The 271,760-nt window shown below is 46.4% G+C and overlaps 1 protein-coding gene across 2 annotated transcripts; it reads left to right on the top strand.

The window, feature by feature from the left end:
• The first annotated feature begins 28,680 nt into the window (after positions 1-28,680).
• On the top strand, positions 28,681-154,966 carry GABRQ (gamma-aminobutyric acid type A receptor subunit theta). 2 transcript variants are annotated; one of them, XM_059733113.1, is made up of 9 exons: positions 28,681-28,760; positions 32,960-33,048; positions 72,451-72,518; positions 132,247-132,467; positions 145,526-145,608; positions 149,969-150,106; positions 151,429-151,581; positions 153,607-153,851; positions 154,425-154,966. In XM_059733113.1, the coding sequence occupies exons 1-9, from the start codon at positions 28,681-28,683 to the stop codon at positions 154,800-154,802; spliced, it is 1,455 nt and encodes a 484-aa protein (XP_059589096.1). In that variant the 3' UTR covers positions 154,803-154,966. The 2 variants fall into 2 exon arrangements, with proteins under 2 accessions (XP_059589096.1, XP_006257902.1); XM_006257840.3 differs by having other exon boundaries at positions 153,607-153,863.
• The last annotated feature ends 116,794 nt before the right edge of the window (positions 154,967-271,760 follow it).

Here is a 271,760-nt window from a genome sequence, read left to right as displayed (position 1 = left end):
GCATCCTTATAGGTTCGGCAGTGCTACGTTGGCTAGCACTGTGGATGAAAGGGCCTTGGGGGTCATGACTGACTGCAAGATGAACATGAGCATTCAATATGATGCTGCGGCTAGTAAAGCGAGCAAAATGCTGGCTTGCATCCATAGATACTTCTCAAGCAAATCCCAGGACATCATTCTCCCATTGTACTTGGCCTTAGTGAGGCTGCAGCTGGAGTACTGCGTCCAGTTTTGGGCTCCACAATTCAAAAAGGATGTGGAGAAGTTTGAGAGAGTGCAGAGGAGAGCCATGCACATGATCAGAGGTCAGGAAAACAGACCTTACAACAACAGGCTGAGAGCCATGTGGGTCTTTAGCCTGGAAAAGCGCAGGCTCAGTGGTGATCTGATGGCCACCTATAAGTTTATCAGGGGTGACCACCAGTATCTGGGGGAACATTTGTTCACCAGAGCCCCCCAAGGGATGACAAGGTCAAACGGTTACAAACTACTACAAGACCAATTCAAGCTGGACATAAGGAAGAATTTCTTTACTATCCGAGTCCCCAAGGTCTGGAATAGCCTGCCATTGGAGGTGGTTCAAGCACCTACATTGAACTCCTTCAAGAGTAATTTGGATGCTTATCTTGCTGGAATCCTATGACCCCAGCTGACTTCCTGCCCTTCGGGCAGGGGGCTGGACTCGATGATCTTCCAAGGTCCCTTCCAGCCCTAATGTCTATGAAATTTATGAAATCTATGAAAAAATACACAAAATATAAGATGCTCTTTTACAAATTATTAGGCGCACTCTCACAAAATATAAGGTACATAAACATCAAAAATAAACTTGACTCTTCAAAAGTCTCCAAAGCCCAGGCTGTTCCTAAGGCCTTGGCTGCACTCCAGTGACTAATGGGAGGGGAAAACCCTAATGCCCTTGGGCCTTCCACTAACCCCAGTGAATGCTATGAACTCAGAGAGGCCCTCTCCTGCTGGGACCTCCCCTACAGAAGCCCCTTACTAAACAGGAGGAATTTCCCCTCCCCTTTGGGAATCCTTTCCCCCAGAAACTCACATCTACAGGATCCAGAATGAGTGATCCTTGGCCACCCGGGCGTGTTGCTCCTCGCTTGCATGAGCCTTCTGGGCTGCTCACCCACTTGGAGCCCTGAGCACTGTCACATGCTCCTGGAGGCTTTGCCTTCTGCTAAGGGTTGGAGGCCTAGGTTGCCTCGTGCAACACTGAGGCTCAGTCTGCTCCCAGGCCCTCCATGCAGCATTGTCTGCACCAGATCACTGGCTCTGTGCCAGGAGACCCAGACCCAAGCTGCTGCAAGTGACTCCCAAGGTCCCAATCCCTGTCAGTACCAACTGCCTGGCCCTGAGCCAGGGGTTGCAGCCTCAAGCCAACTCGAGTGGCTCCCAGGGTCCTGCAACATGCACCAGTCTGTGCACCACATTCCTAGCCACATGCCAGGGGTTGCAGACCTAAGCTGCCTTGTGCAGCTCCCAAGGTCAGGTGCTGTGCACCATTCATCATGCTCCTCTGCAGCGGGGCTGTGGACATGGCCGCTCGCTGCTCCCGTTCAGTGTGGGGGCTTCAGGGCTCTTCAGGGCAACAGCTCCACCCTCCTGGCCAGCTCACACCAGCTTCTTCTTTGTCCATCCTCTTCTCTGTCCCTCTATGCAGTCTCCTGTGTGCTGGGCACACTGCTCTTTTATACCTTTGCATTGTAACTAGACCAATTAGGTTGAAGCAAGGTGCAGGCTTCAACCAGGTTCGGGGAGGGGCAAGCTCCCCCCCAGCAATTGCCCAATTGGTGGAAGGGCTCCACCAATCACAATGAAGATTCTCTGAGCCCGGACATGCTAGGCAGTAGCCCACCACATATGCATCACAGTGATGGCTGAAGGATTGATTAATAAGAGGATGCAGAGCTGGCTATTCCAATTTTGGTGGGAACATCTTCCTGTGTATAGGGGTTGGCTTGCAGAAAACAACAGAATAGGATATCCCCCTGCTCAAAGTCTGATTATGTTTTCTGGCACTGAGGAACAATCCTTTCTTTATTTTCATCAGCTTGTAGATGTTTGACCTTCCAAACTGAGGATTTCCCAAGGTTTTGTTATGTCTATCACCATGGTATCTAGGTGCTTTCACAATGTGACTTTCATCATCATTTTCTGTTTTTCTCTTCACTTGTTTCTCTCACAAGGGTTCCCTCTTTTGGAAGCAGAAACCATTTCTGGAAGTTTTGAGCACTACAAAATTGCCAAGATCTCTATAAAAAGTTCCCTTAGCCATTCATGTTTTCATTTCAATCCACCTCTCTAAGCTCATATGTCCTAGTTTCTCTTTTTAACTTTGCAGCCGGAATAGCTACAAAGGTGAAATTTCCAGACAGCAAGTCCCTAATGCAGTGATTCCCAACTAGGGTGCCATGGCACCATCAGGTGCTGTGAGATCCTTATAAGGGTGCTATGTAATATTAGCACTGTTAGGTGTGCAAACACCTACATGATTCACAAGATAAACCTAAAGTTTTCAAAGAAGAATCAATAATATCAAAAACATTCTGACATGTTTTGGATTTTCTGAGTTCTGTGCAACAGAAGGATTGGTCAAAAAATGAGTGAAAGCCTTGAACTGGCATTTTCTGAGGGGTGCCTTGAGTGCAGTGATGGGTATCTTGAGTAGAAAAGTTGAGGACCGTTGTCCTACTGTATTGAGCGCTTCCCTTGCAGGCCTGCATGGAGTGCGTAATCTCCAGGAAAGAGCAAGCTGTTTTACTGGGCTGGCTCTAGCCTGATGATACCACAGTCATAGTTTCATAGTTGGTAGGGTCGGAAGGGACCCGAGCGGATCATCAAATCATTCTATCATTAAGGTCATCCTTAGCATAGACATGGCTACATAGACAAAGGCCCTTCTGGGAAATGGACATGACTTAAGAAGGTCTTTTTATTTTATCAAACAAATGCTCAACAACAATAAAGAAAGAGAATATGCTACAGACCAACAATATCAACCCAACATTTTCTGAAGTTACAAGTGTCAGACTAGGGCAGCTTTTTTCATGGATATGCTGAGACCTGGGGAAGCGAGAAAGCTACTTAGAGATAGTACCATGGAAAAATTCACCTCTCTGTGAGTCATGCCCCATCCATAGAACTGGAATAACAATAAAGTTCAGGAGGCATGGGGAGACCAGGGTGGCTCCCCCTGCTGCGCAACACTTGTCTGGAGGCAGCGCAGTGACTCTGCCTCACCCTGGCTGGGTGAGCAGCAGCGGGGCATAGCCCCCGTCCCCAGTGCCTTCCACCGCCCACCTACAGTGCAGCCTGGTGCAGCCCCGGCCCCACCTGCCCTGTGGCAATCCAGGGGTACCCTGACCCATGCCCTCCTGGACCAGTGGTGGGAGCAGAGGCAAGAGCCGCTGGATGAGCCATTTCCGGACTGGTGGCATGTAGCGGCAGGAGCTGTCCCACCCCCTCCCCACACCCTCCTGCCCCAGCTGAGCAGCCTTTACCTCAGCCCTTGTTCCAGCCCCAATCCCTCCCTCATTGCAGGGGCATTGATCTGTCCCCTCATGCCCCTCCCTCCTCTCCCCCACCACAAGGGGCTTACCAGCTGAAGGCAGCTGTGTTGAGCATCATAAAATCAAAACCGGAGTCAGAACCTCAAAACAGGGTGTAAATTTATAAAGGTCGTAAGTGCCATTCATCAGAACTCGAAATGCCATAAGTTGAGGACTGCCTGTATTAACCGTTATGATCTTGAGACAGTTATTACTTGAAAGGGAACAACTTTGCAACACAACAGCGGTGCCTAACATGTACTAATCTAATGAGCATGTACGAAACTGCTTGAACATGCCTTTTGTCATGGAAACACACGCAGCATACTTTTGGGTCAGGTCAGCAGAAGCTTTTATTTAAAAGAAACTACAGCTGTAGGGGGGACTCCAAAGTGACATGGATTTCCCAAGCACTTGGAAGGGGTCCCCCCCCAAGAGCAAAATCAGGAGGCTTATATACTTTTTAACAGTTGCTTACAACTCACGTGATCATATAGTGAAATTAGCATGAAAAGCGGCTATAATATTACTTCATTATTTCTTTGCTGTAATCAGGATGGGAACTAATGGGGGAGGCGAGGTTAGTTCACAAACCTCCTTCTTGCACCTGGAAATCAGATTTGTACATACTTTTTTGTTATCTTAAAGGCTGCGGTGAGCGAAGCAGTTACAGAGGAGTTACAAAGAACAAACACTTTCTTTTATCTGTTCTACAATACAGAGCCAGCAGTTCTCCACAAAGCGGTTATGTCATCTTATGACTAAAATAATCAAAGTTTAAGGCATATGTTTTTTCTGATTCCACAGTCCCCCCTTTGAGACTATTTAGTCTCACTTTAGCCTTAAACTTCTATTTTTATGAGCCCCTCTATTTTATCATGCAGCCTTTTATGTTTTTTTTTTAATCTGCTCACACTTTTGTAACACCATTATTCTAGACTCTGCTGTGGGTTTTTTTGCCCTGCTAAAGCTTTTCCTGCTGACTTTTACGCAGCAGAGGATCAGTTGCACTAAGACATAAAACATTATCAGAACTATCAAGACAAACAATATTTTATACAGGATTTTCTTGCCAAGGGCCCCGAAATCTGGGAGGCAGGAGGTTAGTCAAGACCACATTTTTTTTAGACCCCAGTCAGTATTTTCTGAGGCCACTTGATGTAAGACCCTTAACTGATTTTGGATTTTGTGAATGTCAGTTTTGATTTGGATGTCCTGATTGACATAGACACAATAAGTGGAGTTTATTAAGGCACATACTCTTCTCTGGGATACCAATAGGTAATCTAGGGCTATGCGGTGTTGTATAGTTACTTGTGAGATCTGGGAGATTTCTTTTTGTAGAGCCTGAATTGCATCTGCAGTGGCATTTCCCATAGCTTCCATTGTGGCTGAAATGTTAATTAAGGCTAGTTTCAATTCTCTTATTCCAAGCCACGGTATGAAGGTTCTCACAAATTGATGGAACCCTGTGTTTCTGGTAGCTAAGGGGTTAACCGCCCTTTTCATGTGATGGTTGAAATTTTTTACTTGTTTCAGATATATTGCACTATGCATTTTGAAACCAGGGATAACACGTCCAAGAGTGTATGCCCCCACCCAATTTTAGGGCAAGATTTTATGAGCCCTGTTTCCGCAGAGCCAGTAAAGGCCTGGGGCAGAAAGGGTACTCAAATCTCAACAGGTGTTGTGCCATATCCGGCACTTTCGATTGATATGCATCATATAGGACGGACCACGTTTAGCTGCTATCCTGCTGGACCGACATATAAGAAGTAAAATTGCAGTCAATGTAAAATTCCGATTTGTTTGCAATGAGAGCAACATGAGGTTCCTTAGAAAAGTTGTAGACCATGAATCCTGTACAATTGAGAGAGGGTACGTTACCCAACAGCATTCCACTGGTGCTACTAGGGCTATAATCTAGAGTAGTTAGGCAATGAGGGTAGTGTCCTACAGGTGTGGCTTTATTATAAGCTCCGGTGTTGTTGGATCTGTAACAGAAAGGCGCCTCTACTCTTGGGGAGATTATCCAGTTAGCAGGGGTGGCCCTCCATTTTTTGAAGCAGACCGATGGGCAGCTAACGAGCAGTGTCTAACAAAGCCGCCGTTTATTGTTCCCCATTGCTGGAGGGATATTGGTACTCCGATCATTGGGATTCCTTGGTGTAGGTGCGCTGGGCTGTGAGAGCATATCCAGCAGTCACTTTTATTTTTAGCTTGAGCCACCGTATGGGAGATCTGTAAGTACAAATTTTTTTCTCACCCCCCTTGGGTGATACTGAGATACCCAAGTGTGATATATAAGGATATCAGTGCCATTTTTAGAGACAGGAAGGACAAAGAATCTTAACAACAAACATAACCAGCACCAGTAAGAAAAAGAACACTACCAGCCAAACCCAGGATGGCAGCCAAAGTCTTCCTTCGTCCTCTGGGCTCAAGTTACCTAAAGGACTGATAATGTCGGCTCTTGGTCTTGATCGAGGTGGTGATCTTCCGAATGGGAGCATTCACTTTCTTTGAGGCCGAAGATGATATCTTCATTCTTTAACTGATGAATCCGGCTGGGCTGAGGTGTTGGGTTCAGGGGAGAGGTTACTAGCACTTGCACCCTGATGCTCCTCACTTGCCTGAGTGAGGTCCTGAGGGTCTTTGTCCTTGGCCTCAGGGAAAGATCCCAACCTTGGTTGGAATACAGCTGCTTCGGGGTCCAATGGAGGTGATACCTTCTTGCAGTGCGAGGCGTGAGTTCACGTTTGGTGACCTTGGCAAAGAACAGCAGAATTAGTGGTCAGAAGTACCTGGAAAGGTTCTTTCCATCTGGGTTGAAGTGCGTTTTTCCGTTGATAGGCTTTTATGTAGATCCAATCCCCTGGTTTGAGGTTGTGACAGGGAACATCCGGTGGTTGAGGTAAGGCTTCTTGGACCTGTGAATGAACAAACCTGGCATACTTCATTAATGCCTTGCAATAATTTAGTACAGTTTTATCAGTTAATTGTAGGTCTGTTTGGTGTGGGGCAACAGGTGGTGTAGCTGGCATCCTCATGGGTCATGCCATGAGTATTTCATAAGGGGTTAGGCCATGTTTTCTGTTAACAGTATTTCTAATGTGCATAAGAGCAATGGGCAGTGCATCAGGCCATTTTAGGCCTGTTTCAGCACAAATCTTTGAAATGCACATTTTTAAATCAGAGTTTTTACGTTCTACAGCACCACTTGATTGTGGATGATAACTACAGTGTAGGCGTTGCTGTATGTTGAGTGCTTGGCAGATGTTTTTTACTATCTGTCCTGTGAAATGGGTGCCACGGTCACTATCTATTGTGAGGGGCAATCCAAATCTAGGGATGAATTTGAGCAATTTCTTCACTACAGTGATGGAATCAGCATGTATGCATGGGTAGGCTTCCACCCATCCAGAGAACACATCAATAATAACAAGAATGTACTCATAAGAACAGCACTTAGGTAGCTGCACAAAATCAATTTGCAGATTTACAAACGGTCCCCATGGAGGGGGATGGGCTGCAGGTGTCGTTTTTACCTGTTGCCCAATGTTGTGAGCTAAACAGATGGTACAGGAGCTACAGTACTGTTGTGCCATGGAAAGAAAATTTGGGGCAAACCAATTTCTTTGTACTGTAGCAATCATCCCCGCTTTGCTCGTATGGGCCGCAGAGTGGGTTAAACGAGCAAGATGTGGCAAAAGCTCTCTAGGCGCCACCAGGCGGCCGTCCGGGGAGCGCCAGAGAGAGTCGGGGTGCAGTGAACATCCTGCACGCAGCCAGTCATTTATTTCCTTTTTTGGGGCCTGATTTTGAAGACGGGCCAGACTTGAAAGGCTAGCCAAAGGAGACTGGTCTGCTGAAAAACAAACAAAAACAGAGTTAGGAGCCTGTGGGCCAGAAAGGGCCGTGTTTCTGGCAGAATGGTCTGCCAGATCATTTTCTCATGTGACATCATCAAAGGGTTTCTCATGAGCTTTATATTTAACAATAGCAATAGCAAGAGGCAATTGAACAGCTTCTAAGAGCGCTTTTACATAACAACCATGACTGATTTGGGTCCCTGATGAAGTGAGGAACCCTCTTTGTTTCCAGATTTGTCCAAAATCATGAACAACACCAAAAGCATACTTAGAGTCAGTATAAATGGTTGTGGTTTGATTTTTTGCAAGAATGCAAGCACGTGTTAAAGCAATGAGTTCAGCAACTTGAGCAGAACGAGCTTGGGATAAAGAATAGGCTTCCAAAACAGCATACTGAGTGCATACTGCATATCCCGCAACTAATTTGTCTGCATCATTTCTAAGACAGGAACCATCAACAAACAAAACAAGGTCAGAGTTCGGGATAGAAATGTCCTTGAGGTCAGTTCGAGGGGTTAACAATTGAGTTGTGATAGACAGGCAATCATGAGGCTCACCATCAGAGGCGATAGGCAGAAGTGACGCAGGATTCAGAATTGAACAGCGATTTAAGGTTACATTTGCAGCTGACAGTAGAAGTTTTTCATATTTAGTAAGACGGGAATTGGAAATGTGCTGAGTTTTGTCCTTGAGAAGAAGGGCCATCACAGCATGTGGAACTGCAACGGTTAAAGAGTATCCCAAAACTAGAGAATCTGCCTTTTTAACCAACAAGGCAGCAGCTGCAACTGAACGGAGGCAAGGAGGAAGTCTCGCAGCTACGGGATCAAGGGCAGAGCTGTAATATGTAATTGGGCGATGCTTTTCACCATGCAGCTGAGTGAGTACTCCTAAAGCGATTCCTTTCCTTTCATGACAAAACAAGGTAAAGGGTTTTTTATGATTAGGAAGTCCAAGAGCAGGAGCAAGAGTGAGGGCTTGCTTAAGGGCCACAAATGATTGTTTGGCTTTAGGAGTCCAAGGGAGGGGTTCCGGGGTGGTATCATGAGTGAATGTTTGCAAGGGTTTTGCAAAAGCAGCATAACCCAGGATCCACTGTCTACAATAACCCGTTGCACCTAAGAATCCCCTCATCTGTTTTCTAGTCATAGGTTTGGGAATGTTGAGGATAGCTTCAACTCTACTAGGGGAAAGGTGTCGTTCTCCTGCTGAGATATTATGCCCTAAATAATGTACCTTAGACTTGCAGAGTTGCAATTTAGATTTTGAGGCCTTGTGGCCTTTCTGAGCTAAAACTGTGAGGAGTGTCAAAGTATCTTGCTTACAGGCCTCCAAAGTGGGTGAGGCTAACAATAGATCATCAACGTACTGAACAAGGGTGGACCCCCCTTTGAACATGATAGGATCCAAATCCTTTTTTAGGATCTGGGAAAATAGGGTTGGGGACTCTGTATATCCCTGAGGGAGTCTTGTCCAGGTATATTGGAATCTCTGATAAGTAAATGTAAACAGATATTGGCTATCCTTATGAACGGGGATAGAGAAAAAAGCAGAACAAAGATCCACTACTGTGAAATATGTAACATCTGAAGGGATACAGGAAAGAATAGTGGCGGGGTTAGGGACCACGGGGAAAGCGGGTAAAGCAGCGGCATTTACAGCTCGAAGGTCTTGCAAAAAGCGATACGTATCTTTACCAGGTTTTTTGACAGGTAGGATAGGTGTGTTGCAAGGGGAGCGTATTGGGACAATAATCCCTTGCTCAAGGAGTGAGGAAACGACAGGCTTGATCCCTTTCTCAGCTTCCTTTGAGATGGGGTACTGTGGGACACGAGGAAGTGGCTTGGCAGGGTTCAAGATGATACGCACTGGTTCAGCACTCAGCATGTGCCCCACTTTATTCTCATGAGTGGACCACAGCTGTGGAGGTACTCGTGCCAACAGTTCCTCTTGCAAGTAGGAAGTGTCAGGATCAGAGTACTCCTGGGTTAGCAAAGCCACAAGCTCAGTTTTTCTATGTTTCGGTACCTCAAGGTAAACACCATCTGGGCTACAATAAATCACACTTCCCAGTTTATACAGCAAATCCTTACCAAGAAGGTTGACAGGTGCACAGGGGCTAAGAAGAAAGGCATGATTTTCAGACAAAGGGCCAATAGAGATGGAGACAGGTTCAGAGACGGGATGTGGGATAGGTTGTCCGCCTATACCGACAGCATTTATAGTTTCAGGAGAATAAGGTAGAAAAGGAAACTCAGCAGCCTTTAGCGTGGAGCGGGACGCTCCGGTGTCGACAAGACAGGAGACAGGTTTACCAAAAATAAGGCATTCAACAAACGGACCAGATTGGTCAGTAGCAAGCAAAGGAGCGATGATGTCACTGTCCCTGAGTCTGTCCTAGTCAACACTGGGAAAATTGACAGGAAGAGGAGGTGGGGGCTGGGGTCTGGGTCCTTGGCTGGGGCGGTTGGGGCATTCTGATTTCCAATGTCCTTCTTGCTTGCAATAATGACATTGGTTCCCATAGCCTGGGTTTTGTGGGCTCAAGGATCTATCTCTTCCCCTGAATCTACCCGGGCCTCCCCTTCCCCGTCCTCATCCCCTTTCTTTACCTGGACCCTGCAACTGAGAAATCTGTAAGGCCATTAACTTAAACTCAGCATTGTCTTTAGACCGTTCCAATTTGTTATGAAAATGGTTAGCCGCAGCAAGGACTTCGGTCAAATCTTTAGTTTTCCAGCCAATAATTACTGTTTGAATTTTCTCAGCAATTTTAGGGTTAAGTCCCTGGATGAATGCTGTCACTATTGCTTGTTTAGCATTTCTGACTGGGTTATCCATTTCTGAGTATCGTTCAAATGCTTGTTTGAGGCATTTTAAATAGTCACTGGGGTGTTCATTTTTGTTTTGTTTACAGGTATTTATTTTGGCCCAGTCTGCCTTTTTTGGGCAAATTGTGAGAACTGCCTGAACCAAAGCATTTCTCTTGTCAATAAAGTCTTGGCCAATCCCTGGGTTTTGATCTGGCCAAGTACAGGCAGCGTACAGACATAGCATAGTTTCCTTTGGCAAAATGGATCGCATGAGCTGATTAATGTCAGCCCATGTTGGATTATAACAATTTATAACAGTCTGCAATTTTTCCTGAAATTTTTCTGGGTTTTCCCTGATTCTTGGGAATTTTTTAGTTAAATTGTAGAGATCACCTGGAGTCCAGGGTGCGTGCACAGTTATTATATTTTGTCCATCGGTGCCAATGCCTGGCATTTGTCTTATGGGGTAAACTTGTGCAGCTCAGGATCTAAGATTGATGGGAGATCTTTCCATGCCTATTCCCATTCTTCTAAATACACCTGTGGTGGGTTGTGACCCAGGAGTAAATTGCCACATTGGTGATGATTGAGTGGCAGATATGGTGGATGAGTCCGGACTATTAAGCTCCGTGGATGGATTTATTGAAGGAGCTTCAGCTAATGGGTTACTAGCCTGGGGTGCAGCCTGATGTTGAACCGGTTGTTGCTGATGTGGGAGTTCCAGGAGAGCAGGGTTCGAAAAAAGGTCAAGGATATCCTCTGCTGGCTCCGGTGGTGGGGGTGCCCCGGGCAATGCTGGATACATCGGAGTGGTGGCCGGCGTGTAATTTGGGGGAGCAGCCAATTTCTCCCGAACAGCTTTTAACTGCTGTTTTAATTTTTCTTGAGACTCTTTTAGGCTCCTAGTTTGAGATTCTGTCTGCCTTTTGGACATTTTATCATATCAATAAAAGAACGTGTCCCACTGGTTTTGTGGTGTTTTGGATCCAGGGGACTCTAAAGCCCCTCTTAAGTGCACTATTTTATCCTGATCAAATGTTCCTTCCTGTGGAAAATGCTTCACAGGATCATCCCTAGTATACCAGTTCCACTCATCCAGGTACTTGCAAGCCTTGGGAGAATAGTGTGTGTACATAAAGTACACCAGACTCCCCTTAGGGAGGACAGGAACTTGTTTAGACTGACTTGTTCCCATTTTCAGTCACACAGGGAGACGTAGGAGAGGCTTATTTAGGATGTCCGGGCCGCTCATTGCCTTGCCCCTCAGATTTTCATTGCCCAGACAAAAGGCTTCTGACCCGACACCGGCTCATAAAATGGAAATGGGGTGGGAAACACAAGAGGGATCCTTTCACTCCTGCTCTCAGCAGAAGCTACTGGGACAAGGGGTTTGGAAAAGACAAAATCACTCAGACACCCTGTCCACTGGGTCATGAGGTTTCAGCTGGGCCCCCTTGCTTTTGACGCTACCTTTTTAGGCAGAATCAGGGCGGCTAGACCCAGCCTTAGTCCCAGACCTGGTCAGTGGCTCATTTTTCTAAATGCATACACACACATTTATTCAATAGCCAGATAGAAGAAGACAAAATCACTCGGAAGCCCTGTCCACTGGGTTACGAGGTTCCAGTTGGGCCCCCTTGCTTTCAAAACTGCCCTGTTAGGCAGAATTGGGGCGGCTGAACCCAACCGTAGTCTCAGACCTGGTCAGTGGCTCATATTTCTAAATACACGCACATGCACATTCATTCAGTCAGCCAGACCCCCTCCCCCACACCGCCTTAGTTAATTAACTACAAGCCCAATGTACTGTTGGACGAAGGTGCCTCAAACAGTTTCTCCCTAAATAAAACGTACGTTACCAGACACAAAATGGGATCCTTTACCAGACAGAAAATTTTAGCCGGCAGTAAGGTTCAGACTGACCTGTTTTAACAAGGTTCAGATCCAGTTACCACGGCCAAGTTGGGAGCCTACAGGCAGTCCTCCTCCGAAACCCCAATAGAGATTTTGAATTAGGTCTCTTACCTCTCAAGTTTGGCGCCTCGGCGTTCGGGGGGGGGCAGTCTGCGGTCCTCCTTCCTCAGCATGTGTTCTGGATCCGAGTCACAGCACCAGGAATTGTCGTGGAAACACACGCAGCATACTTTTGGGTCAGGTCAGCAGAAGCTTTTATTTAAAAGAAACTACAGCTGTAGGGGGGACTCCAAAGTGACATGGATTTCCCAAGCACTTGGAAGGGGTCCCCCCCCAAGAGCAAAATCAGGAGGCTTATATACTTTTTAACAGTTGCTTACAACTCACGTGATCATATAGTGAAATTAGCATGAAAAGCGGCTATAATATTTCTTCATTATTTCTTTGCTGTAATCAGGATGGGAACTAATGGGGGAGGCGAGGTTAGTTCACAAACCTCCTTCTTGCACCTGGAAATCAGATTTGTACATACTTTTTTGTTATCTTTAAGGCCGCGGTGAGCAAAGCAGTTGCAGAGGAGTTACAAAGAACAAACACTTTCTTTTATCTGTTCTACTATACAGAGCCAGCAGTTCTCCACAAAGCAGTTATGTCATCTTATAACTAAAATAATCAAAGTTTAAGGCATATATTTTTTCTGATTCCACACTTTGCTTATGTTTTAACTGCACTTTGTACAGGGTTGGACAATTATTTTGGGCAGAGGGCCACTTACCAAGTTTTGGCAAGCTGTCAAGGGCTGCATGGGTAGCCCCGCCCCTTGATAGGTGCCCCGCCCCCTGCTCACCATCTTGGGACCAGAAGTCCCACCCCCTAACTGCTGACCTTTGCCACCAGAAGCCCCTCCCTATGCCCCCCAAAATACTCCTTTCATCAAGGGGTTTTGCCATCTCAGAATCAGAAAAACACCAAATTATATTCTAAAAATCAAACATCTACAACATTCATTAATTTGATTTCAAAAAATGTTTTTGTCCTGATTTACATGTGTTTGTGTTGTGTACATAGAGGTGGTTGCACAATAGCTTAAAATGAAGTCTTACTTTTGTATACTGTGGGGGTGTCAGGACTGTGGGTTTGTGGGTACAAGAGGGAGGGTGTGGGTGTGTGGGGAGTTGTAAGGGGTGGATAGGTGTGTGGGTTGAGGGAGCATGTGGGTGGACATGTGTGGGTGGATATGCAGTTTGTGGGTCTGTGTATGAGGGGAGGGTGGCTGGGGTGTGTGAGGGGGTGTGGGTGTTGGGGGTCTGTATGTATGGCAGTGTGAGGGCGGGGCATGTGTATGGTGGGGATGCTTGTGGGACTCACCCTACAAACACACACACTCTTCCTCTCCCTCCCTCATTGCACACACACTGTGTGCTTTGCTCACTACACATGCACACACCGTGTGCTTCACTCAGTACACATACACAGTGTGCTTCACTCACTACACTCTCACTCTCTCTCTCTCTCTCTCTCTCTCTCTCTCCTTCCTTCCCTCGTTGCTCTCTCTGTCTCCCTCTCCCTCATTGCTCGGACACACACACGCACACACACACACACACACACACACCCCAGCCACTCCTGGGCCTGGGGTACCGGTGCCGCCCCATGCTCCTGGGGTTCAGCAATGCAGCTGGGGGCTACGTGGTGCTGGAGTAGCCACGTGCAGGGAAAGCAGCTTCAGGCAGCTTCTGGATGGGGGGGCTGGGGTGGGAAGGGGCTGGGGTGCCTTGCAGGCTGGATAAAATGGCCTGGTGGGCCAGATCCAGCCTGTGGGCCATATTTGCCTGCCCCTGACTTAGTAGGTATGAAGTTGAACATGTGACACCACCCTGAGACTGGCAGAGGAGCATATGTTCAAGACCCCACTAGGCTGTCCATCCTGTCTAATCATCACGCTGGGATAGAGGCAGATTGGAAGAGAGTGAGCAGGGCCTGTTTCTCAGCAGCAGTTGTAGGATTGGCATTAGTTTAATACATGGCCAATGTGTCTCAGAGCTGCTTCTACTCAAGGCTATGCTGAAAATTATGCAATGCAATCAGCATTGCATAACTGGAAGCACCTTCACTTGACCAGGTCCCCATGATGAAAAGGAAAGAAGGGCCTAAGTCAAAACTCTGGATCCAGAGCTCTGGGATCTCTCGGAAAACACAGACTGGGGTATGGTGCTATATTTTATCCTTATTTCACAGGCCCTTCTCTGCATAGAATAGTTCCCGCCTTCCATTCACACCTTACTTCTATGTGGTAGAACAGCCTTACATGTGATGTCTCTCCCTTATCTAACTCCTTCTCTAGCTAAAGGGACATAAAGCAACAGTGACTATAAAGCTGTGAAAAAGTCAAATTCCCTGCAGTCAGTTTTCAAATGCTGAAAATGGAGATCATGGGGTTTTTTTCATCCTTGCTTTTCAGAGGGGGGTGGAAAATAGATCTTTCCCTTGGTGCCAAATATCAATATGGGACAATTTAGCATTTTAAATAGATTTTCATTTTTTTCCAAAATAAATTGTCAACATGTGAATGATTTTACATTGAAACAGATTTTTGTGAAAGAAAATATTTTGGCTGAACTGTTTTGACTGACTCTATTACTTTACTCCCTAAAGATGGCTCCCAGTCCCCACCTTAATCAGCAAGGACCCCTGTCTCTGATTCCTTGTAGAAAGATACGTGACAGTAGACTGTCACATCAGCACAATAGCTCCAGTGCCTTCTTACATCCTCAACATAAACTCTCTGCATGGGTTGACCCAGAGGGACCCTCTGCTTCATAATAGGATCATATGTCAAACCACAGAAAGCTGTAGAAGTAATATACAACTAATTAAATCTACAGGTTAGGGAAAGATTATTATTATTTATTAAATATATTGTAGCAGCATAGAGGCAATGATCATGGAAAGCCAGAGAAATCTTGGGTATGGCAAGATGTAACAGGGGAATAAAAAAATAACGGTGCTGGCTAAGAGGCAGGGGTGGTCTCATGGTTAGGGTACCTGCTTTGGACCAAGGGTATCCAGGCTTAGTTCCTGGAACTGTTGATGGCTGAATGGGCATGTCTACATGTCACCTTACGTTGCTGTAGTGTTGTGTTAAGTCACCGTATGGTGCTTTATGGAAACGCAGTGATCATGTGAGTCTACACATGATCAGCAACTACACATAGCTTCCTGCTGCTAGCTGTCCCTGGGGAACCAAACATCCACACTCATGTGGACATGGCCATAGTGTCAAAAAATTCTGACCTGTTATGGGCTTTCTGAGTTATTTGCAACAGAAGAATTGCTCTATTATTTTTCCATAGTCAAGAAATGAGTGAAAGGTAAGAGCTGGAATTTTCTGAGGGGTGCCTTGAATCTAACAAGGAGTGACTTGAGTGCACAGGTTGATAACCACTGGTATAGGAGATGGTTAGTGGGGAAAAAAAAGGCAAGCATATCCCAAGAGCTCAAAGTTTGGATATGTTCTTTGACACTGTGAACAATCCTGTATTTATTTCCATCAGCTTGCAGGTGTTTGACATATTCCAAATCAAGACTTTCCCAGAGTTTTCTATTGTGTCCATCATCATAGTTAGTATATAGGTCCTTGCATCATGCTAGCTCTCATTTATTCTCTTTTCTTGTCCTTGTTTCCTCTTCTTGGATGCAGAAACCATTTCTGGAAGTTTTCAGATCTACAAAATTGCCAAGAGCTTTACAAAAAACTTCTGTCTTCTACTAAAGGATGACGCTCTGGGGGGTAGGGACACTTTAAGTTTGAATACAAACTCTCAAATAAGAATGGTACTTTTACGTTAATTGTGACGTAAAAGAGCTCCTTCTCTTGCTTAGTGTGAGAGGGCAAATGGACAGTTTCCCTTGGCCACAAGTGGCCACCTACAGCCAAGTAACACCTAGTGCTTGTTGGGTCTTGAATGCCCTCTAGTGTTAGCTCTAGTTATAGTACTTCCTAATGCAGGTCATTGCCTGCTGGTATACCCTACCTGGAATCCTGAGGTGTATCAATGTGCTCAGAAAGGAGATGTAAAACATGGCAGATTATTAAAAAATCCTAATGTCTTTTTCTGGCTTTAGAAAATGATAACTTTTTGCTATGACCCAGGCAAACCCTGCAGGTAGGCACTGGTTAATACACTGCACACCAGTTCCTGCAATGGATCCCATTTCTCCACGCAATTTCTCTGGATATGAAAGTAGAAGGGTTGGAGTTGCTGCCCTGGGAGTTTTCAAGCTTCAGCTTGGAATGAAGTGCTGGCCATGAGGATTCTAACAGCAGTTGTATGCAAGGAGTCTGTGGTGAGATACAGAAGCAGAGCAGTAAGAAAGGAGTAGAAGTGACTGATATGATAACAAAGGGTGTTTTCTGGGCATCCCTAGTGGAAAAGGGACATTAAATAAAACCACTTTTTGTCTCTTCAAACACAAAGGTCTTTCTTCAGGAAACCCTGATGGCCACCTTGGGAACTTGACTGTCTGGTTTTTAGTCAAAGAGCTGTCAGTCCCAGTGTTGTTGAAAGAATTAAGCTAGAAAGAGAGGAAAATGGTGGGGGAACACCCTTCTAGGCTGAGAAGGGCTTCAGAATTTCTTTCCCTTCAGAAGGAGACCCTTTTTTGCTCAAGACGCTTTACATCACTGATAAAATTGTATTCAGCCCTAACAAGAATTAGCAGAGGTGGTTAAATAATTCAGAATTAATCATTTGTTTGGTGAATGTGGCCTCATAGATAGTACAAGAGTAGGTAACGGTTACTTTGAATATATTCATTACTGGGTACGTCTACACAAGACACTTTACTGCACAGTTGACTAATGACTGCATGGTAAAGCATCACCATCTACACATACAGGCTCTTAGGGTGCCTATATATAAGCAGGAAGGCTTCTCTGATGCACTCTGATACAGAAGCATGCCAGAGCAGACTTGATTAATCATGCCTGCTGGAGTGTGGTAATTACCGTGCTCCAGCAGCCTCCTGTGTCTCGTGTGTCAGTGTCCCCACACTTCAACATGGTGGCAGTGGCTCATTCAATGAATTTTAGATGAAGTGCCCCTGCCACCGTGTTGAAGTGTGGGGACAATGATACACAAGATGCTCTGGATGCTTTAATTATAGTGACTCTTAGAGAGGTGCTAATAAAGTGCATCCCCCCTCCCCCCCCCCCCCCCCCCGGCACACATGTAGCATATGTATCAACACTAGGGCTGTGCAAGGCTTCGGACCATGCTTCGGCTCTGGAGAAGCTTCAGACGCTTTGGTGTCTGAAGCAGCAAGTTTGGATCGAAGCACTGGCTTTGACAGGATTTCTGAAGCAGTTTGGAATTTCCAAACTGCTTTGCAAAAGCTTTGGAGCCGTTTTGGAGATCTGGCCATAGGGTATAATGGGGAATCAATGAAATATCTATAACTTTGGGGGGTTTTGTCTGATTTTGATGAACCTTACAGGGATGGTAGCTTCTGCTAAGAGCATGAAGTCTGCCAAGTTTCAAGAAGATTGGTGCAGGAGTTCAGGGGAAACTGCACTCCAAATTCTTAAAAGCAAAACTCATGTCATGTGTATGTGTTACACCACAGGGGGGTGAAAACTGCAGGGGTGGTAGCTTTTACTGAGGCCACAAAGTCTGCCAAGTTTCAAGAAGATCAGTGCAGGAGTTTGGGGGGAACTGCACCTCAAATTGTTGACAGGCAAAACTCATGACATAGATGACACTGTGTGTTGAGGTGCAGTGGGCTGAAAACTCCAGGGGTGGTGGCCCCTGCTCAGGCCACAAAGCCTGTCAAATTTCAAGGAGATAGGTTTAGGGGTTTGGGGGGAACTGCACCTCGAGCTGCAGGCAAGCAAAACGCATGCCATGGGTAACACTGTGTGTGTTAAGGCGCAGCAGGGTGAAAGCTGCAGGCCTGCTAGCCCCTGATGCAGCCACAAAGCCTGCCAGCTGTCAAGAAAATAGGTGCAGGGACTCTGGGTTCTGGGGCCCTGCACCTCTGACTGTTGACAGGCAAAACTCATGACATGGGTGCTTGTGCAACTAACTGACTGTGTCTGTCTTGGGGCAGTTGATTGTCTGTATTGATTTTTTCCTCTCCTTAGTCTGTGATTTTGAAGGTGTTAATCCATGCTTGCTAACTCGTTATGTAGTAGCTAGGTACTGTGTATTGAGCTGGTCCCTGAGTGAATCATGATTGATTGATAACTGGTAACATAGTAGCTTAGCAGCCAGGCCTGCTGTAGTTCCTCCCCAACCCTGCCCCAAGACAGACACAGTTACACAAGCACCCAAGTCACAAGTTTTGCCTGTCAACAGCTAGAGGTGCAGGGCCCCAGACCCCAGAAGCCCTGCACCTATCTCCTTGACAGCTGGCAGACTTCGTGGCGGCAGCAGGGGCTACCATCCCTTCAGCTTTCATCCTGCTGTGCCTTAACACACACAGTGTCACCCATGTCACGAGTTTTGCTTGTCCACAGCTTGAGGTGCAGTTTCCCTCAAACCTCTGCACTTATCTCCTTGAAACTTGGGAGGCTTTGTGGCCTGAGCAGGGGCCACCACCACTTCAGTTTTCTGCCCACTGCGCCTTAACACACACGGGATCATCTATGTCATGACTTTTGCCTGTCAGTAGCTTGAAGTGCAGTTCCCCCAAAACCCCTGCATCTATCACCTTGAAAATTGTCAGGCTTTGTGGCCTCATTAGGAGCTACCATCTCTGCAGTTTTGACCCCACTGTGGCTTAACACATACACATGACATGAGTTTTGCTTTCAAGAATTTGGGGTGCAGTTACCCCCAAACCCCTCTATCTATCTTCTTGAAATTTGGCAGGCTTTGTGGCCTGAGCAGGGGCCACCATCTCTGCAGTTTTCACCCCCCTGTGGTATAATACACACACGTGACATGAGTTTTGCTTTCAAGAATTTGGGGTGCAGTTCCCCCAAAACCCCTATACCTGTCTTCTTGAAACTTGGTAGGCTTCATGCTATCCACAGTGGCTACCAACCCTACACATTTCATCCAAATCAGACAAAAAACAACAAAGTTATAGATATTTGATTGATTCCCCATTATACCCTATGGCCGGATCTCTGAGGCGGCTCCGAAGCTTTGGAGCCGCTTTGGCCAGATCGAAGTGGGAACCCTGTCCAGAGCTCCAAATCAGATCACTAGCATCCAAAGCGGCCAGATCCGAAGCAGGATCGAATAGCTGCCTACACGCACAGGCCTAATAAATACCCTAACTGTGAAAATGCAGGTTGCCAATTAACCAGGCTGTAGATACTGCGCAGTAGTGCACATGTAGACACCAATCGGGAGCAAATTTGCTCCCAGTCAGCCCCACTACTACGGGGCCACTGCTTTCGTGAAAACTGTCCACAGCAAACATGGTGCTGGGGGTGTATGGTAGGGCTGAAGTCCATGCGCAGCCACCTAGGTGGCCTACAGTGGAGAGTTCTGGAGGAGGTGGTCAGCCAGTGCCTCTCACACCTGATGCCCTGACCCCTGATGCTGGGTGTGCAGCTTGTCTGGGGCCTGTCACTGCTGCTGTAGCTGGCACACCTTGTGCCAGATGTTCTCTGCTTCCTGCACCTCCTCTGCCCAGGCCTTGCAGAAGAGCTTCCCCCAGGCCTCACAGATGTTATGCAGCACACAACCTGCAATGATGACCCAGAGGGTATTGGCCTCTGCTACCTCAAAGTGGGTAGTGATGGTGTTCCAGCATCCCTTCAGGTGGCCAAAGGCATACTCCACTGGCATGTGGGTCTGGCCCAGGCAGTTGTTGAAATGTGGCTGGCAGGGGGTCCAGCTGACCAGTGTAAGGTCACATAAGCCAGGGGAAGAGCAGGTAGGTGGGGTCCCCAATGAGGAGGGGTGGGACCATCAATTTGCCCAGCTGCTGATCCAGCACCCCTGGCATGAAGTGCCCTCTCTCCACAAGTGCTGGGAGGGCAGAGCAGGGCAGGGCAGAGTTCTGGAATATGCAGGCATCATGGACACTGACCCAGACAGTGGTCATATTGGTGAAGGTGCTGTGATGGTCAATGATGGCCTGCAGCACGACAGATTGAAAGCCTCGCTAGCTATAATAGAGGCAGTCACCACAGGGCATGCAGATTATGGGGATGTGGGTCCCATCCAGGGCCCCAATGCACTGAGGGAAGCCCAGGTTATGGAACCCCACCACCACCTTCAGAGTGCCCCAGCACATCTTGGAGGGTGCCTCAGGCCTTCAGGGTGGCCTCTGTCACAGAGTGGGATCCCCAGGGGTGGCTGTGATGCTCCTGGCAGCTCCATGACTGTGCCAGCTCCACCCCAAGGGCTCCCTCTTGTCTCACCTGCCATGTCTTGCTGCTAAAATAAATTGGGAGGCTAACCATGGGTATTTGCATGGCCCCGGTTCACTGGACCTCACCAAAACTTGCTGGTCCTTGGGCCCTTTGCTGGACCTCTCTTCAGTACTGTGCTGCACTGGGCACCTCAAGCCTTATGGGCTGATTGCGTGGCTCCAAACCTCCCATTTGCCACGCTCCATGCCTCATGGGTGTTACATAAATATTGTTCCCTGGTGGGGTCCCAGCCTACTCAGCATCCACTCCTTTTATGTATCTAGGCCTTCTAGCCTAGACCCACTGTGTTGGGCCCGGCTTTGAGGCACTACTAGCTCCAATCAATCTCCCCTAGCCACTGGGCTTTCTGGCCCCTGTAGCTGCGCCCCTCTCGCGCTGGGCTCTATGCAGTTGTGTGTCCCCCCCATGGGCACTAATAAGGCCTTCGTCTCCCATTATAGCCTCATTCCAAACCGCCAGTCCAAACAATAACACAAACATAAGCCCCTGGGCTATAACATAACCAAAAGAGAGCATGCTCTGTCCCTTTATGAAGACAAACTTTTCCCTTTGTCTAGCCTGCCTCCTAGTCCTGGGTACCTTATGGGTTCCTGGAGCCTTACTGCACTTGGAGGTAGCAAAGCAGGCAGAAAAATGTCTCGGGTAGCTCTCTTGTGCAGGAGCTCCTTCTCCTGGCAGCTGCCAGAGAGACCAAACCCTGCCAGCTCCAGCCCTGGGCTTATATGTGCCCAGAGCCCTGCCTCCTGACTGCCTGCAAGTGTTGGCTAATTACCTCCTTAGCTGGTTGCTCAGGCTACCTGCAGCTGTGGAGCTCTGCCTAGCCTGCAGGGTCCCTCTGGCTAGACTGCCTCTGGCCTTTAAGGAGCATGCACACCTTAGTGCCATATGACAGCCTCCCTGGTGGTCATCTTGCCCACACTGGAAAGGTGGCAGATGTAGCACAGACTGGTGGGCATGGCCAGTTGGATCCTGTAGGGAGGGGCAGCCACATGGTGGTGGCCTGCTGCTCCAGGTGCAGGCAGAGCTGATTGAGGAGCTCCTGGAAAGTGGCTCGGGTCATCCAAAAAGAACTCATCCACTGCTCATCATCCTAGGTGCTCTGGATGACATGCAGCCACCAGTTCTGGCTGACTGGGCGGCCTCACAGGTGGCATGGCTGGAGTTCCAGGAGCTCGTGGATGGCATCAGTGGTGGCATCCCCATGCACGTCGTTGGCACCCCTGCCAGGGTTCAGATGGCAGCCCAGGGGCTGGGTGGCAGTAGCACAGTGGCAGGGGGCCTCAGATGCTGCAGTGAGCCTGCCTGCACAGTTGTGCAGACTGACTTGGGCCAGGAGGCGGTCACTGCAGTGGTGAAGCATAGCAAGCAGGGTGGTGTGCAGGAGTCTGGAGCATGAGTCATTGCTCCCAAGGCCTGGGGGTGGAGCAGCCATCACATGGTAGGCACAGGTTCCAGTGACTGTCACAGAGGGCTGTGCCAGCACACTACTGCCTGTTCCAGGCCAGAAACACAGGTGGACAGGGAGCAGTGCATGAGGCTGACTTTTAAAGAGGGTCCCTGGCTACAGGAAGTGGTGGCCAAAGCTTCCAGCTCCCCCTAGCTGCTGCAGGGGGGCAGCACAGGACCAGAGGATGCTGGGAGCAGGCTAGTGCCATGAGGAGCAAATTACTTTGCCATAAACATATATAGCACTAATATCATGTGTAGATGTGCTCACTGTGGGTGTATTGTGCATGTTAGACACTTGAACTATGTTCCTTAGCTGTGATTGGGTACCTTAGGGGTTCTGGGAGCCTTACTACACTTGGAGGTAGCAAAGCAGGCAGCAAAATGTCAGTTTTCTGATTGTCTTAAATCGTAAGTACAGATACTAAAACTTGCAAATTTAAACTTTGCTCTCTGTGCACAGCTTTGAAATTTATCTCCACAAGCCTTTTGGTCACTAATATTTAATAACTGTATTTACATGAAAGAGAAATATGAAACAAATGTGAAAGCACTGAGAACTAATAAATTTAAAAATTCAAAAGTATATACGTGGAAATGCTTTTGTATTAATTTCCAAGCATTCAAAATCAGGGGCAAACAACTCTGCAACAGGGCAAGCCAAATCTAGAGTGCCTTATGATAGATCTGTCAAAGTGCTTCCTAATTTCAGTGTAGGTGACTGCTGCTATACCAAATCATTTGGATAGCAAATGGAAACCAGCTCCTGTGAAGCTCACAACAAATACACTATGCTCATGCATAATTGAAACCCCCCAGGGTGAAGTGCTGAACCGCAAAAGATGGCAACTGATAAAAAGAGAGAGAGAGGTAGTTAAATAAAAAGGAATGGGAAACAAGTCATTGGGAATTATAGGAATTGAATATCCAGAGCATGACCAGGAGTCTGCAGTCAGCAACCACCTCTCTGAAATGGGAAGAGGAACAGCTGGAAAAAGGCTCCAGAGAAGCCAAGGAGATTACCCTCCCCCAGCTGAGGGGTAACGTGACAAACAGTATGATAACAATGGGGGCCTGCCCCAATGAAAGTGCACAAGCAGGATTTTCTTCCATGTAAATGCACAGGCAGGAGTCCTAGGGTGGAGGCATCCAGTTGCATTCCCTGAGAACAAGGCGGGGATGATGAGGAGGAGCACTGATGCTGAAAGTCCCAGGGGAAACACAGGCCCAGGTAGATTGAATGGCCTTACCTCCTTGTTGAACAGAGCCTCAATGGAGAGCAAATTCTGTTTTGCCACTGGCATAACAAGGGCCACACATGAGCAATTCCCAACAGAGTGTCTTTGGGCACAGTGGCACGGTGGTGATTGGAGTGGTCACAACAGAATGACCCTCCACTTCTGCTGACATGTTGTGCTTTGTTCCCAGTGCTACTTGGGCTCTGTTTGACCTTGTATCTATAATGCTATGAACAACATCCAGTGGCAGACAGCTATTGTTCTGACAATCAGATTGACATTGTCAGCCTACAACATAGCCTACAACATGTTATGTGTAGACAGACAGTGGCAAGTTAGAGCTGCAATAAAGCTAAATGCCAGTGGTAGTACCAGTAAACAGATTCCATAATTTGTTTGACAATCTCTACTTCTGTGGAGGAGGGGTGAGGAGGCAGGAGGAGTTTGAATTCAGAGCTGGGTATGGAACGTTATCTTCTTGCCTCTTCTGCATGTGAACAGTTTTCCCTAGTTGGAGAAGGTTCCTCTGTGCCTCCTCCACAACCTTGAGATATTTGGGTGGAGAGGAAACTCCTTGTTCTTGTCATAGAAGAGCCAAGGTGGGGGGGAAAGTAACATCCCTGTTGTGTTACCATGTATCTTCACTGTAGTATTAAGCCCCTTTTCCATCATAATGCTACAAAAGACCCAAAGCAGTGTCAGGGAAATGTAATTCTCATCACCAGGGATCCTGGTTTTCGCTGATTAAAAATAGCAAATTCTCTGATTAAAAATTACAAATTCTCTGATTAAAAAACCCAGATCCATGATTAAAATTAAAGGCCCTCCACAGCCGCTTCCCCTCACCCCCCAGTGATGCTGGTGCCCTTCGCTCCCCCCCCCCCACAGCCTCTTCAGCCCTCCTGATGCCCCTTACTTGCCCACAACAGCCCCCTGCCCCACAAATGCAGGCACAGACATGCGTGCACAGACACTGGCATCCACCCCAGTAGGTCAGTGTGTATGGGGGGAAGGGGTGTGGCTGGGAAAGGAAAGATGCTGAGGGGGTAGATCAAGAAGCAGGGGGAGTGTGCCTCTGTGCCCGCTCCCAGGAGCAGTGCCAAGGGGTGAGGGCAAGGGTGCCCCTCTGCGGGCTGCACACACACCAGCTGGCCTGACGGCGGGGTCCACTCACGCTGGTGCCACTGAAACTCTGTCACTGCACTCTGCGCTGCCTTCCCACTGCCGTCTGCATGGCTTTGCAGACAAGCAGTGTGGGGCATGGCAGCGGTAGTGCAGTGGTGGCCACTGCATGCAAGGCCCCACCTCCCTCACCCACTGGCCAGCCAGCACAGGAGCTGCACCGCCGCACCATCTCTGGCTGCACAGCTCCGCAGCAGTGCAGGGCCAGGGATGCAGTGGGGGGGCACGCATGTGGCAGCCGCCTTCACTGCTGCTTGCCTGTGGAGCTGTGCCTGCACAGAGGTGGCCACCACATGTGAGCCTCCCTGTCCACGAGCAAGGCTCTGAAGACAAGCGGCAGCAGTGATGCAAGGTGATGGTGGCTGCCATGTGCGAAACACGCCTGTTCCTGCTGGGCAGCTGGGCAGCACGCTGCCTCCACCACCACCATGCCGCGCCACTGCTGCCGCTTGTCTAAGGAATAATGCCCGCAGATTGGGGGGTGGGGGCTCACACGTGGCAGCCATAGCCGCCATCACTCCACTGCTGGCCCTGCTCCTGAGAGCAGGCTGAGGTAGGGGCAGGGAGGCACTGCGGTGTGCCATCTGGGGCCAGAGGCACCCAGCATGTCCCCCACTCCCTCACCCCTCAGCCACCTTCCGCCCCCCCGCCCAGCCCTGCCCCACAGCCCCCAAGCCCCATTTATGTCTAGGCTCCAGGGGCAAGGGGACAGCCTGAGCCTGAGCCTGAGCCTGATCCCAGCCTTGGCTAACTCAGAGACTCAAGTCCTGCCCTTCCCCCTCTCCCTCTCCCTCCAGGCAGGGCTGGGGGTTTCCCACCCTTTCTGCAACCAGCTCTTGCAGGATGGAACTGTGCTAGCCTGCAAGTGCTCTTTGCGAAAGTGGAGAATCCGTGGATTTCTCTGCTAAAAGGGGAAATCCGCATTTTCTCCAGTAAAAACAGGGAATCCATGGTTTTCTGGTTTTCTGTGGGAAACGGAAAACATGGATCTCTGCTCATCACACTGTTGTGAAGTAACGGTATTGCAACTGTGGAAGCAGGATAAGCTGAGGGAAACCAAGTCTGACATAAAATACCCCTGCTGGTGTCCTTCACATCGGGAATACTCCAAAAAGCCAGGATATTGACTGCTGCCTCAGTCAGAGGTTTAAAGCATGGTGCTGTGCAACATGAAGGGCCAGTCTGACGGTAGAGTAATAGATACCATGTACAAAGCACAAGTTAGGTTCATTTCACTTTCACAGGCTACTGGGGCCCTGGTGATGCTGAGTGTAGAGTAATTTTGGGAGTTCTTCACATTGCTCAACCTGTAGGCTGAAGGCACAGCTCTGTATGGAACCACACCTGAATCTGAGATACAGCATGGAGAAAAGAGGGCAGGGAGCAATTTGGAGGACCAGACATGAAAGAGGAAGGCAACTCCCCCACATCACCTCTTCCCATTCCTGGATGACCCCCTCTCCATACACGCATACACACACACACACCCTCCTTCAGTAACCATCTGAAATAATATCTTTCTACCACCCATCCAGCTCCCTCTGAACTCCCATAGGTTTCACCCTGATCATGGGATATCTCCTGTCTGTCCTGTGGGTTGGAGAGGCCAACATATGCACTGATGGACTTAGATTTTTTTTTGTCAGAAATGTAAAGTGTGCGTGTGTTATTGATGGGGGTGGGGGGGGAATCCTTGAAAAATGGGAGATATGACAGATTGGAAAAGGGTGGACTTCCCTGCCTGATGGCAGGAGGTAGAATAACTGCTTCCAACTACCTACAGAGCAGGGGGCACCTCTACAGCATGGCAGTGGATGAAGAAAAACACACCTGCAGGTTTGCTCCCACGCTCCCTGTGCATCTGTTAGGATGACACTAGAAGTGTGAGGTGCTCTTGGCCTTGTCCAGGTCATCAGGTGTGGGAAAAGTTCTAATGTCTTGAATAAACCAGAGTTGGAAGGTTTCTAAACCCTCATGCTGCAAAGCAGAAGCCAGCCCCTAAATGTGGAGGTTAGGTAAAACCTACCCCCATCAGGAAGTTTGTTCCCATGAACCAACTGCTAGAGGCCACTGTCAGAGGCAGGATATTAGTAGGTCTTGATCCAGGAGGGGCTTGGGGCCAGGGGCTTGGGGCCCCACCAGGGAGCAAGACGGGGCCATGGGTGGCTTGTCTGGGGGAGGGCTGCTGCCCTCCATGCAGGTGAGGAGACCCCCACGCAGATCTCTGATCTCTGTTATGCCGGATTGCGGGGTAGGGAAGAAGCGCAGAGCCGTGAGCAAGCTTGCTGCTCCCTGCCGCGTGACTTGGCTCCGCAGGGAGGAGAGATCTGCGCCAAGGGTCTCCTCACCGTTGCTACCTGCCCCATGTTGCCCTGGCAGACCCACATCACTAGGGCAGTGCAGGGCAGGTAGCAACAGCGAGAAGACCCCTGGCGCAAATCTCTGCTCCCTGTGGAGCTGAGTCACGCGGCAGGGCAGCAGTGTACAGCTGTTTCCCTGCAAGCCCGGGTCCAAAACTCCAAAATTTTCTGAAATGTTTCAGATAGCTCATTTCATTTTAGAGATGTTTCTGAGACTTCATTTTAGAGATGTTTCTGAGACTTCCCCTAGAGGGCTGTTTTTGTGTTAAACAGATAAGCCACCCAAGCATGGATTCAAGGTTCTGCCCTCATTCTTCCCCTTTCCCAGAGAAATACTTCCCTGGAAGCTGATTGCTCTATGCTTTACCCAGAGAGATGGGGCTTGGGTTTTACTTAAATTTGTTATACACAGAGCTATAGCTGATAAGAAGACTGTGGTGTCAGTACTCATTGAGTGGGTAAATCCACTGCATAAATAGCCAACAACTGGCAGCATTACAATATTTAAAACCCCCAAATTCACAGTCTTTTGGGTCAGAATCTGAGCTTCTGTCACATTCTAGAAAGCAAAAAATAACCTCTTTCTGTGTTGCTGTCTCTCCCTCCTGAGGGAACTCCTGGATTCTCCCTGTCATTTTCCAAAAGCCATCAAGAATTCTCCTTGAAGACTTTGTAGAAATACCATCATCCTCATTAGCCCTTGGCTTACAGAGAGACGCGTGTATTTTGTTTGCTCTTTTGTGCTTTCTCTGTGAGTTTACCTGCCTATTTCAAATGTCTAAGGCAGTGATCGATCGGTTCCAGTAGGCAAAGCACTCCCATTCTGATCCATCCACTCCCTGCAAAAACACCACCATCCCTCCAACCTCCCCAAAAGAACCCTTTCCAAGCCAGCAGGGGTTAATGTTGTCAGCCATAACGTCACGATACCAGTTTGCCTGTAGATTTTTTCCTCCCCAATCTATGAACTCCCTCTCTCCTCCCCTTCTCTTGTGACTTTGCAATGAGCAGAAAAACTCTACAGGAGATGCAGCAACAGCATTAAGGAGACATGCAGTTCTCTTTTTGAAAGCAGTTTTTTCTGCATACAGAATTGTATTATTATTTTGACGTCTTGTTTTCCCATTCTTTCATTTTTTTAATCCTTTCAAAAGATCCATCCAAGTCATCAGAATCAGGATGCAATGAAATAAAATAAAACCAAAATAGCACCTTAAGGCTGGAAAATCTTCCTTGAAAAAGAAAAAAAGGGGAGGGGGAATAAGAGCAGCAAAGGCTAGGTAAAATCCAGAATAAAATTGCATTGCTAGATAAGTCTCCCCCTCCCTCGTGCCTCCCCCCCCCCCCTTTCCCCTCCTCCTCTTCTTCTGAAGGTGGATGGCAGGAGCCATGCAACATCTGCAGAACTGGATGGCAAAATAGCAGGGAGGAAAATAATCCAAGTGGAGAGAGTTCAGGGGCGAAGGGTTTTTTTTTTTTCCTTTTTCTTTTTTTAACCTGTGAGATTTGATTCCACACTTTGCTTAGTCCATTTTGGGAGCTCTTTATTTTTCTCTCTCTTGGGATTTTCTCCATTGCCAGAGGATGTCTCTTGTTGAGAGGATGCTGAAAGGAAGAAGAGGCAAATTCTTTGACTGGCACTGAAGGGGGGGGGATATTTTCCCCCATATATATATATATATATATATATATATTTATTTATTTTCCCCCCATATATATATCTATATTTTTTTTTAATTATTATTCATTCATGTGGGTCTTTTAAGGAAATTATTCATTTTATTTTTTGGCTTTTCTTTTTCTTTTTCCTTTTTTTTTGGAGGGGAATTTCAGAAGATCCATCCTCCCTTCCCCTCCCCTCCCCTCCCCTCCCAATTTTTTTTCTTCCATCGCGTTTGTGGAAATGTGGAGATTCCAGGCAGACAGATTGAGTGGAATTGTCTCTGCTATAGCAGCTCTTTGTCTTGCCTGCTTTGCGCAAAGGTAAGATCTCATTTCCTGGGTTCAGGGACAAGAGCAGGGGGAAGCCTGTGTCTGGCTTGTTTTGGCGTGTGAGGGGGGTCTTTCCCCTTACTTGCTTTCCTGATGCCTGGCGGTGTTATTGCCTAGGCTATTGCATTTTAGTGGGAGGATGGGTGCTCATGCATGAAATCTGGAGCAAGCTTTCTGCAGACGGAGCTCACCTCTCAGCCCACATGCAGCTGATCTGTCACTACACGAAACTGGATTAGGAGAAATTAAACACCATTAAAGCTGGGAAACATAATGGTGTCCAGTGAGTGAAGATGAACTGAACCTAGGCACTGATGTGCACACATGCCAATGCGTCCACGCAAACAGCCTGGCATAGCCCTGCTTGCATCTATACACACACTGCACATTCAACCACACTCAGACATCTCCATGCATGTGTTCATTTACATCTACGCTCTTCTCTGTAATGTGCAGTACAGATGCGGTGCATACATCCACACTGCGTACAGACATATGTAGGACATGTACACATGCAAATGAACCATGCCTCTATCAGTCCAAAACATGCATCTATGCATTATACATGCACACCATAATATATAGGCATGGCATGTGTCTATGGATGCATACGTATTAATGCCTGGCATACTCACGTGCAAATATGACCACTGATATGACTGGAGCATACAGAGATGCATATATCTATAGATGCTCACACATCCATACTGGAAGTTCAAGGTATATCTCTCCATATATGTATATATATTTTCCTGCAGCATATGTGCAGAAGTAAAATGTATATGTGCTCCCCTCACCATCAGGTCACACAGAAGTGCAGGTGTATTTACAACCTGTGCTCCCTCTATTAGTGTCAGTGCATGAATATACATGTATATGTACTTACACATCCATGTTTATCTAACATTTTGTTACAAGCAAACACATAGAGACCCATGTTCACAAATACAGATACGTATATACAGAGGTTTATGTTTCTATTTTCATGCCAACGCACATATACACACAGTAGCATATGTGCATACACACAGGTCTATGCCACCCCCTCATATCAATTCTCCAATGATATGGAAAGCATGTCTAAAGAGTTATGTTTACACATACTGTAAATTCAGATGTGCACACAGGCATGTGCATGTACGTACCACCTGCCCATACATGTTCATGAACATTTGTTTATATCTGCCCACTTACAGACTTGTGCACATGCTGAACACACATACCATACATGCACCTTTGAAACTAAATGCAGACAAGTAACTTATACTTACTTTTGTATACACATACATATTCACCCTCATTAATTATTCACCATGATGCGCGCACACACGGGCTATGCATACACATACCAAATACATGTACACTCACTAAGGTTCACATATGCAGTATTCAAAGAGACAACTCAGACATTCAGTATATATGATCTGTCATGCATAAAGACTTTTGTCCACAAGGATTATAAGCTAACATACAAATACTTATAAATTCCTGGTGTAACTACAGGAACTGTTGGTTCAGCAGTAGGAGGATGGCCTTATGGTTCAGACACAGACCTGAGAGTCACAACAGAGATGTTGGCCCTATTTTTGATTCTACAGAATACAAGTAACTCCCATTGACTTCTGTAGGAGTTGCTTGTAGTTTATGGGTGAGGACAGGACATCAACATTTATATTTCAAACTCTATCATGGGCTTCATGCATGACTATAGGCATATAATAGTCTCTTTGCCTCAGTTTCTCTATCTGTGAAATGGAAATAATGATACTTTCTGACTTCACTTTTTATTGTAGGGCTAAATTAATCCCTTTGATATCCTTACAAAAGAGCTTTTTGTATTGTGCATTTACTGTTGTATGGATATGTTAAACCTATGAACTCAACTACCCATGGATACTGTGCACGTGTATTCAGACACAAATTCCAAATATTACCATACACGAACAAATACACATACAGAAACACAGGGATCCATGTGTGCTTGTTGTCCTTGTCTATATCCACAAAAAGTACATATGGATGTTCAGACAGAAACTGCATATGAAAAGGAACATTTTGTCCATCTGTCCATGTTTGCCTGTACAAGGTACCATAAAACAGTTCATATTAAGTTACAAATAAAACAAACAAAAACAGTTTTATTATTCATTTATCCACCAGAATATGTACCAGTTTATCCATGGATCTAAACTCTAATGCCCAGAAATGTTTTGCCTTACATTCACACATGCATCGATGCACACATCATTCATGTATCCAGATACAGAATACTTGCACACACTGTTCAGTGTACCTGGTTCCTCTATTCAGATCCATTCACTTAATGCATACATCTGCGCATGCCCAAACTCATGTAACCATATATAAATATATGTACCTATGTATCTATATATCCAGATTGTCAGTATTCAAGTTTAGCTAGATTCATACTCTTCCCCATATTCAGCCATCCAGGCAACAATTTATGTAGCCACATCAATTGAAATGTGGACCTGAATCTGGGGATGCCCAGCTATATGCAGATCTGTGACCATGTCACATGCAGCTACACACACTAACTCAAGAGTGCTCATAAACATACAGGCTCACATCTTCATGTTGGAAATCCATATATAAAGATTGCAACCAGAGGAGTACATAAACATTTGTGTGTGCACCTTTCCAAAGCATGTGGACATGTCAGCACAAATCCCCATGTCCAGTGAGACACGAAGCTTGGCTGGCAGGGGTAGTGTTGTGTTGTAGCTTTCCATCCTGAATTGGCTTAATGTGGGAGGCAGTGTGGATAGGATGATGTGTCTTTTTCCAAGGACTTGGAGCCTAACCTCTGTTTGCAAAGAATGTTATTAGACTCTAGAAAATAGTGGGGACAGAGCAGGCACTGTGGGTGGGTTTGAGCTGGAGACTCATTTTTAGCTACTTCTTGCCTCTAGCTTCTTCACCCTGGCTCTTTGTGAGCCTCCAGGAATATTTATAGCAGGAGACCCCTCCCTCTTGTATAACTGGAAGAAACTGGAACACCAATAAGGATGGAGACCACCCAGCCTCCAGATGCAAAACAGAGGGCTTGATAGGAAAAAGATAATTATCCAAGCATACTAAGGCAAAGATGAATTCTGCCTCACTCTGTCTGTGTCTGCATTGCTAAGACCACGTTAGAAGCTGCTCTGATACAATGGTAAAACATTTATTGTTAAAGGCCAGAGATCAGATACATATCATATTTGTAGGAGAGGGTGGGTTTTTTTCCAATGTTGAGTGCAAATAACATGAGCAAACATTTGGGTGCACAGAATGGGGAAGGGAGATAGCATTTGTGGGGATTGAGCAATGGGGAACAAACTGTTTATCTAGGTGTGATGAGTCTGTGTTTGTATCTAGGACTCACAGTGTCTTGGACCGTGCACAGTATCAAGGTGCACACTGTCTTGGACAGTAAGTGTGTGATGCAAGAGGGAGGTTGCATTTGTGGGAGTCTTGTGCATACGTACATGTACTGAGGAGGGTAGTTTTGTGAACACAGTAGTATGTTTAAGAGACTGAGTGTACATGAATGCAGTGTGGAAGCCCTGCATGTGCATAATAAAGCTTGAATGTCTGTACAGGGTGAATGTGAGCACACAACTGTGTGTGTTGGTTGGGAGGGGGAGGAACTGAATCTCCGTTTTCTCAGGAAAGAAGGATATGTATCTGTAGTAGGTATGTGCATGAAAGAGTGAGCAATTTGGAAAATGCGTGTGCCTTATAAGAAAGAGAATGAGTATCAAAAGGGCCATTTCAATGAAGAGTTCAGCGTGTTACTGCCTGCAGGGATGGCCCTTTGAATTTTCTGATTATGTGGGTATCCTAACAGCCTGGGTCCCCAAGCAGACCTGTTGTTCCCATATCTATGTGCAGTAAACCAAGAATGAGAATGTTTATGTACTAGTGACAGCAAATGTGTCTAAGAGACAGAAGAATGTGTTTGTGAGAGGAAGAGTATATGTGTATGTGTTCAGCTTGTGAGACAGGGAAAGTGTGTGTGTGTGTGTGTGTGTGTGTGTGTGTGAGAGAGAGAGAGAGAGAGAGAGAGAGAGAGAGAAACACTCAACAGTGTACACAAGAGATAGCATTTGTGTTAGCCCTTTGACCAGGACTCCTGTGTGTCTCCTGTGGCAAAGATGATGACCAGGACCTTTTCTGTGTTTCAGCCAATCCACTGGGAATATATCTGTGGTGAAAGAGATTGTGGACAAATTGCTGAAAGGATATGATGTCCGCCTGAGACCTGATTTTGGAGGTATGGTTATCCACATTCTCTTGCTTGCTGGGCACTGGGGTGGTCTGTAAGTCAAGCAAATGGAGCAGAGGCACAGGAGGCTGCTGCTCCGTGTGTCAGTGCTACCTGTTCAGATGCTAGCAACATGCATCAACCTGAGACTTTTCCTTCTCCATACTCACTAGCTGTCTTCCTCTGCTTTTTCTTTGCCTTCCCTATGTCTCTCTTTCAACTCTCGCTCTTTTGGCCTCCTCTGCCTTTTGTCCCTTGCTTTTCTTGTTCTGTTCTTCTATTTGGGTCGTTCCTTGTACTATGCCAGCCCTGTCCTGCCCTACTACTTTCCTCTTTCTGTCACATGAATTCTTCCCCTACCCTTTTCTTTCCTTTGCTCCCTGTCTCTCTCTTGCCTCTTCTTTCCTGTTCACATCCTTGAGTTTCTGGTATTCTGGGATTGTTCACTAGCTGCTGACCTATGTAATATGATATACAACAGTCAGATAACCTATACTAGTTCAGGTTAAATCTCATTTATCATCCATTCACTGTCTGCCAAAAGGTTAAAAACCAACAACCCCACCCTCTGGGGCTTGTAGATTCCTCTGTGTGGCTGGCATTTCTGTGGAGGTTGCTTCTTTATCCTGACACATGAGCTTTCTTTTCTCTGTACCTTTTGCCATATAGCAGGTGAAGGTAGTCCTGCATAGTCTTCCCTGGCTACTTTTACCAATCTTAACATGAGATTGTTTGGCATTTTGTCCTCCAGATGCTCAGACAGCTGGTCAGTCAGGTTACCGGTTTGTCTGTCTGTATTCTGGCTGATGAGCTGATACACAAAGCACCTGTTGCCCTTGTCACTCCTGAATGCTGTTCTCCTCCTAACCCTACAGAGTGAAACATTAATTCCAGAGCTGGTGATCTTGCTGGAATTCAGTAGGGGATGCTTGTATTTGTTGCCTTCTTCCTGAAGGGCTTACTTGTACCCTGTGGGCAAATGGCAAGAAAAAAGGGAAAGGAGGCTCTTTATTTTCACGAGGGTGGGAAAACCATGAAAGCCCAACCTGAGATAACTAGGGGGAAGACTATGGGGACTGTAAAGGCAGCACCATAGTGTTGTGGATTTGGGGGCACTTTTGCCTTTAACTTGCCTTGATGGATTAATTTTGGCAGAGCTTTACCCTCCTCATAAATGTGAGTTTATACTAGAAGTTCTACAAACTGCAGTGGACACTGAGTGATTCCACTGCTTTCCTGGGAACTAAACCAAAGGCCCTTCTAGAGACAACTGCTGAGAAGCAGATTCATGCCCTTGGTTCCAAGTGGGAAACAGGCCAGGACTATGCCACTAGTAGTGTGGGGCAGGAATCGCTCAATGCAGATGTAATTCAAAACTCATTGAAGCCTGCTGGACAATTCCTATTGATTTCTATGTGTTTTGGATTAGTCCTCCCATATCCTAATTTCCCTCTGATCCATAAGATGATCATTATCTATCTGTCCACTTTCTCAGACTTCCCTCAATCTCTCACAGACCAGTTCTTATCCACACGCTGCCAACCCTCTTGCCTCACCACATTACAGACCTAAAACTCTAATCAATCCTCCCCACCACAGACCTCTCCCCACACACCTACCTCTTCCTCTTATAGCCCATCATAGTTCCTTTCTCCCGTCAGTAGTAATAGGATGGGGGGTTTCTGAAGGGAAGCAAAGTACAAAGAGCTGTTAAAATGAGGGCATTGAGGAGGGCTTGAGCAGGAAAACTGTATAAAACAAGTCCTTTATGGTGCAAAGTGGTGCATCTTGGATTTAAATTCAATGCAGCTGAATACAGCTTCTGGAGGGTAGCGGCACTCAGCAAGCAAGTGGGCAGTAATAAAACCTCTTTGAAGCTAGAATATGTTAGGATTTGATTAAAAGTGTCTGTCAGGGAAACTCAAAACAGCCCTATTAGCTGACCGACCCCCAATCACAAAAATTGGTGCAGTCGCATTTTATGAGTGGAGAAATGCAGATATGACATAAAAACTGCAAAGAAGCCATATAGCGAGCTCTTGTGATGGTTATGACACAGTAAAACAGTAGGTGATCCAGCTCTGCACAGCTTGAATTGATGGAGGGAGGGGAGACAAAGACTGGTGGTGATTGTGAGGGACTGACTATCCCATCTCCCTGTGGTGCACACTAAAAGGGACAGGGGACTTGGTGTCATCAATGTGATCTGCTGGAAGACAGATCTGTTCCAGGTGCCTTGTCTCATTCGAGTATCTGTCCTATTGGCAGGCAGGACAAATCTGTATCCTTCCTTACTCACTTAGAAAGATTAGGCTTGGGCTGGGTGCAGGAACTGCTAGGTGACACCATATTATAGGGTGTGTAATATAGGAGCATGGCCTGGGGGACCATAATGGCCCATCTGACCTAAAAATCTATGAATTTATGAAAATGTGCCTGATTCTTAACCTAACTGCATTTTTGGTATTAATTGCAGTTTCATAACCACAGCAGAGAATAAAACCCTCACTCTGTGCATTGAAGTGCTGCTTTTCCAGGCTTTATTTTAAAAGAAGCAGCCCCTTTCTTTTCCCTGTTTTTAAGGGAAAGGTTACAAGATTAATAGCAGTAGAAACTGGAGCCTTCTGTGTCTCTACAGTGGAGGTACAGCACAAGCAGGCAGTGGTGCCCTCTCCCACTCAGTCTTTCTTGGTGTGCTTGAGCCTCTAAAACTGACAGGGAGTTCTCTGGACAGTGCAGTCCTGCAGTGCTTTCAACAAAAGGGTGGATTCTAATGGTAGGAACTGGCTGCAGCGCAGCACCACAGATGGATCACCAAACAGCCAGAAGATGGCTGTGTATAATGTCTCAGTCATTATAAATGGGGGGTAGACCTAAATTCATTATCTGTGGATAAAAGTCTCCCTGCACCAGCAGCTGTCTCTCAAGCTCTCTGAGTCTCTGAGACATCGGGCCAAATCCATCTCAGGGTTAATTCCACTGAGGCGAAGGGAATCACACCCCAGGGGACAGATGTGGCCTGCTGTGTTTTCTGGCTCATTCACATCCCTGCCATAGAGAGAGTGAGGTTTCCACCCTGTGCCATAAATAGTAGGTGCAGCTGGAAAATCACACTTTGGGAAAGACCCAAGAAGCTGTCTGTGTGCAAAGCTTCTCTCTCTTGGGGCTATGAAGGAGCCAGAGAAAGTACCACAGAGCCCAGGCTCACCAGAAGAGCAGCCCAAAAGGTTTTGTTAGTCCCTAGGACTGACAGCTGCCCCAGATCTGACTCCATTAACCATTGTAGGCACAATGTCCAGCCCTTTCTCATTCCCATGGTTCCCTTGCATGCAGTGTTTCACTCAGAGTAGCTGTGGCTACCATCCAAGGTGACTGTACACTTGGCAGTGACAACAGCTTATGATGCATGGTGTTGTCTGTTACAGTGTGCTGCTTCCCATGCTCACATGCCTCCTCCTGCTTCTACAGGAAACACACTACTGAAACAATAAGCAAATCCAGTCTTGCCTCTGCCTGTGTTACAAACTGGTAGTAAGACTCCATGAAGCCATGTCCCTTGGTCACAAACACTTGGTCTCACTTCTCTGGCCCTTTCTCCTGTTCCTGTTCCACCCCAGGGACAATACAGGGAATCAAGTTCCAGCCCAGGGGTGCTGAATGAGCTAATGGATTGTATGCAAACTTCCTGGGAAGCATATCTGTCCCATAGGGGAGTGGATGGTCCCTCTTCACCAGGTTGTGTGGTGTACCTTGTGGAGGGACATTATGGGGACTAAGTTATAGGTGAATTAAAGGGGCCACCTATTACAAAAAGTTTGAATGCCAAACAGTGATGCTTGTCTCCAGTCACATACACCCTTCTGAAAGTGGCTGCCTGTCACTGGAAACAATCATCAATGTTTGGCATCATTTCTGTGCCTTTGAACAGGCACATACACTAGTGCAAACTGAGTGCAGAACTCTGCCATTATGTTCTACTAGTGCTCTGTGCTTTTGGGTAAATGTCATGCAATGCGAGCAATGAAAACTTGGGGCCATTTCTTTCTCTCTCTCAGACAGGTTCTTGTATGAGAACAGAAAACTTTCTATAAAATAAACCAGGAGAGTCAGTGTTCTTAGCTTTTTCTTCTCTCTCTTGTTCTCTTTCACATTTCCCCTATTTCTTTCTTGCTCTTTATTTTGTCCCAATCCCCTCTTTTGCTATCAGTTTCTGTACCTACCAGCAATTGTTCCTTCTAGTAACTCCCACTTACCTGCTCATCCCTTCCTGGGAGTGACACAGCTTGCTTTCTACAGAGCAGATGGTGCCTTGGATTATCAAGTGCTGAGGCACAGGAGGAGCATGCACTTTGACCCAGTAGTAGGGAGCTGCAAGAACACCCATCAGCCAGAAAAAGACCTACTTTTCTCTGATCTGGCAGCACTTCTTCTTTCCTGTTACAGATTCATGTCTCCTGATGTTCTCACTCACACACAAAGGACAGTACCATTATTTGTTCTCCATCCTTAAAATATTTCTGTACTCCCATCCAACCTATAAATGTTAAAGCTCTCATTATGTACACCTGCTGTACAGACCCAAATTACTCTTCCTTCCCTCTCAGTTTAGACCAAAATCGACCTCCCTCATATCTCCACATCCACTTGTATCTTTCTCTCATTCCCCCTCTACTTCACCTACTCTCCACACTGCTCAATTGATCTCAGATAGATAGCTAAGATAGGTTAGAAAATAGCTCAGTGATAATTCCCTACTTTTCCCTGAGAGGGAATGGCTCCCAATCACATTTCCTCTTTCCTCTTAACAACAAGCCCTCCCCATCCCAGTAACCCTGCAGAGTCTCTGGCATGTGATGCTTCATCAGATCTTAATGCAGCTTGCTGCTCTCTACCTCTCTCTGAGATAGAAAAATAAATCCAACTAATTCCAAAAGGAGGACAGGCCTACTGAGGATTGCAGTTCACTTTTTAATTTTAAGATGCCTTGTTAGCTCTGGGCTGAGCTGAGTGGTTGAGAGTCATTAGACCAATGAGCAGGTTCGCTCTCAGGGGTTCCACAACAGGCGTGACATGTTCATCTGCTATACTGGACTGTGTAGGAGGGGAGGTGGCTAATGGAAAATCATAGGCCATCCCAACTCTGACCATGCTGCTCAAAAATTGAGAGCCAGGACAGATGGAGCTTGTGAAGAGAGCATGGGAAGGATGCAGTAGGCTCCTTAAAGGACATCACATCTTAGGAACCCAGGTGCTAAATTTCCCTAGCCTGAATGACAGTCTTGTTAAGCTGGATGGTCTCTGCCTCATTCTTAGCAGAAGGCTGCACATATCTCACAATGAGTACTAACACACCTGCATTGCAGGTGGTCTTAAATAGCAAAGAAGCACTAAGATATGTGGAGGGCCATGTGGGAACAGCTAGCTAGCTGTGGGATAGGTGGGGAGCCACATTATAGGACAAAGATTTATTGACAGGGTTGTAAGGAAAGGAGAGAGTGCATTACTGGGAAAGTTGAAGAATATAGGGTACAGGCCAGGGGGGAGGTGCATTGGCAGAGCTCATTCAGACTGGGGGTGATTCCTAGCTCTGGAAGATCAGTCATGACAGAGATCACACAGGGGTTTAACTGGCGTTTGTGTGGGATCCAGCACACTGTGGCTGAAGTGCACTGATATCACCCCAGCTTCTTAAAGGAGGAGGTATGTTGCAGACCAGCCTGTGGTGCAGTGATTGGGCTGTCCAAGGTTTAGCACTGAATTAATAGGTAGTGATGCAGGCCAGGTCCAAGGAGCATTGCAGAGTTGTGCAGGGGGGAGCACAGGAAACTTTCAGCTCAGCATCCTGCACTGTGCCTGGCTGTGGATAATGCTCTTAGTTGCTCACTCTCAGAAGTATTAACTCCAAGGAAGGAGAAAGCAAATTAAGAAGGTATTGCCCTATGTTAGAGAAGGAGATTCAGGAGATGGTGAGAGGAGCCCTTTTAAGCACAGTGACTCAGCTGATCTCAGTGCATTGGTGCCCAAAACTTTGGGAGTCTTTCAAGCAAATGGCCCTGCTTCAAGAAACTGAGGAAGGAAGTATGGCAGGGAGAAGGGGGAGAGGGGAGTGAAGGAGAGGAGAGTGGAGGGTGGCCTGCCTGGCTTTCCCAGTACAGCTATGTTTTATTAGCAGAAGCCAGGGAAGAGATTTTCATCTTCCCCCAGCACAAAACCCAGATTCCTTAGGTTTATTATAAATGGGAGATCTTGTGTGCTGTGTTTGAAAGATGAGGTGAAGAGGGAACAACCCTAGGGACAGACATTCAAAAAGCCTGAGCCTGAATCAATTCAGCCATTGCAGGTTAGTCCAACCTGGCTAAGCTAAACCAGTTTCCAAACATACAGACAATGCCTCTGGACTGAGGAAATGCAGGCACATGCCTGCAGTGGTTCAGGCTGGAAGCTGAGGGGTGCTAGAGCAGTCCTCCCTTCCTTTGCAGAGCTGAACAGAAGTGGGTGTGGCCGGGTCCCAGCAGGAGGCTCTGATGAGGGAGGGGTGAAAACCCCTAGCCTGCTTGTAGTCCCAGGCTTTTCCCAGCTGGCTGCTCAAGGGCCGGGAGTGTTGCCAGCCCCAGCCCCAGCTAGCACTGAGGCAAAGGGTGTGTGTGCAGTGCATGTATCTATTTATGATACGGAGATTTTCAATCTCCATCCCTGCTTCTGTATACCGTCTGCAGCAAACTGAAAGGCAAGCAAGCCAGGGGTGCGGGGGCTGATAACAGTGTCACCCCTATCTCAGTGTTTATCACCCCATTAAGAAAATAGAGGGACATTACCAGCTATCTGTTGATTCTGCCTGTTTATTCATCATGGACCCAGCATGTGGTCTGCTAGCTAATACACAGATACCTTCTCCACAAGGCAGAGGGGAGGGGGGAATTCCTACTTAGCAGGGAGTGGTGAGGGGGAGCAAACCTGTTGAATAGCTCCAGAAAGCCTGTCTGCCTCTGTCATCTCCCACAGCATGGAGTGTAGCCAGCACGTGGTCTGCTAGCTAATGCTGAAGTGTCTGTAAGGGATGGGCAAAAGCCTGCTTAGCACAGAGTGGGGAGGGGAGGGGGGGATCAGATGCCTACAGAGACTGCCAAGCTCCAGTGAGGCAGCAAGGGGGACGGGCCAGGCCTGCTGTGGAGCAGATAGCCCCGCCCAGCGAAGAGAGCATGCGAGGATGCTGGAGGACATTGGTTTAACTTAAACCAGCAAGGGGTCTGGGACAGACATTGCATAAACAGGTTTGAGCCAAATCAGTTAAGTCTGATTACTACATTCAATCAGGTTTATCTCAAACCAGTTTAAGCCATTTTCAAACTGGTTTATATGCACTGAGCATCTGTTCTGTTATAGGTTTAAAACAGTTCCTGATCACTTAAACCAGTTTGTGTATAACATCTGTCCCTAGCCCAGAGGTCCTGAGGAAACAAACACTCCTCTCTGCATTTTAAAGGCTGTAAATTCAGCAGCTTCCCCTGCTGTTTTCAGTCCAGTTCTTCCTTAGGGACAGTATGCTTGAGCTTGGGGTGGGGGGAGCAGATCTTGTATTCTCAGTGAGAGATCAGAGTGGATCTTTCTATTATTTTTCATATCTGCTTTGCATTACAGATCCAAAAGCTCCTTCCTGGCACATGCTACCCTTACCCCTTCTGTTTACAGACCCCCAGTGTCCCTCTTGTCTTCACCCTTTCTTCCTACAGACCCAAAGTCCCCTCCCTCTCACAAAAAAATACCCCTGTCCTCACTCCCTCCTCTTGCAGACCCAGATTTCTCTCTTCCTACACACGTGTGCAGGTGGGCGCATGCACGGGCGCATGCGCGTGCGCACGTGCGCACGCACAGGCACACACACACACACACACACACACACACATCACTACTTCTTCCCCCCAATCCAGATTCCTCAGTTCCCTGATATTGGCCTCTCTAGCTCCAATATATGCTTCTGCCCTCACCCCCTCTTTATCCTCCCTCTCACCTGGCTCTCAATACACACCTTGCACATACCTACTAGCATTTTATCTTTAGGTGCCTAAAAAGACAAGGTGGATTTTAATGGGCCCGTGAATTAAATTTGCAGCTATTCTCTGTAGAAGCTATGTAACAGCAGCACTTAAAATCTAGAATTGGTGTTGCAGTGAAACATCATCACTAGTTCAAGGGTGTAGGTTACAGCAGTGTTGGTCTAAAGACATAGGCAGACAAGATTCTTTGGGTAAATCTGATATCTTTTATTAGACCAACTCAAATAATTGGATAAATTCTCCTTAGCAAGCTTTCTGGCACAAACACCTTTGTCAGGCTGAGGAAGCATCTGCAGTTGGTCTGTGCTCTTCCTGGATGGAATGGTAAAGTAGCCAGAGGCCTGTACATATGCAAGAAAGCCAGTCAGTTAAAATGTAAATTGAGGTAGTCAGTAGGTGATAGACAGGTAGGGGAGTGGGGTGGGGAAGGGGGAATGAATCTAGCTGTAGTCAAAGGATGGGAGACAGGAGGGTGGGGAGGAAGGGAATGAGAATAGCTGGTAAAAAGTGGAGGGTTACCTGGGGAGTCAGATGTTAGGAAGGTTATAGTGTGTCATAAATCCAATGTCTATATTTAGTCCATGATTTTTTTTATATCAGTAGAAAGATGAAGTGGAGTTCATAGGCTTGTCTATGAAAGCCCTGCTTCTGGGAGGCAGCCGCACGGGGTGGTGGGTGGCAGTGTGGATGGCAGCTTGTGGTGGTGGCCACCACATGTGAGCCCCCCTGCCCCAAATCTGTCCACAGAGGGGCACCGCTGCCCTTGCCCCCTGTGAAAGAATCCCATTCCAGCCTCCTCCCTCTCTTTAGGGTTTTTCTGTTTCCTCTCTTTCTCTCATATGTCTATCAACCCAGTTGCTAGGCAACCACCTAGCTGCCTAGGGGATCCCCTAGTGAGGGCGGATCTCCCTCTCTTTGTTGCCAGGTCTACTGTTAAACTTCCTGCCTTTAGCCCGGGAGGGCAGTCCTAAGGCAGTGGTCCTTTCCCAAGGTGAAAGATGATGTTTTTCAAATTGATTGGCCAGCATCAATACCTAACTGGGTACTAGACGGTGATGAGGTCAGAGGAGCTATATAACAGAAAATCTCTCCAGAAAGAAGACAGGCAGACATGTTAGGAGAGCTCTCTTTCTCTCTCAGGATGCAGAAGTGAGTAAATTACCAGAAACTTAACTAGAAATGTAGTTTGCAGTAATCTAGAAGAGTATCAAATGGCTATCAGGCCAATTCTGTTTGCTCAGGATTGTTCTGTTGATACTTCTCTGACTTGTACCCCTCCTCAAGCCTGCCCTCTCTACCCAATAAAGCTATCCATTAGCAAGCCTTGTGGTACATGTTTGAGAGGGTTTGGGCATGCCTTTTTGCTCCCTTTGCATGGCTGACTAAGGGAGGCTACTTTCTATGCTTCAGGCTAAAGAAGCTCTCCAAGATCCCAAGGTCTACAGAGCCTGTGTATCCCAGGTGATTACAGGGCCCAGATAGAGACCTGAGTCTGCGTGGTGGCGTTGGTTACCCCAGGCTTGCAGGTGTGCTCCAGGAAGGGAGTTGGCCAGTCATAGGTGCCCCAGGGGGGACACTTGGAGCTTTGTTTTTGGTTGGGTGCAGTGAGGTGGGCAGCTCAGCACAGGAGCGTCCCCCTACTGCTTGGAGCGGGCACGGACACACTCCCCTCCCTCGGCCATTCAGACCCTTTACGCCTCATTGCCCTCGTGACTCTGCAGGCAGAGGGGTGGTCACAGCCCACGTGAGCACTTTCCCCTCTGGAACAGAACCCAGAATTCCAGAACTTTTACATTCCTTTGCTGTCAGCAAATATCATTGAAGCCCACTGGAAAAGTGCATGTCTAATTCCCCCCCACTGCTGGTCCAGATAGATGATGACAAGTTGCTACTGCTATCAGTTACTCTATTAGCTTGAGTGGCAGCAGTTTGTGCGGTGAATCTTAAGTCTAGAATCCTGCTCATGATGACCCATGCCAAAGTCAGCATGAAGCCACATGAAGTTTTCTGTTCTTTCAGTTTTTTGTTTTTTTCTCAAATTAAGAAGGTACACGCGTGCACACAAACACCCACATCCTTTCCCTCCATTCCCACATATACAGTCATTCAGCATTAAAAGAACATTAAGGTTGCAAAGTCAAGCACTCAGAAGTTATGAAATGCCACAATAAAAGTTTTCTATGAAACTTTAATTTGGCTTCCTCATACATATGCATTTTGAGATCATCTTTAATTATATGATCACACAGCATTTTTTCCCATAGGATCCTTTCTTCATTCAGTGCACACAATAGATGGTACTCACTTAACAAGGAGTGACTCAATATTTTGTTTTTCCTCATTGCAGAAAGAATGATACTGGGGGGTGTAGTGGTTTGGGACTTGGACGCTGAGACCAGAAGCGGGAAGGTTAGGATGGGCAGGGCTTTGTGTGTTAAAGTGCAACAACAAGCATGATGTGTGGAAGCTTTGATCAAGTTGCCAGGGAGAGTGTGTCTTGATCCCAGGCCCTATTTACTGCACAGGAATCTAACCCAGCTGCGAAGACAGAATTATTACTTTCTTCATGGGCTTTTCTGTTGTGATCACCCTAGCATTTCAACGCTTTGCTACTGTCAATGAATTTATTTTCACAATACTCCTTTGAGATGAGGAGATACCATCACTGTATTACAGATGAGGAACTGGACCTCGGAGATTATGGTCAAAAGGGTACATGGCTTGAGACACCCTGGGGCTGATTTTTTCAGAACACTCTGTTATGTGGTGTTTTTTACGTCCAAAGTGCAGTTCCCATTGACTTGAGTTGTAGCTGTGATTTCTTAGCACCTCTGAAAATAAGGCCCCAGGGTGTCGAGTCAACCATCCAGAAAATGGAGAAGTTGGGTTAAGTGGCCTGTCCAGTGTCACTTCGTGTCCCGGGTAGGAGTGGAATATCGTGTCTACGGCAGGAGTCGATCTCTTTAAGCAAATGTCTCCTGTGCACTGAATAAGACAGAAGTCCTGGGAGGAAAAGTACTATGTGATTATTTAATTAAAGCTTATTAACATGGCATGGGGAACCTTCATTCTAGCGTTTCACAACTTTTAAAAGTTTGATTCTAGCCTTATTGGTTTTTTAATATTGTTTTTTGTTTGTAACTATACATTAAAGCTAAGGTCCATCAGACCTGCCTCTTTCTCTACTCTGTGATAATGCTTGGGAACACCTCTAGTATGTTGGATGTATTCATGAATTCAGTCCCACAATGTTGTGCTGATTCAAATACACAAATGACTAGGTGGCTTCCACAAAGTCACATACCAAGTCAATAGCAGAGCTGATGTCTCCTGGCTCTGACCATGGTAGCTGTGCTACTAGGCTCTGGTCATTGGAAAGCCTATTAAAGTTACACAAGTTAAAGTTACAGATATAATATGTTGTCCTCTCTGTCTGTAGCTGGTCCTTTTTCCAGGTTTTACGTTCAAAGATGCATTTTCTGTAGGAAGTAAAAGGGGGGCCAGAGCCTACTCTACCAATTAGGTGTGATACTATTCCATCCTGCTCCGTGTCCCTCAAAAACCCTTAACACAAAAGGTGGATGGATCCGCTTTCTCCTTGCTTCTTTTCTGTGACTTAGGTTTAAGGCTATGATAACATGCTACAAAAATAGAGTCATTAATGGATTTTCAGGGACTCTAGCAGGGTGGAATTGAATTGTATTTAGGCACCCAGTAGACGGCGTAGGATCTAGCCCTAAGTGGCAGTCCTGGAAAACCCTAGGGATTAAGGATGTTGCTTCAATGATTCAGTGTATGGCACTCAATCCTCTAAGTCTGTCTATAATTCTTGCTTTTCTGTAATGCTAGGTGGCCCTGGAAGGCGCAAACTTCAAAATTAAACATCAGCTTGAGGTCTTGAATATTGGTGTCATGAATTAGCCAAATATATTTTCACAGCATTAGGGAAGGATGTTCTTTCCTGTGATTTGGCCTAGGAATTCCATTTTGGATAACTATTCCACTGCCTTAGACTCACCTGATGCTTCACTTGGATGTGTATTCCTCTACTTCCTGTCCTAAATAACTGGGTATTGGGGCTTTGCTCTGTTCTTCTGCCACTGCTTTCTACCCCAGTAGTGGCTGCATTTAAAAAGTGTTTTTATTGATTCCTGTTAATAAATGCTGAAGTCTATAAAGTGCTTTGAAATCCCTCTCTGTAAATATAAGATGTCATTATCACTATCTTATCTATCTATCATCTTCAACTGGCTCATAAATAGAAATATAAGTTTTTGTGTACACTGAATATATGGTTACATTTAGAACCAAGTGAACAATATTTAACAAAGTGTTACTCTCATGGATTTTGCCCTTTTTTCTGTTCATACAAGGTTGATGAACAGTTTGTGATTTAATAAAAATATATTTGGTGCTCTAAGTTATTGATTCGCTGTATGATTTCACTGACTAATTCTTGTTTTACAAATGGATCATAAGCAGATTATTGTTTGTATTTGGTATGCAGAATTTGAGCTCTCTTGATTGCACACACACAGGTTACGTGGCATTGTTTCTGTCAGCGGTGTAACAAGCAGGGTTTTCTCCCTGAGCAAAATCTGCCGGGGCAGGGGTGGGGGTTGGGAGGACACAGGAGTCTTACCCAAAACAGTTCCCAACTGCCTCTGCTGCTGCTGCTGCTGCTTCCACCATATGCTCTGCCCACCCCAGCTCTTGCTCCGAAAGCAGCAGCAGTGCAGTGGACGTGCACTGGTTGCTGTTGCAAAAGGTGTGCCATAGGATAGCTCTCGCTTCCTGACTGCAGATTCTGTGGGAATGAATGATGATTTTGGCACCCCTCCTCATTAAGAACTCAGGACTGGTGCCCCTTTTGCCCATCCCTATGATGCTACTGGGTTCTGTTCTGTGTTTTAATGGCTAATATTCTTGCGATCATATTTCTATTCAGAGCATATCTGATTAAGAATTTGAACTTTATTTTCCCCAAATATTCACTTTCCCAAATATGCTTAAAATGAAGTGTTTTTGTGAACTGGCCTTTTTGGTAAAGTCATTTTTTAGGATATTTACAGATAGCAAATGCAAAAGGAGTGCAAAAACAGCTGGCACAAATTCATTTAAAAATTTAAAAAGTAGTTATAAAATTAGTCACCTGCTAGTGTTCTCCATCACAGTATCTCAAAGTACTTTACAGCTTTCAATTTACTGAGACTCTCAGTCCCACAAAAGGCATGTAAATAATGTTTACATCCAAGCTACAGGTTGGAAAATAAGGCCCTGGCAGATGTTACATGTATTGTGTGATTAACATATGAATGGCACAGTGTATGGCAATGTGCCACATATGCAGGATATTTTAGGATGCAATAAAATGCCAAACCAACCACAGAGCTGGTCTACATTAATTCTGCTTAATTTTGAATATGTGGCTTGTCGGCATTTAGGAGTGGTACATGCAGACCAGCTGTGTACATACCCTTTGAACATGCTGGCCTGCAAGGATCCATCATGTTCAAAGGGCAGCAGTACTGCTGGGCTACACCAAGCCTTTCAAAAATCTCAGGTCTGGAGAATCTGAGACCTGAGAGTTTCTTCTTAATGTTAATTTCTCAGTGCTGCTGGATCCTGGGGCGTGCACCTGGGCCCCAAGTGTAAGGTCCTAGGACAGTGTGAACCTAAGATAAAGGAGCCTCTGCCTGATGTTGGGGTCATAGTCCTCAGGACCATGAAAAAGGAGATGTGCAGCTGCTTTTTCAGCCTAGCTGCACACCTACTTTTTAAGGTGTGAGGCAGAGTGAGTCTGGGATCAGGGAGCAGCTCCCTTATCTTGTCCCCATGTCACTCCAGGCATCTTAACAAAATATGCCTGCAGCCCAACATGAGGAAACCAATTCCCCATTGCTAGGTGGCATAGCCTTCAAGTTGCTGGTAGGCAGGGAGCCAGCATCAAGGGCTGGATCCTGATGCCTAGCTCCCCGTGCCAGCATTCATCCAATTGGGATCAAAGGAATTGTATTCCTGGTTTCAAAAAATCACACATCCTGCTATGCACATTTGGCACAGCAGGATGCACCATTTTGTGGATTGGGCAAAAAATTCCAGTGATGCAATTATGTAACATTAGCCAAGGGCTGAAGTCACAGTGAGGTAACATGACCTTATAGAAATAATACAATTGTATAAAATATTTCTCTAATGACTGGTTGACACAGTGAATAAGAGTCTAGTGATGTAATGTAATTTATTCATGCAATGTTGTTTCTTTTGCTAAAATAGTAAGGTTTGGAGCTAAAAGTTCTATTCCAGCTGATAACTACTTATGTGGGTGGTTACATATATACACATACCTACACAGTTCATGTGAAAGTTTCTACGTTTGCACTCACTTGTTAAACAGTGTTTAGAATCATGCTTGGCTCCTTTTAAAACAGATGCCACGACTAACAGGGGCATAAAGCTATTCAGTTCACAAGGAGCAAAAGGAGATGTAAATTAGAAGGCAGAGTCCTGTAGCAAGGATTGTTCTGTTCAATAAATAGGTATTCTGTAGATCAAACAGATTGTTCTTGTTTATTTAATAAATAAAATAACAGATCTCCCTTCACTTGGCCTTTGTTACAGAGCTGTAGGAGAATCTGAGTTTGCTTTAACCAGGTTAAGCATTTCAGAATGGTTCAGATGTCACTCATAGAGTTATTCCAATAGGTATAGGATTATGCTGATACACATAGGACAGTGGTATCAAACTCATCCAGCCCTGCAGGCCAAGTGAGAAGTATGGAGCCAATCTGGTTGGATCAGGCCCAGAGACCATGCACCACAGGATTCAGTGCATGAGCCTGATCTGCAGGCCTGATTTGGACCAGCTCCAATTCCAGCAGGCAGGTGTGGTCTGGCATGGGCACTGCATGTAGCACACACCCCCAGCCAAGCCCTGTGGGCTGCATACAATATGTACCAGATCATCCCTGCGCGGAGCTGGTCCAAGACCCAAAGACAGCACTGTGGGCTGGATGTTAGGGTTCCCCAGGTTGGATCTGGCCCATGGGCCATATCTTGAATGCTCTTGAGGTAGGGTTATTCTGTTAGGATATTAGTCTTTTTGTTTCATCATTTTTCAGTGTAGAAGCTAATACATCTGTCCCCTCTTTGATCCTTTTTTCTTCATGTTTTTTCCCCCTGCACTCTTATTGGAATATTGCTGTTGAGTGATTTTGCAATGACAGGTGCTCATGCATTTGAGAGGACAAGCCTTAGCAAGGCCTCACATAGCTTGAGTTTCACTCCTCAGACCTCAAGATGCTTTAGTTCAAATTTGGGATGGCTCTCAATGTAGTTGTGGTTGGAAAAGAGCCTCCCTAAAAGTTACATCTTCTTATTCTCTATTTATTCTCCTCCAGTGACTTGAATTTCAAATTTGCTCAGTTTACCAGTCAAAACAAGATATTTCTACCTGCCAGCACCACAAGCACAATCTGGGATCTGGAAATCAAGCTGTGCTCTCTCTGTTTTGACATCATTGCCAGCCAAAAAGATCCTAGACTGAGTTGGCTGCGGTTTTGATTATGTGAGAATGCAGTTTGCTCTTCTATAGCATTATTGTTCCTATGTGACAAATAAGAGGAGGTGTTATACCAGAGGATCCTTCCAATCACCCTGTGAGTAAGGGAAATTATTATCCCCATTTTTCCAGGGGGAGGAAGGGGGCAGCGGGAGCTGGAACACACAGAGACTGAGAGACTTGGTCAAGATTTAGTTAACTTGTGGCTAACACCAAGCTGCAAGGGGTAGCAGATGCTTTGGAGAGAAGGATTAGGATTCAAAATGAACTTGATAAATTAAAAAATGGTCTGAAATAAATCAGATGAAATTCAGTAAGGAGAAGTACAAAATACTCTGCTTAGGGCAGAACAATCAAATGTACAAGTACAAAAATTGGGAATGACTGGCTAGGCTGCAATACTGCAGAAAAAGACCTGGGGGTTAAAGTGGACCACAAGATAAATGTGAACCAACAGCATACTATTATTGGGAGAAAAACTAGTAACATGGTGGACCATATTAACAGCAGTATCACGTGCAAGTCAGAGGAAGTGGTTCTTCCATTCAGAATCACTGAGTCCTTACCTTGTCCCATTTAGGATACCATACTTCAAGAAAGGCATGGACAAATTGGAAAGTGTCCAGAAGAGAGCAAGAAACTGGATAAGAGGTCTATAAAATATGACATATGAGGAAATATTGGGATAACTATGATTATATAACCTGGTGAAGACAAAATGGATGAGTCTTTTATAAAAGTCTTCAAATACAAAAAAATCTTGTAATAATGAAGCTGGTGATCAATTGTTCTCTGTGTCCATATGGGGGCAGAATGAAAAATAAAGGCCTTACATTGCCACAGAGGAAATTTAGGTTGGATATTAGGAATGACTTTTTAACTCTGAGAGTGGGTAAGCATGGGGACAGATGTAAAGATCTGTGCGTATGCACATGCAGTCCAGGTTCCCACTTGTAAATAGGGAAGTCTTAGTGGATCCCACTATCATTGGCTTTCCATTGTAAGGTGCACTTTGCAAGTGGTCCTCAAGTTTTAGCTGAACACCTCTGAACTATGATGTCCTAATTGTGGCTATGCCATGGGCCAGAGTCTCTGGAGGAGTTGGTGTGGTAAGAAAACATTCAAATGTACATTTCTCAAATAGCAAAGAGAATTACCAGCCAATTCATTGCTGTTTGGTTAAACAGTCTCTTCCTTTAAACATTTGCTCTAGTGAGAAAATACTAACTCTCCTTCTTTAAGGAGATTTTCTGGATGTTAATATGACTAATCTCCTCCCTAAATCGAGGAAAAGATGGTTCCTCTGGGTCACACTGAGGCAATGCAAGGGGAAAAGGGAAGCGTAGTGATGGATACAGTATATGGTTAAAACTCCTTGGATGAATCAGGATGAAAGGAAGCTCAGCAGTAAAGAGCAAGGAAATCAAGTTCCCAATCAGTCATCCATGATAGTGAAAGCTCTTGGTGCAGGTTTAACCAGGACAGTGTAATCCTTCCAGGCTAAGAACATGTCCACTGTCAGTGAAGCTGAGGGCTGAATGAACCTAAAGAGTGAATTACAATTTCCCATTAAGAGCTGTACCAGCAGTGGACCCCAGACTGGAAGGAAACTGTCTAAGTCTAAAGCACTCAGCACTAACCTAACAGGGCTCTATATATGACATCTATTGTGTGTTAGGCTAAAAGAGTATTGAGAGCTTTGTGGAGAGAAGTGCCTAAGCTAGGAACACGATCTGTTCTAAAGACTACCGACCCAATCTAATGCCTGTTTAAATCAATGGAAAGACTCCTATTGACCTCACTGAGCTTTGGATCAGATCCTTGATGCATACAGCAGCAGACAAGATAACTGATAATTCAAAATCCTAATGTCACCAGAAATATCAAAAGGAAACCCAATGAATCACTAAGGTGAGCAGCTCCTTATTTGTTAACTAAATATAAGAAGTGCTTGGTAAGAATTGTCTCAGCCCGAGGAAGAAGGTTTTGGGAGTGGGGTGTGAAACTGAGCAAAATTCTTATTCTTCCCACTGTTTGATAGAAGGAGGGGAAGGACATAAAGCAGGATTTTCTCATAAGCTTTTGTTCTCTCTTGAACCCAAATAATTCCATGTCATTTTTTAAAGTTGTAGAAAAAATTCACAAACACCCAGGTTAATAATGTGTGATAATCACTTCGATGAATTGGAGAAATACACACACATAACAGGTTTGCAAAATTTTCTCACACATGCACCCCCGCAGAAGTAATGATGTTGATGGAAAAGTGACATATCATTACTTGCTTTTGTTATCCTCAATTGTTGTGGTAAAGGGTAGGCAAGTAGATATTGTATGGAGGCTGGCAAACTTTCAGGACAAATTTGCCACACTGATCTATGGTGAAATATAGACGAATGCACTTTAGAGTGAAGGGTTGCAAAAGTGACTAACACTTCATTAACTTGAGTCACCTTCAGTTTTGCCATATATTGTAAATTCATCACAGGTCTCACGATATTTGTTGTTTTTACTTGAATCCCCAGCATCTGGAGCCAAGTGATTAAGTGACATTCTCAGCTTTCATTAAAAAAAACAGTTTTAGTTCTGTGATTTTGAAGAAAAGTTGGAAAACTAGAGTGCACACACATGGTTCAGAAACAAGAAGGCAAAGAAAAATAATCCCAAATGTATTGAGACTAAAATAAATGCAAAACATGATTTCTTAGCCAGCCTCATGATTCTCCAGGCAATTTCTCTATTTTTCTAGTCCAAACTCATTTATATGTCAATGCTGGGGAGTGGCAATACTGGTCCTGAGGCATTGACAGGACTCCGTGCACTCTTTCACAGGTCTGGCTAACCAGCTGAGCCAGATCATTGCTGACCGAGGGCAATAAGAGAGATCAGAGGCAGGGCTTCCGATGCAGGAGCCTTCCCAGTCAAAGACAGATACAGGATTCAGAAAAGGATTTAGGACAGTGTTCTGTATTAAATAGGGGAAAGGCTTCTGGGAGGTACATGCAGAAAGCAGAAGCTGTAGGGTAAAGGCAGATCCTGATCATTGTGAGATAACTAGATAGTCTCTGAAAGTTTTGACTTATTTAACATGAAACTGTTCTGTTAACTAAGAAAAATCCCAATGAAAAGGACTGCAATTCTGTCACTGTTGGGAGCTGTATTTACCGTACTGGCCATGGAGCAGTTCCTATTGACTCTACCCTGATTTTGGAAGGAAACATATTCAGTGCTTTCTGAAAATAAAACCCTGCAAGGGTGTTGAAGTTGAGTAGCTCCAAGATCACCGGCCATTCCTGAAAATCCTGGTTCAGGTTTCTGTATTTTCAAGAAGTGGCCTGTTCTTAAACATCAAACTGCACTATTTTTCCATGCTTTGTGTGCCTAGCTAGGTTAAATCCAGGAATTAGAGCTGGTGGTATCCATCAAAACTGAGGAATATGTGAACGATGAATAGGAAATGTGACTAACTCATTAAAAATTGTTTTCCCTTTCATAAATATGGCAAGTCAATGGATTTTTTTTTTGTTGTAGCAAATATTTGCAGTCTTCCTCAATAAAGTAATGGGTTTTATATAAACCCTGTGCTGCATTAACCCATTTTAATTAATTTGGTTCAGTTAATTTAAAAGTAATGGTGTTGGATGGCTTAGGGTTTGGAAACATGTGAGAGTGTTTCCCAACTGATAAGCAGGGATCCTGGTTTTCTGTGATAAAAAATCACAAATTCTCTGATAAAAAATTGCAAATACTCTGATAAAAACTCCTAGATCCGCCCTGCTGCTGTCCCTCACTCCCCCCCACAACAGCCCTGCATGTGCCCCTTGCCCCCCACCCATAGCCCCTGCCCCCCAGCCCCGCTGGAGGGGGCCCCAGCTGCCAGGGCTATGGGGCCAGGGACCCAGGTCCACAGCCCCCTTCCCCCAGTGGGAGGCAGCAGCTGCTGCAGCAGGAGCATGAGTGGGCTCCCCCCAGCTCTGGGCTCAGGCAGGGCTGGCTCCTGGTGGCAGTGTGCACTCTCGGGGGCAGGGGGGACCCGCACCCCCCAGATGTGTCAGGGGGCAGGGTGTGAGTGTGCTGCAAGATCGTGCTCCCTACCCTGCTACCCTCCCCCAGGCCTTCCAGAGTGCTGTGTGTGCAACCCGGCACGGCAGCGTACAGGGGGGACACGCAGAAAAGCTGCTGCTGCAAGCTCCACAGTGCCCTGGCCACACATCCCCTGCAGGCAGGGACAGCAGCAAGGGCTACAACCCTGCACTGCCTCTGTGCACACAGAAGAAGTGTGGCCAGGGCAGCGTGGAGCTTGCAGCAGCAAGCAGCTTTCCTGTGCAGCCCTGCTGTGCCCTGCTGCACCAGTCACATATGCTGTGCTCTGGAGGACCTGGGGGAGAGCATCAGGGTGGCAGGGAGTGCAGTGTTTATGACCCAGGGTTTGCAGCCAGCCAGGCACTCCTGCCAGGGGGCAGGGGGAGGGGGTTGCAGCCTCCCCCAGAGTGCAGGCCAGAGTGCCCGGGTGGCTGCAAAGTCCCCCTTCCTCTCCCCCTCAGTCCCCAGCTAGCTTGGGCACTCTCTGGCCAGGAGTGGAGAAGGTTTGCAGCCCCTGGGCACTCTGGCTGGGAGTGGGGGGTGGGAGTTACAGCTGACCAGGAGCAGTAGAGGTTTGTAGCCTGCTGGGCACACCAGCCAGGAGCGGGGAAGCCAGACTGCCCAGCTGGACTGCCCAGCCAGCTGCAAACCTCCCCACTCCCTCAGCCCCCAGCCAGCTTCCCTCCCAGCCCTGCCCTGCCCCACCACCCCCAAGCTCCACTTACCACCAGCAAGAATAGTTATCCTGAAGCAGCCTCCAGTAAATGCGAACATTGGTCCCCGTCCTTCCCCATCTCTCTTCCCCTCCAGGCAGAGCTGGGGGTTTCCCTGCCCATTTTGCAAACAGCTCTTGCAGGCTGGAACTCAGCCAGCCTGCAGAGCTCTTTGCAAAAAGGGGAAATCCATGGGTTTCTCTTCTAAAAGGAAAAATCCATGTTTTCTCTGATAAAAATGGGAAATCTGTGGTTTTCTCTGTTTTTCCATGGGAAATGGAAAACCTGGCTCCCTGCCGATAAGCCATAGGTTCAAATATAGCCCAAGTCCTTAGTAAATGACAACTGTTATCTAATGGATAGTGAAAGCCAATATAATGGTATTGGTTGGATCCATGACACAAAAGGAGCTTGCACATTTAATATAAATTAGTCCATTTGTTGATCATCTTAGCAAATAAGCTAAGCATTGAAGTGATCATGCAGCATGACCACTTCTATGACCCCTAAACATTGTGTCAGAACAAAAGCATGCTGATGGAACAGTATTAGGGGAAACTTTCACAGCTACAGCATTCTGTGTCTAAATGCATTCATTCAGCCTCTAAGACTCTGTCTAACCAATACCTTCCACCTATACCAGTTATCTTAAAGACATGCAAATGCTAGGTGAAATTAAAGAAGAGCCATTTTATGTTGTGCTAAACATCAAGGCTAGGGACAAAAGTTGCACATAAACCAGTTTAAGTGATCAGAAACTGGTTTAAACCTGTAATGGAATAATAGTTCAGTGCACATAAACCAGTTTCAAAATGACTGAAACTGGTATAAGATAAACCTTGTTGAATGTAGTATCAGACTTAACTGATTTAGGTCAAATCAGTTTATTAAACTTCTGTCCCAGACCCATTCCTGTTTAAAGTTAAATCTGAGTCCCCCAGCATCCCAGCATTTTGTAGCCATGGACTTGGCTGGGCTGCCTGCTCCAGAGAACACAGCTGGCCCTGCCCTTCTGCTTCCTAGCTGGATCATGTGGCTGACTCACTGTCCTCCCCACCCCGGCTGTGGTATATGGAATGTACCTTTAAGACATGGAATGGGCCAACAGTGGTATAATACAGTCTTTCCCCCTGATGCCCTGTGGGTGTGGTTTGGTTGGTGTTGTTGTTTTCCCCGCAAACTGTGTGTGTGTGTGTGTGTTCCTGAATCCTGTTTCCCAATACAGATAAAACTGTTTATCACCCCACTGGTCTCTGCTGAATGCTGACTCAAGGAGAGAACCCCAATTGAATGGAGGTCTGAATGAGCACCCCACCCCTGGAACCCAATGGCTTAGAGTAAACTTTATACAGACAAACCCCTACTGGGGTCTGGAGTCTGGGGCCAGAAAGGGGGGGTTAAACTTCCCTTCCCCTAAGTACAGAGCTGGCCTGCCCTGCTTGATTAGTGCTGGTTGTGGCTGTGGACTACAAATCCCAGAGGCACCTAGAAGCAGGACGAGCAAGTGATGAGCAACCCTCGCAGAATCCTGCTGCTATGATTGTAGACTGCAAATACCAGAGACCTGAGGTGCAGCAAGAAGAGGAAGTGAACACACAGCCCACGCTGGCTATGTGCCAGAGAGCCATGCTGTAGCACCCCCTGGCTTCTGGCTTGAGCCACTGCAGGCATGTGGCTGCATTTTCAGAATCAAGTGTGAATGTCTGTTCATTTGCTTATTGGTTCAATCTCTGAAGCTTAGACTAACTTGCAAAGACTGAATCAATTCAGCTTCAGGCTTTCTGAATGTCTTTATTTAGCCCATGTGATGATATGAGACATTTGCAAAAAAAAAACCAAAAAAAAAAAAGATGAGACGTATAGAGGCAGAGCAAGTAAGCAGTCATAATCCTGAGGTGCTTTGCAGTCTGGGACAGGCAGATAATTTAGTGGACATATTTTTCATCAGTGGACATATTTATCCTCAACTGCAACTCCATTCTTGTGAGCCAGTAGGGTAGTGGAATCCACCAGAATCCTGGTTTCATAGGAGCAAAAGGGCTGGGGAGTAGGGGGTATTGTTTTCTAGCCCTACTCAAACTTCTTGTTTAAATTTGGGCAAGTGACATAGGGTAAAATAAAGTGACAAGTTATGAAACTAGGAGTTAAAGAGAAAAGCAGACTAGCTAGACAAGATGTTAATCATCAAGAAAGACAAGGGAGGAACATCCTTTCCCTACAAAAGGTCCTGGGTGAGGAAATTCTCTAAAAAAAAAACACTGGTTCTCTTCTTACCACAGGTTGTGTATGTGGGTTGGAAGATACTGAGCCTATTGAAAAACACAGGGAGTTCTCTCTAGAGGGGGAAAGAAAGGCTGCCATGTTATGAAATGTATGCTGTATTTCTGATTCACAGTGCATTTGTAGCACTGTTTTTGTTTGTTAACCTCCTCTGAACTGGAAATTGCTGACTTGTAGGTGCACTTACGGCTGCACTCTGCTTCAGAAAGACTGACAAATATTGAAAGGTGTGAATTGACTTGGGTAGGCTTTGGATTGGGCCCTGAAACTGCTTGTGCCTTTGTTCCACATCTGGAAAATGGAGACTGTGATCTTTTCCTTGTCCCTTTCCCCTGCTTCCCCCTGGGCCATGCTTTTATTTGTCTTATACAGACAGGAGGCTCTTGGAGGCAAGGACTGGCTGTATGCAGTGCCTAGCACAAAAGGGTCCTAATTGGTTTAAACTCTTGTATACTTCTGTGATGTAAATAACAAAGGATATAAGATTATAAACATTGGATTTACCTGTAAGATAAGTTACAAAACTGTGAAAGGGGTGCAAGTTCAAAATTGGCCTGATTGCCTTCTCCCCCAGGGCTGATCAGAGCTGGAAGTAGCACAGGAAACTCATAGATTCATAGATTCATAGATTCACAGATGTTAGGGTCGGAAGGGACCTCAATAGATCATCGAGTCCAACCCCCTGCATAAGCAGGAAAGAGTGCTGGGTCTAGATGACCCCAGCTAGATGCTTATCTAACCTCCTCTTGAAGACCCCCAGGGTAGGGGAGAGCACCACCTCCCTTGGGATCCCGTTCCAGACCTTGGCCACTCGAACCGTGAAGAAGTTCCTCCTAACGTCCAGTCTAAATCTGCTCTCTGCTAGCTTGTGGCCATTATTTCTTGTAACCCCCGGGGGCGCCTTGGTGAATAAATACTCACCAATTCCCTTCTGTGCCCCCCGTGATGAATTTATAGGCAGCCACAAGGTCGCCTCTCAACCTTCTCTTGTGGAGGCTGAAAAGGTCCAGTTTCTCTAGTCTTTCGTCGTAGGGCTTGGTCTGCAGGCCCTTAACCATACGAGTGGCCCTTCTCTGGACCCTCTCCAGGTTATCCTCATCCCTCTTGAATTGTGGCGCCCAGAATTGCATGCAGTACTCCAACTGCAGTCTGACCAGCGCCCAATAGAGGGGAAGTATCACCTCCTTGGACCTATTCGTCATGCATCTGCTGATGCACGATAAAGTGCCATTGGCTTTTCTGATGGCTTCGTCACACTGCCAAATGATGTTCATCTTGGAGTCCACTAGGACTCCAAGATCCCTTTCCACTGCTGTGCCACCCAGCAGGTCATTCCCTAGGCTGTAGGTGTGCTGGACATTTTTCCTCCCTAGTTGCAGCACTTTGCATTTCTCCTTGTTGAACTGCATTCTGTAGTTTTCTGCCCACTTGTCCAACCTGTCCAGGTCTGCTTGCAGCTGTTCCCTACCCTCCAGCGTGTCCACTTCTCCCCATAGCTTTGTGTCATCTGCAAACTTGGACAGAGTACATTTCACTCCCTCATCCAAGTCACTGATGAAGACATTAAAGAGTATCGGTCCAAGGACTGAGCCCTGCGGGACCCCACTGCCCACCCCCTTCCAGGTCGAAGCCGACCCATCCACCAAGACTCTCTGGGTGCAACCCTCCAGCCAATTCGCCACCCACCGCACTGTGTAGTCATCCAAGTCACAGCCTCTTAACTTGTTCACCAGTATGGGGTGGGACACCGTATCGAAGGCCTTCCTGAAGTCTAAGTATACGACATCCACCCCTCCTCCTGTGTCCAGGCGTTTCGTAACCTGGTCATAAAAAGAGACTAGATTGGTCAGGCACGATCTGTCTGACACGAACCCATGCTGGTTTCCCCTCAGCATAATTTGTCCTGCTAGGCTTTCGCATATGTGAGCCTTGATAATTTTTTCAAAGACTTTGCCAAGGATGGAGGTGAGATTGACTGGCCTATAATTGCCCAGGCCCTCCTTCCTCCCCTTCTTGAAAATGGGGACCACATTGGCCCTTTTGCAGTCCTCCAGGACTTGGCCCGTGCGCCACGAGCGTTCGAATATTCCCGCCAGTGGCTCTGCAATGATATCGGCCAGTGCCTTCAGCACCCTCAGATGGAGCTCATCCGGGCCTGCCGACTTAAAGGCATCCAGTTCTTCCAAGTGACTCTGCACCATCTCAGGGTCTATGCATGGAAGTCTGGAGCCTTTCTGCTGCCTCTCTACAACCCCAGTGAGAGACTTGTCTTGCCCCTCACTTAGGAACACTGAGGCAAAGAACTCGTTGAGGAGTTCAGCCTTGTCCCCACCGTCCGTCACCAATTGTTTCTGCCCATTTAGCAGGGGTCCTATTCCTCCCTGGGCCTTCCTTTTACTCCCTATATATCTAAAAAACAATTTCTTGTTGTCCTTTACTTGGGATGCCATCCTCAGTTCTATGGTAGCTTTGGCCCGTCTAACTGCCTCCCTACAAGCACGAGCAGAGGAGGTATATTTGTCTTTGGTAATCTCTCCCTGTTTCTGCTTTTTATGTGCTCCCCTTTTGGCCCTTAGGCTGCCCTGGATTTCTGCAGTCAGCCAGGGAAGCCTCCTGCCCCTTTCCCTCTTTTACCCCGCATGGGAATCATCTCGCTTTGTGCCTGAAGGATCGTTTCCTTAAGGCACAGCCACCCTTCTTGGGTTCCCATCATTTCAAAACTCCTACTCTGCAGTGCATCCTTGTATTGAAATTGACCTCTCTGTATTGAAATAAATAAGGTGAGTGAGGCTCTTTCACTGAGGAAGAAGCTTTACCCTGGGACAGAAGTCTCCATGTTAAATGTTTGTTTTGCCCCTCCCTGGGGAAAAAAAAGGTGGAGTTTTCTGTAAGGGAAGAGAGTCACCGTCCCCCTTCCTCCACCCCCCAAAAAAAAGCTGAGCTCAGCATTCTTTGTTAGGGCAAACTGGACAAAAAAAAGCTCTATTCCCATGTATTTAATGAACAACTATTTTATTTTTTTCTTTTAATTGCTCAGCATCGGATGTGTACCTGGAATGCTGAGCTCTTCTGGAAATCTGGCCCTTTTTAGTTTCCTGAAAGGAGCTGAGCTGTTTTGAAAACCTCACCCCACATACCCTGTGCTTACATGGTAGCACTTGAAAACCAGAGTACTGGGCTTATTTCAGAGCACCAATGATAGAGGTCTAGTTGATGAAGAGCACCATGGGTATCTAAAGGAATTCTTCCTAGACTTCCTCATTCTGCAGGGAAAATAGCTATGGATATTTAGGACTTTAGTAGCAGAGATAACTCCATTACCAGCTGAGTAAGTGCATAGCAAACAAGAACTCTATCTAAAGAAAATACAAAGGAGTTCAGATTTCAATAAAGGATGCTAATTGAACAATGTTGCTGGCCTTCCACTTTGGGCAAGCTTATACTACAGTCAAAGGTGAGACTTCAGTTTGTATAGGCACAACTGAGCTAGTTTTAAACTGCCTAGCTTGTGTACTGGTAGTAGTTTAGAGCTCAGCATGGACTTAATGTGCAATTACTCAACCAGCTTCACAGGCAGATGTTGTAGCCCACACCTCCATGGTTCTTTGGCTACTCTGTTAAATCCAAGCTAAATTGTTTAAAAACAGCTTGTGTCTGTTGCCACTATGGCACAGTCACCATCTTTATTACTGAAGTGTAGACTTATCCTGAGGGACATCAGTTGGTCACCGAGGATGGGAAAATGAATCTAACACTTGTGTCTCTCAAATCTTTCTTGTTTCTCTTCTGTTCACAAGCTTAGTCTGTGAATACTTTTTTGTTTCATGCCACTTTCACCCTTTGGAAAAGACATTCTTGGATTGATTCTTTCATTGTTAGAGCCTACATAGCACCTCCATGCCACACCAAGAATGAGCCCTGTTAATTGCCAGGGAGAAATTGTGTAGAGTTCCTGAAGACTGTTCCATTGGGTGTAACCTGGAAGAAGTCAAAATTTCCCCATTCTCCAAAATGGAGAACATGAGCTCAGTAAAAACATATCTAAATAAAATTACCCCAGGCAGTCTCTACATATAGAATGCTGTACTTTGGCTAGCCTTTCTTACAAAGGATTCTGGGCAAGGAAGCCTTCCATAAAACTGCATACTCCTTTGTCACTCAACTGTGAGCTGTACATGGTGGTGAGAGAATCTTCTAAGAGAATATCCAGCATGAGGCATGTGTAATACAACAGGGAATGCCAGGAGAATATGAGCCAGAGTGGCCTCCACTGTGGTTCTAGAGAAAGTGCAGCATGTTTCTCACTCTGTAAACTCAGTTTTGCTGTCTGGTGTGGGTCAGTGACATGACAGTAACCCTGCCCCACCTCCTGTGGGGAGGCTTGCACACTATCCTCACTGTGAAGCAACTAAGGTTGTGATTAGGCTCCATGGTGGATACAGTGTAGTGAGAAGTAAATGAATTAAGAATAAAAGAAATTACAGATTGCAGATGGAACCCCCAGGTGTAACTACAATAGTAATAAAATAAGCAAGCCCTACCAAATGTGCTAGTAAAGTGATATATTTTCCTGCATGGAGGGGATTAGTACCCCATGATATGGAGATTACAACTGAGACCTGGAACCTTATTACCCGGGATCCTGGTTTTCTCTGATTTATCCCCCCACCCCTTTTCAGTTTTAAAAAACCCAACCAAAACGAACTCCAAATCCACATTTTTCTGTGATTAAAATGAAACACCCCAATATATAAATCTATATTAGTGGTGTTTCATTTTAATCATGGACAAATGTGGATTTGGGGTTACTTTTTTTTAATAAAAAAAATGGGGATTTTTTTTTTTAATCAGAGAAAACCAGGATCCCTGCTTATTACAAAGCGGGGGGGGGGAGCTATCTGCCCAGTAGATGTGGCATGATTCTCAGTGGTAATTAAGCACCTGGTGGAATTTGCAGAAGAATCTATCTGCATGATTAAGGACCTAAATAACTATAAAAAATATTGTCCCAAGATGTACAAGCACATGCCTAAATTTAAGCACACACATAGCCCCCCTAACATGAATGAGACTACGTGTACTAAAAATCAGGCCTAGTCATATCTGACCTCGGGTGTAGAAAAGGAATTCCCTACAGTTGCATAGGTTTGGTGCCTCTCTCCCTTTCCTTCATTTTAAGCGTGCATGTTTGATGCTTTCTTTTTAATCAGTCTGAGTAGCTGCTTACCATCATCTTTTAAAATCAACCTTGATCTAGCTTCCTCTATAATCCTCCAATACCCATGGGACACTTTTATAGTCTGTTGTAGCCAATTAATTGTTCTCTTTAACTTCCAAATTTCCATGGGATAGTCACAACATCCCACTTTAATGCCCACTAATCCATTAAAAATACCCATGGAATAGCCTCTGTAATCCACTGTGCCTCAAGGATTGTTTGCTAGCTGTCTGCTTTTCCTGGAACATTCACAACATGCTTATTGTATTTATGCAGACATGGCACCACTCCTCCAGGAACACTCCAGAATAGTGCCTTGCAACTATTGCGCTGGGCTGACTCCATTCCCTTCTGAAAAGCAGCCCCCTCTGGCACGAAACATGGCAGATGTTAGCAATGCACAACAATGGTGACAACCAGCTAAGGTCAAGTAGTGGAAATACTTCATCTAAAATTGCAGTGGTAACTTAGGTCAGCATCAGGTTGAAATTTGGCTTTTGCACTAAGGTTAACACCCATACTCCTGCAAATAGTGTCAAGGGGTAAGGATGAGTCTATGTGAGTATGACTATGTCTCAGCTGAAAAACAGCCCTGCTGGCAGTACAGTGCCCCCTGGTTCTATGCTGAGGAATTAGTTCAGTGTTTATACAGAGAAAAGTGTGTCATGTTATGAAGTCTTATTAACTCTGAAGCACTTAGCTGTTCCTGAGAGATCTTCTGTACAAATACCAAGCTGGCTCAGACCTCTCTTAGCTTATGAGATCTGAGAGGACGACAGCCAAAAGACAGTTTGATTATAAACCTCAGGTTCTGTTTTGTGACATGATCCTTAATGACTCCATCACACCCTGTGCACTATCCTTGATACTTCACTGTGTGGTGGAGGTTGCTTGCTCTTAACATTTCATTTCTCATGAGAGACCTCTAACATTCCTCTTTATTAGATAAATAGTGCAAATTGAGAAATCTGATTGGATACTTGCCAAAAGCCATGCTCTAAACAGAGGCCAGCAGCACAGGTTGGAACTCATATTTAGCTTCATCACATGGGGTCACACTGTGTCTTACCAGATGTAGCGTGGATAGATGAGAAGTGGGGCCAAGAAGATTATTCCCTCCTCCCACCCTTTACATGGTGTACACACTTCTCCGTGCTTAAGATCTCAGCATTAGAGAACTTTAGCCTGGATGGTGCTGGTGGAAACCCTATGGGTGCAGGTAAAGGCAATGTAATAAACCCACGTGCTACTGGAAATTGCACCCAACCTTAGAAAACTAGGGTAGTGCACTTGGTCATTCTACCCCAAAAATGTGTTGTTAGTACTTGAGTGAAAGGAGAGTTTTCTTAGTTAGCTGCAATAACAACTCCTTTACTCTTCCTGTTGACCCCAGCAACTGAAGGCAACATGGTATTTATTTGCTCATACTCATTCAACCAGACAATTAAATCAGGGTGAGAATGAGAACATCTTGGTTTTGGCCCTTAACTCCTAGAGTGACCATCCTCATCCTCCACACAACAATATGCTTAAAGCAACAGTCCAGTCATTGTTTACCTGGTATTTAATTTAAGCTGTTTCTGCTTCTTACATAGACCTGAGGAAAGACACTTTGTGCCCAAAAGCTTATCTAACATCTCTCTCAATTACTTAGTTGGTCCAATAAAAGACATTACCAAAAAAACCTTGTTTCTCTCATATCTCACAGATCCTCATGGCAACTACAACTTTTCTTCTTCTTTTCATGTCCTTTCTGAGGTTGATGACATGTATTTAGGGTGCAATGTGAGAATTTCTGCTATGGCCAAACAACAACACTGCAACCCTACTACAGTCTAGCTCCATCGCATAATACACTGGTATCAGATTGTCCAGGTCCAGACTAGCAGAGCATGTATGTAAAAAGTGGCTTGCTAGGAAAAAAGGATAGAATGTAAGAGGAATGCTGATGAAAGGACTTTGATATCAACCTTTATAAACATTTGATGTTTATGGATGTTGTGCTGGGTACAACAGGCTTCTTGTCTGGTTGGCTTTTAGCTAAGGGAGACAGTGGAAAAGAGATCTGTGAGTCATGAGAACACAGAGGGAATAAAGACACAGGTGATATGGGTTTGGGGACCTTTTGGTGCGTATTTAAAGTTTGATTGTTCTGGAAAGATTTAAGCAAGTGATTAAGTGACCCAGGTGAACTCATTGCTTCCACACAGCATCATAAATCAAAGAGATGCAGGATAAAAACATTTCCACAAACACTTCAATTCTGATTTCCTGACATATAGTCACCTCTTCATGGTTCTCAAGCAATATTAACCCTGTCTGTTGCCCCCAGCCCTAAATACTAGACTATGAAACAAAAACAATCTGAAAATCGGTTGGAAGTTTCAAACACTTCTTTACTAATTCTGCTGCTTTGTTGCTTTTCCTGCCTGCCTCTCTGCTTAGGATGAGGACTGTCTTTTAATAAAGATCTGCCTAGCACTAGCATAATGGAACCCTGGCCCTGATTGGACTTCTAGGCATATCTGTAATAGATAATAATTGAATAACCCCCTTTATTATAGTCGTCCCATATTCCAAAAACACTAAGACACTCCAGGGTGTCTGTTATTAGATGGGAAGTATGGCATTTTGCAGTAACCAGAAGTTGTTATCCCTTGCCCTGTAGATAAAGGAGTAAGGTGTAAGGCCTACATGGAATAGAATGGAACAGATTTTTTTCAGGTGAATTATGTTACGGCAGTGAGAGTGTAACTGTCAGCTTTCCATAACAGAGCTTCACCGCTGTTCCATCCACACCACTGACACAGCCTTTAGTCATTCATAACCTGATGCTGAATGTGAGTCAGACTCTATAATCCACGATTACCTATGGGTTATCACCTGTAATCTATCAGTACCTGTCAGCAGTTTGTGTAACTCACTGGTAGTGAGTTATTCAATATCAAACTATGGCTTTAATTCATAAGATCATATGCACACTGCCCTGGGGTTTGGCAGTGTGAACAAGGCAATCACAGTGGCTTGAGGAAATTGTTCTCTTTCTGCACGTAAAGAGCAAGCACCTACCTTCAATCTAACCTACCTAGTATGCATGATTCTAGAAACCAGTGACAAGAAAGAATAAACATCAGGTTTTGGAAAGAGTGCATATAAAATAAGTGCATGCATCTCTCCTGCAGCATGGCAGCAGCAACTCCCAGATCAAAGTAGCTGCTGTCTCTGTACAAATATAATGTCTACATAAATTGAAAGGTGCAAGTGCACAAGAAGAAAGGATCCCCAGTTTCATAGTGGCATATACTACAGCAGGGGTGGGAAAGGAATACAAGTGCAGAGAGGAGCAGGAGGATAGTTCCTTTGCCAAGTTTGCATCCCATGTATGCGTGCTGAGCTCTGCCAGCCAATGCAGGGCCAGTGACCATTAGGGCTGTGCAAAATTTCTCCACCAGTTTTGTTTTGACGCTGTTTTGACCTGTTTTGAGGTTGAAACAGCAAAATCAAAGCAAAACAGATATGGTTGAAACAGCCTTGAAACAAAATGAGGCAAGTCGAAAAGTTTCGCCATTTCGACGCTTTTTCGGGAAGGTTGAAACAGCCTAGAACTTTGTCATTTCTGGCCAGATTTGGATACAACTTGCAGAAATGGTAGCCCCTTCTGAGAGCATAAAGCATGCCAAGTTTCATGAAGATAGGTACAGGGGGGTTGGGGAAACTGCACCCCAAATTCTTGAGAGCCAAACTTATGTCATGTGTATGTGTTAAGCCACAGCAGGGTCAAAACTACAGGAATGCTAGTCCCTGCTGAGGCCACAAAGCGTGCCATGTTTCAAGGAGATAGGCACAGGGGGTTTGGGGAAACTGCACCGCAAAATCCTGAAAGCAAAACTCATGTAACATGTTTGTGATACACCACAGTGTAATCAAAATGCAGGGACGCTAGCCCTTGTGGAGACCACAAAGCCTGCTAAGTTTCAAGGAGATAGGTGCAGGGAGTTTGGGGAAACTGCACCTCAAGCTGTGGACATGCAAAACTCATGACAAGGGTGACATTGTTTGTGTTAAGGCGCATCAGGGTGAAAGCTGCAAGCCTGCTAGCCCCTGCAGAGGCCACGAAGCCTGCCAGCTGTCAACAAGATTGGTGCAGGGGTTCTGGGTTCTGGGGCCCTGCACCTGTGGCTGCTGACAGGCAAAACTCGTGACATGGGTGGTTATGCAACTGTCTGTCTTGGGGCATGGGGGAGGGGAAACTACTGCAGGCCTGGCTGCTAGGCCCTGCTGCAGCCACAAAGCCTGCCAGCTGTCAAGGAAAAAACTAGTAGTAATGGTCACAGTCTGGACACCCTAGTTGTGAAGTAGTTTTTAGCCTGAAACAAGCCTAATTTTGAGCCTGAAACAAGCCTGAAACAATCTTCCAGGAGTTTGTGACCATTACTTCCAGTTTTCCCCCAGGGTGACCTGGTGAACAGTTGTTCAACAAGCCCTAGATGTACGCTTCTGATGTAGCAGTAAGCTGCTACCAAGTCCCCTCTCAGCCTTCTCTTCTTCAGGCTGAAGAGTCCCAGGTCCCTCAGCCTTTCCTCATATGGCTTGCTGTGCAAGTCTCTGATCATATGAGTGGCCCTTCTCTGGACTCTCTCAAGCTTTACCACATCCTTGTTAAACTGCGGAGCCCAGAACTGAACTCAGTCCTCCAGCTGTGGTCTCACCAATGCCGAGTAGAGCTGAGTAGAGCAGGAGAATCACCTCTTTGCAATGGCTTTGCTGGAGATGCATCAATTGATGCGTGCCAGTGTATTGTTGGCCCTGCTGGCTCCAGCATCGTACTGCCGGCTCATGTTCATACTGTGGTCAATTATTACCCTCAGGTCTTGGTGACAAGTGATGGGGGATTTTCAGTCCTGCTGCCTGATAAGAGGCAGCAGTTGCACAAGTACCCATGTCACAAGTTTTGCCTGTCAATAGCTAGGGGTGTAGGGCCCCAGAACCCCCCTGCACCTATCTCCTTAACAGCTGGCAGGCCCTGTGGCCGCAGCAGGGTCTAGCAGCCAAGCCTGCAGTGGTTTCCCGCTCCCCTCTACCAAGACAGACACAGTTGCACAAGCACCCATGACTGGTTTTGCCTGTCAGCAGCCAGAGGTGCAGAGCCCCAAAACCCAGAACCCCTGAACCTATCTTCTTGAAAGCTAGCAGGCTTTCTGGCCTCAGCAGGGACTAGCAAGCCTGCAGTTTTGACCCTGCTGTGGCTTAACATATACACATGACATGAGTTTTGCTTTCACGATTTTGGGGTGCATTCCCCCCCCTGCACCTATCTCCTTGAAACTTAGTAGGCTTTGTTGCCTCCTTAGGGGCTAGCATACCTGCAGTTTTGGCCCCACTGTGTCTTAACACATATATGAGAGACAAGTTGCTTTCAGGATTTTGGGGTGCAGTTTCTCTGAACTCCCTGCACCTATCTCCTTGAAACTTGGCAGGCTTTGTGGCCTCAGCAGGGGCTAGCATGCCTGCAGTTTTGACCCTGCTGTGGCTTAACACATACACATGACATGAGTTTTTCTCTCAAGACTTTGTGGTATAGTTTCTCCAAACTCCCTGAACCTATCTTCTTGCTACCTGGCATGCTTTATGCCCTCAGAAGGGACTAACATTCCTGCCAGTTTCATCTAAATCTGGCCAGAAACGACAAAGTTATAGGCTGTTTCAACCTTCCCCATTATATCCTATGGGCAAAACATGGAAATAAGGTTGAAATGGCAAAACGTTCCAACAGAACGAAACAGAACAGCCATTTCGACTGGAAACAAAAGTTGGAATGAAACACTGTTCTGTTGAAACATCAAAATGCTGGTCAAAACAGAACGCTTCCATTTTGCATAGCCCTAGTGACCATGGCCTAACTCTGCACCATGTGCCATTGTTTTTTATAGGTTCTCTGGCTCTTGAACACTGGGAGTAAAGACTGTGCTTACAGATGATCATATTGAATGGTTAAAGGAATGGCTATTTGTGTCTATATACAGTCTCCAACTCTTAGGTCTAGGCACAGTTTTATTTTGTGCAAGGGACCTCTGCTTCAAAGGATGGTGCCTAAAGAAAAGAGAAGATATCAAACGAAGGAACCTAACCAGAGGAAATTGGTTGAAGCAAAGCTGGCCTGAATAGGTAGGCTTCCAGGCAACTTCCAGTGCAGCTATGGAGGGTCTGACAGACTCATGTGTGGAAGGTGTCCCGTAGTCAGGATCCTTTGAAAAAGAAGACCCTGATCCAGGTCAGAGTAGTGCTGAGAAATCTTCCTTGCTGACCAGGGGAGCCCAGCACCACATTTCCTTTCTCTCTGTGTGTGCATGTATATGCATGCATGCATACATGTGTGCATGACTATTGCTATGACAGATGACCATCCTGGGAAAGTGAAATACTTTGGTCATCCCTGGGTTGAGTACAACACTGGCAGGGCTGCATTGCCCTATAGATGTGTGCTACTTTCTATCAGAAGGGAGCAGCTTCAGAGGACAAAAACTGTGATCAGTCCCTACACACTCATTGTTGTGATACCAACGAAAGTCACTGTATATACGTCTTGCATGGAAGAGATGGGAGGTAATCAGTTTTGGGGGTGGAAAGAAGTAAACAGTGGAGTCTCCTTGTGATTTGTTTTGGAACTGGTGCTGTTTCTAATAGCTTGACATAACACCTGGGGCTGGGAGCTTAAAAATAATATTATGAGAATCAATAAAATTGAGTGTGGCAACATTGCAAACTTTTTCTCACAGTGGATGCTAGACAGTTGTCATTGAGTAATAATTTTCAGTCACTACTAAATAACATTTCAGCAGTCACTACTAAATAACATTTTAGCAGGATTTGTGTGAAAACCAAAAAAAAAAAAAATCTGGCTTTGAATTTTGAATTTCCCAGTCTCCTCCCTTCCACATTTACTTCTTTTGTGATGATAGGAAGTGAACTTTTTCATCTGGGAACAAATAGGCATTACTTACAATTTTTCTTAAAAGATGTGGTTTGGTGGCACAGGTGGCATACTTTCATTTGCTGCCCATTTGTGAATTATTTTTCCATGTGCAAGCATGTGTACAAAAACTGACCTTTTTGTCCCAGCTCAAAGAGTAAAATGCAAATACAGTGTGCTGTTAATACTGAGCCCAATTCTTCCCCTTACTCTAACTGAGTAACTTCAGGCCTGCCTATTGGACAAACCTTGACAGTTTTTTAAAATTCCCTCCTTTTTGTAACGATCCTGTATTTTTCATAGCATTGGAAGGGTTGTATTTATCGCCCACTCTATTACATGTTATGTAGCTTATTTATTTGTACCTTGCTCATAACTAGACTGGTTAGTTTAATTTTTTTCATTTATAGTAGTAGCACAAGGCTCTGAGGCTGAAGAATCTGGAATCTAAATAGACAAGTCATGCAGTGTATGTACTAAAAACCGTTGGAACAGGGGAGGTGAAATTATTTCCTATAGCTTTACAGAAAGTAGCCAATACAGGATCAGAGGCCAGAATTCCTGAGTCTACATCCAGTACCAGCTGGACCTTATGACCTCTTGCCATCTCTGTGATACATATTCACTTCCTTCTTCTTCCACGTGTCAGCTGGAGAGTGGGGGAGGGACAAGTGTACCAATTCCCACCCAGTAGGTGCATCTACACAAGATGTTTACTGCACAATTAATTAATGAATTAACTAACATCTCAGTGTCTACACGTGCACTAGGCCTGTGCAAAGCAGATAGTATTTGCTTTAGATTCAGATTCGGCCAAATCAGGGAACAGTGATTCAATCTGGTGATTCAAATCACTGTCCCAAATTGATTCAGCCAAATCTGATTTGGAGATTCGGCTGCTGCCAAATCTCTGAATCAGCCAGGCCAATGCTCCCCAGCCCGGCAATGGCTGTCCTACCCACCCCAGCTCCCGGCACTTGTTAAAAAAAAAGCCCCAAATCAGCAGGCGCTGCCAGGTGGGGGGGCAGGGGCGGGGAGGGGAGGGGAGGGGCGGGGTGCAGGCTGCTGCATCCTGGCTCAATATGCTGCAGGCCAGGTGCATATGCAAGCCATGTGCCTGGGAGCTTCGGCAACGGCATGTGTAGATGTGCTTAGTCAGCACAAGGAAGAGAGCAAGGCTCCATCCATTTTTCTGTCTACTCTGGCATGAGAAGATAAAGTGGGCACTTATGCCCAGCTGTAAGTGGCTTGCTCAGCAAGGTAAAGGAACCTTCAAGACATACTTAATAAACCTCCTAATTTTATAATTTGTGTGAAGGTCACAGGTTTCTCAAGCTGTTATGTCTACCAAATGAGGGCCACACTCCACAGGTCTCAAGCCATTACAGAAACCTCCTGCTTGTCACCCCAGTTCAGGCTTGTCATAGAAATTCTGGGGGTCTTGGCAAGCATGGTAAGCTAGAGATGGGCATCTGGCTGAACATGTAGGAGCTAAGCTAAGCTCAGCTAGAAGTGGCACTTTGTGGATCTTAAATCCATCATTTTTCTTCCTTAGAGCAGGGATTTGGGAGTTAGGAGTCCTGGATTCTATTCATGACATTGACACTGAGTCATCATATGACCTCAGGCATGCAGATACCATGGTGATGAATGCAGCATAAAGCCTAGATAGATAGACTAGATTAGATCGGCTGTGCATTTGACAGGTCCTTGTGTACAGGCATTGTCACTGTTTTACCCTTCTAAAGTCGCTCAGTTTCCTTTGGTGTTTTAATGGGTCTTTCATGCCACAGCAGGGGAGAAAAATATATTTTTACACTGGAAAATTGTGTTTGTAAAACCACAAAAACCAACAATGTGTGGGCTGGAGGGAGACAAATGGTACAGGTCTCAGTGGCAGGTTCTTTGAGAGAAAGCAGCACATATTGAATAGCAAAATAGATTTGGGGTGAAAGGGGCAGTTTTGTAGCCAGTGGCATGCAAGAGATTGAGGTGGCTAGTGTCTGGATGTCTTTGACTTCTTAACCTGAATGAGTAGACTCCCATTTAGAGCTGGGTTGACCGAGGGAACCTTCATCACAAGTCTTGAGTCATGTCTTAAACTCACATCTCTAGAGCTATAGTGAGGTACTTTAATCACTTTCATACTTAGTCCCTCCAGCACACAAGACTAGAAGCCAGGCTTTCTGAGTCCTAGTCATGGCTCTGCTGCAGACATGCCGTGTAGCCTCAGGCAAATCTCTGTTTTCCCTCCTACTTCTTTCCCCTGGCTTTCAGCTCTTCAGGGCAAGGACTGTGTCTTGCTATATGTATGTGCATCCCCTAGCACAACAGGACCCTGATCTTTGCTAGTACTTTCAATAAAAATCATAAGAAACTTGCAAAGAAAAGATGTTTCCCTACTAAGGCTTTTAACCAGCTGCCTATATTTTTTAAAGTCCAGCAATGCAAAGTGAATGTTACTTCCTGCTGCAGAATGTCCAACAAGTTCTGAGTCAGAAAGAGAAGGGAAAAAATGATGCACTGCCTCGTTAAGGAGATTTGCATAGGAGGTTCTAATTAGAGTTGATATTGATTCTGATGTTTTAAGTGTTATTCATATTCCATTAAAGGATAATGCTGTCTAATTTGTAGGCAGAGGGTCTCTGTAACAGTACACCCAATCACAAGGGAGCCTTAATGACACTACTTTTCTACTTCTGGTAACACATAATTAAAATATCATTTCATTTCCAGTTCATATGTTTCCCCCTGTTTGCTAATTATTATTTTTTTAGTCATTGCATGATTATCTGTAAATATTTCAGCACTTGGATCTGCTAATGAATCGATGGAAAAGTTAATGCTTTGTGTGGCAGAATTTGCTGCTGCTCCATTTCTGATATCAGGCAGCAAGTCTGCATATTGCAGGGAGCAGACACAATCACTCACTGGAAGAGACACAGGATGAGGCTATGCCCTGGGTTGGCAGGAACAGTCCTGGATTCATAGGCCAGTCCTGACTGGTTGGTGAAAAGTCCAAGAAGCAGAGGCAGAGGCAGAGGCAGAGGCGGGGGGGCAGGGCTGTGGGGCACAGTTTGATGTGGAGGTGAAGCAGCGTAGTGTGCCAGACAGGCAGGTGAGCAGGCACTGCTGCTGCTGTGCAGGAGCAAGACAGGTAGACTGGAGCAGTGCCCAGCCCTCCCCTCCCCCATCTGCCTCCAGTTGCTACTCAGGTAGAGCTGGGCCCAGCATGTACCATGCCAATCTGCCTCCCCCCAGATTGAGCTCTGCACCTCTGCCCACCTGCCTCTGCCCACAGCAACGTCACTAACACTGGGGAGTGGGGGGAGCAGTGTCTCAGATTTCCTTAAAAATAATATGGTCACCCTAAGAATGAGAGACTAGGATGCCTTTGGAATAAGGCCCATTCAGAGGGGTTCAGGGTTAAGGTAGACAAAAATGAAAACTAAAACCCTAGGTCTCTAACTTCCCCTAAACTAGATTCCTGTCTCTTATAGGAGTTCTCCCCTTTCTGGCTGTGGTAGTAGGTCTTTCTTTTTTTCCCCTCTGTAGACCTAGGTAATACTAGCATGCATACAGTACTTTATAATTGCAGTGTGCACAGAGAACATTACATTAGTGTCCAAAAAACTGCATCTTGAAATCTTGCAGGTAGGGAATTATTATTGTAAATTACTCAGAGCCAGGATGTTTTATATGTATAGCAGTGAGGCATATGAGTGTTAAGAGAGGGGCATTTTGCAGCCTTTGGAGGGCTGTGTTCTTTTTCACATGCCCATTACATGTATTTCAGTTGGACATGGGTTCTACAGTGAGCATCATTTGGCCATTGAACCTTCAGGATAAGAATATTCCAGTCCTTCAGTGAACATGTTCAAAGATATTCACACAGTTCCTTGACTGTTGGGGTGTGGTGGGACCAAGCTAGTACCTATTACCAGGCAGATTAGGAAGAAGCAGGTAGAGTTGGATAAGTAATTGAAATGCAATTCTAGTTTGAGAAATAAGTGTAAAATGGTATCTTCTTGCTCTGTGCATGTCCAGTTATACCAACCAACACAGGTTTTTTAAATGGTTTTGCCATTGCAGAGCCCACCCAGTGCAGAGGGAGTAAGCTGGAGTCTCTCCTCTCTTGTACATTACCAGCAGACTTGTTTATTATATTCTAGTTAGGTGGCCAATCAGTGCCTTATACAAGCTCTCTGAAAGGAATGGGGCTCTGCTGGTATCACTGAGGGCATTACTGGGCATTACCTGTAGAAATGATATTACTGGCTATGATCCTCAAGAAGGAAAAAAATCCAACTTATCTCTCAGTCCTAGGGTTAGTGTGCAAGGTAGGAGTCAACTCTCCCCCAACCCTTTGCCCTTGACAATTAAGCCCTCTTGATACGAAGATGCTTGAAAGCCAACAAACCTGGAATTCCTACAGCGCATTGTGTATAAATGTATTTCTGAGTAAGTCCTGAAATGGGAGGCTGAGTGGCTGAGTTCTCAGATTGCTTTAACCTTGTCCTTTTGCATTTCAGGTAACCCTGTCACTGTGGGAATGAGCATTCATATCTCCAGTATTGACCAGATTTCAGAAGTCAACATGGTAAGTCTAAAGTACAATAGAGCAAACAGCAACATGTTTATTCATCTTTTGGGAGAGAGACAAACCCAAGGCAGTGGCCACTCCAAGTCATTAGAGTTATCATATTTTGTGAGAGGAAGGCTGATGAAATTGCAGTCTGTTTAATTAAATTCTGCTGCCATAGATTATTTCTGTAATTATTTTTCTCCTTCAAAAAATGCTGTGTAGTGTTGATAGTAAAGAATGTCATATATGCTCCATTCCAAAAGTAGCTGCATTTCTGTAGTGGGTGAGAATTATAGAGTGTAAAAGCATTAAGACCTTTTCTGAATAAACTGTAATGTGTTCTGCATATGTAATAAAAAATGATTGGACTAAAATAACTAATCTATTCTTTCCTACACCCAAAGAAACAAGTTTCTAACATGATGTGACAGGTCTATGGTGCTGGATCAATGTGCCTTATTCTGTGTTCCACTGATTTATGATTTTAGTGGCCTCATGATATGATTCTGGGGTTGCACATGATATTTGCTGTACAGTTTTATCCCACCACCACTTTGCAAGATGGTGTTAGAAGGAAACACTTACAAGGTTGAGTACTTTTGAAGGCTCTCTGGTGTGTTCGCTCTGTTTTTTAGTGATAGAGGCTGTCACTGTTGTATCTCAGCTCACTGGAAGACTACACTTTGGATGGCTTAATTTGGGCCAAAGTTCTAGTACTTTTAGAGAGCAGTTCTCTTGTACACTGACTTTAGTTTTTCAAAATGCTCCTTCAGGAGGTGAGGAATCTTTCCTGGGTGGATAAACTGCCAAAGACCAGATATTACCTCTCCTCAGCCAGTATGTGTCCTATAAGTTAAAAAAAAACAGCATTGGCTGCATCCAGTGCAGAGGCTGTATGCAAATGTAAACATACTATTAGAAGGAGAGGTGCCTACAGTTAGCTTGCAGGCCTTGACATTGGATTGATGGTGTAGACCTTCCCTTCTAGCTTAGAAAAAAAGCTTTCTGATGTTAAACAAAATGAGAGTGTCTTGGAAAGAAAATCTCTGTCCTCCATTTTCCCTTCCCCATCACTAAAGTTGTGACCACTGATTAGTAATGGGACATCTGCACATCTTTCCCTGTGCATTATTACACATATTTCAGAAGCCCTTGGCATTTAGCAAAGGACACCTAACTGCTGAGGTGTCAAGAAGAGGGCCTGTCTCAGTCCTCCCTCCTCCCTAGGGTCACTTCCAGGCAGCTTTTCTCCTGAATCTGCTGTTCTCGAAAGACTGAAGTTTATGGAAGGTTGAAGGCAACATTTATCAGAGGCCATTTCTCTGTTCTCTTTGTGTTTCTAAATTATGTAGAAGAATCCCTGATTTATTTAAAGCTTCCCTTGCCAGAGAAGATAATTAAATATTTGTGTCCTAGTACTCCTGTCCTGTTTCTCTGGTGTGGGGTAAATGGGGAAACTGCCCCAGGAGCTGACGTGGGAGTGGGGAGAAGGCGCAAAAAATGTGGCCACTGCTGGCAGCCACATGAATACAACTGGCAGTCACCGCTGCCTCTGTGTGCCCTGAGTGCCCCACTGCGGGGATGCTGGTGTGGACTCTCCTACTTAACTTCTGTGCCTATCAGTCCTCCTGTTGTGCTTGGGGGGGGGGGTTTGTACCCACCTGACCTCAAGTTCCATTTTGGGTTAAAAATATTCTTAACACTGGAATGGCTTGGGTCAAAATCTGTTGATTTCAGTGGGGCTTGCATACACATACAGAAGGGCTGAAATTAGCTCACAGGGATTTCTGGTTCTCAGAATAAACTCTTTGACCCATACGTTTTTGCACAGTGAAGCCTTATAGTGCTGTACCAAAATGTGGCTTTGCTTTGGAACCTGGGCTGCCCATGGGTCTAGGTTAGATTTCCCTGCATTTCAAACTTCTGCTGTGCAGAGAGCAGCACTTCAGTCCTGCTTCTAACTGCTTACTTTATGGGACCACTTTGTAAGTCTGCCCTCTGCCTCTTGTATGTACTTGCATGGTTCCTATTATTATAGTACCTGAGCATCTTCTAATCCCTAGTGCATTGATCTTCCCAAGACCCCATTGAGGCAGGGCTTCTATCCTTACTGTACAGATTAGCACTGAAATACAGAGAGACTAAGGACCTCAGCCTAGGAACAAGTTATTGTGAGGTACAGGAAGGCAGGAACCATGAAAACATTCTTAGTCCACAGTTAAATGAAAGCTAATCTGTGATAGATTAGACCTCAGTGAAAGAGGGTTAACTTGCATATAAATCCATGCACTTTTGAGCATTAGATACACTGTAAAGTCCCATTTTCTTTTACCTGGTAATAACCAGGTAATCATCATGTGTGCCCGTGTACTATATCAGTGACAGGGAGTTGACCCAGGTCTCCTGCATATCAAACTGGCACTTTCCTCCCATTATGCTAGTATTGCCTTTCAACCCAGTTCAGAGCCATTGAATCAGGTAAAGACAGCTCACTCCACTATTAAGGAGGCCATTCACCTCTTTGCCATATAGGCCAGGTCTCCAGAGGGAAAGGACCAATGTCTACCTGGGTAGGGAGGGAACACTCTCTCACATTAGTTTTGTCATGTACATGCCCAGAGGCTGGCCCAGAGGTATGTCATGTTCTCACTGTAGGAGCCTTTTTCACATGCCAGGTATGACAGGAAAATGCTTCTGCCTTCTTCTGCCTCATGTGCTCTCTCCTAGGAATATATGTTGCCCCCTCCCACCATCAATGCAGGAATTTCTGTGGCATTGTTCTCCTGCCTGTGTTTGGTACATGAGTCTGTCCCCAGGAGCGTGTTGATTGCGTTCATTCTCCCCTGGATGGCTCCTCATGTGAACAAGCTCTTTTCATGATCATGGTAAGCATGATGAACCCTTGCTGAGGAAACATTGCATTTGTCCATGCTAGGGGTTGCCTAATTTTCCTGAGTGCTTTAAGTCCTTTCTTACCAGATCTGCTGGCTGGAGGGACTTGTTGGCTATAGTTCTGTTAACCATGTTTACTATATCAGATTTTCCACAGGGGAACTATCTTCTTGACTGTGCTGCATGCTGGGTTCAGGGCGGTACCCTTGATGGAAACACCAAGTATGAACTCTGGCATGGTCCAGGGCCTGGGGTGCTAATGTGCAATTCAACAGAATTGAATTGAATCCGTGTTTCTGCCACTGATATGCTGTGTGGCAATTGGACACACCCCTTTGCCAGTCTATGTCTCTCTTTCTCCCTCCTGCCTTTTGTTTGCCTTACCTTTTGAGTACAAGCTCTTCAGGCAATGCTGTCTTTACAGTGTATTTGTATCAGGCATGCTGCTGTCCTACTTGAGATTAGGACCTATAGGTGCCACTGCAACAGAAATAACAAGGACATGTGAGGTATCTTTAAAAGGGCTTAGAAACCTGGAGACATCTTAATGAGCAGACCTTTAGGTAGCAGAGATACGGTTGTTCTTTGTGGGATATGAGTGGCTGCCATAACAAGATTTACCTCTTGTTATCCTCACTCTGTAAGAAATGCCCCTGGGGAAGGGTCTATGTCTTGCTCTGGGTATGGGTACAAGGATATTAGCAAGAAAAACAAGGCATTTCTCGTTATTGCATTTGATCAGGAAAGGGACCACTCAGTGAATAAATTAAAGGTACACAAGTAGAGCTATGTTGCTATGGAAACCAGATAGCTGCCAGTGTTATACAATGAGCAGTATTACTTACTGCCCCTTGTAGGATAACTAATTAATCTCCAAATATCCTTTGCCAGCACAATGGGTGCTGCTACTGTGACTGTATAGTATAGGGAGAGTCCACAGATCTTTCATGCCCTTTTTCTGTATTTTCCTTCTCTCAGGACTGCAGGTTCCTACAGAGTGAACAGCCAGAGTGGTGGTAAGTGCTATAGGTAGCTGGGTGTTCTGCAGTATTATTTAAGAAGTTAGTACTCAATGAGATTCTAGCCAGATTTAGTGTTGAAAAATAATGTAGTTCTGCTCACAAAGTATATTCAGTACTTTATTGACATTGTAATCCTGAGGAGATGATACAGTGATATTTCAGTGTTGGGGATTTCTGGATACTTTAATGCAGGAGAGTTAACAGTTTTGTCTCAGTCCTGGAGGTTCCCAGATGTTATGCTGTAATACAGTTGAGCAGATGCAGTTTTGTTTCTGCATAAACCCATGCCTCATTGCTGAAGGTCTCAAGCTATTTTGATATGGCAGTGGTTTTCAAACTTTATAAAGTCATTGAACACTTTCAAATCACTTTTTCTGCAGCAGAATCCCTATCCCTATCCTAAAGACTGAGGTGGAGTAGTTAGACAATCTGGTCTACAATGGTGGTGCACTGCCTTGCAGCCTTCTCTGGCATTACCCCCAATCTTTCTGTGGAACCCCTGATAATCTACTGTGAAACATCAGGGTTCTGTGGGACACAGTTTGAAAACCAGTGCGCTACTGTATAGTAGATGTGATGGAGTCAGGTTGTAGTGTGAGATGCTTCTGGATGCAATGTTGCAATTATCTTTGCAGTGACATTAAAATCAAATAGCAATTCTCCTCTGAAAACTGGCTATCACTATCCAAAAATGGCAACCTTTTTGCCCACAAACACTGCTCCTAACATGTAGTCAGAGTCCTATCTTTTGACTTGGCTCATCAAAACTCTGTTTTATTACTTTGTACACCTCATTTCTGCTCAATAAGACTGCCCTGGAATCTGTGTGTTCTTTGACATATTAGCAGGATTGCTTCCTGTGTTTCAGTCAGTTAATGATAAATCTGGCAAATATGTATCAACCTACTGTAACTGAGAGACAACAAATTTGGAATTACCCAATGCTATTTTGCAGAGTCACTTTTTGGAGTATGGCAGATGCACAGTGTGACATTCAGACTTGCAGTTATTTCCAGATTGGATTATTCTATTAGTCCACCTAAAATGCTCTCCCATCTCTGACAGAGATTGCTACCAGATGCTTTAGAGGGAAGCAGAAAAATGTTCACAATGGTGAATTTAAACATAATAGAATTTTCTTTTTAACTCCTATCATTTGGAGGTATAGCTACTTCCAGTCTATTGTACTATCTGTAAAAGTTACTTTTGGACTCAAAATGCTTTATCTGTGCTAAGTTGTCATTGGGTAGGTTTAGGAAAATCTCCGTAACCATTAAGAAGTTTTCTAAACATGAGGGGGAAAAAACTAAACATCATATTTGTGCTTAAAAAAAACAGTGCATGTCTCTAACTTTTCAACTTGGCTCCTACTCTGCAATATATACAAAGTGATAAAGCTAATGATACAGGAAAATCAAAAAAGAAAAAAGGTGGAAAATATACTAAGCACCACGGACAGCACCAGAAACTTATACTGCCTTGTTTCTATGGCTAGGTACAGACGTGCAAAAACCCCAAGGTGGAATTGATCCAATTTATATGGTTTTCTGCAAGCAGTGTAGTTTAGATCAGTAGCAAACAGAACACACATTTTCCCTGGAGCAAATCTTAGACTGGGTTCTGCCATTTTTAAACCAGTCTCTGTGTGCCAAACTTCTGTTCTGTTATGGGTATATAGAGTTTCCAATCACTTCTCCTAGTAAAAGTATAATGCCTGTACCTGGCCTATGTGTATAACTTCTAATGGCTTCTGTAATGAATTAATTCCAGGATGCATTCCTGTATCTGCAGTAGCATTGTTTCAGATCATTACAGCACTCGCTTTAAAATGTTATAAGCAGGGATCCCCTTTTTGTCTTTTTAAAAATAAAAAATTCACTGATTAAAAAATTTGCAAATTCTCTGATTAAAAAATGTCCACATCCATGTTTTTTTCTGTGATTAAAATGAAATGCCACTATATATATAGGTATCAGTTGAACACAATGTTTTATTGATATATCTACAGTTTTAAAGCAATTTAAAAGCCCATCAGTGCTTCAATCATTATAATAAAATTAATTCTAAATACCTATACATTTTGGCATTTGATGTGGGGGCTTTTATCATGGAAAATCAGAGCTCCCCCTGCCATCTTCACTCACTGAGACAGGGGTAGGCAAAATGCAGCCCAGGAGCCAGATGCGGCCCGCCAGGCCATTTTATCCAGCCCACGGGGCCCCTAAAAAATTTAGAAAATTAACATTTATCTGCCCCTGGCATGTGGCCCTTGATGGCTTGTCAAAACTCAGTAAGCGGCCCTCCACCCAAAAGAATTGGCCTCCCCTGCACTAGGACATAGGTCCAGCTATGGCTCTCCACCATGCTGCTTTGTGAGTAGCCCTGATATGCCCTGACATGCCACTGCCCTGCCCTGCCCTGATATGCCACTGCCCTGCCCTGCCCTGCCCTGATATGCCACTGCCCTGCCCATGTCCATACTGTTGCCCCTGACTCCTAAGCCACAGCCTTTCCCTACCCCAGCCCTGCTGGTGTCCCTCACTCCCAACCCACACCTCCCTGGCCCTTCCAGTGCCCCTTATTCCCAACCTGCAGGACCCTGGCCCTGCCAGTGCCCCTCACTCCAAACTCACACCTCCCAGCCCTGCTAGTCCCTCTCACTCCTGACCCACTGCCCCCCACCTCCAGCTCCACAATGTGTGAGGAAGGGAGTGGGTATGTGAGGAAGGTGGTGGGCATGAACAATGTGTGCCCCCACTGGCTGGGGGGGCTGGTGGCGGTGGGAGCACTGCTGCCACTGCCACAGCAGGAGCACAGAGGTGGCAAGTGGGGAGCTCCCACAGATGCTGCCAGTACTGCTGGTGGTGGGAGAGGAGAAGTGGAGAGCACCTACCAGGGGTTGGTGACCACCTGCAGATGCTGCTGGCAGCGGCGGCAGTGGCCAGCAGCAATCGCTGACCACCCACAGACACCACCGGCAGTGTCAGTGGTGAGGAGCAGGGGTAGTGAGTGGTGACCACTCACCTCTTTTCGTAGGGGGTGCACTGCCATGCTCAGGAGGTGCACGTGCACCCATGTGCACCCCCTGTGTGTTGCCAGTGATGGGAGGGCACAGTGGGGGGAGGGCACATACCCCCTGAGATTTCCATGCCTACAGTGGAGCATGGGGCTATAGCTGGGCTGGACCAGCTCCAGGTAGGAACCACCTCTGCAGCCTCATAGATGGGACCTGTCACAGGAGGTAGTGCCATGCTGCCATGGTGAGGCACAGCAGTGGCAGTGTGGAGCTGTGCCCCCTGCTGCTGTTGGGTGGGCAGGGGGTGCCTTACCCTGGCAGCCATGGCAATGCAGCACTCCCTCCCATGCTGGGCCCCACCTACTGGGCCATGGAGGCATCTCCCGCCCAGAGTTGGTCCATCCTGGCTGCAGCCCCACACCTACACCCTGCTGTAGGCCCCCCACACCGTGTTGTCTGTCTCCTCCCCGCTTCCTCAATGCATGGCCTGTTTCCCCTCATGTGGCCTGTTCCCCCTCCCCCCTGCATGACATATACCTCTCCCCATCCCCACCCAACATATGGTCTGTACCCCTTCTCCCCATAGACTTACCTGGAAGGATCTGTGGGAGATGCTTTCCATTGCTGCCTGGCTGCCAAGTGCCTGTATACACACACACATAGTACCCCCTGCCTGATCTCTTTCCTGTTGCTTCTCACATCCCCAGGCAGCCCCCTGCAGGTTGGAACTCTGCCAGCCTGCAAGGGGAAATCCACCATTTCCCATGTATTTCTACTTTAAAGGGAAAAATCCATGATTGTCTCCTGTAAAAGAGAAAATCCATATTTTTCTCTTTTAAAAGAGAAAATCTGGTTTTGTTTGCAGCAATTGGAAAACGCTGATCCCTGGTTATAAGTCTCAGAACAGGTGATAAGTAGAAAACTTACAGGAGGCTTATTGTCTCGAGGGGAAGACTGATGAGCAGGACTTCCTCATGGAAATATTCCCAATCATATATAATAAAGGAGGCAGTAAATAGAGGATTTATAGTTCATTAGCTTGATGAAAATGTACAGTGCAGAACAGAGGGTATGGTTTGCCTTGCAGTATTGAATCTGATTGTTTCACTGACTTCTTGTTCTCTTTATATCTGGTTAATGCTATATTCTGTGTCTTTGTGAATGCTTGAGAATTACTGACTGACTGCATAGTTGGGGGAACATTCTACTATATGTGACTGAATTAAAGAAAGTTATACACTGTGCTTGCTATTCTTCAATCTCTAGAAACGAGAAAACCAGCAGGGCAAAAGCAACAGTGTCCATGCAGGAGATTTACAGCACACCTTCCTATGCCACTCAACAGAAGAGATAAACAGAGATGCCTTTGAGTTTAATTAACACAAAATAGGGGATCTCTCTTTTAAACATGAGTGATAAGGATATTCAGGACCTTGAGAGATCAGAGCCACAGCACCTCAAGCCTTCTCACACAGTGGTAGTCTTCTACTTCACTGCTATCTTCATTATGAATTGTCTATGCTTGTCTGACTACCCATTTATAATATAGAAGTCTCTGTAATAGTATCTGCCTACTTCAAATTTTGCAGTATTTTGTATTCTTGTTGTAATCTGCATATGAACTAGCTGCTTATTGTAATAGCTTTTTTTATTTAATCTCTAAATGTGTGGGATGTGGGTAACTGCTGCTGTGTTGGATAAGGATGATGAAAAGTTAGCAGTGGACTGGGATATTAGATTCCATGCATTGGAGGTTTTGTCTTCAGTGGATAAAAGCAATCATTTACGTAACAACTCTAAAAGAAGCAGTATGAGCTAAGGCCTAGGCCTATGCAGAGTTCCTTGCTGGACTGAGGGAAAACAAAAAAGAGTATCTAGTCAAGAGAGAAAACAGAGTGAGTCTTTCTCCATGTATAATTTTCAATCTTGAATCCCAGATCTGCTCCTAATTGGGCAAACTTTGAAAATGAAACTGTAACTACCTTGAAGTGAATGTGATATTTAACACTGACTTAGAGGAGCCAGAACTTCATCCCCTCTGTTAAACATGCTCTTCCCAGAGCACAGCTTCAGAGCTACATGCATGTAAAAGGATTCACCAGTGCTACTGATGGCTCAACAAAGAATAAGAGGTTTCTAAGACTGCCTTCCCTTTTAAATACAGATATTACTTTATTTTCCTTATTTTTTTAACTTTTTAAATTTTCAAGCTGCTTTGCTGTTTTTGAAAAACACAGCTGAGGATATTGCATGCAAATAATTTACCAGAAATAATGCAAGTTTGCCTGTCTTATCTATGTCTATGGATGCTCAAAGGCTTAGAAGACTAAAATAATTTATATCCTGGTATTAGAGGTTCCTGGAATCCTGATCTCATACTTCAGGATATAATTCCTATTGAAGTAATTAAATTATACCAATAGCCAGCACCAATAGCAGCATGGTAACAGGACCACAGTGCCTGAAATATATTAAATTACAGCATTTAGACACTTAAAACATTGAGGACTCTGCTTTAATATAGCAAAGCTAATGCAATCATATGCTAGAAGTTCACAGCTAGCAGTTTCTATGTGCCATAATATACTGCATGCAATATTATGTCATGATACTAGACATTCCTGATGGTGGTGGTGTAGTGTAACAGAGGATGCTGTCATGTCCTAGAAATAGGAGGGGCTGAAAATTACTGGTGTCTCAATAGGCAGAGGTTTTGGATGCTACAGTGTGATATAGGATGCGTCCAGATGACCACGCATGTGCCTCTTGCCCCATCCCAAACCCCTTTGAGACAGGGCAACAGGTACATGCGGGAATGAAAAAGTGTTCCCCGTGCTGTGGGGAGAAAAGTAGAATCCTGGATATCCAGGGGTCTAAAAAAAGCATGCTGGGAAACAGCAGAGCAAGGCACGGTCTCGAGACCATGCCTGGAGGCAACCTGACAAGAGGTCCTCCAGAGAGACACTCTGGTATTGGGCCAGAGGTCTCTATGGTTCCCACTTGCCCTGCACCGGAGCACGCCCCTTGAGCGTGCCCAGACTAAAAGCAGGGCAAGACTGAGAGCCCGTTTGAGGGTTTAGAGTAAGGTCTTCAGAGAATGTCTAGAGTAGACGCTGAAGACATGGCAGATCAAGGTAAGAAGGGGAGGGTGGGAATGGGAATTTTCTTTCTAAAAGGGAAACCCATGTTTCCCTGTTTGCAAAAGTCTCTTTGCAGGCTGCCAGTGTCTGCCTGCAAGAGCCACTTGCAAACACCTGGCCCACGACTTGTGTGGCCTAGGGGTGGAAAGCATGTGAGGGTGGGGGGCTTTTGGGTGGGTATTGGAGTACACAGTGGGTCTGACAGTGTCGGCGGTTGCACCCACCACCACTTCTATCCCTGCTGCACATGGCTGGAGGTGCCAATCTGGTCTGATGCCTCCTGCCCCACCGTGGGCCCAGCCGGCTCTTGCCTGGGGTGGGCAGGTGGCATCGAGCCAGATCACACCTCCAGCTACATGCAGCAGCAGTGGAGCCCCCAGCAACACTGCCAGGAGCCACCAGCCAACATGCAGGGTCCCATGGCTGCCTCTTGCAGGCAGCTGCGGGACTGGGGAGGGGGAGGGCACACTCTTCCGCCCCCACCCCTGTTTCACCGAGTCCCTGCAAGAGGCAGCTGCAGGACCCTGCATGCTTTGGCCGGTGGCTCCCAGCACTTGTATCGCTGCTGCAGGTGCCTGGAGGTGCTGATCTGACCCGATGCCACTTGCCCACCCCAGGCAAGAGCCAGCTGGGTCCTGCCCGAGGTGGGGCAGGTGGCACTGGGTCAAATCGGCACCTCCAGCCACCTGCAGCAGGGATAGAAGCAGCGGTAGGAGCCTCCACCAACACTGCCAGGAACTGCTGCCCAACATGCAGGGTCCAGCGGCTGCCTCTTGCAGGCAGCTCGGGGACTCAGGAGGACCCTGCATGTTGGCCAGCAGCTCCTGGCAGTGTTGGCAGCAGCTCCCACCACTGCTTCTATCCCTGCTGCAGGTGGCTGGAGGTGCCGAGCTGGCCTGATCCCACCTGCCCCACCTCAGGCAGGACCCAGCCAGCTCTTGCCCGGGATGGACAGGTGACATTGGGCCAGATCAACACCTCCAGCCATCTGCAGCAGTGATACGAGCGCTGGGAGTCATCAGCTGATTAGTGCAGGGTCAGGTGGCTGCCTCTTGCTGGCAGCTGTGGGACTGGGGTGGGGCAAACACTGGGGACTGGGTGTGGCAGAGGTGGGAGTGTGGCCCCCACCCCCCTCATCCCTCAGCTGCCTGCAAGAGGCAGCCACCAGACCCTGCATGCATTGACCGGCAGCTCCTGGTGCTTGTATAGCTGCTGCAGGTGGCTAGAGGTGCCGATCTGGCTGAATGCCACCTGCTTGTCCTGGCCAGAGGTCCTGCCCGAGGTGGGATAGGTGGTACCGGGCCAGATCGGCACCTCCAGTCACCTGCAGCAGCGATACAAATGGCGGTGGGAGCTGACCCCATGCTGCTGTTGCCAAAGGCCAGCATATGAAAGATCCTGTGGCTGCCTCTTGCAGGCAGCTGCAGGACTGGGTGTAGCAGGTGTAGGAGTGTGCCCTCCCCCCCGTACCGCCCCATCCCACAGCTGCATGTGGCTGGAAGCCGGCTCTTGCCCGAGGTGGGGCAGGAGGCATCAGGCTGGATCTGCACCTCCAGCCATGTGCAGCAGCGGTGGAGCACCAAAGACACTGCCAGGAGCTGCCAGCCAGCATATGAAGGATCCCACGGCTTGCTGGCAGCTGCAGAATGGTGTGGCAGGGGTGGGAGTGTGCCTCCTCCCCCAGTCCTGCAGCTGCCTGCAAGAGGCAGCTGTGGAACCCTGCATGCATACGCCGACGGCTTCCAGTGCTTCTATCACCTCTGCAGGTGGGTGGAGGTGCCAATCTGGCCCAATGCCTCCTGCCCCACCTCAGACAGGACCCGGTCGACTCTTGCCTGGGGAAGGCAGGTGGCATTGGGCCAGTTTGACACCTCTATCCACATGCAAGAGGATAGATGCCCCGGGAGCTGCTGGCCAATGCATGCAGGGTCCAGCTGCCAGACTGTGCGGCAGGAGTGTGGGGCCCCCAAGGCAGCTGGGGACCTCTGGGGTGGGAGTGTGGGCCTCCTCCCCCCTCCCCCCCAAAGTATCTGGGGGACTGTGTGGCATGGGAGTGTGGGACTCCTTCCCAACACCCACGTTGCTCCCATGGATCCTGGCAATGTCACTGCCACTTGCTTCCCTACTGCACCTGGTGCAGGGTGCTGACCCAACCCAATGCCATCACCTCAGGCAGGACTGGACTGGTGCTTGCCACCACTGTACTAGGTGGGGCACTTGGCATCTGGCTGGGTTGGCACCCTGTGCCACATGTAAGCCTGCAACTTGCCACTGATGGTCCCGCAGTTGCCTTTTGCAGTCAGCTTTGGGCCTATGTGCAGTTGGAGTGGGCATCTGGCCCCCCCACCCAAAAGCCCCCTGACCCCATACATGGTGTATATTGGCCCCCAACAACCACCTAAGAACCCCCCCAACCCTACACATGGTGCATCCGGGCCCCACCAGCATGTGCCACTTGCAAATGTAAAACACAGGCAGGGGGTGGGGGTCCTGCTGGCCGACTACCATGAGCCACCACATGGATGGTCCCGCGGCTGCCTTTTGCAGGCAGCTTTGGAGCTCTGTGCAGCAGGGGTGGGAGTGTGGGGGGCCCCAACCCTACAGTGGCACAGCCAGGCCCTGTGGGCATGCACCACATGCAGCAGGTGAGCTCAGGTGGCAGCTGGAGCCACTGGGGGACTCCAGCAGCAGGCAGCTACTCCTGTGAGGATCCTGGGGCTGCCTGATGCCAGCAGTTATGGAGGTTGGGGGGAGGGGGCAGGGGTGCACGTGTGGCTCTCTCTTTTCCGCACCCCCCATTTGGGGCCAGGAGGACAAACTCCGGCAATTTAGGGCAGGTCACCATAATGAACATATCTACAGGGCAATAACCGCCCAGATGGCAGAGCAGGGGCACCAGAAGATGTGGCAGCAGTGCCATACTAAGGCCAAGGCTTTGTGACGGCAATTTACTGCTGTCCATGATGCCAACTGGTAGTCAGGAGCGGGGCACACCACCATGCCCCACTATGAGGAGCTGGCTTGCATCTTGGAGCCCGCAGCCACTGAGCCCCCGTCACTACTCCTTTGCCACTGGGCAAAGGGCAGCAAGAGGAGCAGCCAGTGCAGGGACCCAGCCGGAGTCCCCAGAAACAGGGTCATCCTCTAGACCTGCTAGCCTACCATTGCCAAGTGTCAGGAGCAACAGCAGTGAGGGGCAGATGCTGCCAGACACAGCCAGTGCCACCACCATGCCTGAAGGGAGCCACGAGCGATACAACCCCTTCCTCCTGCTGAACAGCAGTAGCAGTGGGGAGGGGCAGCCCAGGGTGTCACCTACATCGGTAGAGAGCACAACCTGGTAGCCTTGCCGGCAGGTGGCCTGGCAACCTTGCCACCATCCCCTCACTCCTCCCAGAGGCTGGGTCCAGCTCTGCCACTCAACCCAGCCACCTGTCACCAAGACCAGGGAAGTCCTACACATGCGTAGGGGAATTGGGAGCTTCTCCCCCAGCCCACTCCTCCTCAAGGCCTGCATGTGCCTCATGCATGTCCTTGCAGCCTCCTTCCCTGCCTTCCTCCTCTCCTGACTTCCCCCCAACCTGGATCAGCCATGCTGAGGCCTATTTACCAGCAGGGCCAAGACAATCCCCCCACCTTGCCAGCATTCCCTGCTGGATGGAGCTGGCCCTGGTGATGATGGCGGGGGGAGGAGTAGGACTCACTCCAAAAGCCCATGGGGCCCCAGCACCACAGTACTGGGGCCACTACCTGAGAACCTGACCCTCTTGGAATGCTGAACTTCCCTGGTAGGGAGATGCTGGGCACCATAGACTGAGCTGGCTATGATGCTTGTCCCCAGGAGGATCCCTCTAGAAACATTGTGGGAGGGGATGACCAGATCACAGGATGATCATGGCCCTTGTCAGGGGGATGGGCCCACATGGGTCTGGGCATGGACACATGGGCATGGACTGCCTGCATCGCCATGTGGCCCAGAGTGAGGCTAATCCTTGGGGACCCTCACAAGGCTGTTCCTGACCCATGCCATGTTGCTGTATCTAAAGATGGCTATCCACTTGTTCTTCCTCCAGACAGCCCATCTGCCAGAGGAGAGGCTGCTGCCCTGCACCCAGGAGCTACCTGCCAAGTCTCCCAGACACCAAGGGCTATCTGGATGCGCTGCCTGCAGCAGGAGCAGCACACCCAGTGAGAGGGCTGGCAGGAGGAGGTGGTCCGGGAGGAGTGGTTATGCCACCAGCAGGCGCAGGACTTCCAGACCCAAGTCCTGCAAGAGCTCCGCCAATTCCACTACAGCCATGCTGTGGCTGTAGGGGAATTGCAAGCTGGGAAGGTGGCCCTGGAGCACCTGGTCACCCTGATTGAGGGGGAGCGGCAGCTGGTCAGGGAGAGCCTGGAGGAGACGTGGCAACTCCGGGCCTCCATTGAATGGCCATAGCCCATGAGTGCAGGGTCAGTGACCAGCTTATGGCTGCCATTCTTCCCCCAGCTGCTCCTGCTTCTGTCCCCCAGGCTCCATCAGCCCCACCACAGCCATCTGGCCAGCCTGTGCCCCTGACACCAGGGGCAGGGCCCAGATGGGGGCAGGTAGGCTGGATGGTGCCACAGTTGCCCCCCCCCAGCATGCCTCCCAGCCCATTATGGGCATCAAGGTACATGGGTCCTGCCTCCCCCTCTCCCAGGCCCAGACCAGCCTGCAGTGGCTGCCCATAGGAGGAGCACCCACCCCTCTCCCTGGAGCTGTTGTGCCCTGGGCCACATCATTGTGGCCCACACACATGTGGTGGTAGGCCCAGATCCTGAGGCCCAGGTCAGGGCCATAGGGCAGGTAACCCCTGAGCCCCTCCTCCCTGTGCCCCTGGCCCCTCTCCTGTTCCCTTGGGTCACGTGTACAGTTTTTATATTTGCTTTCACAGTTGAGGTTGATGCACTGGTGGTGTTTGGATAGTTTTGTGTTGAGAGGGAAAGGGAATAAAATTGCCTTTGTTTTCAACATGGTCGTACTGTGTGTGCTATTGAGGTCCTGGTCTTGGACAGGGATGGAGGCCCCTGGTGGTGGCAGGTGGCCTGGTGCTGGTGCTGGTGACGAGAGGTATGATGCCCTACTCAGATGGGTGGGTCAGCAGGTGGGAGGTGATGGCATCCCGCACTCTGGCTCCTAAGTGACGCTGCTGGAGGGGGTGCTCCTCATCTGCGAAACTGTGCCTGGCTGGCCAGCTCTGCTGCAGCTACTGCCGGGTGCGTTGTGATACCCGGCAGGTCTCCTCCATCCACTGGGGCTCAAACACCTTTCCGTGGGACTCGCACACATTAGGCAGGACACATGCTGCAGTGATAATACAGAGTATGTGTTGTGGCACTGCCTCCAGGAGGGTGACAAGGCTCCTCCAGCATCCCTTCAGATGGCCGAATGCCTGCTCGACAGTGCATCGGCAGCGGGCATGGGCCTCATTGTACCTCTGCTGCTGAGTATCCAGAGGTCCTGGGAAGGGGTGCATCAGCCAAGGGAGGAGCATCTATTGCATATGCCATGATGACCGGTGGTATGCTGACATCCCCAATGGTCAGGTCTTGGATCCCTGGGGCAAAGGTCCATGCCTGCATCAGTCCTGGAAGTGACGAGTGGTGCAGCACATGGGCGTCATGGGCACTCCTAGCCCAGACAGTGTAAACGTGGGTGAAGCGGCCATGATGGTCTACAACCGCTTCAAGCACCACCAAGTTGCTGCCATGGCGGTTGATGTACTGCTGCCCTCCCCTAGAGGGGAGGAGGATGGGGATGTGAGTCCCATTGAGTGCCCCTACACAGTTGGGGAACCCAAGGACCCCAAACCCTGCCACCTCCCCTGGGTTGGCCAGCCAGATGACTCAGTCAGCTAGGGTGTCCTGGATGGCCCCACATACATCCAAAACAGCTTGGCCAGCAGTGGACTTACCCACCCCAAAGGAGGGTAAATGATGGCTATGGCCACATGCTTCTCTGGGGTGAGGGCCGAACACATCACAGTGTCTTGCCACTCAATGTTAGGGGCCACCTGGGTCACCAAGTGCATGAATGTGCCCCTTAACATCTGGAAGTTCTGCATCCAGTGTGTGTAAACCCAGATGGGGAGGACTATACACTCCCACCAGTGTTTACTGGTAGCCTAGGGCCATGTGCGGCGGTACATGCGGGGAGTGGTGACAAGGTCTTCATTGTCAGCTGCTCCCTCTGTTGGGTCCGACTTGGCAGTAGTGGGGTGAAGGGCTGCAGCAGGGGCTGGCAGCATGGGTATGCTCTTCCCCAGCAGGGCCAGCTGGTACTCACAACCCCAAGCTAGGTAGGTGACTCTGGTTCCAGACCAGACTGTCTGGATGTAGTGATGCTGCTGTGCAGCCACCACCCACTGGCAGTTGGCCCAGAGGTTCAAGTGGATCTGCTGCAAGCCCCGTACCAGAGCCCAGGCAGCCGTGTGGTCTCTGTTTGCATCTGGTAGGTGTGCAGCCTTGGGGCCACAGGTGCAAGCAGGCAGATTCTGTTGCAGATGGCAGTAAGTCACAGCCAGGCAGCATTCCTCACTGCCAGACTGCTGCAGTGGGTAGAGGCCTAAAGGGCCACTGTAAGTCAGGGCAGCTTTGGCAGTCCAGCTGGCATGGGGAGCTGGCGTCTCCAGATGCCAAGTGGCTGGGCCTCAGAATCTCCTGAGGGAAAGTAGACTTGAGCTGTTGGCCAGGGCAGCTTTTTACACTGCTGGGGCCAGCACAGGTGCTGACCCTGGGTTCTAGCTCCCCCTGGCTGAAGACCCAGGAGCCAGGGAGGATTATTTTGCCCCAAGTGTCACACTTTGCTCCACACAAAAGCACATGTCTGAGCACATGCACTGAGGCAAAAAGTCCTGGCTCAAATTTGCACCGCTTCTATTTGAGCTTCTGCAAGCACACATGCTTGCATGTGTGGATTCACCAATAGTGGAGATGGTAAAAACCTATCTTGGTGCTGGGGAGTAGCTGAAGGAACTGGCATGGAATATTGTAGGAGCGATGCAGTTTTGTCTCAGTGCTGGGGGTTTCCAGATGCTATGATGTAACTGGGATTCTGCAGATGTGCAGCCCAGAAGGTAGGCTTCATTGCACCTGGTCTTCCTCTTTGTCTTCCCCACCAAAGACCTCACTCTAGCACAGCTTGGGTCATGCAGTTATTACCATTGGTTCAAGATCTTACACGCAGTGCTGCAATTTACCAGTGAACATTTGCTTATGAAGTCAAACAGTGGTTATTTCACTTGCATGTAATAGTACTTCTCCTGAAAGGGAGACCTCACAGAAAAATAACCTGCAGTCATTGGTTATGCATGCTATGCTACCACACTCAGTGTGATTACTCACCTTCCATCACTCTAACATCTCAGGTTCTTTGTCTTCCTCTTTCTTTTAACTCCTGTACTTTGTTAACTAATTCAGTATCTCCATTTTTCATCTTCTCCAGAAGTCAGAAGCAACTAGGGCGCGGTGGGTAATGTCAAAAGATCCAGCTAGCCACTAGAGTAAATGAAGAGAAATAGTATCTACATGCTTTTTGTCCATGCAGAGTGAAACTTGAGGAAAGAAGAGCTTGGGAAAAGATACAGCCAGTTTTTAAATGTAATATCTTAGGGCAGGTTGGTCCAGTTGGTAGCCCCTGGGCTACGAGGCCCATGAGTGGTTAAATTGCAGCTATGTTGGCATGGCTCTGGAATGCAGGAGTTGAACACTTGGGGCACGTCCACACATGCAAGCATGTGCACTTTTGCATAGAATCGGTGCAAATTTGAGCCGGGGCTTTTTGCCTCAGTGCAGGTGCTTGGACATGTACTTTGTAGTGGAACAAATTGTGACACTTGGGGCAAAATAATAGGGCTGTGTGAGGCTTCAGACAAAGCTTCAGATCCAGAGAAGCTTCAGATGCTTTGGGGTCCAAAGCTGCATGTTCGGGTCAAATCACTGGACTCGTTAGGCTTCCTGAAGCGGTTCAGAGCTTCCGAAGCACGTCGGAGCTGCCTCGGAGATCTGGCCATAGAGTATAATGGGGAAACAATAAAATATCTATAACTTTGTTGTTTATTGTCTGCTCTGGATGAAATTTTTAGGAGTGATAGAATCTACAAAGAGCATAAAGTCTGCCAAGTTTCAAGAAGATTGGTGCAGGGGTTTGGGGGGAACTGTACCCCAAATTGATGAAAGCCAAACTCATGTCACGTCTAGGCATTACAACATGGGGGGGGGGGTGAAAACTGCAGAGATGGTAGGCTATGCTGAGGCCACAAAGTCTGCCAAGTTTCAAGAAGATCAGTGCATGGGTTTTGGAGGAACTGTACCCCAAATTCTTGAAAGCAAAACTCCTGTCACGACTATGTGTTACAACACAGGGGGGTCAAAATTGCAGGGGTGGTAGCTCTTACTGAGGCCACAAAGTCTGCCATGTTTCAAGAAGATCAGTGCAGGGGGTTGGGGGGGACTGCCCTTTAAGCTGTGGACAAGCAAAATTCGTGCCATGGGTGACACTGCGTGTGCTAAGGCGCAGCAGAATGACAGCTGCAGGGATGGCGGCCCCTGCTGAGGCCACAAAACTTGCCAGCTGTAGAGGAGATCGGTGCAGGGGAGTTCTGGGGCCCTGCATCCATAGCTGCTGACAGGCAAAACTCGTGCCATGGGTGCTTGTGGGACTGACTGTGTCTGTCTTGGGGCATGGGAGACACTACTGCAGGCCTGGCTGCTAAGCTACTGTGTTACCTGTTACCAATCAGTCATGATTCACTCAGGAACCAGCTCAATACACAGGACCTAGGTAATGTATCCAGTTAATTGCCATCAATTAGCACCTACAAAACCAGGCCAAGGAGAGGAAAGAATCAATACAGACAATCAACTGCCCCAAAACGGACACAGTCAGTCCCACAAGCACCCATGTTATGAGTTTTGTCTGTCAGTAGCTAGGGGTGCAGGGCAACAGGTGCAACTGCAGTGCCGCTGCCCCTGCACTGATTTCCTCAAAAGCTGGCAGGCGTTGTGGTTGCACCAGAGGCCACCATCCCTGCAGCTGTCACCCCGCTGCACCTTAACACACACACAGGGTCACCCATGTCACGATTTTGCTTGTCCGCAGCTTGAGGTGCAGTTCTGCCCCAAACCCCTGCACTGATCTTCTTGAAACTTTTCAGGATTTGTGGCCTCAGTAAGAGCTACCACCCCTGCAGTTTTGACCCCCCTGTGATGTAACACATAGATGTGACACGAGTTTTTCTTTCAAGAATTTGGGGTACAGCTCCCCCAAAGCCCCTGCACTGATCTTCTTGAAACTTGGCAGACTTTGTGGCCTCAGCCAGGGGCCACCATCCCTGCAGTTTTCACCCTCCCCCCCCCCCCCCCACCCCGTGCTGTAACACACAGCTATGACATCAGTTTGGCTTTCAAGACTTTGGGGTAGAGTTGCCCCGAAACCCCTATACCAATCTTCTTGAAACTTAGCAGGTTTTATGTTCTTAGCAAGGGATACTGTCTTTGCAAGTCCCATCCAAATCAGACAAAAAACAACAAAGTAATAGATGTTTCATTGATTCCCCCATTATACCCTATGGCCGGATCTCCAAGGCAGCTCCAAAGCAAGCAAGCTGCCCAGCTGCTTTGGCAGGCCAACCCCACCTTCACCTCCACTTTCACCAGAAGCACACCCTGAGTGGCTGAACTGGATGGCTCCTACCATTGCTGCTGCTGCTGTTGTTTCTGCTGCTGCCCCCTCTCAGGAGAGAGGGAGATTCCTTGCTGCACCACCTTGTACCACCTGAAACCACACCTGCACTGGATTACTCCCTAATTGACTGACTGCTCCTGCCCTCCCCCACAGCTACCTCGCTGCACCTGATCCTGCTTTGTCTTTGTTCCTACTGCTCTGCTGCTGAGTGCCTGGCTGAAGGCCTGAGGGGCTCCTGGACTGATCTTCCACAAATAAAGCCCCTCTGCTGCTCTAGGCATCTTTTACATCTGCATCAGCAGCCTTCCCTATGTGTTTTTTGCCCTTGTGTGGTAAGTCTTGTGGTCCACTTCCCCTGCCCTGGTGTTTGTTCTGTGACTGAGTAAGCCAGCTTGAGTTTCCCCAGCCCTTGTGTGTGTGTGTTCCCACTCCCCCACATTCTCAAAACATAGGCCTCCCAGTTTTTTTCCTGTGGGGCTGTAGGTCAGTGAGCTTCAGCCCCCTTCCTCCCTATCCCCTTTTCCACTACAGCCCCATCCTGCCCCTACTAGATTCACCAGCCCCACGGGATATTTTGTTTTTCTTTATTGTCTTCTCTGCCCTCATGTGAAACAGTGGCAGGTCAGGAACCTTCTGTGGGGGTAGCTGCCCCCACAGAGCTTCCTGCAGCCCTCACTATGGGGGTGGATGCCAGCCAAGCCCCCAAGGGGATGCATGCCCCTGTAGCATCCACCCCAGAGGCAGAGTCCAACCAACCTCCTCCAGGGGTAGAGAAGCCTGCAACCTCTGCTGCAGGGAGAGTGGGACTCCAGTAGGGAGCAAATAGGGCCAGGGGCTCTCCACTGGCCAAGCACCTCCCAGAGGGTTTCCCAAGCCCCCTCTCCCATCATCAGGAAGCAAGGGCAAGAGCAATGGAAAGGGCTCCTCTTCAGCCTCTCCCACATTTAGGGGTGGGAAGGGCAAGGGCCCTGCCCCCAAGCCTAGACCACCAGTGCCTGAGGAGACCAGGTGCACTACACAAGCCAACACACACACTCAGCCTGTCCCTGGCCAAAGCCCTGGCCCCACCAATGTGGCTTCCCAGTGGGGTAACCGTAGCTATGCACAGGCAGCTGCAGGGAAACCCGAAGCTGGGGGGCTTGGACCCTCCACCACCGGCCCTTCCAGCTCAGGCAGCGAGGCCCCCATCCCGGCACTCACCCCCAGACATGGGGCGAAGTGCCAACTGCCCAAGTGGGAGAACCTGCACTTTGAGACCTGGGTGCAGGCCCTGGTTTGGGTAGTGTGGGCCCCCAAGATCACAGCAGCCTCCCACTTTCCTGGCAAGGGGGTCTTTTTCCTTGCCTCAGAAGCTGCTGCACAAAAGGTGGTTCATAGATTCATAGATGTTAGGGTCGGAAGGGACCTCAATAGATCATCGAGTCCGACCCCCTGCATAGGCAGGAAAGAGTGCTGGGTCTAGATGACCCCAGCTAGATGCATATCCAACATCCTCTTGAAGACCCCCAGGGTAGGGGAGAGCACCACCTCCTTTGGGAGCCCGTTCCAGACCTTGGCCACTCTAACTGTGAAGAAGTTCTTCCTAATGTCCAGTCTAAATCTGCTCTCTGCTAACTTAATGGCCATTATTTCTTGTAACCCCCGGGGGCGCCTTGGTGAATAAAACCTCACCAATTCCCTTCTGTGCCCCCGTGATGAACTTATAGGCAGCCACAAGGTCGCCTCTCAACCTTCTCTTGTGGAGGCTGAAAAGGTCCAGGTTCTCTAGTCTTTCCTCATAGGGCTTGGTCTGCAAGCCCTTAACCATACAAGTGGCCCTTCTCTGGACCCTATCCAGGTTATCCACATCCCTCTTGAAGTGCAGTGCCAAGAATTGCACGCAGTACTCCAACTGTGCGCCCGATAGAGGGAAAGTATCACCTCTTTGGATCTATTCGTCATGCATCTGCTGATGCATGATAAAGTGCCATTAGCTTTTCTGATGGTTTCGTCACACTGCCGACTCATGTTCATCTTGGAGTCCACTAGGACTCCAAGATCCCTTTCCACTTCTGTGCCACCCAGCTGGTCATTTTCTAGGCAGTAGGTGTGCTGGACATTTTTCCTCCCTAGGTGCAGCACTTTGCATTTCTCCTTGTTGAATTGCATTCTGTTGTTTTCTGCCCACTTGTCCAACCTGTCCAGGTCTGCTTGCAGCTGTTCCCTGCCCTCCTGCATGTCCACTTCTCCCCATAGCTTTGTGTCATCCCCAAACTTGGACAGAGTACACTTCACTCCCTCGTCCAAGTCGCTGATGAAGACATTAAAGAGTATCCGTCCAAGGACCGAGCCCTGCGGGACCCCACTGCCCACACCCTTCCAGGTCGAAACCTGGTGGTGGAGAGGGGGTTCATGGTGAAGGGCAAATACATCCCCCCTCGAGCCTCTAGAAGAGTTGGAACCAGGGTGGTCCTCAGCTCCATCCCTCCCTATATTCCCAATTGGGCCCTGCTCCCCTAGCTCCAAACCCTGGGGAAAGTTATCTCCCTGGTGGTGGCCCTCCCACTGGGGTGCTGAGACCCTGGCCTCTGCCATGTGCGCTCTTTGCATCACGAGTGCCCCGTGGGCCAGGTGGGGAGGGCATCCATGATTCCCACTGGTAAGAAGAGTGCCCCTACCACCGGCAGCCCTTCCCCCTAAGGCTCCCCTGGCACTCCAGCCACAACTATGAGATCCCCTGTGAAGTCAAGGGACCCTGTCCACCCCCAACTAAGTTTAGTGGAGTCCCGGGGAGGGCAGCAGCAGCTAGGGAGAGAGGGAGCAGGGCCCTCCTGCCTCTAGTCATGCCCCCATCATGGCTGCCCCCCCAACCCTCACCTTCTCCTACTGAAGCCTGCCCACCTGAGGACCACCCCATTGCTGAGTGGGTGCACATCCCCTCTGGGCGTAAAGGCAAGAGGAAGGCCCAGGTGCAGTTGGAGCCCTATGATGTGGAGGACTCCTCTCCCCCTCCCAAGGCCACCATGCAAGGTGGGGAAGGAGCAGCCCAGCCTCTGGGGGCCTCTCTAGATGTGCCCCAAGAAAGATCAAACAGGTGATCCCTGTGGAGGAGGTTTCAGGACTGCTAGACAGTCCTGAACAGGAGCCTATGGAGGAAGCCCTTCATTCTGCTGACTAGGGCCTACCCCCTGAGACCACGGGTGCTGTTGCTGAGGCCTCCTCCTACCCAAAGGAAGGCCTGGAAGTGGAGGCTCCTCCCTCTGATGATCTGAGGAATACAGAGGCCCTGGGGATCACCCCGGTGAGTCGTGGGGGAGGAGGTCCCCTTTCCTAGGACCCCAAGGCAGATGCTGAAGCCATCCCAGTGCCTTTGGGTCTCTTCCTTCCCCCTCCCAGAAAAACCTCATCTCCAGCCTTCGCCATAATCCCACACCAGAGGGAGTTGTGGTGGGGTCCCTTAATCAACAGGCCAATATTATCAAGGACACTGCACAGACTCCCCAGGGCTCCAGCTCTACTCCACCATCTTGTGAAGGGGCCCCACCCCAACACTTACCCTCACCCCTGTCCCAAGGAGCTGCAGAACTCTCCCAATCCCAACTAGAGTACAGAGTCTTAGTGAACCAGGGGGGTTCATATGGTGCCTAAGGAACCCACTGAGCCCCAGGACCAGGAGGAGGACACGTGAGAACCAGCAGGCTCCATGGAGCCTGCAGACCTCTCCGTCCTGGCAGTCCCCAGGGATGAGCTACTTGCATTTCTTGACCGTAACTACACCCGATGGTCTGCTAGCAAGATACAGCTTGCCTTGGACCGCTGAGGAGATTTTGACAGCATCCTCACCATTGCAAGGGCACTACTGGGGGAAGGCAAGGGGCCCAAAACTGCAATGCCTGGATCTATAGGTGGGCCTGCAGTTTCATAGACACCTTCTTTACATATGGGTAGCTACATGAGCCGGTGGGCCCCACACCAGGCATTAAGATGTGCAAGGCCCCTGCTGAACTGTCTACTCCAACCCCCACCACCCAGCCACGAGGTCATTTAAGATCATGTCCCTCAATGTCCACAGCTGCAGGAAGGGTCTCCAGAGATGCTGAGTGCTCTCCTTTCTTCAGGAGGGAGGGTACCCCATGGTATTCTTGCAGGAGACCCTGATGACTCCAGCCAATGAGCCTAATTGGCAGCTGAAGTGGGGAGGCAGGGTCTTTTTTAGTCACTTCTCGGCCACCTCTTGTGGGGTGGCCACCCTGTTCTCCCCAGGCTTGCAGCTGGAGGTTTTCCAGGACATTGAGGTCATGTCAGGCCACCTGCTGCACCTCTGGGTCCAGGTGCAGGGGCTGATCTCAAACCTCTTGAACATGTACACCCCTGCAAGGGACCCAGAGTTGGCAGATTTTTTCCACCAGGTGGCCACATACATTGGCACCCTCAACCCTCGTGAGTGCCTGGTCCTTGGTGGGGACTTTAGCATCACCCTAGATGCATGAGACTGGTCAGGTGGGGAGTGGAACCAGGCCACGGTGGGCATCCTCAGGGAGATTCTGACATCCTGGTGGATGTCCAGCATGCCTGTCACCCTACCGACTCCCTGCCTTCACCTATGTGAGGGTGGGGGAGGAGCAGGCATGCCACTCCCGGTTGGACTGGGTTTATATCTCTTTGATGCACTTTGCCCAGGTCCACTCCTTTGGCATATGGCTGACCCCTTTCAGAGATTACCACCTTGTCTGGGGTCAGCCTATTGGCATTTCAATTGCAGTCTACTGGAGGATGTGGGCTTCAGGGAGGCCTTCCAGGAGTTCTGGCTGGCCTCATTTACCGGTCCCATGGAGACCAGCACCTGTTGGCTGCCAGCCAACCAATTTGAAAGGCATCACTGGTTGCTGGGTAGACTGGCATTACTCAGAACAATAGGAAGCCCAAGCCCCTCACCCAGGTATATGACGCCAGTCACATAGGCATAGGAAGTAGGTTCTCCCCACCTCCCCAGGATGTATCCAACTCAGGTTACAACTCAGGGTTACCTAAAGAGCCCATGGTATGTATGCCCTTTGCAGTGACCATGTTAACCAAATTGTCACATAGCAGAGTTTTTGGGGTGAGACAGAGGTGGCATTCTGCTACAGAAGCTTCTCTCACTCTGGCTGAGTTTTCCACCCTCCATCTGATGCTTGGCAACAAGATGCCGGGCATCGATGGGCTGACCGTGGAGTTCTGCTGGGCCTTCTGGTATGTCCTCAGCCCAGACCTTGCCACAATCTGGGCCAAATCTGAGAGAAGTGGGGAACTCTCCCTGTCATGCCGGAGGGCCGTGATGACCCTCCTGCCAAAGAAGGGGGATCTCCTGGAGCTAGCATGCCTGGAGGGCCTGTCTTTACACCTCCTATCCCTGGACCAGGAGAAGGCGTTTGACAGAGTAGATCATGGGTACCTCACGGGTACACTGCAAGCCTTTGGCTTCGGGCCCCACTTCATGCAGGCTCTTCAGGTACTGTATGCCTCTGCAGAGTGTTTGGTTAAGCTCAATTGGACTGTAATGGAACCCATCCCATTCAGGAGAGGGGTGCATCAAGGCTGCCCACAGGCAAACCAGGCTCTGGCCGCCCGCTTGTAAGGGGAGCCTCAGGACCTCTGCAGCAACCCAGTGCTGTCCCAGCCAGAAAAACTCCAGTGCCCATCTCTGGACCTCAGCGGGCACAGGCAGGGTGTGTAAGTGGTGCCAGAGCCCAGATACCAAGTGGCAGGACCTGCTTGGTGAGGGTGTGGCTGGGGCACCCTAGTGGCTGAGTCTGTACTCCACCCTCATCCCACGAGCCACTGGGAACCTCAGCTGGTGGCTCCTCCATGGAGCCATCAGTACAGGCGTATATGTGGTGAGCTTCATGGACACCCTAGTCTCCTGCCCCTTCTGCGTGGTAGCAGTGGTAAGCAGGAAGCTCCCGTAGACACCAGCAGCAGCAACAGCAGTGGCCAGTGGCAATCGCTGACTCCCCACACATGCCTTTTCTCATGGTGTACCACTATGCTCAGGGGGTGCACATGCACTTGCATGCACCCCCTATGCATTGCCAATGGTCCCCTGCCCCCCACAGAGCAGGGCCCCCCCCTCAGCACATGGATTACCCTGCCTGCAGGGTCACAGGCCCCACCAGGGACTACAGCTCCCCACTGGCCCCTGCACTGGTCTCCAGCCTCCTGCTCATTCCCCTGCTCATCTCGAGCCTTAGGAGGCTGGAGATGAGCATGGGGCTGGAGATCATCAGGAGGCTGGAGACAAGCCCTTGGGAATGAGCTGGAGGCATTCCCCTACTCTCTCCAGCCTTCTGCTCATTCTCTGCTATTGCTGGTGTGTGGGGGGCGTGGGCTGGGAGAGCCAGCAGAGAGCTAGGGAAATGAACGGGAGCTAAGGAAATGAAGGGAGGGGTGAGGAGAACGAATGGGGAGTTGGAGAAGGTTCCCTCCTCCCTTCTCCAGCCCCTCAACCCTTTACTTGCTTGGCAGAAGATGGGTCCCAGTCCCAGCAACATGCACCACCGTGCTGGGCAGTGAGCGTGCTTCAGGACTGGGGAAAGGGCCAATCACAGAGACACTCCGGCAGCCTGCCAGAGCATCTCTGTGGAGGACTGAGCCTCCAGTTGCCTCACAACTGTGCCCTGACCTGTTTTTTTTCCCCTGGGCTTTTGTTTGACCCCTGGATATCCAGGGTCTAATTTTGCTCCCCCACTTAAATTTGCAGCCCAGGGAATGTTTTTTTGTTCCCGCACATGCCTCTTGTAGCGTCTCAAAGGAATTTGAGATGCTGCAAGAGGCACATGCGGGCTGATCTGGATGTACCCTTGCTGTGCGCTCCCCTCCACCTACCACCAAATTTGGGATCTTCACTTGCTGTTGGCAACTAAAATCTGTGGCAGGGGAAAAACATGATCAAATGGCCAGAGTGTTCACCCCTGGATCCACAACAACAAAGCAACTCTGGCAGTTGGCCCTAGGAGCCATTGCCTTGCCACTGGAGGTGGGTTGTCTGACTTATGTAACCCACCTCCAGATGTGTGATCTGGCCAAATGAGTTGAGCTCCCCTGTTTCAGGGGTTATCAAAACTGTAATCAGGAGGTGTGACTGCTGAACATGGGAGCATACCCAACATAACTTAAATCTACCTGGTTTAGATAATAGCACATATGAGGAATCAATTGCATAGACAGTCTGAGTCCACTGGGGGTACTGACTATGTGCATGCATCACTGAAATCCATGTGGGTGCGCCTTTGCTGCTACTGTTACTCATTTTGGCAAGATTAAAGGTACTGGTAGTTATGATATGTGTTTCTTACACATGCTCCAATCCTACTTGCATTTACAGTGTAAACAGTCTACCAGGGACCAGAACTTCCATCTTTAGCATTAATACTGCTTTAAAGTGATGGTATCCTTAGTTTAATATCCTTATTTTTACTCAATCATCCCTTCCTTTAGTAGAAATTCTGCTGATGCCAGTGGAACTTCTCATAGCATCAAGCCCTGCAGAATATGAATAAAAAATCCATCCCAATGAGAGCTCTGTGCAATGAAAATTCATTGGTATGACAATATGGTGGAAGTATAGATGTGAACACTCCTGGTGACTAGGTAACCCTCTCAATCCTGGGGAAAGGGGCTCAGCCTTCCAAGGAAGCTTTAGTGTCTGGCTCGGGTAGAGAGTGATAATGAACAGGATTATATTTGTGCTGGAGCTTGCACAGCTCCCAATTCATCAGATTGAAAATGATCATTGTGCATATACACATTGATTGTATTGGTTTAGAAATTGGAAAATAGCTATGTATTACTTAGTGATCAGAAATATTAACTTGTCTTTGCCATAACCATGACAATTTTGAAAAAGGCTGAACAAATTTTTCATGAGAAAGCAGGTCTGGTTCCATACCCATCATGTCTCACTGTTTCCTTCTGCATGTTTGCTTCCTTCTCTTTTTCAAGCCTTTCATTCCTTGAAGTTCTGTTCATCTGTATATCTGCTTATCTCAATTATTATGCAGTACCTATTACTGTGGTCCCAATTTAATCCTGCTGAAAGATGGCTGTCCCATGTCTCTTTAGATTCCTCCAAATGTCCAAAATTTTAGTTAGGTTCAGGGAAGCACCCTGTGATGAAGGAGGCTAGAGGAGCAAGATTCTAGCCTGCAGTTCTGGTGGGAGGCACTTTGGGGGGTGCTCAGTGTGATCAGGCTTTGCTGTAAATAGTTCCTGTAAATATTTCCATAAGCAGGAAATCAATATGCCCTTTTCACCATAGAGGCAGATGGCAGTCTGGGCCTGGCAACAGACTCCAGAGGTTGCTCCTCGATTGGTTTCCCCATTACTTTGTTTCATGGTATTGGATGAGTGTTGTCCCCAGGCTAAAACTGTTTTATTGCAAGTGGGTAGCTGACTAGGCCTGAGGAGAATGAGCGAGGCTCAGAGAGAGAAGTAGGGAAAGATGGTCCAAGGGTGGACAGAAAGAAATGTATAGTCCCATGGAGGACAGAGAAAAATCCAAGTGATGAAACTGACAGAGGAAACTGAAATGGCACAATAAAGACTGTTGTGAAGCAGTCTGCTGTGCTGATTGGGATATTGGTGTTCTGACCCCCTCTTCTTTAAAAGAAAAAAACACCTCCCCTACCTTCTCAGGAGCTGACTAAAAAGAGGGAGCTCTTAATAGGCAGGGATGTTACAGATTGTCAAGGAAGATATGGACAGAGAAAAGCCAGGGTCTCAAAGTCAGAGGCTTGCCCCCTGTGAAGCCATACTAGGGCTGGCTACAGGGGGTCCTCTCAGAAGAGGGAGACCAAATAAGACTGCTTCTTAGGGAGTTTGGGATAGCTTTCCTTTTCCCCTCAAAAGGGGCATTGGTCTCATGATACAATCTCAGAGGCTGAATGCTTTATCTGAAGATCAGCCTTAATGTCATCAGGAGTTGCAGATGTTACACATTTTCAAGTTTGGGTGCTTAGGCTGGAAGTGTATCAAAGATGGTAAAATATTTTGATCCTTCTGGTTGTAGTCCCAGCCAGAACCAAGGCAAACAGAAGCTGGGTCAGATGTTGGACACAAATTCAAGGGATTTGTGTGTTTTACTCAAACTGATTTACATCCTTTATGCTATGGAAGTTGCATCACTTCCCCATGTTCAGTCCACCGTGGACAATTGAAGATGTTTTAAAGAGCATACATGGGTCCATAGAAGTGAGTTTGACCCTTGCACTGGGTTTATGTAGGACGCTGCTCCCAGCAGTAAATGAGTACCTAGTTATTCAGGCTGGGGTGTGAATAACATGATGTGGCCACACCACCCCCTTGTGTACTATTGATTACAGAAACTGTTGTACATTAACCCAATGGCCCATGCCAGTTCTGACCAATCTTTGCCCTTTCTATACTGGTTTATTTGTGGATCAGAACACATTGTGGCAGGCTATAGTAATGATACAAACCACTACAGCCCACAATAGGATTCCTGTAACATTTGGAATCAATACAGGAGAATTATGTGTATGTCTAGAACAAATACTTACATTCCCAATTCATTTTTTACTAGGTCCTTACTCGGGAAAAACTTCCACTGCCTTGAAAATAATGATGATGATAAAAACAATATAGTCTATGTTCTCTAGTAACACTCCAAATTGCTACCTGTTTCAATAACAGTGCTGCAGTGTCGTTACTGACTTACTGCTGAATGCTAAAGTAGTTTTCTATGGGCGATATACACTTACAACATGTAGCTGTGGGGTATGTATATGCATGTGTGAGCATCTTGACATAGAATTGAGGTCTGAATGCAATTGCATGTGTGGTGCATTGCTATTTGAATATGTAAAGAAATGGGGATAGCTATCTTTCTATCTCTCTTTCTATCTATCTATCTGTCACCTAAGTGATGATGGCAGATAAAAGACATCTGAAAAGCTTTGCTGTCTCTGATGGACAGTATGAGGCTTCCTGTGTATTCCCACATTTCCCATGCACCCCTGCCTCCTTTTCTCCTAGCGTATTTTCAGGCCTCTGGAGAAGACTGGGCAGGGGAGGTGGGAGAGGAAATGAGCATGGTGGGGGAAGGTAGTTAATATGCTGAGTCTGTGCAGAGTTGCTAAGCAACACAGAACAATGAATGTTCAAAGCAAAAGAATGGTAGGAAAGGGAGAGGGACTAATGAGATGTTTGAGGTCCAGACAGGCCCTCTGGTCAGATAAAAGGGGTTGAGGTGAAATGCATTGTGGGATAGCATGCATGTGTATGTGTGTGTGTAGAATGGGGATTATATAAACCCTGTTGTGGTATATGGAATGTACCTTTAAGGGGCCTGCAGTGGAACGGTCCAGTTTTTCCCCTGATGCCATGCGGGCACGGTTTGGTGGTGGTGGATGGTTCTCCCTGCAAGCTGTTAGTGTGTGTGTGTTGCTGAATCCTGTTTTCCTAATAAAGATAAAGCTGTTTATCATCCTACTGGTCTCTGCTGAATGCTGACTTGAGGACAGAACCCCAGGGGCATGGAGAACTGAATAAGTATCCCATCCCTGAAACCCAAGGGCCTAAGGAAAATACTATACCTGCTGCCCTGCTGTGAGGCAGTCCGTGCCCACAGATTAAAGAGGAGACCCTGAAGGAAAGGAGTGGATCCTCAGCCCCTATTGCCTGCCACTGCCTGGGGATAACAAAGGAACAGGACTAATCTCTGCCACCTGTATGCTGGAGAAGGCGATCACTGGACTGGTCTGTGCCCCTTCATGAAGGCTTCTTTGCTCAGGGGCATGTTGTCTTTGTTGCAGCCACTTTCCCAAAATGACCTGACGCAGACATCATTTTGGACATCAGTCTTTATCAGAATAGTGGGAGCTTGCCTGAGCCATGCACAGCTACTTACAAGCTTAACCCCCTCTTTTCTTCCAGCAGCAGGGAAAAAAAGTCCTGCCTGCCCTGCGGACTTCCCTCAGGGTCTTGCTCAGTGGGAATGAAGGGCAGGCCAAGTTGTATCTCCTCCTCATCCTGCTGACCTTGAAATTGGCATGTTTGGGGAAACACCATGTATCTGGGTCCATGAAGGCAGTTTTCCTTAAGCGTTCCCAGGGATTACTGTTCTGGTGTGGTTTAGTACCCACCAAGGTTTTAGGGCTTTAAGCCCACTTAGGGAATGGGAGGCTTCTCCCTAGCTTGCTTCTGTGGCCATATGGCTGAGGGCAGGCAAAACTTAGGGGCATCCAAACCCCAAGCTTGGGCCTGCACGTAGGATGACTGCCAAAAGACTTTGGAAATATCTGAGGCCCCTGGTGGGGGTAGAGGATGTTTGCAGGCAGTAGGGCCACTTACAGTTCTGGACTGACTCATGGATTTGGACTTGATTTGGCTTGAAAAATGAAAAATTTCTTTTAAAAAATTAATTGGCATGCTTGCCCTTAAAACACCCTTGTGAGGTAAGGAACCATCATTTTCCCCATTTTACAGAAGAGGAACAGCAACGCAGGGGGACTTCATTGATTTGAACTGTGACAGCCTATCTGGGAAGTGAAGCCAGCTCTCCTAAGACCCAGGCTGCTGCTTTCTCATTCTCTCTCCAAGCATCTTCTTGGTGGACTAGTGCCAGACTTGTAAGAGGCTGTACAGTTAGCTCTATAGTCTGGGAGCAAGTGGATGCAGCATGTATTAACTACTATCCTTCCTTTAATTTCAGTGCTGTGCCGTTTGCTCTTATCTCTCCACAAGGCTTTTGCCCTTCTTGCTATTACCAGTTGTATAAAAAAACCTCTGAAAAATTAAACAGTGCCTTTGGGGTATTTTTATTATCTGGATACTTTATTTACTGAGCTCACAGGGATGGTTTTGTTTGCCAATAACTGAGCCAGCTCTGCAAATATAACTCCTTGGCTCCAGGACTAATGGTCCTGAGCACTGCAGAGAACACTTACTCAGCCTGGACAAGCACTGCAGATCATTATCTCCGCCTTCAGCATGGAGTTGTATTCAGTGGGCCTGTGGACTTTCTGTGTTTGTCAAAGTCTCCTTTATTTTTTTAGGCAGAATATAATAAATCTGACCCCCCTGCTCAGTGAATCAGAGATGCCTCATACACTCTATCATCCAGGCTATTGGGAGTTCACTACGTTGCACCTATTTCTCAGTGATTTACACTCATGCAGCAAAGACTAAAATTGTTCAAGTGGAAGAGGGATACTGCAGGCCATTTCTGTACAAATTTATGCTGGTGTCACTCTGGAGTGGTCTAACTGGCTTTAATAGAGATTTTCAGGATTTTATTACGGTGTACCTGACAGCAGACTCTGGTGCACAATTTGGAATCAAAACGAAACTAAATCAGGGATGGGCAATTATTTTGGCTAGAGGGCTGCTTAATAGGTTTTGGAGAGCTGTCAAGGGCCAGAAGGGTAGCCCTGCCCCTTGACATGTGCCCTGCCCCCTGGTCACCATCCTGGGACTGGAAGTCCCACTCCTATCCACTGACCTTTGCCACCAGAAGTCCCTCCTTTGCCCCTGAAAGTACTCCTTTTGGGAAGGGGGGTTGCCATCTTTGAACCAGAGAAAACCCAAATCATATTCTAAAAGTCAAAAACCTACTATAGCATATTTTAATTTTAGTACAAAAATATGTTTGTCATGATTTGTGTTTGTGTAGTGTATATAAAGGTGATTGTATAATAGTTCAAAAATAAATTCTTAGTCTTGTATACTGTGTGGGGTGTGGTTGGCGGTGAGTGTATATGGCGGGGTATGGCTGTGTGTGGGGGCACAGTGTATGTTGCAGAGTGTACATATACGTGGGAGGATTTTGGGGGCAAGATGTGTGGGGTGTGAGGGAGGGTGAGGGGTGTGGGGACCCCCCACACACTCCCTCCTATTGTGCACAGCTTCTGATGCTAACGGCAGCAGCAGATGGGGGCCTTTAGGGCATTTATGGCCCAAGCAAGGGCTGCTGTCCAGTGGCGTGAGTTCCAACTCTGATGGGAGTTGCACATGGCAGCAAGAAGCACAGCCAGGCTGGCCCACCTCTATTGTGCAGAGCTCCTTGCAGCACATGTGCAGCTCCTGGCACTCACATGCCCCATGCGATGGAGCTTTCCCTGCTCCCTGCTGCCATGGAAGCAGGGGGTGGGTCTCCCTGCCACTTCTGGCAAAGTTCTGGCAGCTCCATGTGGCAGCAGGGAAGGCAGCTGGCTCCATCACCGGGGCTTCCTCTGGTGGCACACAAGTGCTGGGAGCTGCACATGTGTCATGGGGAGCCCTGGGTGATAGAGGTGGGATGGCCTGCCTGCACTCATTGCCACCATGTGCAGCTTTGGCTGGTGCCGTGTGCCTCCAAGCAGCAGCACCTACATGGGCCACAAGCAGCCAAAGGGACCCCTCCTGCTGCTGCTGTTGGTTGTGGGGGCTGTGTGCAATGGGGGGAGTGTGTAGGGGGCTCCCCATGCTCCAGCCCCATGCCCCTTGCCCCCACCCAGCTCCGCCACTTGCTCCTGTCACAGCTCCCCCTGCCCCCACCACTTCCCTGCTTGCTGCCAAGAGCAAGCGCTGCAGAAGGGAGATAAGGAGGAGCCTCTGGAGGCTGGAGAAGCTAAGCAGGTCCCTTGGCAGCTGCAGCAGTGGCAGTAGTAGCTGCTCCCAGAAGCTGTGTGCTAGCTGGGCCAGGCCCTTTGCCTGAGGGTGGGAGCAAAGCATGTGGGCTGGGTAGGGTACAATTTGTTGGCTGGATGAAATTTCCTGGCAGGGCAAATCTGGCCCACGGACTGTATTTTGCCCACCCCTGGACTAAACACATGATATTGTGCCATCATCTTTCTAGTCTCCTTAACACCAGAAGACATTTTCTCCAAGATATAATCCAGTGTTACCAGATATGCCCATCACTTTGGGGTGCACTCATTTACTAGGGGTACATTTCTGGGGTCTCTGTAATTCTGTCAATGTGCTGCTTGTGTTACTTGTGTTTCTATCTGGGGCTGTATCTCTCCCTTCTGCAAGTCCTCACCCCCAGTGGAGCTATCTTGCAGGACTCAGTTTCAATGGGGCTGGGTTCCTCCAGCCACCAAATCGGTCAAACACATATACACGTATACACACACAGGTTAATAGGGCATGCCTGAGCCAGGCCAGGTTATTCAGCATTGACAGGCTAACACCCTCATATGCCTTGAACTCAGTTCATCCCTTATTTCTGCAGGACAATAATAAATGCAGTGACACACACATGTAGACATGCTAACAGAATATGTCTGAATAGGCTGGATCCAATCAGCACTTTCAACATATACCCTCATGCACATCAAAAATCAGCATATCCCAATCTCTTGTCACAATGGTCCTAGTAGTATCTCCCTTGATGAGCAGACCCCCACCTTAGTTTTGGGCATTACAGGAATCTTTGGCTCAGGTAAAAGAAGCATTGCTGCAGAGCTAATGGGGAGGTCAAGAGGAAGGAAGAGTAAGTAAGGTTCAGAGAGAGAGTATAGCAACTAGCTTGACCATAAAAGTTATTTATTGCCAGGTATGTGAACTTATGATGATACCAGTAAATAATAGCCATACAAGCAACACAAATAAAACACACAAAAAACCCATAGTTTCAGTTAGGTATTTGGGAAAGTCTAGCTCAAGTTTGATCTGCAAAAGTCAGGGTTAGAAAGCTGTGGCTGGAGTGAGAAAGCAAAAGTCAGATTCCTGGAGTCAGAGAGAAAGAAAGAGAGAGAGAGCTGGGTTCTCAACACTCAGCAAAGCTTGAACCATTTGAGGTTCCCAGTTGTTGTTGGAGCCGGCAGACAGGCAGCGTCCTCACCACAACCAGTGGAGGGATTCCAGGCAGAAAAGGAGTGGAACTGGTGCAGGTTCTGGATCGAAGCACCAGGGCAGAAACTTGAGCTTGGGCAGGGGTTTTTGTAGAGAACTAACCAAGGCTCAAGGGAGAACAGTAGGTTTGTTTATGGGTAAACAATGGCTCATATGCTGGATAGTAGGAATTGATCACTGCTGGCTATAGGTGGCATTACTCTGAGGGAGCTCACAATACAGACAGGCAGATTCAGTGTTTTGGGTACCAATAAAGGAGTCATTACTAGAACTGGCCTGATAAATGCTGAGCTGGGTGTGTGTAGACACGGGCTGATTAGCATTTGGATCAGGGATTCCCCATCATGCACTTCTCCCCTGCTTCTCTTGTCCCAGAATTCAGTGTGGTCCTTGCATTAGAATCTCTGTTCTCCATCCTGAATGAAGGTGCTTTCCTGTCCCATCTCCCATATAAATGAGTTGCCCTCTGGTTCCATCTCCAATGTAAATGAGACCAGGGGAGTTGCTTCACTCCTATCAACCTTGTCTGGAGGGCTTTAGATGCGTCTCCCACTACATCTTCATTGTCTTTCGGAAGTCCTTCCTCCAATCAGTTCTTGTTCAGGCAGAGGTGGGGAGGTGGTGAGTTCTTTGCAAGTCAGACAGGCTGCGTCCTGTGCCAGGGTTCCCCAAGAACACAGAGCTGAGAGGTAACGCCAGGCCAGCTTTAAGAAGCCTCCAACCCCAAATGTTAGCATGCACTATGGAATCTGTCATTTCTGTGGATGTAAAGATCATGAGCATGGCTAATACTTATACATGTCTTTGGTCTTTTAGCTTCAACATTGGATCTGTGTGCATGCAAGTGTCCAATCCACATTTATGTTATGATTGTAAATGCCAGCTTGCTTCTCCCAATTGCTTGGGCTTGCCATTGAAAATCAGTCCCTACATTTTCCAAGTAATGGGGCTTCACTTCCTTTGGAAGACTGTTCCAAAGCCCAGTGGGTATTGCCATTGGTGGGTATCGCCAGAGCTATCCAAAATAATCCTGCTCTATGCCCACTCCTTTCCAGTACTTCCAAGGCCCTCCTTGGAAATCATTTGTGCAAACAGTGTTGTGTATATCTAACTATCTCATTAAATCTACCTACTGTATATTTTTCATTCCACCCTATTAGTTTTTCTGTTTTCCCTCAGACTTTTTCCATGGGATAAGTGTGCAGCTAGGCAGCTACTGTGGAGCAAGTGATGAGTGATAAAGCTCCATCTCCCTTAAATATGTGGCAATTTATTCTTATGTCAATGTCCTTAGCAGTGGAACAGCTGCCAGCAGATTTAAGGGCAACATTTTTAAAAGCATCTAAGTGACTTAAGAGACTAAGTGCCACTTAGATGTTTTTGATCATTTTTAATCAGATCTATTGGCTGTTAGTTTTTTGTTCTTTGAACCACATGAGTGGAAAAGATTCAGTGGCATTTTCTATGTGTTGGTGTGGCATGGCTGGATTTGTGTGATTAAGACTCTCAGAAAGTAGCAAAGGTGCTATGTGGGGAGTGGGGGAGGATCAGAAATGTTGTTCACAGTAAGATGCTTGGAACAGCAGCACAGTGTTAGCCAGCTAGGGGGCATCCATACCCAGAATTGTCCAGCTATAAAATTTGTTTTTTGGTAAATCCTTTGTTTCTTGTTTGATGATAACAGTACCTCATTTCAAGAGCTAATGTAACGTCTTCATGATTTGCTTTCTCAATGGGACCATTTGGTAAATGCCTGGTTTCCACTAGCCAGGATACCCTGGCCTTTTCCCTCACCATCATAAAACTGAAGGGATACTTTAGAGAACCAGTAGTTGTGTTGGTCACACTTTAAGTATCTCATTTTCAGATTTAATTGAGTCGAATAGCATAATTGTTAATTGCCTTTACGTTAATTAAATATAATAATAAATTGTTGCCTTTATGTTAATTAAATAGAAAAGAAAACACTTATTAAAAACATATGCTTTGAGGTTTAAGGTCTGTGTAATAAGCACATCTGTTGTATATACTGCAGACTTTGGTAACAGTGCACTAGAAACACAGAAAGGCATGCAGGCATTCTGATATATCCATAGGCCTTGAAAGAAAAGTGCCAGAAGTTGGGTTGAGTGTTTTTATGAACAACAGCATGAAGAATACATTCATATCCTTGGTGGTAGGTACCTAGTGGTCCTGGTGACCAGAAACTTGATCTTCAGTTGTAGTGAATGCCAGCTTGGTGCAGTTGAATGTGAGGAGGCTAAAAGTATGGGCACATGAACAAGTTACCACAAGGTCAGTTATAGTGTGAATTTACAGCATATCTGCTTGTTCTCAATAAGTGCCTATTTGCATGCTTTGACCAGGCAGTAAATGAAAGCTACCTTATCTCTCAATGAAGATGGGGTGTACTATCTCACACTTACCGCAAGGTAAAAAGGTACACAGGGCAGTTACCACAGAGTAACCCACGCACTAAACCTTTGTACTGCAGCTTACATCTCAGAAATCTGTCTGTGCCACTGTGCCCTAAGAAAATATTAAAACATCTTACCATCTTCCCTAATACAGGTAACGGAGAGCTAGTTGAAGCACAATGTCTTTAACTTAACATGGGTTGCAGTAGCCCTTTGGGGACCATTATGCTATTGAAGACTGACCAGAGTGAAGTGTATACTAGGAGAAGGGGGAATGTACCTGGGTAATGCCCAACCCTTCCCTTTAGACTCTCCTTCCAGCTGCCTAAGTTACTGTTCCACCTATGAGACACCTAAGTGGACTTAAAAGCCTTAGCATGATTCCTCTGCTTGGGTCCCTGAAAAGCTATTAACATGCCTATTTTTTTGTAACATATCCTTTTCTTAGCCTTACATCTATAACACAAAAAGCAGTGAGGAGGAGGAACCATCCACCTTGTGTGTTAATATTTTTTATAGGGCCTTGGGTAGAGTGGGTGGTATGGAATCCCATTTAGGCACCTAAGTCCACTTAGGTAGGGAACAGGAGGAATAGCGTCTGGCCCTAGTCTCTTTGTACCTCCGCTGCTATAGTAATACCACCTCTCCTCACTGAGGCTTTGTAGGAGTAGATTCATTAATGTTTGATATGCTCACTATAATAGAGGCCAGATTTGTACCTAGATAGAGGAAAGTGGTGGAAAAGCAAAAAATGTAGTCAATATTTCACAATGCAGGTACAATAAGGGTTGGTGAAGTTAGTTGTAAAAGCTTTGTGATGTCATTAACAAGTATGAGATCACTTGCAGAGTCATAGATTCACAGATTCAAAGACTGTAAGGCCAGAAGAGACCTTGGAAGATCATTGGGTCCAGCCCCCTGCACCAAGCAGGAAAGATAACTGGGGGTCAGGTGACCCCAGCCAAGTGACTGTCTGGTCTCCTCTTGAAGATTTCCAGGATAAATGATTGTACTACCTCTGCAGTGAGCTAATCTAAGTTTGGTCACCACTTTAGCCATTCTTATCTGTTCCCTGCAAAAGCAGGCAGTCATGGAATAGTCTTTCTTGGGACCCGCCCGGAGTTTCCATTGTTTATAAGCCTCTTTCTTCCTTCTTAAGAGGACCGTGATTTCCCTGTTTAGCCAAGATGGCTTCCCAGCCCTTCTGTTATCTTTTCTTTGCATGGGAATGGACTTCCTTCATGCTTCAAGGATCGCATTCTTAAAGAACAACCACTCTTCGTGCACACCTTGGTCCCTGGTCTCTGGTCCCTCAGCACTTCCCCTACTAGTGACCTAAGCTTGTTGAAATTTGCATTTTTGAAGTCCAAGATTTTAATCTTGCCATCACATTTGTCTGCCTTATGTTGGACAGGGAGCATGATGGTTTTGTGGTCACTGTCGCCCAGACTTCCCTTTATATTTAGGTCAGTCACCTGGTCATCTCCTTTGGCCAGGACCAAGTCTACCAGAGCATCACCTCTGGTTGGCCCATGCATCTCCTGATGCCTTCGATGCTGGAAATGTGATTACTTCTATCAATCTTAAAGAGAGTAGGAGACATCACACATACCACGTCATCTTTGGCTGAATCATCAAGGTTTTGTTTATGGCTCTGAGAAAGAGAACAGTTCAGAATTACAGATGGTGCAGAGGGAGCACCCCTACTGCCTCAACCCTTATAGTGACTTGGTAGGCTCTACTTCCAATGTGCAAGGCAGAGTCCTTAGTTTTGCAGTATCTTCAGGGACTGCCTCAGCATCTCAGTACAACTTCTCTTTTCCATGTCTTTCTCTTCACTTAGCACTAGACCAGGAACAAGCAAGGATTACTGATATGTAGACTGAAAGGTCAATATCTCCTCTAAACTACACTTGTGCTGCTCCACTGGACCAAAGTCACTCTAAAGGACTTACTACTGTCTGAACAAGAAAATAAGCTTTAGCACCGGTGATCCCTCTGGACTCTTTTTGGAGTAAGAGTGGAGTCGTATTTAATCTCCACTAGAGACTCCAAGGTACGCTCTTGTGTCTTCACTGATGATCTTCAGCCTTTCCCATTCAGAAGAAGGTAGGTGGTATCATCACCATCCCTTAGTAGATTTTTTCTGACACAAAGGAACTAGGGGCACTGGCTGCATTTGGTAAATTTCCAGTGTGAGGTTAATGAGCCAGTGTAACTGAGCTTAGTTTTGCCCTGTATATTACTATAAATGAAATACAGGGCTATACGGCCATATTGACCTGTGGAGGAGAAGGTGGTCCACTGGATACCAAATATAAAATCAGGAAGGTTTTAGTCAATATTTAAAGTATTAACTGCATAAAATGCAGAGGAACATCTCATGTCATTACAGAGAGAACTCAGCATGCAGGCCGTGACAAATCCTGGTGAAATTAAGGTTGATGGAGGAAAGTGCAGATGAAGATGCCATATGTTTAGAAAAGAATGGGCTTTGGGTTTCACTGTGGTGCTAGACCTCCTAAGAGAGAGAGCCAGAAAACTAGAGTATCAGTAAGATTAAAACTGGCTTAAATGGAAAGATTGCTAAGAAGAGACATGGCTTTGCATCATTTTCCAATCCTTTGCATTGATTTCTCTTGGGGCTCCAGGGAGATTGAATGCTTTTGGTGTTGGTCTTGGGAGCATGTGTCATGTAGTGGTGAATGATGATGCACTTACCTGTAGTTTTGTGTGGCATATGTTGCATCTCTTGCTGTCCCCATCCCACTGTTAGTTTCTCATTCTATTGTTTCCTTGTATACATCTCATTCGCCTGAGCTCTAAGGAAGAAACCATTTGGTGCTGCTTTCTGGTCCAGTGTATTGTAGGATCATATGACTGGAAGGGGCCTCAGGTCACCAAGTCCAGCCCCCTACTATCACTGATGGTCACATCATACAATCCCTGTCTTAAAATGATCAAGCTGCATCACCCCATGTCTAAGCCAAGAAGGGACATTGGGCAGGGGATGAAGAATTTATTCTATTAGAGCACCTTCTCTGGGTTTGTGCCAGTTGTCTTGGTACAGCTGCTCCAGTGATGAGGCCGGGAAAGAGTAAAAACTGGGCAAGAAAGTGAATTTTTATACTCAGAGCCCCAGTGGTGCAGGATATGGCTGATTTATCTGTCCCAAGCTCTGGACATATGTACATCAGTTAAAAACCTGCAAATTAAAACAAACCTCAGGTGACAACAAATCAAGGAGGGAACATCTCCAGGAAAACTACTCCCCAGGCAACACAAGAAACTCCAACCCCTCAAAACAGAGATCTGCTGCACAGGGAAGTCTGACATCATGCCCTGGAGGCTGATAAATATCTAATCCCTTGGTATAAAGGTCAAAATGGATTCTGGAGTCAAAGGAACTTGCTTTGAAAATGCCTTGCCTCTCCTGTCTGGCACAACATTCAAAATAGTGGACTTAGAGAAAAGAGAGACTGATTTCAGGCTCATGTCAGCTCTTGGGTTGAAGTGTGGGGAGAAGACCTGTGTCTGCCCTGCCATAGTAATGCCTGAACCAGACAGGACTTTAGAGGTGAAAATCAACAAACAGCCTTGCATGTCCCAGAAAAGAACTCAGAAGTCAGTCTGGTGCTTGTATAAAGCTCTTCCTATAAGAAGCACCAATAAATAGTGTACCTCTTTCAGGACTAACTGAATCTGTGCTCAGTCTTCTGAAAAGACTTTGTAAACCACCGTACAGTTGGACAGTATCCCTGTCCCATCTCTACTAATCGTAGATTAACCAGTGCTATTCCTTATTTCCAGAAAGAAGCATTGGTGGTTTCAGAACCCCTTGGTTATTGTTTCAGGGATGAAATGATCAGTTGATTAAGAGAGCTAAACTGGATCCCTTATGTGGAAAATGTCATCCCAAGATTGCTGCCATCTTACTTTCCCTCAGTCTTTCTCACATTCTCACATGTATATTGCATTTATTCACTCTTGCTCTTTTCACTTAGCTGTAGCTACAACCTATCTCCTCCCTTAAAAAGAATTAACATGAAACCCAGGTAAGGACTATTTTCTCCTTTCCTTTCTCCCTCAGGAAAGACAGGAACAGATGCTGCTGTTTCATCATCAAATATGTCAAAGCCAACAGGCTATTCATTAGTCTCAGGCATTGGCAGCTTAGTTCCTGCGAGGTGGGAGATGTTCCATTCTTTTTTGCCATGCAGAGCTTCAGTTTCCCTGGTGTTCTTTTAAGACCACAGAATCAAAACACCATATATGTCATGTGCTTATATGATGAAATTTCTATTTGGTCACTTTTCCCTGAAAAAGGAGGCTCTGTATCAAAGGCTATGGAATCAGTTGGAACAGGATGTGTAACAGGTAAGTTGTTCAAAGCAATGCTACAGTGCAAGAGCACTCTCTCCCCTGCAGAAAAGATATCACTGCTACTATTTTGCAAGTGCTGTCTTGGTGGCCTGGGTTAGCTGCCTCCCCAGGAGGAATTAGAAGAGAAGGTACACAGCTACGATCAGCAGAGAAAATTGGGCTAGATTGAGGCAGAAGGAATATACATGATCTGAAATGATATATTCAAAGTGGAGATTGGATTCACTAATCCAATGTGGTGCTTTCTCACCTAGTGCTTAAAGGACAAGAGTCTGCTCCCAGTAGAAGCAGATACTCCTTTAAATCCAATGGTAAGAACTCATGCTTTAGTGCTCCGGTCCTGTATTTATAACAGTAAATGAATTAACACACTGTATCAGACCAATGGTTCATTTCATCTAGTGTCATCCACAGTGGCTTGGTGCTTCAGAGAAAAGTTTTTAAAAGTAGGGGTTAATGGGAAGCTTTTTGTCTAATCTCATTAGTTAGAGGTTGGAGCATAAGCTCTGAAGGAATATATTTTATATCCTTCCCAAGATCCTTGCTTTTTTCCCCTTGTTCTAACCCAAGACATCCTTGTTCTCTACATCAATACCCAGTGCTCGTAGAACACTACTAAACTCTTGGCTTCAGCAGTATCTTGCAACAGTGAGTTCTGCAGACTTGTGCATTATCAGAAAGTATAGTTCTGTTCATTTGATTTGAATCAGTTGTCCAGTGCTGACCCATTCCAAAGAGCAGGTAGGTGGGAAGTCTGGATAAAAAATCACCTCCAGGCAACAGCTTTCTAGCATCTTGTTTTCTCTTTGTTCCTTCCTGCTTTGTCTCTTCTAAGCCTACTGTGATGCTTGTAATTGTGGAGTGCATATCATAAGTGTTTGTTGTATCCACTAAGATGTAGACATCACATGGACTCATGTAGGTGCATGGGTACAACCTATGTAAAGAAGAATGACATCCCTGAGCATGTGACACATGTTGGATATGATGTGAGCTCCTCTAGGTGTGGCAGGCATGTGAAAGCGGTATGATTTCACCAGGATTGTGATGAGTGGTGATTGTGACATGTCTTCTGGCAGGAAAGGGTGCACAGACAAGAGAGGCTTCCTATTAGTTCAAAGTCAGCTCAGTTGGGCATGTATTTTTCTTTTATTAAACCAATTACAGTCCTGATTACCTATGCTGCTTTTGCTCCTGCTGGGGCACTAGCTGAACTGCCCTACCCTTCCACCAGTTCCTTCACAACCCTTTTCTCCCTGCGCATACAAATGCTCCCCACCCTGCTGTCCCAGGCTGTTCTGCCAGTGTGAGGTGCCATACCCTCCCCAAACCACTTTCCCTTTTCTTCTCAGCACCAAAAATAAAGAGGTTGCTTCTCTCTTCCTATGAGAAAAAAACTTTTTCTGTCATGGAAGTGTAACAGAGAGCCTAGGACTCTGCTACTGCAAGGGGAGAAAGCTGCAAAAGAGCGGGCCCAAATAAACAGCAACTATGAGTGCTTACTATGAGTACATAATAGGTCAATGCCTGCCTGAGTAGCTGGAAGCCTGTTGCAGTGCTGGTTGCTCCACAGTAGGACTGTAGACTGGAGCCCTGCAGGGGAAATTAGGCACTACTCCAAGTGGACAGTAGCTCAAGGAAGGTCCTTGGATTCATGGTCTTTTTGAAGTATCCCTTAGCCTCATTCCAGCATGCTTTCTTAGTTGGTTGCAGTCATGCATAACAATGGAACCATTCCTAAATGTCATTGATTAGGAACTAGTTCACAGTTCTCATGTCGGAGGTGCCCACATGTACAGTGTCCTAGCACTCCAGGGGGAACAGTCCTTTTTAGTTGTTAAAATGCTGTGATTCCAACACTAGGGGATGGGAGTGAGCACCCAGTCCAGCATGCCTCACAATGGGTTAGTGGGGGGAGAATGCTTACACCTAAGCTTTGAGGTCTCAAAGGGTCGGTAACCTGTGGTTGGGGGCATTTTTACTTTTCCACTTTCTTTTTCCTCTTAAACATGAGTTCTGTTAATTTCAATAGCCTATATACTTAAGGCTATAGTGTGCTTGCCTGACTGGGGGTGGTGGGAAAGTGTTTGGACCCACACGTTTGGACTGCTAGGAGCTAGGGGGCACGATGAGAGGCTACAATCAAGCAGGGAGTGAGGTTACAGCAGATTGTTAGAAAGACAGCTGTTGGTAAACAAGCAATGTGAAGGAGCTCATTGATAGAAAGTACCAACAAAAGGAAAAAAAAAAAGGCGGGGGCAGGGGGCAATAGAGTCCTGGTTGCATACCAGCATGGACACTTGCAATGGAAGTGGGGCAAGGGAGGGATGAGGAGTGATGCAAAGTGATGTCTGAAGCAGTGTTTCCCAACCAGTGTGCCATGGCATAGAAGTGTGCTGTCAGAAATTAACAGGTGTGCCATGGAATTTTGCCATGGCAATAAACTACAGTAGGTATGAGGATGGGGAATGCCTTAACAGGTGTGCTGTGGAAAATTTTTAGTAATGTAAGTGTGCCTTGGGTTGGAAAAGTTTGGGAAACACTTGTCTGGAGGACCTACCAGACCTGTGTTACAGAATGCTCAGTGTCCACACGTAACAGGGCACATCTACACATGATATTAATGTGATGCAATAAACTCTAGAACAGTCTGTTTACACATATGCCCAGGACCACAGCATGTTGAGCTCTGGTGGCTCAGCCCTGGCTGGCAGGGCCCCGGTTGATCAGTCTGACAGGCTGGAGCTGCTCTTCTCCAGCTCAGCATTCTGGGGGGCGGGGGGGGATGGCTGGGCGCAAGGGTGTTCCAGCACAGGCCTAGCTGGCCTCATGTAGCATCCTCATGCCCCAGCCAGCCCTGGCCACCATCTAAACGTGTGTTGTGGTGGAGTAAGTAACTCTACCATAGGATAGTACTTCTGTCAGGCAGTGTATAGTGTGCTTGCCTGAATTAATTAGTGGTAGAGTTAATTATTGTACTGTGGCCTAATAGGGGTGCACATGTAGGTGGTGAGGCTTTACTGCATAGCTAATTCATCAACTCTGCAGTAAAGCATCTCGTGTAGGTGCACCCACCTTGAACCAGTGTACTTTGAATTGGTTCAAGAACACCTGATTTTCCAATTATTATTTTGAACCATTCCAGGTGGCTTTAAAACAGTTTAGTGAGCTTGTACATTGTTCTGCTTCAGGTTTAAACTGTGTTTAAACCGGACTAAGTGTTATTTGTGTCCATACACCGAGACATCCATACCAACTGAATGTCACTCAATCTGCTCCACTTTCACTTTTCTTTCTTTTTATTCTCGTTATTTTTGGAAGTATATGCAAACATCCCCTTCAAACAATTCTCCCCACACAGCAACTTTGCCAGAAGCTTGGTGGGAGTGTTCACCAATGGCGTTGTGTGGGATAACTTACGTGAGTCACACGGCATTGTTTCTGTTCCCTGACTGGGTGGGTGATGTATCCAAAACAGCACAACGGATTAATTCTATAATGCGCAAGTTGAAGTTTGCTCCCAATGGATACTTAGAACCTGCTGCTCAAAAATGACCATGCTAAAGAAACTCTTGGGCTCAAGAATCTGAGGAAAAACAAATAATAGAGATGTTGTGAACATGAGTTGAAATGCAGTCTTGAATTCAAATGAATGGTGCTGACTTCCCCTCCCCTGTTATTCCATTTGCTTTACCCAACATACCCCTGGGGATGGAGGAGGTTCCGTTTGCCTTCCAAAGCATCTGGCCCTCCTTCCCAAAGTGGATTACTTATTCCAGACCTATCACCCTTGGCATTTTGCAAGGCAGAATTCCCATTGGAGCATCCCTTGTGCCAATATCTTAGTATTTCACCATGCTCCCTGGCTCGGTGCCATAAGGTTTTTATATCCTAAAAGATAGGCTATCTGCTAAGTTTCATAAGCCACTGATATAATCAATAGGGTCCTGATTATCGGGGACCTATCCCCCTGGTGCAGTTACCTATGCAGGCTCTCAGAGGCAGTTTGTACTGCACACAGCAGCTGATAGAAAGCGCAAGCAGCTCAACCTGTTTTCTTTATTTCAGTGCCATAGCAGTCTGCTTCCAGCTTCTGAGCCCATTGTCATTCCTCAGAAGAGAGGGGAAGCTCTGGAATGTGAATGTCTGCCTGACCCACATGTGGGCCTCACTTCTTGTATGTGTGGGGGAGGGGCGGCACACAACTAGGAAGAAGGGAGAGCGATGACCTTTTACAAAACCAGAGACTGGGGATGGGAGGGGGGCTGAAGCTAACAGTTCAGTAAGAGAGAGCTGCTTAATCAAGCAAACAGAATGGCAGCAGTGTGGAGGGGATCCCAAGGGGACTGTCATGCAGGACATCTTTTCAGTGGGCTCAGGTTCCATCTCAGGTCTGGGAAGGAGCCAAAGCACTGAGTGGGCACAAAAAGGGACACCAACTTAAACAGTCCACAGCAGCAGCCAGCCAAACAAGGCACTCCTCTCCCATAGCAGCAGAAAGCAGCCAGTTTCTGCCAGGCAAAGGTCTGCTAACAGGGAAGGTGGAGGGGAGAAAGAACCCACTGAGAGAACCTAGGACACATCCTGCTGCTCAGGTGAACATGAAAGATGTGCAAGTGACTTTCAGGTGAGCAGGACTTGGCACATTTGCCCCCCTCAGGACCAAAAGAAGATTTCTCCTTGTCTGCCCTAGGTGAGGCTTCATAGTTTCATAGTGCTTAGGGTCGGAAGGGACCTAAACAGATCATCAGGTCCGACCCCCTGCCCAGGGCAGGAACGAATGTTGGAGTCATAACATCCCAGCCAAATATCTGTCCAGCCTCCTCTTGAAGACCCCCAAGGTAGGAGAGAGCACCACCTCCCTTGGGAGTCCATTCCAGAGCCTGACAGCTCTAACTGTAAAGCAATGTCTTCTGATGTCCAGCCTGAACCTTCTCTCTAACAATTTGTGGCTGTTATTCCTAGTAACCCCAGGTGGTGCCCAGGGAAACAGAGCCTCACCCAATTCCCGCTGGTTGCCCCTGGTGAGTTTGTAAATGGCCACTAGATCCCCTCTCAGCCTTCTCTTGTGGAGGCTGAATAGGTTCAGGCCCTTCAGCCTCTCTTCGTAGGGCCTGCCTCACAGCCCCTTGACCATGTGAGTGGCCCTCCTCTGGACCCTCTCAATGCTAGCCCCATCCTTCTTGAAGTGCGGCACCCAGAACTGGACATAGTACTCCAACTGTGGCCTGACAAGCATTGCATAAAGGGAAGGATCACCTCCCTGGACCTGCTTCTGATGCATCTGTAGATGCACGACAAAGTGCGGTTAGCCTTACTGACTGCTTTCTCACATTGGTGGCTCATGTTCATCCTGGAGTCAACAATGACTCCAAGATCCCTTTCTGACACTGTGTTGACAAGAGTGGTATTCCCCAGCCTATAGGTGTGTTGCTGGCTCCTTCTTCCTAGATGCAGCACCTTGCACTTGTCTGTGTTGAATTCCATCCTATTCTCATCTGCCCACCTCTGTAACCTGTCTAGATCTAGCTGGATCCTGTCCCTCCCCTCCAGTGTGCCCACCTTGCCCCACATCCTGCTGTCATCAGTGAATTTGGACAGTGTGCTTTCCACACCCACATCCAGATCGCTGATAAAGATGTTGAACAGTACAGGCCCCAGGACCAAGCCCTGAGGGACTCCACTGCCCACATCCCTCCAAGTCAAAAACAACCACCACTCTCTGGGTGTGACCATCTAGCCAATTTGCCACCCATCTGACTGTGTAGACATCAATACCACAGTCACCTATTTTTTTTTTAAGAAAATGTGGTGGGAAACAGTGTCAAAGACCTTCTTAAAGTCCAGGAAGACAACATCCACCTTGACACCCTCGTTCAGGGACTTTGTGACCTGATCATAAAAGGAAACCAGGTTAGTCAGGCAGGATCTGCCCCCAATGAACCCATGTTGGTTGTCCCTGAGCATTACCTCCCCTGCTGGGCCCTTGCAGATGTGCTCCTTGATAATTTTCTCAAAGGTCTTCCCAAGGACTGAGGTAAGACTAACTGGCCTATAGTTACCTGGATCCGCCTTTCTCCTCTTCTTGTAAATGGAGACCACATTGGCCCTTTTCCAATCCTTTGGTACCTGGCCAGAGCCCCACGAGTACTCATAAAGCAGTGCCAGGGGCCCAGCTATGACCCCTACCAATTCCCTCAGCACCCTTTAGTGAAGAGCATCTGGACCTACTGATTTAAACATGCCCAACCCCTCCAAAAGTTCCCTAACTAGGTCATCCCTGACCCTAGGCATGGTGGTGCCTCCCCTGGGTCCATCTGTAATCCTAGTGGGGGAAATGTCCCAGTTCCTGTTCAGGAATATGGAGGCAAAGAATTTGTTAAAAGAGGTCAGCTTTTTCATTTTCTGCAATCACCAAATTGCCAAGCCTGTCAGGTAGGGACCCCATGTTACCCGGTACCTTCTTCTTACTCCCTATGTAGTTGAAAAAGGACTTTTTGTTATCCCTAATTCTGGTCACTAGCCCTAGCTCCATCTCTGCCTTGGCCTTCCTAACAGCCTCCCTGCAGTCATGAGCAACGGAGGTGTAATCCTTCTTGGTGACATCCCCTTGCTTCCACTGTTTGTACACCTCATATTTTGCCCTCAGGTATTCCTGGATACCTTTGTTGAGCCATGGGGGCTTTTTAGCACTCCTGCCCCTTTGATGTAGAGCACTCCCCCCACACTTTTTTCCCCTGCTCTGTCTTGCCTGTACAGCCTGTAGCCCTTGATGTCCACTGCCCAGTCATGGGTAGAATCCCAACAGGTTTCTGTTAGCCCCACTAGGTCTGGGCTTTTGCTAGCTAGCAGGAGGGTGAGTTCCTCCTGGTTATTCCCCATGCTTTGAGCATTTGTATAGAGGCATTTGAGGCCTCCTGTAGGTGCACATGCCGCCCCCATGTTCCTAAGCCTGCCCTGGCCCCTTACCTGGGTACTACCTGTGTGCATCACCTGGCTTGATGGCGAAGTGTTCTCATGTTCCTCTGCATCCCCGTCCCCCAGTGAACATAGTTTAAAGATCACCATATGAGATCAGCCAGCCTGGAAGAAAAAACATGCTTACCTTTCTGGGAAAGATGAAGCCCATCCCACCTAAGCATGTCCTCTGTGCAGAATTGTGGGTCATGGTCCAAGAACCCATGGCATCTGCTAGCTGCTCTGAAGCCACTGGTTGACCTCACTAATGCATGCCTCGTGGCACCACCCATGTCTGCTCGCTGGAAGAATAGAAGAGAAAACCACCTGTGCCCCCGTCTCCTTGAGCTTGGCCCCTAAAGCCTTGTAGTCTCTCATGACGTGGTTCAGGCTGCCCTTGGCTACGTCATTTGTTCCCACGTGGATGCGGACCATGGGGTATTGATCAGAGGGTCAGATGAGGCCCAGGATCATCTCCATGGTGTCCCGAATACAAGCTCCAGGCAGGCAACAAACCTCACGTGCCATGGGGTCAGGGCAACAAATGGGCCCCTCCGTTCCTCTCAGGATGGAATCGCCAGTGATGAGGACCCAGCGTCTCTTCCTCTTGGTGTTCCAGTATCACTCAGTCTGTGCTGTGCATGGAGCAGCATTGGCTCCTACTTCCTCCTCCACAGCTGCCAGGGCCTTGTACCTGTTCCCCAGCTTTATCTGAGGAGCTGACACTGTGGTAGCATGAGTAGCCCTGGCTCTGGAGGTGACCATCTGCCATACTGCTGCAGCGGATAACTCCCAGGGGGCTTCTCCACTAGGTTCCTGACCCTGCAGAGAATGAAAGTAAGTACCCATCAATTTCATTCTCAGCGGCCCTGATCCCCTGCAGCCTGCTGACCTCACCCTGGAGCTCCCTCACCTGCTTCTCCAAGGCCCAAAGATGGGCATATGTGGGACAGGCGAGGGAACTCCTGCTCCCCACTCCCACCACCAAGCCACAGAGGCCCCACCAGGTAGCCCCCACAGACAGGGGTTGAGGGTGGCTCTAGCCCCCCCGCCCATGGGCTCCATCTGGTTGGAGGCCTCAGAGGAGCAGTGCCACCAGGCAGCGCCACCAGGGCCCTGGCAGTCTGCCATGTACTCACCATTATTGTAGAGTGAAGTGTCTTCCTCTCCCCCCTGTCAAAGTCTCCGACCTGGCTCCTCCTGCTTGCCTGCCTTGCGTGAACACCGGCGCAGGCGCTGGCATGCCCTTACAGAGCGTACCTGTTTGTGCACTCTGTTCATGTGTGACTCAGGACTTCCTGCTGGTTCAGCTAAGAGGGCTCCGGAGGGGCTCCCCCTCCACATCCTCCACAGCAGCGCTGGCTCCTCTACGCCTCCACCCCCACTTACCTTTCCAGGATCTCCTGCTGCCACTGCCAGTGAGTACAGGGGGCACATATGCACTGGAGGCACAAGTGCGCCTGCTCTGGTCTCAAGCCCCAACTGTCGGGGGCTTGATCAAACCATGGCTTTTAAGGCCCGTGGTTTGAATTTCCCATGCTGGCCCAGCAGCCAATCAGGCCACTCCGGGCTAACTCAGCCAATCCGGCTGCTCCAGGCTTCCCAAAGAGCCTGGTGGCTGCCCTGCTCTCTAGTCTCCCTCCTGCAGGGAGAGCCAAGGTTCCTGGGGTGGCCACAGCTGCTGCGCCAGGGGTCAGCCTCAGGGCAGTTCCCACTCACCTGGGGGGGAAGTCCTCCCCCTAGCCTGCTCCCTGCCTGAGCCCCACAGAGCATGCCTGTTTGCGTGCTCTGTTCATGCACGGCTCAGGAGTGCACAGCTCAGGAGTGTGGCTCCCTGCCAATTCAATTAAGGGGGCTCCGGGGGGCTCCCCCTCTGGATCTTCAGCAGTTGGGCCAGCTCCTCTGCACCTCTGCTGCTGCTGCCGGCGACTACAGGGGGCACACGTGCACTGGAGGCACGTGTGCCTGCTCTGTCTCAGGCTGTGTCTGTGGAGCACTTTATTATCCCGTGGTGAGGCATTGAACATGCCAGGCCAGATAGCCATGGCACGTCTAGCTATAACATTTAACTGTGTAGATTTTGATAAGCATAACATAGCATGGGATGGGCTAGATGTTGGTTTGGCTCATCAAAATCCAGGTAATGCAAGCCAGGTGGGAGCCCTAATTAGTGTGGTTGCCAGTCACAAACTAGCATTTGTAAAACTAACGCTAGACTTTTTGGGCTAATAGCTGGTCCCACTGGAAATGACAGCAAAAGTTCTGTTTGCTCTCATGAAGCCAGGATCGGATGCTTATTTTATAGTTTTAGAGGGGCACAAATAGGCATGTAATGGTAGTTTACACAATGCTATCATGTCTGAAGAATCCTGTATACAGCCAGCCCCTCTGTAGGATCCCAGAATTTGGGTATGTAGGTTGGGTTAATGTATGTAGAAACAGGAAGCCACGCTTTAGTTACTAGGACCTATTTGAGACATCCTGACAGATAACAAAGCTATCCCTGATCAGAGCATGAATATGTTCATTCAGATTCACCTCTGCTTGAAGATTTGCTTTATGTTGCCTGTCTGGATATGGTTAACACAATATTTTATAGAAACTTAGTGCAACTGTAATGTTTCAGTTAAGATGCAATTGTATAGGTAGTCTCAAGCCACTGGCAAGGAAAAATTCAGAGCTGTACACACAACCTCAAACACTAGTATAGACAGGTACTTTCCTCTCCTTCCCTTTCCTCCCCCAACCCAGTCCCTCCCAATGCACATGCCCACACAGCACTACCATTCACAGGAAACCCCATTCTCTCTTGCCTTGAAGCTGCTCAGACCTCTTAGATGATATATTCATTTCCATGTCCTCTAGGCAGTAAGGAGGGAACCATCTTTCCATCCCCCTTGGAATATGGAGAACAGAGTTCTTCCTGGCCACTGTTCAGACCATTTAAGTTTTCCTTTCCCAATGCAAGGGCCCAGCAGATTCATTCAGTTCTGAATAGATGCTGTGCTGCTGAGGGTGCTGACCTGAGAGCATTATGGCTCTGATTTTTTGACTGTATTAGTGGTACCCAAGGGGGTGAGTTGCTCTGCAGAGAAGGAGAAAGCATTATGACCACTGGTTTACCTATCCCTGTTGAGAGCAGGGTGGTCAGAATGCCAACCATGGGCAGCAGCACCAGTGGGGAAAATCACTTACATTGCATACACCTGCATAGAGTCAAGACTCTTTTGTTTGTCCCCATTTCAGCCAGCCAGGCAAACTTAGCCATATTGTCCCACTAATAGGCTTCAACACTGCCCAGGAGGGAAGAGTCTTAGGGGTGTTTAGTCCTCAGGGCCAATCGGGTTCTAACCTCTTTGCTGAGCTGGTAAGACTGATCCCTTTGGAACCAGCTCTTTGCATCTGAGCCATCTGATAGCTGTTTGGCGGCCAAGAAGTTCAAGGAAGTGAGTGGCAACTGGGAGGATTGGGACGTTAGACTGTTTGCATGGCTGGCAGGTAAATTACAGAACATAGTGATCCTGACATATACCCATGGAGTTAGTCCTTAGCATCTTGAGAGAACACCGGTGAAGGGAGTTGGGCTTATTGCTTCTGATCTCCTAGCCTGTGAATTGCTCCACACATTATATCAGCCTGGGTATAGGAAAGAATGATGTCACTCTCAATTATTATTATTATATCTGTGTCTGAAGAGGAGGTTTCAGCAATGTTCATTTCTAAGGGGTTTTATGGCATAGCCAGCATCTTTTAACAGAGGGATGAAAAATTATTGTGTGCCTACATAGATGGGTAAATTGATCAGATGGATAGTTTTTTTGTTAATGGACTACGATATTAAGGTATTCTGGGTCCAGTTTATAATTTAAGAAGGGGAGGGCGTCCTTTCTTCTCTTAAGGTTGGCTCTGGATTTGGCTCTGGAGCATCTGTTGGCTCTGGATTTAGGACCCAGATGCCTTGGGTCTGAGGTGGTGGGGATGGGAGAACCCACCCTCAAACTGACCATGACCTTTGCATTCAATAATAGGAAAAAGTATTAATACACAGTGATAACAAAAAAGAAAAAATACAAATAATCAAACAATTCTATATACTACCACCCCTAGGGCTGTCATCAGAGCCAGGATACATCTGGCCAGGATGCAGGCTTCACTCTGAGACTTTCTCTTAGATGTCAGATGTCAGCAGCCAGGAGGTGGGATGCTGAGGTCCACACCTCACCCCCAGTGGATGAATGAGACAGGCTGGTGGTGTGCCCTCTATCCATGGTGGCCTTGGGGACCCCTCCTGGGGATAGGGACCCCTCAGGGAGGAGGACAGGGAGGAGTAGGACCTGGAAAGAGGACACTTTGTTACTCTCAAGTATCTGTTTTTGTATTCTCCTTCCCTCCTGATGACTCTTGATCTGTAGCTGTTGCTGGTTGGTCTCTCTGTGTTCAGCACACTTCTACGTAGCTCATCACATGCACACATACTAATTTAGTCTTTCTTGGCCTTCTCCTAATTTGGCCTGTTCCCCCAAAATTGGGACACAGGACCCACTACTCTGGGGCCTTGCTAGCTGGTGCCACCTTATCTCATGTTATGGAACAGTATGGTACATGGCCCCAGTTTCTCAGACTGTGTGTATCCATTGATTGCCTTTGAGATAAAGAGGACATCCCTGGGGATCTCAAGAATGGGACCATTGTGACCATCTACAAGAAGGGGAACAAATCTGACTATGAGAACTACAGGGGGATTTCCCTCCTGTCTATTGTGGGTAAGATCCTGGCCCGCTTCCTCCTGAACCACCTTCGTCCTGTCGCCAAGGAGATACTTCCGGAAACCCAGTACAGCTTCCAACCATCCTGTGGCACTTTGGACATTGTTTTCATTGCCAGGCAAATCCAAGAAAAGTGTTGGGAGGAAAATCAAGAATTGTTCCTCACCTTCATTGACCTGACCAAGGCATTCGTTTCCTTAAATCATGAAGCTCTGTAGACCATCCTCCAATCCCTTGGCTGCCCGCTGAGGCTCCTGCACGATGAAATGACTGCCACTGTCCTGAGTTGAAAATCTGAAACCGATGCCTTCCACATCCAGGTGATCGCCCCCACCCTGTTCATCATCTACCTGACAATCATCATCTACCTCATCCAAAATGATCTACCATCCAGCATCAGTGTCCAGTATCAACTGGACGGGAAGCTTTTCAATCTTGGGCGCTTTAGGGCAAAAATGAAACTCGCCACCCAGGACATCCACGACCTTCAGTTTGAAGATGATTGCTGCATGATGGTTCACTCTGCACGGGATGTGCAAGCGACCTTAGATCTCTTCAACGTTTCATATAAGAGACTTGGCCTGTCCTTGAATGTCACCAAGATGAAGGTTCTCCACCAATCCTCCTCAGGCCAGCTGACATCCCTCGCACTATCTACATAGATGGGGAGGCTCTGGAGTACATGGAGCACTTTCTGTATCTCAGCAGTCACTTCTTTCAATGAGCTACCATCAACGCAGAAGTCCATAGTTTCATAATAGTTTCATAGTAGCTAGGGTCAGGAGGGACCTGAACAGATCATCTAGCCTGACCCCCTGCCACAGGCAGGAATGAATGCTGGGTTCACAAGACCCCAGACAGGTGATCATCCAACTTCCTCTTGAATTTGCCCAAGGTAGGGGCAAGGACCACTTCCCTGGGAAGTTGGTTCCAGATTTTGGCCACACTAACTGTAAAATATTGCCTTCTGATCCCTACCCTAAATCTATTCTCCATCAGCTTATTACCATTGTTCCTTGTCACCCCAGGTGGTGCTGGGGAGAAAAGGGCTCTACCTATTTGCTGTTGATCTCCCCTGGTGAGTTTGTAGGCAGCCACCAGGTCCCCCTCAGCCTCCTCCAGCACCAGGTCAGATGTGCTAGTGCTGCCTTCTTCAAGCTGTGACAACATGTCTTTGAAAATAGAGACCTTCAGAAATCAACAAAGGTCAAGATTTACAAAGCTGTTGTGCTGGCCACACTCTTCTACTGCAGTGAAAGGAGGCCAACCCAGGACTGCAAATCCCACTTCCCCACCAACAACATGCCCCCATTGCCAAAGAATGTATATATCCAGAATCAGGCTCCTTAGTCACCTGAGGACCCATCAAGCCTGACTCCGAGAAACTGCCGATGACAATCTTATGTTATGGAACAGTATAGTACATGACCCCAGTGTCTTAGACTGTGTGTATCCATTGATAGATGGGACCTCTTTCCCCTATGGTACAGCATCCCTCTCACATATTGTAGTGTACCTCTGTCACTGTGCTTAAGTCTTGCTGGGATGATGTACTCTTTCTCAGATACTATTGGGTTCCTGTTCCATGCATTGTACTCTGCTAGCAGTTTGGAGATGGAGCTCAGTTCTGTAAGCTGCTCCTCTCTGTGCTGTGGAGCTTCAGTTCATTAATGCAACGATGTCGCCCCTTCGCCCAAGAAGTATTCTGACCTCTATGTTTTGGATGCCTGCCTGACTCTGTATGCCATTTCTGTCCAGTAATCATGCACATTATTCAACAGAACTGAGCACTGGAATGAGAAAGGAGGAGGGTGTTGGCTTAGAAATTATATTTAAAGGTCTGTTTTTCTTGGGGGGGTGGGGGAATTGACTTATAGGTATAGATATATATATTATAAGGGTTTAAGATGGGCAGCAGGGGTTAATTGGATTTCTAAAGAGCCTGGATTTCACACACAATGTGCCTCACAGCCCTGAAAGCAGACAGGCTGTCTAGCACAACAAAGCCAACTGATGGACGCAGCCTGAGAATTGAGCGGGGCATGCCATAACGTGAGATCACAGCCTTCATGGCAGACAGGTTCTCTAACACAACAAGGACACAAAGCCCGGGAATCAAGGAAGTAGGTGCCATACTGTCCCATAGCACAAGATAAATGACACCAGCTACAAGGCCTCAGAGCAGGGGTGAGGTCCCAGTTTTGCGGGAACAGACCAAATTTGGAGAAGGCCCAGAAGGCTATGTGGACATGTGACCACAGAGAGACAACCAACCAGAGATAGCCACAGATGAAGAAGCATCAAGAGTCATCAAGGGGGAAGGAGAATACAAAAGCAGAGACTTGAGAGTAACAAAGGGTCGCTCCCTATTCCTTCTCATCCCTCCCTTTGTCCCAGCACTCCTTCTCCCCAAGAGGGGTCCCTGTCCCCATCCCCCAGGAAGGATTGCAGAGGCCACCATGAACCGAGGGCATATGACCAGCCCATCTCATACACTCCACTGGAGGTGGGGAGAAGGCCCTGGTATCCCACCTCAAGACTACCGACACCTAAGAGAAACAGCCTCAGAGTGGAGCCTGCATCCTGGCCAGATTGACTCTGATGACAGCCCTAGGATTGGCAGATATAAAATTGCTTGATTGTTTGTACTGTTGCTTTTTTGTTATCACTCGGTATCAATAAATTTTCCTATTATCAAATGGAAAGGTTGTGGTCGGTCTGAGGGCTGTGCTTGCCCGGAACAAAGGTATAAGGACTGGGTCTTAAATTCAGTGCCAACACAGGGAATCCTGAGAAATGGAGTGAGAAAGATATAAAGGAGGAGAGAGAGAATTACAAAAAAATGAAATGGAGAAAGTGAAGCAGGAGATGCATTAAAAAAAACAGAAGAGAGGGGAAAAGCAAGAAGGAAAGTGAAACAGAAAATGAGAGGGACTGTGAGAAGCATTGAATACTAGGTAGCCTGTGATTATTAGGTGATATAGAGCTTTTCATAACAAAACATGACTGTCTGGCTGTGAAACAGATGGAACAGAAGCCCAGGAGCATCTGGAGAACTTGGGAAAGAACTCAACCCAAGGGGAAATAGATGTCTGCTCTGTATCTCAAGAGTGCCAAGAGCTAGGGGGCTGATATACAGAACCAGTAGGGAAATAGTTTGGGAACATAGAAAGTTAATGCTTTGGTTTGTATCCCCCAGATCCCTTCCTTCAAATCTGGATCAGATCACAAAAGCAGTTAGTTTTCTCTCACTGTGGTTTCTAATGGCCATTTGCCCTCCTCACAAGCTCCTCACTTTACTCTTTTGATTTTCAGTATGGCTAGTCACTACCTGCTGCTTTGGACTGCTGTTACAGAGAGGTGTCCTGTCTAAAGGCTGAGGTGCATTACAGAGTTCTGCAGGGAATAAAAACTAGGACAGCAGGGTTGCTGCAGGTCAGAACTGAGATGCATTGGAAGAGCTGGGGGAGGTTCAAGGATGAAAATAGGAGAAGGGATTTCCAGGAAAGACTGAGGTGGAGTGACATCACAGGGGACTGGGGAAGAATATGAGAGCAGGTGGCCTGATAAAAATAAAAGCAGCCCCAAGCTGTTATGTTCTGCTCCCTTACTCCCACACTGCAATGCAGGTCCAGGCTGCTGACAGGTGTTTCACTGCAAATTGTCCATGGAGTCCAGAAAGAGAGACCAACCTTCTGAAGGCAGTGCTCAGCTCCATGAGAGATGGGTGGTCAAGCTGCTTGAAGGGGGAATTTAGTGATCACAACATAAGTATGCTCATTACCCAAACTGAAGGCACATTGGAGGAGGATTAAGGAAGCAACTTCAATTTCTATATTTTAAGTTAAAAGACAGGACTTAAGACTCCTTGTTTGACCCCCAAGTGCTCTGCCACTGACCTGCTCTGCAGTCTTCTGGAACTCACTCTGCCCCAGATTGCCCTATATTGAGTAACTTTGCATGCTCAAAAGCTGAGATATCCCAAGTAAGACATTTTGGCCCAAATTCAGCTCCTTTAGGTGAGTTAGTGGTGTCATAGCTAACTGTAGCCATGTAAGTGGCAAAATAGGTCACTTACAGAGTTTAGAACTGACTCCCTGCAGTAACATATTTAAATCTAAGTTGCAAAACAACTCAAAAAGAAAGAGGAAGCAGGGTTACTCCCAACCTTAGCCTAGTTAAGGCACTTGGCCAGAGAGCAGGTTATCCAGATGCTAGGCACCCCCTTACCCTGAGAACTGAAACCCACAACTCCTAGTGCTCAGCAACATGTCCTGGCTATTAGGCCATGGGCTAACAGCATCCTCCATACCTCCTGTTGAAGCTGTCCTATTAGGTAGAAGGAGAGCCAGTCAGGAAGAATGTGTCTTAGCTGAGCCTGTCCAGGAAGGTATGGAAGCCTGAGATTTGGCTTTTCCCCCCACCAGTGAGACAGAATCTGTCTCAGTTACCTCTCCAATTTATCCAATAACTATCAAATGCAAAATACAGAAACATCCTTGAGGGTAGGAACAGTGGCTAGGATCACAACCACTTGTGAAAATATTTTCCATGTGCTGCCATGACATCTTTGTCAGTGTTACCTGTCCACAGATAGCTCATTTAGAGTAACTCAAGTTATCCTGATGTCTGTGCTCCCTAAATGTGGAACTGTTGCATATAACTTGAATTCCCACATCAGTCCCAGGGAAACAAATCACTTTTCATGAGCCTTGTGCTATGTCCTCACCAGCATGTGTAGATTGCAGGATACAAAAAATCCTGAATTTAGATTGAAATGGAATGCATCAAGCACCAGCCCCAAGAGTATATCCCAAGAGAATGAGCAGATATTGCTCACAATACAGTGTCATGATACCCCAGCCCACATTAAAAAGCTGCTGTAGGGGTGCTCTGTAGCCAGTGCAGGATAGCTGGAAATGGCAAATGGCAGCAGTGGATAGGCATGGTGTGGTTACTATGTGTACCATCCAGGACAATTCTCATAAGGCAACAAGGTGATACTAGAATGGATTTGAGAATCTTAGTTGCATTTCTTTGTGCAATGTTCGGTCCCTCCCACTCCCATTCACTTGGTCCTGATGTTTTCTCTTGGAGATTCAATCTTGATTCACTTGGTTGAGATCTGTCCTACTTTCAGATACCTAGGAGGCTTGCTCTGCATTCATAGTCATTCCTCATTTTGAACTTTTAGTTAGATTTAGTCCTGGCCTGGAGAGTGAAGTTCCCTCTTCATCCCCAAACCAAACATATGCAGTGACAGTGAAAAATTTTCCATGCTGTCCTGCCCAAGTGTCCCAACCCTGGCCTAGATGGGCAAACTGTAAGGGAAACCAAACTTTTCCACCTCCCTGAAATTCCAGGTTTCAGCCTCTATGCTAAAACCTTCACCAAGCAGATGGGGAGGAGGGGAGCTGGCTTAGTTATCTTGTGATTACTTAGTTATCACAGGATAACTCCAAAACCCTGTTTTCACGCAATGTATCCCTGTCCACTCAGAAGTGCAATGAAGCCACCAGCTTGTTAACCTTCCATATAACATGTCAAGTGTTCATAGTCAGTCAGGCATTGATTTTGAACCCTTGAAAGTTTCTGTGTTCCCTTACCAAGCCTCCTAGATTTTTCTAAAAATAAGATAACATTAAAGTGACTTCTATTTGTGCCTTTGTGACAAACATTGGTTAAGCCATACTCTTCCTGCAACATGCCCTCAGAGATTTATTCCAAAGAACCTGCTCTCACATCCTTTTTGATATATTTTCTTTTTATCTGTCTTTCTTCTTCAGCATAGAGAGGAGGGAGAATTATAGCACAATGTACAGGACAGTTCAGGAAGTCTGTGTTCTATTCCCAGCTCTGCCACTGAACTGCTGTGTGAACATGGGCAAGTCATTTTGATAGCTGGTGTCTCTCTCCCACACCCAGCTACAGTCTTTCATGTCTGTTTAGACTGCAAGCCTTTCAAGAACTGTCTCCTATTAAATGTTTGTTTTGTGTCTAGTTTGATGGGCCCTGCTCTTGGTTAGGGCCCCTGGGGGCTACTGAAATGCAAAATAACCATTATACAGCCAAACTCAAGTCAGAGTCCCTTCCAAAGATCCAGGCTCTGGAACTGATTAGGGAAGCTTCTGTTGCCAGAGCTCCATTGGTACTGTGGGGAGGAGGGCCATCAAAATGACTATTAATATTATAATTAAAAGTTAACTGGGGTACACACAAGCCGGAGCAGTTTTGAGGTTTTCAACTCCCTGACATTTAGGAATGTTGAGCCAAAATTTGCATTTGTTGGCTTGTCCCCATCTTCTACCACACTCTGATATTGGTATTAAGGAGCACTGAGCAGAGCAGAGGAGTAAATGGGTTGATGTACTGCCGCAGGCTGTATCCATCAAATGTTAAATCAGTGACAACTCAAATCACTTCCTTCTCTAGAAAGTTCATTTCTTTATCCTGGAGCGCAGCTCTTTCAAAAAATGGCATAATTTCTATAAAACATCACGTGTGGAATTGAGGCATGTGGATGTAAACATTTTGGCATCATAATAGATGTCTCCAAGGCAGCATTTTTGGGAAGAATGAGTAATGTCTCTCCTTTGGGACAGACTGACGGTTGGGTGTTTCCTCTCATAGGACTACACCATCACCATGTACTTCCAGCAGAGCTGGCGGGACAAGCGCCTAGCGTATAATGACCTTCCTCTAAACCTGACCCTGGACAACCGTGTGGCTGACCAGTTGTGGCTCCCTGACACATATTTCCTGAATGACAAGAAGTCTTTCCTACATGGAGTGACAGTGAAGAACCGTATGATCCGGCTCCATCCAGATGGGACTGTGCTCTATGGCCTGAGGTAAGCATAGTAGGAGTTTTCATTATGTGCTTGGTTATGAACACCATTGCCATTCATCTTATCACCTACTTCTCCCAAGCTCCATTTTAAAAGAAGTGCCAGCAGGCAAGAGAGATTTGCTCAAGTGTTGCTCACTTCTGTGTGTCTAAAATCATGTTCCACGCCAAAAGTCACTGCATTTTTTATAGCTAAAATGATTTGTGGTAGATCAGTATTAGGGATGGAGGGATATTTGAGGCCCCACACCAATGTAGGCCACTTTCATTCAAGTTGCCTATTGTTTCCATTTGAAGCTCACATTTTCACTTGCTCATAACTCATTTAGATTAGAGATCAGATTAAATATTCCGGGTTTGGTCTCTGACCAGGACTGAGTATTTATGGAAAGTTTGAGCCAAATCAGTTTAGTCATTTTGAGCATGTGGCATTGCAAAAACATACTTTGCCCATTAAAAAAAATATTGCAACCTTTATTTTGAACATATCAGATGCCAAAATGACTAGGGATAGACATCTAACCCAACTCAGCTGTTCTGCTAGGAGCTTTGCTGCAGCCCTGCTGCCAAGAGATCCTCTTGTTCTGGCTCCCAGGGCTAGAGTCCTTGACCAGCTCTAGCCCTGGGTTTATATGCCTGGCCCCCATCTGGTCAGGTAACTCCCTAATTGGCCCTTGCCACACTTGCAGGCTGCTAACTGAGCAGTCCCTCTTCTCTTAAAGTGACAGCCATACCAAGTGCCCTGTCACACCAACAGATTTATTTTGAAAAGGGTACCCCAAACTTTCCTATGTTAGAGGATGTTTCATATTTTGATGAAGTTTCCAGTACATGCCACTCTGTGGATCTCTGTGAGGATTCTATCCAACTTCATTGACAGGTCTATATTTATAACACACCAACCAAAAAACATGGTGGTCTCAACTAAGGTTGTCTACTTTGGGTTAAAATAACAAGGAACACAAGACAATTTAAGCACCCATTCAGGACAGCAGCTTGAGTTTAAGCCTACAAGGAAGACTGATGTCAAAAACCTTGTTTTCTCTGGTGTTGTAATCTGAATTAGCCAATGTGGATTAGCCAATATGAATTAAGAACACAGTTTTTTTGCAGCATGGAAATACAATTTGGGTATGCATACACCCCCAGACGACCACACCAGGGAGTGCCACTTCACATGTGCTGCCCCTCAAAATGGATGTATGCAAGTTTTGTAGAGCCATGATGGGTGCCAACCAATGACTTTGCTATCTTAGGTATGTTTAATGATACAGATAGGCACAGCACAACAGGTGGTTACATGGCATCCATTTTGGAGTGGAGTGAGTGCACTGTGCTTCACCCAAGCACTTCCTAACATGGCTTAATGGTGTAGACATGCCCCAAGGGTACAAAATGAAGGTGTTATTGTAGCAAATACCAGTGTGCCTGGACTAGCTTAATCTGGCTGGAATGTGTAACATTGCAATGTAGTGATGGTGATGGAGGTGTTAGCTTGAACTGGAAGACAACGTTCATAGACAGGCTCTCCAGAGGGTTTGGCTGTTTGCTGAAGACTATACCATCACATCTTAACTACAAGTGTTATGTGTTCTAGCTAAATTAAGATAGCATATGTATGGTAGCACATGCTACAGTTGCAAGTTCATTTTGTGTGTATACACATCCTAAGAGCCAGTAGCGCTCTTTGGACAGTGCCAAGAACAGCCTTGGACAGGCCACATTTAGAGGTAAGACTATAGGGATGGCACCTGGGATAATGAGAGAGAAAATAATCAGATCATTCTCCCCCATTTCTTTAAGGTCCTACATTCATGTCGGTTTACATGAGAGCTGTTACTTTCCCTCAGCAGTATTCTTACCACAAATATTCTCCAAGGTACTGAACATTTGCATCTCCTGTTGCTGTCAGTGGGCACTGCTGGCGTTCACTTCACGTCATAGGTCTTGTCAGGAGATGCCTTTCTTCCTGTGATAAAAATGCAGGCTTCTGAGTGATAGCAGGCCCCAGGGAACACTTTAATAGATCCAGCCATCTTGTTCATAGAGATCTGGGTCATCATTTTTAAGAGACTTCATCTTAGTTTCTAAATTTGCTTTTGTGTTTTTGCTGGTACCAAGTACTTGTATCCACAAACATATTGGAGGACAATTTCAGGGTTCTTCTGAACATTGCCTTCTTTCTTCAGTTTGGGTTCTTTGGGGTTTTGTAGCATTTGATGGCTTCTTTGATAAAAGTTTAACACTTAGGTTTCATACTAGAGAGAATCTGTTCTTGGTACTGACTATCTGTCTTGTGTTTCTCAAAGTTAGTTGCCTTGATCTTTCCTGCTATGTGCCAATCTTTGTTTTCGTCTTCATATCCTACCATCTTTCCTGCCTCACCCTCATCTTGGAGTTGATCCTGCAGTGAAGTTATTCATTGATGCTATTTGCTAGACTTCTGGTGTGTAGGTCACTCTCTTTGCAGGGCACTATGATCTCAAGCATAGGAGTCTAAATTCATGCCAGGTTCTGTCTGAAACTGAAGCTGGGCTGGATCAAAAATTTGATACACATACCTTAAAACTGATGTGGGAATGCAGAAAGTTATATTCCAGTGGTTTTATCCCTGTGATGCTTATGCTCCGGTGCAGGGATCAGCAATCTACAAACCTCTGGAGCCTTTGAATCCAGACTCTGGAGCCATAGCTTCAGTGATAACTGTTAGGGAAGTGGGGAGGCTCTATACCCCATGCCACACTCAGGTGGCAAGGAGAACAGTGGAGGCAGCCAGGTCCTAGTGCCTGTTAACCTCAGATTTGATCTGGGTCATTCTAGCTCCCTGCCAGAAAACTGGTACATCTGGCAGAAAGGCTCAGAATCAACCACCAGGGGCCCAGTTATGGCCCACCAGAATCAATGAGAGCTCTGCTCTTAACCTCAGAGAGACTAAGACCAGGTTCCAAGATACTATTTGTTTTCACGAGTAAATGAAGCCTTTTATTTTCCCCAATTGCTCATTGTGAAAGTCCCTATATTGGAAAGATGCACATGTGCTTGTTTTGATACACTTAACAGATAAGTGGATGAAGGGGATGCAGCAGATGTAAGATCATCTCATGAAACCACTAATACACAGCATCTGACAAAAAGCTTACTCCAAAACTAACTTGCTTTGGTTTGGATCAAAGGCTCATGGCAATCACCAACCAGTAGAACTAACTGAAAGCAATGTGTTGTGTCAGAAGAGGTGATCTGGGAGAGAGAGGTTTCTTAGGAGTCAACATGAGATCTGGTCTTGTCTAGCTCCTTCATTAAATAAATATTTAAGAGATGGCATAACCAGCAGCTTTATGGCATTCACAGGTGACACTAAATTGGGAGGAGTTTCAAATATGACAGAAGGAAGAGGCATTGGGTGAAAGAGGAGAACCCTAAAGGAGTTGAACAGGAAAATAATAAGATATGATTCAGTCTGGGGAAATAATACAAATAAATGGGGAGAATAAGCTTGATTTAGCTGGCTGGAAACAACTTCTTCGCTAGGTGTTGAAACAGCTTTCTTTTTTTTTTTTGGAAAACTTGTTTCTAACAACAGTTTTTCTTTATTTCCAAATTGTATTATTTTTCAATGAAATATCCATAGGAAGAAATTTAAAATGGGAATTTTTTTTCATATTGGAAGACTTTTTTCCACAGAATAATTCTAAAATTTCATTTTGAATTGTATTTCTTTTGTATGCGTTTTTCACACACACATTTTTATTATTTTTTCATTATGTTGAGGCATTATGCACTAGTATTAGTGCTGACATTTCAATATATGATACATACTACTTGAAACATCCTATTTATTATATTTTTTTAAATAATTTAAAACAGTTGCAATTTAATACTGATTGGAATACCCTTTTAGATAAAAGTATCTCCTGTTTTAAAGAAAGTTTTATGCTTTTAGTCAAATAACAATGTCACAAAATCATTTCAATCATTATATTATTTAATTCCATTAATATAAATCCATACAATATCATTCTTAAAAATTCTGAAATGTATATTTTTGGGTTTTTTGGAAAACTAGTTTTGCAGGAAATTTGGAATGTATTTGGATGTGTTGTGATTAAGATTGAAAACAAGTTTTAAATTCCCCTTAAATAGATATTCCTAGCTTTGATTATCTCTAATTTCAAAATCCCTTGACTTCCAGTGATAGAGAGCTGTCAGGGCTGCAGGAGGAAGAAGTGCAGTTGAGAGTGGGCAACGTCAGATGCAAAGCTGGACTATCAATCAGCCTGAGGAGTGCCTTCTGAACAGCCAAATGCAGAGTGATTTGACCTCCAGACCTAAAACTTCTGTGGAAATACTAAGGGCCATCCTCACAAGCAAGGATTTTAAGAGGAGGGAGGGGTTATGACAGAATAGTGTTTAATGCATTCTGAAGAGAGAACATCAGAACTGCAACTTATATGTAGTTTGAGACATGGAGGAAAAGTGCCTGTGAAAGATGGTTTATAACATTTCCTTATCATCTCTTTAAAGTGGATTTGTATATCTGTGTACGTGTGTGTATGTGTGGTCATATAGACTGCAGACTGTAAACACACCTGCTTCCCTACTCATAAACACAAACGAGCACCCACCCACATACACAAGTCCAGGCACATTGCCATTTTATGTTAGGAGAAATAAGGAAATAAACCCACCTCAAAGGGCTGAGGCTGGAAAGGGAGCACACTGCACCTTCCTATCTGAACAATGAAACCTGGGCTGTCCCCTTGCCCATCAGCATACTCCTCCAGAGGCCCAGATCCTTCCTACTACTCTTCCATCCCAGAACTATCTGCAAAGTATAGATCCCAGTGCTCTCTGTTACGTCCAGTTCCCAATCCATTGTGCAGTTTATGGCCACTGGTGCCTAGATTGCCATGGGGCTATAATGAGGGCCAAGCAAGTTTGCATTGATCATGTGGCCAGCACTTCTCTCAGGAGCTCTAGGAAGCCTGTATTATTTTGGCCTCTCAAGGGTTGAACCTTCTGCCTCACCCTAGAGGAGCACCACCTACATTGTTCTCTGATCTCTTTTCTCAGAGTCTTTGACTCTTCCTCCTATCAGAGGCCCTGCAGCTGAGTCAGAGCCCATATTGCATCAGAAAATCCTGCCAGCAAAATAGTTGAACTGTTTTGCTCTTTTGCCAGTTGAAGGCACTGGTCTGGGAAATGAGAAAGGGGTGATTCAGTTGTCCAAATGGCCAGTGCTAGTGTGGGAGATCTGACATGACTTTTACTAGGCTCTGTCTATTCTTGCTTTTCTGCAGACAGAAGCAGAAGAAAGCATATCGGAGCTCCCAATCAGAAGCAACACACCAACTCAGCCTGAGGGGCTCCATTAGCCAAATATCCCAAGGCCCCGCAGCTGAGTCAGAGCCCATTTTGCATCAGAAAATCCTGCCAGGCTTCATGCTAAATACCATGAAGCATTGTTGCATCATGGAGTTATCAGAAAAGCCTGCTCCTGAAGTGCTAGGACACCTCATTGAGAGAAATTTGTAGGGACACAGAAAGGGGTTCAGGAAAAGTGGTTTAAACTCATCATGGGGCTGAGAGTAGAGACATCATGCAAAGAGCTATTGTCAAAGCCATCATTTGGATTTGGTTGCAGACTAATGTCAAGGGAATGAGAGAATTCCCATATTTAGAGTGGCACAAGGGGCACAGTTACAAGCAAAGAATGATGCATAAGAAAATTAAAATATAAGTGAAATGTCAGAATAGTTTTCCAGGAGATGAAGAGAAAATCCCAGCCCTGAAGAATAAACTGTCAAGAGCTATCCTGGAACTGGGGGAAAGGAACTCAGAGGATCCCACAGATCCTGCCCACCTCTAATGTCCATGATGCCATGAAAGAGAGAAACCAATATACTTGGAAGGACTAACCCATAGCAGATATTCTGCAATTGTTGTCAACTTCCAGCATTTTAGTCACTGTAGAGAAAGTCTCTTGCTAACTCATGCTGGTTGTTATGAAAGAATGCCTTAGGTTAGTCACTTTTCTTCACAAAAAGTAATTTGGAAAATGTACCTTTGACCTCGTATTTGGTGCTGTGCTTTTCCAGACCCTTTTACCATGGAGGTCCAGCCCCAATGGATTGTTTTCACCTGTTATACCAATGTGCATTGGTCCAGAATCACTTGTATTTTCCATTTTGATTCCTTTGTATGCTGTACATTCACAAAGAAAGCACACATGGCATTCACTTCAGAAAGGAAGAGGAGCATAGTCAAGCTGTGCAGGAAGTAGGGAACACACTTTATGCATGTGAAGTCAATGTAAACATGTGCAAGCTTTTGCCACACTGCTGGTTGTAGTATGATGTACAAGGATTTGCAAGGAAAAAGCAAAATTCACTAGTGATTTATAAAACTACTGGGCCTTTGGAAGTTGCTAACGGCCAAGTAGAAGATGACATTTTCTAGCACATTCTTATAAAACAACTTTGAAAACTTCAGGACTTTAGTGTTTGAATGTTTTCTCAATCAGCAAAATGTGGCTTTTCTCCGTTCCACCCACCTCATTCACTCTACCCTGTTCAAAAGCCTGGGGTTAGCCCTCACATGTCCCACTTATTGCCTTGTTGCTTCTGTGTTTCCTTCCAACTGTAGATGCTAACATCTCTGTGCTTCTTATGTCTTTGTCCTTAAGGGATTGTGGTGCCTTTGTTTTCTCAAGAGAACTGAAATATAACAAGTTGCTAAAAGGAGCTTGTAAGGAGGTTTCTTAGACTGCTGGCTTTTGCAGGCAAGCTTTGCTCCCTAAGGAGCTCCTCAGCTGTCCTCCCAAATAACACCAGTCTTTTAAACAAAGAAAATAAGCAAAACAAAATGATGCTGTCCCATCGTGGGTGCTGTGATGGGAACCCCTTTGGCTCTGGCCTTAGCACAGCAGGCTGACCCCTCCATGCAGCAAATTGTTCAGTGCACATCTTGCTTCCTTTTCTGCTCTCTCCCAGGAGGTTTCAAGCTCCTCATGGGATACACCCTCATTATGGAAAGGCCCTGCAGCTGGGCTCTCTTAACAATGTTGACTGTTTCCTCTTACAAGGGACAGGCTGCCCTGTTACAGAGCTAAAAAAACCTAAAACATTGTTTCTTTGACTGGACTGTGTATGAGGGTGTGTACCAATGCCTGGCTGAAAAAAAGCAGAACATAGGAAACAAACTGAGAGTGCCTTTTACTGGCCTGTTTTTGATTCAAGTGCAATTGTCTTAGTTTCTCTCCATGGAAAGATCCACAATCCCCATTAGGAGTCTGATCCTGCTTCTTTTGAAAACAGTGGGAGCTTGGGGCAATAATTTGCCATTTGAGTCTAACAGGTAGTGGCTGTTTTTTCGCTAGCCACTTTGATAAAGATGCAGAGAAAAAAAAGGAAAATGAGAGCCCCAAGAATGTACCTGAATAAGTAGAATGGAGAGGTTTTGTTGAGGGAGCTACTCTGATTGAAACATGAGCTAAAGGCACAGAGAAAACAGGTGAGGCAGAAAACTGGGTGAAATTGGGATATGAGGCAATTCAGGGATGTTCTAGGAAGTTGTCTGGAGCAGATGCTCTAGAACTTATCCCAGGCTTCAGATTTTGAGACCGGCATAGGCAGAGACTTGAACATGGCAGTCTTATAATACTGGTTTTGAGTGTTTCCCTCCATGCCTGCAGCCTTAAGTAATCACTCTAACTAAGAAGCCATTAATAAACGAACTGCACAAAGGAGGATCAGAGAAGGAAAATAAATGATTGATATGGGCGGTGGGTATTTGCGAACTAAGTTTCTGAGACTGGAGGAGCCCTTAAGTGATCAGTTTTATGATTCAGGAGTCCTGGCAGAGCTACAATTGTGATGAGGCAGTCCTCCCTACTGCTCTCAGCTCATGAAGATAGGATAAGTAATGGAAACAGGAAATTGGGGTGGCTCTTTCCCCTTCCTGTCACCCATACATAGAGCCTAATAATCCTCTGTCCAAGTTAGTGATAGGAAAAACCCTTTAAAGATTCCATTTGCCTCTTCCCACTAGTTCCCAGTGCTTTTTATAATTTTGTCCAGACTTCCGATCTAATAAGATTCTAATGAGAAAAGGCTCACTTGTATTATTGCTGTGAGTTTTGGTTCTCACCTAAGCAGGCAGTTCAGTAAGTTTCTCTGAATGCAGCAGGCAATGAGGGCACCTGGCAGGTCACAGCGAGAGAATAGCCTCTCTTTTCTACTTTACAGAAATGGCAGTGATGAGAATATAATGAGAAGAAAGGGGTTTAAGTGGGCATTCCATTAAGGTTTAGTTTAAGCTCTGGCTGGGGAATAGTTCAAGGTGTAACAAATCAGCTGCTACCAAGGCACTTGGCTGGTGTCACCAGCTTTTATGCAGTGGCCACTCATAGCTTCATGGCTTCTGCTCCAAAATATTGTGCTTCTATTGCTTGTACTGAAGAATTCTCAGCATCTGCTATCAAAATATAGTGTCCATGACACACAGTCCATTAGAGGGCAGTGGGGACACACACACACACTAACCACACTTTTTTTGGTCTGAACTGCTCAACACGTCCAGAGATTATATCCCCCCTTTAAAATAATCTGCAATTTTCCTACTGCCCCATCTACTCAAAATGTACTGTGTGCATGTTGCCAGCAATGTAGAGAAATGGTAGCTCTGTTTCCTCCTTGCTGTTTTGCAGTGACTACATAACATTATTCCCATGGAAAGGCAGAACTATATCTTCCTCCAAAGAGGATGGGGTGAAAAGGGGGATGATTTGGGGGGATAGGGTAGCAGGGGAGATCATGTCTAGGCAGTGCTTGTGGTCACTGGAGGACTGTGACAGCAGGTCATTTCACTGTGCAAATTACCGCTGAGTTCCTTCCTTTGCTAGATACTGAGTTTCCAAGTAGGAAAAAATTTATACCACAACCATTCTGAATATTTTTTTAGGGAAAGATACAGTTTGGCAGTATTCCAGTGCCTAACTGTAATGTCAAGGGGAGGGTGACATCCTTCCCTCTGGTTTTCTCCAATCCCATTCTCTGCCTTTCTCTTTTGTCATTTCTCCTGGAGGCACTGCTCTCTGTCTGTAACTATTACAGTAGGATGGGTTTGTTGTCTTTCTCTTAGATTCCTTTCTTACAGAGTGAGGCTCTGCCCCTCCTCTGATTTATCTTTTAACTTCTCATTCTTCTCCTGCTTTCCCTGATATCTCTTTTTCATCGCTACCTCTCGTGACCCCTCTTGTGTTATTTTCCTTCTCCTCCCTCCATTTCATCCTGTCATCTCCCCCATCTATTCTGTGGCCCTTTGCCTCTCCTCCCTCCTCCCTTCCCACACGTGCTCTCATCCCTCCCAATCCCCCACATTTTCGTCCTTATGCTCTCACTCTTTACCACTCTTTTAACAAACAGCCTTTCAAGAGTCCTTATTCGACAAACATTAGAATGTCTGTCTGCCTGCCTGTTTCATCTCCTATGTGAAACGCATTGCACTGACCCAATAAACAGTGTTGTTGAACATCTACATCTAACACAGTACTAGTCTGATGGCCTTGGATGCCAGCATGCCTTGCTCCCAGAGTATGTACAGTATGGGCTGGGGTACAGTGAGATTGCTAGTGTGCCTAGTCCTGCTCTGGACCATCTGTGGTTATAAGAGGAGAATGAAGTTTCCTAGTTCCCTCAGCATTTCATCTCCTGTTTGAGATAGCCAACATGGAAGGGGCAGTGGCTGTGTCTACATGAGATGCTCACTGCACAGTAACTCATTACTACTGCACAGTAGCACCACATGGCACAAAACATGACACGATGCTACTGTGCAGTAGTAACAAGCTACTGCACAGTCAGCATCACCAAAAAGCTGTTCAGGGATGCTACTGTACAGTAATGCTGCTAAATCTCTTTAGCCTACGGGGTATAGGTTGCCAACCCCTGCTTTATATTAGATAGCATTGTCCCTCCAAGTTACCATGGTACCAAGTACCACACACTACCCAGAGATGGTGCAAGTGTCTGAGTGACTCCCCCGCCCCCACCCTGGCTCAATACCAACTGAAGTCAACAGGCCAGCTGTCCAAATCAGGCCTTTGGCTTCTGTCAGTGTGCCAGTATAGGTAACCCATTTGACTCTGTCTTCCATTTTGTCTGCTCTGTTCAATAAAGAGATTTTACTTAGCCTGCCAAACTGGGATGGTGGCAACAATCAGCAGTTGGGGAAAGCAATGGGAAATGGAATTGCTGGTGAGGGAGGTAGTGGTGGCAGCCAGGTGACAAGCAGCAGCCCCCCTTCAGACTGAGCTGCATTCATTAATTTGCTGACCCTTGATATGAACGTTCACCTTTCTGATTGTACCATCACTTATAGTAATTCAGGAGAGGAGTAAAAATTGTTTCATGGAGTCCAGATGGCACAGTCGGAGGGACCCCAAGACACATATTTGAAAAGCAAAAGAATCCCCACCAGCTGCTGGGGCAGAACTCTGAGTCCACCTGCTTTCCCTTCAGTCACTTAGGTAACAGCACAGCATGGGAGGTGAGCAGGACAGGTCACAGCTGGCCAACTTACTACCTGGTTGTAGCCAGTCAGCAGGTCACACACCTGCTGGCCAGTCAAGGACCTGTGATTTTATTTGTAAGGAAGAGGATCAGTTGTCTGATACTCTGAAACCAATATAACCTTTATTCTGTTTACCTCACAGGAATGAACATCCCCAAATAATAAAATGGAAAGACATTATTTGATCTGACTTGGAAGGTCAAATCCTGCATAAGTTACCTTGGTATAAATCTAGCATATACCTAATCAAATCAATGGTGCGGCTCCTGAGTTATGCTGATACCTGCAAGGACACGATTTGGCCTCTGGAGTGCTGCATCCCTAGCACTCCATGCCGTGTTCTTTATTGGAAACCAGCACTGCAGGTGATGGTTGAGTTTTGCTGCAAGTCTGGAGTTGTGCTGTGAGCCTACTCCAAGATCAGGGCATGCTTCCCCTCAGTGCCCTTTGTTTAGGCAAGCTAGATAGACAGTGATCTTGGACTGGACACTATGGAAGATTTTAGCCCACCGGGTCCTGTAAATGGGGTGGACAATCTTTTTTTAATACATTTTTACAGCTTTCACTGTAGGGAAAATAAAGAATGCATTTGTGAATACTGTTTCCCATGGGTGTGGTATAAAATATACAGTGTATGCTGAGTGCAGCGTAGGGATGAGTCATACCCAGCCACAAATCTACCGTCTTGGTATATGCCTGCATTGGCCACTGTTCTGTCCCCCAGGTTTCTCCTGAAGAGGTTTGGGTCCCCCATGGGTATTTATTGTGCCTGCTCTCTTGTGATGTCTTATGAACTCTAATGAACTTGTTCAGAAATAATAGGATTTGGAGAGAAATTGTCTTTCCAGCTCTTTCACTGGAGGTGCGAATCTTGAATACCATGAAAACAATAGATTAAATGTAGACTCCTCTGTGATTGTTTGGGACTGGATTGCACTGCCTTCCCCCTTTAAACCAGCTTTTAATTTAAAGGGTTAAAGGTCCTTTCCTACCTAAGCTCCTTCCAGGCTAGTTGCAATGTTGTATCTAGACCTAGGGAAGATATATATAAATTCCCTCCATCTCTTTGGGTCTATTTATAGCACAGCAGGCAGTGGCAAAGGCTCTCCTCAAAGCTTCATCTTCTACAAACAGTCTTTGCAGACAGCAGAGAGATAAATTTAACATGCAAGATTTCTTAAAGAGACAGCTGTTCATTGATGCGCGTGCTCTCTCTTCCCCTCCATGTGCATCCATGGCTCAGTTGAGTGTTATCACTCTTTCCTTTGCCTCCCCTACCCCCCTTTACCTCTTTATCAATCCCCTTCTCTTGTTCTAGCTCTTTTCTCTTCCTTATTGATTTTTTTGGATTGATCTGAGTCTCATTTTCTCTGGTCTCTCCATCTGCCCAATGACAAGGCTCAAAGGATAACAAAGCTTTCCCGTTAACAGTTCAGTAGTTATGCCTGCATCATAAAAAATGTGTTGCTTGATTAATGCCTTCCAGATGGTTAATTGAGAAAGGGGAGAGGGAACTGATCCTTCCCTGCTAGCTACTCTCACACATGCATGCTGCACAGAAAGGAGGTTGCATTAAAAGAAGACTGGGAGATTAGGTGAGGGGGAGAAATTCCAGTGTGTATGAGGACAGAGTGGGATAATGCCAATGCCACATTTCCAGGATGAGTTACTGTATTCCAGAAATCTTGCACAGACACACAGCATGCAAATGTATTCACCCACACCTATTCAAATGGACAGCCACATGCTCATGGACTCTCCCAGCCCCACATCAAGACAGGGTGACAAAAATATACACATGTGTGTTTAGGGAAAGACATGTGTGCACACATGCATCAAAATCCTAAATTCCAAACTGCTTGGGCTACATCAAATTTGTGCACAGAATTGTGAACCGAAAGACAAGGAAACATGTAATTCATTGTAAAGAAAGGTCCAGATAGTGGCATTTGGATATCAGACCCCATGATAAAAAGGTAGATGAGATGGATTAGGGTGAAGAGTGGTAGATCAATGGAATTGGGTGGGTGTCATGGGGACTGGGAAAGGATGGATGGAAGGATAGATAGATATTGTGATAAATTATTCCTCCTCATACCTCATTGCAGAGCAACTTAAACAACATACACATAAATATAAAAGACAAATATATTATCTCTCTTTCAAACAGAAACATCTCTTTTTCCCTCTCATTTCCATAACTCTGCCTACTCTTACTTTTTTGGTCTCTATCTCTCTCTCCATCTATATATGAGGAGAAAACATTATGCCTTCCCCCCACCCCCCTGCACCTTTACTAAAGATACAGCCTTGATGACGTGAGTCATGAAAGATTAAACCAGGCCATTGAGGGTGAGGTTTAAGCACTGTGTTCTGTCCTCCACCCCATACACCTACATCTCCTCCACAACGGCTCTCCCCGGTTACTATGGAAACAGCAGCCCCTAATGCTGCCCGACTTTCATGTCTTCCTTTATTTTTTTCCCCTTTCAGAATCACCACCACAGCTGCTTGCATGATGGATCTGAGGAGATACCCTCTGGACCAACAGAACTGCACACTAGAAATTGAGAGCTGTGCGTATGCCTCATGCCTTCCACTTCCATCCCTCCCAGTCCCCATGAGAAGTACTGCATACGTCATAAGAAGGGGAAAACAGGGGATTCCCTGCGTGTTATTTCAGCTTTCCTCCCTCCCCCCATGTGTGCTTCATGCTGTTTTTCACTCAGAGCTGCTGGAGATCTGCCTTCATCTTCACCCTTCTCCCTCCCCACCTGTGTAACATTTGTTCTCTGCCCCAGACTGGGTCCTGAGAGTGCCATACCCAGTTATCTTATATGTTGTCACTGGGCTGGGGAGAAGGAAAGAGTCTGGCCTGGTTATTCAGTCCCCCACTTAAAGAATGAGAGGCACAGGTGAAAACCCAGAAATGAAAAGTCAAGAAGGTGTGGGGAAATGGGACTCCAGCAATAGGGCAGGAACTAAAATCTTTCCATTGTGAAGCCATCCTTAACACCAGTACCATTTCATGGCCAGGTGAGTAGTTATCCCTTTCTTATAAAAAATGCACTACGGTTTCCAACAGGAATAGTGCAAAATGCTGGGTCTCACCATAATGATGATGTAGCAATTACTTTGTATTTCCTATAAGAATGGTCCCACTGTGTCCACAGCATAAAACCTCCATCTTGCCTCATAACTATTTCTATGTCAGTGAGTCCCAGGATAATGGAATGTAAATTAGGTCCTGCTGGAGGCACTAATGACATATCATATCTGGCACCTCTCAGTATTTTGAGGATACTTTGCAGTTTAACCAAGAAAACAGAAGGCAGGGAATTACCTACAACTCCCCATCTCATGATTTTGCTGTCAATGGGCTACTGTCAGTCCAATTTGTTAGAGTCAGCACTTTGGTTTTCTTTGCAGTATTTGTAAAACTCATGCAGAGGATGGAAGAGACAACATTTATCTCCTGAACGCTTTTGCCTTTTATGTATTTGGCAAATTGGAAATCAAAATGGCTCCATTTCATTTACTTCCTTATTTGCATGCCAGCGTGACTGATGATGTCAGGAGCACAGCTCTGGAATTGTAGCATTCTTTATTTTATGTCCATGTGCTACATAAACAAAGGTTTAAAAAACACCAAAATAGCTCATTCACAGTGACACAGAGATGGATTTAAAAAACAGAGTACACAAGTAGAATCTAGAAGACATTCTTGTCCACCACAGCTGCTTATGCCAATTGCAAGATAGGTTAAATTTGGGGCATCAACTAAGTATTCATGTAAATCTAATAAATACTTATCCAACTGTAACTCAGCCAAAAGAAAAAAAACATGGTTTGGACTGACGGCATGGAGAAAGACTGTGGTGGTGCATCTCTGCATCATGTAGCATGTCACTTTGAGAACCATTTGGGATGTGGTTCCAGAAAAATGCTTCTGCCTTCAGCCCTATCACCAGCTGCAGCTCTGCTAGTCTCTCCTCCTCTAATCCACTAAGGCTGTAATAATGTGGTCTTGTTGCAAAAACCATGCCCAGTGATGTGGGAAGATCATGGCAGGACAGTTATACAAAGCAATCGGAATTATTTGATAAGTGTAACTCATTCAAACAACATGCATTTGGATATGGCCAAATGAAAAGTTCTACATGTAGGTACAAAGAATATAGGCCATGCCTACACTATTGTGGAGTGTGTATGGAAACAGTGATTTTGAAAAAGATGTAAGGGCCATAGTGGATGAGCAACTTAACACTAACTCCCATTGCAATGTAGTGACAAAAACAGCCAGTGTGGTAAAGCAGGAGAGTAGGGGGGTAAATAAATAATTTCACTTCTATATATAATACTAGTAAAAGTAATAGTGGGATGTTTTGTTCAATTTTGAGGTCCACATTTTAAGATGGATTTTGTAAAATTGGAAATTGTGTAGGTAAGATCCACAGAAATTACTTGAGGGCTAGAACTACTGTTTACAGTGATGCAGTAATGAGAGACTTAAAGAACTCAACTACTGTAGTTTATCAAAAAGAAGAATGAGGAGTGACTCGCTTGTAGTTTATAAGTACTTCTACAGATCACTGGATTCTAAAGCACTCTATAATCTAGTGGTAAAAAGCAGAACAAGGGCCAGAGACCAGAAGCTCAGTCCAGAAAGATTCAAGTTAAAAATAAGAAATTAATTTTTAACAATTGGGGGATTAACCATTGTAATCCATTAACAAGGAGAGTAGTAGATTTGAAGACTTTTGATGTCTCTTGCTGTCTTCAAATCTGCTTTAGCCAGACATGAGCACAGGTTCTTGGATTCATTGCAGGGGGTGACTGGGTGGCATGCAATTGCCTATAATCTAGGAAAATCAGATAAGGTGGCCTAACAGTTCCTTCTGACCTGAATCTCAGTGGATCTATGTGACCTTATGACCTGACCCTGTGCCATTCAAGTCAATGGGAGTTGGCAGTGGGTGTGGGAACAGGGCTGTGCTGAGTGACAGGAAGGCTGAGCCCTAGCTCATCTGCCTCAGCAGTGACAATCTTTTTTTTCCCAAAATAGGGAAAAATAGGGAAGCACCATCTGGCAGGAGCACTATCCCCAATATCTAGAAACACAAGGACATCAGTTAGTTTAGTGAATCAGATCCAACTGGGGAACATCCATGTTACCCCACTAGTGAGTTTGGTCCAATATTTGGAAAAAACGTTAGCACCTTTGAATACATGTAATAATGAGCAAATAATGGGCAAGACTTAGCAGTTTGCCCTAGCACCACCTTTAGTCACCTAGACTCTGCTGTGTAGGAGCCATATGCTTCCAGGGTTGGGAGAGGAGTTCAGTGTTTATGACCTATCTAACATGTGGCTACTCAACTGCCATTGCTTAAGTCAGCACTACCATAAGGTCATGATGGTGCCTGTGGACATCTGCACACCAAGCAGCAAACCACCCAGCTGGTTCCCTGAATATTGCCAGTATTAATACAGGCAACCCCCGCTTAGAACTCTTAATTGGTTTCTGAAAAATTGAGTGTTAAGTGAAACGAGCATTAAGCGAAACCGAAAATTTTTGACAACCCAAGATGGTGACTGAAAGTGCTTTTTAATGACCCAAGATGGTGACTGTGAGCATTATAACAAAACTTACTGAGCACTAAGTGGAATCAGGTATCAATTTAAAATGAGTGTTATTGCAAAATAGCACTAAGTGAAACAGCGTTAAGCAGGGCTATGCTCTGCAAGGTTCTTGTGCTGCAGCGCATGTTGTGAGCAAAGGCTGTCTGTAGATACAATAAGGTTAAGAATTAGTCTTTTGCAATGAGAAATAAAATCTCCTTTCACACTTACTTTTAGAGCTCATCTACACATGGGAGTGCTCCTCCCTGATTGTCCCTGATAAACTGTTCCTGATTAACACCATTGCTAGTATACTTGTCCCAGAATGGGAGTGCCTCATTCTGGAAGGAATATGCACATATGAAGTCACTAAGAAAAAACAGTTGTTCTTTGAATTCCCACCCTACCTTAATCTGAGTTCACTTTTGTGTATAGAGAAAACCTAAGTCTCAAGATTGTGAGGTAAAAATAGGGCAGCAAATAGAAGTATGATCAACATGCTACTGAGACACACATCTGTGTGTTTCCCTTGATGGCTTCTCTCTTGCTACAAGTTGGTAAATGCAGGATTGTGCCTGACACTGCTCCGGGTTCTGCTTAGCACTTGTTACCTTGTGACTGTACATGCCGCATCTTTCCCCTTCACAGGGCAGAATCAAACCTAAGGGGGTATTTATTTTAGGTCATTATGGACCCTCTGAGTTATCCAGCCCCTCCTTGCCACTAGTAATTCTAGTAATGCTCCTTAATCAAAGCATTCAGCTTCCCAGAAAATACTGTCAACTACTCTAGGGTCAAATTTTGGCCAAAGTAGAAATGTCTAGAATCTAGGGAAATGCCCTAAATTCTAGATATTTTTTAATTCACAACATTGTTTGCTCAAATATTTTATTTATACAGAGATACTGTTTTCATGGTCCTTACCCAAAAAAGCAATATGTGATCTCCCCCTGCAGACACCTCATGAATGAAAAGCTGCACATATTGCTTTTAACACAAGCTTCTGATGTACACAAACCAGGAAGGATTGTGGGGCACAGGCCACAAATTGGAGAGCCAATCCCCATCTTCATCTTCTACTTCTGAATCTCAGAAGCACTAGGTATCTTAGCCATTTTTTCCCTTCTCCTGGTAGCTATTCTACTAAGTGGGGGAAGGATAAAATTCCCTCAAAAGGAGCCTGTGTTTACTATTTACTGATAAATGGGTTTTGTTTGGGTAAATTCAGTAAAAAAAAAAAGCATTATAAAAATGGAAGTGCTGCTTGCCGTGACTTGTCAGCTCATGTTGCCCCTACATTCTCCACCCCTACAGATGGCTACACGGTTGATGACATTGTGTTCTTCTGGCAAGGAAATGACTCAGCTGTCACAGGGATGGAAATGCTGGAGCTTCCCCAGTTCACCATCATTGAGCAGAGACTGGTCACCCGAGAAGTGGTCTTCACCACAGGTAGGGTTCTTTCTAAAGGGCTTAAGGTGACATGTAATTATTCTTTTGGAAAAACTCTAGGTGACTGCTTCTCTGACTTGGATGCTGAAGCACTTGCCTGGGATTTTTGAAGACAAGGGTCCTAATCTTGAATGCCCCTATGGAAACTTGGTTTCTCTTTTATGCCCACTGACTCTGATTTTTAGGATCTTTAGAAATCTGGACAGCAAGCAGTAAATAGTGCCATTTGTTAAAGTTATCCTCCAGGTTGCTAGCCATAACGCTGACTTCCCTCAAGCAGGGTCTCATCAGAAGGTTCTCACTTCAGCCTCCCTTTCCAGGTGGTTTCCAACTAGCTCTTGAATTTGCAATAGAGATCGCAAGAACATGAATAATATTTCCTTAAGAAGGTGTGCAGCCTTTGAATGAGAAGTGAATCTGTTTGCGTTCATGATGAAAGGACATGGTGAGACTGCCCATCGGATGGTTTATCTATTGCTAATCTTGAAAGCTGGCCATGCTTCAGTTTTGATTACAGCCTTTTTTAACTAGTAAGAAAACACCATGCCCATTATATAGGCCACAACTTAAATCAGGGCCTCATTGTGTTGGGCACTGGAAAACCCTATAAAAGTGCAGATGATGATGATGATGCTTGTTAGAAGGTTAGCTAGGCAATTGGAACAACTTTAAACAATTACAGATTTTTGCACATCTGGTGTGCAGTTTCCCAATATGGATTGGCCTCTGTGGAAGTTACATGGGAAAATAAGATGTGCATCTACACAGACATTTTGTGGAAGAGATAGCACAAGAAAGTCAATGAATCAGACCTATTACATTCAAAGTCTCCCATCTAACCATGGACCTCATAAGTGTGTTAGTAATAAGAGTTCCATCTCAGCTGTGAAGGCAGACAGAATCCTTTTGGTACAGTCCAGAGTTTGCACAGGATGTCTAACATACAGTTTTACATTATATTTGAGTAGACTTTATTTTTTATTTTTCTGAGTCAGTATGGAACCCAAGAGTTGAAATTTTCTGTTTTCCACTGCTTAAGGAAGAACCTGTGTTCTTTTGGTGCCTGCTTTTTGGTGGTTAAAGACCCAAACCTGTGGGCCCAAATAAGTATGCTCCAAAGAGCTTCTTCCTGAAGGTGACTGAGTTTGCATCATCTATGGAAGGACAAATACATAGGATTCCCCACTATCTATTATTGCATGTAAGAGGGAGGGACCAGAATGACTCCTGGGTAATTCTTCTTCCTGCTCTTGCCTCCTTATTACACACACAGCCTTGGCCCTTCTGCCAAATGACATCTCTTCTCGGTATCTGATCGGCAGGTTCATATCTCCGTTTGTCCCTGAGTTTCCGGATTAAAAGGAACATTGGTTACTTCATCCTACAGACTTACATGCCTTCTATCCTCATCACTATCCTTTCGTGGGTCTCATTCTGGATCAATTATGATGCTTCTGCTGCCCGGGTGGCATTAGGTAGGTCTTTTCATGATATGCCCCACCAGGGCTTCCTTGGAGAAGGGGTGGGCTAGGAGAGTAGGCTGTTTATGTTCTTTTTTTTAAAGAACCAAAGATCACAATAGACATGTGCTGAGCTTTCTGTTATTACTTAGTTGATCAAAAGGAGAAGAACCACAATAAATGCTGAAAGATGTAGTTCAAACATCAGAGTCCCTTATCCTAGCATCTCCACATCCCAGTATCTGGGACTTCATCTACAGTTTTGTAATGACTAGGTTTATGCTTCTTTTAGTGTGCAATGTCCCTGGTCAAGAGGCAATAAGATAAATGAACAAACTAAATATCTAAACACTGGATTACCTTTAATTGAGGCAGTCTCCAAATGTAGGTATAGAAGTCCTCTGCTTACAAATATTAGAGCAGAAGTGGCATCTGCTGTCAGCATCTCTTGAGGGTCAGTGTTTAAGTGCAGAAGAGCAAGAGCAAGCCCAAATAAGCATTGTCCAAAGAGCAGAAGTTGTGGATATTTAAAAAGGATGAGTCTCTGAATCACAGTTCAGTCTCTGCTTTGAGGATATGAGGTAGGAAGGGTCAAATATAACTGGCTTGTTGACAAGAAGGAGAGAAGAAAAAGTTACAGAGATAGCAGTCCACTGTCTCAAAGGCAGCAGAGAAGTTATACACCTATTACTGGTATATCTCATTGAAAAAAAGGCAGTCAGTGACCTGCATCAGGGCAGTGATGAAAGACTAAGGGGAAGGGAGAACAGTAGAAGGGATGGAGCAAAGAGAAAAAAAAACAAAGTCACAAAAATAAGCAAGAGGCATCAGGATTCTGGTGACAGAGTTGGAGGGAAAGAAATGGAAGGAATGAGATGAAGAACAGAGATCCAAGAGGTTTGGTTATGCTAATATTGAGTGGGGTGGCCCTTGGATACACAGAAGACTGGAAGACAATATGAAAATGGAGATAAGTAGAAGTTGAGGATAGAGACAGGAAAGACTTGAGACCCATACCAAATGAAATGAGAAAGCTGAAGACAAAGGACAGAATTTGGGGAATTGCCAAGAGCTTGATAGATGGATGAAGAAAGATGTAGGGACAGAGAACAAGTAATCATCAAGATAGAAGGAGAACCAAGACAGCTGAACTATGAAAGTGAGGAGAGAACAAAAAGTTACAGAGGTAGCAGTCTACTGTCTCAAAGGCAGCAGAGAGGTCACGTGCCTATTACTGGTATATCTCATTGAAAAAAGGCTGTCATTGACCTGCTTCCAGGCAGTGATGAAAGACTAAGGAGAAGGGAGAACAGCAGAAGGGATGGAGCAAAGAGAAAAAAAAACGAAAGCCACAAAAATAAGCAAGAGGAATCAGGATTCTGGTGACAGAGTTGGAGGGAAAGAAACGGAAGGTGCTAGGAAGCCTATTTAAGGAGGGAAAATTGTGAGCCGGCTTGATGGGGAAGGAAATTACCAAAAGGAGAGGAAGTGGCTAAAGCTAAAGGAATAGGAGGCAATTAGAAAAGTAAGCAAAGTGGAAAGGGGGCAAGGAGAAATGGAGACAATAGGAGGGGTAGAGAGGTAAATACAAAAAAAAAGAGACCTCAAAGTCATAAGGGACAATGAGAGTGGAGAGTGAAGGATGAAGGTGGAAGATGGGGAAAAGAATCTGCTAGGGAACTAAGGCACAGGAAAGCCAGAAGGGATTGATATAGATCATGTTGGTGATACTCAACTCTGAACTTCCTCTGCCAATGCTCCCCTGGATAACTGACTCCTGTTTTATTTCCTGTGGTGACTTGTAGCAAGAGTTAGGACACAGAGCAGTTATAATCTTTCTTATTATCTTTCTGCTTTCACCCCTTCCTGCATCTACTATTGCTGGAAGACCTTGTAACGGGAAGATGTGAGAGCTGTCTGACTGCAGCCAGGGCTCCCACATCTTCTCTCTGGCACTGCTCAGAAGGGTTGGTTAGAGCAAAAAGAGAGGATTATATGGAGCCATTCCATCTTGGTAACAGACATGCCCTCTCCTTGCAGGGGTCACCACGGTGCTTACTATGACCACCATTAACACGCACTTGCGGGAGACCCTCCCAAAGATCCCGTACGTCAAGGCCATTGATGTCTATCTCATGGGCTGCTTCGTTTTTGTGTTCCTGGCACTCCTAGAGTATGCCTTCGTTAATTACATTTTCTTTGGGCGTGGCCCTCGTCAGCAGAAGAAGCAGAGTGAGCGGATTAACAAGGCAAACAACGAGCGCCACCGGTATGAAGAGAAGAGGGTGAGAGAGCAGGTTGGTTCCTTCCCTCCTTTCTCACTGGAGAAAGCAGATGCTCCATCTTCATTCAGTCTGAGTGGGCTTGGGAGGGGCTATTCTCTCTTTTGTGAGAGGTGTACCTAGTCCCCTCATTCATTAGTGCTAGACCATAGTGTACTCCTTCACAAATGTGGCGGCAGGGGGCCTACTCTCCTCCTGAGGTGCAAAGGAAATTCCTACTCCATGTTTGTTCTATTTGCCTGCTCCCACAGGGACCATCCTCTCCTTTGAGGACACAATGCAGAGGTACCCAACATGAACCAGGTGGCACTTTGCCCCCTGGATTGACAGAATACATTACAGAGCTGCATTAGTTTGTTACAAGGTAATGTAGCTTGTTCCTGGTGTCCAACAGTGGTAGCTCATGCTTTCCAATCCAGAAGTCCAAGGCTCAGCATCTGGCAGGTGACCCAACCAGTGTTGTTGTTACAGTAGAAAATAATCCAAATTATCCCTATGGTCAGTGGAGTGACATTAAGGATAACTCTGACCTGGTGTGTGCCCCGTTAACACTGCCCTCTCTCTTGCCCATTCCAGGTTGATCCATATGGCAACATTCTTCTCAGCACCTTGGAGATGAACAATGAGCTGCTGGCCACAGACATGATGAGCAGTGTTGGTGACTCTCGAAACTCTGTCATGTCTTTTGAAGGCTCAGGAATCCAGTTCCGCAAGCAACTGGCCTCTCGGGATGGCTTCGGCCACCACCTTACCTTAGACCGCCATGTCCCGCTGACCCACCATGCCGCTACCCGCAACCGTGCCAACTGCCGTCTCCGCCGGCGGTCATCTAAGCTGAAGCTCAAAATCCCAGACCTGGCAGATGTCAGCACCATTGACAAGTGGTCACGGATCATTTTTCCAATCACCTTTGGATTCTTCAACCTCATTTACTGGTTGTACTATGTAAATTGATGCCTGCAGCCTCCAAGAGAGATAGGGACAGACACTCAGACAATGACAACACAGGAGTGCTGTGGTCTTTTTGGTTTGGGTTTTACTCTTTGCTATTATTAGCATTTTCTCCTTTGGTTTGTTAGGTTTATTCTAAGCTTACTCTTCTCTTTTCAGCACATTTAGCAACACAGGGCAGGGTGGGGATGGGGAAGGACAGGCAGGAAACTAGAAGAGGGGTCTTGATTCCAGAGAAGGCTGTTCTTGTCTCCATTTTGGTTTCTTGCTGAAGGACTTCACCACTGTAAACAAAAAACCGACCAAAAAAAACCCCTAAAAAGACAGAGAAGTTGTTAAAGAAAAAAGACAGAGTGGAAGCGGGGGAGGGGGGAGAATAGTTTATCTTTGAATGTGCTCACTAATGTGCTGCCCTCACCTCCATTTTGCCACTGAACTGTCATACCTTTCTTCTTCTCAATATTAATAGTTTAATCTTTCATCTGCATCTCCTCTCAGCTCTTTCCCATTTATCCTCTCATGCATTGAGTGAGAGGGAAATTTCATTCCCATGATAATCTTTTCTTTTCTTTTCTTTTCTTTTCTTTTCTTTTCTTTTTTCTTTTCTTTCACTCACAAGTGTAAAATAATCTTTTAAACCTACAAACAAAAAGAATATTTAGTTTGGAACAGCTGCGGCAGGACACAGGGAATTACTTGGGGTGGGAAGGGGAATATGGGGGGGGGAGGGTGCATATAAAAAACAAAGGCACATTTGCAAGTTGCCTTTTTCCACTTTCAGGAGTTTGCTAGCTGTTTTTTCTGGTGTGAATATGAGAACATATGTGCGTGAGTCTGTTGGGATGTATGTTGGGATGTATGTGTGTGTGTGTGCAAGCATGTTTTCTGGGGTGGGGAGAATGGGAGGGGGGTTTTGTAATGTCTTTTATAGAAAGAGAACACAGGTGACATTTAACTGGCAGTATTTCTGGAGAAATAGCAGAGGTTTATGTGCATATTGCAACTTCAGAAAATGTTGGGGGATGAGTCCCAGCCTGGGATAGAGTCACACAGTAAGGTACTGTGGATCATACAAATATATACTTATTGGGTATGGAGAGCTAAGTAGGAGTTGCCAAACATGTGCCTCTGTTCCCTTGTTGGCATTTGATCACATTCTGACTAAGCTGAGGCAGTCCTGAAATGAGAGGGATAGAGCTGGTTGTTCCTAATATTCCCCACCCTTCACTGTAATGTGCTAAATTTTGAGAGAGAACCAGTAATAGGACTCTAGAAAGCTACCCCTTTCCCTCTTCTATTTGTCTCCTCTGAGCATAGCCAGACCAGAGACTTTTGGACTCCAGAGCACTGGACAATTCCAAACCACTCCAGAGGGGTCATTTGACTCTCTCTGCTTCAGGGTGGAGAAACCTGCAAGTGATGGGTCGCTTCTTTCCAAAGAGCATCAGGAGGTAGTGATGAGCTGGAACCCTTTGACACATACTTTTCCATTCAAGCCTTGTTGCATATCACTTAATGCATCTAGTCTATGGAAGGAAACTTGTCACTTCCCTTCTTGCAGAGGGTGTAACTAACTATAGCTCAGAGTTCCACAGAGCAGAAGTTGTGGTGTATGGAATGTACCTTTAAGGGGTCCGCAGTAGGATGACCCAGTCTCTCCCGGTGATGCCCTGTGGGTGTGGTTTGTGGTGGTGGATAGTTGTAGTTCTCCCTGCAAGCTGTGAGCATGTGAGTTGCTGAATCCTGTTCCTAATAACGATAAAGCTGTTTACCATCCCACGGGTCTTTGCTGAATAGTGACTGGAGGACAGAACCTAAAGGCATGGAGGTCTGAGTGAGTCCCCATCCTTGGAATCCAATGGCATAAACATTATATGGTGTCAGAAGTGACCTGTCTCTCGGTGGAGTCACCAGCAGCCTGCTTAAGGGGGTTACAGCTTTCATTCAAAGAAAGAAAATGGAGCATTTCAAATCTCCACCAGCATTATCCTTTACTGGAAATCTTGGGGAGAATTGGAGAAGATGAGAACAGAAGCTTCAATTATACCTTGAGTCAGAAAGGCTGAGGAAGAGGCAGAAGATTATAAAATTGCAGTCATGCTTCACTGCATTGGGGATAAACCCCTAGAAATTTACAACAACATGCAAGGGGTGTTTGCAGACTCTAATAACAAAACCCTTACAGAGATGCTTGCAGCATTCAAGAACTACTGAAAACCCAGAAAAAACCCTGTCTTTGAAAGGTATCGGTTCTGGCAAATTAGATACAATGAGGCTGCAGGCATAGATGATTTTGTTACAGAGTTCAGAAGCAGAGCACAGCATTGTGAATTTGGATGTGCTGAGGATGTTCTATTCAGGGACAAAATTGTCTTCAGTATAAATGACTGCAAACTTTAAAGGCTTCTGGAAAATCCCTCCCTCACCCTAGCACAGGTTATGGATATCTGTAGGACAAAGGCTCTCAGAAGTGCTCAGGCTCCCCTTATGTCTATAGAAGCGAGCTGCCAGAGCACTTTGCAAAAACAAAGCAAGCCATCAGTGAAGTTTGCTCCACAGGTGGGCAATCAAACTAACAAAGACAGAGCTTACAAAAGGTGTGGAAGCACACACAAGCCTGGGTCCTGCCCAGCTTTTGGAGAAACTTGTTACAAATGCTCCGGAGTGAACCACTTTGCAAAAATGTGCATATCAAAGAGAGAGACTGGGTCATCCCACTGCTGGCCCCTTAAAGGTACATTCCATATACCACAGAACTGATGTCACTCTGGAAGGCTACAGTTTCCAAAGACCGTGTTGGATGAAGGTTTCAATAGAAAACCTGATACCTTTGGTGTTTATGGAAACCCTTAAGTCTGTGGTGGCCTCCAAACATTAGCACTTAGTACACAACTGTAACTTGACCTTGGACGCTGAGGCTACCATTTTCCAAAGCAGCCAGTGACTTCTGATGCCTCCATTATGGGACCCCAAATCACCAGCTATTTTGACAAACATGGGCTCAAAATGCTTCCCTTATATATCCAGTGAAAGCCATCGGGAAAGAAATCACAAGAAGAAAACGTCCTTCTCTAACATGACTGCCATAAATGGAGCAGTCATAGAGATCTTTGCTCTATTTTGGTACAGGTTATACATGTACCTCCCAACCCCAACAAACACATACTGCTTTTATTTGATACATTCCTTTATTCTCTATCTAGAATTCTCTTTCTTTCTCCCCCCATCATTGTCCAGGAGAGCCAAGAGCTTATCTGAGGCCAGTGAACAGTCAAGATTTTCAGGTGATGGCTACACATAGTGTATGTCAGGTTGTGCACTATTTCATATCTAAAGTGCTATGACAATGTAAAGCATCATAGGCCTGCCTGCAACACTGAAGTCATGACAAGTTTTCGTATTGACTTGTGGGGTGCAGGATCTGCTCTTACGTGAGTGGTAAGTATTGTTATTTTAAAATGAGTAAAGTGTCTTCTACATTTTTATTAATAGCATCCTAGACATACAAATAGGAGACTCATCTTTCTCACCTGTCACCAGTTTCTCCCTTACACATACAGACACACACACAAACACACACCATTTCTTCTTGGACTCTCTAAAGCTTCAGTGCTCTTTTGAAGCTTGTTTATAGCCCCAGTTACATTGCAAAATACTCTGATACTTTAAATGTTAGAAAACAATGCTATAATGAGTGGCTTCTTCAACATTGCTATAATTTTTAGGGCAGACGAGATTTTAGTGTAACCGCTTTCTCATACAGCAGGATATGAAATAAGGGCCCAGGGTCTGAGTAGAGCAGTATCACAGGCCAAGAGCTGCATTGGTTAGCTTTATTTGTATGACATAGAGAAGTGTTATAATGGTAGGCAAAAAAGGCACATTTTATACTACTTGTCTATTTAGAAATGGTTTATAAAGGGTTAGAAGTGTTTAACAGACATTATAAATTGCATGTATGAAACACAAGTATAGGTTATAGGCCTGTGCGAAGCGACTAGTATTCACTTTGGATTCGGATTCGGCCGATTTGGGGGACAGTGATTCGATTCAGTGATTCTAATCACTGTCCCGAATCAGTTCAGCCGAATCTGATTCAGAGAATCAGCCAAATCTCCAAATCACCCAGGCCCATCCCTTCCTGCCACCCCTTGCTCTCCCAGCCCTGCAATAGCTGCCCAGCTCCTGGCACTGAAAAAAAAAGCCCTGGCTCACTGGGTGCTGCCAGGCGGGGGGGGGGTGATCCCCGCTGCCCCCCACTGGCCTCAATCTCTAACTCAGTCTCAGTGCCATGAGGGGCACTCTGCACAAGCCCCACAAAGACCTGAGGCCACTGCAGGAACAGTGAGTCCCGGGGTTTTTCTCGGGTTTATTTTTCTTAAAGGGCCAGAGCTCGGGTGGGCAGGGCAGCCGGGGGGGGGGGGGGGGGGGGGGGGGACTGGGGTTGCGGGGGGCTCGTGCAGAGCCACCCATACAGCATGGGGCAGTGGGAAGCAGCGGGGATTGCCTCCCTGCCTGGCAGCACCCAGTGAGCAGGGCTTTTTTTAAAGCACCAGGAGCTGGGGCTCGTTGGGGCAGCCATGGTGGGGGGAAGGGCTGGGGGAGTGGGCAGGGATTGGGAGGGGCTGAGGGAGAAGGCATAGGATGGGGCCTGGCAGGGGTCCCCCCATGGTCAGTTTACAAAGAAGATGATGTTGTGGAAAAGTTCAGTAATTGGCTTTGCAGAGGTGGGAAAAGCTTGACAGATCCTTAGTAGGAGTTAGGTGCCTAAATATCTTTGATGATCTGGAACTAAATATTTGCTTTTACCAGCCAATACTGATGACAAGCAGTAAGCCAAACAGTTGCCTACAAATGGAGGATAGAACTGCTATCTAAGCTATTTGTCATTGAGGCACTGATCCCCACAGTGACTGGGAACATTACCAGCCACTAATCATATCCAGGGCCTCATATTTTCTACCCAGGGCCTTTCACAGGTGGAGATTGAGCTCCAGGGGTCCTGTATGTACTATTCAAGACTTCAGTTAGAGACTGAGGCCGGAATTCCATTGTGACAATCCAGAGAGGCTCTCAAGGATTAAGCACTGCTCCACAGATCACTTAGCCTTCTGGGACTTTAATTCACATGCTTTTGTTATTGTCTAGGTTCTCTGTCATCTGGGTTCTCTTTCTAATCAGGAGTTGTCCTAGTTTCTTTCTTTGAATGTTTCTGACCTGTCATTACTAGGTCAAGTTTGCTTCATAGAGTCAATCTTAGCATTTCCAGGCATCCTGACTACTCAGTCCAACACTGTAATCTTTGCCAAAATAGTGTGCAGTCAGGACTTTACATAGTTCAAGGCCTGTCTTCTAATTTCTGGTGACAGGACAGAATGCTGGGGAACAAGAGTCCTGCAGGTCAGCTGAGTAATAGATATGGGAGAGAGGAGGAAGTCCAGAAGACCCTTTGAAGCACCTCCTCCCAGGATGAAAAGCTGCTTTTTCACTCTACAGCTGTCTATTTTCAGTCCCAGCAAAGCAGATAAAGATGTTTCTTACTATGGGGACTAACAGGTTCCAGGAAAGGGTGCAGGAAGGGGATGATATGCTTATGGTAAAGCAAACCTTAGGGAAATTTTACTGGGAGAGTGGAGGGGGGAACAGTACTTAACTATTTATGGTTGATGCCATCTATTTTGATTTTGTGAAATGAGACAGTGAGAAGGGACAGTACTCTTCTTTAGCAACGCATCTAGCTTTTACTTTAGGTGTTGCCTCTTGGCTACAGTGCAGTGATGTTTCAGGAATATGGCTGGAGTTATTTAGACAGGGACAGATTATCTGCATATTGCATTATTTTCCTGGCATTGACCTCCAGTGCATCTAGGAGGGAAGCTCCATGTTTTTTGTGGCTGCATAAAGGAAAATGTGCAAGTACTTGCCCTGTTCTTTGAGAGTCCAAAAAGTGGGGGAGGAGGAGGAGGGAAGGAAAAAGAAGAGGAGAAATAAAACTGAAATTTCTCTCAGGATAAACATGGCCAATTCAACCCAATTGCTTCATTTCCTGGCACTGGTATAATGCCGTCACTCAGGGACCTTTAGAAACTAGGACCTTGGGACTGTAAATCTGCTATTGCCCTCGCATCCCTCCTTCAACCTAGAGAAGTAAGAATTGGAGGGAAAGAGAGAGAGAGGAAAATTAGTACAAGTGATAAGCCCCTGCTATTCCAAGAGAAAAAGTAAAGGCCTTGGTTACTAAGGTAAAAGAAAATATATGCCTTTGTATTCATGTCTAACCATAAACCAGCCCATAGTGTATATAGGATAAGTTCACAGTGCATGAAACAAACAGGACTGTAGGTCTTAACTGGCATCCAGCTTTCTTGCTAACACATGCACATTTGACACTGTGCCAGCAGCTTATGGCTTGAAAATAAGCGAGGAATGCCAAGTCTTGGCACTTCTTCTGTCAATGAACAGCACCGTACACTTCCCAGAAACAGAGCCATTTAGGTGACATGCGGCCAGCCACAAAAGAGATTCTGTTTGAAGTTTATCAGGCAAAATAAGTAAAATGTCTGGAGACCAGTGTTTAGAGGGAAGATGGTTACTGATGTGTTAGTGGTGAGCTGGAGAAGATCATGTGATGAGGAAGAAGCTGTTGGTGGGAGAGAGTTGTAAATTCTGATGTGGGCAACCAGAAATGCAGGAGTTGAGGGAGGGAGCAGTAAATATGTGCAATAGACTTGAAGGGACAGAGAACACTGCAAACTGAAGTCCCTGTTAATTCAAAGACTGGGTACAGCTGCGGGCATGTCTGAAGTGAACCTAGCCAAGTTGCTCTTCACCCTAACTGACAGATATCACAGTCCCTAGGATATGGTGGGGTCAAGAGATAAGGAAGGGAGAGGAGTAAGGGGGTTAATATGTGCCCCATGCTAGCTCAGTCCCTTTAGACAGGGACAGTCATGCATCCTGACAGTTTTTCAGGAGCTGGATTTGGATAACTGACTGGATTTGAGGGCATCCTAAGCCACAAAGGCTGAGCTGTATCATAGTTTCAGAAGGCAAAGCCAGCCAGATGATGGGTGGTGCATGAGTTACAAAATGCTTTGGTGGAGATGAGGGTGGGGTTACCAAAGGGGTGGGGATTGAGCCAGAATGTGGGTGGGGGGAAGAGGCTTGAAACAGGTGTGTTGGAAACAGGTCCTTCTAAAGATAATGCTAGGGTGGGGAAGAGGCGAAGAGGGTTGGGAGAAGGGGCTGTATATAGTGGGGGTTTTTAAATATTGTCTGAATGATCGTGTCATGTTATAAACCAAATAAAAATTGTTCTATACATTCAGAAGAAAAATGAAACACTTTAAAGGCAACAGACAGCATCAAAAATGCAATGTCTTGCAGCTCAACACTCTGACACACCTCCCAGGACCTTTCCTAAGAGGGATGTGGGCAAGTGTGAACAAAAAAAAATCTCATATCACATTAGTAGCTGGTATCCACTGTTTTCCCCAAGTCAGCTTTGAATAAAGTAAACAGGTGGATAGGAGAAAATAAAAGTGAGGGTGTGTGGGTAGCTTTTCAGTGCATGATTTCACCACCACTAAGTCCACTGGGGAAATACTATTTACTTGACCATAGTATTTTAGCCATACTGTCTCTTCCCTTAGGCCACCCCACACTCAGCTTTACAAGATCTTAGGCTGTAAGGATGAGGGCAAAATGGACACTATAAGGCTGGAGCCACCTGCATAAAACTTCAGCAATGATTCACATGATGTGAAGGCAATGCTAACTTGAACTCTCTTTGAAGTGCTGCAGACACAGCTACTCCTCTCTTCATGGTAGTATTTTGGGGAAACGGGAAGTCATGAGGCCCAGCAGATACCCAGTGACTTAGCAAACCTCAGAAAACCTTCCAGGTGAAAGGATATTTTAAGATCCTCTGTAATTCAATTTACCATTGTTTTCAAGATGATGGATTAGGGTGAGGGGGTGCAAGCAGGGTTTGTGTTTGTTTGGGGAGTTGCTGGAGGTCTAGAGGATGGGTTTTGGGGAAAACCAGGAGTCCAAGGCTAAATTTAGAAGCCTCTTTTAGTGGCTGGTGGCATTATTGAACTGTTTATAAATTCACATGCAAATCTATATCCATGTTTAGTGTTTTAGGTCTCCATTTAAAATTGGAAGTGCAGGCAGATGGGGTCATATGTAAGGAATTGCCAACAGTCAGACTCATTGGTACCTACTTCCTGTATTAGCTTCCATGCTCTGATTCAGTAATGATGGATTAAACCAAGAGAGGCCACAGCCTGGTTTGGTGGAAGATTGGATACTGGAAGCCCATATTGAATAGGGAAAGGAGAAGATGGTATGCTGCAGGTGAGGTGTGTGGGTCACCAACAAGACTGAAATAGGAGTTGTCCTGATTATCCTAGCAGTATGCTAGCCAAGCTGAGAGAGAGACGTTTGCACCCTCCCTCCCTGAAAATCTCAAGACAATGCTGCTAGTTCCACATTGACATCTTAGGGAAAGATTTCCAGAACACCCAGGTAACTTAAGAATATGAGGGTCACTGACAGGCAAGTGGACCTGTGTTCTTAAGTTATTATTATAAGCGTTCTTAGTTTGTATTGCTGTAACCCCCAGGGGTTCAGTCATGGATCACTGCTAGGCCCTGTACAGTCACAAAACAGAGAGCCCAAAGAGTTAACAAGCTAAGTCATCCTGGGGCTTCTGAAAATGCCATCCCAATGGCACAGGGGTATATGTTGTAGGTGTGTGGGTCTAAGGACATAGGCAGACAGAGTTCTTTGGGTAAATCTGATATCTTTTTATTAGACCATCTCAAATAATTGGAAAAAATCTTCTTAGCAAGCTTTCGGGTACAAATACCCTTCATTAGACTGAGAAAGCATCTGCAGTTGGTGTGTGCTCTTCCTGGATGGAAGAAATAGTAAAGAAGCCAGAGGGTGGTATGCATGCAAGAAAGGCAGTCAGTGCAGATGTAAGTTGAGGAGTAAGTGGGTGGGAGACAGGCTGGGAGGGTGTGGGGAAGGCGAATGAAAGTAGCTGGTTAATAGTGGAGAGGTACCTGGGGAGTCAGATGTCAGGCAGGTTATAATGTGTTATAAATCCAATGTTTGTATTTATCCAGGAGATTCTTTGTATCCAGGAGGTTGATGAAGTGAAATTCATAGATTCATCTTTGAAAAGTGTTTTGTAAATTCCCTTTGAGGATTAGAACTGAGAGATTGGAGAGAAAGTGGTTTTCTTGTGAGAAATGTGCCCCCACAGGTAGTTGGGTATTTTTTTCTTTGATAGATTTCCAGTGTGCATTCATTCTGGTGCGCAGTTGTTGTTTGGTCTCTCCAACGTATTTTCCATCAGGGACTTTGGTGCACTGGATAGGATGTATTACAATTCTGGAGGTGCAACTGTAAGATCCAGAAATACTGATGGTTCTGTTGTGGAGTGTAGTAATTGTGGGGGTGGCAGAGATACATTGGCAGGTTTTACATTTCTTGTCATGACATGGTCTGTATCCATGAGGTGTGTTTTGGGCCATGGAAAGTTTGCTTCTGGTGATGAGATTAGCAAGGTTAGATGCTTGTTTGAAGGTTAGGATGGGTAGTTCTGGGAAGATCTCTTTAAGAATTGGGTCTTCTTCCAGTATGGGTTGCAATTGTTTCAGGATTTTCCGTATAGGTTCGAGGGAGGGGTGATATGTCATAACCAGTGGTATGCAATTACTGGGGTTTTTCCTTCTGTACTACAGTAATTATTCACGTGGCATCTGGGTGGCACTTTCAAATGTGTGATCTATCTCTCTGGAGGAGTGTCCTTGTTGAGTGAAAGCATTTGTGAGATTTGTGAGGTGGCAATCCTGGGTGTTCTCCTCAGTGCAAATTCGGTGGTATCTGAGGACTTGGTTGTATATTTTAGATTTCTTGGTGTGTTTAGGGTGATTGCTGGTTCTGTGCAGGTATGTATGTTGGTCTGTGGGTTTCTTGTATAATGTGGTTTGTATTTTACCATTCTGGATACTGATCATTGTGTCTAAAAAGGAGATGTTGGTGCTGGAGTGTTCAAGAGATAGTCAGATGGTGGGAGAGGGGTGATGATTGTTGAATTGCTGATGGAACTCAATCAGAGATTGCAGGTTTTCAGTCCAAATGATGAATATGTCATCAATATATCTTAAGTATAGCAAGAGTTTGATGTCCTTGAGGAATTCTTTTACCAGGTGGCTCATAAAAAGCTTGGCATACTGTGGGACCATTCTGGTGCCCATGGTTGTGCCCATGGTCTGGAGGAAGTGTTGGTTATTAAAAGTGAAGTTGTTGTGTGTGAAGATGAACTATTTAAGATCAGTAATATCTTTGGATCTGTAATCCTAATTGTCATCTTGCTCTTGTAGGTATGTAAGGTAGTGTCCTGGACAAAACTCGCTCTTTGGGTGACAATCGGTTTTAGGATTGATTCAATGAAACCTGATATTTCCTCAGTTAGGGTTCCGTGGTTGGATATAATAGGTCTGCCGGGGTTCCCTTGTTTGTGGGTTTTAGGGAGCATGTAAAAAGTCCCTGGATTACGTAGTGGGGGATTAAGGTCTGTAGTTTTTCTTGTAGTTCTGATGGAAATGATTTGATGGCAGTTTTGAGTTTCAAGGTAAAAAGGGGAGTAGGATCTTCCTGTAGTTCTTAAATTTACATACTCACCCCATGTCCCAAGACTACTTCCCTGAGGAAGTAAAGCCAGTGATGACGCACCCTCTTTCAAATGTGGGTAGGCCATAAGCAAATCCTGCCCACCCTCATGCAGAAGGTGCTTTGTAAGTGATATTCACTGTGTATTTAAGGAGAAATAGGGGTAGAGATCAATCTGTGATAGACATACATACTGTACACATGTATATTTAAAAGCCCACAACCTGTAGGGCTGGTGCTGATATTGGCAAGCTACTAGCCTGGAAAGTGTGTGATGCTGCCTAGTCATGACCACTGTTCAGTCAACAGAGCAGTGATTTCTGCCTCCAATATATTACATATATTACAGTGTTTATTTACACTCACACACTTTAAAATACTGTATTTACTCACATATCTCACACACCATTTTTTTTTTTTTTTTTGCAAACACCAGTGGGAGAGCTGATTTTCTATGCTGGATTGGAGGAAAGGAAGCATGGAGCTGTGAAATGGCTACCATGCTTCTCTCCCAGCCAGTCTCAGGAAGGAGAAGTCAGGATTTACCTTTCCTGGACAGAGCTAATGTTAACCCTTTCATAGCTTCTGCAGAATTGGCAGTTACTTTTCGCTATGCATCCAGCTGCTGCTGCCAACTTGTCAGTAGTTATGAGTAGGTTAACACCACAGCATTTGTCTGAGCAGCACTGGTTCAGATTCAACCTTCAGTCAGAATTCAACCTTCTCAAAACAAAGTGAGTGGCTATTTTGGGCGTGTGTTGTATGTGAAGAAATAAAATATGTTTTTGTGCTAAGTGTACTGCGTATTTAATAGCTGCTCTGTCCTGAGGCTACTTTGTCTTAGCTCGCAGTCATGTTGGCTAGATATGTGGCAGTACCATGGCTAATTTCTAGACTCTACCCAGGCTTCATTCAGTGAAGCCTGTTGGGTGTCTAGTAAACACCATGAAGTAGGACAGTCAATATCTTCCTTATGCCATGAACACATGCTGGGTACATCTTTAACAGCACCATGCCTGATGGCTCTGCATCATGTTGCTTGCAGTGCTCAAGCTGTATTTCGCTAGAACTGGCTGTTGTCAGGCAGAGAGTGAGCCAAAAGCTGTCTCTTCTTAGAAACTCCTTGGAGATTGAGTAGGTGTAAGAAGCAGGGCAAACATAGTGCTAGAGCATGGGTGGTTCTTAATAAAAGGGGTAAAAAATCTGTTTTTACTTGTTAATGTGCATGTATTGCCTAAGAATTAGAGAGGGGGAAATTCACCAGGTCTTGGTGCAGTGAACTGGTGTTGAACGTAGAGGGACACATCAGTTCCTTCCATTAGATGAGACACTCCTGACTTTGATCTCTGGGCTTTTCTTTGACTTTCCTATCCCTAGAAACCCCTGTGTTCCACATTGAGAGAGAGTGGCTGTGGCCCCTTGGTCCCCACATAAGGTTCATTTCCGTACTGCCTTCCTCTCTGCCCATACTACAAAGCTGTGCACCATCTCTTGCAGTGTGCTAGGCATATGAATGGCCATATGAATGGCACACAGGGTGCAATGGATTTTGTCAAGTGTCCATTTATTATTCTTGTTATCTTGCTGTCAACAGAGCCGTGAAGCCTTGCATGTGCAGAGCTAAGTGCAGCTGAGAGAATGGCCACTCCTAGTGAGGGTACTTAAGTGTGAATGTCCTGAGACTTTGGATGTGTGATGCAAATAGAAAGTACCTTGCTCCAACCAAAACCAATGGTAGTAAAATAATTAATGAAAGACTCTGAGAGAGCCTCCCACCATATTGGGATGTGTCACACAGAAGCCTGGTTGCCCTGCTATGAGGCGTGCTTTGTGAGGGATCTGAAATTCATGTTTTATCACCCTTGAAATACTTTTCCTGTGACAGTTGTCCAAAGATATGAGATTTTGGACCATCTTGCCACCAGCACCCGGACACTCTTGTTTGAATCCTGGTTACATTTATAGGAATATCTCCCTCAGCAGAGCTTGCAAAGTGATACAATTTTAAAGATGTTCTTAACAATTTTATCTCCTAAGCCACTAAACAGCCAGTTGGTCAGGGATTCCCTGGAGAAAGGTTTCAAGTAAAGGTGTGGGGAGCCTGGTAGGTGAGCAGTCTGCTAGGAGAAAATGTGTGTGTGTGGGGGTGTCCTTTCTCTTTCAATTCATTTGAAACCCTGACCATGTATCACCTGTACATTGTGTCAACACACAATGATGTCTCATCTTGGTGGTGCAGTGCTGCCTGTAGTTTGGGACTGCCTGTAGTTTGCAGTGCTGCCAAACTACAGGCAGTCCCTTTGGTAGAGTGTTTGGAGCTTGGGTAAGCTTCCTAAAGGCAAAAAGTGACATCCTGACCTGAGTGAATGTGGTGGAAAGCAGTAACTTAATTAGAACAATGATTTAAGTCCAACTTAACTGAACCTTGAGGTTTCTAGCAGACCTTTTCTAAGGTATTCTAGCTCATCTCTCCTTGTCCATGTCTTTCTTGGAGAGGCCTAATGGAAAGCCTCTAGTATGTTTGGGGAATACTCAATGGATCATCGTGTCCAACCCCCTGCCCCTGGCAGGATAGAGGACCAAGGTCAGATGACCCCAGCCAGGTGATTGTCAAGCATCCTCTTGAAGACCTCCAAGTTAGGTGACAGCACCATCTCTCTTGGAAGCCCATTCCAGATTCTGGCCACCCTTATTGTAAACAATTTCTTCCTAATGTCTAACCTAAATCTACTCTCCACTAGTTTGCACCCATTCTTCCTAGTTACTCCCTGAGGTGCCCTGGTAAACAGCACATCCCCAATTCCCTGCTGTCCTCCCCTGATAAATTTATTGGTGGCCACAAGGTCACCACTCAGCCATCTTTTGTATAGGCTGAAGAGATCCAGATCATTCAACCTCTCCTCGCAGGGTCTTTCACGGAGACCACTAATCATGTGGGTGGCACTCCTCTGAACCCTTTCCAGATCCTCCGTGTCCCTCTTGAAGTGCGGTGCTGAAAACTGGACACAGTACTCCAACTGCGGCCTGACCAGTGCCGCATAGAGGGGGAGCATCACCTCCCTCATCTGTTAGTCATGCATCTGCTAATACATGACAAGGTACGATTGGCTTTGTTGATGTCCTCGTTGCACTGCTGGTTCATGTTCATCTTGGAGTCAACTATGACTCCAAGATCTCTCTCAGCCTCTGAGCTGCTGAGGAGGACATCCCCCAACCTGTAGGTGTGCTGGGGATTCCTCTTTCCTAGGTAGTGTACCTTACATTTATCTTTGTTGAATTGCATCCTATTATGTTTCGCCCATTGATCTAACCTGTCCAGGTCGGCCTGTAACTGCTCCCTGCCCTCTGGTGTATTAACTTTGCCCCATAATTTGGTATCATCTGCGAACTTGGAGAGGGTGCTCAATACACCCTCGTCCAAATAACTGATGAAGATATTAAATAACACCAGTCCAAGGACCGAACCCTGTGGAACTCCACTGCCCACCTCCTTCCAGGTTGAAAATTACCCATCAACCACCACTCTCTGGGTGCAGTACCTAAGCCAGTTAGCCACCGACCTGACTGTGTAGGCATCCACTCTACAGCCCATTAGCTTCCCTATGAGAATAAGATGCAAATCTGTTGAAGGCCTTCCTAAAATCCAGGTAGATGACATCGGCCTCTGCTCCTGTGTCCAGTGTCTGACCTGGTCATAAAAGGCTAAAAGGTTTGTCAGGCAGGATCTACCTGTGACGAACCTGTGCTGGTTTCCATTCAGCATTGTTTCCCCTATTGGGCTTTCACAAGTACTCTCTTTGATGATTTTTTCTAGTATTTTCCCTGGGATAGAGGTAAGACTGACTGACCTAAAGTTACCTGGCTCCTCCCTTCTCCCCTTCTTAAAAATGTGTACCACGTTGGCCTTTTTTCCAGTCCTCAGGGACCTTTCCAGAGTACCATGAGAGCTCAAACAGCTGTGCCAGTGGCTCAGCAATGACACTGGCCAATTCCTTCAGCACCCATGGATGGAGGTCATCCAGGCCAGCTGACTTGTACCCATCCAGCCCTTCCAAGTGCTCTTTAACTAAGTCAGCACTAACCTTTGGCGGTTTGGTACCTTTTGGGCATCTGTCTGTGTTCAAGGTGGGGGGATTGTCTCAGTCAGTATTAAGGAATACTGACACAAAGAACTCATTGAAGAGCTCCACTCTTTTGTCTGCATCAACTACCAACTGACCTGATTTGTCTTGCAGGGGCCCTATGTTACTCTGCGCCTTCTTTTTGCTCGCTATGTATCTGTAGAAGGACTTTTTATGTCCTGACAGGTCATGAACAGGTATACTACCCACTGTAGCATCTCACAGTCACATCTCCTCAATCTTCCTCTTCACAGTTCCTTCCTATTACATCATTACTTCAGTACTTCTTGGACACGTCTACATGAGATGCTTAATGCATAATAGCCTAATAACACTGCGCAGTAGTGTGCCAGGTAAAAACCATGTTAATACTGCACAGTAAGCATCACTAAAAAGCATGCACTCTTGCTACTGTGCAGTAACTGTAGATGAATCAAGTACTAAACTAAATGCACGGTAACTACTGTGCATTAATGAGCATGTTCACTCCTTCTACCACCTCTGCACTACTTCTTCCACTACCCCTGCACTGTGTCTGTTGCCTTTGCCCCTTGTAGAATTCCTGATATCTCACCCCAGTTCCACTGTGTGGTGTTCACCCTTCTTTCCTTTCCACCCCCTTTCCAAGGGGTTATCTTCCCTTCTCTACATCTCTTCTAGGGTTCTCTTTCTTGCTCTCTGTTGGAGATGGGTGATGTGTGGATGATGGGGGACAAGAGACAATGAGGTGGCTAGTCTGACATGAAATGTTTCTTACTTCTCCCCATTTCCCTTGTCTTCCTCTGCAGGCTGCTCCCTGTCCAACTCTGCTACAGGAGACAGCACAGGTAGTGGACAGGGAGAGCCTAAAGCAGAATAAAGAAACAACAAGGACTCCATCCTACAAGGTGCTGATTGCTCTATCCCTGATCTAGCAAAGCACTTAAGCATGCACTTAACTTTAAGCATAGGGGCTGTCCCACTGAGCTCAGCTGGGCTATTCGTATGCTTGAAGTTAAACATGGGCAAGACTTCTTATCAGCACAGCACCTAGCAGGATCAAGCTCCAAGAGTGACAATTACTTGGAATCTGGTAAAATTGTGTCCTTAAGAAAATGTTACAGAGATGAGTTCAGGATGGAGGGCCAGAGTTCCTGGATTTAAAAAAAAACACCCTTAAGCCCCACTTTGCTTTGTATGACAGTAGATGAAGGAGCGACTCAGTAGCATGCCAACAAACTCAGCCCTATTGACAAGTAGGTGTCCCTCTCCTGGTGGGGATATTGGAGGGTATTGCATATGTCCCAAGACTAACGCCTTGCCTGGCATGTCATGATATTGTATCTTTGTATGAAATTGCACAATTTCTCAAAAGTTGAACAGGATTACCACTTCCATTGGCTCATCCTGCATGCAGTTCATGAACAAAAATAAATGTTCACATAGGCTGTTCTTATCATGAGGGCATTCTGCTGAGTTTTATGGAAGCAAACCAGAGTACAGAGAGGTCCTGAACTGGTATCCATAATTCTTTAGACTGTGCAAGGCTGAGGTATCTAGGCCAATGTGTCATCCACTTAAACTCCACCTACCCATCCTCCTCTTAAGGACAGAGAAGACGCATCATCTTACATGAGGGACGTCTTGTGTGGCCAAAAATTCAGACAAACAAACACCCTAATAATAACACAAAGACAGGGAGACCAATGGTGTTGTCATAACATGTCAGTGTATATTATCGAAGGAACTGCTGTGAACCATCTTAACTTACTCTGAGTGGCTGCATTGCATCTTATACAGTGTTACAAAAAAAAAAAAAGAAAAAAAACAAACAAAAAACAAAACAAGGAAAAAGAAAACAAAACACCCATTTTTATGATCTTTAATTTGCATTTTCTGCATGAAATAAGACCTTGATCCTTGTCTTTTTTTCACAAAAGCAGATTCTGCTTCAACACATGTAAAGAAAAAAGTCGGGGGGGAGAAAAATAATGTTTCTAGAAAAGTGATTTAGATGTAGAAATTTTTGTAAAAAAACTTGAGAAAAAAGGAAAAAAAAAAAGGAAAAATAACAGAAATAAAATAAAATGACCTAAAGAGCCATCTTTGTCTACTATACAGGTGTGAAAGCGTGATTGGTGGGCGGGCACTTTCTGTTTTCAGACAGCCATTTCCTGTGTTGGACATCCATTGAGAATCCATACTCTGCAGAAGGGAAGCGACTGTGACAGGAACGGCATGCTCACCAATTACTTCCTGTGTGTCCTTTCAAAAACTGTTGTCTTTGATTTTTATTTTTTTTTTGGTGGGGGGTGGAGGGGTTGCCTTTGTTTTTTGCCTTGTTTTCTCTTGCTTTGCTTCAACAATGACAGTTTTTGAAAGGTGATAATGAACAATAGTAAAAAAACTTGAAAATAGTTTACAGTTTTGTACAAACCATGATAAATATTAACAAAAAATGTTTTTAAAAAATGATCATACCAGTGCCAAAATAATGTAATGTGTATATTAAATTTCTTCTCCTTTTTTTGGAAAAAAAAAAGTGTTAAAACACTAAAAAAAATCCTTTTTTTAACAAATGATTATGTATGTGGACATAAATGTATTTGAAAGTTGTTAATTATTAATTGGTTAGGAATCTTTCTTGGGTTTTTTCCCCCCTTACCCAGAACAGAAATAACACATTTAAAATACAGCCGTGAAAGGAGAAATGTCCCATTTTTTCCCTGTTGGTTTGAATGCAGAAGGTTTCTTTTTTTTTTCCTGGCTCTGGTTTTGGCCAAATTTGCAATAGTGGCCCTGCTTCAGCAAACGTCCTTTTTCAGCAAGGAGTCAAGCATGCCGCCCTTAATTTTAAACATGACTCCAGTGACTTAACTTTAAACATGTGGTTAAGTCCCATTTGACTTTTTGGGGACTTAAGCATACGTTTCATGTTAAATGCTTACGTGCTTTGCTGAATTGAGGCCAGACCCTAATATGGAGAAACAGGCATTGGGAGAACAGAATATTCCTCAGTTTTCCTACCACAGAGGGACAGGTGATTAGAATAAAACTTGTGGCTTACTCTTCCACTACTCAATCAATTAGCATTGACTTTACGGGCCGGAAGTTAGGGGTAACATTTTCAAAAGCACATAAGTCGTATTTTCAAAACTAACTAAAGCACTCAGGTTTAGGGTTATAAACATATTTAGGCCTTGATTTTCTCAGCATTGCAAGGCCTGAATGATTTATAAAGCTAACTCCCATTTTTGGAGGTGATTTAGAGACTTAGGCCTGAGTGATTTGGCACTAAATCAAGGTATATAGGTCAAATAATTACCACTGATTTTAAAGAGTGTTCTAAATCTACTCCTGATCTGATCCTTAGGAAAAATTTCATTAAAAATAGGATTGAGGCTCCTATGTCACATAGGGGCTTTTTTTAAAATATTTCCTGGGGGCTTCTAGGACAGGAGGAGGTGGTAGCTTCAGAGAGAACAGCTAGCATGCAAAAGGAAGTGATTCCAAAATGTATAGAGAGGTTAAAAAAACAGATGGGAAAACAGAGAGAATTAGTTCTCTCAAGAAGTTCTCTTGAAGATATGACACATGGCCAACATTAATCATGAGTAAAAAAGTGGCTGTATCTGAAGCTTTCTGCTGGGTGGGAGTGGGACGGGGGGGGATGTCTCTGGAGCAACCTTAGGCACTTGGGGTCCAATCCTTCCAAAGGCTCTGACTGGTTGAAGTTACCAGGTTCCCCCCAAACACCATTACTTCTGGTAGCAGTAGGTATGACTAGGGAGGCTTTTTACAGCTGGATTTCTTTTATAGACAGTTTGGGGCACTCTGAATCAGAAACCAGCCTTCAGGGACAGCTGTAAAACACCAGAAACAATGCAACAAGGCAAGCAAGTTGAAAAAAAATGGCTAGAAACCTGGAAAGAAGCATTCACTGCTCCTTTGGAGTTGGGGAGATTATAGGCTCACAAGATGCAGCCTAGAGTAGCAGGGCTAAAAGCTTACTCTACACAGCCAAGGATGTGTACATTTCTAGAAAAAGTGCATCTTGCCTCATTCAGGCTCTGACTGCGCTCGGTTAACAGCACAGACTCCAAGAAGAAAAGCTGGGGATGGATCACAGTGGAAGCTGCATTCAAAACACATATTGTAAAATACAGTTTTTGGTCTTTTAAGCACTGACTGATACTTGCAAACTCTCTTTTGTTCAGCAAACTGTGTGTATAATTCTTTTTGGGAGCTTTTTTTTTTCTTTGATTGGGTTTTTCACTGAGTACAAATTCTGTAATATAGAGTCATTATCTTATTTTCTTCAAATGTGATAATTAAACTTTTACATTTCTTCATGAGCTGCTAGAAAATCCCCCTGTTTAAGGCATCAAAGTCCTATTTAAAGGCTGTTCTTTACCAGGAGAGTAATTTTGGCCTGGGAGGACAGACATCTTCTATGAAGAGATTTGCCACTTTCCTTGTGCCTGTCTATGTTTCTTGCCCACACACTTGCTCTAGCACACCAGCCACCTTGTTGGTTAAAGTTGAGATTTTTTCAAAGCCATTCAGGGAACTCGGATGTTCCAATTGACTTTAATGAGAAACTGGCTTCCAAATGTTTCTAACAAGCCTTGAGAACCATGTCCTTTCAGGACCCTTACATACGTGTCCTAGAAGGAGGGTTGAAGCTAAAGGAATGCTTTCATTTCAATAGAGGAACAGAAAAACCACGACTTCCAGGCCAACATTTGTCTGCCTTGAAAAAGAAATAGCTACTGGATAGTATCTGCATGATGTGAAAAGTGGTTTTGTTTCTTGTAACAGATGAGAACAAGGAAGAAGCTGTGCAGTTATAAAGTCCCTTTGCACTTTGACATTAATTTATGGCTCCCATTAATTGGTCATTCCTTAGAGTTCATGGAGTGTTCTTCTGAGGCTCTCATTTCTCCTTCTGTCCTCAAACTTTTTACAGGGATGTATAATTGCCAGCATATCTGCTGAAAGACACATCTTCCTTCAGCTTTCTCCACTGTTCAGTTTTTGAATTTGTGCTATTGATAAGTAGCCATCAGGCTTGACATATTCAATAGTGGGCAGAAATGAGAGGTATGGAACATCTAGACAGGAAGATCAGCTGGGATCCAGCCCCACTGGATTACCTCAAAGAGGACACTAGTCTCAGGATCCTGGAGACAGTCTCTGACACTTTACCATGGGTTATCTGCTGACCCTGTGCTAATTCTGGATGCAGAATGACTGAAAGTTTGCACCACGCCCTGACACACTGTGGTTAAGATCCCATGGAAAAGTAAGGATCCAGAGTTACTCTAGCCCTTTTATGACTCTGCCTACTAAATAGACTTGTCCAGAAAATGTCATTCCCACCCCATTACAGTTCAACAGTTGGCAGCTTGTTTGTTGAGAATGAGAAGTCAAAATTCCACAGAAGTGGAACTCCTAAACATTTTTATTTGACAGCATATTTTGATCACGTGAAACTGTTTTGTTTTAAAAATCATAACAAAACATCTCAGTCGTAAAAAATGTTCCATTTTTATAATGTTAAATCATCATAGGATAATGGTAAATTTTGATATAATAAAAATCAGAACAAAAATTAAATGTCAAAATATTTGTACCTTATTTAAGGTAAAAGATTTTAAATAATTAGAACAAAACCATTTCAATATTATCAAAGTGGAAACTTTTGATACTTTCCTGTAGCAAAATGTAAATGTTGTTGAAATTCACACAACCCCACAAAGTGTTGCAATTCTGACCAGCCTTCATTTTCCAATGGAAAATTCATTAAAATGTTTTGATCAATTCCTACAAACCTAAGTTCCCCTTGCACTTCCAGCTGGATACAGGATTCATCTACATTTTCTGCTTTAACTGTACAGTAGAATTGCTGTGCATTGTCCAAAATATACAGTAAGTATAGCAAGATTTTTAAAGGCACAAACAGCATTGGCCACATAACTTAAATGATTTTCCATGGTAGTTGAGCACATTGCCATCTTTAATGCCTTTTAAAATATACCCCTATATTTCTGGTTTTCTGTCATTTATAAAGTTATTTGGGATCTTTCAGAATGAAACTTACTACCTAAATTATTACTATTATTATTTATTACGTATCTGACCTAGTTTATCAATGAGAGAGCAGGCTGGTGTCTGGCTGTCACCCAGCTCAAGTCAGTAAGATCTCATAGATTCATAGATGCTAGGGTCAGAAGGGACCTCCACAGATCATCACGTCCGAGCCCCTGCCTAGGCAGAAAAGACTGCAGGGGTCAGATGACCCCAGCCAGATGCCTATCCAGCCTTCTCTTGAAGACCCCCAATGTGAGGGAGAGCACCACCTCCCTTGGAATCCCATTCCAAATGTTGGCCACCCTTACCATGAAGAAGTTTTTCCTGATATCTAGCCTAAATCTACTCTCTGTTAGTTTGTGACCATGGTTTCTTGTTACCCCAAGAGGCACCCTGGTAAACAGAGCATCTCTGATCCCTTGCTGCATTCCCCTGACAAATTTATAGGTGGCCATGAGATCACCTCTCAGCCTTCTCTTGTAGAGGCTGAAGAGGTCCAGGTCCCTCAGTTTCTCTTCATAGGGCTTGTCCTGTAAGCCCCTAATCATATGAGTGGCCCTCCTCTGGACCCTCTTGAGTCTTATCAACATCCTTCTTGAAATACAGCTCCCAAAACTGGATGCAGTACTCCAACTGCTGTCTGACCAATGCCGCATAGAGGGGAAGTATCACCTCTTTGATTCTATTTGTCATGCATCTGCTGATGCATGATCAAGTGCAATTAGCTTTGCTGATGATTTCATCACACTGACAACTCATGTTCATCTTGGAGTCCACTATGACTCCAAGATCCCTTTCTGCTTCTGTGCTGCTGAGAGGGTCACTTCCCAGCCGGTAGATGTGCTGGATATTTTTGCACCCTAGGTGCAGCACTCTGCACTTGTCCTTGTTGTACTGCATCCTATTGTGTACTGCCCACTTTTCTAACCTGTCCAGGTCTGCCTGCAATCATACCCTACCCTCCAGAGTGTGCACTTCACCCCACAACTTAGTATCATCCACAGACTTGGACAGAGTACACTTCACACCCACATCCAAGTCACTGATGAAGATACTGAAGAGTACAGAGCCAAGGACCGAACCCTGCGGGATCCCATTACACATATCCTTCCAGGTCGATACTGACCCGTTCACTACCACTCTCTGGGTGCAACCGCTAAGCCAATTTGCCACCCACCAGACTGCGTAATCATCTAAGTCACAGCCTCTTAATTTATTTATGAGACCGGGATGAGATACCGTATCAAAGGCCTTGCTAAAATCCAAGAAAACAACATCTACCTCTGTTCCCGCATCTAAGCATTTTCTGACCCTATCATAGAACAAAACCAGATTGATCAGGCATGATTTGCCTGCTACAAATCCCTGCTGGTTGCCCTGCTGCATTATTTTTCCTGCTGGACTCCCACAGATATGATCCTTTATAATCTTTTCAAAGACCTTTCCAAGGATGGAAGTGAGACTGACTGGCCTATAATTACTTGGATCCTCTTCCTCCCCTTCTTGAAATAGGGACCACATTGGCCCTTTTCCAGTCCTCTGGGACCTGACCCAAGTGCCATGAGCACTTAAACAGCCATAGCAGTGGTTCTGCTATGACACTGGCCAATTCCTTCAGTACTCTCAGATGCAGCTCATCCAGGCTTGCTGACTTAAATATATCCAGTCCATCCAAGTGACTCTGCACCAAGTCAGTGTCGACAGTTGGTGGGCTGGTGTCCCTCTGATACCCATCTAAGAACCCATTAGGAGACTTATCTTGATCCCTGTTCAAGAACACTGAGGCAAAAAACTAACTGAATAGCTCAGCCTTGTCCCCCCTGTCTGTCACTTATTGCTCCTTCTTGTTCAGTAGGGGTCCTATGCTGCCCTGCACTTTCCTTTTACTCCCTACATACTTAAAAAAGATGTTTTGTTGTCTTTAATTTGTGTTGCCAACCTTAGCTCTGTAGTCACTTTGCCCTTTCTACCTGCCTCCCTACAAGTGTGGGCCAAGTAGGTATACTCCTCCTTGGTAGCTTCCCGCTGCTTCCACCACCTATATGCCTTCTTTTTTGTCCTAATGCTCCCCTGGATTTCCCTGTCTAGCCAAGGAAGCTTTTTGGCTCCTTTCCCTCTTTTCCCTTGTACTGGGATTGTCTCTCCCTGTGCCCGAAGGATCACTTCTTCAGGAACAGCCATCCTTCCTGGACTCCCATCTCACCAATACTCGTATCCTGCAGTGCATCATTGACTGAACTCCTAAGCACACTGAAGTTAGCCTTCCTAAAGTCAAGCACTTCCACCCTACTAGTTATCTTACCCACCCTACACTGTATGGTAAATTCGATTGATTGGTAGTCACTATCCCCAAGGTGACCACAAATCTGTAGCTCCCCTACCAGGTCATCCCCCGTAGCCAATACCAAGTCCAGTAAGGCATTCCCCCTAGTGGGACCATATACCTCCTGCATTAGGTGAAGGTCCTGCACACAGGTTGAGAACCTATGTGAATGGTTGGATTTGGCTGACTGCTCCTCCCAGCAGATGTCTGGGTAGTTTAGGTCCCCCATGACATCCATGACCCTAGACTGTATGGCCTCTGAGAGCTGCTTCAAGAAATCCAAATCTAGCTTTTCCTCTTGGTGTTGTGGTCTGTAGCAGACCCCCACCACCAAGTCCCTTTCCCCACGGCCTCCATGTATCCTAACCCACAATACCTCAACTTTCTCCTCCTCTGATCCCATTTTGATTAGGGTAGATGTATAATGCTCCTTTACATAGAGAACCACCCTGCCCCCCTTCCTCCCTAATCTGTCCCTTCTGTACAACTTGTAGCCCTCAATGTGTACCAATGGGTAGGGTCTCACCAGGTTTCCGGTAGCCCCACAAAATAGAAGTTATCTACAAGCAGAAGTGTGAGTTCTTCCTGCTTGTTCCCCATGCTCCTAGCATTAGTATAGAGGTACTTGAACCCTCCAAATGATACTTTTGATGCCCCCCTGTTCTGATGCCCAATGGGCATCAGGTAAAGTGTAATAGATTGTGCTAGGTCCACACAAAGATTTCACCATCAATTAATACCTTTTACTACATCATCCATTTTTTATTCACAAATGACTGAAAGCATTACAAGTACAAATTTAATATTTAAAAATCCTTGTCAGGTAGGTAGGTGCATAGACAGACAGAAAGACAGGTAGGTGCATGTTATATCACCGGGACAGGCGATTATTTTGGTTGGACGGCCACTTACCGAGTTTTGGCAAAGTGTCAAGAGCTGCATGGTAGCTCTACTCCTTGACAGGTACTCCACCCCAGTCACTATCTTGTGAGTGTAAGTCCCACCCCCTAACCTCTGACTTTTGCTACCCAAAGTCCCTCCCCTTGCCCCTGGAAGTGCTCCTTTCAGTAAGAGATTTCGCCATCAGAACCAGAAAAATAACAAATTATATTCTAAAAAGCAAACACCTACAAGATTCATTAATTTGATTTCAAAAAATATTTTTTGTCCTGATTTACGTGTGTTTGTGTAGTGTACATAGAGGTGATTGCAAAATAGCTAAAAATAAAGTCTCACACTTGTATATTGTGGGGAGGGTGAAGGCCATGGGGAGGTGGATATAGGTTTGTGGGGGACTGTGCATGAGTGGGTATGTGGGGTTTGGGGGAGGGTGTGTCTGGGGGTGGATAGGTATAGGGTTTGTGGGTGTGGGGTGAGGGAGCATGTGGTTGTGTGTGTGGTTATGTGGGACATGAGTAGGTATGGGGTTTGTGGAGAGATATGTGTGGGGGGAGGGTGTCTGGGTGTGTGAGTGGGTGTAGGTGTCTGTGTGTATGGCAGTGCAAGGGGGGGTGTGGGTACATGTGTATGGTGGGGTGTGCATGTGGGACTCACCCTACAAACACACACACACACATACACACTGTCCCTCCCGTTCCTGGCCCTGGGGTACCGGCATGGGCCTTGTGCTCCCACAGTCTGGCAATGCAGCTGGGAGCCACATGGTGCTGGAGCAGCTGGCAGCAGGCAGGAAGGCAGGGAAATGGCAGCTACAGGCAGGGGGAGTGGCAGCATTCTTATCTGAGTTTCCCTCTCGGGTGGAGGGAGGTGGGAACAGCCCCAAGGTCCCAGGCCAGAAGCCTCTGGTAGGCAGAAGCTTCTGGTTGGGAGTTGGGCAGGCCTTGCTACTGAGCTGCTCAGTCCTGCTGCTAGCTTCCCCTGGGTCCTACTCTCCCTGACTCCTGTCATCTTTGACAGGCATCCAGAAGCAGATAAATATTAATTTAATACATTTTTTAGGGGCCCTGCAGGCCAGATAGAATGGCCTGATGAGATGCATCAGGCCTGAGGGCCGTATTTTGCCCACATCTGTTATATCATGACAGCTACAGAGCTGCACAACTTCCTAGAATACATAGGACTGAAATGGACCACCAAGACCATCAAGTCCAGACCCCTGCAATTTTGGACAACCACATAACCGATATCAAGTCTGGAAAGGCCCACACAGGGTCACCTGCAGAAGCCAAAGGGGGGAGAAAAAGAAACCTTTCCTCGCTATACAGGCAAGCACACAATTAATTAAATAATATATATATATGGTGTAACAAGTATTGTAAGCATACTGAGAACTCAATCGGTGGAGGGGAGGGGGGAGGGGTGCTGAAGAAGGGAAGTCCTAGCCATCCTTTCTTCCACACAAACCATGCAACTCCATGTAGCTTTGAGCGAAGCATGTCCTTAAAAAGGAATGAGGCTCTTCTCAATGACCCCAAGCTATAACAAACCTACTGTCCCAAAGGAACATCCTTCCCAAAGTGAGCCTACCATATTGGTGCTTGTATTTTCCCTTCCCATCATTGGTGGATAATATAAACAGAGCTGGATGCAACATATCCACTCCACTCATATCCTATATCACTGAAATCAGATCACACCCATCTAATCTAATCCTGTCTTTCACTACTCAGTTTCCTGTTGTTGAGAATGTTTTGCTCAACATAAATTACATCATTCATATCACATTTAACAGCAGCATACTGACTGGGTAACTGTATATCCCTCAAACCTCTTGAAGACTGGATAGATGAAATCTACACCATTAACAGTAGCAGTCACAATGATCCTTAGATATAGAACAACCTGCTCACCTAGCCCACAGAGTACTGTGAAGACAATTGCTAGTAATAGCAGCAATAGTAGTAGTACTGGATAGTGGTAAATACTTGTACTTAAGGATCTACCTAACTCATGGCAAGACAACAATTTTTGCAGCTTAGCCACAGCAGATAGAGCTGATTTCATGGGCATTTCCCGACAGCCCCACCGCTCACTGCTGATTAAGAGAGATGCATTTTCTTTTCAGTGACTGGCCCCTTCAATTGGTCTATGTCACTAGCAGCCACAAAAAATTGCTTTGTCTCTCCATGAGTTAGGTAGACTCCTATCATGCATTGATCAATGGCTGCAGTGATTTTCGCATTGTCTTTCTTTAGAAGTAAGCACGATTCTATAATTCTATAAGCGCTGGGATATTCTAAAACAGCATATTATATGACTACTACAATGGGGGTTAGGTTGATTTCATGGGAAATTGCATCCAATGAATGATTTCTTGGTGGTCACAGACACTGCTTTTTGCAGTTTCCACACAATTTAAGTAGAGCCCTACTTAAGTAGTACCCCAATACCCAAACAGGATTATGAAAAGTGTAAAGTTTTCAGAAGTGCCTGAGCAATAAAAGTGTTTAAGTTCCTTTAACTTTCCACAAATGTAACCTCCAAGTTCACTTAGGACTTCAGACATGCCACACAACTCCATCCAGGCCCTCTCCTGAACAGGAAATATGTTGCCACATTAATATGATGCTGTGGGTCAGCTAGTTAGCACAGCTGAGTGCCACTGTTAATTAGCTACCGAGGACTCTGAAAATGCAGATACACAGCTTCTGGTTCAGACGTTAGACTGCACAGGGCAATGCAGCACATTGGAGGGGCTGCTGCCCAGTGCTGTAAGTTTGTGGTATACACATGCCTTAGGCTTTTTTGAAAAATGTTTCCAAACTGTTTAAATCACTAGTCTCATGTACAGAATGACTTATAGATGACAGTTCTATTGCAGTTGTGCAAAAAAGTGCTTCCTGCATGACTGTTACCAACACTATGTTACATTGCTTTAGCTTCTTCAGTCCCAAACTACTCTGGATATGGGAAGCACCCCTGAAATTCAGTCACCTCCCAGGTGGAAGGGAGCAAAGCACTGAACAATGCAAGAGAGGAGTATATTTCAGCTGTGTCCAGATGATCAGTCCTTAACCAACCAGAAAAAAACAGTAAGAGCCACACAGAGCAGACAGATTCTTTGCTTTCAGGCACAGCCAGCCAAAAAATGGAATTTCTGTATCACAAAGATGTTTGCAATTCAGGAATATAGTCTCATCCCCAAAGCTGATACAAAAGCAACAGTTTTGAATTTTTCTGCAGAATAGAAATTAAAAAAAAGTTTTGTTTAGAGATTTCCCTTTTGATGTCAAATGTTCAGTGGCACATCTTTGAAATATTCAATTTGTTTTGGTGCATTCCATGTCAAATATAAGAAAACAAAATGCTTGGATCTTTTCCAACACAATTCACCATCTCCTTTAAAGAAGGGAAGGAGAAGGAGGTGAGCAGAGCTATAACTACAAATGTTGGCAGCCTGGGTGGGAGGAAAATGACCGCGGGGGGGGGGGGGGGGGTGCTGAGCACTTACCTCCTCAAATAGGGGCTGTTGTAGCTGCTATGGCAGCGTGGATTGCTGCTGCTGCTGCAGCTTAGCTCCCCAACTGTGATGTGGGTGGCAGCAGTGGCATGGCCCTCCCTGTTCTGGTGCCCGCTCTGTATCAGTACTTGGGGCTACCGCCTTGCTTGCTCATCCGTAGTTGCAGTACTGGAGCCGAGGTATCTATGGATAGAGTCATGTGTGGCAGATGAAAGGAAATCTCATAACAAACTCAAAAACTAAAAACAAAGATGAAAAATATGAAAAAAGTACAACATTCAGAAGGAAACAAAGGTATATATCAATTCTAAAACATCAATTCTAAATTCTAAAACATCAGTTCTAAATTCAATCAGTTCTAACTCTATTCTAATTCTAATTCAATTAATTCAATCAATTCTAAATTCTAAAACATCAATTCTAAAACATCATCAAAATCAACACAACTGTACAACATTTTTTCCAGTTATGTTGTCAAAATGTATTTGGCAATTAAAAAATGTAGCAATTAAAAAAAATTTGTAGGAAAAATTTCAATCAGCTTCATTTTAAGGTTTCAGCCAATGGACCAGCAGGCAAAATAGTGCTTGGGGCTCTATTTTGTCTTTGGGTTGAGTCAGCTGGAATCCAAACATGTGGCTTAAGGGAGCCTAGTTATTTCACACTATATGTTTAGATCCCTGAGCTGCCCCAGACAATACAGTTCTCCAAATGAGGGTGAAAGCAAGGCAGCTGTCCAAGTTGGGCACTGTGTCAACAACAAACAGTGGTTTAAATATTAAACATTTATGTGCTCCAACCGGCCTGTGGGAGTAGCAATATCTGCCAGGGGAATCCAATCTCAAATCTCATGCATGGTCATCTACTTCTAAGCAGTGATATGAAATAAAAAAGAGCACAAAGATAGCCATATGCACACATACAGTGCCAGTCCTTATTACTCAGTCCTTCTACAAAACTATGGGGAAAAAAGACAGGCCTTGTGGCATGCCCTAAAGTTTGGTACATTTGGGCTATTTCATACATAGTGGAGAATTCATTCATGTCATGGATCATCACAGAATATTGGAGATGTCTACCTCTTTTTTATTCCAAGGGCACTTATGCAAACACCTCCACTGAGATCTTTTAGTATTTCATCAATTAAAATGAAACTCTAAAAACCACACAAAAACCAACCGGTAGCCATGATTGGGATTATGTTGCTCTGGCTATACACTGTTTACTAGGCAAGCTATCACATTCTGTACCACTTTGGGTTTCTTGTTCTATTCAAGGAGTCCCATGTTACCCCCCAGTGCATGGTGCAATTCCTGCCTCATCTTTTGATCACTTTCTTCAACAGTCTTCTCCAAACCAAATTTCAGTCAGGTAGGGGTCCTCCAGGCACCAGTCTCTATCAAACACTGGATAAGACAAGTGTAATGATTAGTGTGTGACTTGGATTACAATTCCATTTATCCTATCTTTAACCCCAACCTGTACAATGAATCAAGAATGCAGCTCATTGAACACACTGAGCAGGCAACTGTCAGATACTCAGACATAATCACTCTCCTAGTCATGATACCCTGTGCTGCCTTCAAGGAATCATACCGTATGGATATTAAAATCTTCAAGCACTTGGTGCCTCCCCTACACAACCCCAGTGAAATGGGGCTTTTTCTGGGCAATAACACGAACAGCCTACTAACACCAATTTCATCTTCACATCATTCTTGGAATCACATACAAGATAGACATATTGGGTACCTGTACATGAGCACGGAGGTTGCTGTGATGTATTGTAATTACACTATGTCAGAGCAGACTCAATGAATGGAGTCTGCTAAAACGTGGCAATTACCACGCTCCAGCACCCTCCTGCATCTCATGTATCAGTTCCCTTGCGCTTAAAAAGGGCAGTGGGGGCACTTGAACTAAAGCTCGTTTTACGAGCTTTAGTTCAAGTTCCCCTGCCACCATTTTAAAGTGTGGGAACACTGATACATGAGATGCTGCAGTGCTTAATTAGAGAGACTCTTGGAGCCACTCTAATTAAAGAACCACCCCTCCCACCCCTGCAGCACGTGTAAAAATGGCCACTGTATTCAGCCTCATTTGAAGAAGGTCAATCTCTTGCATTTTAGGATAGATGCAAATAACACACTACAAACACAGAGATATGCCTACTAGTCCCCCTTTGATTCAGGCTATACTGAAGGCCTAGCTAAAGTTAAAGGAACCCAGATCAAGGCTATGAGTTTCACTCAACTGGTATTTGGCAATACATACAAAGTTGAGGCCTTGTTGCTGATCAGATGCAGATGACTGACACCTTATTATGTGACCCTGTATTAATCCAAATGGACTGAAGATCAAAATCCATGGACACTGACACCCAAATTTGAGTTGAGTCAATGGCTCAATGTCTAGTTGGCAGCTGATGTCAAATGGAGTGCCCCAGGGTTCAGTCCGAGGGCTGGTTTTGTTCAATATCTTCATCAATGACCTGGAAGATGGCATGGAATGCATCCCCAGTAAGTTCATGGATGATACCAAGCATACATTAGAGGATAGGGTTAGGATTCAGAGAAACCTTGACAAATTGAAACAAAAGAAATCTCATGAGGTTCAATAAGGGCAAGTGCAAAGTCCCATACTTAGTGTGGAACAATCATTATTAAGACCCAGCTACACAGGAATCAATTACCTTTATCTGCTGGCAATGCTCTAATTTGTTGAGGTCTCTCTGAATCCTTGCTCTACCCTCCAGAGTGTCTACTACTCCCCCTCACTTGGTATCATCTGCAAACTTGCTGAGGGTGCACTCTATGCCATCTTCCAGGTCATTGATGAAGATATTGAATAAAACTGGCCCCAGGACCAACCCTGGGGTACACCACTTGACACCAGCTGCCAACTAGACATCAAGCCATTGACTACTACCTTCTGAGCCCAACAATCCAGCCAGTTTTCTATCCACCTTACAGACCATTCATCCAATCTGAACTTCCTTAGCTTGCTTAAGAGAATGTTGTGGGAAACCATATGAAAAGCCTTGCTAAAATCAAGGTATCTCACATCCACTGGTCTCCCCACATCCACAGAGCTACTCATCTCATTATAGAAGGCAAACAGGTTGGTCAGGCATGACTTGCACTTGGTGAATGCATGCTGACTGTTCCTAATCACAGCCTTCTCCTCTAAGTGCTTAGAAATTGATTCCTTGAGGATCTGCTCCATGATTTTTCCAGGGTCTGAGGTGAGGCTGACCAGTCTGTGGTTCCCTGGATACTCCTTTTCCCCTTTTTTAAAGATGGCCACTATATTTGCCCTTTTCCAATCATCTGAGTCCTCTCCTGATTGCCATGAATTTTCAAAGATGATGGACAGCAGCTCTGCAATCACATCAGCCAACTCCCTCAGCACTCTTGGGTGCATCCCATCTGACCCCATAGACTTGTACATATCCAGCCTCCTCTCCACACCAACTTCCTTCCTTACATTTAAACTCAGGAATGTCAAATGCCAGTAGGGTACAGAAGTATAGCATGACCAGAACAGACAAGGGAAAGCTACCATTTTTTTCTGGTTCTATTTTGGGATGAACTGTCTAGAAAATGATGTGCAATGAAATGCAACCAGCACAAAGTCATGCCCACCCCATGCCAGATCCACAGCTGATGTTGGTCTATCCTTCTCTCTGTCAGGAATCTGCCTGCTTGTTGCCCATACATGGCTCAACCCAGATGGAACTGGACGCAGGCTGCCTGACAGCCCTCAACTTGCTCTTCTTAAAGCACTTGGGTGTGGCAGTTGCATATAAGCAGTAGCCCTTTCAATGCTCTGTAGGCTTGCAACAAGGCAAGTTTTCTATCTATCCAGCCCCAGTGTGCCTGATTTCTTGCTCCTAGTCCCTGTTTCTAATCCTTGATTCCCTGTTTCCTCTGCCTCACATCCTTGCCTTGACCTCCCATCCTTGTCCTCTGCCTCGCATCCTTGTCTTGGACTCCCAGTATTGTGCTTTTACTCCTGAACTCTGACCCTCCTTTTTTGGGTTGCGCCCATGACACCTGCACACATGCACACTGACCTCATGCATTCTCCTACAATGTGGGTGTCATTGAATGCTGACTACAGCTCAAACTATCCATTTTTCAACTGAAGTCCAGAATTCATGCAGAGAGACACTTTTCACATCAGGAGAGCCATGATAATCACAACACGGTATGTTTCCCTGTTTATTAATATTCTGATTTTGAAGGTAATTGCTATAAATATGACTGGAGTCTCTTCCCTGTAGAGCAGGTAGAAGGTCAACAGTCTGCTGAGCATCTCCCCATCTCAACCTTTCAGGAACAGGAATCGCTGCAGCGTCTCAGTTCTGCACCTGGCCCACATCCACATACCACATTCAAAAGATGTCCCTTTCTCCACCTTGCACCTACTGGTGGAGCCACTGACAGGTGAACCTATTTGCATAACATTGGGTGACAGACACTAGAACACATTTGTGAACAGCACATTAGCTTGCATGGACTCTACTTACGTTCCTGCTCATTTGGGAGCAAAACACTGCCATTAGGATTCTTCTTAGGGGCCAAAACTTTCTATCTGTTTTCTCAATCCAAAGGTAAGTTTTACTTTCTTCAAATTCTAAGCGAGGTCAGTTCGTTCATTTTGAATTATGTATGGTGAAAAAGAGCCAAAGTTAAAGCAGTGTTGCCAACTCTTGTGCGTCCGTCATGAGTCTCATGATCATCTTCTTAACATCCCAGCTTCTGGATTTATATGAAAGTATCAGAATATCAATATTGAATTTAAAAGCTAAAAATATGTTTCTAGCCCTCTGGCTACAGAGAAACATGACTGCTAAAGACTCAGACAGCAGAAGGCAAGTGAAAAGAACCCACTGTTTCTTATGTTTAATAAACTCATGATTTTTAAGCCAAACTCATGATTCTTGGGATCTGTAGCAGGCCCCCCTTTAATCCCTGGTATAAGAAAGAAGGTGAAGTTGCCTTTAAAGGAATAAAACAAAGGTAGTAAGGCCCCACTGTTAATGAAATTAAAAGGAAGGGATTCAGTGGTATGGGCGTAGAAAGCTTCCAACAGTGGGGAAAATAAGAGCTCCTGCTAGAGAAGACCAGACCCTCCAGAAACTGACAGTGAGTAGTCTTGGGAAGAAGGATGGCTGGGATCAGTTAGGGTGTATCCAAAGGATGAAAGGGAGGTATATGTGCAGGAAAGGACCCTGGCAGAGCCTTAGGATGTGCACCAAGGGGAATGAGTCTAGTGAGGACAGGTAAGCAACTTCAAAGAACACTGCAAAGAGGAGGCCCAGCTGCAGGAGACTGTGTGCTATGAGACCCAAAAGGATCTTGGTCCTAAGAAGGTATACCCTGCCAGCAAGGCCTTTTCCTGCCAGGAACCCACCTCCTGATTTAACATCAAGGTATGACAGGTAAGTTTGGGAATGAGGGGAAACCAGGAGTGAGAAGAAGACTTGATTTATTTGAGGGCCCTGAGGACTGCACCATACCTATGAAAGGGGGCAGCAGTGGTGACATGCAGTTGACAATGTAGTTGTATCCAATCTAGAACAGGAGCTCCCACTTTTTCTTGTTGCAGTACTATTATTGCAATAATTTATATTATGGGAGCACCTTGATACCCCAGCATATTGGGGACTACATACACACAAATAATAGATGGTGTTTGCCCCCAAGAAAGGGAAGATGGGGAACAGAGGAAGTGACTTCCCTAATAATGGGATTCATACCCAGCTCCAGAGCTCTATCCATTGGATCCTGTCAAAATCTGGAATGAAAGACAAGTGGGGAAGGGGATCAGGGGACCTCCATGCTGTGGGAGTTAGAGGCATAGAGGTCCCAAGAGAGGGCAGGGACAGCTTCCCACTCCTTGTTCCCTGCTCCCCACTCTCCCCAAAGATGATAAAGAGTGGGGATGTGGAGGAAGGACTGTTGTTCTACTCAACCTCTACATCTGCTAAAGGAGAAGGCCTGCCTGGGAGAGAGGAGCACATTACTCTGACACCCTCTCAGATGGGGAGAGACACCCCCTTTGCATGAGCTCTTTCACAGCTTCCCCTTGGCAAAGCAGCCAGGTGGACTTGCACCCTGAATATTGTGTTAATAGAAATTGTTGCATTTAATACATTTGCCATGAAGGGGTAGCAGGCTGGATAATCCAGGGGGTGAAAAAACTGAGGGTCTCTTCCCACCCCTCATACATACCTGCTACACTGATTCACTATATCATGTCACCTTGAGGAGGCAGGGCAGTGAAAGCCTCCATTTATCCCTCCACAGCACTGTGGATAATGTTATTCTAGGTATTTCATAGTATTACCGCTTCTGTACCACTCCACATACTTCCCCTCATGGCTGAACCTCCGCTATAGGTAGTGATGGAGTGTAGGGGAGCCTCCATCAGACTCCACCAGTCTTTACTCAGAGAACCTCCTCCAATTTCCCCTTGATACAAAAACAACCTCTGTCTTGCTTCCCCCCACATCATGACCCTTCCTCAGGAAGGCTGTTCTCAGGAAAATCCCTTTCTTTCCTTGCAGCTCTTCAGAGCTTGCCGGTTGCTCCCAGAGTGCTCATAAATCACACAGGCAGCTGTTACCATCAGCATTTTCTTCCTCCCTTGAAGTAGCATCAGCAGCTGCTGAGTCTGAAGTTAATTTCACAAATAAACCTGAGAATCCCCTATAGTCCCAAAATGGTTAACCCCACTCACTCCATACACCGAGTATGCGTTCTGTGGAGGCTTTTGGTTTCTCCTGTGGGTCTAGGGAGGCTGGTAAGCTTTCTGGGGGAAGAGACCACCTGGCTGGGTTCAATATTGTACTGACAAGACAAGTGCAGAAAGCAAAGAACATTATACTAAAGAGGCAGCATGAGAAAGGGAAGGAAAGAAGGAGACTGAAGGAAGCAGACATGAAGAAAAAAGAGAGAGGGGAGAGAAGAAACATGCTGTTAGGAACGTGAGGAAAGACAGCGTGAAGACAAGGGGTGTAGAACTACAGACAAGGAAAAGAAAAGCAGGGTTTACTGGGGGCAAGCAGAAGAGTAGGATGACACTGATAAATTAACTGAGAGGTATAAAGTCCTCTGTGGAGTAAGTGGTGTGTCGTTGTTTTCTCTTCACCAAACCTTTCAATACCTAAGATGTTTGGGTTCAATCCTGTGTCCATTTAAGTCAATGATAAAATCCGGGCAACATTATTTTGCTTGTGTTACTGCAGCCCTTTAGGGAGGAGTCAGGAACATGCCCTATGCCCCTCATGAATCAGTATCACTGCAGGTTGAAAGCATATGTTTTGCCTTTGGACTGTGGAGAAATGGGTATGTTCCTAAGACCAGAGTGGAAGCCTCACCGCTCTGTGATTGGATGAAAGAGGGACGCTGTTCTTTCCTCATGCAGCAATGTATCCATTCTTATTTCCTTCACTTTTTACTTCAGATAGCATGGGGGGGACCTAGAAAACAAAACAGCTACTCTGATGCTGTGATCTTCCTCCTCCTGACACCATTCTAACATTCCCCCTCACTTCCCTCCAACTGTCCATTTCCAGGCTGTTAAAGACAGCAAGGAAGGTGAATACAAGCAGTTTTTCTCCCTCAACTCTCAGGTTCTGGGGCCATCTGAAGAGAGGTTCCTCACCCTGGCATAACTTCTAGAAGCCAATGGTATTTAAGGCTATGCCCACTGTCTTGCAGGAATGCCAGTGGTTGGAAGATGGGGAAGAGTGTGAGTTACTGCAGCAGTTCTGTGCCATACAGAGAAGCCCCCTCCCCAAAAGGACACTAGAGAGATCACATTGAATAAAGTTTCATCTGCTTTGTGCCACCAAACTGGATAAGGGAATTAGGCATGCTAAAGGTAGTTTCACCTTAGGGCTATTGAGCAGTTGTTCAATATGAACCAGCTCTGGACTCTGGAGTTTGCAGAGAGAGCTTGCTAACCTTGATATAACCTGGGTCTCTTACACTGCAAGGGTTATGAAGTGTTTCAGTCAATGCAACTCAGATGAACATGGAGACATAGCTGTTAAAAGATCCCCTGGTGTAACTTTTATCAACCACGGCAGGGAGGAAAATGGCCCTTGGAACAGAACACAAATAAATTCACTAATGTAGATAAATGGATGCTGAGCTACCGTAATTGATTTGGTTCTCTGTAACTAGAAATAAAGCTGCTGTTGAAATTCATTACCTAGCCTGCCCTGCATTTCTCCTTTAAGAGCCTTAATTAAATGATTTATTTTTTTAAGTGCATGGTGGGAGGGAAACAGGAGAGTGACATAACTGACTGAAATGAATATGGGCTGGTGCCCCCTCGGTTACCTGAAGGTGGCAGTCAGGGAAATGCATACTTCATTACCAATTCCAAGAGTGCAGATGGACTGGACACCCATCAAGAATCCTCTGAAAAGGGGATACTGGGAATGGATCCAAGGCTGCCAACAGTTGTCCTAGAGTTGGGGGGGAAGGGGGAAATGCCACTCTCCTCTGCTGTAAATTAACCCTGTCTTTGGTCACTTGAACTAGAATATTTCAGGTGGTGTTCTATGGAAGTGATCTCTTAAAGTCAGAAAGGGGCACACTAATGGGGTGAGTGGGGTTGAAAGCTTGAATAAGCCACTGTCCAAACTCCACCCTCCCCTGCAGACATGGAAAGCTGGACTGTAAATCTGCTTTCTTTTACAAGTGCTAGATTCACCCTGCCAAGTCACTCTTGGGTTGAGTGAGGGCCACATGGCCTGCATGTGTCAAAAAAGCATGGCGCACTGGATTGGGCAGCAAAATGTTTCATGACAAAGGGTATGTTTTCCTTTGCCAAGAGCTTGTCTACACAGCAGCACTCAGGAAATTCCCTTTAAACTAACTAAAGGCGTAAATTTAAACTGGATTAGTTAAACTACATTACATCCTTACATGGACACTCTCATGCAGAATTACAGTAGCCCTAATTCAATGTAGCTCAATTCACTTCGGAAGTGAATAATTTAAGGGCACTTTAATTCTGACTAGGAGCATCCATACAGGGTTTTAATGCAATTCAACTAATCTGCTTTAAAAGTTAATTCAGATTGCCTTTGATTTTTCTGAGTATGCCCATGTAGGACTCTTGAGGTCAGATTATGAGTTGAAGAGAATAACCTTTCAGGGTCTTAGACAGTAGGGCTGTGTGAAGCTTCGGTCCCTGATTTGATTCAGCAGAGATTTGACCCGATTCGGTGGCCAAATCTCCAAATCTGAATCGAATCAAAGGACCCTTTAATTTCTCTGGATTGAATCGGAACCCTCTGAATCAATTCGGAGAGATTCAGAAAGGTTCGGAGATTCAGATATAGACACAGATTTAAATGTTTTTTCTATATACCTCTAGGCAGCAGGTGGCTTGTGAATGCTGCAATGCTGGGGTGCATGGAGTGTCCCACAGAAGCACAGGGGGCTCCCATACATGCTCGGTGGCAGGCCCAAAAGTGGACCAGAAGCATTTCTGGTCCACTTCTGGGTCCACCAGGGAGCACATTGGGTGGCCTCCCTGTGTCCTCCCGGCTCAGTGACTGGTGCCTCCTGGGTTTGGGGGGGCACCTGGGGTCCCCTCTGGGCTGATCACCAAGCCAGGGGCACTGTGGGGAGTAGGGGCCTGTGCACTCCCTGGCAAACTTGGAAGTGGACTGAAAGTACTTCCAGTCTACTTCTGGGTTTGTCACCAAGCATGTGGAGAGTCCCCCCACAGTCCTGTGGATTGCTCCATGCACCCTAGCATTGCAGCGTTCACAAGCCATGCTGGTACCTCGAGGTATGTAGAAAAAACATTCAAAGCTGTGTCTGTGTCTGTGTCTGAATCACTGATTCTCTGAATCAGCATTGAATCTTCAGATCTGGATTCGGCTGAAATGAATCGGGGACAGTGATCCAAATCAACGAATCGAATCACTGTCCCTGATTCAGGTCAAATCTGAATCCAAGTCTGAATTGGATAGGGCCCGCTTTGCACACCCCTGTTAGACAGCAATCTGTGGTGTGAATGAGAAATGCCTGCTTTCTTACCTCAGGGTTCCTAAGAGAGGAGCTCTGAGATCAGGCCCAGCCCCCTCAATCCCTTATCTGAGGGGTACTTAGGCCTACCCCTACCAAAGGAAGGGATTTGCATCTCCTTTTGCAATATTATTTGGATTTATCCCAGGATAATTCATGGATACCCCATCTGTGATCAGGGCCCCTTTTACATGGTGGTGTACACACAAATCATAGGAGGCAATTCTAGCTCTGAGAATTTCTCATTTTAACTAGATGAATGACTCAAAGAGTTGGAGGGAAAATGAAGACTCCAGCTGGAGAAGCAGCTTGCCAATGGTCATGGGGCAGGACAGTGGAAAAGCTGGGAGGGAAGCCAGGGCTAAAATCCTGATACACCGGAGTCAATGGGAATTTTGCCACTGGGCACAGATTTTACTCCAGATTTTTTGACATCCAGTGCCGTGTCTAACAAAGCAGCTTGTCATTTTATAGCAGCAATCGGAATGAATTGGTGTTTTCTTCTCTTTCTTTCCAGGCCAGACAAGTCTCCTTACTGTAACTTTGTCCATGTAGTTGATGGGGAATCGTGCCTAGGGTATCCCTGCTGCAGGAAATGAATTACTCCAGATTCAGGAGATGGATCCAGAAGCCACATGCTATAATCAAGAAAGTGTGAGCAGTAACCTGCTCTCTTCACACCTTTCTCTGAGTAATGGCAGCTGGTGAGGGTAGACATGTATTGAATTGGCAAAAGGTGGATGCTATTTTGTGTCTCAGAAGGGTGCCCTAACTGCCATGGTACGGGGTACCCAGGCAACATGAGAGGGAATGACTCTCTGGCCTGGTGTTTAGGCTACTATGCAGGGAAGTGGGACCCCTGGACTTCCATGTCTCATCTGAAACAGTTTAATTATTTATGCAATACAGAACTGAGGAATGACTGGGTCATTCCCAAAGCTTATGCCAGCACATCCTTTAACGTAGCTCTTATGTTCCTAAGAGCAGGAATGGGGGATTGTTTTAGGATTTTTCTTTTTTTCCAAAAAGAAAAACCATTTAATGTAATTTCAGTTTGATTCAAACCCTTCCTTCCTGCCTTCCATATTTTTGTAATTTTCAGTTTGACCAATTTTTCATACAGTCCCACCTTACAGGAGGAAGCAAAATTTCCATGTGGCTTTAGTTTCAAGCTTCAAGTTCCTGATGTCAGTAATGTGCTGTACAAAACAGAAGAAGCAGAAACTTCTTTTATAGAAAGGAAATACATGGGAGGCTCATGTGATTTCCTGTATCTCATAATTACATAAGGCCAGCATCTGAAAGGTGCTGAGCACCTACATTTTCCAATGAGGTCAATGGAATTAGAAGGTGCTGAACCTGAGCCAAGCACCTCTCAGGACTCGTCCCACAGTGCAGAGAGGTCTTGAGAGAGAAGCCTGAAGTTATCCAGCTTGACTCAAGCCTGGGCCATCTTGAATCATCAATATCCTCCTGCTTTGCCCTGGAGTGGTCTTTTATAAGAGGAGAGCTGAGCCCCAACATCTATTTAAACTTCCATTTCCAAGAATTGCTTTTAGGTAAGAACACTCTTGCCTACAATTAAAGAGAATTAATTTATGGAACAGCAATAAGCAAACCAAATCCTTCCCCAAGCTTTATATAACATTTAGAGATACTTATTGCTGCTATTCTCAAAATAACAACTTGACTTTCCAAACCAACTCCTCACTCTTGTTCTGAAGATAAGGAAGAGACTGTGGATCTCCAGTCCCCCAGCTTCCTTGGCTATTGGTTGTCACTTGATTAGGGTTTCAAGGTTACACCTGAGAACAAACTTCCTGCATTATACTGAGCTAAAGGTTCAGTCACTTTGCCCTCCTAGCTTTCCTAGCAGAGGGAATCTCCCAGACATTGCTATTCTCATCCTTCTCCCACCTCTGACCCCATCACCCTACACAGCTGTGACAGTTCACTTCAGTCCTGACATCCAGCACTCCTACCAAATTCACTACTGTAGTGAAGTTCCCAATTAGAGTCATGTCTTTATTTCCAGCCCTTGAATCCCACTCAAGCAGCTCTGCCCCACTCAAGCAGCTCAAGCAGCAGCACTGCATCCCTGCCTTGCAGCACCCAGGACAGGAATATGAGGCCAGCAAAGAGTACCATCAACACAGAGATTTTAATTTGGACACCAGGGGCTGAAAAGTAAAGAAATTAGCCCAAAGATGTGCACATGAATTTTGTTTAGTCATTGCGTAAGGATGATTGATGATACCACTGCTTTTAAATCTATCAGGGGGAAACTGGGTGCCACCTGAACTAACAGCTCATGGAATCCCACCGCAGTGCATGCTCCATGAGAAGGAAGAACTCCAAACCTTTCTTTCAAGAGAAATAATGCTATGAGGAGGAGTGGATATTGTCCAATACAGGCCTGAGTTGATATATTTGAATCTTGTTCTGGCTCTAAGTGTCTTCAAAGTTTAAACCTGAATATTTGACTTGGGCTTGATGTAACCATAGCATGTGGCTTATAATTAGGAAACACAACAGCCAATGTTAACAAGTTCTGCCAGTTATCACATTGTTCTGCAATGGATGGAGGGAAGGGTCTTCTCAGATCTGATGTTCTGTTGGCTGGGTTCCGTCTAAGTGCTTTAATTGTGTCTTATGACTTCAGGACTTGCATTTATCAAAGGTGTCATATTCCCTCACCACCCCCTCACCCCCCATCCCCCACCCCCATTCCTCCAGCTTGTTACCATGTCTCTGGTACCAGGGATGCCTCCAATCCCACAAGATCTGAAGATATCAGCTAAGCCAACTGAATCCTCTTGGATCTACTGGCAGTGACCCTGGAATGGATTTCAGTGCAGCAAGCTGAGTGAGAGAAAAAAGAGACTAAAGAGTAAAGAATAAGGAGCTACCCTCATCAGCTGACTGCCTCTAGAAGCCAAGGACTCAAACTAGCAATTTATAGGAGTGTTCAGAAAAAGGAGGCAGAAAAAGGAGAAAATAACTTAGTTGGCAGGATTTAGCTCCTGGATTTGTCGTTCCTGCTCTTTGTGTTTTGAGTGATTATGATTAAAACACAAAGATCTGACTGAGTAAGCACTCTGCACTCATTGGAGGATCGGGCTTTGGTGAGCCTGGGCTTTTGTTTCCCATGCAGAGAATGTAGCAAGCACAAGCATTAGCAGGAGAGACAACTAACCCAGAACAGTTTTGCATTAAAATTACATGAAACCTGCAAAGGAGAAGGGGATCAGAGAAGTGCTGGGCTTTCTAAGTGAAGGGAATAAATCTTTCATAAAGGATGGACTAGCCCTTTTTTTCCCCCAATATACCACCTTAAGATTTGGTCCAGAAACTCTGGAATTTAATTTGATGAGATGGGGTGATTAAGAGCATGTATGCTCTTGAAAATATTGCACGGGCTGGGCATCTCCCTTCAAGTCAATGAAGGAGCCTTTTTTGGCCAACAGCTGCCTTTCCACCAACTAAATACCTGGTTGATAAGTACACTCCAATGTGTTTATGGCCTGTTGTACCAAATCTATTTACATACCTTAGCGCATATGGAAAGTGATAGGGCACAAGACCTGCGGCACAGACACCACCAAGTTCCAGAGCTCAAAAAGCTAGTGTACACCCACAGAATTATGACACCAGCATAGCTACATTTGTATGTACTATACCTAGAAAGTAAGGGCAAATCGTGCTCATGATATTTATATGAGAAACCCTACTGGAGTCAAAAGGACTAAGTGGAGCTAGTTTAGCCCTAGGTGTATACATGAACAATTATGACATTGGCACCACTGAGTGAAGATGTTGATTTAATGTCAAATGCTAGCCAACATTGGCATGTGGGTGCAGAGTTTTGGATGCAGTTGAATTTGGGGGTGGGGAAGGGCAAGCCTAAACATCTTGAGATGTCCCTAAACCATATCAGCCAACTCTCTCCAGTCTCTTGAACACTTAGAATCATAGAAACAGAGAACCATAGAAAATTAGGGTTGGAAGGGATGTCAGGCCACCCTCATGGTCAAAAGCAGGACTATCCCTAACTATAGAATTCCAGCCAAATCCAGGAGACCATACTTCCAAAACAGGAGATTCCACAACTTTCCTGAACAACTTGTTCCATGGTCCAGCTGTTTGTGCAGTTAGGAAGGTTCCCCAAGGTTCCCCAAGATTTTATACAAATCTGCTTTGCTGTAGTTTAAATCCATTCTCTTGTCTTTCCCATGGGTAGAGCTAGGATTAAGAAAAGGGTGGTATGGCAGAATGTCACTGGCACTGCCCCTCAGACCATGGGGGAGGGATAATGTGCAGCTGGAGTCCCCCACCCTCTGGCAGGGGACACCCAATAAACCAGGCAGGAAAGAGAGACCCACCTACCACTGCTGCTGTCCCTAGCCAAGCCCAGCACATTGCACAGCCACTCCCCACAGCTGGAGCTCCCAGACCAGGGGGGAAATTGGATGGCAGTGGGGAGGGGCAGACAGAGAGCAGGGACCCACTAGCTGTCGTTGCTGCTATCACTGTTCCTGGCAAAGGTCAGCACCCTGGAAGCCACTCACCACAGCTGGAACCCTCAACACCAGGCACAGGAAGAGGAACCCACCTGCCACTTCTGTCTCCTGCTGATCTGGAGCCCAGGGGAAATCCAAGAATTGCTTCTGCCCTGCTCCAGCCAGCAGCTCCAGGGGGTGACTGTGTGGGGTACTGGGCTCGGCCAGGAAGAGCAGCAGTGGCAGACAGGTCCCCTTCTTTACCTGTTCCCTATTTAGTCCCCCTAGATGAACTCTACAGCATGGGGGCTTCCAGCCATGCCTTGCCCCCATGTTTTTCCCCCATAGTCTGAGTTCAGTTCCAGAGTCTCAGGTGATGGGGAACCAGAGTCACCACACATCAGCTCCACAATTGAAAGTGGGGAAGGAAGGGGGTTGACAGCATAGTCACATCCTCATGGATCCATCCCTAGCTATGCCCTCTCTGGGAGGGGGGATCGTGTATTTGATGGATTCATGGTGAAAGAGGTGGCAGTGCAGAGGAGGAGTGGCTTGTGAGAGGTGGAATGATGTCCTTCTCTGCACACGCATGTCCCCAGCTTCCCAACCCACATCTTATCCCCTTACAATCAGCCAGAAAGGTTACAATCAGCCAGAAGGGTGTCCTGGGATGCACAGAGAGCCAAAGGGAAGAATGCTGGCACCCACAAAAAGTTAAAATACATACAGTCAAAGATGCAACTCCCTTGTATGTAACAATGCAGACAAAAGAGCAGGGAGTGCATTGTCTCTGAAGCAAGCTCAGCTGCCTGTGCATGAGTAGCAGAGCGAGGGCCAGCAGGATCCCTCTTTTCATAACAAGCCCTTCTCACGCCCAGCTGAGCACACCACCAAAGCAAGCTTCCTATTGCAGGGAAAAAGATAGATGCAGGGTCCCAGAGGGGCTACATCTACAAACTACCCAGTACAGCCGTGCTCTCTCGTTCAGTCAGTCTCTCTGGAGATAGGCAGCTGTGTGTGAAATGTGTTCATCTTTTTTTCATGAATTCAGCAAAAATAGCGCACACACAAAAAATATCAACTTCTGAGAGCCTTTGAATGGGAGGAAGCAAAGCAGGGGAAGGCAAACTGGGCAAAGGAGGATGAGAGAAGGGTGGGGAAGGGAGAAGGAATGAAAGAGGAGAGTAGTATGGAGAGAAGAAGAAGAAACAGGAGAGGGCCCAGGAAGGAGACAGAAAGGGGGAAACTAAGGAAGAGAAGGATTTTAGCTGTAGCCAAATAAGCCCACTTAGGGAAGCAGCTGCAGCAGTAGAATCCCATCTACTCCTGCACTTTCCCCTACCTACCCACACACACTCACTCACTCCCGGTCTCCCCCAGGTCTTCAGACAGAGGTCTCATTTCATAGGTACACAATGGGTGAGACACAGCATCTCATCCACCCAACCCTGAGCTGCAAGTCAATGGAATAAAATAAACTTGTCCAGGAGCATCTGTTTGTGCCTAGATCTGAGAAGGTCTACAAACCAGCACTGCCTGTTTCCACTCACTCCCCTCTGCTTTGATGCATTTGTTTTCACATCCCTTACTGACATGCAGAACCAAATGCTGCCCCTACAGCAGGATGACTTGTACAGCCTTTCAAACTGGCATGCATCAATTCAAAGTTGCAGCTGTATTTCTTGGACAGGTTTGTTGTTTGATTCTGTCCTGATACCAACCCCAGTTGGGAAGTGCTCTCCCATGAGGTAATGTTGCTTAAGGTTTTGTCCACCTTTTGTGACTGACAAAGAGTATTTACAAAGTCTTCAGCATATACAGGTGGATATGTTGGCAGTTGCATAAGATGTGGCTTTATAGGCTTCTCTGCTGCTGTGACTTGCAAAAAGCGTTGTAATGTAACTGCACAGTGCAGTCTGGGGAATACCTCTGTAGGGTTCCAAAGTGGGCTGCTGCTGCTCTTAATATAAAAATCTGAAAGCCTGTCATGCATTGGGCTCCCTACTCCTCAGATGGCTGTGTTCCTTTTGATGTCACAAGCCCATCACTCAACATGGAGCCCTTCCATAATTGAGCATAAAAATATTGATGAAACATCCTCCTATAACAATAAATCTCAAATACATGGAGACTTAAATAAATAAGGGCCCATGTTAGGGTCTTTGAGGCCCCTATGGAAATCCAGAGCAACTTCAGTGAATGTATTCCAGGGTTATGCAAGCACCAGAAAGAGCTGAATTTAGACTGTAAAGCACAGAAGAGAGATTGGTGGCTTTTGTTTTGATGTTTAAAAATGAAACTTTACATGGAAATTTGTTTTATGTGATCTATTAAAATGCAGCATAAGCGGTGTCTCATTTTTATCTCTCCCTCCTTCGCTTTTTCTCTCCACCTTCCAGGCTAGTAACTGAGCAACCTGAAGCAGGGGGTTTAAAGTCAATGGTATCACATCATGCCTTATTAAGTAAAGTAATATATAAGCAAAGGGAAGGATAAATAATCATGAAGCCATATGCAAAACTTGCATCTGAATCTCTCTGATACCTCCCCACCCTGAGCAGACTACCTCTCATGTCCAAGTCTGAGCAACCTGTGGATCTACACAACCTTCTCACTGGAGCAGAGAGGTAAAAGGCAGAGCAGGGTGGCACCTCAGAGGCATAAACTTTTGTAAGCAACTGTATTTTCTCCCTGGCCATATGGCTGCTTTGTGCTTGATCAGGAGGTAAGGACTAGTGGCACTTTCCTGTCTCCCCTGCCCTGCCCCAAACTAGGCTGCACTGGAAATTGAGGGGCATCATCCCAAAGCTAGGATCTATACAAGTCAAGGGGATTGTGCTCACTGAGCTGGCTGCACACACCTCCCTGTGCTCCAAGACAGCACCAGCTCCACAGAAACTTGGCCCCCCTGCACTTCCTGGGCAGGGGTCTGAGTTTTCCTCCCCATATAACAGAGCCATTATGTATATGCCTGGATGCACTGACTGCCAATCAGTGCCTTGACACCTGTGTACATGTGCATCTCTTGCCTGTCAGGTTGCACACATGCCAAAGCACATGGCCTCGTGCTCGATTCAGAGGTGCAAGTTATATATTAGTAGTCACTGCCTCTTAGTGCCTTGGTCTCACTTGCAGGGTTTTACTTAGTTCTCCCCTGTCTATCTATCTCAAGTCACAAGACTTCTGCCACTAGACAGAACTGACATATAGATACACTGACTCACACCTAATGCCAGAACTGACCAAACCTTTTTCTGAAACTGCAGAAACCTTTTCTAAACTTTCTCCCTTGCTACTTTTCTTCTGTGCTCCCTCTGGTATTTTTCAGATAAGGGATGAATTAGAAGAGATGTGATGTTGTGAAGAAGATGACTTTCCATTCACTCTTTGCAGAATTGCTATAATGTGGGTACCTTTTACCCCTGGCCACAAGGGTACATATCTGGATCCATATAGGATGTCATTGCTGTCATTGCATTGTTTGCCCTCCTTAGAACTTCATGCTGACAGTGGGGAGAGAATGAAAATCCTCCTCAGATACCCCAGGTCTCAGCTTTGTAAGATAAAGGAGTCTTCATTTGGTGTTGGTCGAGGTTGACTGTGACATATACCTGCTAGCTATTTGCTACCATACAGAGCCTAGTGCTCTCATCTAAACTACATAGAATGTCCAGACCTCTTGAGATGTGCATAACAGAAAGCACTCTGTCTTAAAGCTTTTTGGAGCACTAAGTATAGTGCTTCCTGACTTCTTTACGCTTTGCAAAGTACCAGCAGGAAAAAATATCATTCGTTCCAACTCGTTCCAACTTGCTGTAGCCTCATTTCCTCTGAGTTGGAACATATGATCTGAAAACTCCAGGACTTTGCTGGACTTCTTTGTGGCCTCCAGTGTTGTAAATGGCAGTGCACTTTGTGCTTCCCTACAGGCAGCTCCCCAGATCTCCTATGTGGGCCAGATTTCTGTTGGTGTAAATCAGGATAGCTTTGCTGAAAGTCAACAAGCACTGCCAGTTTAAACCAGAAGAGGGTCCAGCAACACATATCTGTCTTCCTGGGGTGTAGGTTTCTGGGCTTTGCCCATCCCCACAGATGTTACTGGACTCCACTGCAGAGGATCCATCTTTGACAGGAGCCTCTGAAAGCCGTGCTCAAAGTGTTGTGACCTTGACTTAGAAGCTCTGTAGCCTTGTTTCTCCTCCCACCAAAGAAACCATCCCAAAGCATCCTCCAGGGGTTCCTGTCACTTCCCTTGTCCTCTCTGTGGCAGTGATAATGTCAGGAAATAGTGCACTTGGTTTGTTTTTAATGACCAGAGCAATGTTCCCAATGCTGATGTGTATATTAAAGAACCCTGCCAGCAAATACAATCCCACCGCAAAACAAAACAAAAAGCAGAGTAAACTAGGAAGGAAAATGATGTTGCTTGGATACAGTTCTTCCAGTATATGGCGACTTCTCTAAGGAGCACCTTTCCTGCTAGGAATCCAGCAATTCTTAAACCGTGTCATGGAGAAGGGACATTGGTTATGGCACAAACGCAGCAGCATTTGAAAATGGAAGGTGACTGAAGGCAGAAAGAGTATAAGAAGGGTTGAGTAGCATTAACAAAATGGCAGGGAAGAGGAAGCTTGGGCAGGGATACTGTGAGTGGAATAGAGTAACAGCAAAGGAAGTAGCAAGAGCAAGGAACATATGCAGCGTTTGCAAAGCTACAGCAAACACTACTATGTGACTAGGGGAGGGATCGAGTAGATAAAAGGGGAGGGGGTGTAGCTCTGTATGTTAAGGAAAGCTACGCATCCCTGCAAGCTAATGTTGGTGACCAGGGCGGACAACTGGAGACCCTCTGGGTTAAAATCCATGGGGAACACGGCACAGGGGACACAACAGTGGGGGTCTACTACAGACCTCCCACCCAAAGTCAAGAGCTTGACCAGGAGTTCGCTAGGGACCTGGATGAGGCCACATACTCCAGGACCATGGTTGTCATGGGTGACTTCAATTACCCAGGCATCTCGTGGAAGGATCACTCAGCAAAATCCGAGTGGTCACAAAGCTTCCTATCATGTGTGGACCGCTACATGACTCAAGAAGTCTACTGGCCAATGAAAGGTAAAGCGCTGTTCGACTTGGTCCTGGCTACTGGGGATGACCTAATTGGTGACCTAGTGATTGATGGGAAGCTGGGTGACAGCGACCATGAGCTGATCAGCTTCACCATCCGCCATAAAGCTGGCAAGTCAGTCAGCAACACTGAAGTCCTTGACTTCAGGAAAGCTGACTTTGACAAGCTCAGGAGGCTTGTCAGTGAGGCCCTAAGGGACCATGACTCCGGGGAGGGGGGTGAGTCCAGGAAGAGTGGTTGCTCCTCAAGGGAGCGATCCTCAATGCACAAGCTAATTCTATTCCATCTCGGAGGAAAGGCAGCAAGAGGGCACAGTAGCCCCCCTGGCTCTTTAGGGATCTAGCAGACCTCCTGAGGCTAAAAACAAAGGCCGACAAAGGATGGAGGATGGGGTTTACCTCCAAGGAGTAATATTCTGCACTGGTCCAGTCCTGCAGGGAGCAAACCAGGAAAGCTAAGGCTACAACTGAACTCCAACTAGCCTCGAGCATCAAGCTCAATAAAAAGTCCTTTTTCAGATATGTGGGGAGCTGGAGGAAAAGCAGGGGCAACATTGGACCCCTGTTGAACTAGATGGGGCAACTGACAACTGACACCCAGGATAAAGCCAACCTATTAAATGGGTACTTTGCATCAGTCTTTCATCAGTCCCATGGGACACCCATGCCCGCTATGGGACAGGGAGGTCCGGGTGAGGGAGATCCCTTGCCCTCCATCAATGCAGACCTCGTGAAGGAACACCTTGAGAGGCTGGATTCCTTCAAGTCAGCTGGCCTTGACAATCTACACCCCAGGGTACTCAAGGAGCTGGTGAGCATCATAGCCCAGCCTCTGGCACAGATCTTTGAGAACTCCTGGTGCTCTGGTGTAGTGCCCAAAGACTGGAAGAAAGCCAATGTGGTGCCTATCTTTAAGGAAGGGAGGAAAGTGGATCCGGCAAACTATAGGCCCATCAGCCTGACTTCTATCCCGGGGAAGATCTTAGAAAAGTTTATTAAAGAGGCCATCCTTAATGGACTGTCCAACGCCAATATACTTAGGGATAGCCAGCACGGGTTTGTTGCCAGTAGGTCTTGCTTGACCGACCTCATTTCCTTCCACGACCAGGTGACCTATCACCTGGACAAGGGAGAAGAGATTGTTGTCATATATCTTGACTTCAAAAAAGCCTTCGATCTGGTATCCCATGATCACCTCTTGGCAAAGCTGGCCAATTGTGGCCTTGGGTCCACCACGATCCTCTGGCTGGGAAATTGGCTCCGTGGTCGGACCCAGAGGATGGTGGTTGATGGAAGTCAATCGTCATGGTGCCCTGTAACCAGTGGTGTCCCCCAAGGCTCTGTCCTTGGACCCATATTGTTCAACATCTTCATTAATGATGTGGACATTGGAGTCAGAAGCGGACTGGCCAAGTTTGCCGATGACACCAGACTTTGGGGCAAAGCATCCACACCAGAAGAAAAGAGGGTGATCCAGGCTGACCTGGACAGGCTCAGCAAATGGGTGGATGAGAACCTGATGGTGTTTAACACCAAAAAATGCAAGGTTCTCCACTTCGGGAGGAAAAACCTGCAGCATCTAGGCTTGGCAGTGCTATGCTGGCTAGTACTACGGAAGAAAGAGACTTAGGGGTCATCGTTGACCAGAAGATGAACATGAGCCTGCAATGCAATGCTGCGGCTAGTAAAGTGAGCAAAACGCTGGCTTGCATCCATAAATGCTTCTCAAGCAAATCCTGGGACATCATTCTCCCCTTGTACTCGGCCTTGGTGAGGCCGCAGCTAGAGTACTGCGTCCAGTTTTGGTCCCCACAATTCAAAAAGGATGTGGAGAAGCTTGAGAGAGTCCAAAGAAGAGCCACGCGCATGAACAGAGGTCAGGAATACAGACCTTACAACGACAGGCTGAGAACTATGGGGCTCTTTAGCCTGGAAAAGCACAGGCTCAGGGGTGATCTGATGGCCACCTATAAGTTTATCAGGGGTGACCACCAGTATCTGGGGGAATGTTTGTTCACCAGAGCACCCCCAGGGATGACGAGGTCAAATGGTTATAAACTACTGCGAGACCGTTTCGGGCTAGACACAAGGAAGAATTTCTTTACTGTCCGAGTCCGCAAGGTCTGGAACAGCCTGCCACCGGAGGTGGTTCAAGCACCTACAATGAACACCTTCAAGAGTAAATTGGATGCTTATCTTGCTGAGATCCTATGACCCCAGCTGACTTCCTGCCCTTTGGGCAGGGGGCTGGACTCGATGATCTTCCGAGGTCCCTTCCAGCCTTAATGTCTATGAAATCTATGAAATCATACAAGTGACCCTTCTCTGGACTCTCTCAAGCTTTACCATGTCCTTGTTAAGGTGCGAAGCCCAGAACTGGATGCAGTTCTCCAGCTGCAGTCTCACCAATGCTGAGTAGAGCAGAAGAATCACTTGTTTGCAACTGTTTTGCTGGAGATGCATCAATTGATGCATGCCAGCGTATTGTAGACCCTGCTGGCTACAGCATCGCATTGCCGGCTCATGTTCATACTGTGGTCGATTATTACCCCCGGGTCTGTGGTGGCAAGTGATGGGAGATTTTCAGTCCTGCTGCCTGATGAGAGGCAGCAGTTGCACAAGCACCCATATCATGAGCTTTGTCTGTGAGCAGTTAGGGGTGCAGGGCCCCAGAACCCCCCTGCACCTATCTCCTTAACAGCTGGCAGGCTTTGTGGCCACAGCAGGGCCTAGCAGCCAGGCCTGCAGTAGTTTCCCACCCCACTCTGCCCCGAGATAGACAGTTGCACAAGCACCCATGACAAGTTTTGCCTGTCAGCAGCCAGAGGTGCAGGGCCCCAGAACCCAGAACCCCTGCACCTATCTTGTTGACAGCTGGCAGGCTTCATGGCCTCAGCAGGGGCTAGCAAGCCTGCAGTTTTGACCCCACTGTGGCTTAACACATAAATGTGACATGAGTTTTGCTTTCAGGATTTTGGGGTGCAGTTTCTCTGAACCCCCTAAACCTATCTCCTTGAAAATGGCAGGCTTTGTGACCTCAGCAGGGGTTAGCATTCCTGTAGTTTTGACCCCGCTGTGGCTTAACACATACACATGACACGAGTTTGACTCTCAAGACTTTGGGGTGCAGTTTTTCCAAACCCCCTGCACCTATCTTTTGAAGTTTGGCATGCTTTATGCCCTCAGAAGAGGCTACCATTTCTGCAAGTTTCATCCAAATCTGGCCAGAAATAACAAAGGTATAGCGTGTTTTGACCTTCCCCTTTATATCCTATGGGCAAAACATTGAAATAGGGTCGAAACAGCAAAATGTTTTGACCGAACAAAACGGAACAGCCATTTCGACTCAAAAGAAAAATCAGAATGAAACACTGTTGTGTTGAAACATTGAAACACTGGTCAAAACGGAACACTTCTGTTTTGCACAGCCCTAATTATAACATATTCACTACCTTAAGGGAGTGGTAAACAACAGAAGGAAGGAAGGAAATATCTGTTTAATCTATCTTCATTGTGCTGGAATTTCAGCATGCACAAGGACCTTCTGCTTCTTGGAAAAAGGTGACTTTTAACTCCCTGGAGGGCCTGGCTGAAACAAAAACCCAGCTGTGGTGACATCAGATGAATGTACTGTTCTGTACCTGGACACTCCCTCCCCTGTGATATGTTACTATTACTGCAAACCTCAGCTGTTCATCACCAGTCTCCTTGAGGAAGGGGAAGCAGACCTCTGCTTACCCTTTCTCTTAGAAGGCACAAGGTGGGAGAGAAAAACAGCATTAGCACAAGTGTAATTCAAGATGGACTCTTATTACTCAAATGGATTATCTATGGCAAAAGTGTAGACTTTTGGAATTCTAACTCCACCAGAAAATTATCTAGAGAGAATGAAATTATTCATCACGAACTTAAGTTTTGTCTGCATAGGAAAGTAGCACTAGTTTACCTTAAACCAATTTTTAAACCAGTAACTCCCCCCCACCTCCGCATTGGCGCACTTATTCTGATTTAAGACGAATCTGTTTTGGTCTGAGTTAAATGGGGTCCAGATTGTGTGTTTAAGTGAAGTTTGGCTTAAGCAAAAATGTGTGTGTCCACACAAGGGTTGAGTCAGCCTAAATAAGCAGATTCAAAATCTGTTGAGGCTTGTTTATGCCATTTTGCACTGATGTACTTATACTAGCTTAGAAACAGGATCCATATTTGTATCTCTCCCATTGTACAAATGCTTATGCTGGTGTAAGTAATTTCAGCAAACCTATATTCATAAAAATACTTTTGTCAATGAAAAATTGAGGTATAGAGCTGACAATTGTGAAATCAGCATAACATGGTCATGTAGATAATGGATGGGTCTCTGCTACAGTTAGGACATGAGTGAGGCAGAGATAACCATACCCAAACCAGATTTAATCTAGCTAAGTTGGATACTGAGTAAAGATGTAGAGTTCAGCCTGGTCTTGTTTATCAGTAAGCAATCAAGGTCCCATGACCCCTGTGTTGGAACTTGTGCCACTGTCTGTGCTGTTATTGTTACTTAAACTAGGTAGTTTGAAGGTCACTTGGGCAAGGCTCCTTGTGCGATAGTCACAACTCCTGGCTGTAGTGTAAATAGGCTCAAAGTCTTAGAACCCTTTTCCTTTTGGGACTGTCCACTGGGGATTGCTGAAAGTAAGAGGGGCAAATAACTGTACATTCCATCAGGAACTAAGGGCCATCCATGCCAGCTCCATTTGTTTCTGCTGGTTCCTAGGGCACATGCATTCAGGTTTGCTTTGGCAACTGCTTGAGTCCAGGCAGTGCAGTAGTCTATTCCAGCACTGTACTTCCAAAGCAGGCTACAGTGCACTCCATGTCACCTGCTTGTAACTGAGATCTAGGTACATCTGGTGGCACCTTCTCAGCCTCAGCAGCACCACCCTACCAAGCAACTATGGCATTTAGACTTCAGTCAGTGCCCCAAGAATTTGATGGCACATGATTTTTCCTGAAGCACCTGTCTTCAGCCTGAGGAGCTCTTTAAGCGTATTTGATCCATGTAAAGGCTCAGTACCTATCACTCAGATTCATGTCACAGCCTGCTCCAGATGCTTCAGTGTCTCAGCCTCTTGAAGGCTCAGATCAAGTGTAGTGGCTTCTTAACCTGGCAGGACAAATACCATGTATCTGTGTCCAAGAAGGCAGTTTTCCTGAACCACTTTGCAGGAGAACTGCTCTTCTGGTGTGGTTCAGTTTAAGTCCAGTTTATGGAAATGGGAGTCTCCTCTCTTGCTTGTTCCAAGGGCCTTATGGCCTCTGGGCTTGGGCCTGCAGTTAGGATGCCCGCCAAAGGTTTCGGAAACATCTGAAGCCCCAGGTGTGGGTGGATGATGTTTGCCGGTTGTAGGGCCACGTAAGGTTCTGGACTCTTGGATTTGGAATTCATTTTGGCTAATTTGACCTCAGATACAAATTATTTAAAAAAAAATTTTTAAGTATCCTTTTCCAAATGCTCCAAGGCTGCCAGGACATAGCCTCCATCAGAAGACGGAGAGGGTTGCAAAAGTATGCTTCTCCTTTCTCCTATCATTTGACCTTTTGTCTTTGTCATTCTCTGAACAAATAGCCCAGGGGCATACAGGTGCACGTAGGGAGTCTTAATGAGCTCAGGCACAAGGTCTAGGGTTGGTTCATTCTTCCCCCTGCCCCCCCACCCCACCCCTGACTGTTCTGTTCTGTTCACTCTTACAGAAAGCCTGGCTTGTGCTGAGTGTTGAGAAGGCTACAGTCAATTTGTTAGAATGAATTTATTAAAGAAACTAATTCCTGGGGGAAGACATAGGAAATATTCTTTTGTAATTATCTCAATCAATGGAGATGGATTATGCAAAACTCTGCTTTGTCTCTCTTGGCCTCTCTACAGTTGTCGTGTTTTCCAGAAGCCAGATAGATTGACACAGACAGAAGACATGACTTAGTTTACTCTTGCTAGATATGGACACTTTTTTCAGGAAATAATAGATTTGAAATTGCCTAACAACTACAGTGAAAGTGCCAAACAAGCAGTTTTTGGTGGTAGTAGGTAACATGGCTCTTTTATTTGGGTCAAATCACATAACTAATTTCAGCTGAAAAAACTGGGGAAGAAATTTTGAACCTGTTGAAACTATTTGTTTTGCCCTTTTCACAATTAAATGTTTCACAGATGATCCTCAAGTAAAAAAGAAGTGGGGAAAAGTTTATTAAATGACCCATGCAATAACACAGAGGCAAGGATTTTTGTGGGTGGTAGTTTTTTTGTCCAAGTCTATCCCAAACATGCAGTTGGTCCAATAAAATGATATCACCCACAAAAATCTTTGCTTCTTGCATTTCCTGAGTGATCATGGCTGCAACATCATACCTGAACATATAATGAAATGGAACATCTTAGTTATGTTTAGAGCCATTTGAAGCAGTATTTTGGGTGTTTGATTTTTGTGTTTTCTTATAAAATAAATGGAAACATTCTGTTTTGGTAATGCCTGACCAGGATTTTTTTTTTAATTCAGCCACTGAACCAGAATCCTCTCCTATGTCCCTTTCTTGTCCCTACTTCTCCTGCTTTACTTATACCTACATGGTCAGTTAGTCTCCTCCACCTGCTGTCTGCTTCCTGACACCTCCTGTCATCAAGCCTCATGTCCTTGGACCCAGTTCTCTTCCACCCATGCTGCTTCTTAAAGGAGGAAATTATTAACTGTTTGATGCAGCTCCCTTATTATTTAGTACCTAGTATGTTATGCATTCTAATATATAAAAACCTATGTCTGTCTGTCTGTCTGTAACGCTTTATTTGCACTCTGATTGGCTGATGGAAACAGCCAATCAAAGTGCTCCAAGCATGGGGGGGGGCACTGCCATGATTCTGAAGTGGCTCCAAGGACTGAACAGAGCATGAACGATGCATGCCCCCAGCAGCTGGAGAGGCATGGCGGTGGTGGGAGTGTGGTGGCGGTAAGTGAGGGAGCTCCTGCAGACACAGCCGGCACTGTCAGTGGCGGGGGCGGCGAGCACTAACCAGGAGTTGGCAACCACCTGCAGATGGTGGCGGTGGCCAGTGGGGATCACGGACCACCTGCAGATGCTGCTGGTAGTGTCAGCGGTGGGGTGGTGAGCAGCAACTGCCCACAGGCACCCAGCAGCATCTTTTTGTAGGGGGTTCACTGCCACACTCAGGGGGTGCACGTGCACCCATGTGCACCCCCTACACATTGCCCCTGGAACAGAGGGTGGGATTGCTGAGGCCAGCGTTGCCCCGCTCCCCAACCCCACTCCCTGCAATTGGTGCCAAGGACCAGACAGGGGGTGGGGGAACTGGGGCTCCCCGCTCCCTGCAAGAGGCAGAACAGCAGCAGTGTGGGGCGTTAGGTGGTGACACTCCATCCCAGATCCCTCCTCCCCCCCCACCCCCCCCAGTCATTCTTGATGGGCAATTGGCTAGTTTAATAATAAATACTAATAATGTATCATTTATGCATGGTTCTTTGCTACCTGTTACAAAGAGCATCACAACTAGCACAGTTCTGGAAATGTCTCCCCATCCCCTTTCAGTAGCCTAACCAGGTGGTTTCCAGTGACAAGAGATGGCTGTTCCCAAAGAGTCTGTTCCAGGGTGCTTTGTGTGTAGCAGGATTCTGGCGGTTGTCTGCAAATACCCAACCAGAGTACAAGTGATGTGGTAAACTGAGAGTACAGGGTCTCTGATCCTGCAGCAGTCAGTTCACTGCTACATAGCCAGCAAGACAGCCTTTCCTGGCTTGCCAGTGAGCCAGCTCTTCCTGGCAGCAGCATTGCACAGGGGGAAGCCCAGTGCCCGCTTTGTATGCTGAGGACTGCCCGGAGGCTCATCTCCTCTTTGACGTACCATATCTCCTCCCCCTTTTTTCACAGTGCTCTCCAGAGAGATGGAGCACGCATAGGAGAGTTTGAGATTTGACATTTTCTTGGGGTTTCCTCATGTTCCCATTGATGTCATGGGGAACTCCTACTGCTTTCATGACAACTTGTGCTCCCTAGTTTGTGCTGTGCAAGGACTTGCAGAACCAAAGCCACAGGCGGACATGATCATTAAAGATCATTATTAACATGCCTAATATTGACCCTTTGTGCATTGATTCAGTGAGTTCTCCAGTAACTGTGGCTAGATAATCTAGGATTAGTGCAGGTGCCAGTCTCAAAGGACAGCAAAATCCTCTGAGTCTTTAAAATTTGTGTTCTCAGAAGCCATGTTGCTTCATCTGCCGTGTTCACTTTTCTACTAACAGGGCAACAAAAAGTCTTTGTCTGGGGCCAAAAATTAGGGTAAAGTGTGTCAAAATTAGGGTAAAGTGTGTCAGAGAAAGGGCCTGTTAATACACAGCTATTCTGTCATCCAGGGTGCTGATTTGTGGTTAGATTCTAGCTGTGTGCATAATTAATTACAAATCCCTCTGCAGTCAATTGGAGCTGCCCATGATTAACTAAGGGCACCGATTAGCTCTACCTTGATTCAAATGAGTCCCTTGTGTCTTGTTCAAGAGCAAAGAGAGGAGTGACTGCAGGTGACACAATGATGATTATCCTGACTGTATTCAGCAGTAGTAGTCCTAAATAGGTTCTGCAAGTGCTCCCTTGGGCTCTCATTACTCATGCAATCAGGGGTTACTACTACTCCCAGGCTTAAGGATCCTTCTAGCCAGTAAGATTTCAGCACCACACTTCCCAATACCTGAACTTGCATATATTCTGAGATCATTGCTGCAGTATACATGTACACATCAGATTAAACCAGATTCATGGGTTTAGGGTGGGTCAATCTGATGCTTTGCAAGGCATTATCTGAAGAGGGCCTTGATATAACACACTTCTGACTTTACTTTCTCTCATCCCTATACATGTGAATGGAGCACAGTGGCAAAGTATTTAAGATGTTTTATCTTGTTTGTGTTTCAGGGATGTGAGCCTTGCTCCTAACTTGTGCCAAAAGTATATTTTACTGTCTATGTGTACCTGACGATTCAGCCTGTGGAGATAAAAGCAGACAGTCTCAGACATGAGTCTAGTCATATTGCTCTGTTGTATACTAGTGGCTGCAGAGGCTGGCATATCTTAACTGTGTTAACTGAATGGACAAGGCTTGGATGAACTTTTGACTCTAACTTGAATGTCCCAAAACATACTCAGTAGGACTGAGGAGCCATGATAAAATGAGATGTTACCATCAAAAACCAAATCCTATTTCACCTCACACAAGTGAAATGCTCAGAAGGCCCTACTATGACTGCATATGCTTCAAAGTGGAAAAGAATTGCCTAGGTAGCTCTGTGTAAGGCCCTGAAGCTTTGGTTGGAAAACATCTTGATGAGTAACTGTCTGAAGTGGAGGAGGGCCTTCCCACCTTTGCCCAGAGAGCAGGAGGCCAAGGTCCTAGGCCCCCTCATCCAAGAGTGCTTGAACCTGCCTTTCCTATTTCCTACAAAGTGCCCTGTCAGGCCATATGCCAGGCATTGCCCAGTATACTCTCCAGTCTTCTTCCTGTAGCTGGCCCGCTGGGCATCCAGGAGGGGAAAATGTGGGGCTCAGGGGCAAGGACCATGACCTGGAAGTGGGGGTGGGATTCTGGTCCTGTCTCTCTCCCCAGTGCCAAAAGCTATTCCCCTGCTCGCTATCCATTGTATCCCATGAAAATTAACGATAAAATGTAGAAAAGCCACTGGCCTGGGAAGGGTCCCAATCCAGGGACAGAGCATAAAGAACTCTAAGCTTTTCAGATCCTTTACAGCTCATAAAAAGGAAGTCAGGTCACTGGGTGCTTTCAGACGCAGAGGAGGTCTGAGTCAATGGTACCAGAATCTTCTCAAACATTAATAATGCCCAGCTGTCATGAGTCAGCAGGAACCCTGCTGATGGGATGGAATCTAGGCACTGGGCTCAGCAGTGAATAACAGGAGTGCAGGCCTGGCACAGGGTGCAGAGGAAATGGGAACAATGGACAGAGTCAGCACAAAATTCATGAGGAGCTAGTGGTGATGGAACAACAACCCTGGTCAGTACAAGGGTGTCCTGGCAGGGCTATGTAGGGACCCAGTCAGGTGCTTGGAGAAAGCTTGCAAAACACCTGCTTACATTGGCAGGCACACTAAAATCATCTACTCCTCCAGCTAAGGAGTCAGCAACACAGCCTGTGATGTGCCCAGAGGAGCAGGAAATATCTGCAAGCTAGACAAAGAAATCTTGAGATTCGAGCATGTGACCACTGTTGCTTCTAATTCATTTAGCACTGGGAGTAGGTACCTGAAAAGGAAGTCACATTTTCTCCAGTTACACACACATTTGGGGCTGTATTATAGATTCATAGATTCATAGATTCATAGATGCTAGGGTCGGAAGGGACCTCAATAGATCATCGAGTCCGACCCCCTGCATAGGCAGGAAAGAGTGCTGGGTCTAGATGACCCCAGCTAGATACTTATCTAACCTCCTCTTGAAGACCCCCAGGGTAGGGGAGAGTACCACCTACCTTGGGAGCCCGTTCCAGACCTTGGCCACTCTAACTGTGAAGAACTTCTTCCTAATGTCCAGTCTAAATCTGCTCTCTGCTAGCTTGTGGCCATTATTTCTTGTAACCCCCGGGGGCGCCTTGGTGAATAAAACCTCACCAATTCCCTTCTGTGCCCCCATGATGAACTTATAGGCAGCCACAAGGTCGCCTCTCGACCTTCTCTTGCAGAGGCTGAAGAGGTCCAGGTGCCCCAGTCTCTCCTCATAGGGCTTGGTCTGCAAGCCCTTAACCATACGAATGGCCCTTCTCTGGACCCTCTCCAGGTTATCCGCATCCCTCTTGAAGTGCGGTGCCCAGAATTGCACACAGTACTCCAACTGCGGTCTGACCAGCGCCCGATAGAGGGGAAGTATCACCTCTTTGGATCTATTCGTCATGCATCTGCTGATGCACGATAAAGTGCCATTGGCTTTTCTGATGGCTTTGTCACACTGCCGACTCATGTTCATCTTGGAGTCCACTAGGACTCCAAGATCCCTTTCCACTTCCGTGCCACCCAGCAGGTCATTTCCTAGGCTGTAGGTGTGCTGGACATTTTTCCTCCCTAGGTGCAGCACTTTGCATTTCTCCTTGTTGAACTGTATTCTGTTGTTTTCTGCCCACTTGTCTAACCTGTCCAGGTCTGCTTGCAGCTGTTCCCTGCCCTCCGGCGTGTCCACTTCTCCCCATAGCTTTGTGTCATCTGCAAACTTGGATACAGTACACTTCACTCCCTCATCCAAGTCGCTGATGAAGACATTAAAGAGTATCGGTCCAAGGACCGAGCCCTGCGGGACCCCACTGCCCACACCCTTCCAGGTCGAAACTGACCCATCCACCACGACTCTCTGGGTGCGACCCTCTAGACAATTCGCCACCCACCAGACTGTGTAGTCATCCAAGTCACAGCCTCTTAACTTGTTCACCAGTATGGGGTGGGATACCGTATCGAAGGCCTTCCTGAAGTCTAAGTATACGACATCCACCCCTCCTCCTGTGTCCAGGCGTTTTGTAACCTGGTCATAAAAAGAGACTAGAATTTTTTTAGGTGTAAAGGTGTAAGAGACAGGAGGTGACATTGCCACTGAATTCAGAGCTGGTTAGGCCACATCAAAAGTATTCTGTGGAGTTCTGGGCTCCCCAATATAAGAAGGATGTGGAGAATCTGGAGAGGGTCCTGAGGCAAGTGACACAAACAATAAAGGGACTGGAAGGAAAGCCACAAAAGGAAAGGTGCAGTGAACTACACTTCCCAGGGAAGCTATACAATCTCCTTCATTTCAGGTTTTCCAGAGGAGGCTGGATGAGTATTTGACAGCGATGGTTTAAGCAAAAAATTCCTGCATTCATGTGGCAGGGTGGGACCAGATGATCACTGAGGTCCTTTTCAATTTATGATTCAGTGACTTACTATTCACCAGTGAGCAGAGAGAGTGGAAATAAACTGTGGCAGAGAGAACCTAGGCCAGCACATGTCAACCAGTAGCCTGGTAGGTGAAAATACCCTTGTTTATGTTATACTCAAAGCTGGCTGGCTGAGCAGAAATACCCAGATCTACTGAGACCAGCAGCTCACCATGCTCCTTGATTAGGCAGGAGTGACAAAGATGAGCTGCTTTTTCAGCAGGGGAGACAGTTGTCAGAAGCCCAGCCTAGACTTTTCATTTACTGAATCATCACTTGTGCCTCTCATAGTATTTTGCCCTTCTGGAGGAAGTTGAGGATTTGGATTAAGAGTTAAGTAGCTTGACTGTTCTTTTAATATCCTACACTGAGATAAGAAGGGAAAGATCCAATGAGGATGGAGCTGTGGATAAAACTTGTTGGAAATTTTTGGACAAAACAGTTGTTCTTTGAGAAATGCTGGGCCATTGAAAACCAAAATATTTCTTTGAAATGTATTGGCTTTGTTGAAATTTTTACCAGGAAAAGTTTCTTGGGTCTAAAAAGGAGGGAATTTCTGAGCAAGAAGAACATAAAAACATAACATATCAGCAGGAACTAACCATGATGCTCCTGCTACTTCACAGTAGCAATGAACTACTGCACAGTAGCTCATTGCTACTGCACAATAGGGTCGGAAATGACCCATGCACCGCTGGGACTGTGCTAAAGTAAGTACTAAATGACTGCACAGTACCAACAGCTTAGTGGGGTGCATGTGTAGATGTCAGTGGGAACCACACAAGAGTGGTCAGGGGCTCAGGAAAGAATTCACTGGTGAGATGGGTGAGCCCACTGGAAGACCATGGTCTGCTGGATTCAGACAAGAGTCTCTCCCATTTTGGAGGAAATTTGACCAGTTTTTGACTTTGTCCTACAGATACATTACAAGCATTCTGAAATCTTGAAAAGTTTTCCACCTAGATCTAACAGCAGGAACCAAACATGGAAAAGATTCTCTTCTAAAGGGACAATGGAAAGTGAAGGCTTGGTCTATGTAGTAATGAGGAGGATGGAATAGAGAGATTCTGCTATGAAGAAACTCCCCCGTTAGCAACAAAGGAAAGGACGGGAAGCAAGTACCATTAGTAAACTGGCTAATCCTAGCTAGGTTGCACCAAGCATAATAAGCATGTAGCTGGGCTCTTCTGCACCAGGAAGCAGTGGAAGAAATGTATGCATCTCTATCCAGAAGCAGACTCAAGTGTTTGTATTATTTATAGAATTTGAGTTAGGAACCAACTCAGGAATTCTGTTGATCTTCCTTCCACAAACTGTTGGAGCCCTGTGCACTGATCATATTGGGCAGGGATCTGTTGGGTTTCAGATATGAACAAAGCAAATGCTTGTTTCCCTGGCCTGCCAGCCATACTCGGGCTGTCTCAAGATTTTGGACTTTGTTACCTACATGCCAGTTCACTGTCTCCAATATCTTTGGATCCATTGGCCGCATCCAGAAGAGCATGGCTGGTGTGGCATGTGATGCTGCAGATCTGTCTATGGTGCCGCAGACCTGTCTGCAGCACCACACATTGCACATTCAGGTATTCTCTGCACTGCACTTAGGCTGCAAGCAGAATGTACTTCCTAAACATTAGAGTACATCAGGTTCTGGAATGAACTTCTGATGGGAGCAGTGGCAGAAAAAGGCTGACTGGTTTTAAAATGCAACTCAGTAAGTTTCAGAAAGGGTGGATAGAGCATCATGCCTGGAATGACAGGACCTTGGCTCAATGACACAAGGGCTCCCTTCCAATGCCAGGTACCTAATCTAATCCAGCCTCACTTTTAGGGACTCTCTGAATAGGAGACACTCACCAGTTCTGGAATCCTTCCAGCTCAAGCAGACTGATAGAAAAGCTTAGTCTCCAAAGGGTTATCTGCCCTGCTTACACCTCTTTTAGAGTGTCCTTAAAATGAACTTGGACTCCTATCCTTATCCATAGTTGTTCTCATAGGGCTCCTATACACGTGCAGGGAGGCTGCTCCAATGCACTGTAATTACAGCACGGTGGAGCAGACTGGATTAATCGAGTTAATTAATTAATTACCATGCTCCAGAAGACTCCAGAGTCATGTGTATTAGTGTCCCCACACTGAAAAATGGTGATGGGGTGCTTTAAATTAAAGTTGGTTTGATAAGGTTTAAGTTCAAAGCACCCCACCACCATCTTTCAGTGCAGGGATGCTGATATAAGTGACACTCTGGGTGCTTTTAATTAGTACAGCTCTTTGAGTTGTGCTGATTAAAGCAACCCCCACCTCTCTGGTTCCTCTTTGGTGTCAGGTGGATGCCATCCCTTCCCAACAGGCCTGGGGTCAAAAATACCCATGTAAAAAAAAGCAGGGTGGTGCACATGGAGGCAGCATGTGCCATCCAAAACTGGAGCCTGGCAGGGCAGAGCCATGCTCCAGCTGCCAGCCAGGCTCTGAGTGTCAGTATCTCTGTGGCTGCAGCTCCCCAAGCCCCCAAGACCCCAGGTAAGGCTGCTGGGACCAGCACAATTGCTGTCCCCAGCCTCCCCTACTCCTCCCAGGGTAACCTGCCATGCACCAGAGGGCATGTGGTACAGGTGTTCCCTGGGGCCACGTAGCAGCAGCACAAGGTGTGCCTCTGCTTCTTGTTCCTGGGGAAACAAAAAAGAATGGGACTCTGGCTCTCTGATTCTTATAGCCTCCCCATGCCTTCCACCATCTCAGACAATTTGGGTAGGGTTGCAGACCTATAATGGATTCCAAATGTCCTGTAAACAGCTTAGGATAGGGTAGAGCTAAACGCTCCTAGAAGTCTGTTCCTTCCCTAGTAGTTGCTTTGTGTCTTTTCTTCTGTATCCTTTCCCCTGACCCTGTTTCCCACATGTCCAGTTGAGCTTATCTCAAAACTGACGGGCTGTTACAAATACACTCCTCTTCCTTAAAGTTGCTTTTGCTGCTCCCTCAAGTTCACCCCAATGCTTCCTCTGCACTTGTCCTCACTGACCATGGAACAGTTGCTGCCAGCCAAATCCTTCCTTAAAAAAGGAAAAATTAAAAATTGCCTTCAATTAAAAAAATGAAAACCTGTGCAAAGCAAACAAGCTTATCTCAACATCAGTTTTTCCTCCCCCGCCCCGCCTCCCCCTTTTTCCTTCCCTCTCCTCTCTTCTCTTTGCTTCTTCGGCTTCCCAAAATTCATTTTAGCTTTTTAAATTTCAGGATTTGTAAGGACATGGGGTGAATATGGGTGGAGCTGTGCACCCTTACAGAGCTGTAGGACTGATGCATGTTAAAGTTCCTCATTAATAAGAAAAGGAGCTCTACAGAAGTGCATTGTTCTACTGGACATAGGCAGAAGTGCACCTCTGGGCTCACTATTACTCTGAGAGGCAGGGAGCTCACATCATGGAGGAAGTTAGGGGCCAGCCATAGAGACCCAGTTCCCAAGGAACTGATTTGCACTGCACCAGATCTGTAAATGGAGCATAGTCCACAGACTATGTTGGACTGATGTAAGCAATCTAGGATGGAAGATGGTACAAAGAATAGGGAGAGGAAGAGCAGGCATGAATTAGAATAAGGAACACCCTTCCTTATGTCAAGAAGAGTGGTCAGGCATCAGTGAAGTTGAATGAATGACTGAACATGGAGACTTCTGCCACCCTAACCAGCAAATAAGGTCAAGAGCCCAGAGCTGGAGTCCACTGGGGAATCAGCACAAGGAAGTCAAAGAGGGAATTAGCACAAAAAGGGCTTATCCTGCTTGCCCCAGAAGCTTCTTAACCTGGCAGGGGAAATACCATGTATCTGTGTCCAAGAAGGCAGTTTTCCTGAGCCACACCCTGGGACAAGTGCTCTTTTGACGTTGTTCAGTACCCACCGAGGTGCAGCAGCTTTAAGCCCAGTTTATGGAAATGGGAGTCTCCTCCCTTGCTTGCTCTGAGGGCCTTATGGCTAAGGGCAAGCAAAACTCGAGGGTATCTGAACCCCAAGCCTGGGTTTGCAAGTAGGATGCCCGCCAAAGGTTTTGGAAACATCTGAAACCCCAGGTACAGGTGGAGGATGTTTGCCAGTAGTAGGGCCACTTATGGTTCTGGACACTTGAATTCGGAATTAGTTTTGGCTAATTTGGCTGTGGATACAAATTAAATAATTTAAAAAATATATCCTGCTTGCCCCAGGTCTTAGCAATGTGTCCTCCAAAGCAAGGTTGGTGGGGCAGAGTAACCTCACCTGCTGGTGGAGTGGTGGGTTCCTCTAGGACAGAATAAGGATGCATTTGCAGGCATTGACTTTCCTTGTGCTGCCTCTCACTCTGCACTGGTATTGCCCTCCTGCTTCCTCAGTGATTCCTCCTTCATCCCCTGGTACCAAACCATCTTACTATTATTCATTCTCCCTGTGCACCTCAACTTCCTGCAGGGACACACAGGTGGCGATCTCAAGCAGGGATGCTACTGATTTTACCTACATTCCTCCTCTAGGCAATCAATGGAGTTTCCTATTCCCCATACTTGCACTTTCTGCTGGGCCAGGGAAATGCTTCCATTTTTCAGAACAACCTACAGGCTCCTCTCTTCCAACAGTCCTACAAGGTGGCAATCCTGGCACTTCCCTGTCTTTTGGGTGCAGAAGGCCCTGAAGGCATCAGCAACAGGCTGCCCTTATTTTATAGAGGAGGAATGGGGAGCCCAGGTATGGGGCAGCAGCACCTCCTGTGAAGTATTGCTTAGAGCTGTGGCTTGAACTGGGCTTCCATGGCATTGGGGCTTTGAGGACAGGGCAAGAATAGAGGGCTGGCTAATTGGTCAACATTTAAATAAATCCATCAGAGAATGCCTCTATGCAGGGAGAGGAGTGGAATGCACCTCCCACGGAAGCTATGGCTTCCCCTGAACACCTGATCCATGCTCACTGCCTCCCTTTGGCCCCTCGGTGCATTGCCCTTTCTCAAGCTGGTCACTGCTTCCAGGATTTGGGCCTAAGCAGAGCTCATTCCTAAGCCATTGTAGGAATTGGCAGCCAGACCCTGACTCCCCCTACACTGGACTTCCTGGGATGCCTCTGCTGTCTCCCATGCTAGTACTGCATTCCCTCACTCATCTGGGTGAAACCCGCATGAGAGCAGGGAGATTTCATAGACACTAGGGCTGGAAGGGACCCCGGAGGATCATCGAGTCCGGCCCCCTGCCCCAGGGCCAGGAAGTCAGAAGGAATCATAGGATCCCAGCAAGATAAACATCCAAATGTCTCTTGAACGTGTTCAGAGTAGGTGCTTGAACCACCTCTGGCAGCAGGCTATTCCAAACCTTGGGGGCTCAGACAGTAAAGAAGCTCTTCCTTATGTCCAGTCTGAAACGGTCATAGAGGAGTTTGTGACCTTTTGACCTTGTCATCCCTTGGGGTGCTCTGGTGAACAAACATTCCCCCAGATCCTGGTGAGCACCCCTGATAAACTTGTAGGTGGCCATGTTACCTCTCAGCTCCATGTTCTTGGGGAACCCTGGCACAGGATGCAGCCTGTCTGACTCACAAAGAACTCTCCCCCTCCCCACCTCTGCCTGAACAAGAACTGATTAGAGGAAGGACTTACAGAGGACAAAGAAGATGCAGTGGGAGACGCACCTAAAGCCCTCCAGACAAGGGTGACAAGAGTGAAGCAACTCCCCTGGTCTCCTTTGCATCCGAGATGGAACCAGATGACAACTCATTTAAATGGGAGATGGGACAGTAATGCACCTTCATTAGCATTCAGGATGGAGAACAGAGATTCCAAGCAAGGACTGCACTGAATTCTGGGATCAGAAAAGCAGGGGAGCACTGCATGATGGGGAATCCTTGCTCCAAATGCTAATCAACCCACATCTGCACACACCCAGCTAAGCATTTATCAGACCAATTCTAGTAATGACTCCTCTACTGTTATCCAAAACACTGGATCTTCCTGTCTGTATTGTGAGCTCCCTCAGAGTAATGCCACCTATAGCCAGCTGTTATCAATTCCTACTATCCAGCATATGAGCCATTGTTTACCCATAAACAAACCTACTGTTCTCCCTCGAGCTATTGTTAGTTCCCTACAAAAACCCCTACCCAAGCTCAAGTTTCTGTCCTGGTGCTTGAATCTAAAGCTGCACCAGTTCCACTCCTTTTCTGCCTGGAATCCCTCCACTGGTTGTGGTGAGGGCTCTGACTGTCTGCCAGCTCCAACAACACCTGGGAACCTCAACTGGTTCATGCTTCACTGAGTGGTGAGACCCCAGCTCTCTCTCTCCCCCTCCTCTCTCTCTCTCTCTCTCTCTCACTCTCTGACTCCAGGAACCTGACTTTTATTCTCTTACTCCAGGCACAGCTTCCTAAACCTGACTTTTGTTAATCAAACTCAAGCTAGACTTCCCCAAAACACTAATTGAACCTATGTAATATTGTAACTGTTTAGTTGTCTCTCTCTTGTATGACTATTATTACTGGTATCATCATAAGTTCATATACCTGGCAATAAATAAATGTTATGGTCAAGCTGGTTGCTATACTTTTTCTATGAACTTCACCTACTCTTTCTTCCCCTCAGCCTCCCCATTTGCTCTGCAGCAATGCTTCTTTTACCTATGCCAAAGATCCCTGTAATGCCCAAAACTAGAGTGGGGTCTGCTCATCAAGTGGGTTACTACTAGGACAGTTAGGACAAATGATTGAGACAGGCAATGTTTGAAACACATAAGGGGATCAGCTTGTACAGGCTGATTGACCCAGTTTGCCTCAGACGTGCCCTAATGAACTGAATGCTGGCCCATGAGGGTGTCAACTGGACACCCAGCCAGATTCAGAGGTATTCTGTTTACCTGTGTGCTTGTGTCTGACTGCATTTTGTTGTTACTTTAATGAACTGATTCCTGGCATATGAGGGTATCAGCCCGTCCATGCTGATCAACCCGGCCAGGTCAGGTATGTTTTGTGTGTGTGTGTGTGTGTGTGTGTGTGTGTGTGTGTGTGTGTGTGTGACTGATGTGGGGTCTGGAGGAACCCAGCCCCATTGAAACTGAGTCCTGCAAGGTAGCTCCATTGCGGGTAAGGACTTGCAGAAGGGAGAGATAAAGCTCCGTATAGAAACACAAGTAACACAAGCAGCACATTGACAGAATTACAGAGACCCCCAGAAACATACCCCTAATAAATGAGCACACCCCAAAGTGATGGGCAAATCTGGTAACAGCCACCAGATCACCCCTGAGCCTGCGCTTTTCCAGGCTGAAGTGTCCCATAGCTCTCAGCCTCTTATCATAAGGTCTGTTTTCCTGACCTCTGATCATGCACGTGGCTTTCCTCTGGACTCTTTCAAGCTTCTCCACATCCTTTTTGAATTGTGGAGCCCAAAACTGGATGTAGTACTCCAGCTGTGGCCTCACCAAGGCCAAGTACAACGGGAGAATGACATCCTGGGATCAGCTTGAGAAACATCTGTGGATACAAGCCAGCGTTTTGGTCGCTTTACTAGCCGCAGCATCACATTGAAAGCTCATGTTCATCTTGTGGTCAATCATGACCCCCAAGTCCATTTCATCTGTAGTGTTAGCCAGTGTAGCACTGCTGAGCCTATAAACATGCTGCAGGTTTTTCTTCCCAAGGTGGAGAACCTTGCAATTTTTCAGTGTTAAACACCATCATGTTCTCATCCACCCATTCCCTGAGCCTGTCAAGATCTGCCTGGATCACTCTCCTGTCATCAGGTGTGGATGCTTTGCCCCAGAGTTTGGTGTCATCAGTGAACTTGGCCAGTCCGCTTCTGACACCAATGTCTACATCATTAATGAAGATGTTAAACAGTATAGGCCCTAGGACAGAGCCTTTAAAGGGACCCCACTGGTCACAACGCACCACGATGATTGACTTCCATCAACCACCACCCTCTGGGTCCTACCACTGAGCCAATTTCCCAGCCAGCGGATCATGGTGAGGCCGAGGCCACAGTTAGCCAGTTTTGCCAAGAGGTGATCATGGGATACCAGATCGAAGGCTTTTTTAAAGTCAAGATATACAACATCAATCTCTTCCCCCTTGTCCAGGTGATAGGTCACCTGGTTATAAAAGTAAATGAGATTGGTCAAGCAAGACCTACCCGCAACAAACCCGTGCTGGCTATCCCTCAGGATGTTTCTGTCAGACAGTCTGTTAAGGATGGCCTCTTTGGTAATCTTTTCCAAGACCTTCCTCGGGACAGAGGTCAGGCTGATGGGTCTGTAGTTTGCTGGATCTACTTTCCTCCCTTTCTTGAAGATAGGCACCACATTGGCCTTCTTCCAATCTTTGGGCACTTCACCAGAGCGCCAGGAGTTCTCAAAGATCCGTGCCAGGGGCTGAGCTATGATGCTTGCCAGCTCCTTGAGTACCCTCGGGTGTAAACCATCAGGGCCAGCTGACTTGAAGTTATCCAGCCTCTCAAGATATTTCTTCACGAAGTCAGCTTTGATGGAGAGTAAGGAATCTCCCTCACCCGGGCCTCTGTGTCCCGTAATGGGCAGGGGCATCCCATGGGACTGGTGAAAAACTGATGTAAAGTATCCATTTAACAAGTGTGCTTTTTTCCTGGGTGTCGGTTGCCAGTTGTCCCATATGGTTTGATGTTTGATTTCTATTCTCTGCACACACTCCCTGGAATTCCTTTCCCATTTTGCTGACAGCATGTCTCGCCACTCAAATGAGGACTGCGCCATCTGCTGAGAGAAGAGAAAGCTTTTCTTTTTGGTCCTAGACACTGTGGGAGCCCAGTTCTCACTAGGTTGTCATCCAAAACTACTGAGAGCACACCCCCTGCTGGTACTGGGGACACAGTTCAACTATTTTTGCATGCTAGGCATTCCATTGTCTGAACTGTATGAAGAGATCCAGGTGTCAATATAACTTAATCTTCAGGGTTCTTGTTCAGATTCTCTGTTTGCTTTCTTCCAAAATCTAAAGACAGTTCTCACAGGAAATTTTATAAAGGCTTCCTTGAAGTGACTAAGAAATAGTACCAGTCCTTTCATGGATTGGTCAGTTTTTCCATAGTCAACACTGGACATGTCTACACGGGATATTTATTACTATGCAGTTGACTAAATAGCTACGTAGTAAACACCAGCATCTACACATGCATGCCCATTAGGCTGGAGTACATTAATTTACTCCAAAGCAGGATATTACTTGTAAATATACTGAAGCACCCTTGTGTCTGTGCCAGCCACTTTGCAGCACGTTGAGCTACGAGAAGCAGCCCTGGGCTGACAGGCTGACCCTCCATGGCCCCTGCCAGCCAGGACTGCTTTGACCTGGTTCAATGTACTGCATTCCTGGGCATACATGCAGATGTGGTGCCTGGGAACAATACATTCCAGAGCTACAAGCTCCAGAGTTTATGCAAGCACCCTAATAGCATATGTAGACATGCCCACTGAAAGGCATTCAGTATACAAAAGTAGAATATAGATTATTATCCTTTATAATAGATACCACCTGAAAATCTCTCCCCTGTATAACTTTTAAGGCTGAGCATACCTCATATGTGACCTGAACCATCGACTTTCTTTAAAGCATCCCCACTGTAGTCAGTGTAGTTGGCTGTGTAGTTCTCATAAATGTCACTGAGAACAGGGTCTGGTTCTTGGCTCTGCCCTGCTGCTAAAATTGGTTATTAAGGATTCTGAAGCTTCCTCTTTTGGTATTATGACAGTGAAAGATAATAAGGTACAGAGGGGGAAAAACAGCTCCCACTGAAGTCAAGAAGAGATTTTCAACAGACTGCTGGAGCCAGGATTTCACTTTATAGCTTATTCTGGCAATATACTAGAGTTAATAAAGTCCAATTTCAAGTAGATATTTTCTATCTTCTACTCAAAGATAGGATCTTTGTGGTATGGGAGTCCATTCTTCCCACAGTATTCAGGGCCCCAACCAATTCTTACTGAAGACAGAGGAAGCAATTAAAACCTAACTTAGTTATTGCTGACAGCCTCCTGCCTCTTGAAGCTCTCTGTCCTCATGTATCTCTCTTTTTCTAAGGTCATCACAAAGGGTGACCTTGGAATTACTTTTTTATCCACACAGCTCACTCTACTGACTTCTGACTCTTGCTTAAAATGCTCTACCACCAGTCCCGAAATCTTCATTGAGAAGATTGTTTCTATCAGATGATTTGTAGTCTCTGGGGCTGAGATAATCAGTAGAGCATGAAAGAGCTTCTTCCATAACAACCAATGGATTTTCTGAAGGTTGCTCAGTTAGCATTTGTTGTAGCTGCTGATCCACAATGGGGGGCTCTTTTAAAGTCAGAATCAGCTTCAGATGGAACTTGCAAAGGTTTGCTTTGCTTGTCAAGACCCAACCCTATATTTGGACCCAGGTCTCTAACAGTGAAAAAGCTGAATGAGGTCATTAAAAATCATCCGAAAAAAAGCTGTCTGTTTTGATTGAAAATCAGTCTGGTTGTCTTCCTGCTGCCCTTGTTAAGTTTGCCCAAAGTTAATACACAACTGATCTAAGCAAATGTTGCCATACTATTAGTGTTTCCAGGTCAGATGAACCCAGTGACGCTTAGTTTCTGTTCTCATTCCTAGTGTAAATTTAAGAAACAGCTGAAAATAAACATTAAAAAAGAATGTTGTGTTATTTTCATAGAGCTAAGATATAAGTAAAAAGGTGAAACAGATGGATGCAACCTCTGAACATAAAGTGTAACCTCTGCTCTTGCTGGTTCCTATCATTACTTGGCTCCCTGTGCAATCATAGCGCAACTCCATTGGAAAGAACAGTGTTGCTGTGATTTATACCAGGGTACATGACAACATATTTTGTCCATTTTTAGGATCATCAGAAACTCTCAAGTACTCATCTATTGGTGTGGACCATAGATCATTACCTGAGGAGGCCAGCATCTTCTTATGTCAATGTTGATAGCAAGAACCCATGATTTTTCTTTATATGCTAATCATTTTGCTAACACCCAAGTATCTAACCTAATCTAATCTAGCCTAAAAGGCAAATGTGTAACTAGGAGTATTTACTAGGGATTTCTAACAGAGATAAGAAAGTATTAATGCCATTGGACATGGCTTTCATGTGATCTTACCTGGGATACTATATATAATTTTGGTGTCACCCATATTCAAGATGGATATAATCAAACAGGATGAAGTACCAGGAAGGACTACAAAGATTATCAAGAGAATGGGAAGTTAGAAGAAGAACTTGCCTTGTATAGCCCAACAAGATGGAGACTGAGAAAGGATATGATTGCTGTGTTGTATATTGCTGTATATCAAGAGGTAAACACCAGGGAGAGAGAAGAACCATTTAAGTTAAGGGCCATGTTTGCACAAGAACAAATAGGTATAAATTGGACATGGATACGTTTAGGCTGGAAATCAGAATGTGCTTCCTAAACATTAGAGTACATCAGGTTCTGGAACAGACTTCTGATGGGAGCAGTGGCAGAAAAAGGCTGACTGGTTTTAAAATGCAACTCAGTAAGTTTCAAAAAGGCTGGATAGGGCATCATGCCTGGAATGACAGGACCCTGGCTCAGTGACACAAGGGCTCCCTTCCAATACCAGGTACCTAATTTAATCCAGCCTCACTTTTAGGGACTCTCTGAATAGGAGACACTCACCAGTTCTGGTAACTCCAAAGGGTTATCTGCCCTGCTTACACCTCTTTTAGAGTATCCTTAAAATGAACTTGGACTCCTATCCTTATCCATAGTTGGTCTCATAGGGCTCCTATACACATGCAGGGAGGCTGCTCCAATGCACTGTAATTACAGCACGGTGGAGCAGACTGGATTAATCGAGTTAATTAATTAATTACCATGCTCCAGAAGACTCCAGAGTCATGTGTATTAGTGTCCCCACACTGAAAAATGGTGGTGGGGTGCTTTAAACTAAAGTTGGTTTGATAAGGTTTAAGTTCAAAGCACCCCACCACCATCTTTCAGTGCAGGGATGCTGATATAAGTGACACTCTGGGTGCTTTTAATTAGTACAGCTCTTGGAGTTGTGCTGATTAAAACGCACCCCCGTATCTCTCAGAGCATGTATATGTAACCCTGGGCGTGACACTACATGCACCCTCACCTGAATAGTGGGATCCTGGGATACCTGGTAGCCAGTAGCCCTGCCTAGCCTCCCTGGGAAGCTGTTACAGTGCCCCCAAGCGGAGAGCCTCCCCTTACAATCAAGCACCCTTGCAGACAGTTCTCAAACTATTTACAAGATTTAATTATTTACAGCATAACAAATAATCATTAAATAAGCACATGGATACACCAACTAATAAACCCTCAAAAACTTCAGTCTCTCACTTGCACGTGGTGTACTAGGGATCCTGTGTGCACTGCCCCTGCCAGGGTATCTCAGGGAGCAGGACTGTCTGTGTCCCTGCATGTGGTCTGTGGATGCTCTCTGGCACTTGTGTCCGTCTCCATGCTCCTGGGGTCTCCGGGCAGCAAGCAGCGACTCCTCTGCAGTCCCTGCAAGACAGCCTTCCCCTGCCTTTGATCCCCTTCCCTGGCTCTGCTGCGAGCTGTGTCTGGGCTACAGGCTGTAGCAACCCTCCTGTCCCGCACAGCCTCGCAGCCCCAGCAACTGCAGCCCCTCCCTGGGCTTTGCCTGCCCCTGGGGCCCCTCATCCATCAGGGAAGCCAGGGCAGACTCCGGCAGACTCCGGCAGTCCCTGTCCCCTCCGCCCGGCTCTGCTGTGCTCACCCAGCCACACCAGGCTGCAGTCAGGTCTTCGCAGGCTTGGAGTCTCCACACAAGCAGTTCCTGCCTGATCCTGCCCCTGCAGCCTCCCCACGGGAAAAAAGAACTGGATACTGTATCACTCCCATTTCAGCCTCTGCTGCAGCTTCAGCAGGGCGCTCCCAGGGCTCTCCGAGGGACCACTGTGTTGAGACTTTGGATCCAGTCTCCAGCCTGTCCCCCAGCCCCTCTCTCTCTCTCTCTCCCTTGTTCTCTCCCACGGGAAAACTGCTCCCCCTTTTTATCCAAGCCTCTCAGCCAATCCCAGCTCAGGACCCTTCCTGGGCTTTGCTAACGGGTGTATTTCAAAACTTTGCTGGGGTTACATCACCCCTCCCACTTCCAACAGGGCTGCTTCCAAAACAGCTTCACTTGCTCTCAGAGCCTACAGTGTCCCCTCTGGGACAAACTCTGTCTCTCTGCCAGGCAGCTCTTCCCATTCTGTTCAGGTGGGTCCATTTTTTAAATGCTGCTACATATATAAATGTCCTTCATGCTAGCCCAGGGTGTTTAAAAAGAATAATAGTGCTGTAGATCACAACCTTAGTATTTCACTTGAGAAACAGATTTCTACACTCAACTAGGAAAACTGTTCAGTTGGTTTGAGTGAAACAGAGGATGGTATATTTTGGGCACATCTATACTTACTATTAATGCTACAAGGCTTACTGCCCAGTAAGCCTTCCCTGGGAGCATTTCTACATGTGAAAAAAAGCCTTGGCTCACCGGATACTTCCTTGTGGGGGAATGATCCCTTCTGCCCCCCACTTCCCCACACTGCATTGGGTCTCTTCACAAGCCCTCAACCCCACCAGCTGTCCCAGCCCCCCCATGGCTGTTCCACCTGCCCCAGCTCTGGCCCTTTCAGAAAAAAAAAACCAAAAAAGCCCCACAACCATCAGTTCCTGCCAGTCAGGGGGATCCCCACTACCCCACACTACCCCATGCCACGTGGGGGGCTCTGTATAAGTCCCTTGAAGCCCTGAGGCTGCTGCAGGAGCTGGTGAGACCAGGGGTTTTTTCATTTTTTTTTCATAAAGGGCTGGAGCTGGAGTGGGTGGGGCACCCATTGTTGAGCCCCAGCCCAAGTCTGGGTTCATGCCCGGTATGCAAAGGCCAATAAAGATACCAGGGGTGAAAGTATAAAGAAGATTTATTGCTAGCAATAAAAGGTGCAAGCGGAATAATTTCACATAACAAGCACACCAGATTTCCAATTCTAAGCCACTTTTATACAGGGGTTTTGGACCTTCATAAGCATCCTTGTTTGCTAATTGGCTATAAAGGAGTGATGCAAGGAGTTCTTTACTGAGCATGTCTCTATACCTGTGTTTTAGCTATGTATCTCATTAACATACATGTATGTTTCATTAGCATACCTTTTCTCCACCTAGGGGTGTGATTTTTAGTATTTTAATGAGCTCTTTGACCCAGTACTCTGATTCTGCTTTTGTTTTCAAGCCTCCTTTATCTAAGACTGTCTCCTCCTTATCATTGCAGATGGGCATTCATCACATAACAGAGACTTTTGCTTAGGCTTTGCATAGTATTTTCTAGGTCACTCCTTACACTGTGGGGGGGGGGGGGGGCTGGGAGAGCAGGGGAGTTAGGGGGCTCATGCAGAGTCCCCCACACAGTGTGGGGCACTGTGAGGCAGCAGGGATCGCCCCCCACTGGGCAGCATCTGTTGAGTGAAGGCTTTTTTTAAAGGGCCAGGAGCTGGAGCAGCCATGGGCGGGGCTGGGGGAGAGGGGTCAGGGGGGCTGGGGGAGCAGGCAGAGGATGGGGCCTGTCAGGGGTTTCCCCATAGTCCCCTGTCCCCTCCTCCAGCCCCACCTCTCCTGCCCCCTACTTACCAGCTCTGAGTCCGGGTCCAGCTCCCTGATGCAGTGGCCCGAGTCATCAAAGCTCTCCGAATCTTTTCCAAATCGATTCGGAGAACTTCAAATGGATTCAGACCTTTTTATTGGTCCCCTTGTTCAATTTGGATTTGGAAATTCAGCCACCAAATCAGGCCAAATCTCATCTGAATCAAATCAGCACCTGAAGCTTCTCACAGAACTACTACACATGCACTACCGAGCATTGTCTACTGTAAAATTAGCTAATTAGTAGCTATTTGAACAGTAGGCTAATTTACTGTACAGTATGCATGTATAGACACTGATACTTTACTGTGCAATAGACTGGCCTACTGCTAAGCAAAGTATCTCATGTAGACATACCATCTGAGTACATTAATAGAGGTATATGGGTTACTATGGTTTAGAGAGATTACAACATGATTTCCCTTGTGGAATTGCTACCAGTAGGATAGTCTCTGTTATGTCAGAAGAATAATCTTTCAATTCCAGCTTTATTATACTTCTAGTATCAGGTAATATTTGGATGTTTGAATATGTCTCAGTGCAAATACCTGTGCAATTCCTTCTACAAGCAAAGGAAGTACTTTTCTTTATCACTTTCCAACTGATCAGATTGTCAGAAAAAGAGGTGGTTTCCACAATCCATCATTCTGTCCATTTTTCCATAATCATAGCATCATAGAAAATTAGGGTTGGAAGGGAATTCAGGAGTTCACCTAGTACAAACCCCTGCTCAAAGCAGGACCATCCCCTACTAGATCATTCTAGCCAGGACTTTGTTGATCCAGGCCTTAAAAACCTCCAAGGATGGAGATTCTAGGAGTTTAGTGAAGGACCCATTCCAGTCCTTCACTAAACTCCTAAGGCGCTTGTCCACATTACACCTCTCCTGTTACCACGTTACACTTTTCCTGTTTCCATGTGACAAAATCACCTTTAAGCCACCTAAATCATGTCTGCAGATCCACGGTCAGCCAATTTTATCATTTTATGTCTTTTGTGGTAATTTAAAACACCTCTGACATGTTTTATTTTTAGCTCCTGAATTTCTTCCACAAGGGATTTTTTTTATTGTCTTAAATTTTCAAGGTGGATCTGATGCCCGAAAACATGATTTTCCCTGCTTTGCAACAATTACACTACCAGGTGCTGCTTGGGTTCATTTGTAAATCCATGAAAATCCATCAAATTTCTCTTGCAATGATCCAACTGGACGCCAGGTGCTAATCTTGCAAATTTTTATTGATTATTATTTTACTGGGTATTAGGGCTGTGCAAAATTTTGCTGGCTGTTTCACTTTGACACTGTTTCAACTCATTTCAAGCTCAAAACAGTGAAATCAAAATGAAACAAAGTTCAAACAGCCTCGAAACAAACAGCCTCAAAACAAAACAAGGGCAGTCAAAACGTTTTGAAAATTTCAAAATGTTTTGAGTTTGGAAGCTGAAGCTGGGCTTGCCTGCAGGGAAACAGAAAGTAAGGGGAGGGAGGGGGAAGAGGCGATAAGGACTGCTCTGATAGTGACTGTGACAGTTTGGTTGCCTGAGATGCTGCTGGTGCTACTGTGCTGCTTACTAATTACCTGTTGTCATTTAAAGTGGTGGACCAGACTTAAGCAGTAGGGGAGGAGGAGGCCTCATTGGGGCACACTACCACATTGTATAGAGGCCCCAGAGCCAGTGAGGGCATGCCTTAACACACACACACACACACACACACACAGTCACAAGTCCTGAGTTTTGCTTGTCAACAGCTTGAGGTGTAGTTTCCCAGAAACCCCTGGACCTATCACCTTGAAACTTGGCAGGCTTTGTGGCCTTAGCAGGGGCTACCACACCTGCAGTTGTCAACCCCCTGTGCCTTCACACTTACAAGTGATATGAGTTTTGCTTTCAAGACTTTGAGGTGCAGTTTCCCAGAAACCCTTGCACTTAGCTCCCTGAAACTTGGCAGGCTTCATACCCTCAATAGGAGTACCATCCCTGCCGTTTTCATCCAAATCTGACAAAAAATGACAAAGTTATAGACAGTTTTGTGTTTCCCCATTATAGCCCAATGGGCAAAACATTGAAACAGCATCAAAACAGCAAAACAATTTTGACAAAACAAAAAGGAACAGCGCTTCAAAATGAAACGAACCTCAAAATGAAACACTGCTCTGTCAAAACAGCCAGCAAAACGGAAGTCAAAACAAAATGGTGCTGTTTCGCACAACCCTACTGGGTATTTTAGATGAATGAAAAATGAAATTACAAAAAAAAACCCATGTTCTGCCTTTTCGCACTCACTTCACTTCTAGCTGTCCTTTTACCCACTGCCACTGCCACTTATCAGAGCTGGCCAGCCTCAGCCTCATTCCATCCGCGCCCCCCAAATTTTTATCCTGCTCCTCAGTGGTGACACATAGCAGGTGCAAGGGGGTGCATATGAGAGTGCTGGTGCACCCCCTTACAGCCAGCATTCCTTGCTTAGGCAATGAACAAGGGGGCAGGTGAGAGCACCGGCACCCCTCTGAGAGCACTGGCCAGGGAGTGAGGGCACTAGGAGAAGTGATCCCCGTGGTCCCCCGCAGTCAATCGCACTGGCCAGGAGGAGGTGGGGGGGGTGTTCCTCCATGGGCCAATTGCACCAACCTGGAAGTGCAGTGTCACTATCTCCCCTGCTGCGCTCCTGCTTATCAGAGCCGGCTGGCCATCCTCAACCACGGCCATTCAACACAGCCCCCCAACATTTTATCTTGCTCCTCTTCCATCCCTCTTCACATTTTTTTCAATTCCAGCAAGCACACAGAAGGCCGTATTGTACCCCCAAAAAATTTAATAACATGTTACCTTAAATTTTAATAAACTAATATTTTAATTTAATCACATACTTTAACTTTTACAAATGAATAAATAATGAAATAAGGACAGATGGAAAGAGAGAAAGAGAGAAACTTGAAAGAGAGAGAGGAAATAAATAAACAGGATTTTCTTTATCCTCCCTCAACATGCTCCTCTGCCAGGTTGCACTCCTGCCAAAAAACAAAAGTTTGAAATGTGTACAATGTGTAGTGTCTTCTGTTGCTAAATATGAGAATCCAAGAGGTTATGACATTGAGCAGCTACCCAATTCCAAAAATTCGACTCCAAATCGCTGTCTTTTTGCAAGCTACCCCACCATTCATCAACTACTGTCCTGGACTCTCCTTTGTCCCAGAATCACAGGTGTCTGCAACATTCCTACTGGTCCTGTACTGGGAAGGTGGTTGTTCTGTAGCATGTACACAGTAGTGTGTACCACAATTTGGGGCAGGGGAGGGTATCCATATTACCTGTGGACTGGAAAGGGAAGGACCCCAAGTGAGTGCCCATTACGCCTGTGTGAATAGGGTACTATTTGATTCAGATTTGGCCAGTTCAGATGCCAGCAATTTGACTTGGAGCTCTGAATCAGTTTTCCGCTTCGATTCAGCCAAATCGGCTCCAAAGCTTTGGAGCCAATTCGGAGTTTCGGCCATAGGGTATAATGGGAAATCAATCAAATATCTATAACTTTGTTGTTTTTTGTCTGATTTAGATGAAGCTTGCAGGAGTGGTAGCTGCTGCTGAGAGCATGAGGCCTGCCAAGCTTCAAGGAGATAGGTGTAGAGGTTTGGGGGAAACTGTACCCCAAATTCATTAAAGCAAAACTCAGGTCATGTATATGTGTTACATCACAGTGAGGTGAAAACTACAGGGCTGATAGCGCCTGCTGAGGCCACAAAGTCTGCCAAGTTTCAAGGTGATAGATGTAGGGGTTTGGGAGAAATTGCACCTCAAGCTGCTGACAGGCACAACTCATGACATAGATGACCCTGTGTGTGTGTTAAGGTGCATCAGGGTGAAAACTGCAGGGGTGGAGGCCCCTTCTGAGGCCATGAAGCCTGCCAAGTTTCAAGGTGATAGGTGCAGGGGTTTGAGGGAAACTGCACCTCACGCTGCTGACAGGCAAAACTCATGGCATAGGTGACACTGTGTGTGTGTTAAGGCACAGGGAGGGGGTGGGGTGAAAACTGCAGGGCTGCTAGCCCCTACTGCAGCCAGAAAGCCTGCCAGCTGTCAAGTAGATAGGTGCAGGGGGAGTCTGGGTTCTGGGACCCTGCACCTCCAGCTGCTAACAGGCAAAACTTGTGACGTGGGTGGGTGACAGTGTGTGTGTGCTAAGGTGCACCCTCATTGGCGCTGGGGCCTCTACACAACATGGTAGTGTGCCCCAGTGAGGTCTCCTCCTCCCCTACAGCCTCATTCTGGTCCACGACTTTACATGAAAACAAGTAAAATAACTTAGTGACTAACTGAGCACTAGCAGTAGCACCAGCAGCATGTCAGGTAGCCAAACTGCCAGAGAGCCCTTCTTTCCTGTCAAGTAGGAGCTGCTTCTTCTCTGGCATGTCTGTTAAGGTGTGTGTGTGTGTGTGTGTGTGTGTGTGTGTGTGTGTGTGTGTGTGTGTGTGTGTTCAGGTGCACCCTTCCGGGCGCTGGGGCCTCTGCACAACACAGCAGTGTGCCCCAGTGAGGTCTCCTCCTTCCCTACAGCCACAGACCCAGTCCACCACTTTACATGACAACAGGTAAAATAACTTAGCTGGCTCAACACCAGTAGCATCAGCAGCAGCGTCGAAGGTACCCAAACAGAACTGTCACAGAGCTTTTCTTTTTTATAAAGGAATTGTCAGCAAGAAGTAAAGAAGTTGTGTTGTGTTGGACATATGATGTAATTCATGGTGTGTGATGGCTTATCTTCTGTTTTTATGTCTATGTGTATTATGAAAAAAAAAGGAATACTTAAAAAATTATATCTTAGCAAGTTTTAGAGTTGAAAACCCCTTTGTCAGGCTGAGGAAGTACCTGCAGTTGGTCCTGGATGAAAGCAATAGTAAAGAAGCCAGAGGCTGGCCTGGCCCGCAATGCAGGCAAGAAAGCCAATCAGTGAAAATGGAAATGGAGGCATCAGGGGGGAGGGACAGGTTGGGGTGGGGGGTAGTGGAGAAAGGGGATGTAGCAACGCAGGTAAAAGTGCAGAGGTGCCTGGGGAGTCAGATGTCCAGCAGGCCGCAATGTGCCAGAATTCCACTGTCAGTGTCTATATTGATTCCATGAGTTTGTGTACCTACTACCTACACGGCTGATGAAGTGCAGTTCATAGGCCCAACACTGAAAAGTGGTTTGTACATTCAAACAAGCACCTAACCTCATCACCAGAACTGAAGTTAACTTCCTACAGCTCAAAACACAAAACCTGCCAATTATCTCCAGTACCCCCACAAACTGCACACCAGAATCTATCAAAGACAACAAAACCCAACTACCTGTGGGCGCACATTCCTCACCAAAAAATCACTCTGCCTCCAGTCTCTCAGGCCTGATCCTGAGAGAGAACAAATTACAATGCAAAGCACTTTTCACAGCCGGACATATGAACTTCACTTCATCCACCTCCTAGGTACAGAAACTCATGGACTCAATATAGATTAGACAGTGGAATTCTGACACACTGCAACCTGGCGGACATCTGATTCCCCAGGCACCTCTGCACTTTTACCTGTGCTGCTACATCTCCCTTCCCCACCCCACCCCCCACCCCAGCCTGTCCCTCACCCCCTGACACCTACATTTCCATTTTCATGGACTGACATCCTTGCCTGCATTACGGGCCAGGCCATCCTCTGGCTTCTTTACTATTACTTCCATCCAGAACCAACTGCAGGTACTTCCTCAGCCTGACAAAGGGGTTTTCAATCCAAAAGCTGGCATCCCAGGGAACTAAGCTGAGCTCACCAGGAGCCTCACAACTGCACTGCAACCAGCAAGCATCAGGCCTGTCAAAGATGTGATAGGTCTGGGCATTCCCCAGCCAGGGCTGTGTGTGTGCATGTTTTAGCTGGAGGTTATGGCACCTCCTACCCTCCTTTCACCTCCTTCCCCATAGCCCCAATCCCATACCTCCAAGTTCATCCTGGCAGGGAAATGAGCTCAGCAGGGACGTGTTCTTCCCGTGCTGGCTGGTGGTGCAGTAAGTGCCTCCTCCAGCTGAGAGCAGGGCATTACTTGGCTTTTAAAAAACTCAAGAAAGGAAATTGGTGCAGATGGAGTGAGGACGGTGGCACTCAGTCCATCTGCAGGTGGAGCTTGGGGAAGCCCAGCAGTAGGAGGTTCACCCTTAGGAACACCAGCTGCTCCACCAACATAGGATCCAAGCAGGTGCGGTGGGGTGTGACAACATCCCCAGCGATGCTGAACACCCTTTCGCTCGGGACATTAGTCAGTGGACAGGACAGGTGTTGCTGAGCAACCGTGGCCAGATCTTGCCACATCTGCCTGTGGCTAGCCCAGTAGGCCACGGGGTTGCACTCCATTGGCTCCATATCCTCAGCGAGATAGGTCATCACCGAAGCCTTGGCACTACCTGCCCAAGGCTGGGATCTGGTGTGTTTGGACCCCAGCATTGAAGCCATGCCCATGGCCCACATTGGCGGTGGCTGGCATGGAGGAGACTGGCTGGTGCTACTGCTGGTGCTGGTGCTGGTGCTGGGAATGCTGGCATGGGAAAGTGGATCTCCCTCTTCCACATCTCCTCAACTCTGCACTTTGGCCTCCCTGACTTTGTTCACCAGCATCTGCATCCAGTGATCGAGGGTTTTGGTGCTGCCAGTACACATGTTCCCCTTCACCCTTGGGTTGCACATGCCCTCTGTCATGTGGACCATACTGGACCCCAAGGGATCCAGCCGTCTCCTGGTGCTCTCCTTCAGCCACCTCACCAGTGCCTGCACATCTGGTGACAGCGGCCTGCCCCAGCCAGGAACATTGATCCTCTGGAACCTCTCCATTTGGTTCTCAAGTTCTGTCACTATGGGGATTACCTGGCTGAGGAGGGCATCACCAGCACTAAGGGTCTTGGTGGCCTCAAGAAAGGGCTTGAGGACCAGCAAGATATGGGAGATGGTACCCCACTCAGCTCTGTTCAGGGGCTGCTGATCCCGATCTCCCCAAGTAAGGCCATCTCATGGATGGCCTTCTGTTGCTCCACCAGCCTTTTGAGCATCAGGTATGTGGAGTTCCACCGAGTCTGCATGATTTTTGCTGTGGGATGCTCAGCTCTGCCTGTTTCTCCCACAGCATCTTGCCCCCCTTGATGCTGTGGTGGAAGTAGCCTGCCACCTTCCTGCATTTCAAAATCACTTGGCTTGTAGCAGTAGTGGTGGTGGTGCCATCACCGGCAGCCCTGTCCCCCTCCAAGGCATCCCTCACTACAAGGTGCAGCCTGTGTGCCACACAGCAGTTACCAACAAAGTTGGCATCACGGACAGCCTTCACCACATCAGCCCTGTTGTCAGCAACCATTAACCCGCAGGTGAGCTCGGCCTGCCCAATGAGCCACCCCTGCACCATGTGGTTCATGGTTCCCGTGATCTCCCTTGCCGTGTGGGACACATCCAGAACCTCAGCTTGCAGTAGAGCTCACCAACAGCCTGACTGATTTCACCAGTACCCTGTGAAGGAGAGGTAGGTGTGATCACCACCCCAGCTGCTCCAGATGTTGGAAGTGAAGTGCAAGGCTACCTGCGGCCCTGCCTTGTGCAGTTTCTCCCTCAAGTATGCCCTGCATGCCTCATACAGGGAGGGCACCACCGTCCTGCTAAGGGTGCATACCGTCAGCCAACAGCATGCAGGCACTTTGCAAGATGGGGCCAGAAGTGCTACAAGCCACCTGAACCCTGGCTGCTCAATTAGGGAGAAGGGCTGGCTATCCAAAGCAAGCATTTCCTCAGTGGTCTGAGTGATGTCGCTCACCTTTGCAACTTGCTCCCCTCTGTCTGCAGCTTTCCCCCACTGGTCCAGGGTGGCCTGCCTCTGCTTTGGAGGGGAGGGGGCTTTGGAGCGAGAGGGGGGCTTCCCTTTTGGCACACTTGCACTGGTGCCAGGCTGAGCAGCAAGAAGGGCAAGGGGGTGCTGCCTCCTCAGATGCAGCAGCATCACCATGGTGGAAAAGTGTTTCATGTCCTTGCCTGGCTGATGTGCCTTCTGCAGTGCTGGCAGATGGCAAACCTGGGATCGTTTGCCAGCTCAAAATGCTCCCGCACTATGCTAGTTGCTTGCTTCTGGGTTGAGGGTATCCTGCCTTATCCCACTCCTCAGCAGGCTGAGGTTCAACAGCAAGAGGAGCTGCCTCAGCTGAGCCACTTGCCTCCACAACCTCAACCTCCTCCTTGGTGCTGCTTTCCATCTCCTGGGTCTAGGAGAAATTTGAGGGGTGTGGAGCACAAACTCTGATTCCCCCTTGGTCCCCAGAATTGCTTGAACCGGCGCACTCAACATCCCTGGTTCCAGCTCCAGCTCCTTCTCTGGCAGTGGGAGGCTCACACTGAGAGATGACACTGGGGTGGAGGAGACAGTAATTCCACTGATGGTGCCAATTTCCGGACTGAGGGGAGGTGGTGCAGGTGCAGTGACGTGAGGTTCAGACACTGCTCCCACCTCCTTGCTTCCACTGGCAGCACAAGTGTCAAGGCTGCTTGAGAAGGGAATGCATCTATGTTTGGGGAGAGGGGGGAATTGCAGCTGTAGCTCTCCCCCACCCCCTCCCTGCCTCCCCTGCCAGAATATCTGGCACATTTCATATTAATCTTCCCTGTACTGTAAAAGGTGAACGTGTGTGTCACTCCTTTTGTGTTGTTTGTTTTATTCCCTCTGTGTTACATGTGTGCACTGGACTCTTCTTTGATTGTTAATAAGTATATATGTTGTCTTCTTCTGTGATGTTCTATTAATGTAAATGCGTTACTACTGTACTTCTTGTTCTTCTTCTGTAATGTGTACCTAAAATGATGTATCTCCTCCTTCTAGCACCCTGAGTTCTGTGTTAGTCTCAATCTCAATCTGACTTCTGTGTTGTCTTCAGTCTCTATGTAAACTAACTATAATAATATTAATAACTATTAACTACCAAATATAATCTGACTCTCTTCTTCTCCTATGAATATCTGATTTCCTTCTTGTAGATGTGTATATTATAAGTGTGTGTGTGTGCATGCACGCACGCACGCACAATCTGTGTGCCTCCCTGCACAGTGATGGATCACACTGGCAGGGGAAACACAGAGCTTTCTTTGTTCTAAGCTTGCAAAAAAAAAAAAAAAAGAGCAAATATAAATTGAAAGAAATGAATTGGATACTATTACAAGATGCTAAACTAAGCTAAGCTAAGGTAAGCTAAATCCTTTCTAATAACAAAAAGGAGCAGGCAAGTAGCAATTCCAGACTATAAAGCAAGCCAGGCAGTGCACAGTACCTTTCTCATGCTGTTCCTCAAACAAAACCAGCTTATAAAAGGCACAGCAAGCCTGCACACAGAGGCTTTTATGCTGTTTCTATATCCCTCCCCCCACACGCTGTAATTGGAAAGGCAGTCAGAGAGAAATCTTGCTCACTGGCCCCCTAGACATGTCAGTCTTTCCCCCACTGCTACCCCTCCCTGCACTTGTCCCCCTCCCTCTTTTAAATTTCTGTTTCCCCATACAGACAGCCCTCTGAATCTCTGAATTGCCGAATCTTTTCTGAATCAATTCAGAAGTTCCAAATTGATTTGGAAAGCCTAAAACAGCCAGCAATTCAATTCAGACATGCTGATTTGGTGTCCAAATCATCTGAATCTTTTCTGAATCTGAATCATGGTCCGAAGCTTCGCACAGCCCTAGTGCCCATGTCTGATGAGAATGTTGGCACATTGGGCAGTACAAAGGCATCTTGCAGCTGTCTATCTTCCTGCTGTGCCCCATACATAATTTATGCTACATTATGTAGAGTGTTTCCCCTAATGCCTTTGTAAAGGGCTAATGGCTGGTGATTTACTTAATAAGTGCCCTCAGCCACAAGACACTAGCCTTGGCCATGCTGTCCCCAAGTTGGCTGTCACCAGTTTTGGGATTCATATTATGGGGTGTCTCCCTGTATTACTCCACACAACATCACAAAAGATTTTCACCCAGCCTCTTGTATAGAAAATAAAAATATGGGACACTTTCCAAAGTCCTTTTGTGATACTTTATTTCTATCAGAGATTTCTAAACATATCCTAAAGTAGAGAGAGAGAAAAGACAAATAGATTGTGAACCTAACCTGATTCACACAGCCCCCCACCCAGCCCTGGGTAGATTGAAGTGCAATCAGCTTTGAGAATACTGGAGTGGCAGTACATGAGGGAGAAGCACACCAATCCAGAAGGTCATAGAGCGTCCCATCAGCCCTCTTCTATACACTCTTGCTTTAGTCACAAGAACTGCTCACCCATGAGATGCCCCCCTCTTACACCCTCCCTGGGTCACATTAGCATCCTCCTCCTCCTCATTATCATCATCCCTGAAGCACCTTGGGGATCTCCTCCTGTGGCTAGAGGAGGCCCAGCTCTCCTTTGGAAGAGCTTGGAGAGTTTTTTTGAGTTGCACTACTCTCAATGCTGCTTCCAGTACCTCGGCAATCATGAAACTCTGTTAGAAAATCCTGTCTGAACCTTTCATCCACCCACAAAAAGAGATCAACTTTCTTATTAAATTCCTTAAAACATTGTACCATATCATTACTAGTGCTTTTCATAACCCCCAAATTGGCTTGCTCACGCCGCTTTAACACATTTACCACATCTTTAAATTCATATGTCATGTCTGCACTAGACGTAGCTATGTTTCAGATGCTTCTGACAGTGGATGAAGAATATCTTCCTTATCTTCTCATTGATTTTTTCAATAATTACATTGACATTGAGCGTTAGCAGCTGCTCTTGAAGATGAAGGAACACCTGTCTACAGATAAAAATAAAGCTCTCATCAGGTCTTTGGCTACTATTAAACATTTATTTCTAAAGAACAGTGAGTCATTCTTAAAATATTGTAACAGGAGAGCCACTGCAAGAATTTCCAATGACAGATCACTATGCATCACCCCACCATCTTATTAAGGATGTACCCCAAATATATTCAGCTTATCTCCCCAGCCCACAGCCCATTTCTCAGTGTGTTCATTGAAGATATAGATGCACCTCCCCGCCACATACATACCATGTGCCCACACCACACCACACCACACCACACCACACCACAAATCAGCTCCCTCTACAGCTGGCTTCAGCAGCCCCTGCTGCAGCTGCCCTGCTGTGGGTGACAGCTTGGAACCACGAAGTGACTCCAGCTCCACAGGCTCATGCAGAGTGCCTGGGTGCAGTGCCCACCACAGCACTGTGTTCTCCCCCCACCCAGCAAATTTGTCAGAATGAAATCTGTAAAAAACAAAAATGTAGAACACTACTAATACCACTGCTGTTACTTACAAGTTACCGTTTGCAAGGATAGCAGGCTCTCTGTCTCAGGACTCTGCTGTTGCCTTCCCAAAACAGTACTCCATTTGGAACCTGATGAGTCCTGAGACAATGACAGTTGAGTTAGAGTCCTCCTCTTCTTCATCATGAACAGGAGAGTTATTTCTGTCCTGCATCTGTTGAACTTTCTAAGTGTCTGGTACCAAAATGCATGGGTTGACCAGAGTTGAGGGGGAGCTCATCTCTGGCTGCATGCTAAAAAGGTCCCTTGAGCAGTCCCAAGTGAGGTCGCTGGTCTGTGACTGATTCTGTTCTTGAGGAGGAGGCTGATTGTGTGGAACTTGCAAAGTAGCTGGGGCTTGAGAAGTACTTTGGTGCCGGGGAGTTTCTGGTTCCTTCTGATGCAAACCTCTCATCCCACACTCAGTCACGCAAGCCTCTGAAGCATATTTTAGACAGCTTGTCATGATAGACATGACAAGATAGACATGACAATGATAGACATGTCATGATAGACAGCTCATCATAAAATGGAATTATTCTACGTGAGGCACCAGACCGAGAATTATTATCCTTTATGCGATGGAAGGTACACTTCAAGGCCTTCCTCTTACTGAACACTGTTCTCAGTCACATTTGATGCCAAGTTGCTCTAATTGTTCAGCAATAGAGACATACGCAGTTTTATTCCCGTGGTTTCCCAGTTGTGTCATCATGGTCCTTCCACCCCAAACGTAAGTCAGTGCCTCAACTTCTGCAGAAGCCCAGTTTGGTCCCTGTCCTTGTGAAGCATTCATCACATCTTCCAAAATTTGACTTTTCTTGCTGTCCTCCATGGCCAACAAAATGTAAAGCAGAGCAGATGATGCACTCTACAGCCTGCTGCTAGGGTATGGCCAAGGACCTGTTAGGTATGTTCGAGAACCTGGGACAAGTGAACCTTTTATCAAGACAGGCATAAAAGAAGTGTGATTTGTGCACTCTCCAGGCATTTGAGGCAGTTCTTCACTTTTGATAGTTTAGTCCATGGCATTCAGAAGTGTAGTCACACTACTATTGTGCTGGAAATTCTTGAAAATGTTGGGTGATCACTTCAGGTGAGAAAGCATGAAACTATTAGAATGCATCAATGAGACACATTTCCTTTAGATATATGAGCAAAAACAAATCCTTTATGAGCAGGGTCCTTACAGTGGGGGAAGAGGGAATGGGGGTGGTGGACCAAAGTCATTTTTTTAGGTGCGTAGCATAGAGGTTGAATATTCCATGTGCTGGATGGGAAATTGTGGAATGGAATGGAAATAATTTTTTCATGCGAAGATATTAGCAGGCTACACCCAGACATGACTTTGGAAGCTCTCTCTCATGTATGGGTCATGCGTGGTTTGTTCTAGACTATTCAAGCACACAGGCTATCATTTTTGGAATGTGGTAACATTTCAGCTCTTTTCAAACAAAGCAGGCAACCTGTGGTTGCAGGGAGCACATGGTTTCTGTAGCTATTGACATGTAAATGATGCAAGTGGTTTCATGCTAATCTAGGAGAGTGACTGTTGCAGACATTTGAGCAAGAGGTCACTCAACAGGCCAAAATCTTTGTGTATCCTGCTTGCTAAAGACAATGTCTTCCTCAAATCCTGAAGGACTAAGGAGAAAGCAGAGATTAATTTTGAAGGCTGTTGAACATTCACATCGCAGATGTATGGTTCTATTGATGGGCTTCAGCAATTTGATGTACCTGTGCTCTGGTCTTTTAAAACTCTTCAAGAGCCAACTTTACAGGTCTGCCAGGAAGAGGATGCTGTTAATTGAAGTGGGGAAGCTGCTCTTGCATTGCAACAAACAAAAAGCATGATTGTCAAAGACTATAGTTGCTTCCTGGCCATACATTAATGGCAAGCCTCGTGAGATATGGACACACAAAAGCAGCTTGGATGGGTGGGAAAGAATAGTCATGTCAACATGGAATGATGACCAGGGGCTAGAAACATTTAGAATGAGCAAAGAGACGTTCTTCCACATTGTTAGCTTGCTGAAACTGCACATCCAGTGTCAGAGGACTGTCATGCAAAAGCCCATCAGCCCAGAGAAGTGTGTTGTCATGGCTGTGATGAAACTGGCCACTCCAACAAGCCTGTGCCACATGGCCAATCAGTTCAGTGTGGCTCCCTGCACTTCTGGGAGGGTGATCAGCAAGGTGTGCCACCTGCTTCAGGAGGTAGCAGCAAACAAATTTATCTGCCTAAGTAACCCCTGGGAGGTGGTGGAAGGATACAGGGCAATGGGCTTCTGTAACTGTGTGGGAGCACTTGACAGCACATACATTCCCATCCTAAACTGGTTCCAGGACAAACATTCATTCATAAAGATTCTGCAAGCCATTATGGACCACCGAAGGCAGATATACAAACATTTACACAGGATAGGCAGGAAGCAACCACGATGCTCATGTGTTTCGAAACTCACTGCTGCCTGAGATGATGGACAAGGGCCAATATGCCCCAGGGCTGGAGGAGGTTGTCACTGGGGTCTTTCAGTGCCCCTTGTTATTAGCTGACGTGGCCTACCCGCTCCTGCCCTGGCTTATGAAGCCATATTCAGGGCAAGTGAGACACCCACAGAAATTGCTGTTCAACAAGCAGCTAAGCAAGTGCCACATGAGCATAGAGTGTGCATTTGGGTGGAGATCAGTCAACTACAGGGTAGAAGTTGATGCTGATAACATTACCCCTTACGTAGTGGCGGCATGCATTCTGCATAATATCTGTGAAACCAGGGGCAAGGTTTTCAGTGACTCTTGGAGAGATCAGTTAAGAGAATTTACAGTTTTTTCTTCCCATGATGGAGTATCTTGCATTTGTCAGTATTGAATGTCATCAGGTTTGTGTCTGCCCACTTTTTGAGCCTATCCAAGTCAGCCTAGATCACCAGCCTATCCTTGGGTGAGGACACTCTACCACAAAGTTTAGTGTCATCAGCAAACTTGGCCAGTCCATTTCTGACACCAGTATCCACATCGTTGATAAAGACATTAAAGAGAAGAGGTCCAGGGATGGAGTCTTATGGGACACCTCTGGTCATGGAGTGCCAGGATGATTCACTTCTGCCAACCACCACCCTCTGGGTACAGCCTCGTAGCCAATTCCCCAGCCATTGGATTGTGTTGTAGCCGAGGCCACAGTTGGCTAATTTTTCCAAGAGGAGATCATGGGACACCAGATCAAAGGCTTTTTTAAAGTCCAGATATATGATGTCAATCTCTTCTCCCTTGTCCAGGTGATGTCACCTGGTCATAGAAGGAGATGAGATTGGTCAGGCAAGACCTACCTGAAAGAAACCGGTGCTGGCTCTCACAAACCTATTCTGGCTGTTGCAAACAAAGCTGAACCCTTACTGGCTCTAGTTCCCCAGCCTCAAACCCGGGATCCTTCCTTTTCCTGGGCCCTGCTCTGGGCATCGGGGCTCTTCTAGTTTAATGCAGAGCCACATTGTGGGGCTCCAGTTATTTGGCTTAGAGCCAGGGCTAACTTGAGCCGCCTCGAGCTGCTCCCAGGGCTGGTTCTCCATGTGCCGGTCAATGCGCCGCCTACCCAGCCACTTGCCAGGTTTGTAGGCTCAAGCCACCTTGAGCAGCTTCTAGAGCCTGAGCACTGTGCACTGATTTGCACACCATCGAGGCTTAGGTGGGGTCCCAAGGATGGTTGTCGCTGGAGCTCCTCTCTCCTTGCCATCCCTTGCTGCGTCCCTCTCTTGAGCATGCCAAGCACACTCTCCTTTTATATACTTCAGGGGTTCCACACCCAAAGTTCTCCAGACCTGGCAGGGTGCAGTCTCGAACCAGACTGCTCCTTGTCCCCTCCCTTTGGGGAAAGACTGTGGCTCATTTAGAGCTCAAAAGGTAAGTCTGGTACAAGAATAATATTATATCACAAAGTTTACTTTCAAAACTGTTCACACCTATATGTAATCATGGTCTTGATTTTTAGGGAAAAACCTTTTTTAGATTTAACACAAAAAAAACAAAAACCAAGCTGCTCTCTGCAGTGAGAGAACTGAGCATTTTTAACAGCCATTTTCCCCCAGCACAAATAGGAGGGGTGTGTGTGTGAGAATTTTCCCCCCGCCAGTCATAGGGATAGAGGCACCTAGGCAGGGGACCTTTTTAAAACAATGATAAGACTAGCCAAAGCTCCCATGGAGCTGAGGATGGCAACCCAAGTAAAAGACAACAAGAAATTGTTTTTTAGATATATAGGGAGTAAAAGGAAGACCCAGGGAGGAATAGGACCCCTGCTAAATGGGCAGAAACAATTGGTGACGGACAGGGGGGACAAGGCTGAACTCCTCAACGAGTTCTTTGCCTCAGTGTTCCTAAGTGAGGGACACGACAAGTCTCTCACTGGGGTTGTAGAGAGGCAGCAGCAAGGTGCCAGACTTCCATGCGTAGACCCTGAGATGGTGCAGAGTCACTTGGGAGAACTGGATGCCTTTAAGTCGGCAGGCCCGGATGAGCTCCATCCGAGGGTGCTGAAGGCACTGGCCAACATCATTGCAGAGCCACTGGCGGGAATATTCAAACGCTCGTGGTGCACGGGCCAAGTCCCGGAGGACTGGAAAAGGGCCAACGTGGTCCCCATTTTCAAAAAGGGGAGGAAGGAGGACCCGGGCAACTATAGGCCAGTCAGTCTCACCTCCATCCTTGGCAAAGTCTTTGAAAAAATTATCAAGGCTCACATTTGTGAGAGCCCGGCAGGACAAATTATGCTGAGGGGAAACCAGCACGGGTTCGTGGCAGGCAGATCATGCCTGACCAATCTAGTCTCTTTGTATGGCCAGGTTACGAAACACCTGGACACAGGAGGAGGCCTGGATATCATATACTTGGACTTCAGGAAGGCCTTCGATACGGTATCCCACACCATACTGATGAACAAGTTAAGAGGCTGTGACTTGCATGACTACACAGTCTGGTGGGTGGCGAATTGGCTGGAGGGTCGCACCCAGAGAGTCGTGGTAGATGGGTTGGTTTCGACCTGGAAGGGTGTGGGCAGTGGGGTCCCGCAGGGCTCGGTCCTTGGACCGATATTCTTTAATGTCTTCATCAGTGACTTGGACGAGGGAGTGAAATGTACTCTGTCCAAGTTTGCAGATGACACAAAGCTATGGGGAGAAGTGGACACGCTGGAGGGCAGGGAACAGCTGCAAGCAGACCTGGACAGGTTGGACAAGTGGGCAGAAAACAACAGGATGCAGTTCAACAAGGAGAAATGCAAAGTGCTGCACCTAGGGAGGAAAAATGTCCAGCACACCTACAGCCTAGGAAATGACAAACAGAACCAAGGAGGTGATACTTCCCCTCTATCGGGCGCTGGTCAGACCACAGTTGGAGTACTGCGTGCAATTCTGGGCGCCACACTTCAAGAAGGATGCGGATAACCTGGATAGGGTCCAGAGAAGGGCCACTCGTATGGTTAAGGGCCTGCAGACCAAGTCCTACGAGGAGAGACTAGAGAAACTGGACCTTTTCAGCCTCCGCAAGAGAAGGTTGAGAGGCGACCTTGTGGCTGCCTACAAGTTCATCACAGGGGCACAGAAGGGAATTGGTGAGTATTTATTCACCAAGGCGCCCCCGGGGGTTACAAGAAACAATGGCCACAAGCTAGCAGAGAGCAGATTTAGATTGGACATTAGGAAGAACTTCTTCACAGTTCGAGTGGCCAGGGTCTGGAACGGGCTCCCAAGGGAGGTGGTGCTCTCCCCTACCCTGGCGGTCTTCAAGAGGAGGTTAGATGAGTATCTAGCTGGGGTCATCTAGACCCAGCAATCTTTCCTGCTTATGCAGGGGGTCAGACTCAATGATCTATTGAGGTCCCTTCCGACCCTAACATCTATGAATCTATGAATCTATTAGTATAAGCAGAGCTAACAGACAGTGAGCTATTTTGCCTGAGAAGCCAGCCTATGAAGCAACAGTAGGGGAAGGAAAACTTACCAAGAAGCTGCCCAGCTTGTTGAAAATTGCCAACAAGCTGCCCAGCTTGAACTCATACATCAACCGGACTGGCTGCTTTTATCAAGACTTTTCTGAAAAATCAAGGGTGTGTTCACCATGCAGAAGGAAAGAGCAAGTGAGGGAGCGAGGGAGGGAATGCGTGTGGCTGGAGAGTACACAAGTAAGGTAATAACACTGTAGTAAAAAAAATTGGGCTATATGGACAAAGACAAACAAAGAAAAAGGAACATTACACACATGATTTTTTAAAAGAGGTAATGAAGCATATTCCAGTAAGTAACTGTTTGGACTAGCTTGACCATTTGTAAGTTTTGAGCATTTTTAAATCTTGCACACTATAGGCCAGGCCACTGAGCATGAGCAAAAACAGCAGGAAATGGGAAGGTTGAAAGCACAGCAGAAAAGAAACAAAAAAAGATATTTGTTGTTAAATACTGGCATATTCATATATGAAACAGCAATAATAATTTTTAAATTCTAAAGGGATTTAAAATGCAAGCTTAGTTGCTGATGTATTGACACAAGGACTTGTGTACATATATTTCATAGACATTAGGGCTGGAAGGGACCTCGGAAGATCATCGAGTCCAGCCCCCTGCCCAAAGGGCAGGAAGTCAGCTGGGGTCATAGGATCCCAGCAAGATAAGCATCCAGTTTGCTCTTGAAGGTGTTCAATGTAGGCGCTTGAACCACCTCCGGTGGCAGGCTGTTCCAGACCTTGGGGGCTCGGACAGTAAAGAAATTCTTCCTTATGTCCAGCCTGAAACGGTCTTGTAGTATTTTATGACCGTTCGACCTAGTCGTCATCCCTTGGGGCGCTCTGGTGAACAAACGTTCCCCCAGATACTGGTGGTCACCCCGATAAACTTATAGGTGGCCATCAGATCACCCCTGAACCTGCGCTTTTCCAGGCTAAAGAGCCCCAGGGCTCTCAGCCTGTCATCGTAGGGTCTGCTTCCCTGACCTCTGATCATGCAAATGGCTCTTCTCTGGACTCTCTCAAGCTTCTCCACATCCTTTTTGAATTGTGGAGCCCAAAACTGGACGCACTACTCCAGCTGTGGCCTCACCAAGGCTGAATACAAGGGGAGAATGACGTCCCTGGATTTGCTTGAGAAGCATCTATGGATGCAAGCCAGCATTTTGGTCACTTTACTAGCTGCAGCATCGCATTGCAGGCTCATGTTCATCTTGTGGTCAATGATGACTCCCAAGTCTCTTTCTTCCATAGTGCTAGCCAGCGTAGCACTGCTGAGCCTATAAGGATGCTGCGGGTTTTTCTTCCCAAGGTGGAGAACCTTGCATTTATCGGCGTTGAACACCATCAGATTCTTGTCTGCCCACTTGCTGAGCCTGTCCAGGTCAGCCTGGATCGCCCTCCTGTCTTCTAGTGTGGATGCTTTGCCCCAAAGTTTGGTGTCATCGGCGAACTTGGCCAGTCCGCTTCTGACTCCAGTGTCCACATCATTAATGAAGACGTTAAACAATACGGGTCCAAGGACAGAGCCTTGCGGGACCCCACTGGTCACAGGACACCATGATGAGTGACTTCCATCAATTACTACCCTCTGGGTCCAACCACAAAGCCAATTTTCCAGCCAATGGATCATGGTGGACCCAAGGTGACAATTGGCCAGTTTCACCAAGAGGTGATCATGGGATACCAAATCGAAGGCTTTTTTGAAGTCAAGATATATGACATCAATCTCTTCTCCCTTGTCCAGGTGATAGGTCACCTGGTCGTAGAAGGAAATGAGGTCGGTCAAGCAAGACCTACTGGCAACAAACCCATGCTGGCTATCCCTTAAGATGTTGGCGTCGGCCAGTCCATTAAGAATGGCCTCTTTAATAAACTTTTCTAAGATCTTCCCCGGGACAGAAGTCAGGCTGATGGGCCTATAGTTAGCCAGATCCACTTTCCTCCCTTTCTTGAAGATAGGCACCACATTGGCCTTCTTCCAGTCTTCAGGCACTACACCAGAGCACCAAGGGTTTTCAAAGATCCACGCTAGAGGCGGGGCTATGATGTTCGCCAGCTTCTTGAGTACCCTGGGGTGAAGATTGTCAGGGCCGGCTGACTTGAAGGTGTAGTACAAATATGCTAGATTTTAGACACAATGCCTAACTTTAGACATAATGCTTTATTTTGGCAAATGTGCTTCTGTACCCAGTATGGCTTGCAAGTAGCTTCTGCATATAGGTTAAGGCCTGCTTAACACTTAGAACTAGCACAGTGACCTAGAGTTACACGAAGACAGGGGGTTACTAAAGGGCACCAAGTTTACCGCAGTACCCCCGTGCAAAAAACTCAGGTGCGACATATCCCATAATAAGTTGAGCATAGCTACCTTTGAACTTCGACATCCTGTGGAAACTTAGATATGACCATGGAAACTGTGACGTCTTGAATAGAAGCTTGTAGAAATTGTAAAACAGCCAATAAATGCATAGGTCACAGCATGCTACGGTTCTTTGTTTAGGTAAGCTATAAAAGACCCCCGGACCGTACCCCGGGGTCGACTCTGCTTTGGGTTACTTAACCCCTTTGTCGAGCGATTGCGCAATCAATAAACTTATAATGGACCTAGCCTGAGCGTGTGACACCCTCCTTGAGGTATTTGGATTAAGCCTCCAGGGGCACGAAACTAGCAATTTGTGCAACAAAGGTATCCAGCTTCTCAAGATGTTCCTTCACAAAGTCAGCATTAATGGAGGGCAGAGGATCACCCTCACCTGGACTGCCCTGTCCCGTAGCGGGCATGGGCGTCCCATGGGACTGATGAAAGACCGATGCAAAGTACCCATTTAATAGGTTGGCTTTTTCCTGGGCGTCAGTTGTCAGTTGCCCCATCAGGTTCAGCAGGGGTCCAATGTTGCCCCTGCTTTTCCTCTGGCTCCCCAAATATCTGAAAAGGGACTTTTTATTGTCCTTGATGCTCGAAGCTAGTTGGAGTTCAGTTGCAGCCTTGGCTTTCCTGATATGCTCCCTGCAGGACCGGACCAGTGCAGAATAATCCTCCTTGGAGGTGACTCCCATCCTCCATCCTTTGTAGGCCTTTCTTTTTAGCCTCAGGAGGTCTGCTAGGTCCCTGGAGAGCCAGGGGGGCTGCTGTGCCCTCTTGCTGCCTTTCCTCCGAGATGGAATAGACTTAGTTTGTTCATTGAGGATTGCTTCCTTGAGGAGCAACCAAGTGGTTGCTCCTCAAGTCTGAACTCCCCTCTCCCTGGGGTCATGGTCCCTTAGGGCCTCACTGACAAGCCTCCTGAGCTTGTCAAAGTCGGCTTTCCTGAAGTCAAGGACTTCCGTGTTGCTGACTTACTTGCCAGCTTTTCAGAGGATGGTGAAGGTGATCAGCTCGTGGTCGCTGTCACCCAGCTTCCCATCGATCACTAGGTCGCTGACTAGGTCATCCCCAGTAGCCAGTACCAGGTCGAGCAGCGATTTGCCTCTCGTTGGCCCATAGACTTCTTGAGTCAGGTAGAGGTCATCCACGCACGAGTGGAAGCTTTGCGACTGCTTGGATTTTGCTGAGTGATCCTCCCACGAGATGTCCGGGTAATTGAAGTCACCCATGACAACCATGGTCCGGGAGCATGTGGCCTCAGCCAGTTCCCGGGCATACTCCTGGTCAAGCTCAGGACTTTGGGTGGGAGGTCTGTAGTAGACTCCCACCATTGTGTCCCCTGTGCCATGTTCCCCACAGATTTTAACCCAGAGGGTCTCCAGTCGTCCACCCTGGTCGCCAATATCAGCTTGCAGGGACGTGTAGCTTTTCTTAACATAGAGAGCTACACCCCCGCCCCTTTTATCTACACGATCCCTCCTGTACAGGGTATAGCCATCTATACCCGTGGTCCAGTCATGGGTAGAGTCCCACCAGGTCTCCGTTATCCCTATGACATCATAATTATTTGCATTGAGCAGGAGGATGAGCTCCTCCTGCTTATTCCCCAAGCTCCTGGCATTTGTGTACAGGCAGGCAAGTGTCCCCTGGGGGGCTCCTTCCTTGCCCACAGATTTTACCAGGGCTGGGGCAGGGGTGGGCTCCCTTAAGTGCCTTGACCCGCTGGCTTTGCAAGGATTGCTCAGTGGGCCAGCAGTGGCGGTAGTCCCCCCGTCCCCCAGCGGGCTTAGTTTAAAGCCCGGTGGAGCAGGTCAGCTAGTCTGGCTGAGAAGAGCCTCCTCCCTAGGGGAGAGAGGTGGAGGCCATCTCTTCCCAGGAAAAGACATCATGACAGAGAGAGGCTAATGGTGAATTACCATAATTTTTTCAGTAATGAGTCTAAAAGGATATTAAGAGTATTGAATAGGCACCTGGCAGTGACATTGCCAGCATTTTTTCTGGAGATGGAAGTGGCGTCAGGTGACTGTCTCAGGCTTGTGTTTTCTTCTCTTCTGCCTGCTGCAAATGGGAGCGGCATATGAAGCATAGCATTCAGGAAATAGAAATTGGAGGGAGGAGGAAGTTAAGAGCATAAGAATAATTCAGGCATGGTTTGTGAATTCAGACTGGTGGGGCAGTGGAGCGTCCCACAGGAGTGGTGGGGAGGGGTTTGCAGTCAGCTGGGAGGAGGGGTGGTGAGGGGTTTGCAGCTGGCTGGGCACTCCAACCAGTAGCAGGGAGGCTGCAAACCCCCTGCTCCCAGCCAGCTGCAAACCTGCCCCCTCCCAACTGCCAGGGGGCTGCAAAACCCACCCCCTGCTCCCGTGGGATGCTCCACCATCCCACCAGTCTGAGTTCACCAGCCACATGCATAAGAATTAGTATTATAAAACCACCATGCAGTCACTCCAGCCCTGAAATGGGGATAGCCCTCCTATACATGAGCAGGGGGGAAGGGCACAGGCAGGTGGAGAAAGGCAGCTGAAGGGTGAGAAAGGGTGGGGACTTCATGCTGTTGGATACCTAGCAATTTCATTCACGGTAATTAAACCCCATTTACATGAAAGTTTAAGTAAGCAATGTAAGCCACCCTCCCTCAGGGCACAGCCAAGTGTCTCACTTACCTATGCATAAATGTCCCAGTTGGTTGTAGAGCAGGTTGGGCTGTCCTCTTTCAAGTGTCACAAAACCAGCCTCATCCCGCACTGGAACACAATACTGTACCCAACATCAGCAGCAAACAGCAGGAAACAGTGCTGTGGCACCAAGGGGCAAGCATCCCACAGGGCTGGCTCCTTGTGTCTCTGATGTGTTGCCATCTCTCATACACCTCAAAAGTCTACATTGTAGGCACTTAGGAGACAGACACCTGATCCCTTGCCGCCCTTCTTGTCTGGCATCAGCCTGGTAAGTGCAGAAGAACCCCTGTGGGCTGGAAAACCATGCAAAAAGCCCATATCCAAAAAAGCAGCAAAACAGAACTCTTCCCTATGCAAAAAATAGTGGGGGGAAAAATTGCTTGGGGCAGCTTTGCAAAGTGGGTGGGTGGGAGATTCAATACTTGTGTGCACTTGGGGATCCCTGAAGGGCTTTGCACAGAAAGATTTAATGTCCCAGCCCCCTGAGCAGCCTGTGCAAATTGCACCCAGGAAAAGTGAGTGGCAGAAATGCTGCAGCAGGGCATTTCTTGTCCTAAAGTGCTGCCTGGCAGTAAAGTAGTACTGAAAGGACAGGAGCATAAAATTGTTCTGATGTGCCCCCCTACTGCATTTTATTAGTTATAGCATAATGAGCCCTTACTTGGCAAATCACATCCACATTTCTTATTTAGTTGTCATAAACTAAGAAAGGAAAACTAAAACAGGAACATTTTGAGTGGGTAAATGCCGATTACATTGACAAGTGCCCCTAGTGAGAAAGTTTTTCCTAATATCCAACCTAAACTTTCCTTGCTGCAACTTGAAACTATCGCTCCTTGTTTTGTCATCTGCCTCTACTGAGAAGAGTCTAGCTCCATCCACTTTGGAACTACCCTTCAGGTAGTTAGAGGCTGCTATCAAATCCCCCCTCAATCTTCTCTTCTGCAGACTAAATAAACCCAGTTCCCTCAGCCTCTCCTCAGAAGTCACGTGCCTCAGCCCCCTAACCATTTTTGTTCCCTTCCACTGGACTTTCTCCAACTTGCTCACATCCTCTCTGTGGTGGGGCCCCAAAACTGAACACAGTACTCCAGGTGTGGTCTCACCAGTGCAGAATATAAAGGAATAATCACTTCCCTTGATCTGCTGGAAACACTCCTACTAATACAGCCCAGTACACTGTTAGCTTCCTTGGCAACAAGGGTACACTGTTGACTCATATCCATCTTATTTTCCACTGTAACCCCAGGTCCTTTTCTGCAGACCTGCCACTTAACCAGTTGGTCCCAAGCCTGTAATGGTGCATGGGATTCCTCCATCCTAAGTGCAAGGCTTTGCACTTATCCTTATTGAACCTCATGAGAACCTTTTGGCCCAATCCTCCCATTTGTCTAGGTTACTGAACCCTAACCCTACCCTCTAGTTCAGGGGTGGGTAAAATGGCAGAAGCGGCCAGCAGCCGGACTCCATTTCCCAGAAGCCCCTCCCTGCATGGCAGGGCCAGTCTCCAAGGAGACTGCACCCATAGCTGTGCTGTGATAGCATGAGGCTGTGGGTGCCATGAAGACTGGCCCTAGTTGCACTGGCAGGGCAAGGCAGGGTAGGGCAGGGGACTGCTCTGGACTCACTGGGAGTTACTGCATGTACCCAAAGATAGTGGGGCACAATCAAAGATTCTTTTGAATCACAAGGGCTAGAAATATCTGTTTGATTTAAATGAAAAAATAATTTTGGTGGCTCTAGGAGATCTCATGGGGATGCCTGTATGTCATTAGTGGCATAATCCTGCATGTTATTTTAACTGGATCTTAGCCCATGTGCAATTATTAGGGCTGTGCGAGTCTTCAGATCCCACTTTGGATCCAGAGCCACTTCAGACGCTTTGGCGTCCGAAGTGGCATGCCCGGATCGAAGCGAGGTCTCAGCAATGATATCCGAAGTGGGTCAGAGCATCTGAATTGCTTCGAATCCACTTCGGATGCTTCGGACCCGCTTCGGCCATCTTGAGTCACAACTAGAAGAGGGAAGGGGAGCAGGGGGGAAGACTGACATCTGTAGGTAGCCAGCGAGAAGGATTTCTCCCTGGCTACTTTTCCAACAGCAGTGTCTGTGGGGTGGGACTAGAAACAGCATAAAAGCCTCTGTTTGCAGCCCTTCTGTGCCTTTTGCAGCTCGTTCCCTGTCAACCACTGTGTGAGACTGAGACTTGTCTGCTCCTTTTTCTTGTTACAAAGGAGTGGGTAGGATTTAGCTTAGCTTAGCTATTCTATTCAATTATTATTAGTATTACAATTCAATTTATTTCTTTGAATTTATATTTGCTCTCTTATTTTTGGAAACTTTGCAAAAAGAAAGGTGTGTTTTCCCAGCCAGTGTGATCTATCACTGTTCAGGGAGGCACAGATTGCTTGCACGCACGCACACATGCATGCACAAACATACACAGAGACCCACAATATAGAAAAAAAATCACAGCAGAAGAAGACAGACAGACAGCACACAAATTTTACATAACCCTTAACACCAAAGCATACATTCAAAGAAGAGGCCAGTGCACACACACAACAGGGGGAATAAAACGCACAATACAAAAGGATTCACACACACACACACAGACCTTTTGCAGCACAGGAAAGATCAATATGAAGCATGCTGGAAAAGCAGGTGCCAGGTCTTCTGGCAGGGGAGGGAGAGGGGGTAGGGGGAGAGCTACTGTTGCAAGTCCCCCCCACCCCAACACAGACGCATTCTATTCCCAAGCAGCCGTGACATCAGTGCTGCCAGTGGAAGCCAGGAGGTGGGAGCAGTGTTTGCACCTGATGTCCCTGTACCTGCACCACCTCCGCTCAGTCCAGAAGTGGGCACCAGCAGTGGAATCACTGCCTCTCCCACCCCAATTTCAGCTTTAGCATGAGACTCCAGTGCCAGAGGAAGAGCTGGAGTTGGAAGCAGGGATGCTGAGTGCGCTGGCTCCAGCAATTCTGGGGACTGAGGGGGAATCAGAGTTTGTGCTCCACACCCCTCAAGTTTCCCTTAGACCCAGGTCTCCTCTGGAAAGCAGCACCAAGGAGGAGGCTGAGATTGTGGAGGCAAGTGGCTCAGCTGAGGCAGCTCCTGCTGTTCAGCCTCAGCCTGCTGAGAAGAGGGAAAAGCCAGGATCCTCGCCCTCAACCCAGAAGCGGGGGAGTAGTGTAGTGTGGGAGCATTTTGAGCTGGCAGATGATCCCAAGTTTGCCATCTGTCAGCACTGCCGAAGGCACACGAGCCATGGCAAGGATGTGAGACACTTCTTCACCACGGCTATGCCGCTGCATCTGAGGAGGCGACACCCCCTTGCTCTTCTTCCTTCTCAGTCTGGCACCAATGTAAGTGTGCCAAAAGGGAAATCCCCCACTCACTCCAAACCCCCCTTCCCTCCAAAGCAGAGGCAGGCCACCCTGGATGAGTTGGGGAAAGGTGGACACAAAGCGGGGCACGTTCCCAAAGTGAGCGAGATCACCCAGACCATTAGGGAGATGCTTGCTCTGAGTAGCCAGCCCTTCTCCTTAGTTGAGCGGCCAGGGTTCAGGCAGTTTGTATCACTTCTGGCCCCATTTTGCAAAGGGCCCACATGCACCACCTTTAGCAGGGCGGAGTTGCCCTCCCTGTATGAGGCATGCAGGGAGTACTTGAGGGAGAAGCTGCGCAAGACAGGGCTGCAGATAGCCTTGCACTTCACCTCTGACATCTGGAGCAGCTGGGGTGGTGATCACGCCTACCTCTCCCTCACGGGGTGCTGGTGGCCATTGGTGGGCTCTACTGCAAGCTGAGGTTCTGGATGAGTCCCACATGGCAAGGGAGATCATGGGGACCATGAACCACGTGGTGCAGGGTTGGCTCGTTGGGCAGGCCGAGCTCACCCATGGCTGCATGGTCACCGACAACAGGGCCAATATGGTGAAGGCTGTCCGTGATGCCAACTTTGTTGCCATCCACTGTGTGGCACACAGGCTGCACCTCATAGTGAGGGATGCCCTGGAGGGGGACAGGGCTGCTGGTGATGGTGCCGCCACCATTACTGCTACAAGCCAGCTAATTTCCAAATGCAGGAAGGTGGTGGGCTACTTCCACCGCAGCATCAAGGGGGGCAAGATGCTGCAGGAGAAACAGGCTGAGCTGAGCATCCCGTAGCACAAAATCATGCAGGATGTGGAGACTCAGTGGAACTCCATATACCTAATGCTCAAAAGTTTGGTGGAGCAACAGAAGGCCATCCATGAAATGGCCTTGCTTGAGGAGATTGGGATCAGTGGCCCCCTGAACAGAGCTGAGTGGGGTACCATCTCCCAGATCTTGCTGGTCCTCAAGCCCTTCCTCGAGGTCACTGAGACCCTTAGCACTGGCGATGCCCTCCTCAGCCAGGTGATCCCCCTAGTGACAAAACTGGAGAACCAAATGGTCTGTACCGATTTCCTTTTTTGAGTTTTTGAAATGCCGAGTAATGCCCCGCTCTCAGCTGGAAGGGGCACTAACTGCATCACCAGACAGCAGGGGAAGAACATATCCCCACTGAGCTCATTCCCCTGCCAGAATGAACTATGGGATTGGAGCCCCAGGTCCTGGGCATGACCACTAAAACTGCACCCTGCCAGGGTAGGGAGGCCTGGTGGGACTGCTGGCAGCCCGGCAGCCCCATAAATGATCCCCTGGTGAAAGGCAGGTAGGAGGCACTATAACCTCCTGCTAATGCACGCACGCACAAAGTCCTGGATGGGAAATGCCCAGACCTGTCACGTCTTTGACAGGCCTGATGCTTGCTGGTTGCAGTGCAGTTATGAGGTTCCCGGTAAGCTCAGATTAGCTTCCCGGGATGCGAGCTTTAGGGTTGAAAACCCATTTGTGAGGCTAAAGAAATACCTGCAGGTGGTCCTGGCTGGAAGGAATAGTAAAGAAGCCAGAGGCTGGCCTGGCCCGCAATACAGTTAAGAAAGCCAGTCAGTGAAAATGGAAATGGAGGTGTTATACCTCCAAGTTCATTCTGGGCATTACCCCCCACCCTAGCCTGTCCCTCACCCCCTGATGCCTCCAGTTCCATTTTCACTTACAGGCTTTCTTGCCTGCATTGCGGGCCAGGCCAGCCTCTGGCTTCTTTACTATTCCTTCCATCCAAGACCAACTGCAGGTACTTCCTCAGCCTGAGAAAGGGGTTTTCAACCCTAAAGCTTCCAAAGATGCATTTTTTTAAGTACTCTTTTTTTTTTTTAATAATACACATATAGACATAAAAACAGAAGATAAGCCATCACACACCATGAATAACATCAGATGTCCAACACAACACAACGTCTTTACTTCTTGCTGTCAATTCCTTTATAAAGAGAAAGGCTCTGTGACAGTTCCGTGTGGGTACCTTTGATGATGCTGCTAATGCTACTAGTGTTGAGCCAGCTAAGTTATTGTACTTGTTGTCACGTAAAGCGGAGGACCAGGCATGAGGCTGTAGGGGAGGAGGAGGCCACACTAGGGCACACTGCCATGTTCTGCAGAGAGACACACATAGCTGGAAGGCTTCATGGCCTGGCAGAGCCCAGCACTCAGGCCTGCACTAGATTTAATCCCACCGTGCTCCAAGACAGACGCAGCAGTCACCCAAGCACCCACTCGCATGTCGAGTTTTGCCTGTCAGCAGCTTGGGGTGCAGTTCCCCCCAAATCCCTGCACCAATCTTCTTGAAACTTGTCAGGCTTTTTGATCTCACCAGGGGCTAGCACCCATGCAGTTTTCAGCCCCCTGTGATGTAACACATGGATGTGACAGGAGTTTTGCTTTCAAGAATTTGGGGTGCAGTTCCCCCCAAACCCCTGCACTGATCTTCTTGGCAGTCTTCATTCTCTTAGCATAGGCTACCATCCCTGTAAGTTGCACTCAAATCAGAGCTAAAATAACAAAATTATAGATCTTTCATTCATCCCCCATTATAACCTATAGCTGGATCTCAGAGGCGGCTCCAAAGCTTCAGAGCCACTTTGGCTGGATTGAACCGGCAAATCGATCCGGAGCTCCGGATCAGATCACAGCCATCCAAAGCTGGATCAGATTGCTGCTGACTCACACAGGCCTAGTAATTAGGGACTTATATATTTATTCATCCTACAGCTTTATCATTGCTGATGTTAGACTTTATGTTGCTGTCTAGTATTGTGTTCCTGTTTGCAAAGTATATACAATTAAATTTATTTTAAAACTTCCCTTCCTGTGACGATGTAAACATTATAATAACAAAAATGATCTAAGATTAATTATAGAATCTAAAATTAATTTAAAGTTGTGTTAACTGCAGAGTCAATAGTGGTTCTTCTGGGTTATAATCCACTGAGGACACAGATCTTACTAGCGAACAGACATTAAGTAAGCTGCCTTTTTACCGCAATGATATCACATATCACAAGTGCAGAGGATCGATGCCACTGAAGTCAAGTCCCTCTGTTGGTTTTGTATTGGGATCAGGTGGATTCTAGTGTATGGTCACCATTCTTGGAATGTAAGAAAAATAAATACATGGATAGAAATAAAGAGGACTGACCCAAGGATGTAAATGTGTTTTCATGAAGATAAAAAGCTAAAATCCATAAACTTAAAAATAAAACATTAATTCACCTTGACTGGTCTGACATAATAACAATATGACTGCCTGAGTTGGTGAGTTCCAGAGGATAGTTTTGTGTGGCTTTGAAAACAAACCAAGCACACTCAGGGTCCTAATGTGTGATGGATCTAGTCATTCTGTGATGTTGGATGGGCGATTGGTTGTTGCTTCTGGGAGGTGTTAATTAAACTGTGCTTTTCTGGGTTAAGAAAATGCTGATATGCAGCTGGGAGCAGAGGGAAAGATGACGTACAACATGGGATACTCCAAGGGAAGCTTCTAGGAGTGCTTCTGCAGGAGCCTAGAAGGAGGCATCCTATAGCAGAAACAAGTCTGTGCCACATCAGAGAAGTAGAATGCCTGGCAGTTTAATGCATTAACTGTCCAATATCTGTTGGATCCTAGAAACACATAGAAAAAGATGGAAGGGGAAAGGCAACACAACTATTCTGTGAATAGAGAAGTGGAGAACAGGGTCAGATGCAGTTGTAACAGCAATCATTTTGTGCTGGTGCTAAGCCCAGGGGTGATAAATTTTGCAGAAAATGACAAGTAAAGTGGTTTTGGAGAAAAAAAAAAAAACAGTTTCCTGTGCAAAATACAGTGATAGCACCCAGCATTTTGACTCATGTTATTGCTCATTATTTTACACAATGAATTAACTCCTGAATTAACTGAATTAACTCCCAAGAAGGTGTAGAACTTCCTTGGTTCATGCATCATGGATTTGGGAATGACATCACTGTTCCCTTATAGAGGGTACTTGTGAGAATTTTTCCCTTTGCCCCCACCCCCATACCTCATTCAGGAGTAAGATCATGGGCCAAAAATATCATTCAAGAAGTTTGATGCAGAGATAAGCATCCTGGAGTCCTAGGCTCAAATCAAAAGCTCAGCAATGGGTGTCTATTACTTCCATGTGGTATGGATCCAGCCCCAGGGAGAGTCTGGAGACAGAAAATCTGATGATAAACACATGGCTGACTATCTTCTTGTCTTATGCTGACGTGACCAGCCCAGAGATCTGGTCACTATGGCTCTCTGAGAAACAAGGGAAAGGCTGATCAGGGCAGGTTTTTTAGTATTATTCCCAATTATGCTGCCCCCCTATCTGGGGCTCGCCATGCCCACACTTGGGGGGGCAACATTGTTAGGAAGCCCATCTGGGGCTTGCCGTGCCCACCTTGGGCTTCCTAACAATGTTGCCCCCCCATCTGGGGCTTGCTGTGCCCACCCTGGGGCTTCTCAAACACCCCTCTCTGGGGCTGGGGGTCTATGCACCTCGTATGCTGCTCCCTCACTGGTGCTGGGGTCCCCACGCTGCTGTGGGTCCCCTATGAGGCCTCCTCCAACCCCTTATAGCCTCACCCAAACCACCGGTGTAACAAACAGCAACACAAACTTGAGCCTCCCGGCTATAACTCAAACATAAGCCACCTGGCTATAACAACATTGCTCAACTCAGGTCAAGCTGTACGTGCAGTTAGGCTTCTCCTTGCATTGTGGCTTAGGGGGCTCCTGCCTTTCTGGCTACTGGCCAGAAACAGTCTCTGGCCTCCTGTCTGTGTTTTATATAAGAGCCAGGCCCTGCCCCTTTCAGTCAGCTGACCTCCTGGTTGCCCCGGCAACCCACAGCTGGGCTCCTTAGTCACTGCTAGGGCTCTTTCCCTGGGAGTTTTCCCCTCTTTAGGAACAGGGCACCTCAGTGCTCCATGACAGACACCCAATGATATTTACCTATTTACAGGTTTAATAATACAACATAATATCAAACTTATAGCCATGAACTTACATACACACACGAATATATATATATATATATATATATATATATATACACACACACACATATGCGCACACACATATATATAAATGTTATTTATATATATATATATATATATATATATAAAAAAAAATAACAAATTCCCTAATCAATAAGGCATTATGAAAGTTTTATATATATATATATATATATATATATATATATACATAGAAGTGACCTGAGCAGGGTGCAGGGCCCAGGGCAAATCAGCCTATGCAGGGTCCCTGGCTCCATGGAACCCACCCAAAGTGTGGGGCCTGGGGTGGCCACCCTGATTCACTCCATCCTAGGGACAGCCCTGTACATATATATATATCTACACCTACACACACACACACACATATATATACATATTAGCCAATTGCCCACCAAGAATGATGGGGGGGAGCGGGCAGAGACAGAGCCCCATGCCCCCCCATCCCCTCCTACTGCTTGGGGTCTGGACCCACACCCCCCTTCCTTGCCACAGCAGTGTGGGGAGGGGAGGAGTGGGTCTGGGCCCAATGCAGGGGAGGAGCAGGCCTGAGGGTGGGGAGAAGCTGGCGTGCCACAGTGGGGGGGGGAGCAGCAGGCCTGGGCCTACCTGGCAGTGGCGAGGGGATGGAGGGAGTGGGTTTGGGGCCAACACGGGGGAGGTGAGGTGTGAAAGGAGTGGGCCCGGCCCTGGGGGGGCAGGGGGCCTGCTCCTCCCCTCCCCCCACTGCTGTTATGTTGGGCTGCGTTGGGCCCGCTGCTCCCCACGCCTGCCATGCTGGGCCAGCTTTTCCCCCGCTTGGGCTCACTCATCCTCCCCCCCATGTCAGGCTTGGACCCACTCTTCCCCTCCCCTCCCTCTACTGCCCCCAACACCACAGTGCACCTGCTCCTCCCCCCACCAATGTCAGACCCACTCCTCCCCCCACCGCCATCACCTCAGCCCATGTTGTCCCTGCAGACAGTGATGATGGAAGAGGGGAGGGGAGGGGAGGGGAGGGGAGGGGAGGGGCAGAATGAGGCCAGTGCCAGTGGCCTCTCCCCCTCCCGCAGCATCCCAGCTCTGCTCCCCCCCATGCCGCCACTGCGACTTCCAAGGAGCAAGAGTGGGGGGTGAGGCCAGCTCCGGTGGCCTTGCCCCGCCTGTTCCGTTTCATTGCTGCCACCTGCAGGGAGCAGGGCAGGGGGGGTGAGGCCAGTGCTGCTGGCCTCACTCCCCCCATTCCATCCACTCCATTGCCACCATCTCCAGTAAGCCGGGGGGGGGGGTGAGGCCAGCTGCCTCACCCCCTCACTCCATCCCCTGTGTCCGCGCCACCTCCTGTCTGCACACTTATTCGCATTCTGATTGGCTGTTTCAGTCAGCCAATCAGAGCGCAAATAAAGTGTTATGGACAGACAGACAGATTAAGACTTTTATAATATTAGACTATACACACATTCTCTATATATAAAGGGCTTAGTCTGTGTGTCTGTGTGTCTGTCTGTAATGCTCTTGGAGCACTCTGATTAGTTGTCTCAGCAGCCAATCACAATGCTTACTGAAAAAACCAACCAGAGTGATCCACACAGACTGATACCAGACACACAGACAGATGGCTGGACATGGAGTGGGGAGAGGTGGGAGAGAATGGAGAGAATTTTGGGTCTCCCCGCCCCAGTACCACACTCCTGGGAGGTGGCGGTGGCACAGGGTGGTGGGTGGCGGTGCCCTGTCCTCGCCCTCCCACCCCTCCCTCCTGCCATTCTTGACAGGCAATTCACTGGTATATACACACACACACAAACACACACATATATATAAACACACACATACATGTCTATATATAAAGGGCTTAGTCCATCTGTCTGTGTTTCTGTCTGTGTGTCTGTCTGTCTGTACTACTCTTTAAGGGTTCCGGGAGCCCAGCAGGGAGTGAAGAGTGAAGGATCAGCTGAGGAAAATGGGTGGATGAGAACCTGATGGTGTTTAACACTGAAAAATTGCAAGGTTCTCCACCTTGGGAGGAAAAACCTGCAGCATGCTTATAGGCTTGGCAGTGTTACACTGCCTAGCACTATGGATGAAAGAGACTTGGGGGTCATGATTGACCACAAGATGAACATGAGCTATCAGTGTGATCCTGCAGCTAGTAAAGCAAGCAAAACACTGGCTTGCATCCACTAATGCTTCTCAAGAAAATCCCAGGACGTCATTCTCCCATTGTATTCGGCCTTGGTGAGGCTGCAGCTAGAGTACTGCATCCAGCTTTGGGCTCCACAATTCAAAAAGGATGTGAAGAAGCTTGAGAGAGTCCAGAGGAGAGCCAAGCGCATGATAAGAAATCAGGAAAAAAGACCTTATAATGAGAGGCTGAGAGCTATGGGACTCTTCAGCCTGGAAAAGCGCAGCCTCAGGGGTGATCTGGTGGCTGCCTATAAGTTTATCAGGGGTGCTCACCAGGATCTGGGGGACTGTCTGTCCACCAGAGTGCCCCAAGGGATGACAAGGTTGAATGGTCACAAACTCCTCCATGACCATTTCAGGCTGGATATAAGGAATAACTTCTATACTGTCCGAGCCCCCTAGGTCTGGAGTAGACTGCCACCGGAGGTGGTTCAAGCACCTACTTTGAATGCCTTCAAGAGACATTTGGATGTTTATCTTCCTGGGATCATAATGTTCCAGAAAGCCCCCTTTTCCTCTAATGTAGCAGAAAGCCCCTTTTCCTCTTGCCTGCATTTGCTCTCCCCTCTTTGGATATGTTTCTCTTTTTCTACCTTTTCTTCCTTCCTCTCTCTTTCACTTTAAGATAAGGAATTGTATTTTAAAATTTGAATGTGTGCATTTTCTATCTCCCCTTGTAGTTTGGTATTTTTATCTATTTGTGTGCCATGGCATTTGTAACTTATATTTTATACTCCTCACCTTTCAACTTTCAACTGAATATGTTATACATTGTAACAATGTTAACAAGGGCAGGAATCAAACTGTCATTCTCTGTATCAGGCTGGCCTCTGAAAGAGTGAGTGAATCAGTGATTGAATGTGTAACATAGTAGCAGGCAGCAATTATCACCTGGAAGCTGCAGATCGACCACTCCCAGAGCCCTATTCTAAATTCATCAACGGACTCCCAAACCTGCACGTACATGCGGACAACCCCTGGGGCTGACAGATGCTGTCCAGTAGCCACCGGGGGGGGGAGGGGGAAGTCCCATGAGGGTCAACGACCCCTGGATTGGGCAAACCAGAAAACTGGGGAGTCACCAAAGTCTGCCAGGGACAGATAAAAGGCAGTGAAAAGTGACCCTCAGTGGCGCCCTCTTGATCTCCAACTCGACCAGACCTGTCCAGCCAGAAGGACCAGCCGGCGACCCCCTTCTGGAAGATAACACCACACTGAAAGAAGCCTCAACGACAGACTCCAGTGCTTGTAGGATAGGTATACCTGACTCTGCAGCCTGCTACTGTGTGTGTGTGTGTGTGTGTGTGTGTGTGTGTGTGTGTGTGTGTGTGTGTGTGTGGACCAGCCCCAAGGTTTATGATTACAGTGTTTCAATCCACCTAATAAACTAGAATTTTAAGGATCCCGAGTTAGACATTTGTAGCCAACACTATGACCCTTGCTGACTTCCTGCCCCTGGGGCAGGGGGTTGGACTCAATGATCTTCTGAGGTTCCTTCTAGCACTAAATAATAGCTATGAAAAGTGTGATCTGGGTTCCCAGGTACTGTGAGGCTACTGTGAGAAGACAGTTAGATGCACAACGCCATCAAGAAAGTAGCCCCACAGTAGCCTGGCTCCCACTTTTCCTCAGCTGGCCTCTCCCTCTGCCCTCCCCACCATGCTGGGCTCCTGGCACCCTTAAAGACCATTACAGAAAGACAAATACACAGACAGATGGACTAAGCCCCTGGGGACTAAGCTACACAAAGAAGGCAATTGGACTTGAGGCGACATCAAGAGAGCTGTGCAAATGAGTCCCAAGAGGCAGCTACTGTAAGAAGACAATTAGATGCACAATGCCATCAAGAACATCGTACAAATGAATCACAAAAGGAAGCCCCTGTGAGAAGACAATTAAATGCATGACATAATCAAGAAAGTCATGCAAATGAGTTTCAAGAAAATGCCTCTGTGAGAAGACAATTAGATGCACAATACCATCAAGAAAGTTACCATCAAGAAAGTCACCATTCATCCATCATTCTTGATGAGCAATTCACTAATATAGACACACACACACACACAAATGTTATTTACAAATACAGGTTTACATAGGCAATGGCTCTTTTTAACCTTGAACTCAGACACAGGCCTAATCCTCTGTGGCCTTCTGATTAGTCTTCAGTCTTGCCCCCTTGACAGGGCCCTCCAGGCAGCAGACAAAGTAGCACTTGCTGATAAAGCATAAGTTAGTCTACAAATCAGTGACAGAGATATCGGGCATTGATGGGACAATAAGTGAACATACACAACAAGGTTATACCAAATGAGATACACATACAGACAGATCACCTATACAATGAGTTCAGATATAAAACAGCTTACAATCCTTTAAAGTACTATACTAAGGATGCAGGGTTACAACAGGAATCCCAACAGCGTAAGGAACCAGACCACAACAACGACAAAGCAGCTGTGCCCAAAGAAAAAATGGCAATCCAGGGGAAAATCCTGTTACCTAATAGAACATCATTACCCTCTCCCAGGTCACTCAATGAGGAGGGGCCCATAACTATGATACCACCCTTAACAAATAGGGGACCTAGACTCCCCTCTGTGCCCAAAAGTAAATTGTGTCCCCTCCTCAGGGAAGGGATTCCTGTGGGAATCCCGTTTCCCTGGGTAACTCATGACTCCCAGCACCCTCCCTCACAGGGGTGGTCAACCTGTCCACTTGCTGCTCACAGCAGGAAGGCACAAGCTACTTCACGCAGTCACCAGGGCTTATCAGCCCTCTCTCAGCCCCCCATGCACTGCCCCATGCACCAAAGGCAACACCTGCTTAGGGCAGTAATGGAGACCTGCATCACCTCATACAGCTGCGGTTTCCTGTCAGCTCTATGGCCCCGTGCACCAGTCCATGCACCGTGGGACCACTGCTGCTCACACAGTCAGGGACCCAAGCTGCCTCATGCAGTCCTGGTTTCCTGTCAGCATTCCAGCCCTGTTCACCAATCTGTGCACTGAGAGCTCTTGCCTCATTAAGGGTTGGGGACCTGCACTGCCTTATGCAGCCACTGAGTTCCCATCCACTCCTGGACCCTCTGTACACCAACCTGTGCACCGTCACCGTGGCTCCCTCCATGGCAGGCCAGGGATGCAGCTGCTTGCTGCTCCCTGCTCAACGGTGGCATTTTCAGGACACTTCTGGGGCCGCTGCTCCACCCTGCTGGTCATCTCCACCAGCTCTTCTCAAGCCCCATCTTCATTGTCCCTCATCAAAACTGCCTGTGTGCTCAGCACGCAGGCTTTTATTCCCTCTGGAGGCTCTGTCCCAGATTGGGAATGGACCAATCAGGAAGCCCAAGGGGTTAGTTTTCTCTCAGGTTCTCTCTTTCACCTTGCCCCTGAGTCAGGGCAGGGCTGCCTTCCTTCTGCCTTTTCCTGATTGGTGGGGAAGGGAAAACTGCCTCCACCAATGGGGGCCCGAGCCCTTTGCACTCTAGATAACAATCTGGGCTGTTGGCAAGCCAACCAGCCAGCTTGCCACAAGTGGAAATGTTTCCTTAAAGTCCAGTTTCAAAGAAACCTGTTCTGAGCACAAAAGGTACCTGCACAGTAATTGTAGTAACATTAACTTTTTTTTTTAATAGTGGGGCTTGAGGCTTAACCTAGAATTGGTCTCATTGTGTTAGGAACAGTACAAACATGGAAGACCAGACAGTGTTGAAGAGACCATCTAGACTAGTGGTCCTCAACCTTTTTTAGACCTAAGACACCCCTCCAGCTTTCAGTATTTGCTCATTTTTGAACTATAGAAAAATGAATGAGCTTTTTTTTTTTTTTTTTGCAAAGACCTCTGGAAGCCCACAACAGGACAGAATGTTGTAAAGACTATTTGAAGTCTCTGGGTTCATTTTGTGAATCATGTTTTCACACCTAACTATGCTAACATTGTGTGGCTCCCCACAACACCCTTGAAAGGATCCCAGGGTGCTTTGGCACACTGCTGGGAAATAACTGGTCTAGACCAGTGATTATCAACCAAGATGCTGTGATATTCTCTTGAAGGTGTTGTGCAATATTAGCACCATTAGTTATGCAAACATCTGCACATGATTCATAAGACAAAACCAGAGATTTCACATGGGACTGTTAGGGTGCCTATATTTGGACCTTGGGGAGCATTGGATTTGCAGCTGAATAAAAGGCTTTAATCTGTGGCTCCAGCAAAAGCTGCTAACCACAAAGCAGAATGATATATTGAAAGTATATTGCAAGACGCTTAGGCAAGCAGATTTTGCTTATGAATGCTTATACTAAGCCAGCCATTTGCTTATCATAAGCTAAGTAACTATCTTAACTGTGTCAACCATTTTTAAGTGAGTCTGTATGAGTCTGCGTGCTGTGAATGAGAAGACATTTTAGGAATGTGGAAAATGGTACAACGTGGGACAGAAAAACAGATTGGAATGTGGAAGATAACATGTAACTGAGATGAACATATGCAAAAAGGTGAATGGTGCTTGGTGAAGAAGCCTCCAGAAACATCCAGGTTTTGGTCAAAGTCTGCCCATTGACCAAAGAAGTAAGTTCATGGCTTTGGACATGCACTCATAGCAAGAAGGTATATAACTGAGTAAAATGCATAGGCAATTCCATGCTAATGAAGCAAACAGTAAAACAGAGGTGGAGCTTAAGATGGGAGGAGAAATGGGTGGAACCAAAGGAGGAGCGAGAGTGAAATAAATGGTAATATGCATGTATCAAAGTGTATAAATGTGGAAAAAACTATTGTTCAATGCTGCTCCCCTGGTTTATAGGCTTTGTGTCTGTGAGGGAGCTTGCCCAAAGCTGTCTTCATTCTGAATAAAGCTGTTGCAAGCAATGTGTGCAAGTAGCATTTGTTCCCTGCTTGCTCTGGCTAATGAGTAACAGGATCCATGAGTAACTGGATCATCATCTCCCTAGTCATTGGGCCCCACATGGAATTGGGGTCTGACATGGACTTTTTAGTGTCTAAATCATTTTGAGCTGTTGTGGTCTAAGTTCTTTGAAACAGAAGAATTGCTCTATTATGCTTCTGTAATCAACAAAAAAGAGTTAAAGCTAAGATCTGGCATTTTCCAAGAGTGTCTAGAGTCTAAAAAGATTAAGAACCACTGGTATAGGTAGATTTGACACATGGTAAGGGGGGAGGGTTAGGTCTTATGTGCAATACTGTTCTTTTACCGCTGCTGCTCTGGGTTTAAAGATGCACTTATAGGAAAAGGAGGCTTGTAGCAGCTGTGGTAAGTACCTCTCTCAGACACATTAAGCTTCATTCACAGGGGTGTGCAGATAAGGACCTTCCACTGCAGCAGCACTAGTGAATCTATATATTATATAATATAGTCAGAGCTGATCATGACTGACAGAAGGACTCTATCTTCAGAAGGGAAACAGTACCAGTGAGGTACACTTTCTACAAAGGCATTAAAGTGCCAAGCCAAGTCAAGTCAGTCCCAAGGCTGCTGCAACTTTTGGGGCACCTTAGATGCTCTATCAACCCTCCTCCACTCCAATGAAGTTAGTTGAGTTGTTTTGCATTGATGATTCTTCAGGCAGAGTGACCTGGAGGAGCCTATCTCCTCTCCAGGTATAGATGGTCATTGGTTCACAGGGCCTCTGAAAGGTACCTCAGGGCCCTCATCTGCCCTTTGAAAGTTCTTGTTTCAGTCCTGCTGGGTGCCCACACCCTCCTCACCCAGGTGAGCTTAGGTAGGAACACTGATTTAGATGCTGAAAACTTGACCATGGAACAGTCTATACTGGCTTACATGGTACCCAGAGAGGCCTGGCCTGACATTCATTAAAATGCCACCACTAGAAAATATTTGGACCAATATCAAGAAATCCCCATTCTCTCTCTCTCTCTCTCTCTCTCTCTCTCTCTCTGAAAGGAGATTGATACAAGCTTATTAATATTAATGTCCTTAATTACAAACAGAAATGAAATTGCTTTGGGGAACCTCTGGCCTTTCCCATTGACATCTGGGATCTTAGTGTTTGGCTTTAATGCCATTGCGTGTAATTCAGCCAGGGCAGAGGAGGGGCTCCCTCCACAACAATGAATCCCTTTGGACATGAAGAGTACTTAAACAGGATTAGTGAGCAAGCTGCTTTACGGGATGTATTTAGACAGAGCAATCCTCCCAAATCTGGATTTACATATGGAAAAAGGAGCTTTGGGAAGTGGGGACCAAGGGGAAGTCTGCTAAACTTAATGCTGTCTTGACAGCAATGTGAGGTTAGCCCTACTTATGTTGTCCTATTTGTGACCTTGAATCAGCACACAGAGTTAAAATCAGGAGACATGAGTCTGAAAACGGAGTCTTCTGAAAAAGGCAAAAGGAGGGGAAATGCTTTTAAGTACAGTTTTAGGTTTATGTGATGTATGCAAGTGACTTATTAATGGAAGAGGGATTCCCCTCTTCCCCTCTTTAATGTTCATTGTAATCCAACAGACCACACGTTGGTTCACCTTTGCTGCACATAGAGGTGAGTCACTCATTGTCTTGCCAAGGTTGCCTTGTGTGCACAGCATTGTAAAAAGATGTATCCCATACAGCTGAATGTATTGAGATATTTCCTTGGAAGGTCTGAGCGTATTCAGGTCTGCAAGATTGCAGAACAGTCCAGCAATATGTTAGAGGCCTACCCTGGCCCCTTGATCATCTCAGAGACCCAAGACTTGCCTTTCCAGGAAAGAAGAGCTTTCAGACAGATAGGATAAAGGATGTGACTGCATTTATTTGCAAATCAGATTATAGTCCAGGAAACTAAAGGCATTGTCTAGAATTTAAAATCAGATCTAAACCAATAATTAAGAGAATCTGCCACTGAAAGATGGAGATGAACTGGGGTGGGACAATCAAATTTCACCAGAAAGAGGTGACCTGAATATACACTGATATCTCTCTTATTGAGGTCTCATCTCCCTGGAGGGTTGTCCATACAGAGAATGAAGGAACTCTAGCTGAAACTGGGATGCATTCAGCTGTAAGGAGTTAATGGATCCTAGCATTCTTGGACTTTTGGAATTTACTAGATGACATTTTACTTAGGGACACAAACACTTCTGGTCTAGCTCAAATAGCCCCAGTGGTGCAAGCTTTCCTTTTTCTTGAAATCATAATTATCTGAAGGACTTTTAATAAGGGGGGAAATGTTAACAGCTGCAAAAAGCCTGAATATGAGTAATGCCTTGTGAACTAGCCCTGGAGGTACTGGATGGTAACTAGATTTACAGCATTATTATACGCAGCCTTAGATGTATCTCATATTTTTAAATGAGGGTTATGAATTTCAGCAGCTCTGCACTGCTTGGTTCCCTGAGACTTGCCTTCTCTCCATTTCTAACCCATGGTACCAGTGGAACAATCCACCCTGGCCAGTGTGTGAAGGAGACATCTCTGTTTTAGGATTTGGATTGCACCAGTAATTGAGTGATCTGACTGGCCGTTGCACTTCATCACACACAGAAACAAAATCTGTCCTGACAGTCAGGATGCTCTTACAGACAGCGTTCCCTCTAAGCTTAGAGGGAATGCTGCTTACAAGTCATTAACAAAGAAATTGTATTTGCCAGGAACAGAGAGAACTACTGGGCCAGAATTGCTGCTGACAGGGCATGGTTCATTTCTCCCTGAAACATGTTGTCACCTTTACTCATACTGAGTAATATGTGACTCCAAAAGCAGTCTAATTTCCTTAAATGATTTAGTCTTTCCTCATAAATTCACCTTTCCAGTTCTCTGACTACTGAAGTTTGACTCAGCTCGTATCCTCTTTCTGGCATTGAGTAGCAAGGACTTCCATGTGGTGATCTAGCACATCTGTGCTTATGCCACTGCAGGGGGAGAGGACTTTTTATGAAGACCTCTTCTTTACCTTTGAATATAAAAGCATTGTGCCAAATTTATCACCAAGCAAGATCTTGCTGGAGTCAGTGCAGTAGAGCCCTGGTTATCTTGCCTCTATTGTAAGTGTGTGTGTGTATGTGTGGGAGCAGGGTGGGGAGCATATGTTATCCATCCTGAACAGCTTATAAGTAGCACAAGAAAGGTGTTGCTCTGACTTCAGGAGATACCAGAGGTCATCACAAATATGAGGAATGAAGATTCCATGTCAGTGTTCTCCTTGACTCCCAGTATCTTATCTGTAAATAGATTAGGCCAATGACTTAGCTGTTGTACTCAGCACTACCACATGAGAGTCCACAGTCAGACTGGAGTCCCTTGCACTAGGGCTGTGCAAAGCTTTGGTCACTGATTCGATTTGGCAGAGATTCAGCCCCATTCGGCAGCCAAATCTCCAAATCTGAATTGAATCAGGAGACCCTTTAATGTCTCCAAATCAAATCGGAGCCCTCTAAATCAATTCAGAGAGATTCAGAGAGATTTGATGATTTGTACATAGACACAGCCTTAAATGTTTCTTCTACATACCTCAAGGTACCAGGAGGCTTGTGAATGATGAGATGCTGCGGTGGATGGAGCATCCCATGAGAGCGTGGGGGAAGGCGGGGGGGGTCCCCAGCATGCTTGGTAGTGGGCCTGGAAGTGGACCAGAAGCACTTCTAGTCCACTTCTGGGTCTGCTGGGGAGTAAGTGGGGGACCCACCCCCACCCTCCAGCATCAAATCTTCAGATTTGGATTCAGTGGAATCAAATTGTGACAGTGATCCAAATCAACTAATCAAATCACTGTCCCTGATTTGGGCCGAATCTGAATTGAATACAGCCCATTTTGTATGACCCCTACCTTGCACCCCACTCTATTCTGAGAATTCCTGGCCAGGCTATGGATAATCAGAAACAGTGATGAAAATCAGTGCTTTATAGACAGTCCAAGGCCTTGGCTGGTACTGTTGGTTGTTCCTATGAGTACAGGGGTGGCTTCTATATTCTGCCCTTGGACCTGCTGGGGAAACATGTAAGTACCTAGAGTTCTGATGCTGTCACTTCATACTTTGACTAAGTGATACTTTCTTCTGTGGAGACAACTTGCACTGAAATGTGTCTTACTCAGTAAAGGCTATCCTATACTGTACTCAAAAGCATGTACATGGCATGTGTACTCATGAATCAGCAGAGCTCCACCTGGATTAAAGGTAGTACAGGTCTTGGAATTCAATCTACACTGCAGAGTAGACATAACCCTTATCAATTATTAAGCATACCAGCTAATGGATTAAATTACTAAAGTTAGCTGGATACTGATAAATCTGAGATTATTAATTTGCATTTAAGGAATTTGCTTCAGCTGTGTTAAATCCCTTCTTTTGGCTTTTCCATAACTGTTAAAAACTAGTAAGTTTCCTCTCTCCCCAAAGTGTAGGGTGCATGATTGTGTTTCTGCAACGTGAACGTGGTTAGAAAACTATTACCTAGAAAATTTTGATAAAACACTTTTGTTTCTGCCCCCTTTTTATATCTTTTGGTTTTTTAATTCAATTATTCAGTTGCAAAAAATCAAGTGAAATTTAACAAATATGACTTTCTAGCAAAAAAAATTGATAAAAACAGTTTTGTGAAAAATGTCTTTTGGAAAATATCTTGACAGATTTTCCTATTTTTGAATAGAGTCTTCATTATAAAAGCCTGATTCAAAGAGTTATGACTCTGATCTTGGTCCCAAAAACCTTGCTGAAACAGTTTGTATCATATATGTATGCTGCTTCCAAACAAGCAATGGACCTAGAAATATTCCCTGATACTTGAGTAATTTTAAGCAATGAATGAATTGAAGAAAATCAGAATCTGTTCATAAACCATTCATAATATGGAAAAAGAGCTGGATTTTGTCAAGTTGTTTGATCTGAATAGTTTTACATCTGTGTGAAGAAAAATTAAGGTGATGAGGTACCCAGTCCATGAACTGGATAGGAAGAGGCTAAAGATCAGTTACAGGCAAAGGCAGTTTCAACTTCTAGCACTTATGAAGTTTCAGTAAGTCCCATCCAAGGAGAGAAGCTCTGCTCAGTTGGGGCAGTCCAGGAGCACAGGTGTTTTTTCTATAGTTCCTATAGTGTCAAAGTGATCAAAATCTACTTGGCTGTGGCCTCCTGAATGGACT

The sequence above is a fragment of the Alligator mississippiensis genome, chromosome 8 (assembly GCF_030867095.1).
Source record: "Alligator mississippiensis isolate rAllMis1 chromosome 8, rAllMis1, whole genome shotgun sequence".
NCBI classification, from domain to species: Eukaryota; Metazoa; Chordata; order Crocodylia; family Alligatoridae; genus Alligator; species Alligator mississippiensis.
Note: the sequence above shows the minus strand (reverse complement) of the source record. Positions and strands in the feature narration are given on the sequence as shown.

Coding starts and splice junctions, on each gene's coding strand:
- GABRQ (XM_006257840.3), top strand. CDS start 28,681: ATGTGGAGATTCCAGGCAGACAGATTGAGTGGAATTGTCTCTGCTATA. Junction 132,468..145,525: donor ACTGTGCTCTATGGCCTGAG/GTAAGCATAGTA, acceptor TTCCCCTTTCAG/AATCACCACCACAGCTGCTT. Junction 150,107..151,428: donor AGAAGTGGTCTTCACCACAG/GTAGGGTTCTTT, acceptor TCTGATCGGCAG/GTTCATATCTCCGTTTGTCC.